The sequence below is a fragment of the Phascolarctos cinereus genome, unplaced genomic scaffold, assembly GCF_003287225.1.
Source record: "Phascolarctos cinereus isolate Bilbo 61053 unplaced genomic scaffold, phaCin_HiC Scaffold_2;HRSCAF=192, whole genome shotgun sequence".
Classification (NCBI taxonomy): Eukaryota; Metazoa; Chordata; class Mammalia; order Diprotodontia; family Phascolarctidae; genus Phascolarctos; species Phascolarctos cinereus.
In genome coordinates, this window is record NW_027555625.1 from 54,049,113 (window position 1) to 54,337,470 (window position 288,358).

The 288,358-nt window shown below is 42.5% G+C and overlaps 1 protein-coding gene and 1 pseudogene across 1 annotated transcript; one reads left to right on the forward strand and one right to left on the reverse strand.

Annotated features, from left to right (window-relative positions):
* Positions 1–7,067: 7,067 nt before the first annotated feature.
* Positions 7,068–197,694, reverse strand: JPH3 (junctophilin 3). The gene is made up of 5 exons (XM_020989206.2): positions 196,859–197,694; positions 136,015–136,792; positions 31,968–32,092; positions 24,227–25,134; positions 7,068–7,194 (listed from the first exon to the last, which is right to left on the reverse strand). Exons 1-5 carry the CDS (start codon positions 197,238–197,240, stop codon positions 7,114–7,116), a joined length of 2,274 nt encoding a protein of 757 aa, XP_020844865.1. The 5' UTR covers positions 197,241–197,694; the 3' UTR covers positions 7,068–7,113.
* Positions 197,695–212,122: 14,428 nt separating this feature from the next.
* LOC110210494 (heterogeneous nuclear ribonucleoprotein K-like) lies at positions 212,123–257,820 on the forward strand (annotated as a pseudogene).
* The last annotated feature ends 30,538 nt before the right edge of the window (positions 257,821–288,358 follow it).

Below are 288,358 nucleotides of genomic sequence, written 5' to 3' on the forward strand. Positions count from 1 at the left end.
TTCTGAATGTTACCAGTATGGAGAGGACACAGGAGCTTCTCTCATGTGAAGATTGGAAGTTGTGGAATATCCTCAGTGGTGCCAAGGTATGGCACTATCTTCATACAAAGGAAGAGGAAGCTCCAGGTGCTGTTTTTTATGAATGAGATGGGGGTGGGTGGCTTACTGGGATATTAGAAAGGAAAGATGTCAGGATGGCAGGGGGAGAGCATCTGTTTAGAGGAAGAGACTGTGTCCCTCATACAGCTCAAGACTCCCCTAGCTGCCTTAAAAACCTTAGCCATCACGGAGGAGGACACAGGAGCTGCTGGGGAAGACCCACGTAAACTTGACAGGGGAGGGATGGGAAGTAGAAAATCACCTCGTGAAGGAAAATGTCATGAATCCCTACCTCAGTTTAGTCCCACTAAGCCCCTTTGTATGGAGCAAAAAAAGACATTAGAGTTTTTGCGTCAAGGAGATGCATTGATTTTACTCTGCTTCTGAATATGTGACTGGAGATGAAAGTGTTTACTGAAATGAGTCAGAGACTATCAGTTAGAAGGGGTCTCAGAGGGTATCTAGCCCAACCCATACCTGAATAGTAATCTCTACAACATGCTAAGAAGTGGACATCTCTCCCCTGTGAAGATCTCCTGGGAGGGGAAATCTACTCCCTTCCAAAGAAGGTCTAGCCTACCCTTCACAGAGATTTCTGACACCATCTCACCTGGGTAAGAAACCCTTTTAAATTATCCCTGACAAAGAGTCCTCCAGCCTGTCCTGAAGGTCTGCTTGGAGGGGACCCTCTGCTTCCTGAGATAGGCCTGTCCCCTTTTTGACAAGTCTTAACTGTTAGGAAATTCACCTTATCTACTGAACAGCTTTAATTATCTGTAAGCTTTTCCTTTACACTTAGCCTAAATCTGCCTCTGCATCTATAATCCATTGTCCCAAAGCCTCACAAACCAGTCCGGTCTTTCTTCCACATGACAGCCGTCCATCTGAAGACAGCTGTTGCTGCCCCTCTAACTTTTTCCTTCTTTGGCCAAGCATCATCCTTTTGTTCAGTATGCATGAACTTAAGCCCTCCTCAACATTGCCTAGCTTTTCAATGTCCTTAAAATATGGCACCCAGAATTGAATACAGTACTCCAGGTGTGGACTGATCAGGACAGAAGACAGTGGGATTATATGCTTTTTGGTACAGCCTGAGATCATGGTAGTTCTTGGAATGGCCATATCTCACTGTGGACATCCTGATTTTGTAATCCACTAAAATATCGGGTTTTTTTCCCTCCAGAATAGGATCTTCATTTTGCCAACCAACAGTAGAAAATAGCAAGAAATGAGGTAGGGATGTAAATTTGCATCCATTCTCTACTTCGACCTTCGTGATAGTGGGACTGAGACACTCTGGCCAGAACTTTGCAAGTAACAGTCATTCAGTAAATGATTGGAGTATATTGAATTGAACAGAGCAAGGGCAGCGGTCTCAATGTGAAGCAGACTCCTACGGCCAAGGCGCTTTTCCTTGCAAAGTACTGGGTCTGTGCCTGATTTCAGGCTCCTCCAGCTGCCCACAAAGACTGGCATAGGAAAGACTCAACAAAATAATGCCTCTGGTGCTGCCAGTCTGGTACTGTGCACTGAAACAAACACTCTCTGCTCCTCTCAAGAGGGCCCTGATTCTGCAACACCGTCAGTCCCTCCCCATAGGCGAGGCATCAGACCATTTATCTACGCCAGAGCCAGATAATCTCTTCTGCTGCCAATGCACCCATCAAGGGAATTTTAACCTGAAAGTCTCCATCAAGCCATAGAATGAACTCCCTAACATGGCTGGCCATCTTTTCTCAAGATTTTCAGCTGCCAAGTCTGCCCCAAATCACTCAAACCCCTTCCATCTCATACTGATAAGAACCTTTCCCTTCCTTCCTGGACACAATGCCATCAGGATGATGGCCGTGCCTGTCCCGGTTTATAATCTATGAGCCCTTATGTCTTTAGGTTTTTCATATATTTCCACATCCTTTCCAGGCATGTAGATAGATATACCTTAGGGGCCCTATATTTTTCAAGGGCATTGCTTAAGTCAAGGCAACTGCATGGTTTGTTTTTTTTCCCTCCTCCTTGCATCATTTAAGGCAGTCTTAGCAATGCTGCTCAGGACTTACATGTCAAAGGATTCATTTTGTTTACTCTTAATTCTGGGTAACATCTAGGTAACACTGACAGCCAGAGGTGAGGCAATATTACTAACACCTCAGGCTAATCTTTCTTGAATAGGCCGGATTTACAGCCTTCTACTCCTTCCTTTAACTGGATTTTTGACTTATTCTTATGTGAATAAAAGGCAAATTCGCCTCTGCCCCCCACTCCCACCTCAGGAGTGATTATTGAATACCCACTATAAGAATTACTCTATCTCAGCTTCTTAATCTGGGAGAGTCTGTGAACTAGGATGGGGAGAAAAGACATTTGAATTTTCACTAACCTTTGGTTTCCTTTGTAATCCCCTGTTTCATTTGAGGCATTTAAAAGAGTTATAGACTTCATCAGAGTGCCCAAGGCCTCCAGGACACACACAAAAAGGTTGAGAGCCCCTGCCTATCTTAACTTGGTACGATGCAAATGCTGGTATTCATCTCTTCTCCACTGGATCAAGTAGTTGGTTAAAGTTAGTGGAGTAGATATTTTGCACAATTTTAGAGAGGCCCCTTTCCCTTAATTACTTTCCCTGAACTAAAGGAAGGTATAAAGGTTGGAAGGCAGATTCTATAAAAAGAGAAATGGGATTTAACCTAGGAGAGAAAATACAAATTATTGCACAAAGGATGATAACCTTAAGTTCCATCTGTGCTTAAAGGCAGAAGAAGAAGAAACAAGCTGGACGTGTGTACCATGGAGACATTTGAAATTAGAGATGGGGAAAGACGATAAAGTGAAATCTCAAAATGGTCACCTCTGAGGAGCCAGCCACCTGAGATGGTGTAGCTATTGTATTATTGGAAAGTAGAAGATGAATTCTCAGGACTCGGAAGGTTTCCTTTTCTGCCTTTCATTTTGACACAATGGTTTCTCAAGGACAAAAGCTCTAGTTGAGGCATAACACATGTTAATCCATGTTTTATCCAAAATTGAATGGCAAACAATCCCAGCCTGTGGATGCCTTGCAAGATAGCTGCCTACTTGCTGCAACCAATCCAATATGGCAGTTCTATTTGGACATTTTCCACACTAGGTGGCCCATCAATTCTTTTGGCATCACAAGCCAGAGGACCAAACATGTAGAGTCCAGAAGTGAGATAATGGCCTCCTCTCGTGATTTCATGAAATGCTTCTTTTCTGATGGCTATGGGAAATCTCAGTGAATTGACTTGAGACTGGCATGTCCAGTCATACCATGCTGGGGAAGATTTTGACTAAAAAAAAAAACAGTAAAAAAAGAGGATGTTGGCATTTGTTTCAAAGGGATAAGGGTCACTTTAGAAAATCAGTCAGTAAGCCCTTGTGTTTCTGGGATCTTTCTCCCTTAGTGATCTGCTCAGCTGTGTTTGCTCTCATTTCTTGGGAGCCACACTGACCTTCTGTCTGGCCGCTAGGCCTTGCTTGTCCATACTCTTTTATTTTACATACATCAAACCATTCATATAATGTTGGCAGCACATGAGTCCAAGAGGATGGATAAGGAGCATTTTTTAGGTATTCAACTATTCAGACACTTCCTATGCAGGAAATCAAATTCAAAAGGCACAAATCTGAAATACAAATTATGAAAATCCTCAAGTTTTAGGTAAGAAAAATCCATAAACCGAGGCACAGATAAGTCAAGCAACTCAACTAAATCCTATAGGAAATCCCTTTAAAAAGTGAGTCCATTCCCAGGGCCTCCTCCACCTGATTTCACCAAGGACTTATTGCCTCCCAAGTTATCTTTTCATCTATTTGGACTAACCTGTGGTTAGTCGAGGGTTGGGTTTAGCTAAGTGGCAGAAAATAATCAAAATGACCAATATAAAATGCTTTGTTTTCAGAACAAAGACTAGGATTGCTTATATTCCAAGTTTCTTACTATATGCTCTTTCAAAAAAAATCATTTTTTTTTCTGTTTTAACTCACATTGAAACGTGGTTTAGAAAACCAGGTTTCAAAGCATGGTTCAGTAAGACTCATCTACCTCCCCTTCTCTGAGCTGATTTGGCATCTTCTCAGCCAAGTCCCTTCACTTTTCTGTGCCTCGGCTTTCACATTTGCAGATAGGGACAACGGCACCTTTCTTACAGGATTGCTTTGGGTATTAATTAAAAAACTGTTAAATGCTTTGGGCCACTGGGAGATAGCTGCTGGTGCTTCCATACTGCCCCACCCACCCTGTAATTCTCATTTACCTTCCTCTAGTGAGACAAGCATGTGTGTACTCGGGCAAGAGATGAAGAAAAGCAAGCCTGTAGACACTGGTGGAAGAAAATGATGAGTGATGTAGCTGTCAGGGAAATGGCTCTGGCCAAGGTATGACAAGCAGGTGCTTTCTTAAAGTGCTCAACCTGCAACAATTAATCACGTCATCCTCGCTTTTAATCACATTGTTTTGGCAACCAATTAAAGCTACTCTTCAGGTGTCTTTCAGACCCAAGCAGCCTTGATTTGAGTGGGCTCTTTTGGAATGAGAAGAAATGGTTTGGTCTAGTGAATATAACAACCCCAAACAAAAGCCCTGGGGCATTCGTTGGGGGTCCCCAATTTAATTCACTGGCAGCCAGGAATGGTGCTCATGGAAAACAGTCAGTCACCAGTGTGAAGCGCCTAGGCATGAAACCACTAGTTCTTGTATTGAATGATAGGCATTTTTGTGCTGTTGCTTTTTTTTTTTAATACATTATCTAAATATTTTATGGTGTTTGCATGTAAATATGTAACCTGCCTTTGTAGGTACCATTTTGTGGCATGCAGTTACTGGAATGTACAAAAGAAGTCTTGCTAATCTTTACAAAGAGTTGCAAACAGAATTACAAAACACGTTTCCCAGCATGGAGGATTCTCAGAGCTGCAAGTTAACAAGAATCTTTATTTGGTTCGCTTTAGGTTCTGCAGCAACCACTCAATATTAAAAAAGAGGAACAGAAAATTAAGATGTACAAAAGATGTAATATCCCTTTAGAAAGCAAACTGTCAGAAATGTATTTGTATTACTGATGCTCTCTCCTATGTCCCCTCCCACCCTCTCCCCCCAAAAAGACCCTTGAACTAAACAAAAACTGAGAAGGATGGTGTGAGTGTGTGTGTGAGAGTGTGTGTGTGAGTGTGTAAGGAAAAGAACTAAAATTCAGTGGAACATGCTCTAATCTTTAGTTTATTTCTGGTTAAAAATATAGCAGTCCAGTGCAGTGTAATAAAGAAATCTGCTTCAAACAGAGCAGAAAAACAGCTAAAGAGAAGCAAAGCAGAGTCTGGAAGTCTGGGCTGTACCCAACAACGTTGTATGTGGAATCCTTTTTCAAAGGAATTTCCCCAATGTGGAACTGAGGTGTTTATCTATGGATCTGTCCACACTCAATATAGACACATACATACACGCACAGGCATGTCAAGGTGTTCTCTCTAATGACTGCTGATCAGAGAGGGACAGTCAAACATGGCGGTCTAGCCTATGATTTGGGTTAGATCGTGAAGCCATGATGGCAGAGTAGGCAGAAACACACTGTACCTCCTGCTCTGACTGAAACAACACTCGGGTTGTATGTTTTTGCACTGGTTTTTTTTTTTGGGGGGGGCAGGGTTGGGGGAGGGAGGTAGAGATTTTTTTTTAATGAACTTGGGAATTTTTTTTTTTTAGTCACTGAGTTTTAAAATGTAATCCTGTTATTGGGACCCAAACAGCTTCAGAACAGGGATAGTGCATCCTTAATGATTATGCATATCTACCAGTGGGGAAATCAAGGCAGACATTATTACAAAGATGGTAAAACCAATGAACTTAAGTGACATATATCGTAGAAAACAATACATCCTTAAGGGGCTGTCATTACCAATGATGGCGTACAAGGGACATGTTGGAAGCCTGAATATACGTCCTGCATACAAAGTGCAAAAATACCACATGCTCTGAGCCCAAGCATGATGTCGGAAACTGTCCATGGCAAGATGTACCAGACACACTGACTGCATTCGTTCCTAGACCCTCCAGTCTGGCTGAATCCAACTCCTAGACCTCCAGTAGCATGGTTTCCCTCAGGAGCTGGTGTATGGGTGACAAGGAGGCAAGGGAAAACACCTCGGGTTAGGGCATTTGATGCCAAATATGAAAATGAACCACTCGTCCAGATGTATAGGCGTGCACACCTGGTGTTTGGTTAAAACCCAGGGTATGAGCTGGGGATCAGGGATCTGGCCTTCTCAAAGACAGCCAACGGGGCAGTGTTGGAAAATGGTACGATTAATAAATTTAGATGGGTAGAAAAGGGGAAGGCATTTCCCCCCTCCCCCCTTAATGTGTGTATGCCCATTTAAAGACAAGAAAAAGGGCTAGTTTCCCTACCCATTGGAAAAAGTCAGCTTCCAGTCCCCGCACTCTATACCCACGAATGCTCGTCACCAGGATATCTCAGAGCCGAGAGTGAAAAGAAAGTATGAACTACCTTTCTTTCCATCTCCCAACCCTGGTGCTGGTGTCTTGAAGACTGCTGCTTCCTTCTCCTCGCTTGACCCAGCTCAAAATGAGATGCTCCTCTGGGATGTCGCTCTTCAGCCGCCGTGTCTTTCCTCTGCCTGTTGGCAGCAGCTCGTCTTCCTTGTGATGGTGACGATGATGACAAAGGTGATTTGATTTCCCGAGATCCCTTCCGTTCTCTTTCCGCATCTAGCTGGGAGGGCTGGCGTGTTGGCCACCTTCTGCCACGTCACACAGCATAGTGTTATACAAGCAAAGAATTTTGGCTAAAATCCAAAAAACATTACCCAGAAAAAAAGGCAGACTGTGAGTGATACCCAATCGTGTTCTTCTGTGAAAAGACTTGGAAGTTGTCGGACAGTCAGAGTTACGCTCGTTCCCTCTTTCGTTCTGTTTTGTGTTTTGTTTTCCTCTCCTTTCCCCCATCCGTATGTAGAACGGTTATTCTTGCTAAGACAGTCTCATTAGATGAAAAAGTTAATGAACAAAATGGCGACTCCAATGTTTAGCAAGATCACCATGACCACCAGGATAGGAGCTGAGCCCTGGAACAGAGAGAAAGAAGGAAAGGTGAATTTCGTGGTCACGATAAGTGCGTAGCTTTCTCCTTATTGGACACACCTTATTTCCCCTTAAACCCAACTATCAGGAATTCAGAGGAAAGAGGGGTGAGAGATTGCCAACAGTTCAGGGACCAGTGGGGCCGAGCGTACACATTTCACTAGAAGACAAAGGACCGGAAAGGTCAGGTGAAACCGAAGGCTGCCGTGTACACCACTTTCTAATTGGGACCATCAGCGGCTGGTTTGCAAACAGGGTAATGAGGAGTACTAGCTCTTCCTCATTTTCTACCTGAAATGATGGATCTCAGAACTACTTACGGCCTTGACAGAATGGACCGTGGATCCCTCTGGTTACCCCTTTGGAAGATAAAAGAAGGCCTTCTTAAGGACAAGTGATCAGTGACCCAGGCAGACATAGATGAGCCACCACGGTGGCCAATTCAGAATGGCCCATGTTGTCCACACTACCCCACACTCTAGACCTCACCCTTGAAATTCACTGCCACACAGCCCTGCTGAAATAAAGAATCCCAATTCCTTGAGATCACCCCCATTCGCTGCTTTCCCATATAAACTATTTTCCTATCCACTCTGCAGTCCTGGAGGCTGATTGGTGGCACTGCTTATGTCTCCCCTCCCCCACTCCAGTTATTCAAAAGCCATGGATGAAGGAAGGAAACCTATGTCAGAAGCTTCCTAGCTATGTGACCCTAGTGGGCAAGTCACTCACCTCAGTCTGCCTCAGTTTCCTCCTCTGCCAAATGGGTATACTAATGGCACCTTCCTCACAGGGGTGTTATCAGTACCAAAAGAAAGAATGTGTAATAATAGAAGCTAGTGTTTATATGGCACTTTAAGTAAAGTTTACAAATGTCTTTGCAAGTATTATCTAATTTGATCCTCACAGTAATGCTGGGAGGTAGTTGCTGTTACAGATATTACATATATATACATATATATATATGTATATATATATATATATATATATATACACACACACACACACACACATACATACACACGTATGCATATATGTATGTGTATATATATGTATATATATATATACACACACACACACACACACACACACACACACACATATGTATATGAGGAAACTGAGGCAGCAGAGGTTATTTGCCCAGGATCACAGCTAGTAAATGTCTGAAGAAGGATTTGAACTGGGGTCTTCCTAATTCTGTGGCAGCTAGGTAGTGCAGTGGATAGAGAGCTGGGCCTGGAGTCAGGAACATTTATCTTCCTGAGTTCAAATCCAGCCTCAGACACTTACTAGCTGTGTGACCCTGGGCAAGTCACTTCACCCTGTTTGCCTCTGATTTCTCATCTGTAAAATAAGCTGGAGAAGGAAATGGCAAACTGCTCCAATCTTTGCCAAGGAAACCCCAAATGGGGTCACAAGGAGTTGGACACGACTAAAACATGACTGAACAGCTGAATTTCCTGACTCCAGATCTAGGGCTTTACCTACTGCAATGAATCCACTTGAGTTCAAATCTGGCCCCAGATACTTACTAGCTGTGTGACCCTGGGCAAGTCACTTTACCTCTGTTTTCCTTAGTTTCCTCATCTGTAAAATGGGTGTGATAATAGTACCTATCTCCCAGCATTACCATGAGGATCAAATGAGGTCATATTTGTAAAGAGATTCACTATTTAAATGCTGGCTATTATTAGTGTTTTGCAAATTAAAACTAATCTATTAAGCTAAGAGGTTTTTCTGTGTGTGTGTGTCTGTCTGTCTCTCTTTCCCTCTCTGTCTCTGTCTCTTTCTGTCTGTCTGTCTCTCTCTCCCTGCTACTTGGCATTTTCTTCAGCTTCTTCTCTGAATCCTGGAATGCTGAATCCTTGCTCAAATCATCCAAATGCTCAGCCCTTGGACACGAGACCACCTTGGTTCTGGGGCTCTCTCTCTGACTCTCCCCCACCCTTCACACTCCCAATCCTCTTTTTGTCACGGTCCTCTCCAGCTCAGGGGTTTCTAACGGCAGTTTCTCCTCAGCCACAGTGGCTGTTGTCGGGCAAAATTTGTCTGAAACCAATCAGTGTCCCTGCCGCATCTCAGTGTGATAGGAAATCTGCAGTGAGATTCCTCAGAAGCCGCAGCAGCTCCCACACGCCAGCCCCTCCAGCCAGCCCGGTCGGCAGAGTGGACCGCACTGGACAGGAATGCTAACAACAGAGGGGGTGGGGGAGGAGGAGGAGATGGAGGGAAGGGCAGAGCAGAGCCAGGATGCTCTGGCAAGCTTCTGTGGCCCGTGCCCACTCTGTCCAGCAAAACCACCTGAGTGAGGGAACCGCCATGGGATCTCAGGCTAGAGGTTTCCTTGGGAAACACATCTGCCAGATCAGTTGGGGAGAAGGCCCCGCCTGGCATCTTAGGACCAAGTTGTCAGGATGGCGTTTCAAAGCCACTCTCGCCTGGAAGACGCTGACCCCCATATCTCCTTGAATCAAAACCAGGAGAGCTCGGTGTGTGCAGGCTGCAGCAAAGAACAGACACACCCTGGGCTGCAGGCCTGACTTCAGTTTCCAAGGATTGTGAGAAGCCTATTTCTGTCCCTTCCCCAGCCCTGCAGATAAAAATAGGTAAACTGAGGCACGGTTTTTTATTCAGCTGTGTTTCTACTTAGCTGATTTTGAATTTAACTGTTCTATTTGAAACAGACTTCTTTACAAAATTACACTCGATTTTACAAAAGTAGATAGGTAGTGGATAGATAGATAGATATTTTAACCAAACACAAATGAAAGATTAGAGTGTGCTCTGAGTTAAGCCTGGATCTGCAAGGTTGGGGCCCTGAGTTGGGCAGTAGAGGTCCTGGAGTCTTAATGAGGGATGTTCTAGGTATCACTACACCCAGCTTAGAGTGAAGGGTTCTAGGATCTCCCAGACTGGCTCCAGCTCTCTTCTGCCTTGGGCCTGATCTCAGATGAGGAATGTTCTAAGTATCACTACAGCCAGCCTAGACTGAAAGGTTCTAGAATCTCCCAGACTGGCTCCAGCTATATTTTGTCCTGAGCCCGGGGTGGGTCTGAGCTCTGATGAAGAATGTTCTAGGTATTATCACTATACCAGGCCTAGACTGAAGGGTCTCAAGACTCTCCCAGACTGGCTCCAGCTCTCTTCTGACATGGGCCCTGGGCATGGGCTCTGCAGCAGAGTAGCTGGGCAGCATTTTCCATCTGTCTCTGTCTCATCCCTCTGATCTATTTTAAAGAAGCCTCCACGCTGGCCCTATTAACATTTCCTCCTCTGGAGCTCACTGACTCAGTTCAGTTGGGGCATGGGGGGGGGTGATGGAGGGAAGAGGGGGGCAGGGAGGCTGTCTCCCAAGCCTTGGAGCTTGTTGGAAAGGCTTACGTGGTCGCATAGCAACAAGGTCAGGGAGCCAACCAGAGGGAAGGATTTCTCAGAACCTCTCCCGGCAGCCAGGTAGCTGCCCTGGATTGGTAAATGTGGCTCTGTCTGCTTGCATTCCAGGACTCTGTTTAAGACACTGACTCCCCAGCCATGCCCTTCTCCCCAACCTCCTGGGTTAAAACCAAACTCAGCAATTCTGGGCAGTCTACCACCGGTCATCTCTGTGTGTTTTAAAATCCCCTCTCTCAAGGTGGAAGCACATTGCTGGGCAGCTATTGCAGCTGGGGTGGGTTCTCACACAGGAAGCCGACCTGTTCCAGCCCAGGGGAACAGAACCCTGACTGGGGAAAAGCAATAGTCCCCCTGCCTTCTCCATTGGCCCTCACGAGCCATCGAATGGAACCTGTTCATTTCCCAGGGGCCTGAGAGCCAGGGAGACTGAAATAGCTGGCCGAAAGTCCAAGGGCTGAGAACTGGGGGGCTCACACTAACAAGGTCGCGTTGTCATAGAGGGGTGGACCAAAGCTATTGCCCCAGATCCCACAGAAGGAAGACTGAAGGCGGGGACCTCCAGGGTCACTTCTCTTTGTGCCAGGGCAGTGGCCTTCTCTCCCTGGGTGGTCTGAGTCTACAAGAGGCTTTTCTGACTGACTGGCATTTAGCTAACGGGTTTCTGCTCGGGACGTACAGGTACAGCTGTGTGGCCTCAGCAAGTCACTCGGGCTCCCTCCTCTCCGACTTCCACATCTGTGAAATGGGGATAATAACAGTGCTTGTACCCCATCCCCCCTGCTAATTCCCCTTTATGTCATGTCTTCCCTGATTAGAATTTAAGGCACTTGAGGGCAGGGAGACTGTCTAGCGATGAGCAAGTAGCACAGTGGATGAAGTGCTGAGCCTGGAGTCCAGAAGATCCAGCTTCAAATCAAGCCTCAGACACTTAATAGCTGTGTGACCCTGGGCAAGTCACTTAACCTTCATCTTCAGTTTCCCCATTTGTAAAATAGCAATCATGATAGCACCTATTTCCCAGGGTTATTGTGAGGATTAAATGAGATGATATTTGTAAAGTACCTGGCACACAGTCGGTGCTTAATAAATGCATGTTCCCTTCCTTCTTATATTGGTATCCTCAGTGCTCAGTATGGTGCCTGGCACATAGTGGGCTGTTTCTTTCCTTCTTGGATTTGTATCTGCAGCACTTAATACAGTACCTGGCACACAGTAGGTGCTTAATGAATGCTTCTTTCCCTCTTATATTTATATCACCACGCTGAAGACAGTACCCAGTGCACAGTGGTGCTTAAATGTTTGGGGTTTTTTTTTCCTTCTCGTATTTGTATCCCCAGTTCTTAGCACAGTGCCTGGCATACAGTAAGTGCATAATAAAGGCTTCATCATTCATCAGTTATATTCATTCATCAAATAAGATAATGTATGTAAAGCACTTTATAAATATCATAGTACTATGTAAATGTCACCTGAGAGAATATCTGTAAAGTGCTTGGCATATAGCTGGCACTTAATAAATGTTTGTTTCCTCCCTCCCTTCCCTATTATATCCATATCCTTTTCTGTGCAGGATATGACATGCATCTGCTAAGACACAAATTCCCTTTCACTCTTATCCCCAAATTAGGAAGCTCCCCATTCCAAAACTAAGGCCTTGGAGCCTTCCTTTCCCTCCCCAACATCATGAAAATAGTGCCCTAAAAGAGAAGCTGTTATTCCCATTTAGCAGGTGAGAAAACTGAAGTCCTGAGGGGGTGACGTGATTCACTCAGGGTCGTGTGGTAAGTGAACGGAGTCTCCTTCCAAGGTGTCGCTGCCTGTCAAACGGGGAGATGTCTCTATGCTGTCTCTAGGACAATTGCCAGAGATCTCTGACTCATCCAGAGAAACAGGTTTACTGGCAATCGAAGTAACTGGCATTTCTTGATGTTCAGTCCAGTCCTGATCCTCAGGCAACTCTTATCTCTAAAGTAATAAATATGTTATAAGTGTCTTGGGTGCAGAGGATTGGGGATGTACTCAGAGATGGGAAGAATCCTGTCACTGACACTCAACAGCCATGTGACCGGCTTCGGGCTAGTCACCCAACCTCTGGACTGTTTCTTTATCCATAAAATGGGGATAATAAGACAGTAAAATTATGGTGAGATGCAAAGGAGATCATGTATGTCAAGCAATTTGCACATGAGCACTAAGGAAATGTCCGCAGTTGTTGTTCTGACTTAATGGGTTATTTCAGGGTTCCCCAGAAGCCCAGTGGCACCCAGCATAGCTGAGGCTCTTCTGGGGGGAGCTAGAGAGGCCGTGATGGTTCTCAAAGCGCTGGCAATGGTCTGCACCAAAGTCACTATCTCACTTTGGCTCAAGCACTTGGGCCTCCTCCCAACCCCAAAGCCATTCACCACAGGCGATGTCAGAATGAGCAAGAAATGGGCCCCAGGCCTCAAGCATGGTGGCCTAAGTCTGGAGCCCCTTAGAAGTAAAGACCACCAAACCAAAGCCTCCTCCCTCTGATCTGAGGGGCAGAGGAGGCCATGTGAGCCTGATGTGATAACTGATAACAAGAGAGAGAGAGAGAGAGACAAAGAAAGAGAGAGACAGTGAGACAGAGACAAAGAGAAAGAGGAGAGACAGAGAGAGAAAAAGAGAAGAGAGACAAACAGAGAGAGAGAGAGAGAAAAAAAAGTAGTAAATAGAGCACCAGGCCCAGAGTCATGAAGAGCTGAGTTCAAATCTAGCCTCAGACACTTACTAGTTGTGTGACCCTGGGCAAGTCACTTAACGCTGTTTGTCTCAGTTTCCTCATCTGTCAAATGAGTTGGAAAAGGAAATGGCAAACTATTCTAATATCTTTGCCAAGAAAACCCCAAATGGGATGACAGAAAGTCAGACACGACTGGATAACTGCCAGATTAATCTTCCCCAAACATGGATTTCATCATGGAACTCCCCAGCTCAACCTTCAGGGACTCCCACTGCCTATGGTGAACTCTTGCTTCCAAAGCCCTCTACAATCTGACCCCAAGCCACCCCTTTACCATGATCTCCCCTCTCACTGATGTAAATCTTCTTCTTGAATCCAACATCCCAATTTCCTCCCTCTGCGCCTTTGTCCATCCCATTCCCCTTGCCTGAGATGCCTTCTCCCCCTTTTTCCTGCCCGTTGAAGTCCTACTCATCCCTCGGCAGCCTAAGTCAAGGCCATCACTTCCATGACAGTCTTAAGGCTAGCCCATAGGGCTCATTTTCTCCTCCTGAATTCATAGCACACACTGTCTGTGACTCATTTGGTGACTGACTAGATACTGTCTCATGACATCTTCTACAAGAGACCTTACAGATCATTCTGTTCAACACTTTACTTTACAAAGGAGGAAACTGAGGTCCAGAGAAGGAAAGGGACTTACCCAAGATCACCGTGGTTGTGAGAAGCAGAGCCAGGATTTGAACCCAGATCTTCTGCCTCCATAGGCACTGATCTCTTACTTTAATCTTTCTTGTACAGCTGCACCACGTTCCCTTAACTAGATGATGAGCAGCCGATGGGAGGACCACATCTCTTCTCGTCTTCCTTTGTATCCCCCATAATGATTCATATCCCCCACAATGTTCCCTTCCTTCTTATACTTGTACCCCCAGTGCTCAATATGCTGCCTGGCACATAGTGGGCTGTTTCTTTCCTTGTTGGATTTGTAGCTCCAGCACTTACTACAGTGCCTGGCACACAGTAGGTGCTTAATGAATGCTTGTTTCCTTTCCTCTTATATTTATACCGCCAGCACTTAGGACAGTACCTGGAGCATAGCGGTGCTTAAGTGCTTAGGTTTCTTTTTTCTTCAAAAGCTTCATACATTTGGGGTGTTCAGTAAATACTTGCTGAAAGGAGACCTGAGATCTGGGGGACAGGACACTCCGGCACCCACGCCAAACTCCCCAGCCGCAGGGGACAGAGAGACAGAGACCAAGCGTGGTGTCTCTCATCACCAGTGGAGCACTGAACGGATGTAGGATTGTGAAGTGGTTTAGCTTCTCCAGTAAGTTGGGGCTGGGCTAGAAATGGGGGCGCTGGGCTCATGCTCTTATTCTAAATCATCCCCTCACCTGATTCCTTCCAGTTTTCCAGAGAGAGAGAATGTCTACAAGGCCATCCTCCCTTGGGCACAGGGGGCTGAAGTTACGTTCTTGATCTGTATTGTGCGTGCTTGGTGGAGGGCCAGGCAGGAAAGTTAACCTCTCCAGCTCCCTCCCTTCCCGAGGCCAACCAAGGCAGGCCAGGGAGGTTGCTTAGGGGATACTGTACTGTACTCGGGGCAGGAAGACCTGAGTCCTGCCTTAGTCATCTTACTAGCTCTGTGACCCTGGACAAGGCAAGGAACCTCTCTTCACCTCAGCTTCCTCTTCTATAAAATGGGGATAACAATCGCACCTTAAAGCACTATATAACTGCTGGGTATTATTATCATCCCAGAGAAACAATTCCCAGACTGCCCCATGCCTGCCTAATAATAATTATTGTTATTATAATAATTATAATGAAGGAGAAGGAGGAGGAGGAGGAAGATAAAGAGCTAACATTAACATAGCATTTCCTATGTGCCAGGCATTGTGCTAAAAACTCTACAATGATCTCATTGATGCTCACAACAACCCTGAGAGGTATCTTTATTTTACAGGCAAACAGATTTTTTTAAGGTGACTCGCCGTGGGCCACACAGCTGGTAAATGTCTGAGGCTGCATTTGAACTTAGGTCTTCCTGAATCCGGCCTGGTTCTCTACCCAATATGCCACCTAGCTATCTAACAGATGTGCCAATCACTTAGCTGACCTGAAGAATTATTTCAAAGAAGTTATAAAATTGGATAGACAGGAGGGGCTTTTCCAACCAGTTCAATACTAGATGCTAGGACAGGATGAAGGACATGGATTCTAACCACAGTCGACCCATGTTCTCTGCAAATGGGAGCCCTTTCAGGACCTGTGCAAAGAGTGTTGGGTAAAATCATGTCACTCATTCTATCACTAGAGGCCTGGCTGGCTACATTTTGTACTAAAACTCTCCTTTGAAATAAAACAGGGCTGTTGGACCTGCTGGGTCCGTCCGCACCAGGATGGGAGGCCATGTGAGCCTGATGTGATGATAACTGATAACAAGGTCGTGTCTTTCTTGACTGTGGCATGGAAACCGCATAGGAGAATTCCTTGGGGGCCCACCGAGCACCATTCCCCAGGGTTCCATTCAACAAAAGAGTGAAAAAGAACGCTACCGAGCAACAACACAGTCAGACCTCTGAAAGACCCTCCTCTCACCAGGACCCCGGGAACATAATGCTGAAGTTAACACCCCCAGGCGCTCATTTGGGGAAACCAAGGCACGGAGGGATTGGGGAGGGGGGGCTGGATGCTTTCAGCCTGCCCTGGCTGTCAATGGCAGAGCTCACAAACAGGGTCTAAGGTCTAGTTCGATGTAACATTGCTCCCTGGAGGAGAACCTGGCTGGGCTTGGCAAAGAGTTATTTGTTTGCTGACAAGGAGATGCTGTCAAAACTCCATGTGACTGCAGTGGGATTGTGAGGGGAGGGGCAGCAGCTCATTCTCTTGGAGGCAACTGGAAGTACGCTGCCCCAGCCCTCCTGAGGAGGACAATAATAGAGGCTGCTGCAGCCACGGGCTGCAATGGCTGTGAAGTCTGTTTACCTGAGTTTGTCTTATGCAGAGTGGAGCATACAAACCCATATTTCTCACTCGGTAAACACCCAGGCCCCCAGTCACATGAATTTTTGATTCTACACGAATGCACACACAGCTGTTCACATGTGATCATCATGTCGTCAGTATCACCCTCTCAGACTCAATTTCCTCATCTGTAAAATGGGGATAATAGGAGCACCTACATCCCAGGGTGGCTGTGAGGACTAAATGAGGTAACATAGGTATCTGTCTTTTAAAAGTGGCTGCGTCTTCTCAGCCGGTGCATGCTAACAAACATCTGATTGGGCATCTTCATACGCTCTTTGAGACCTCCCTCTAACAGATAGCCACCAGCTTATAGGCACTTTGAAGATGGCAGCTCTGCCCAGAATGTTCAAGGACAAACATTTATTGAGAATCTCCTATGTGTGAAACTCTATCCTGGGGACTGGGGAGACATTGACAAAAATAAAACAGCCTCTGCCCTCAAGGAGCTTCCTGTCTATCAGAGGAGATAACATGTATAGAGATAAAGCTAAGGGGAGGGGGAGAATGGAGCCAAGAAGAGATCAAGCAGAGTGTTCTAGCAGGGGAGGAGGGGGAGAGAGAGAGAGAGAGAAAGGGGGGGAGAGGGAGAGGGAGGGAGGGAGAGGGGGAGGGGAGGGAGAGGGAAGAGGAGGAGAAGAAGGAGACCACAATGACAATGATAATGGAGTAGAGGAGGGAGGGAGAGGGGGGAAGAGAGACAGAGCTAGAGAGAGACAGAGAGAAGGGAAGGAGAGAAAAAGAGAGAGAGAGAGAGAGAGAGAGAGAGAGAGAGAGAGAGAGAGAGAGAGAGAGAGAGAGAGAGAGAGAGAGAGAATCAGAACATTAGCAGCTAGAGGAAAGGCTTCAGAGACAAGGCAGTATCTGAGCTGAGCTTTGAAGAAAGAAGAGGATTCTAGTTCAGAAAAATCAGTGCATTCTACGCACGAGAGATGCTTTATACACAGAACTGGTAGATGGAATGATGAATTCGGAGAGCAGCCAGTAATCCAGTTTGCCCAGAATAACAGACAGTGTGTTTCCCTTCATCACTTAATGGGACCTCTGTGTGTGTGGGCTGGAGTTATATTGTAAAGGGCATTATGTCCTAGGCTTAAAAGATTTCTTTCTTATACTAAGGACAATAGGGAGCCATGGAAGGTTTTGATCAGGGGAATAATTTGACCAGACCTATGTGTTAAAGGGGATTGTTATAGTAACTCACGAAGTAGATAGAGGACTGGGCCTAGAGTCAGGAGAACTGAGTTCAAATCTGGCTTCAGATATTTACTGGCTGTGTGACCCTGGGCAAGTCATTTAATCCTGTTGGCCTCAGTTTCCTCATCTGTAAAATGGGCTGGAGAGGGAAATGGCAAACCACTCCAGTATCTTTGCCAAGAAAATACCAAATGGAGTCATGAAGAGTCAAATGAAACAACTGGACAAAAAATGAATTAGAGTGGGAAGACACAGTAGAGGTATAGGCCATCATGAAATTTTTACAAATATAATTTTTAATAAACACAATTATAGTAATGAGAAATAGTAATACATAATGAATATGATTACTATATACATATTAATAATAATTTTATAAATGTAATTTTTAAAATTACCAAAGCTATTGCAATAGTTCAAGAAAGAGGTGAAAAGGACCCGGGCTAAGTGGGAGGCCACGTGGGTGCAGAGCAGGGGGCAGTGGCTAGCAATGATGCGGCACTGCAATTGGCAAGATGTGGCAATGGTCGGCCTATGGAACGTGAGGGAGAGAGAAGAGCCAAGGATGGCTCTGAAGCTTGACCCTGGATGGCCAGCCCAATGGTATGGCTCTCAAGAGAAACAGAGAAGTTTGGGCGAGGGTTGGTTTCAGGTGGAAAGTGATGAGTTTGATTTTGAACGTTTGAGCGTGGGATGTCCACAAGACAGCAGGCTGGAGATTTCTAGTAGGAGCCTGGAGATGTGGGACTGGACTCTGGGAGAGAGATCAAGGCTGCTTTGTCCTGGGCCTTCTCTTCTCCCTCTACATTCTCTCCCTTGTTATTCTCATTTGTTCCCATGGGTCCAATTATCATCTCTACACAAATATTCCCAATTCTCTATATCAAGCACTGTTCTCTGGGGGGTTCAGCACCTTAAATGAAACGCCTTGACCCTAAGTCATGCCCTGTGTGAGGGAGGTGCGCTAGAAGAGAGAACTTCCTGACTCTCTCATCAACAGCCATCTAACTCTGGGTGCCACATTGGATTGCATCATTGCCCCATCTTCATGTAAGATGATATCAATTCTAAAACTCACATTTCCTCAGTCTCCCTCTGCTCTGGGGGCCCTCCCTCCCTCTGGTTGGAGAGGGAGGTGAGCGGCCATCTGGGAGCTCCTCCCAGATCTTCCATTTAAGGAGGTGGGCCAGGGCAGCTGCCTCACCATTTCCTACTTGGCTGAAGGACTTTGTCACACCCTCTCTCTCCTCTCTCCCCTGCAAAACACTTTCCAGTTCTTTGGTATATACTGTCTTCCTCTACTAGATTGTGAGCTCCTTGAGGTGGGAACGGTCTTTTGCCTTTCTTTGCATCCTCAGAACTTAGCACAGTGCCTGGCACACAGTAGGTGCTTGATAAATGCTTATTGATTGGTTTAAGGCTACTTCTGTATTTCCTTGATCTCCACCTGCTATTTCTCTGCCTAAAGAAGCTCAAGATAACTTAGTGACCGAAAGAATCCAAGAAGCTTTTCAACACCCAAACACAGAACATAATTCTCCATCCTTCACCCTGCCAATCAGGCTTGTCTGAAAATAGCCCCACAGACACACGATCTCACGAACATATATATCCTAGCTGCTTTGATGAGGAAAATAAAGTTGTAAGTGGAAGCTGGTATTTTGGTCCCAGCAAGGGAGGAGTGGGGATGGGAAAGGAGGGGGGCAACTGTATCTTTGTGTGTAAGTATGCAGGGGGGGCGCAGGAGTATTTTAAGAATCAGCCAACTGGCAAAGATGACAGATGGTCACAGAGACTTCAGGTAGAGGCAAAAATAGGCCTGCTTTGAGACAGGACAAATCTCATGGATGCAGCCTCATCTCTGTGAAGATGAGACATGTGCATTCCCCCAGATGGCCTCCTAAAGAGGCACTTCCTGAGAGAGACAGAGACAGAGAGAGGGAGGGGGGGGATTCTCACCTAGAGAGACACAGAGAGAGACAGAGAGACAGAGAGAGAGACACACACAGACACAGAGACAAAGAGAAAAGAAAATTTTCCTATCAGGACATGGGGGTATCCTGTAACAATAACAATAACTAAAATTTTAATAGCACTTTAAGGTTTGAAAAGCAGTTTATGTATGGGAACCTGACTGATCCTCATAACAACCCTGTAAAGTAGGTCCTGTTATTAGCCCCATTTTACAGATGAGGAAACTGAGGCCAAAAGCAATTAGGTGACTGGTCCAGGGTCATACAGCTAGTATGTGTCTGTGGCAGGATTTGAACTCAGGTCTTCCTGATTCTCAGTCTTGCCTCCTAGTCACTTCTGCACCCCGCTGACTAGTGAAGGAATGCAGATATGTTTCAGACAGGTTACAAGAAAACCAGCTCAATGTGATAGAAATATGTGATTGGTAATTAACTATAATATATCATAATATAATAATACAACAATTCATTATAATATAATTATATATAATGCAATCTATTATATTATAATAATACTAATAAAAATAACTAACATTTACATAGGATTTTAAGGTTTGCAAAGCACTTCACAAATATTATTCCTTTGATCCCCACAACAACCCTAGGTGCTATTATTATTATTTCCATTTTACAGATGAGGAAACTGAGGCAGATAAAAGTTTAAGTGACTTGCCCAGGGTCACACTGCTAGTAAATGTCTGAATTTGAATTCGAGTCTTTCTGACTTCAGAGACTTAGTGTCCCATGACATCTGACAGTGATAAGCCCAAAGCATCCACGTAGCCAATGTTTCCCCTTCTTGTCTCCCCAGGAATCTGCAGAGAGGCTTCTTTTCAGCCATGATGTCTTATGAGTATAAAAACTCTTATCCCCTTTGAACGTTCTACCTGGACACAGGGCCAGATTCTCTTCTGGAGTGTGACCCGGATGCTCAAGGAACTGGGAGTATAATAGATTCATGGAATCACAGCATGTTTGACCTGGAAGGACCCTGAGAGATAAAGGGGAAACAAACCACTAATCCTAGTACCAAGTGCGAAGTTCCCTGTTGCAAATCAGGAGCCCTGGCTTTACTGCTTGTTGTTTTTTTGTTTGTGTGTTTGCTTGTTTTAGGCAATTGGGGTTAAGTGACTTGCCCAGGGTCACACAGCTAGTAAGTGTCAAATGTTTGGTCTGAGGCCGGATTTGAACTCAGGTCCTCCTGACTTCAGGGCCAGTGCTCTATCCACTGCAGCCACCTAGCTGACCCCCGGCTTTAGTTCTAACATCTATGCTCAAGGGTTGACCTAAGTGAGTTATTATATGGTAAGCGGTAAATTTAATATTCTTACGGTAAATTATAAAATGTCATTTATATAGAATCAAGAATCCAAATGACCAGGAAGCTCGTAATTCCCCAAAGACTAAAAGTCCTGCCTTTCCTTAAAACAATACCCATCCCCTGTATAATGTTATTAGAAAGAGCACCGGCTCTGGAGGACTGAGGGGTTAAAGTCCCATTGCTGAAGCCTACAATACCTGAGCGACCTTGGGAAAGTCACTTAACTTGCTGGGGCCTCAGTTTCCTCATCAGCAAAATGAGGGGTAAGGTGGGACTAAAGGCCCTCTAAGGTCCCTTCCAGCCACAGATCCAGGATATTTTGATAACTATGATCATTCTGAGGCCCCAAAGATTCCGTCGTGATTATATGTAGTCATTCAAAACTTGAAAATGGGCAATCCATGTGTGATCTCTAGGTTAACCAAGAGTCAACTAGAACATTCCATTTCCCATTCTGGATTAAGTTCTGGATTGTGGATATTCTGGATAAATGGGAGTGTGAGCTTCGGGGTAATCACAGTGTAGGTGGTGAGAACATAGGGAGCAAAGGCCAGAACATACTCAGGTCATGATCCCTGCTCTTCAGGGGCTGGCATTCAGGGTGGCATAGTGGGAGAGTGATGGATTGGTATTCAGGAAGACCTGAGGTCAAACGCTGTTTCTAAGACTCATTTGCTGTGTGATTCCTGGCAAGTCATTTAATCTCTCTAAGCCTCAGAAACCCTGTACTTGGATAAAACAAATCTCACTGCCAAGCTGTGGGTTTGCAGGTGAACTTCAGCTATGGGTCTTCTTTATATCCCCAAGGAGCTAATGGCAGCTGAAGCTGGAGTATCTGTGAGGACCTGGGCTAAGAACATAAGCCCTCTCCTCATCTGGAAAATGGGGATAATAACAGCTGGCACATTCTGTTTCACAATGTTGTTGTGAGAGTCAAATAAGATGATGTGGATAATGTGCCAGGCAGACCTTGAAGTACTACATAAACACAAGTTACTATTATTTTTGACCCAGAGACCACACCCTGATGTGTTTTATGGGACTAGTACTGGAACTTGTGGAGGGTGTAGGGAACAAGGGGAGGTTAAATGCTGTTTCCACTTCCAGCAGGGTATGAGCCCATTCCACTACCAATGGATAAACCATCCCACCTCTTTATTTCTCCAATCAATATGCAAACCATCCCACTACCTTCAGACTATACCCATGGGGTAAGCCATCCCACCTCTTCCTTACTGCTCCAAGTGAAATGTAAACCATCCCACTACCTTCAGACTATACCCATGGGGTGAGCCATCCCACCTCCTCCTTATAGCTCCAAGTGAAATGCAAACCATCCCACTACCTTCAAGACTACACCAATGGGTAAGCCATCCCACCTCCTCATTTCTCCAATTGAAGTGCAAACCATCCCACTTACCTTTGGTCTCTCTCTGAGCCCCATGGAGGGCCACGCCAAATGCATCCATGCATCCTCTGAACACTTGAGAAGAATAGCTCCCATTTCTATGGGGTTTTAAGGTTTGTGAAGTGCTTTCGGCACAAGCCTGAGAGGTAAGTAGTGCAAGTATTATTATTCCCCATTTCACAGATGAGGAAACTGAGGCTCAGAGAAGCTAATCGACTTGCCCATAGTCACACAGGTAGGAAGTATCAGAGGAGGGATTTGGACCCAGGTTCTCTGACTCCAAGTCCAGGGCTCAATCCACTAGACCACAGTGCCTCAGTTCTGTCTGAGAGTTCTCCACATCCATATGTATAGACCCTGAGCTCCATAAGCTCCCCCTCCCCATCTCTGCATCTTGACTCCCCTCACTACTCTCGAGGTGCAGCTCTCAAGAGCTACCTCCTAAAGGGGGCTCTCCTGCTTCCCACTGTTGCTGATGCCACCCCAATTTCTATGTGCTTAGCCATCTGTGTCTGTGTTATCCCCATACCTAGTAGAACAGAATCTCCTTGAGGGCAGGGGATATTTCATTTTAGCCTGACACTTAAGAAGTGCTTGGCCTTCCTGGGGCTCCTCACACAGAGAAATCTATCTCTTGTATCTATACCCTTTACTGTGGCCATCCCCTGTGCCTTGGGCAGCTCCTCCTCACCTCTGCTTCCTAGAATGCCTTACATCCCTCAAGACCCAGCTCGAACACTATCTTCCCCATAATAAACCTTCATAGCCTTCTCTCATCTTTCTGCAAGATCATATCAACCCTGAAACTCATACCTCCTCAGTAGCCCCTGCCGTTAAGTTAGGGTTAGGGTTAGGCTTTCTCCCTCTGATTAGAGAGGGTAGAGAGCTCTTCCTAGATCTTCCATTTAAGGAGAGTGCTCAGCCATCTCCTGATTCCCCACCGAGCTACACTCCTAGACTTCATGCTTCATCCCCCTGAATACCTTGACCCTCAGATACTTTTCATGTGTTGTCTTCCCCCATTAGATTGTAAGCTCCTTGAGGGAAAGGGCTGTCTTTGCATACCCAGCACTTAGCACAGTGCCTGGAATATAGTAGGCACTTAATAAATGTTTATTGGCTGACTGGCTGATCCCCCTCAGCTGCTAGTGCTTTCCCCTTATTAAACTATCTTCTGTTAACTACCTTATATATGTAGATGCTTTCTCCCTCAATAGAATGTCGGCTTCCTGAAATGGCAAGGACCACTTCTTTTTCTTTTCTTTCTTTTTTTTTTTTTGGTCTTTGTATATATTTGGCATTTAGCACATGGCCTTGCATAAAGTAGGTTCTTATGAAATGCTTATTGATTGATTATTGAATTGAATGAGGGCAGGAACTGTACCTTATCCAAACTCTCAATCTCCCCCATTCATTAGCACAGAGCTGTGTACACAGCAGATGCTTAATAAAGATTTATTGAATTGTCTGCTGGGCAGTTCAGCAGTTTGTGATTTCCTGGTGAGAACAGTATGTCCAGTGGGGCACTGATTCCTTTACCTGGCCCCTTCTCACTCAGTCTCATAGATCCAGCCCACCTCCAGCTGGGATGTCTAGCAAGAGGGGCAGGAGGAGACACAATTGATCACGTATTAGGAAGTGTGCCAGGGGATGATGAAGGTTAGGCCACTGGGGGCATCTATTGGGGAACCCCAAACCCAAGACCCTGCTAATGGAGAGAACATGCGATAGAGTGGAAAAAACGTTAGATCTATAGTCCAAAGACCTGCGTTCAAATCCTGTCCCTGATGCTTCCTACCTGTGTGACCGCAGGCAAATCACTTCCCCTCCCTGGGCCTCGGTGTCCTCATCTGTAAAATGGGGACTTTGGACTAGCTATCCTCTGAGGTCCCTTCGTCTAAACTCACGATCCTCTGCGGAGGAGAGAGCTCCCCTATGGCCTGGCTCTTCCCCCAAGCTGAAGAAAAAGAGGCATGCTATACTCACTTACCGTACTGGACTTAAGCTCATTCCCATTTTCCTCATCAGATTCTAGTGCAACAGGTAAGGATTTCTGGGGTGGGGAGAAGGTTAAGTCCCATCGCAGCAGCCGGGGCTCGGCTTTGTCCCCGAGCCGTAGGTTTTCCAGTTTTTGCACTGCGGGTTCAGCAGAAGGCGACGGCCTGAAATTCTCTTTGTTCTGGGCCTTGGACCTCAGTCTCTGCACCCCGAAGGCCCGGTCGTCCGAGCGGTGATCGTCCACCGAGCTCCGGCAGGCCCCGGCTTTGCTGTAGTGTCTTTTCTGGGTGTGCGCCTCTTGCATATAAGAGTCCATCCTCATGAGGGGCTTCATCTCCATCTCGTAGTTGCTTAGCTTCTCATCCAACTCCAGCAGCTTGGGATTCCCTGAGCCGTGGCTGTTGGACGGGTGGTGCGAAGTCCACGAGAACGGAGTGGGGGAGTCCGCCCACCTCTCCCGCGGCTTAGGGTTCCCTGACGACGACGCGTGCTTGTGCCCCGAGCTGCGGCCGCGGTAGTCAGCCCCTGGCTGGCAGCTCCGCAGGGCACCACTCCGCACCCCTCTCGACCCCGCTACCTTCTCCTCGCTCCAGCTGTTGGGTCTTAGGTAGTCCCCACCCCGGCCCTCCAGCAACATCTGGATCTCCCCACCTCGCTCTTCATCCACAGAGATCTGCCGGGAGAAGTGGGCGCTCTTGTTTCGGGAGGTTGGAACTGGTGGTGGCGTGATGGAGGGGCTGGCAGGGAAGCTCTGGAGGGGGCTGTCATCAGGGGTGAGGTCGGAAGGGGTTGTGCCTTTCCGGTACAGCTCAGGGCTCTCCTGTTGCAATGGGGTCCCTGTGGAGATCACCTCGATGTCGTCGCTGGAATTCTGACGCTTTGGCCTCTGGCATTCAAGTCCTTTATAGAGGAAGATAGGAAGAAGAAACACAAGGTTGAGGTCACCCAGAGAAGAGGGGGTGGTCCTAAGTGGGTAATATTGTCTTAGGAGGACTCAGAGGGAGCTACCCAGACCCTGCCAGGACAAGATTTTACTGACAACCTACTGGCTATTAAAAGCCCATATTAAAAGCCCCAACATCATATGATGACCTTGTTTCCTGCTCATCTCACTATGCAGGGGCCTCTTGCCTGACCTCCAAACAATGGTGAAATTATCAGTAACATCCACAGTCATGGTTCACCCTTTCTGACCCCATCATTTATTAACAGAAAAGGAGAAAGAAAGAAAGAAAGAAAGAAAGAAAGAAAGAAAGAAAGAAAGAAAGAAAGAAAGAAAGAAAGAAAGAAAGAAAGAAAGAAAGAAAGAAAGAAAGAAAGAAAGAAAGAAAGAAAGAAAGAAAGAAAGAAGAGATAAAAATAGTTAAAACTGGTATGACATCTTTTAGTTTTTCAAAGTACTTACTCATTTGCCATATTCATTTGACCCTTCCATTAATGCTGTGAGGGAGGCCAGGTATTATCGTGCCCATTTCACAGATAAGGAAATTGAGGTGCAAAGTGATATAATAGGAGTGAGTGCTGGATTTATAGTCAGAGGATGTGGGTTTAATCTTGGCTCTGATATTTGTTTCCTATGTGACCTTGGACAAGTGATTTAATCTCTCCAGCCTCTAGCTTCCTCATCTGCAAAGTGATGGGATGGGACCATGACCACCTAGATCTTGTCTAACTCAAAATCTATTAAGTTACATGAATTGGCCAAGATGACACAGCTAGTTAGTCACAATACAAAGCCTAGAATCTGCATCTCCAGGGAACTCCTCTCAAGACTGCAAGATTTCCTTGCCTCTGGTGCATGCATGGGAGCTGAATTTTAGAACTGGTCCATGCTTTAGCCAACTTACCTGCAATTTCCTTTTGCCCTGAGTCACTCCTGGGGAGGGGTGTATGGGGGGTAGGAAGGATGAGCATGAATAATGTAGAAATGGGTCATCAAGCTTGGATGGATAGATTGGAGTAAGCCTGAAAAGAGTCTTAGAAGGATGGTGGGGCCCAAGCTGAACATGAGTCAGTGATGCAGGATTGTCACTAATAAAGTAGGGGGTGTAGACCTAAATGGACAGTTTCTATAACCACTCATTGACTTAGCATGGTCAGATCCTTTCTAGAGGACTCCTCAATTCTGGGCTTCAAAACTTGGGGGGATACAGAGGAAAACAATGAAGGAGACAAAGAAATGGTGGACGGTTCTCCGAGTAAAGATGAAAGAAGTAGGGTTATTTGTCCTAGAAAAGGAAAAGTTAGGAGATGATTACAGCATTAAGAATGGTAAGGAGTATTAGGCCTACTCAGGCAGGATAGAAGGAGAGGAGGGCAAATTGCAGGATGTTCAGTTGTTTCATTTGTGTCCGACTCTCTGTGACCCCATTTGGAGTTTTCTTGGCAAAGATACTGAAGTAGTTTGCCATTTCCTACTCTAGCTCATTTTATAGATGAGGAAACTGAGGCAAACAGGATTAAGTGACTTGCCCAGGGTCACACAACTAGCATGGGTCTGAGGTCAAATTTAAACTCAGATCCTCCTGACTCCACTCTATCCACTGAGCCACCTAGTTGCCCCCATGAGGGGCTTAGGTTAGACAAAAAAATTTCCCAACCTGGGGAGTTGCTAAACATTGTATTGTATATAAGGGTTATTACAAGAGAAAGTAGACTCATTCTCCCACAAAACTGTCACAGTTTTCCCTTCTCTGGGCTTCAGCTTCCTCTTCTGTAAAATAAGCAGTTTGAACAACCTAACCTCAAAGCCTCCTCCTGTTCTAACATTCTACCAATCTGTAAATCTCTGTGATCTCCAGTGGCCCTGCTAGGAAAAGGGTAGACTCATGACAGAGGATGTATCCTCTGTGTGTGTGTGTGTGTGTGTGTGTGTGTGTGTGTGTGTGTCCCCTTAGCACTTAGCGCAATGCCTGGCACATAGTAGGCCCTTAATAAATATTTATTGACTGACATCAGTATTCCTACATAACATATCCTTGAGAGCAGGGACACACTCTCTCTCCATACATATGTGTGTGTGTATGTATGTATATATGTGTATCCTTAGCATTTAGCACAATGCCTGGCACACAGTAGGCTCTTAATAAATATTTATTGACTAACATGTCAGTATTCCTAGATAACATATTCTTGAGAGCAAGGACTTTCTATCTCTCTCTCCATATGTATGTATGTATGTATGTATGTGTGTGTGCATGTATAAACACAAACATATATATTTGTGTGTGCATGTGTGCGTGCGTGTGTGTGTGTGTGTGTGTGTGTGTGTGTGTGTGTGTGTGTGTGTGTACCCTTAGCACTTAGCACAATGCCTGGCACACAGTAGGCTCTTAATAAATGTTTATCGATTAACTGACAAATCAGTGTTTCAGCTCACAGGGCCAGAGGATTGACGGTTGAAAGGCAACTTAAAGATTCCTGAGACGGGGAAGTGGAGGCCAAGAGAAGGGGAGTGATTTGCCCAAGGCCATGCAGACAGCAGCAGGCCACAGAGCTGGGATACAATCTGGGCTCTGATTCCAGAAGTCCATTGCTCCCTGGTCATACGGGTCCTCTCCAGCCGCCTTTTGCCAATGTGCCCCTCCTCCTGCCTCCCACTGCTTGTTGACTGCTAAATGGATTGAACCAGGTTTGCAAAGTGAATGAAGGAAGCAGTGGGGCATTCTAATAGGTGCCCTGGAGGCTGGTCCCGTCCACAGCCTGTCTTGTCCTTCTTGTCCACCCCACCACCAAACAGCTACGCCCATCGGCTTGCCTTGTGTGATCCTCTGTGCCCTTACTCCATCCATCCTGTGGCCACAAGGGACCCCAGAGACACCTGCCAGTTCCCAGCTGTACCCCTCTAGCTCCCTGCTCTCCTCCAAGGCCCCTCCTATGCCTAGTCAGGCCTTCACTCCGGCATCACAGGGATGTTTCAATCCACACACACCAGCCGAGCCATTCACCTCACCCCAGCCCAGTGCCAGGTGTATGCTGCCACTTCTCCATTGCTGTCCTCCTGGTCACAAGTGGGATGGACCCTCACCAAATTTTAGGAGGCAGGAGAGGAAGGGGCCTTTGTCTTTTAACCTGCTGCTTGGCCCTGGCATGTCACAGGTGGCACAGGGTCATTCTACCAATGCCCCTCTGGGTGGCACCCTCATGCTTCTGGGCCCAAGAAGTCCTGGAGCTGGAGGCCTAGAGCCTGGTGAGAGCTCCCAAGGGAGGACACTGGTAATGGCACCTGGAGAGGGCACTCGTGAGGCCACTGGCAGGGGGTGCTGGTGGCAGCCCTGTGCCATACTGCTCATCTTCACAAGCCTGCCTTTGAGCAGCTCACCCAGCTGGGAAATGATCTTTGGCTAAAATTAGTTCCTGAGCATGTGATATTCCTGGAAGAATCATTGTTAAAATGCAAAACAGTACATGCAGCTTTACGCTTTGATTCCAATGTCTTTGTTCCTCTTACTCTTTTCCTGGGACTTCTAAGGCCCCAGAGCTAGCCAGCCCCAAGTCCTCCCTGCCTGCCTCCTACTCCCACAGGCCAAACACCTCATTCAAGGTCTGAAGGGATTGGGGGGAGAATAAAACACTCTGTGGGAATTGTAAGCAATTTAGCCTCCATCCTGGCTCCCAATATATGCAGAAATTAAAAGATGGAGGATTCCTTCATAGCAGGGTCACTGAACTATAGGGACCCTGTTCACTCAGAACCCTCAACACTTATGCAAAATGGGCTGGGGCTCCTAGCAAACACAAAAGACCCATATTTAGTTGTCAGGACGGTTCATGGAGTCACAGGTGCCTATGTTTTCCCACCACTGTCCTGGCTGCTGGGCATTGTCCCATCCTGCCCGAGTCTGTCCAGGGCTATTCTGGCCCAAGGCCCACACTATGGTGAAGTCACCATCACCAACCAAAGACCTCAACATCAGGTCTCGGTTTGGGAATGCTGGCCTTGTAAAGGCTTCTAAAGAGAAACCAAAAAGACACTGATGGTGGAAAGACCAAGGAAAGAACAAATTAAACATAATATAATGATGCATCATCTAAAACATCACTTCAGGAGCAGATTGAGAATTGGAAAGGTCTCTGAGCAGAAGATGCTCTACGGGTGAGGGCCTGAGGATTTGTGAAAGTTGTAAGGAAGAGGTGAGCTTGGGATTATATGAGAGAAAGAAAGAAAGAAAGAAAGAAAGAAAGAAAGAAAGAAAGAAAGAAAGAAAGAAAGAAAGAAAGAAAGAAAGAAAGAAAGAAAGAAAGAAAGGGAAGGAAGGAAGGAAGGAAAGGAAGGAAGGAAGGAAGGAAGGAAGGAAGGAAGGAAGAAGGAAGGAAGGAAGAAAGAAAGAAAGAAAGAAAGAAAGAAAGAAAGAAAGAAAGAAAGAAAGAAAGAAAGAAAGAAAGAAAGAAAGAAAGAGAGAGAGAAAGAAAGAAAGAAAGAAAGAAAGAAAGAAAGAAAGAGAAAGAAAGAAAGAGGAAGAGAGAAAGAGAGAGGGGGAGGGAGGGAGGAAGAGAGAAAGAGAGAGAGAGAAAGAAAGAAAGAGAGAGAGAGAGAGAGAGAGAGAGAGAGAGAGAGAGAGGGAGGAAGGAAGGAAGGAAGGAAGGAAGGAAGGAAGGAAGGAAGGAAGGAAGGAAGGAAGGAAGGAAAGAAGGAAGGAAGGAAGGAAGGAAAGAAGGAAGGAAGAAAGAAGGAAGGAAAGAGAAAGGAAGAGAGGGAAGGATGGAGAAAGGAAGAAAGAAAAGAAAAGATAATCATTAAAATAAGTAAAGATACACAAAGGTAAACAAGTTCAGAAAGAGGATACAAAGAAACAGGATTCACTCAGTTACTACTTATTAAATTTAATGTATCCTCTTCAAAAACAAAAAGTATATAAAAGGAGTGGATGGTTTTCTCTGTGGTTCTCTTTTTTCTTTATGTATTTAAAGGTCTTTGTTTAATGACTGTCAAATTCATCATAAAAGAATGAAGAAGAGAAAGCCTGGGGGGGGTGGAGGGAGAGCAGTGCAATGGTTTTTTTTGGGGGGGGGTGAGGCAATTGGGGTTGAGTGACTTGCCCAGGATCACACAGTTAGTGAGTGTTATATGTCTGGGGTAGGATTTGAACTGGGGTCCTCCTGACTTCAGGGCCAGTGCTCTATCCACTGCACCACCTAGCTGCCCCTAGGCAGGTGGTCTCTTGAGGAGCCCAGGTGCTTAGCTGTGTCCGGGGGCTGTATTTCTGAAAGCCCAAGGCCTTCCCAGTACAAAGAGGAGGGAGGCTAAAGGGTTATAGCTTTTATGAACAAGGAGAAAGACTCTCAGGAAAGGGAAACACTGTATGAAAATAGTAGATATAGAATTAATCTTGGAGTCAGGAGAGTTCTGGGTTCAAGTCTTGCTAATGACACACCCACGTGACCGGTCCAGAATACATCAAGCCAACAAGCCTTTATTAAGAAGGGTTAAATCATTTAATGTCTTAGGGCCCCACCCACAATTTTAGGACAGTGGGTTAGTCTCTAAAACCACGCATTACAAATCTTCATTAGGTAGACGAAAAGTCATAGACAGATCTGGGTGGAAAGGTCCTCAGACGTGCTCTGGTTCAACCCCCTCCTTTTTGATGAGAACACTGAAGCCCAAGGAGGTGATGTGACTTGTCATTGTCAGAGGTGGAATTTGAACCCAGATCCTTTGACTCCAATACCATTGTTCCTCCTGCTGTATGGTGCTGCCTCCCTCTCCAAGCAGCTGTTGCCCTACACTGCTGAGATCAAAGAAGGGAGGCCGAGGCACCTCCTCCCAACCAGGAAGCTCAGACCGTGAGTGGGGAGAAGTGTCTACGTGTGTGTTCATGCACACATATACAAAAACGCACGATGTGGGGGGTGGGCGTCAATGCAATGCTAATGATGCAGGTAGGTGAACACCAGACACTTCTCTGGGCTGCTCACTCCCAACCCAGGAATTAAGAATGCCAGCAGAAGGTGTTGACAGACGGGATCTGACAGACCCACCATTCTATTTAGTTCCACAAGAAGCTTCTGCAACGTACGAGGAAAGGAGGAGCCAGCTGGGATGAGGACAACATATAGCTTTATGCACACACCCCCCACACACATGCATGCACACGTATACACATACACACAAACATGCACACATATAAACACAGGCACATGCACACACATGCAAATACTACACACATACAAATAAACACAAAATATACATACGGGTATACACAATGCGCACAAATATCCACGCATACACACAAACATGTACACTCACAACACACACAAACATATATGTGCAATACAACAATGCACACACAGTTTCTACATGCACTCATACACAGTGCACACATATACACACAATACACATATGCATGCACACATATATACAAACATACACGTGCACACATTCACATATAAAACCACATATATTAACACAATACACATGCACACACATGCACACAACAAACACTGCACATGTACACATGTACAGACATGCTCACATACATCTGCATATCCAAACACATACATGTGCACACATATTTACACAAATACATTTGCACACCAAAGCATATGCACTAAGGTAGGAGAGGGAGAGAGGGTCTAAGAGCAGACCACAGAAGCTGGGATTAGCAGAACCTGGTGCCATGGGTGATGACGAGGATGTACTGCCCGGCCACTGCTTTGGTAATTTCTCAGATGGCCCTTTGCCCCACTGGCCTCCTGCCCCCAATGACCGCCCCAGATCCCGACCAACTCACCATTTTCCCTGTGCTGGAAGGAAGGCGAGAAGTCTTTGGCAGTGATCCTGGCCATCCGGGCTTCTTCTTGAGCTTTCTGAGCCGCAGTGAGGGCTGCCTCTGCCTTGGCCCGGGAGTGGGAGGTCCTGCACAAGTGAGAGAGACAGGGGAAATGGGTGAGGCATGTTCCAGAGCTACAGAAGGAGAAAGGACCTCATGGGCCATCCAATCTAGCCTCTGGCTGAGCACGGATTCCCTGTAGGATAACCAGAGAAGTGGGGGTCACTCAGTGAGGGATCCCCCTGCCTCAGGAGGTGGCCTGTTCCACTCTGGGGCAACTTTTTCCCAACATGGAGCATCCACCCACTGCCCAACGTGAACAAAGAAAACAGAATCATAGAGTTAGAGCAGAGTCACTGAGTCCAGCTCATCATTGTATAGACTGGGAAACTGAGGCTCAGAAAGTTGAAGTGACTAGCCCAGGGTCACACAGCTGGTCAGTGTCAGAAGCAGAATCTGAACCGAGGTCCCTGATTCTGAGCCCTGCACTCTATCCACTACACTACACCGCACCCCCCCCCCCATAATGATCATAGCTAATTAACATTGATCTCAAGTATTAGTATTTGCAAAGTGCTTTACAAAAAAAAAATATTATAGATGGAGAACTGGAAGGGACTGAGGGGCCTCTGGTCCAACCCTGACATACCACAGAGGAGGAGGCTGAGGCACAGAGGGTAAGGGGCTTGCAAGAGGTACCACAGGTAGTAAATGTCCAATGCCACTTCTCTGCCCCTCAGCATGTCCATGAATGGGATGGACGTGACCGTGGAGCCCAGAGAGAAGAAGCAGCTGCTGCTGGTGGCCCTGGCACCCGTCGCAGGAGGGGCAGGGAGTGATATGCTCCAAGAAGAGGATGTAAGCTCTCTCTTCTTGTAAAGAGGCCAGAAGTGAGAACAAAGTCTGCAGGTCAGGACAGACTCCCTGCCAGGACAGCACTGTCTCCCTCCCCAGGGTCTTACTGAGGGATGTTCCCAAGAAGGAACTTCTGAGAACCGAGGGACCCTCAAATCATAGATTCCAAGCTAGAAGGGAGCTAAGCTCAGCCTCTTAATCAGTCAACAAGCATTCATTAAGCACCTACTGTGTGCCAGGCACTTATGCTAAGTGCTAGCAAAGAAAGGTGTAAATATGGTTCCTGACCCAAAGGGCCTCACATTCTAATGGGAGGAGACAACATGCTGATAACCAGACACATACTATCTATCGATTTGTCTGCCCACCTATCTATCCATCCATCCATCCATCCATCTAATCATCTATAAATCTATTATTCATCTATTTATCATCCATCAATCTATCATCATCTATCAATCCACTCATCATTCATCTATCTTTATTATCCATCCCTCTATCTATGCACACGTGTATGTAATATATTCCATGGTGTGTGGATATGTATATATTTGTGTCTGTATATGTATGTGTTTACACTATGGCATATATATTATATATGTACATACATACACATCAGGGTATATATTATATATACATACACTATGATATAATATACGGTATCCTGATATGCAAAATATATATAGCATATATGTGGTATGTGCTATAGACAGATATGTATATTCTATATATAATCACATATCATATATACCCTAGCATATCATATATACTATATGGTGTATGTTACACATACACCATATAGTATATATTGTATATATATCATATATTATACATGAGAGAGATATAGTATTATACATACCATATAATTGCTATATAATATGTACACCACATAATATATATGAGATATATATATATAGTATATGGGACATAGTGTTATATAATTTCCATATATCATATATGGTATACATTACATGCTTACCACATATACTGTTTATTATATAGATTATACACCATATATATTATACACACACACATACCCACACCCACACATGTATATACACACACCTATATCCACACACCCACAGCCACATACATAACACTCTCTCTCTCTCTCTCTCTCTCTCTCTCTCTCTCTCTCTCTCTCTCTCTCTCTCACACACACACACACACACACACACATACTGTGCAAATGGAAGTTAATTTCATAGGAGAAGGCAGTATTTGACGTGAGTCTTGAAGCAAGCCAGCAGGCAGAGGAGAGGAGGGAAAGCATTCCCTAAATTCAATCTTCATTGAGCACAGCCTCTTAGACGTAAGGAACATAGAATTGCCATCTGACCTGATGGGTGGGGTGGGACAGATCTCTTCAGGGGTTCTAATAGTGAGTGAGGTATATGAAATGATGCCACCACCACTACCACCACCATCCTTACCAACATGCCAAGGTTGCTGTGAGGATAAAAGGAGCTGATATACTTTCCAATATTCTCTTACATTATACTAACTCTGCGTGAAACCTTTGCAGCAGCCTGTCTGGTCTAATTACCATCCCCCAAACACACAAGAAATATTCCTACTTCTGTAGCATTGCTGATGTAAGTCCTCTGCATCCCCCATCTCTATCCCCTCTACTTCCTTCTCTTGTGTTCTAGTCCCACCTATTTTTCAAGGCCTGTGCTTAATAAAAATAAGAATGATAGCCAGCATTTATAGAATGCTTTAAGGTTTGCAAAGGGCTTTACCAAAAAAAAAATCATTTTAACCCAGCAACAACCACAGGGGGCAGGTACTATTACAATCACCATTTTGCAGGAAACTGAGTTTGACAGAAGTTAAGTGACTTGCCCAGGGTCACACAACTAGTAAAATGTCTGAGGTCACATTTGAACTCAGGTCTTTGCTGCTCCGGGTCTAGTGCTCTATCCACTTCATTACCTGGCTACCTCAAGTAAGTACTTCCTCCATGAAGTGATCCAGGAAAGGCCTAACCATTCTAGCCTACTTGTGAGTTTTCTTTCCTCTAATTTAGAATGTCAGAGCTGGGAGGGCCCTTAGAACACAGAACGTCAGAGCTGGGAAGGTCCAAACAAGACAGACAATTAGAGCTGGAAAGGAACTCAAAAGCCATACAGTTCAAATTCTAGAAGCTACCCAATGAACTGCTATTATAGGCAGGCCTAGAATCAAAGTGTCAAACATGGAAGCATGAAACTCACTTTTTAAAAAAATAGAGCTTCCATTTTCCCTCAGATAGTCCTACAACATGCAACTTGCCCCCCCCCAAAAAAAACCAAACAAAGCAAATGGATCCTAGTAAAAGGTTTATGGATGCACACTCACATGTGCTTATTGGCACCCGGCCCCTGACTCATGTACCAATCCTGGCACTCCCTGCCTTACATATGTCTGTTCTACTCCCTCTGCAACAACTTGGAAGAACTCTGCCTCTTTGCCATTGAGTTAAAGAAATCCAAACACTTCCCAACATGGGCTTCCATTTCTTATTAGGAAACCTGCTGGGAATAACAACAAAAAGGCCCTCCCCTGTTGTCCTGCTTTTTCTGAGTTTCCTGTAATTTTGCCCGAATAAGGAGAGGGAGGGCTGGCCAAGCAGCAGCATGCTCAGCGGGGTTGGTTCCCAGGAGGGCCCCAGCCAGGCCAGACAGATCTATTCCCTTCATTCCATGGGTGGCTGCGGGCATGGCACCCAAAGCCCGGGGCAGGATCTCCCTCTCTGACTTCTGTCCCAGAAAGCCTAGGACCGGAACCACCACATTTGGAGCACCCCTACCTGGGGAGCATGGGAGCCCCAGCTTCCAGGCTCCCTGACCCTTGGTTACTCACACTTATGGGTGCTGTGGCTACTTCTGAGGCCTCACTAGGACAAAACCTCTACCAATCACTTAGATCAAGCCTAACCATTAGTCTATCAGTCAGCAAGCATTTATTAAGTGTTTACTATGTACCCTAAGTGCTGGGGATCTAAAGAAAGGCAAAAAACTGTCCCTACCTTCAAGAAACTCAGAGGGCAGACAACATGAAAACAACTCTCTGTACAAACAAGATACGGACAGGCTAAACTGGAGATAACTAGTACATGTATGTTATACACAGAATAAATTAAAGACTATTTGAAGGAGGTGAAGCTCTAGTAGCTGCGGGGGATGCATTTAGGGAGGGGGGAAGACCAGGAAAGGTTCTTGTAGAAGGTGAGATTTACGCTAAGTCTTGAAGGAAACCAGAGAAATTAAGATGAGCTAGAGATGGGCAGCCCAGGCATGGGGGTAGCCAATGCAAAGGCTGGGGTTTGAGGAACTAAAAGTAGGTCAGTGTGGCTGAATTGCAGAGATCATGGAGGGGAGTGAAGTATCAGAAGACTGGAAGGGTAGGCAGGGAGCAGGTTGCAAAGGGATTAAATGCCAAACATAAGACTCTCTTTGGATCAGAGATCCACTCGGGGCAATAGCAGGACTTCATACAGGAAGGAGTGATCTTTCCTGCTCCCTTGTCCCCAAATGGTTCTAGCCATGTTATCTTGCGCCATCTTGGGTACAGAGCTTCCTTATCAAAGCCAAATGAAAGGAAGCCATTTCCCCCACTTTAGTTCTTGTTCCCTCCTTTCCACCTCTCTTCTGCCTCCCTTGCCCAGCACCAGGATTTTCTTGCCACCCTGCTCCCCTATTTCCCGTTTCAAAGGAATGTGACTTGATAAGGGAGGCAGAATAGTGGAGTTGGAAGTCACAGGTTTTACACTTGACATTGTCTCTGAGTAGCCATGAGATCTTGGGCAAATAACTCCTTTGGTCCTCTATGGACCTGAATTTCCTCATCTGTGAAACTAAAGACTTAGGTGGTATGGAGGTAGGTAGCATCAAGCCCATTGTCTGCTCCATCTTCCTCGTGATGAAGAAAAATGATTAAGCACACACACACACCCCACACACAAATCCAATACAGAAACTTTGTTCAATAAGGCACATCCACCATTTCTGTCTTAGTAGTCTCCCACCTCTCTGCTATGATGGGGCAGGTGTGTTTCATCAGCTCTTTCCTAGGACCTTCGCTGGGTTTCCATTCCCTAAAGCTCTCTCATTTACATTGTTGTAGTCATGGTACACAATGTTCTCTGGGTTCAATCTACCTTGTTTCACCTCATTTCATGGAGATCCTCTAACATTTCTCTGAATTCCTCATATTTGTCATTTTTTGCTCCCCAATTATATTCCACTGCATCATTTAAGCCATTCCCCAATTGGTGGGCATCCATTTTGTTTCCTTTGTTACCACAAAGAGTGTGGCTACGAATATTTTGTCATGTAATGAACCTGTCTTTGACTTGCCTGGGGTACATATCTGGTAACAGAATTATTATTGGTAATGACTAGCATTTATATAGCACTTAAAGGTTTGCAGAATGTTTTACTAATATTACCTCATTTAACATAACAACCTTGGGAGGCAAGTGTTGTTATTATCCCCATTTTACAGATGAGGAAACTGAGGCAGAGAGCCATGAAAAGTAATTTGTCCAGAGTCACACAGCCAGTAAGTATCTGAAGATATATTTGAACTCAGGTCTTCCAGACTTGAGTTCTAGTTCTTTATCTACTGTGCCACCTTGCTGCCTCAAAAGTATGGAAGGTTTAGTCATTCTTTTAAAAAAAATACCTCTTCCATCATAATGGCAAATGAAATCAAGAAAGTCTGAATTTGGGGCAGCTAGGTGGCACAGTAGATAGAACACTGGCTCTGGAATCAGGAGGACCTGAGTTTAAATCCGGCCTCAGACACTGTATGACCCTAACCAAGTCATAACCCCAATTACCTCCAAAAAAAAAAAAGGCAGAGAGAAAGAAAGTTTGAAGCTTTCTGAGTTTCCAACAACAGGGATCAATGAACCTGCCTTCTCACAAGCTCTCCAATACTGACCATTTGTATCTTTTTTGTCTTTGCCTATATGTGTGGAGGAAGAGGGGAGATGTGAAATGTCAAAACTGTTTTAATTTGCCTTTCTCTTTCTCTTAATGATTTTGAACATGACTTTATATGATCCTTTACAATCCAGAAATCTTTTTTTTTGGGGGGGGGGTGAGGCCATCAGAGTGAAATGACTTGCCCAGGGTCACACAACTAGATAGTTCATAAATCTTAAAAAAAAAAAACCAACCCAAACCTCTATTTCCTTTGTCCACTTGTTTACTGGAGAATAGGTCTGGATATTTACATTTGTATCAATTTCCTGTATATACTAGATATCAAGTTTTATTGATATTTTATTCCATTTCCCCCTTTATTTTCTAATTTTGTCTTCACTGACTGTATTCATCAAAAAGCTTTTTAATTTCATTCCAAGTCAGGTAAATAAGTATTTATTAAGCACCTACTATGTGTCAGATCCTGTGGATACAAAGAAAGGCAAAAAACAGTCCCTGCCTTCAAAGAGCTCACAGTGTAATGGAGACAAGATGCAGATAACTATGTACGAATAAAATAAAGATAGAACAAATTAAGGATAATATCAGAGAGGAGGCAGGAAAATTAAGGAATAAGAAAGCCTTCTTACAAATGTTTGCTGAGACTTGAAGAAAACCAGCAAAATCAGGAAGTGGTGATAAGCAAGGAGGGAGTTAGGACAGCTAATGAAAATGCCAGAGTTGGGAGATGAGTGTCTTGTTTGTGGGACAACAAGGAGGCTGGTGTTACTGACTGTCACAGGATGTGGAGGGAAGTAAGATGGAAAAAAAAACTGGAAATGTAGGAAGGGCCAGGCTACGAAGGGTTTTAAACGCCAAACATAAGATTTTATATTTGATCCTGGAAACAATAGCGAACTTCTGGAGTTTACTAAATAGTGGGGTAGCATGGTCAGAGCTGCCCTTTAGGAAGATCAGTTTGACAGCTGGATGAGAAACAGACTGGAGTACAGAAATGTAGCCAAAATCATCTTTTATTTTTTAGCATTTCCTCTCTCTCTCTCTCTCTCTCTCTCTCTCTCTCTCTCTCTCTCTCTCTCTCTCTCTCTCCCTCTCTCCCTCTCTCCCTCTCTCCCTCTCTCTCTCTCTCTCTCTCTCTCTCTCTCTCTCTCTCTCTCTCTCTCTCTCTCTCTCTCTCTCTCTCTCTCTCTCTCTCTCTCTCTCTCTCTCTCTCTGTCTTCTCTCTCTCTCTCTCTCTCTCTCCCTCTCTCCCTCTCCCTCCCTCTCTCTCTCTCTCTCTCTCTCTCTCTCTCTCTCTCTCTCTCTCTCTCTCTCTCTCTCTCTCTCCCTCTCCCTCCCTCTCTCTCTCTCTCTCTCTCTCTCTCTCTCTCTCTCTCTCTCTCTCTCTCTCTCTCCCTCCCTCTCTCTCTCTCTCTCTCTCTCTCTCTCTCTCTCTCTCTCTCTCTCTCTCTCTCTCTCTCTCTCTCTCTCTCTCTCTCCCCCTCTCCCTCCCTCCCTCCCCCCCTCCCCACTGTTTGGTTACTTCTCCCTCTAGACATAGTTGTGAACAGTATTTTATTTCATCCTCTTCTAATTTGTATATATATGTATATATATACATTTATTTTTACTGTGTTACTTTTTATATTCAGATCAAGTATCTATTGTGGTATATGGTATAAGATATTGGCCTAATTCTAATTTTGGCCAAACTGCTTTCCAGTTTTCTCAGAAGTTCTTATACATATATATGTGTGTGTGTGTGTGTGTGTGTGTGTGTGTGTGTGTGTGTAGATATATATATATATATACACACCTATACATACATATATATATATATATATATATATATATATAGGTGTATATATATAAAAGGGTGGGGTGGGGTGGTAGGGAAGGAGTTCTTCCAGTAACTGATGTTCTGGGGTTTATTAAACCCTGTACTTCTCTTTCATTATTTCTGTTTCTTGTTGATCTAATCTGTTCCACTGATCCACTTTTCTGCATTTTAACTAGCAGCAAATATTTTCCCGACTATGGCTTTCTAATAGAGTTTGAAGAGTGGTAATGATATGTCCTGATTCATTCACACTTTCATTGTTTTTCTTAAGCTTATAGACCTTTATCTCTAACAAATGAATTTTTAAATTATTTTGTCTAGTTCTAAAAAAATTATTAATTTGACTGTTATGGCACTAAATATGTAAATTAATTTAAGTAGCAGGAACAAGATAGGGACTAAACCTGTGAATTCTCTGGTATCAGAACTCTCTGGTGAGGAAATTCCCTCTACTAATGCAGGTCAGCACCTCGTCTGCAATTTACAGTCTCAGAGAGTTTTCTCGAGCACTGAGATGTTAAATGTCATTAAGCTAGTAGGTGATGGAGGTAGCACTTGAACCTAAGTCCTCTTGATGCTGATGCCAGCCTTTTATCTACGATGCCTCAGTGACTCATTTTGCCATCATGAATAGTGACTATCTCACTGATTATTTAAGCATCCCTTTATTTCTTTCAAGAATGTTCTGTATCTGGGGCAGCTAGGCGGCACAGTGGATAGAGCATTGGCCCTGAAGTCAGGAGGACCTGAGTTCAAATCCAGACTCAGACCAAACACTTGACATTTACCAGCTGTGTGGCCCTGGGCAAGTCATTTAACCCCAACTGCCTTAAAAAAAAAAGAAGACTATTCTGTATTTGTATTTACCCAGGGTGTCCCAAAATTCTTAACCTGCTAAAATATAAAACGTTGGGGACCCCTATATGTCTTAAGAGCTAACTCTATGCATTTGGAATGGAATTTCTCTCATAATTTCTTCCTGATTTTTGTTAGTACTGTATAGAAATGCTGACGATTTCTGTGGATTTATGTTGAATCCTGCAATCATGTACCTCCCATTAGCTATTAGTCACCTCCCATTCTCCGAGGTATGCTAAGCTCACAATTATGTCATTTGCAAATAGGGATAGTTTTAACTCCTCTGCTGATATTTATACTTTTGCTGTGGTTTACTTGCTTTATTGCCATAGCTAATATTTCTAGAGCTGTGCCAAATCTTAGGTTAGTGGGTTAGAAATGAATTAGGGTTAAAGTATTATTGTTAGGAATGTTCCTAGGGTTTTTTTTTCCATTGCAAACCAAACTAGCTCTTGGTTTTAAATATATGCTTTTAACTACATTAAAAGGCCCTTCTATCTTTATGCTTTTTAGAGTTTTTTTTTAAAGTACATGAGTGATGAATGTTGTCAAAGGACTTTTTCTGCATCTATCAAAATAATCATGTGGGATTTGTTCTTTCTTGTTTCTATAATTAATTATGCTGTTTTCCTAATGTTGGACTATCCTTGCATCCTTGGTATGAATCCAACTTGGTTATAGTGAATTATCTTCTGGATATATTTCTGTAGTCTCCTCACAAGAATTTTACTTAAAATTTATGCTTCAGTTGTCATTAGTGAGACTGCTTTAGAGTTCTTTTATCTGCTTTGTCTCTCCTTTGTGTTATCAGGATATTTGCCTCATAAAGGAGATTTCATAGGGTATTTTCTGTCTCTTTATTTGAGAATCATTTTGTATTTGTAATCATTTTAATTACTCTTTAAATGTTTGATAGGATGCACTTGTAAATCCATCTGGCCCAAGTCCCACATACATTTTTAACTGCCTTGCCAGCTTTAAACAAAAGGAAAAATATATCACTGATGGCATTGTAGGAACTGCAATTCTACAAACATTTGTTAAAGGTCTGCTAACCCTAAGCTAGTTCCCAGAGCTAAAAAAAATGGGTTGTGTCCTTCTGGAGCTTATTATCTAATATGACATGAAACCCAAATAAGTAATATATAAGGTAAAACATAATTAGGTAGCCGGAGATGCAGTGGACAAAATGCAAGACCTCTAGAAGGAAAGGCTTGATTTCAATCAGGTCTCAGGCATTTATTAGCTGTGTGACACTGGTCAAGCTACATTCTGTCAGCATTTAGATAAATGCTGTTAGTTTTACAGGAGCAAAGGAAAGATCCCTACAAAGTGCTTTAGGGAAGTCCCAAAAGGGAGAGAATCCAAGAATGTCAGGGTTGGAAAGGACCTCAGTAGCATCAACCCATGGCTGAGCAAGAATTCTCTCTACAACATACCCAACAAGCAGCCGTCTAGTCTTTGCTTAAAACTCTCAAAAGAACAAGAAAAACCTGCCTCCTAAGGCAGGCTATTCCACTTTGGATTAGCTGGAATTATTAGGAGGTTTCCTTAAGCCAAACTGGCATTTATGTAACTTGGACCCTGTTCTGTCCTCTGTGAAGGAAAGAACAAATTTAGTCCCTCTTCCCCTTGGCAGGCCTTCCGGTGACTGAAGAGACTTCTCATCGCCATCCTTTCATCCCAGTCTTCTCCTGTCTCTTTGATAACTCATTTGGCATATGCTTGGGACCCATCACCACCCCCGTTTTCCTTCTCTGGATACCTGGGAGTTTATCAATGTGCTTCCTTAAAACATGGTGCCCAGAACTAACCCCAATAATCCAGATATGGTCTGACCAATACAGGGTACGATAGTATTAAGATTTCCTTCATCTTACATACTATGCCTCACTTCATACAGCCTATGATTGCATTAGTTTGCTCAATTCAATGTTGTTTTTTAAATCTATTCTCCTCCCGAGTATTTGACACATTTGATCACCCACTCCTCCCTCAATTTGTGAGATAACGTCTTCCCCTGGTTCTCTTCCTCTGCGTCTAATTGTACTTCAATGTCCTTTACTGCATCACGATCCATGTCCTCCCCCCAGCGCATGGGTGTATTCCAGTGCTCTGTTCTCGACCCTCTTCTATTCTTATTTTCTGTATTCCTTCTCTTGATGAGTTCATCATCTCCCATAGTGGGAGGAGGCTTAATTATCATCTCTAGACAGTTGATTCTCAAATTTACATATCCAGCTCTCATCTTCCTCCTGAGCTACCATGCCATATCTGCCTGCTGGATCTCTCCATCTGGATACACTCTAGACCTCAAACATGTCTGAAACAGAGTCTTCCCTGATCCCTCTCTTCTTCTCCGTATCTGTCAAGGCACCACAATCTCTCTAGTTCACAACCCTCAAGTCATCCTTGAATCTTCCCTGTCTCCAGTCCCACACAGCCTACCACCTGCCGAATCCTGTTGATTATACCTCCCATACATTCCTTAACCTGTTTCATCTCTGCTCACACAGACATAATCCTAGTTTGCAGGTCCTTCTTACTTCTGATCTATACTATTGCAATAGCCTCCTAATTGCTCTCGCTGACTCCAATCCATCTCTCTCCTCTCTTCTCTACCATCCACAAAGCTGTCCAATGAATATTCCTAAAAAAACTACTCTTGTGTCACTCTCCAGACTTAGTGACTCCCTATTGTCTTTAGACTGAAGCATCAACTTCTCTGGTAGGCTTTTACAGTATGGCTCCAACCCATTTGTCTAAGATTACTCCATGTTACTCCTCCTCACATATTCCAGCCAAACTGACTTATTTGCTATTCCCTAACTATGACATCCTATCATCTCTTACCTTCATGTATTAGCATGGAGCCAGCCAGCTGGCCCCCTCGTGCCTGGAACATTCTCCCTCCTCATCTCCACCTCCTGGAATCTCTAGATTCCTTTAAGGCCCTGCTCAAGTTACAGACGCTACCGCAAGGCCCTTGTTGATCTCCATAGTTGTTAGTACTCACCTCAAAACTATTTTGCATTTACTTTGTTTGTATATTTTGTATTTACTTATTTGTGCATGGTTGTTCCGCCTGCCCTCACCCTCCACCCCAAAAGAATGTAAGAGGGCATGGTATATTTTTACATTTTCCCTTTTTACCCCCAGCATGTACCACAGTGTTTATGACCCAGTAGGCTGTTCAAAAATGACCTTGAGTTGAACATTATATTGCTGAATAATATTGAGCTTTAAACCCACCAAAATCCCCAGAAAATTTTCAGCTGAGGGCTGGGGGTAGGGTGGGGACCAGGGAAGACTTCATGGAGGAGTTAGCATCTGATCCAGGCCTTGAAGAATAAAAAGGATTTTGATACCTGGAGATAATTAAGAAGTACATTCCAAGCTCTCATAAATGCACAGAGGTTGGAGAAAGCATGACAGGAGAAGAGAGATAATTAGTAGTTTAGTTTCACTGGAATAATGTGCACATGAAGGAAAATAGCAAGAAATATAGCATCATATGGAAGAAGGATTTTTTGAAAGTGTATTAGGACCCTTGTTAGTATCTACCTGCACAAATATGTCATTATACTTTCTTTCTCTTTCCCTAGTGATGACTTGCCCAAAGAGAACTCAGGTTCTGTTTATGAACACAACCTAAAAGATAACTGCCAGGCAATGGTCCCAATGGCCCTTCTAAGCTGGTTAGAACCCAGCTACCCCAATAACCAAAGTAAATGGATGTGGTAGCTCTTGGCCAGGCAGCTTGGCTGGTTAAAGCATAGTGTCCCAGAAGACATGATCCCAGGCTCATTCCCATGTGATGGGCTCTGCATATGCTACTGTTCACAAAAGGGATTGTCGAAGTGTGCGTGTGAATGGTTCATTATACATATTACTTCTGGGCAAATTATTCTCTTTTCTGAGTTTGAGTCACCTCTTTTGTAAAATGGAGAGAGGAGGTGGACTAGATGATTCCTGAGATTCCTTCTGGTTCTAATGATCTATGATTCTACTACCCTAGAGTCTCATTATCACAGATATTAAGTTCATCTGGGAACTTACAAACTAGATGGTATAGCAGAAAGAATACTGGATTTTGAATCTGGGAAACCTGAGTTCAAACCCCAACTCTACCTCATGTCTCTGGGACTCAGTTTTCTCCTATATAAAATGAAGATGTTGTATTAGTAGTCTCCAAGGTCCCATCCGAATGCAATGCCTATGAGTGCTGAATGATAATCTGACTGCAGGATTGCTTCTGTCCATGGTGCTAGTATTTAGTGTCGCTATCTTTGCTTAACTCACTAGCATCATTATTCATGCTAGTAACACGAAGACGAAGGAGAAGGAGAAGGTGGAGGGGGAGGGGGAGGAGGGGGGAGAAGAAGCCTTCCCACATCATTGGCAGGCTGTCATTTATTGACTAGTCTGTCAGTCCTCAGATAACAAGTACAGTCCTGTTCTGTCTGCCCTGGAAAATGAGGAGTATCCCTATTCAAAAACATCTCCTTTCCACAAGAGTTCGCCATATACTATGATTAGATTGCTGAGGTCATACAGGCACACACCAGGATCTTATATCTTCATATTCTCTCCCCGCCCCGCCCCCTCCTTCCCTCTCCTCACCTCTCTATTGCCTAGCTGGTTATTTAATGGAATTTCATTATAAAGCACTTCCCCCCCCCCCCCCCCCCCGGCTACATACTTACCAATACCTATGGGCTAATCAGTGTTGTTCTTAGTAGGCAGTATAAGAATAGCTTAATTTACCTGTAAGCAACCAGGAGATAATACTGTTTTTTATGTATCAGAGAAGCAGTGGTATAACTGCAGGGTAGAGGATGGGTAGGTCTGAATTACAGCCTATAGTAGGAATACAGATCACTGCACCAATCTCCTTGATAGAATGATACCTAGGGAGCACTAACCTAGGGTTACTGGTGATGTCAATCTTAAGCCATCACCACAACCTCACACTTAGAATCACAGAACCTTAGAATTCACTTTCAACTAGGGAGGTCAGAGTGCAAGCAATTAATTAATTCTAACAAACATTTATTGGGCATCTACTATGTTCAAGGTGCTGTGACAGATGCTAGGGATGCTGGGATGGATGATACAATCCCTGTCCTCAAGGAGCTCAGTTATACTAGGGAGTGTACAACTATACAGATAAATACGAGATAAAGTAGCACATGGGAGGTCAGCAGCACTGTGGTGAGGAGGCATCTGAACTGCTTTTAGGAATGAAGAGAAGACTGAGGTAGGAGTGGTGGGCATCCTGTGTCTCAAGCTATCTTCAGGTACCTGAAAGGCTGTCATGTGGATGAGGCATTTCACTTATTCTTTTTTTTTTTTTGGCTAGGCAATGGGGTTAAGTAACTTGCCCAGGGTCACACAGCTAGTAAGTGTTATATGTCTGAGGCCAGATTTGAACTCAGGGCTTATGCTCTATCCACTGTGCCACCTAGCTGCCCCCATTTTTTTTAAGGTAATTGGGGTTAAGTGACTTGCCCAGGGTCACACAGCTAGTAAGTGTCAAGTGTTTTGGTCTGAGGTTGGATTTGAACTCAGGTCTTCCTGACTTCAGGGCTGGTGCTCTATCCACTGCACTACCTGGCTGCCCCCCATTTCACTTACTCTTCTGGGTCCCAGACAGCAGAACTAGGAACAAGTTACAGAGAGGCAGAAATCAGCCAGAGGTGAAGAACAATGGGCCATTACATGGCACGCTGGATAGAACGCCAGGTCTGGAGTCAGGAAGACTCGTCTTCCTAAGTTCAAGTCTGGCCTCAGACTCTTTCTAGCTGTGTGATTCTTGGCAAGTCACTTCACCCTGTTTGCCTCAGTTTCCTCATCTGTAAAATGATCTGGAGAAGGAAATGGCAAAGCACTCCAGTATCTTTGCCAAGAAAAATACAAATGGGTCACAAGAGTCAGACACAACTGAAAAGACTGAACAACAACAAAGAAAAAAACTTCCTTACAATCAGAGCTATCAAAAGGGAAATGGGTTGCCATGGATGAAGTGAGCTCCCTTTCACTAGAGGTCTACAAAAAGTGCCCGGATGACCAGATGGGAATGCTGTAGAGGAAATTCTTAGAGGATCAATGGTTTGAAGCTTAGAGACCTCTTTGCCCAACTCTCTCATTTTATATATGAGGAAGCTGAGGCTCAGAAAGGGTCACATAATAGGTATGATTGCACTAGATGGCCTCTGAGGTCCCTAGCAATGCCAAGATGCTGTGACTCAAAGAAGAAATCCAGGGGGCAACTAGGTGGTGCAGTGGATAGAGCACTGGCTCTGGAGTCAGGAGGATCTGAGTTCAAATCTGGCCTCAGACACTTGACAGTTACTAGCTGTGTGACCCTGGGCAAGTCACTTAACCCCAAATGCCTCACCAAAAAAGCAAAAAGAAGAAGAAATCCAGTAGTTGCTTCCTCTCAGCTTTTAGAATTAAGCTTTTGTTAGAAAATAGCACTAAGTGGGAAATGGAGGCATGTGTCTCCAGAGCAGGCAGCAGGACCTCAGATAAACAGTGAAAGTATGCTTCCAGTGCAAACAGTAGGAGCTGTTGGCACAGGACCTATAATATAAGAGATACAGAGAGGTCTTAAACCATTAGGATCATTCATACCAGCCTCCTAGGGACAACTGAGACTGAAGCCAGGGCAATCTGGTGGTGGAGTGAAAAGAGCTCTAGGCTTGGAGTCAGGAAGACCCAAGTTCGAATTCTTTAGACGCTTAATAGCCACATAACCTCACAGCAAGTTCCTTAACATCTCTTGATCTTATTTCTTTCATCTATAAAATAAGGAAGTCAAGACTCGCTGACTCCCAAGACCCCTTCTAACTCCAAATCTACGAGTTTATGAACCCTACCTACATTAGGCAATAACTGATTGTTCACTTCTGGCCCCTTTCAGCTCCAAAATTTTATGATTCTAGAATAAGGCTAATTCATACTAAAATATTTATAATTTATGTTCCCCTGTCCCAGAGCATTTGCATCAGCAAAAAAGGAGTGAAGGGACAAGGGTAATAGTTAACCCAAAGAAATTGACTCCTTAATGGCAAATTTAAATGTACTAGGACTTACTGTAGAGAATGGCATTTACTGGGGATGGGACAAAGAAACATCCAGACTGCATGTGGCACTGGAAAAAGCACAGGACTGGCAGGCAGAAGGTCTGTCTTCTTGTCCTGGCTCTGTCAACTATTAGCTATGTGTCCTCAGCTCTCCCACTTGTTAGCTGTGTGGCTTTAGGCAAGTTAATTAACCTCTCTGGACCTCCGTTTCCTTATCTGTAAAACTGAATGCTCTCTAAGATCCTTTCCAGATCTAATATTCCATTGCTGTGTGGTACCTTAGGCAGGTCAGTTTTCCCTTTCAAAGCTTGTTTTCCTCATCAATCAAATATAGAGACTTGACTAAAGGATCCCTATGTCTGTTCTAGCTCTAAAAACTGATGTGATTTTTGATCCAGTTTTAAGTGAGGATGAGAAGGGCCTCCATTTCCAAATGTGCTCTGTAGCTGGTGACCTATCCTGAGCTTGGGTCCATTTCAGCAGTGCATGAAGAGATTTCCAGTGACAGAGACTTCACCTTGGCCCTATTCAGAGTAGAGATCCAATCTCTGAGGCAGTTAGGATTTCTGTGTCTCCCTATCTGGTCTTTCTGCAAGGAGCTTAATTCCTTAATGCCTATGTAAATGTTATTATGGTAGAAATGGGGTCTGAGTTCTCACTAACTACTAACAATGCAATTCTAGACAGAAAACAAAAACACAGACCCAGTCTTAACCTCTTGATGTAAAAAACAAACAAGCAAACAAACAAAAACTACTTCTACGGTTGCAGACAACCAGCAGAAAGCATTACAACAAATGATGCTTTCAATCACTCCATCCAAGGAAGGATCAATCCTGTAGGCTCCAAGCAAGCACAATAGAAGAAAGTCTTCACCCTTCCCTCTGATATACAAACTAGGTGAGCAGAAGCAGCTGAATTAGACTTGAATGCTGCCTGCCCCAAGGATAGATTGGAAGCCAAAGGATTCCTGGGAGGACAGCTCAAGAAAGGGCATCTGAATCAGAAGGGAGAGGGGGAAGGGGAAGGAGCTGCTTCCATTCCTAAGAAAAGTCCAGGACTGGGGCTAGGCAAATTTCAGAACTCTGGTGTGGGTGCCCAGAGTGACACTGGGCCAGCCACTGACAGTACTCTGCCCATTTCTTTTCTCTCTCTCTCTCTCTCTCTCTCTCTCTCTCTCTCTCTCTCTCTCTCTCTCTCTCTCTCTCTCTCTCTCTCTCTCTGTCTCTCTCTCTCCCCCTCCCTTTTTTCTCTGCCCTTTCCTATCTCTCTCCCCTTCTACTTCTCACCCCTCCTTCCTCTGGCTCCTCTACCTCCATCTCTTCCTCTTCGCTTTTCTTTCTCCTGTCCTTTTCATTCTTTCCTTTTCTTTCTCCCTTTCTTCTTGCACTACCCTTCTCCCACTATCTCTTTCTTCCTCTCTCCCTTTATCCTTTTAAATTTTCCATTTCTAGGGCAGCTAGGTGGCACAGTGGATAGAGCACCAGTCCTGGAGTCAGGAGGTGCTGAGTTCAAATCCAGCCTCAGACACTTACTAGCTGTGTGACCCTGTGCAAGTCACTTAACCCCAATTGCCTCCAAAAACAATTCTCCATTCTCTCTCCACCTCTGTTTCCTCTGTATACGTCCTCTTTTTCCCCTCCCCTTAGCCTTCTCTATCTTTCCTCTTTCTGCATTTCTTTATCCTCCCTCTATTATGTTCTTTTCATCTCTCATTCAAGTCAACAGTGCCAGGCACTGTGCTAAGCACCAGCAGGGTGCTTTGCATAGTAGGTGCTTTGAATGTAATCAGTGCCTTCCATATGAGGTGGCTTAGTGTAACTGGATTGAGGGTCAGGGAAGACCTGGGTTCTAATTTCCCCTCAGACACTTAGTCACTATGCTACCCTGGACAAAGTCATTTCACCTTTTTCAGCCTCAGTTTCCTCATCTCCAAAGTGGGGATAACAAGAATACCTACCTCACAGAGATGTTCTAAGGATCAAATGAGAAGTGCTTTGAAATCGATAAGGTACAATAAAATCCAGATATGATTTTTAATTTCCTCTTTTTCATTGAGAGCATAACAATCATCAACAAACACCAATGTTTCAATATTTTTTAAAAGAACAAAAATAGGTTTGCACAAAAAGCTGCTAACTTCTGCTATGTGAGGTTTGTTCTAAAGAAGTGTGTGTATATGTGCATATATAATTTGATGAGGTGATAATGCTGCTGTATCTGTTTATGTTCCCCTTTGCACCTTTTAAAATTTTTTTCTGCACATTTCAAAGTGTTTCATTGATGCTCTTATGGGGCATATCTATCACTACTCTCTAACCTCAGATAGCAGGCGTCCTTTACAACAAATAGCTATCATCCAGCAAACAGAGAATGCTTAGCTCGTTCTGCACCTATTACTGAGAAATGCCTAATTGGACTGAATCTCCTCTTTTTTTTCCCTCTATCCCTGCTTTCCTTCCTCCTTACCTGCTATGCCACTCTCTTTTCTCTCCCCTTCCAACTATGTTTCATGCACCCAGTGGCCACTCTGAGCACAGCTGAGCCCTCTGCCAGCTATGGGAGCTTGTGATGCTCAGATTTCAAGGGTTTGCTGAGCCCTGACCTAAGGCTCTGTCTCCCACCTGGATCAGGCCCATTATTGCTAGAGGTTTCATCTCAGGCTTGAACCACTGGGAGCTTCTGAAGGCACATATGCTGAGGCTCCTATCTGAGGGCTCAGAAAGCCAGATTCAGGGCTGGCTCGGGTAAATTTTCTGCTGAGCTGGTTCCATCATTATTACCAGGCAGCTAGAGAAACTGGCAGGCATGGTACCCAGGAAAGGGAAAAAAGCCTAAAGCTAGCCAAGTCAATGGATCTCCTTAAATCTCTGCAGGCCCTTTCAGATTGGGATGCAGGTGCTGAGTGGGCTGCTTCGGAAGAGGCAGAAGCCTCTATGCTCATTTTTATCACCTGCTGCTGATAAAAAAAAAAAAGAAATGAGGGTGAAGAGAAGAACAGGAATTTTTCAGGAATATCAGAAGATCACTCAGGGATGGGATCCCACCTGATTTCTTCTCAGAATGTTTTGACGATGCTAAGAGTCCTGGGAAGAAGTATGGAGGGGTGGGCTTGAGTGTCTTCGAGTCCACATGCTTTGTCCCCGGTGCTTCTTATTTTTTAGTAAATCAGCCAATAAACATTTATTAAGAACCTACTCTGTGCCAGGCACTGTGCAAAGCATTTTCTGAGGATAGAAAGAACCACAGAAAATGGTCCTTGCTCTTGGAGGAACTCCCAGTCTAACAGGGGAGATTCTATGCAGACAATTAAATACAAACAAACCATAAATAATAAGTACAAAGAAGCCATAGGTAAATTTGAGACAACCAACAAGGGAAGGGGATTGGGAAAGGCTTCTTGCAGAAGGTAGGATTTTAGCTGAGACTTTGACTTTCCCAGATTCTGAATGCTCATGGGAAACAAAAGACCGTATTTCTCCTAAAGAGACAGATTAGGAAATTAAGAGTGTTAGGCTATTAAGAAGCAAGCCTCTGACAAGTCAGATCCATCCCTGCTTTGCCAGTGGCCTATAAGGGGATGACTACTAGTTGGCTGCTCCTTGGGCCCTCACCCTATACCATCATGTCAAAAAGACTCAAACGATGGGATCCTTGCTCCTGGTCTTTTACATCTGCAACTACAGCCTGAGCAGGAAGAGGAATCTGGGTGTGGCCTAAACATTTTCGATGTTCCAAAGGGTCCAGTTTGGATTATCTTCCCCAGAGTTCCCTAGTGCTAACCCATTGTGTTGAGCCACAGTCAAAACTTGCTTCCTGCTGAATATGCCCAGGCACCTGCCCCAGGGCACCGTGGACCTGCCACTGCTCACATTTGCCTGCCTGGCCTGTAATGCCCAAGACACACTAATGTGAAAAGCCTGAACATCAGTGCTGAAGAAGGGCAGAGACCAAGAGGGCTTCTCATTGTACCAAATGGGCAATTTCAGGAACTCGTCATTTCCAAGAGCTGTGCATTTCCTACATTCAGATTACATGACCAAACTCGTTTCTCATCACCATGGTCACTTCTCTTGGCAGGCAGAAAATCAATTACTGTCTGATCAGCAGGCAGGGCAGTCAATCACGGTGGATTCTACGTGAATCTAGAAGTTTAAATAAGCTCTCCTTTCCCAAAGACCTTTTAGCTACTTTCCTTGGGGACGGAGGCACCTCAGAGAATAACAATATTCAGAGTTGGAAAATACATTAGTGATCCCCAAGCTCAGCAGGAATCTCTTCTCCTATGTTTATGAGTTTGAGAGGAAAGAGAGCATTGCTGTTGGAATCAGAGAACCCATATGACTCTGGGTAAATCACTTTAACTCCCTTGGGCTTCAGTTTCTTACTCTGTAAAATGAGGAAGAAGGATTGATGATCTCTAAAATCCCACCTAGCTCTAAATCATGATGCCCCAGCAAGTGGTCCTCTAGAAATTGCTTGAAGACCTCTAGTGATGGTCTAGTCATGTAGAGATGACTCATTACCTTTCAAGACAGCTCATTCCATCTCTGGACAGTTCTGGTTTTATTGTTGTTGGCTTTTTTGATTGAACTAAAATCTGCCAGTCTGTAACATGTACAGATACGATATATACATTTATAAAACCATTTTTATATATAACCAGTACATAAACTTATATAATCATTATATACATATGTATACATAAAATATGTGATTTCAAGCTCTTGATGAGGAATTTTTCTCCCTACCAGAGACTTTTAGTTTTAGACAGTTGCTTCAAGCACTGACAGGTTAAGTGACTTGCCCAGGGTCACACAACCATTCTGTTGCAGGGATAGGATTTGACCCCAGATCTTCTTCTGTTTGGCTTTTAAGCCCTTTACAACCTGGCCCCTTCCCAGCTTTCCAGTCTTCTGATACTTTACTTCCCCTTCCACATACTGTACATGCCAGTGACACTGGCCTTCTGGTTGCTCTTCCCACTCCACATACCATCTCTAGATTCCATACATTTTCATGGGCTCTTCCCATACATAAGGTTTTCTTCCTCCTCATCCCCACCTCCCAACTTCCTTGGTGTTCTTCCATTCTCAGCCCAAATGCCACCTGCTTCCAGAAGCCTTTCTTGGTTCCCCTTCATACTTGTGCGTTCCCTCTGTTATAATTATCTCCAATTTATTCTGTAGATACCTTTTTTTGTACATAGTTGTTTGCATGTTGTCTCTCCTATGAGACTGTCTTGAGAGCATGGACTGTCTTTCACCTTTCTTTGTATCCAAGGTACTTAGCATGATACCTGGCACACAGTAGGGCTTAACAAATGCTTGACTTGATTCCCTTATTCCATAGTCAGTTCTCTACTGTTCCATGCTGCCCCTTTTATGCACACACACACACACACACACACACACACACACACACACACACAAATAAAAGAATGAAAATGTATTCATTAAATGCTTACTTTGTGCCAAGAACTGTGCTAAGCACCAGTGATACAAATACAAAATGAACACTCCATACCCACAAGGAACAAACACTGTAATAGAGGGACACAGCATTTCCAGGGGAGTGGTAGCCAGGGAAGAATATTTAGCTTTGGAAATTTCCAGGGATGGTGAGTGGTATTATGGGGGAACAGACTGACAGGTCCTTTTCCGGAGCGAGGGAAGTATTGATTTGATTATAGTTCCAGAAACAGAAAGCTGGAGAGAAGATTACCAGGGAGGAGGGAAGAAAATAAAACTTGGCAGGGCCTGACTGGACCAAGGCAGGCAATCAGCAATGAGGGCTGGGGAAAGGAGCGAAGGGAGAATCCAGGGCAGGAGTTTCAGAGATAAAATGGTGGCTCTCCAGACCACGGTTTCTGAGCCCAGTAGCAGTGGGCAGTAAGATGGTGGAAGATTAAGGAGTAAAGTAAAACATGGTTGGTATCTACCTGAAATAGCAAACCAGGTCTAAGGAGATGTATCAATCAATATTTATTAAATACCTAGTGTATGCTAGGCACTGTGTATATACATACACATGTGTGTACGTATGTACATGCATATGTCATATCTCAATACATCCAGAATCTGTGATTGATGGTTGTGAAAACTCTCTACTGACATAGCTCATCATGCTTCTATGAATGGATAATACAGTTTGTGAAAGTTTCTGTGACTGAAAAAATTCCTCTAAAAGGCCATGATGAAGCCTCTGGATTTATATAGGCTACTTTTCCCATGCACAAAGTGGAAATAACTGTAGCACTTACTTCTCAAGGTTACTGTGAAGATCAAATAAGATAATATATGTAAAGCACTTTGCAAACTTTAAAATGCTATATAAATGTTAGCTAAAATTATTATTAAGATAATCATATCTAATGCACCAACTTTTGTTACAGCAGATGAAGAAAATCTAGGAAGAATTCTACAAGACTCTACAAATCAAATCAGTATGTACTCAGCAACTTCAATGAAAAGGTGGGCACAGAGGAGGACAGTAAACACACAGCGGAAAATGCTCATTGGGATTAAGACCTGAAAAATACCAAAGACTTACCATAGATTGTAAGCTTCTTGAGGGCAGGAACTATCTTTTGCCCTTCTTTGTATTCTCAGTGCTTGACACAATAGAAGCACACAGTAGGCACTTAATAAACGCTTACCAACCAACCAACTTAACAGATTGTACAGAAGTCTCATGTCTAGCTATTTATAAATACTTTCCTCAAAAAGAGCCTGGATGTGATGAGCACCAAATAATGTCACAAAAATGAAACTGGCATTTCTTAACAGACAGGAAATAAATGATCACCAGTCAGGGGGAGGGGAGTAATTTCTGAGGCAGCTGTCTGTGTATAATCAGGCTATGCATTGATTTGCTAGAACAAAGATTAAAAAATATACTAAATTAGAAGAAAAGATTAAAATGATGATATAGCTCCAAAATAGCTCTAACCTAATCTATCAGACAAGCTACTGACACTGAAAAATTGGAAATGGATAATATATCCCCCTTATCAATAGGAACTATTCCCATTTTCCTGCCATAATTTGACTGATGTTAAAACAATCACCATTTCAAGGAGTCCAAAAGAGTCCAGAAACTGCTTTAGCCAACCAAACGCTTTGATCACCTTGCCAAGCAGAGAGACATGACAAGCAGAAGTGAGCATACACTAGTTTATAAAACCCTCTAGATGAGGATGACAAAATATTATGAACAATATTACTTAATAAAACAATGAGAAACAGAGAACACTAGAGACAATTTTGCAGAAAGCTTGAAAGGAGACCTAATTCAGCCAGATCATCTCCAAACACATTTAGGATGCAAATGGAAATGACAACCAACAGAAGCAAAGTAGAAGTGATTTGTCAACATTCCCATAACACTCAATTGTCTTCAATGATTACAATGGACCTACCATCTTTGGACTTTAACATATCAGTCTCTGGTGTATTTCATGAGGAATGAGGAATGGTGCTAAAGAAATTGACAGGAAGAAGAAATGGACCAGACAAAATACACAGAAAGGCAGCCCAGGTTAGAGAAGACATAATTTCGAGAACATGGAGGATCCATGAGGGTATGAATGATGGAATCATTGATTTAGAACTGGATGAAATTTCAGAGACCATCCAGTCCATGCCCCTTATTTTATAGATAAGATAACTGAGACCTAGAGAGGTAAAGTGATTAGCCAAATTTAACAAAGGCCATTAACATTGGAAATGGCACTGAAGCTCCAGATATTCAATGAACAATGAGAAAAAATAATGCACAGTATTATTACTTCAAAAGGCAATTGGTAAGATAACAAAATAATTACTAATCAATAAGTCTCATCTTCATAAAATAATTATGATCATGATCTGTACATCTATCAAGGATGTTCTTGACATGAGAAGGGAACCGGTAGGCTTTCCTAAAACATGTCCTCCCATAGAACCTATCTTTTACACAGTTGAATGAAAGGTCCACAGAACATAGGATCCCATCATGTTTATTTCTTGTTGACTATAAAAAAAAATTTTGACTTGATAGATGAAAGTGTAACTTTAATAGCCCTCTTCTGATAAGGTACCTCCTTTGCCTATGTTAATTTCACACAAGATTCCTTGATAGACACAAGACAGAAATAATTTTATTCCATGACAGTCTGCTTAATATTAAGCAGAGCAAAAAGAGAGGGGTGTGTAATTGGCAGTGGCATCTGCCATTGCCACAAAAGATGTCCACCTCAGAGTATAAATGGAAGATGATAACGTCCTCCACATATTTCTATTTGCAGATGACATTGCGTTGTTGACATCAAGTCCCACAGTACCACAGAGCCTCCTTCTTAAATGTGATTCAAAACCACTGAAAGAGTTGGTCTAACAATCCACACAGGAAAACACAAGTGGATCAACAATGTTCACTGTTAAGACTATGATATGCAGTTGAAAGGGCAGTTTTTTGAGCTAGTCCCACAGATCTTGCATAAACATTACAGCTAGAATGTGAACTGTGCCTAGAATTGCTTAGGAGGGAAAGAACTGCATTTGGAAAATTGCCTAACATTTGCAATGATTCCAAATTTTCCTAGGAAACAAAAATCTATTTAGCACCAGTAGTATTCTGATATTGTTTTATTGTAGCAAATCATGGAATGCCACAATTTCCAAAAATCAAAATTGTGGATCATCCAAGGCAAATGGAGAGAATGGCAGGTATAAATAGGGTACAGCACATCACCAATAATGACTTACACTGAAGTGGCAAAAAAAAATAGATCAAGTGTGATGTAATTGGAAAAGGAGGTGAGTCAGTCATATAGTGTAAGGAAGGAGTTTATATATGGGTAGTCCTTACATTACACCAATACCCATGTAAGATGGAGATCTAATAGAAGGCTCCAATGCCTACTCTCTTCTTAACTCTTTACAATCTGGCTTATGACCTTATCATGCAACTGAAACTCCTCTCTACAAAGTTACCATTTATCTCTTAATTGCAAAATCCAATGGAATTTTCTCAATCCTCATTCTCCTTGATCTTTCTGCAGCCTTTGGCATTGGTGATCACTCTCTCCTCCTTGGTACTCTCTTCTCTCTCAGTTTTCGGGATATTGCTCTCCTAGTTCTCCTCCTATTTAACTGACTGTTCCTTCTCAGTTTTCTTTGCTGGATCTTCATCCAGGTCAAGTCTACTAACCATGGGGTTCTGTCCTGGACCCTCTTCTCTTCTCCCTCTATGTCATTTCAATTGGTGATCTCATCATTTCCCCTGGATTTAATTATTATACCTATGCTGATGATTCTCAAATTCTCAAATCTACTTATCCAATCATAACTTCCTCTGTTGACTCATACCTCCGACTGCCTTTTGGGTGTCTTGAACTGGATGAGAGAGCTTAAACTCATCATGTCCAAAAATTAACTCATTATCTTTTCCCCTAAACCCTCTCCCCTTCCAAATTTTCCTATTATTGTCAAGAGTACCACCATCTTCCCAGTCCCCCAAGCTCATAATCTGGTGTGATTGTTGAATCCTCACTCTTTCTCAGCCCCCATATCCAATCAGTCACCAGGGCCTTTCAAATTCACCTTTGAAACATCTCTGGAATATGCCCCCTCTCACCTCTTACACTGCCACCACCCTGGTGAAGCCCTCATCCTCTCAAGTCTTGACTATTGTAATAGCATTCTGGTTGGCCTTTTCGCTTCACTTCGTTCCCTACTCTAGACCATCTTCCATTAGGCCACCAAAGTGATTGTCTTAAAGTTAAGGTATAACTATATACTCTCCTCAATGAACTTCATGGCTCCCTATCACCCCCAGGATCAAATACAAAATCCTCTGCTTGGCATTCAAAGCCCTTTATAACCCAACTGCCTCCTATCTCTTTAGTCTTCTTACATCTCTCTCCTTAACGTACTGCTCACTCCAGTGACACTCCAGTGACTACTCACTCCCTGCTGTTCCACAAACAAGACACTCCATCTCTCAGCTCTGGGTATAATCTGTGTCTATCTCTCATATCTAGAATTCTCTCCTTTTTTAATTTCTACCTCTTGGCTTCCCTGGCTTCAAAATCCTGCTAAAAGCCCACCTTCTACAGGAAGCCTTTACAAATCTCTTTTAATTCTAGTGCCTTCCCTCTGTTAATTATTTTCTGTTTATCTCATATATAACTTGTTCATTCATATTCGCTTGTATTTTGTCTCTCCAATTAGATTGTGAGCTCTTTGAAGGCAGGGATTTGCTATGATCACAAAGTGAATTCATTTCAGGGTCAAGACTTGAACCCATCACCTGGGATTGTAGAATCTGATCCAATATACTTCCCATCAGGTCAAACTGCTTTTCATTGGAAAGCCTGAATTTAATGACACTACCCTATTGATCTCTTCTGGACTGGCTAAGGAAAGTGCCACATTGGAGCCACACTGATGAGCTCACAAAGTATTGAAATAAATGTATTTCTAGAATTCTCTAAGACTAAAAGTTAAAAGTTGAAGAGAAGATGCTAGTCTGCACTGGCAGAGGGGAGTTTCCTCACCGAGACTTACGCATACCCATGAAGTCTAATCCCCAGCCCATCCCTATAGAGATAGAGATGATATATAAATATAAATGTAAAGATAGGTAAAGGTATAGCTAGATGATACAGGCATAGATAGAATTAGATAGATGATATAGACATAGAAAAACAATGCATATATATATATATAGATTATATAGACATAAATATAGATATAGATAGATGATATATAGAAATAAATATAGATCTGGATAGATAACATAGCTATGGATATATTATATACAAAGATGATATTGATATAAATGTAAATGTGGGTAGATGACATAGATATAAATATAGATTATATAGACATAAATATGGATAGATTATATAGATATATGGAAATATTATATAGATTATAAATATAGTTATGTTTGTTTCTATGTGCACATACATACATATACATGCATATATACATACACACTCACACACACATATGTGTGTGTGTGTGTGTGTGTGTGTGTATATCTTACAGCCCACATTGATTTAAAGTCTTCATTAAAATATTAGGAGCAGAGACACTGAGGTGCTCACCACACGACCATTGGAGCTGGGGCCCCAGGAAGAGATTCAGTCTGTCTAGGGCATCTGGATAACAGCCAAGCCATTTAGGAAAAAATGACTTCACAGGAGATTATGAAATGTCTAGGATTTTTCAGAGAGCCCACAGTGGCTCCAATGGAATTAGTCTCTGTCTCAGGTTAATATGTAATGAGGCCATTTGGAAAGCTGCATCTTCATGTACCCTTGGGATGGGAAGTACTACCTCCCTTGAGCAGGGCATATATTATGGGCCTTTTAAGGAGACCAGGCCTTTGAGGGTACATGTTCCAGACGTGGCCATTTCCTATAAATGAACAGATAGAGACATCCTAGAATCATGAATTCATGAAATGCTAATGCTTGGGCATTTGCCCCATAACATTTCACCCAGCAGCCCTGCTTCAGGGTATGGAACAAACAGGGACATAGATGCTAAATCTTTAACACCAAAATATCACTAAACAAAAAATATCTTTTTGATTTGTGACCTTGGTACCTGGACAACCCCTATGTGGAAGAATTCCTCTCAGTAACACCTTCAGCCCTTGCATCTAGGGGTACCATAATTCAATTTAAGTAGGCCTTGCCAGTTCCCTGTGAGGGAGGAAGGGGTGCAGGTGTCAGTGATGATGATGCCTTCTTTACAGACAGGGAAACTGAGAAGTCAAATGATTTGCTTACTAGCCAACCTGAATAGAAAATTCAAGTCTCCTCCTAGCCTAGTACTCCAGAACTGACACCAGACTTATATGATTTCTTTGTGGATCTGGGCACTGACTTATGTGCCACCAGTTCAGTCTTAAATAAAACTGTGAAGAGGAGATCATTTCTATTCATCAGCTATAGCCTGCCTTTCATAATCCTTATCCTCCCCCAGTGGCACCATCCTTTCCCTTTCTCAGTAAGGCTCTCTTGCAACTTCTACCTCCTTTCAAATGCCCATGCTCCCTCTCTCTTATATCAACCATGTACAGCTTAGTTTGAACTTACACCAGAAAGTCCTACTTTAATGACTCATTGTTGTGTAGAAGTGACCCTAGAGCAGGGAAAATTAACTTGGGGTCAAAAAACCCAGATTTCAGGGGGCCCATGAACTTGGATGGAGAAAAAATTACATCTTTGTTTTGATATAATTGATATCCTTTGTAATCTTATGTATTTTATTTTGTGCATTCAAAAATACTGTTCTGAGAAGGGGGCTACAGACATCACAGGACTGTCAAAATGACCTATGACACCAAAAAGGTTAAAAACCCCTCCCCTAGGTCCTCAAAGATTATATCAGCAGAGGATAAGGTCTAGCAGGTTCTATCATAATAGAAAGATTTTAAGGATGTTACAGTAGAGTGAGTCTGTTATGTGAAGGCCAACTCAGCTCAGTACAGTAGGTTAACTACTCTGATGAATTTTTATAGATTTAGAGATGGAAGGTCATCTAACCCAATCCTTTTATTTTAAACATGAGGAACCAAAGGCCAAAAGAGGTTGGTGCTTGGCCAAGGTTACATAGGAAATTGCCGAGGTGGGATTCCAACCCAGATCCAGTAGTTTCCTTGGTACCACATTGCCATCTTTGATCATGGCAGTCTCTAAAACAGAGAAAAAGACAAGTGGCCCTCAGCTTCCTGTATGGCCTCTTCTGCTTCCTCGGTAACTATTGTGGGATGGCAGAAATTGGGACAGAAGATGCTAGGAATTAAATAATTTTCTGTTCTCAGCCTACTTTGCATCATGGAAACCTCTGACAGTCTGGAAAAACTCATGGACCCCTTCTCAGAATGTTTTTAAATGTATGAAATAAAGCATAGAGGATTACAAAGGAAACTAATTCTATTGAAATACAGTTATCAAAATAATTTTTAATAGTTCACAAACTTGAGGTTGAGAATCCATTATTTAGATAGTCCATGAACCTTAACTATCGGTACTCTAAAACCTCCACTGACCAACCAATTGCCATATTACTGGAATGGATATTCCCATCTATTGTGGATGTCTTCCAGGCAATTCAAACTCAACATGTCCAAAATACAGCTCATTTTCTTTCTCCCTAAGAAAACTCCCCCAATCCTAACTTCTCTCTTTCATTGGGCACCACCATTCTTCCTGTTGGCCCAGCATTTAGCACAGTATCTGGTATACAGTAGGTGCTTAATAAACGACTGTCTAGCTCCTGACTGATATTGGAAGCCAAAAGGCAAAAATATTTTGCAGCCAAGCTGAAGGGCGGTTCATGGGCTTTTCCTGGAGACAGAAGGAGCTGCTACAGTTAGCTTTATTATGACTCCAAGGCAATAAGAAACATGATTTTATGGAATACTTGGTCTTTTTGCCTAGAAGTGCTTTTGAAGAACAAAGACAAAATGGCCATCATGAAGATCATTGCAGCTTACGTGCCAACACCTGTTATAGCAGATGAAGTAGAGAAATTCTCAACCAAATCTTCCTACTCAAGTCAACATCCAATTCTCTTCTTGGTGACTTTGGTTAATTCTAGTGCCTTCTCTCTGTTAAGTATTTCCTATTTATCCTGTATATAGATTGTACATATTTGTTTGTTGTCTCCCCTATTAGACTGTAAGCTCTTTGAGGGCAGGGACTGTCTTTTGCCTTTTTTTTTTTGTATCCTCAGCACTTAGCACAGTGCCTGGCTCACAGCAGGCACTTAATAAAAGTTGATTGAATGACTGATTGAAGGCTGGAGAAGTGTAACAAAAAAGTATTCCAGTACTATATGTGGAACACATGGGCTCAGCTTGGTAAATAAAGAGGCCAAAGGATTGTAAACCACTTAGGCCTCATGCCCCTTAGGTGTGGGTAATATTTCTGTTCTGGGCATTCTTCTCTTATACCTCTACCCTCTCATTCAGGGATCTGATCAGCTTGTATGGATTCAACTTGATGTCAGGCAGTCATGCGTCCAAATCCTGTCTCAGACATTTAATAGCTGTGTGACCCTTGGCAAGTCACTTGACTTCTCTGGGCCTCAATTTCTTCAACTGTAAAATGAGGGAGTTGGCCTCAATGGCTTCTAAGGTCCCTTCTAGCTCTAAATCTATGATACCATGAGCTCAGTGTAGACATCTCTCCAATCTGCATACCCAGCTCTCATCTCTCTCCTGAACTCTGCAACTATTTGCTAGCCATCTCCACCTGGATTTCCCACAACCAATTCAAACTCAACATGTCCAAAACAGAACTCATTCTCTTTTCCCCTCATGCTGACTGCCTTGTCTCCACTGAGGGTGGCACTATTCTTCCCAATGGTCAGATTCACCTCTTTGGCTGCTCATGGTCACTGCTCCCATGTAGCCAGTGGCCAAATCTTGCACCGAGTCTACCTCATCAATATCTTGTACCTGTCTCCTTCTCTCTATTTATGCCACAATCATTACAATTAAGGCACTCATTACCTCTCACCTGGACTATTAAAACTGTTTCCTAATTATTCTCATTGCTCCCAGTCTCCCTCGATTCCTCAAACCCATCTCCACACAGCTGTCAAGTCAATATTCCTAAATCACAGGCATGAGCTTGACCCTTCCCTGCCCCAGAAGCTTCACTGGTTCCCAGTTACCTCTAGGACCAAGAGGAAATTAATTTGGCTGGCATTTAAAGCTACTTTTCCACCTTGTGGATTCTATATTCCAAACAAGCTGTCAGTTTGCTGTTCTCTATCCATGACACCTACTTCCCAACTGTGTGCCTTTGTCCCTCATGCCTGGAATGTTTTCCTTCCTTGTCTCCTATTCTTGGAACCCCACATGCCACCTCTTTCAAGAGATGTCTTCCAGTTCCCCAGATAATTAGTATCACCACCACTCAAAATCCTTGTGTATTCATTTTGTAGGGTCCCTAGGGGATGCAATGGATTGAGCACTAGGCTTGGAACCAGGAAGGCTCATCTTCTGGACTTCAAATCTGGCCTCAGACACTTACTAGCTAGGTGACCCTGGCCAAAAAAGGTATAACAGATTGACCCAAAGACTGACCCGGTACTCACGACACATAAAAACACCTGGATTCAGCTGTCCAGCACCCTGAACAGCTCCTCTATCAAAGAACTTGGACAATGATTAAACAGGAAGAGAAGGCGTAGATGGGATTTGATCTGTACATTGATGAGATTAAAAATCCACTGAAACAGGAATTTAAGTGAATGATTAAAACCCCAGAAGATGTTATTTTAAGTCTCATTTCTCATTATAGAATCAAAGACTTTTGTCCCCATTAGAGCAATTATCAGGAATTAGTGAGTAACTAGGGAGGGCTTGGAGGGGGCAGGGAGGAGGGGCATGAGAGGAGTTTTCTTAAGCCTGTGATTTTATTAGCATAGGGTGCTTCTTGTGGGGAAATTCCCTCCACCAGGGCAGATCAATACCTGTTACTCCACTTAGTCTTAGAGAGTTAGCTGGGGCCCTGAGGGGTTCAGTGCCAGGATCTGGGACATCCAGTCAGTATTTGTTAACAGGGGAAACTCACACTCAGGTCTTTCCGGCTCCAAGACCAAATCTCTCCATTATACTATGTCACCTCCATAGCAGGCTTTCCTAACCCTATAACATCACATTTCACAAGGGACACTCCATCACACTCTTCTACCTCCTTCAGATCCCAAATGATGGAAAGAACAGAAAGAAGGACCTTTCTGTTACTCCTTCACCTGATTTTAAAATGCAACCCCTTTGTAGTTATGGAAGGTAGACTCTGTATCTCAGGTCCAGAAGTTCTTAACTATTTTGAACTCTGTAAGTTTTGCTTCTCCAGGTTAAAGATCCCTAGATCCTCACATAGCCTGGTCTCCTGGCACAACTGCCTTCTACTCACCAGAAACCAGCTTAATTTTCTATTCTCAGGCCAACCATGAACAGCCCACCCAGGTGCTACCGAAAGCTTCAAGCACTGGAAAAAATTATCACCTGCCACCTGCCCTCTGAAACTCACCCAGGAGAAGGTTAGGGTAATTGTCACATAATAATATATCCACCTCTGTCCAGTGGGGAAAGCTCAGTGGATAAGGGTAGCTCCAAGCCCATCAATCAGACAGAGATCTGTCACTGGCACATTTCAGCTCTGCCAGGTTCTAAACTTTATCACTGACCTTGCTTCATGACAGTTAAAAGGTTGCTGACCCAGGAAAATTATGGATATCACTATAGAGAGAAGAAAATTCAACTTGGGAACAATCTCAGGGGGAAAGAATGACATTGAGAGGGATGAAGAAAGGTTTCTTGCAGAAGATGGGACTTCAGCTAAAACTTGAAGGAAGCCAGGAAAGCCTGGAAGCAGAGATGCTGGAGAGCATTCCAGACATGGGGGCAGGCAGTGAAAATGCCCAGAAGCAGGAGACAGAGTGTCTTGGGTAAGGAACAGCAAAGAAATTAGTGTCACTAGTATGGGTTAAACTCTATTATCTCCAGGCTAAACTCTATCATCTTGATACAAAAGATTCACCCCTCCTAAGGATTCACTCCTCCTGACTTCCTTGTTACTTTCAGAGATGCCACCATTCTCTCAATCACCCAACTTCACAACTGAGAGGCCATCCTCATCTATAACACTTTCATTCATCCCCCATATGCAAATCAGTTGCCTAGTCTAGTATAATGAAAGCCCGTCATACAACGGACAGAGCATTGGATTTGGAGCCAAGAAGACCAGGATTCAAATACTGCCTCATATGCTTATGAGCTGTGTGACCCTGGAAAACTCATCTGACTTCTTAGTGCCATGTTTTTCTCACCTATAAAATGAAAGCACTGGACGTGATGGCCCAAAGGCCTGGCGCTCTATCCACTGCACCACCTAGTTGCCCATCGTTTCCCCAGCCCCTGAAGGGGGTAAAACGTAAGCTCCTTGAGGCCAGGGATTACTGTGATTTGGTCCTTGAGCACTTAACAGAGGGCCTGGTACACAGTTGGCACTTCATCAATGCTTATTGAAATAAATTCTCCAGGGACCTGTCCTTGGTCCTGAGCTGTTCAACCAAGAACTGCAGAATCATAGACTTAGAGCTGAGTCAGCAAGGGGAATAAGGAAATCAGCATTTACGCAGCACTCACTATGTTCTAGGCACTGTACTAAATGCTTTTAAAAATATTTCCCCATTGGATCCTCACAACAACTCTACAGGGTAGGTGCTATGATTATTATTGTTACCATTTTACAAGTGACTTGCCCAGGGTCAGACAGATAATAAGTGTCTGAGGCTGGATTTGAACTCAAGTCTTCCTGACTCCACAGTGTCCAGGATTGCAGAGAAGTCAAGAGGTCTGAGGACTGAGAAAAAGCTATTGGATTTTGCAATTAAGAGATCATTGGTAACTCCGGAAAAAAGATTTTTCAGTTGCATAATGAGGTCAGAAGGGAGACTGCAGTGTTTGGAAAGACATGAGAGGGGAAGTGGAGGCATCTACTATGAAAGGCTTTCTCAAGCAGTTTAGCTGCAAAGAGGAGAGATATAGGAGGCTAGCTAGTGAGGATGGTCAGATGAAGGAAGGGTTTTTAAGGATGGGATAAGAGATCAGTGTTTTTGTAGGCAGTAATGAAGGAGCCCATAGATAGGAAAGGAATAAAGATTAGAGAGTGGAAAGAATCTGCTAGAGAAGATGGGAGGGGACAGGATTATGGGTGCTTGGAAAGGGATTTTCTTTGACAAGAAGAAGGTCCACCTCTTTATGCAAGATGGGTGAAGCAGGAGAGAGTGGAGGAAGATGTATGAATCATGTGCAAAGAGGAGGACAGGAGAAGAGGGGGCCCTTGGAGAATGGCTTCAACTTTTTCTGTGAATTGTGAAGCCTTAGCTGAGAAAGTGGGTGTGAAGGGGGCTGCAGGAGGTTTGAGGAGGGATGCAAATATTTGGAATAGCCACAAATTATTCTGATTTTTAGATGATAGGAACATCTTCCTGACTTCAAATCTGGCCTTAGACACTTCCTAGCTGTGTGACTCTGGGCAAGTCACTTAATCCTATTTGCCTCAGTTTCCTCAACTCTCAAATGAACTAGAGAAGGAAATGGCAAACCACTCCAGTATCTTTCCCAAGAAAACCCCAAATAGAATCATGGAGAGTCAGATATGACTAAAAAATGACTGAACAACATAGTGAAATTAGTTAGCCAAATGACCTTGGGCAAATCATTTCTCTCTCTCTAAGCCTCAGTTTCCTCATGTGTAAAATGAGGGTGTTGGACTGTATCAATGGTCCTCAAACATTGTGGCTCACAGAAAAGTCAAGAAATCAAGAAGCATTTATTAAGTGCCTACTGAATGCCAGGCACTATGCCAAGTGGTGGGAATACTAGGAAAGACAAGGAATTCACAGTCTAATGGGGGAGATGACATATTAACAAGTAGGTACAAACATAGCAAGGAGACCTGTGTCACTGGGTCAAGGAATTCATGTTGGGGAGTAAGGTGTAAGAAGATCAGAAAGTTAGGAGGGGGTCTGTTATGAAGGGCTTTGAATGCCAAACAAGGTATTCTATTTGATCCTGGAAGTAACGGGGAGCTGCTGGGGTTTATTGAATTGGGGGTCATGAAGAAGGGTACCAGTCAGAGCTATACTCCAGGAAGATCAGTTTGGTAGCTGAAGGTTACTGCAATAGTCCAGGTGGGAGGAGATGAGGGCTTGCCGCAGAGGGGTGGTAGTGTCAGAGGAGAGAAAGGAGCACACAGGAGACATGGCACAAAGGTGCAAAGGAGAGGACTTGGCAGATGATTGGATATGGGGTGGGGGGAGGGGAGAGACTGGGGAGTCCAAGATTACCCTGGGGCGTGAGCCTAAGTGACCGGGAGCATGGCGGCATCCTCCACAGTAATGGGGAAGTTAGGAAGTGGGAGGGCGTGGGTGAAAAGATAATGGGCTCAATTCTGGATTGGCTGAGTTTAAGATGGCTAAGGAACTAGAAATGCAAAGTTGGAGCTGAGGAGAGAGGTCAGGGCTGGACAGACGAATCTGAGAATCATCTGCTTAGAGATGATAATTAAATCCATGGGGATTGATGGGAATCACCAAGCAAAAGAATTTAGAGAAGAGCCCAAGACAATTCAATTTGGTACTCTCTCTCTCTCTCTCTCTCTCTCTCTCTCTCTCTCTCTCTCTCTCTCTCTCTCTCTCTCTCTCTTTCTCTCGGCAATAGGGGGTTAAGTGACTTGCCCAGGGTCACACAGGTAGGAAATGCCAAGTGTCTGAGGTCAGATTTGCACTCAGGTCCTCCTGACTCCAGGGCCGGGGCTCTATTCATTGTGCCACCTAGCTGCTCCCAATTTGCTTCTCTCTGCTGAGGTTCAGTGTCCATTTTATTTTGACCAGTTATCTAAATTCTTAAACTTATCCTAGATTCTGTTTCTCTTCCTACTTCTCAAGCCAATGTCTTCTTCAGCTAATCCTTGCTTTCATATCCTGCCACTGTGGATAGCTCTATGGATTCAGTCCCTGATCCTCTCTGCTTTCTCCCTTTCTTTCTATCCTATTCCCTTAGGCAGTTCATCTGCTTTCCTGGTTCACAGGGGCCTCTAGGTGGCGCCACAGTGCATAGAGTGCCAGGCCTGGAGTCAAGAAGACTCATGTTCCTGAGTTCAAATCTGGCCTCAGACACTTACTAGCTGTGTGACCCTGGACAAGTCACTTAACCCTGATTGCCTCAGTTTCCTCATCGGACAAATGAGCTAGAGAAGGAAATGGCAAACCACTCCAGTATCTTTGCCAAGAAAACCCCAAAGGGGGTCACAAAGATTTGGACACAACTAAAAAGAATGAACAACATGGTTCATAGAACTAAAAACTAGATGATGGCAGTTAGCTTTCTTAGACCCATGTGACACAGTCTATGCAGCAGCCTTGATGTAATGGAAAGGCCATAGGATATGGACCCAGGAGACCTGAGGTTGAATCCTGGTTCTGATACTTATTTTTCTCTATAACCTCTTGGAACCTCAATTTTTTCATCTGTAAAATGGGGATGATAACATGTTAATTCTCTCTGGGTTGTTTTGAAGGATATTTCTTGGTTAAAAAGCTACCCAGATGTGCCATGCTACTGATTATTCTTAAAAATAGCACCAAAGACAAAACTCCTTGACTTTTCCTCTGATTTCTTTGGCCTCGGCCCAGTTTCCCACTCAACACTGCTACTGCCATCATTTCTCTCATTTTCTGGGCCTTAAACTTTAGTGATATCTTTGACACCTCCCACAGCCAGTTACTTACTGCTTCTTATGACAATAACCTAGCTGTATTTATCCCTTCTCTTTTATCCTTTCTGTTAATTCCTTAGTCTGGGTCCTCTCTGCCTCCAGGCTCTCCTCCCTTCAATTAAGCCTACACCTTGTTGCTAAAACGATCTTGCATGCCCACTTCTTAAAACTTCTCAGAATTGCTACTGCCAACATGCAGGAGTCCTAAAATCTAGACTGTCACCCCCATGACAGCAGGCCTAGAACAACATCCTTCACACAGTAGAGATAGATGTTTGTTCCATACAATTCAACTCAATTCATTCTAATCACGCCCATACCTCAACCTCAAAAATAATTCATCCACCTACTTGACAATGAAGATTTAAATTGCTTTATCAGGTAGAAGAAATCTTCTTGTAATAGAAAAGGCATTGAATTTGGGATCAGAAGATTTGATGTGAATTAGATTTGAGTCCTAGCTCTGCTATTTACTTGTGTGACCTTAGACCAGTCACTTAATGTCTGTGGTCCTCAGTTTCCTCACTTGTAAAAAGGGGAAACTAAATTAGAGAATCTCTCTAAGGTTCTCTCAGTTTTAAATCCTGAGCTTAAATCTTTTGCTCTACTATTGGAGATAAAGCTCCAAACACAAATACCTCCATGAGAAGTGAGACAGCTGCTTAGAGTCATATTAATGTATACATGACGGACAGCTGGGGAGGAGGGCTTCCTGGTAGAATGGTTGTTTCAAAATCTTTTACCAGCTAACCAGATCATCTACACTGAATGACTTCAGGCATCTCTGGGACATCAGTTGGAGAAAGGGCCAGTCATTCTCACCAACTGCCACCCAGCTGACCCAGTTAAACAGCAAAGCCCCATGAGGATAGGGCAGGAGGCATCATGGGCCTCTCCCTTCAGACTCTGATGGAGACAGCCCAGGAACCTAAATCCAAAGACCTTGGAAATAGCAGTGCTTCCAGCCCAATGTCTTCAGCCATCACCCTAGGAAGCCACCCCTACAGAAATGCAGCCTGGCCTCTGTGGGTATCACAGCCACGGCTACTGAACATCCAGAGAAGATGGTTCTAACCGCCAAACTTTCTGGTGCCGTCAAATGGTTCCACATAAGAAACTGACGTGATTTTATCAGTGGGAATGATATTAAAGAAGAAGCATACCCTGTACCCTAAGGACCACGGGACTTCTCCATTTGACTTGCAGTCAAAATCTCCCACATATGTTGTCTCCCTCATTAGAATGTGAACTCTTTGGGAGTAGGAACTGACTGTCTTTCTCTTCATCTCCCTAGTGCTCAGCTCACTGCTTTGTACATAGTTCTTAATAAATGCTTTAATTCATTCTTTCATTCATAAACACTGATAAGTATAAATCTAGCAACTCAATTAAAATTTCATTGATGCCTGTTTTTCATTGCATGCTTTTCTGAATATATTTCTCTCCTCTCCATTACCCAGAGAGCCTTCCATTATAATAAAAATTTTTAAAGGAAAAGGAAAAAAAGCAATTTAGTAATATTAATGAACACACTGCCTGCAATTAATTGACAGTATATATATAATATGTCACACTCATGGTCCTCCACCTCTACAGTGGCTGGAGGGAGGTACATTTTCTCAACTGTTTTCCAGGGCCAGGCGTAGTCATTACAATGACACAGTGTTCAGTTTTGTCTTGTTCTTTCTGTTTACATTGCGTAGTCATTGTGTACCAATGGCTTCTCTAGCTCTGATTACTCCACTCTGTACAAACCTTCCCATGTTTCTCTGAATTATTCCCATTCATTATTTTGTACACTGCAGTACCATACCATTACAATCGTGTATCATAATGTGTTTGGCCAGCTCCCCAATGGATGGGTCCCAATGGATTTGTTTCCAATTCTTTGATACTACAAAAAGCATTTCTGTAACCTGATTAAAATATACATACATATATACATATACATACATATATACATATACATGAATATATACATATATAGTATTACATATATACATACATGTATATGAATATATATTATGTATAAATGACAACAGACTCTGCTGTTGAATCCTAAATGTTCTTTTCTCACTCAAGTATGGAAGGCCAGACTCATTTGGGTTCACTGAAGAGGGGGCAGACTTCCAGACTCAGAGCAGAGAAAGATAGATGATGGTGGTGGTGGTGGTGCTTGCTGTGTGTGTGTGTGTGTGTGTGTGTGTGTGTGTGTGTGTGTGTGTATATGTATCTGTATGCTTGCTCCAACTTTTCACTGGGCAGATACAGAATTAGGATCCCTTTGCTGACATGTGACACTAGTATCTGTTGCTACAGAAACATGCTTCTATCGGCATCCTTCAGCACGTACTCAACATTCAACAGTTATTCATTTACTCGGCTAATAGAGCATTAAGTTAACTATTCAACACATAGAATGTGCTCCTTATTATTTCAGTATCTGAATTATTAATTTCTCCTGGGCCCAACCCTCTGTCTTTTTACCACCTCTGCCCATCTTGCCAGCCCCAGACTCACCACAAAACACTCTGGCCAACTTCTTTTTATGATACTAATTTTCCTATAATTCTTCTCACCATCCTCGGACTTCCCAGATCAAAACACACCTTCCTGGCCAACAACTTGCCTATATATTGTCTTTTTTTATAAACGTGTAAGCTCACTAAGGGCAGGACCTGTCTTGCTTTCTGGATTTATATCCATAGCACTTAATACGGTGCCTGGAACATAGTAAATGCCTGTTCACTCATTCATTCATTCATCTTCTTATCACATGTGCTCCCCTCCCCTCCCCACCACGATACATTTAGGTTCAATATCAACAATTTAACGAGGGTTTTAGAACAGGATTCTATGGCACTCTATCTCTATGCATGGAAAATACTATCTTCCTCAATCTCCACTTGTTAACATCCTTCTCTTCTGTCAAGACCCAGCTCTAATGTTACTTCATTTCACAGGATTCCTTTCAAGTCAAGAATTTATTAAGCACCTAATATGTATTGGGAGCTGGAAATACAAAGAAAAGCAAAAAAGCAGTCTCTGGCCTCAAGCTCACAGAAAGACAATATGTATTTATAAACAACTACATACAAACAAGGCTTATACAGGATAAGTAATGAACAGAGGCAAGGCACTAGCATTACGGGAAATTGGGAAAGGCTTGAGCCATTATTTGGGACTTGGAGGAAACCATGGAAATTAGGAGGCTGAGATAGGGAGGAAGAAAATTCCAGGCATAGCAGAGAGCCAGTGAAAATGCCAAGAGTTAGGAGGCCAGTGTTACTGGATCTCCCAGCAGGTGAAAGGGAGTAAGGTATAAGGCTAGAAAGGTAGGAAGGGGCCAGGTTATGAAAGGCTTTTGAAACCCAACAGGAGATTTTTTTTCATCCTGGTGGGATGAAATAAATGAGATCAAATAGTGGCTTTCTAATAAAGAGTCGCTGAAGTTTATTAAATATGGGAGTGATATAATTAAACCTATACTTTAGGAAGATCATGTTGTTAACTTAGTGGAAGATGGGCTAAAGTGGGGAGAGGCTTGAAGCAGAGAGGTCAACCAGAAGGCTATTTCAATAGTTCAGGAATGAGATGATGAGGGCCTGCATTAAGGTGGTAACAGTGTCAGAGGAAAGGAGGGGTGCTATGAAGGTATAAATGAAAGGACTTGACAACTCATTGGATATAGGAGGAGGGAGCTGAGAGAGAGAGAAGTTTTGAGGATGACACCTAGATTGAAAGCCTGGGTAATTGGGAACATGGTGATATGACTGAAAGTAAAGAGGGGAAGATTTTTGGGGAAAGAATGAGTTCTGTTTTGGCCATGTTGAGTGTAAGATGTCTACAGGACATCTAATTCAAGATGCTGGGGTGTGGGGGGTGTTCAAGGACTAGCACTTCTGGTGTGAGGGCTTGCCAAGCCCTTTTTCAGGGCTGCTCGTCCACCTCTGGTGTCTACCTGGCACTCAACTCTCTTCTGTGGCTCCAAGAAGCTGTAGCATGCACAATGACCACAACCCAGAAAAACTGTCTGGACACATGGGCTAGACCAGGGTGAGGGTAATTGACAGGCCTCAAACCTGTTGGTGAGTTGGGGTATGTCTACCCCAAGCATACGAAGACTTCCCCTGGTGGAATGGGTAAATGAAAACAGTTTGTTCCAATGGCCATGAAGGTGGCTGGAACGCTTAGAGCTTGGTCAGACAAGGTCATCAGCTGCGTTCTGGGTCATCGCCAGTCATTTTGACTTTTGTCCCGCCACTGGACTTCAGTGACTCTGGAAAAGACAGTGAGGCTGATGTCTTTGTGCAACTCTGCCTCCGTTAAATCCAATTCAAGCACAAGTCGAGACATCACCCCATGGTGTCACTGGTCCTCTTTGAAAATGAAAGACAAACTACAACAATTCAAGATGCTCAACAGGCAATTAGAAATTTGAGGCTACAGGCCGGGAAAGAGGTTGAGGCTGGACAAACAGTCCTGAAAAATTATCTGCACAGAGATGATAACTGAATCCATAAGAGCTGATGAGATCACCAAGAGAACAAGAAGAAGAGAAGATGGTGCAGGACAGAGCCTTCCCTGATCTCCCCAGCTGAAAGGGAGCTTTCTCTCTTCCCATTATTTTGTATCCCTGTGTCTAGAACTGGTCTTTGTGCCCTGATCATATCACACTGTGTGTTATACTGCGCATATGTGTGTGTATGTATGTGTTGAGGCACAGGGATGGTACAGAGAAGAGAACCCTGAGTCTGGAGTCAGAAGACCTAGCTTTCAATTTTTTACCCAGCATCTCTAAAATGAAACTAGACTAGATTCTGAAGTGTTTTCCTACTCTGAGCCCAGAGTCCTTCACTGCCCAATGAGTCAATCAAAAAACAAGCATTTATTAAGCACCTACCATGATTCAGGCACTGTGCTAACTGCAGGAGACACAAAGAAAGGCAAAAATATGCTCTCTGCCCTCGAAAAGCTCACAGCCTAAGGAGTGTGCAAACAAATATATACAGACAAGATACAGGTTGTTCCAAAAGTCTTTCTGAAGTTTTAAGAGATCAAAGCTTAAAGCTGCTTTAAGCCTTTTGGAACCCCTTGTACATTCCAGATTAATTGGGGAGAGTCACATAAGGAAGGCACTAAGAGTGTAAGCTCCTGGAGGTCCGGGGTAGTCTTGTCTTCCAGAACAGAATGTAAGGTTCCTGAGAGTTTGGTTGCGTCTGCATCCTCAGTACTTAGCACAGAGGAGGGACTTAATAAATGCTTGTTAAATGACTGCTAATAGATATTTATTGATTGATGCATAGATTTTTCCCATCGTATCACCAACACCTGGCACCCAGCACGGTGCCTGGCACAGGGCAGACACTTTTAATAAAAGTTTATTAAATTAGATCCATATTTTAGGATAACTATGGAGCTCATTCTTTTTATCTCTTCCCAGTTAACAAGCTTCTCAAGGGCAAAGACCAAATCTAATCTACAACTATTCTACTCCTAGAGATCCTATTACAAAATGCAAGATAGACCCTCTGGATGCTAATTGAGAATGCTGAGGCTGCTGCCCCAGAGAAAGAGGTTGTCTTAGGGGACACTAGATCCCCTACCGAGCTACCATCTGTCTCTTTTCCCCTGCCCCCCACCATATCCTGCATGCTGAGCCTTGGCCTGCCCACCTCACTTTTCCAGCCCTTTCCAATGGGTACTCAGCATTTCCAGTCCAGGGCTAGAGACACTCCCCAGGCCTTTAGCAACTTAATGACTTGCCAATCAATCTTTCAGATGGTTATGGGCCTCTGGAGAAGATGAGATGGGGAGGAAGTGCTAGGAAGCATTAATCTACATCCTGGACAGAGTCATCTGAGGAAAGGCTTCTGTGATGGCTTTGGACAGGCAACAGGACTTCCTGGGCATTTGGTTTTCAAAGCAAAGCAAAGCTGTTTACTCAGACCAAGAATTGAAGGTTTATTTAAGGAAGACAAGGGCAAGGAGCAAGAAGCAAAGAAACCAGAGGGCTGTGCATTTCTATTGTTTCTGTTGCTTTTATTTGGCTTTTTAAGCAATGGTGAAAATAAATTGAATTCCAGAGGTTTTTTTTTCTCCAAATTTCTTTTAGTTGTGCATATGTCCCATAGGAGTGTCTATATTCCTATGTGTGTGTGTGTGTGTGTGTGTGTATGTATATATGTATGTATGTATACTCCAATTTTAATTTCCAACAGGGCATTACAAAGGCTTTCAATGATTCCTAACTTTAGGGTTTTATATTTTTCCTTTATTTTTCATATCTGGATAGCTTAGGTTTTTTTATAGGATTCCCCCACCACCCATACCCACACACCTACACACACACACACACACACACACACACACACACACACACACGAAATGATTTCCCCTAGTCACACCCAGGAGCTGGAATCTGAACCCAGGTCCTGCAAATCCAGAGCTTTTTCTCAGCATCCACTTTTCTTCCCAGTAGAATGGAAGTTCTTTCAGGGGAGGGATTGTTTTAGTTGTTTTGTCTTTGTGTTCTCAGTGCCTCTAAGTGTCTGGCACACAGCAGGCACTTAATAAATCCTTGTTGAATTGAACTGACAGGATGTAACAAACACTAGAACTCTAAGTTCTGTTTTGCTCCAACCCATCTCAATAATGCTTGGTTGTAAGGACTCAGAGAATTTAATGTGAACACCCAGGCTAGTCCCTATCCAGTCCCCACCAGCAAGCTCCCAAGGAAGCCAGGTTTCCTAACCATGTCACGGAGGAGTGAAAAACAAAAGGAGATGGGGACAACCAGTCACTGAGTATCCAGAAAACAAGTTTCTCTTCTTTAGTTGCCATGGCAACCCCCACCTCTTCCGGGGTGGAGGCTGGTTAGGGACACACACACACACACACACACACACACACACACACACACACACACACACACAGATTGCTTTTCCAAAGCTTTCTTCTCTCTCTGGAGCTAGGCTAAAATCTGGGAAAGCCCCACGTGCAAAGGCTGGGATCTACCATGCTCAGGCATGGTACACTGGCACTGCCCTCCGATGGTTGCATGCCACCAGGCCCCCAGCGTGATTCAAATTCCTGGAGGATTACAGCAGGAAAGACTTTCTTTCCCCCATTCTGGATACATGCACATGGTTGTTTGTGTGCCGTTTTCCTCGTCAGTATGTGACCCTTTTGAGAACAGGTTCTGGGATTTTGGGGGGGGGCGGGGTTTGCCTTTCATTATATCCCCGGAGTTTATCACAGCGTCTGGCACATAGTAAACCCTTAATAAATGCTTTCTGATTGACTGACTGTCAAAGCACTTGCTGAGGCTTGCCCAGGACCTGACATTCTGGAAGACAGAGCAAGCCCCCATTGTTTCTTGGGGTCCCCTTCAATCAATCACCTTTCCAGCGGCATCTGCCGCTCTGCCTGGAATAAGATGCCCCTCTCCCAGGTTAAGTTCATCACCTCCATTCTCATCACCACCATTCTCATCACCACGTGGCTTATTCAAGCTTTGACAGACACCACCTCTCTGCTCCTCTCCCCTCTCATTGGAGGGCTAGAGGGTGGATACCAAACTCCTCCCAGCGCCTTCCTGTAGAGAGGCAGAAACCGGACTTTTGTGCTCAATTGGTTTCAACTCCCCAAAACAAGATACCTCAAGCTGAGTAACCCCTGGTATCCCCCACTCCAACCATCACTCTCCTGCCGCCTTTTCTGTACTGTCTCTCTCTGTTGGATTGTAAGCTCTTTGAGGACACAGACTTTTTTTTTTTATTAATCTATCCCCAGTGCCTAGCATAGTGCCTGGCATATAGTAGGCACTTAATGTTTATTTATTGATTGTCTATCTCCATCTAATTCGATAACAAAAGCCCCAAAACTCAGATCTCTGGATAAGACCTTCTAACCGGTTAAGATGTGTGTGTGTGTGTGGGGGGTGCTCGTGTACACTAGAGGTGAGGCGATAAAGAAACACTGCCTTAAAAACTCAACTATTAGGCTACAAAATCTATGTTCAGATCCTGACTTCCAATTTTGTATAAATCCCTTCCCCCCTCTGGGCTTGCTTCCGTTTCCTCCCCAGTAAAATAAGGGGGTAGGACGCGATGCTTTCTAAGGTCCATCCACCTTCAAGTGCTCTGACTGCCACAGACTTCTCCCTCTCTCCTCTTCCTCAGCCTTGCCCTGCCCTCTTTATTTTCGTGGCTGTGGACAGGCAGAGGCTGAAAGTACCACTCAGTTAAGACTCAGCTGCTTTTGGAAATCAAGGGGTTTGCAGCTTATAACAAAGGACCTGTTATTTTCCCACCAGGTGTTTACTGCTCCGATAAAACCCATCCTTAAGTGCCAGTTAGACAGAGACTCTTTCCAAAGGTTTCCTGAGGCCTGCTTGCTATTGTAAAACCAGAGCCTGCCACTGGTGGTGTGGAATGTTAGGGGTCCTGAGTGCGGAGGCCTGATTCCTTTCCTTTCCCTTCTCCTCCCCGTTAATGTTTAATTATGTAGTAATCCCAGATGGGTAAAACCAATGTGCTCACTCCGAGGCTATTTTTAGCCAAGCGTAGACTTTGGCTCAGGTGAGCTAGCTAAACTAGCTAATCACATCCCCTCCACCTAACTCATTTACCAATACCCTCTATTAAGGAGGGGTGGGGGGAGCCCAAGTGAGCTGTAAGGCCTACAGCTTGGCCGGGCGCTCACCATAGCTCCAATCCTGATCATTTTAAGGACATGAGGCCCCAGATGGGCATTGTGAGTGAGCTGCAACTCCCCCCATTCCCTGGCCATCTGCACTTTCCCTGGCTCTGCCCACTCCCCCTGGCCTTCCCTCCCTTTCTTCTCCCAGGAGGAGCCCTGATATGATTGTGGCTTGCTTTCTTACCTGGATACTGGCTGTCAACAGACCACAGAGTGATTCAATCAGCCACCACCCAGTGCTACCTTTCCAACTGCCAACACTCTAAGAAGCTGAAAGACCACAGCATCCCTCCCTTCTTGGCATGCTCCTGACCAGCCCTGGTATTCCTCATCTGGACCATCTGGCCCAAGACCAAATGTGGCCGCCTCCATGGAGGTGATGTTGAAGGATGGCCCAAGAAAGGAAAAAACATGGGATACTTTAAAGGTGCTGGGGGTGGCATTTTAACAAGCCATTTACTCCAGGTCCTCCTATAGGACAACATAGCCTAATGGTTACAGCAGGGCTCTGACATCTGTCCCAGTTCTCCCAGCGGCTCTCTGTGGCTCAGTTTCTCTTTCATTTTTATATGAATAGGACAGTATGGTTTACTTTAAAGAGCGCTAGTCTTGACATCAGGAAGACCTGGTTTCAAATCCCACTTCTGGCCCTCACAAACTAAATGACCAGAGATAAGTCACTTAGAATCTCTCTATACCTCAGTTTCCTCCCATGGCAGGATAACACCTATAGTACTGTAACCTCTCAGGGTTCTTGTGAGGATCAATCAATCAATCACTATTTATTAGTGCCAAGCACTGGGGATACAATTAATAAAAAGGATACAGACAGAAGCAAAAGACAATCCCTGCCTTCAAGGAGCTTACAATCTAATGAGTCCAATGAGATGTTTGTAAATGTCAGCTATTATTATCAAGGATGTGATTAGGTGTCTATAAGTCCTTAGAAGCATGTAGGACCCTTCTCTGGAAGGATCAACTGAAGGTAAACCGGTCTTGAACCCTGCCATTCACCTATTTGTCTAGGGAGAGTGGCAATTTATGGTAAACAAATGGTAGGCTATCATTTTTGTTTATTTTGCTAGTAATCAAATCATAATATGTCACAGTTCTACAAGGCTTTAAAGTTTACAGAGCTGGCAGGCAAGGTTGAGGTAAGGCAGACCTGACAAGAGGATAGTCAGGTTCTTGGACTGTGCCCAGCAGAGAGCAATACCAGGGGCCAGGTGGCCCAGGGGAGGATGGTGTTGTTGCCTAGGTCAAGGACTGTTAACTCTCCTGCACCCTAACAACAGCCAGGTTCAGAGTCTTAAGAGCTGCAAGCTATCTCTGAGATCTCATTGTATAGTTGAGGGAAGTGAGGCCAGAGAGAGTACTCAAAGGCTCATAGATTTGGAATCTGAAGCTACCCAGATCCCCTAGTCTAATCTCGTTTTATAGATGAGGAAAATGAGGTCAGAGAGGTTAAAATGTTCATTAAATCATGGATTTAGGGCCAAAAAGGGCCTAGATTATCTAATCTCATTTCATGGAAAAACAAAGGCCTTGGGGAAGTGATTTTGACTACCCTCCAATTTATCCATATCCTGTTTGTACAAAGTTGTTTACATGTTGTCTCTCTTATTAGACTGGAAGCTTCTCAAGGGCAGCAGCTGTCTTTTCTCTTACTTTGTATCTCTTGTGCTGGGCACAGTGCCTACAAATGGTGGGCACTGGGTGGCTGCCATCCTTCCTCCTCAGAGATGACCAAAATGACACCACTGAGTTGGGGTCAAGTGTGGCTGATCAGACCCATATGAGTTTGGGAGGCTCCAACACAGGTCAGGCACAAATAGTCCATGTGAACATTTGGGGTAGAGACGTCTCTAAATGTGTGCATCTCACGTTTCCTTTGGCCACTTAATCAATGTTCGCTGACTGGCAAAGCTGGGATTTAAGCTCATTTCTCCTAACTCCAGACCCAGGGTCCTTTCCACCCTACTACCCTGCCTCTGATCCCCACCTTGAATGTAGCATCTACTCTAGCAATCTGTGTTGGAATCTATCCCCACAATAGACCGTAAGCTGCTTCAGTGCAGAGGCATGAAATTTCTATCTTCTCCAAGGCCAAGTGCCATGCTCTGCACACAGTGGGTCTTCACAAATGCTCATTCTATTATGAAACATTGAAGCCAAAGTTCTAAAGGAAAGCTTGGTCTATCCCTCCCCTCATCCCTGTGCCCCCAGTCGGGGTAGAGGGTGAAGGTGGCAAGGCAGGGGGAGAGAGAGCAGTGGTAAGTGGAGGGGCAAGACCAAGGAAGAGAGGGGTAGGACCAGAATGAATGAAAGCTCAATCCAAGACTCACAGCGGCAGGGAAGGAAGATGAGAAGTGATGTTAATTCAGTTGGTAACACACTGAATCATAACATTTCTTAAAAAGATGCTTGACGGGCAGTCCCTCTGTACACTTAGTGGCAGGATGGGGTGTGTGTGGGGGGAAGGCACAGCACCCTGAGGCTGCTTCACAGGGGTCTGCAGCACCTCTGTCCTCCTTGCTGCTGCTCTCTTTCTCTCTCTCATCTTGGTCACTCCTACAGGTCCCCAGCCCCCTAAGCTACTCTGTGGGCATTCTCCATTGCCTGTTGCATGGCTGTGGAGCCTAGAAAATGCCACCTCCACAACTGGCTGCCTAGAAGACCTGTTTTTTTAGACACTCTCATGTTAAGCTGGGTTAAAAATACTAGAGTTATTTTTAGAGTTGTTGACTGTGCAGAGGACTCAGGTTAAATCCTCGGGAAAAACACGATTCTGCCAGGACCCCCACATACAGGCTGGTCAGGGTCCTTTCTCAACCCTTGGGCAAAATGTGGGTGAGCTCTGAGCTCTGCACCTACTGTATGCAAAACATAATTAATATCTGGGGGCAGGAGGGGAAAGGGAGAGCCATCTCCAGTCATATGGCATTTATAATGAAACTATTGGGGTATCAGACAAATTACCAATTAAGATAGGGCAGAAGGGAACTACCCAATGATAGGAAATCAAGGTGCTTAGACTGTGTCCTCACATCGGAGCCTGCTCTTCTGCCCCTTCTGGCCCTACCACCCACCTCCCCAAGATGCTGCTCTTCCTGGAGTTTCCAAGTCCACAGTCCTAATTTGGGGGAGTCACCTTGCCTCCCTTCCCTTTTCCACAATCCGCCTGGGACTTAAACACAAGATTTCAAAGGCTCACCAAATTTATTTCCTAAATTATCCTAATACTCTCCTTTGTATCTGCATAGGTCCTCAATTCCAGGTATTCACAGAATTTACTTTATTGTTCTAATCACGAGTCTCCACGATGAAGAAAATGAATCTCAATGAGGCCTTGTGTCTCTCCCCAGATCACATTTCTAGTGTCCGAGGCAGTGCTCAAACCCAGCAATTTAGATTCCAAATTCAATGCTCTTTACATTTCAACCATCTCGCTGCTCCTACTCTCATGACAACTTGGTAAGCCATGTGTTCCTGTCCCCATTTTTACAGATGGAGAGATTGAGTCCTAGAGACGTTAAGTACCATTTGTCCAAAGCAAGCCAAAACCCCAGTTGTACTGCCTTCTATGTCCTTGTGTTCCCCTTTCCTCCCATCCCAAATAACTTTATTTCATAATTAAATCCCCGGGAGGTTAGTAAAGAATTGTCCTTGCTGTCCAACAATGCTTTTGGGTCTCCTCTAAGCTTAAGACAAGACACCTCAATACAATTCATTTAAGTTGCCATGCTGGGAAAATCCTCATGGGGGTCAGTCAGCTTTTCTTCTGCTCTGCAGTCACACTGGATCTCTAGCCCAGGGTGACGGTCTCAAGTCAAGTGAACAGGCATTTACTAAGTGCCTACTATGTGTCAGACACATAGCATGCTAAGCAGTGATACAAAGAAAGGCAAAACCAGACCCTGCTCTCCAGGACCTCACAGTCCAGTGGGAGAGACAACAGGCAAACAGACGTGCACAAGCAAGCTAAATTCAGGGTGAACACGGATGTTTGGTGGTGATGATGAAACTGAGGCTGAAATTTGGAATTATGCCTGAAGGACAACCCAACTGGGCATACCCTTTGATCCAGCAATGCCATTACCAGGTCTGTATCCCAAAGAGATCATACAAATGGGAAAAGGACCACATGTACAAAAATATTCATAGCAGCTCTTTTTGTGGTGGAAAAGAACTGGAAATTGAGTGGATGCCCATTAATTGGGGAATGGCTGAATAAGTTGTGGTATATAAACGTAATGGAGTACTATTGTGCTATAAAAAATGAACAGGCAGATTTCAGAAAAACCTGGAAAGATTTACGTGAACTGATGCTGAGTGAAGTGAGCAGAACCAGGAGAGCTTTGTACACAGTAACAGCAACATTGTGCGATGACCAACTTTGACTTAGCTTTTCTCAGCAATATAATTAACCAAGACAATTCCAAAAGACTCATCATAGAAAGTGCTATCCACATCCAGAGAAAGAACTACGAAGCCTGAATGCAGATAGAAGCATACTATTTTCATTTTTTAAATTTTTTCTTTCTCATGGTTTTTCCCCTTTGTTCTGATTCTTCTTTCAAAACATGACTAATGTGAAACATGTTTAACATGATTGTACAATATAACCTATATCAGATTGCTCACTGTCTCGGGGAGGGGAAGGGGAGGGAGAGAGAGAAGGAGAAAAATTTGGAACTCAAATTTTACAAAAATGAATGTTGAAAACTATCTTTACATGTAACTGGAAAAAAATAAAATACTATTAAGGGGAAAAAAAAGAAACTGAGGCTGAGGAAATTGAATGGCTTGCCTTAGTAGAATTTGAACATGGATCTTCCTGGCTTCAAATCCTGAGCTCAATTGATGATGATACCTAACTGCTACAAATTTTAATTGAAGGGAGAGAAGAAGTGAGTGTGTCCCATAGTTCTGAGTAAGAAGTGTTTAATAAATAAATACTAAACCTAATAAAATAATAATGAAAATAAATTTTAATGAAATGTAATGATTTTATTTGAATTAAAGGGAGAAAATAAAGAAAAGTGGCAGGAACTAAAGGAAGAGGAAGGTCAACAAAATCAGTGGAATGCATGGGGCCAGGAAGAGTGGTCTGCAGGCTCCTTGCTTTTGATTGCCATTTGCTGAGCCTTGCTCTGATTCAGTCTCCCAGCCTCTTCTTGTTATCAGTTCATTCCACTAGCATCTACCAACCTCTTGATGACTCTTCTCTTTTCTCCAGGAGTTTCTGACCCGATTCATCACTGCTCTCCATTCCAATCCCTGACCTTGCGCTTGAGGACTTTACTATTCAGGCCAACATCCCTTTGGCCAATTTGTCCTAATTTGTCTGCCTCCTCAACTCTCCTGACCTCCACCTGCACCCCACCTCAAACACCCACAAGACAGCAGTATTCAACAGGGCCCAACCTTGTTTCTTCCTGAAAGACTCCTTTTGGATCATAACCCCCTTTTCATTCTTCTCTCCCTCCTTCTTGAAGCCACGCTTCATCCTTACTACAGCGTTTAGCTCCTTCTTCCATGTGATGAGTGCTGACCTCGCCTTCCTCCCTCCACAGTCTTGAGTGTCATTAACCAATTCACCTCTGCACCATCCTTGACCCTGGAATATGATGCTGACTTGTCTTCATCCTTTTCACACCAGAGGTCAACCCCTTCATGTACATTTTATTGTCGTCTAGTTGTTTCATTCGTATTTGACCCTCCATGACCCCATTTGGGGTTTCTTGGCAAAGATGCCAGACTGGTTTGCCATTTCCTTCTCCAGATCATTTTACAGATGAGGAAATTGAGGCAAACAGGATGAAGTGATTTGGCCAGGGACACACAAATAGTAAGTGTCTGAGGCAGGATTTGAACTCAGGAAGAGGAGTCTTCCTGACTCCAGGCCCTGGCTTTATGCACTATGGCGCCTCATAGCTGCCCCTCCATATACCTTATCTGTTTTTATTCTTAAACTGTGGAACCCTGCTGGAAGAAGTCACACAACTGTGCCAACTGGATGTGACAAAAAATGCATGACCTGATCCCAGCTGGGCCTCCAATGTCTCTAAAAGCACTGGTCCACCAGCGTTTTGTGTCACCACTCCTTCACTACCCCAGGCACTCATCAACCACTTTCAGCCCCACCAATTACCTAACACGGTTCTCTTAGAAGTTATCATGAACTCTTAACTATTCAGTCCTATGGGCTCTTCTCAGCTTTCATCCTTCTTGACATCCCTTTAGCTCAGAGGTTCTTAACTTGGGATCTGTGAACTTGGTTTTAAAAAAGATTTTGATCCTTATATTTCCAGGGCAGCTGGATGGAGCACTGGCCCTGGAGTCAGGAGGACCTGAGTTCAAATCTGGCCTTAGACACTTACTAGCTGTGTGACCCTGAGCAAGTCATTTCACCCTCTTTGACTCAGTTTCCTCATCTGTAAAATGGACTGGAGAAGGAAATGGCAAACCACTCCAGTATCTTTGCCAAGAAAATCCCAAATGGGGTCACAAAGAGTTGAACCCAACTGAAACAACTGAACAACAACGAATCTCCCCAGGACCTTGGGCATAGCAAACACTTTATAAATGCTTGATGACTCAAAGAGCAGGAGTGAGAGGAGGAAAGAAAAGGAAGCAGGAATAGTTAAAATTACTGACAAAACGCTTTACAAACATTTTCCCATCTGATCCTCACAACAACCCTGGGAGGTAGATGCTGTTATTATTATGCTATCACTTGTAAAGTGAGGAAAATGAGGCAGAGATAGGTTGCCCAAGATCACACAACTAGTAAATGTCTGAAACAAGATTTGAACTCGGGTCCCCCCAATTCAAAGTCTAGTGCTGTATGCACTGTACCACCTGGGTGACTCAAAGAGCCAAGGGGAGGGGTTTTGGAGAGCATCCGCTCTAATTCCTGGGTGCCAATCAAGCACTTTTATTCTGGATTGTCTACTTTGTGTAAGGTGTTATGAAACCGACAGAGACATCCTCGCATTGCTAGGCATTATTATTACAATTTTATTCCCAAGCTCAGGGCAGATACACAGAACGAGAAGTGACCTAGCCTACATTTTGCAGAGATAATCTAATGTGTTGGAGTGTTCTGATCTCCTTCTGCCTTATGATAAGGATGTAAAATACCACCCATGACAAGTGAGACCTTTCCCCTTGCCACGGGGATGGCCAGGTTATACCCATCCCTAGGGTGGGGATGGAGAAGAGCCCAAGGCTACAGAGTTAAAAAAGTCTGGGGGTCCTGAATGATCAGATCAGAGCCCAGAGTGGCTGGCAATGATTTCACATGCCAAGGACAAAAACTCCTTAAAGAATTATATAAATGATGACTACTGGATAACTTTATCTCACCCAGGCTGCTCAGAGGTCTGGTCCCACTCGATCAGCAAAGGAGATTTGACCTGTCTCATTTCCAACTTAGGTCAGTTTTGCCCTCCTTAGGAACCTGGCTCACCATGTTAATACCAACCTTAGTGGGAAAGCTCAATCATCATAGCCCACTGAACCTCAGAACTCCCAAGCCTGAGATCCCTGCCATCCTCAGCCTCCCTCATAGCTAAGACCACAGGCCTGCTGCACCACAGCCAGTCTGTCTTTATTATTACACTTGTCAAGTGACTTGATCAAGGTCATAAATTTAGGAAGTAGGAGAGTCAGGATTTGACGCCAGGTCCCTTGGCTATAAGTACAGTACACGTTCCACTGTGCCCTGGCTGCCCCTCTGTGTGAAGCTGTAAATAACAGCTTCTTTTTCCCCTTAAAAAGGAAGAAGCTTCACATTTTTTTAGCTAACTTTTATATAGAGCCTTAAGGTTTGCAGATCATTACAACAATAATGGTGGCTTAGTGGATAGAGCACCTGGGATCAGGAAGACTCTTCTTCGTCAGTTTAAATCTGGCCTCAGATACTTACTAGCTGTGTGACCCTAGACAAGTCACTTAACCCTGTTTGCCTCAGTTTCCTCATCTGTCAAATGAGCTGGAGAAGGAAATGACAAACCACTCCAGTGTCTTTGCCAAGAAAACCCCCAGAAGGGGTCATGGAGAGTTGGATATGATTGAAAATGACTGAACTACAAAGAAAACAATAATGGCTAGCATTTACATAGAGCTTCAAAGTTCGTAGATAATTTTAATAATAATAGTTAACATTTATATAGAACCTTAAGATTTGCAGAATGCATTAATAATAATAACTGCTAACATATATGGTATGTCTTATGGTTTGCCAAGTGCTTCACAAATATTTACTCATTTTATCCTCAAAACAACCCTGAGAGGTAGATGCTATTATTATCCCTATTTTACAAATGAAATTGAGGAAGACTGAGATTAAGTGACTTGCTCAGGGTCACACAGTTCAGGCCAGATTTGAACTCAGTTCTTACTGAGTCCAGGCCCAACGCTCTATTGCACCCCTTAGCTATCTCCTAGGAGATAAGTAACCCCAAATCACTTGCATGTATACATGTGCAAATGATTTTGAAATCAAATCCTCTGGACAAATCATAGAGCTGGTTGGACTTCTGTGGTCATCCATGATAACACGAACATAAATCTAGAGTCAGAGGAGGCCTCAGAGGTCAGCTAGGTCAATCCCTGCATTTTACAGATTAAAATAACTGAGGTCTGGGTCACCCAGGTAGTAATTGTGGGAGGTGACATTTGAACCCAGATCTTCAGACTCAAAAGCCTGCTAGCACTCTTTTTTGTTGCACTATGGTACCCTTCAAGTGTTGGTCCTAGAAGCAGCAAGAGCAATTGCACATGCAACAGCTGCAATGACATTTACAGAGCACTTTAAAGTTAGCACCATGACTGTGATATAATAATAAGTGCTTTACAAATGCCTGATTGAGTGATAAAATCCTAAGACTGGTCAAAGGCTGCTCACGGACCTGGAGACTAGGAGCAATGCAAGGAAGCTCTGGATCAGAGAAGTCCCGTAGAGATAGCTCCTTAGAAAGATAAGTATTGCCTGAGACTTTTAGCCAAAACAAAAAACAAATAACAAAAAATGAACCCTTTTTTTAATCTAATTAGTTAGCATATATGAACTAGTTAGCCAATAGGCCATGTCCACCAGGCCCCCAGTGCTGCTGGGTAACTTCTGGCTGCCAGGTGTCATGCTAACAGGCTTTAGTCAATTAGTAATGATAACCGAACCTAAATGTAACTAATTCAGTAATTAAATTCATGCTGCCCACACACATATAAGGATTCTTGATCATGAGGTTCGCTGCTGAAAAATGTAGATACCCCCAAGGGAACTGAGGCAGAGAGAAGAAAAATGAATTCAGATTGCAGCCGTGAAACAGATTTCTGATGCCCAGTCCACTAAAACAGTGAACAGGGATACTACAGCAATAATGAGAATTAGGTTTTTATAAAGTTCAAAAGCCATGTGCAGCTATGGTCCAATAGTGCTCAGAGGCAGCCTGGAGTGGTGGGGAAAGCACTGGGCTTAGAGTCGGGACACCCGTTTTCAAATCCCATCTTAAATACTTCCTAGCTAGTCACTTAACCTCATCTATAAAATGGGAACATTAATACATAATAGGGCCTATTTCACAAAGCCTTTGTAGTAAAAGCCCTCTGCTAGCATTAAAGCACTACAGAAATGTGAATTATTATTATTATTATTATTATTATTACTTCTACACTAATTCTGAGGGAATATGAATGCCTCGTTCCCATCACAGATAGAAGTTTTAGGGGAGTTAAATCTAGAAGAGAATCCACTCCATGAACACTGGGACATGAAGAGAACCACCCCACTGTACCCATCAAATGATAAAACCCAAACCAATTTAATTGCTGCATCAATGAGATGTCTTAAATGGTAACTTTAGTTGAAGGTTTGAAAATGTGAGATGATTTGCACAAATTCTACCCAGCTTTCTAGAAAGAGCGCCAGGCTTGGTTTGAACATCCAAATCTGGAGGGCATAGCCCACTGACGTCAAGCAACTATGGGATAATCTGACCCAGGAATCTCTGATGAGTACACTCAGCTGGCTCTCTCTTTCCCTTCACTCTTTTCCTATAAATTTTCATCCAAGAGTCTTGATGGAGAAAAAAGGGCAGAAAGCCAACGAAAACAAAAGAAAAGAAGGGGCCAGTGTGAAGCTGACTGGCTAGCTTTGAGACATGATGGTGTCATGGAAGAAATGAAGTCACACTTTTTGTTTACTGCCAAAACTTGAGATTCCATCATTAGAGCATTTCTCTTGGCCTCGGGACACCAAGAAGCTCAGAACTGCTGACTGTCCACACTTCTGAATCTTTAAAGCATCTAACAATTGGTCAAGAAGAGGCCTGTCTTATGGTTTCTTTGGATGATAGCACTTGGCCCAAATAATCACCATCAGGGAGAAGGAATGTGATTTTTACCCCAACTCAATTGATATAGTCACAGTATTTGGGAAAAACTGAAGGTTTTACAGTAGCAACAGGTGTTTAACTAACTGCAAAAGTGTGGCCACATCCAGTGATCCTTTGGCAACATGTGACCACCTTTCTCTGACAAAATTTGAAGGAGTAAGCTCCCTGGATGAGCAAAAAAAAAAAAAAAAAAAAAAAAGGAAACACCTTTGCAAGGCTTTAAACAGCTAAGCCCTGAATAAGAAGTTGAATTTGGCAGTTTGAAGAAGTTCCAAACTAGGTAGAGAGGAAGCCCTGAAAGACAGGCAGTCTTGGGGAAGAGAAGGGAATTTTTCTCTCCTCCCCCAAAAGGCTATGCTTACTATTCGGCAGAACTACTCAAATAGTAAGAGATAGTTCATGCAGCAGGGCACAGAGGCATGCACTCAAGATAGATACAAATATAGAGACAGTCACCTGAGGGAGGAAGGAATTTCAAAGAGTATGACTACTGGCAACAGAGAAGAGAGACGGCTATGGATTCAAAAGAGAAGTAATTTTGAAAATTAGACGTTGGGCCACAGAGAAACCTGTATGAGGAGAGAAAGGATTTCCAAGCCCTGCAGCTCTGGAGTAATGTGCTGTCTTGGTCCATGTGATGCCTACCTCTGCAATTCACTACTATCATACTTTAAAGTTAGACCACTTTTCCCACAGATAGTACTGTATAAGAGTACACTGTTGTTTTGTAGCTACTATTATTGTCGTGCCATTTGAATAAATACCTTTGTCATGCTTTGAGTTAAATGTGTCTTTCTATTAACAGGTGCTGTTAATAAGAAGCACAGCAGTGGGGGCTCATGAGTTATAATATTCAGTTACCCTTAGGACCTGAAGTAGGACATGCTCCCTCTGGGGACCCAACCTAAGAGTTTGGGAGAGTACTTAAGAAAGCGGGCTGCATTTGGACAACCATTTTGAAGCTGTTCTTAACAAGAAATACCTTCATATTGTTTGAGATGTTTGTGTTACTCACATCTGGAATGACCTGAGGAATGTAGCATTTCTCCCAACATAGTTTTTTTTTTTGTGGGCAATTTGTTTTGGTTTTTTTTTTCCCACTGAAAAGGCCTTCTTTCCATTGAAAAGTTAAGTGTAGGCAGGAGGAATGGGGCAGATCTGGGGCTCGGTGGGACAACCTGGATAAAGCAGGAGAAAGTTCCCAGATGCTGGTAGGGTATTGGCTGTCATGTTGGATCAGCTAAGGGTAGTAGCGGGACTTGTACCTTGTAGGCCTATGCAGGAACATGTTAGATCATGGGGGTTTCCTCCCTTATATTTTTACTAACATTCTTTTCCCCTTTTTAAGTCCAGAAGTATGCCCCTGGTGGGGAGGGCCATAGAAGGAGCTTGGACTCTAGAGTCAGAAGACCTGGGTTTGAACCCCATTTCGGATATTTACTACCCCCTTATGACCCTGAGTATTTCACCTTTCTTGGCCTTGGTTTACTCCTCTGTCAAATAAAGGGGTTGACACAGATGGCCCCTTAGTCCCTTTCAGCTCAAAATCTAATATCCTACCTTCTTACAAACATAGCTTCCCCTTCTGTAGCTGAGGAGGAGGTGCCTTCTCCCTTCCCTATCACTGTCACCCAACAACGTAGCTGATGTTCCTTTGCCCTTGACCCCTTTCTCTGAAAAAACAATTTTTTGACTAAAAAAAAATCATTGTTGTAAAACAAAGCAAACCACCTTGAAAAACAAGCAACAGCAGCAGCAACAACAAAAAACCCCCCAGCTACAACCAGAGAGGTAGGCACAGACAGTAAAAGACACAGTAAATCTCTCCAGAGAAATGCCCAATGTGGAAAATTCTGTCCTAGGGCAATCTTCAACCAGCATCACTTGATTAATGGAGACTTTGAACTATAGATTGTCTTCTTTGGTCCAGGCACTACTAGACCATGTCTACATGGCTCTTGAATGAAAGCTCTGACTGTCCTTTTCTGTGCTCATTCCACCCAACTGACTCTCCTTTCCCCCTCCAATCCTCACTCCTGTAGTGGAAGGAAGTCCAGATGTGAAGTCAAAAAAATCTAGGTTCAAATCCCATTTCTACTCCTCAATAATTATGTGGCCCTGGACAAATGATTTCTCCTTTCCTGGGCCTTTGTTTTTTCATCTGTAAAATGAGAAGGTTAAATCCTTCCAATTCCAAAATTCCATGATCTCTGGTGTGCTGTGAACAACTCATAATTCCTCCCCTCCGTCTGGGTACCTGGAAATGCAGAGAAGGTCTTTCACGGGAGGGGAGGATGCTGGGAAGAGGTAAGAGGGTGAGGGGATAGCCCTTGGCAAATACAACTCTATTCATCACAGGACACACTCCTCAGCTTGGAGCCACCAGAAAATAGCCAAAGACAAGGAAATGGCACTGGCCAGACCGTCTCCCTATTAAGTGCAGGGCCACTGGGTGTCTGCAGGGAGGGAACATGGTGCAACACTGTTGTCATGACAACCCACGGGATTTTTCCTCATTAAAACTCAGGCTCTCTGAAAGAATTGGTTTTCAAATATTATTTAATCTGCCTCCCCCCTTGTCATCCCTCCCCCCCCCAACATGCACATTCCCTATTTGGGGCTGCATTCCTATGTTTAAAATGTACACTATGCCTCTCTCACCCTTGCCAACCCCCCCAACACACAGCCCTCACACACCCAGAATAGCAGGCAAACATGCTGGTGGCAGAGTAGCCTAGATACCCAGTGAACAAGTCCAAAGATGAGGCTCATCCGGGTGGCTGTTCTTCCAATGCTCTCCCTTCGCTGATAGCAGCCATCTCAGGCAGGCAAACAGGACTATATTTACCTTTAATTGTATGTGTATCAATGGAGGAGAGCCAAGAAAGGAAATAACCATGTTCCCCTGAAGACAGGATAAAAACTGAAGCCCAGGGCACTGTTTTTCTAGGTGGGGAGTGAGAAGGGTGCTACTGGATGGAATCCTTTTGTAGGTGGGGAAGATGATTCTGAGGAGTTATATTTCCTCTCTGGATTTTCCTTATTTCATATTTTTCCTTTCCAATAGGCTGGTTAGAACCTGATTCAACTCAACTCCATTCAACTTAATTTATTTTAACTCGACAATTATTTTACTGTGCACCTTTCACCCTCGTGAGGTATTAGCGACACTCCTGCTAAGTCTGGGGTGCCTACAAAAGAAGGTGGCATTTCTATACCCCAGAAACTTTTCATCTTACTGGGTGGACAAAACATGAACACTGGAATGGTTAAGTGAGGCAAAAAGGGAAGATGAGATCCAGCACAAAAGTGTGGCATGGTAGAGACAAGTAGGGCTTATAAGAGTTACCTGGCAATAGAGGTATGGGTGTGTACCCAACAGCTAGGAAACTGCTGAAGAAACCTATCAATATGCTTGTCAATATAATACATTCTTTGGTATGGAAACCCACTGAGGTTCGCTGACACAGGCCACAAACATCTACAACTTAAAATCTTAGAGATTTGCTTAAGGGACAGATAGGATGAGTGATTTGCCCATACCTAGTAAGTATCTGAGGTGAGATTTGAACTCGGGTCTTCCTGACACCAGGTCCAGGGCTCTTATCTACTGTACAGCCTAGCTGCCTCTAGCTGCCCAGAAGGTTGACAGAGAAGAGGAAGTCAACCAGAAGACCACAGATTTAGAGGTAGAACACACCTTAGATGTCATGGGGTCCAAACCTCTAATTTTAGAGGTGGGTGAACTGAGGCACAGAGAGGTCACACAAGTAAGTGGCAGAACTGAGATTTAAATCCAAGTCTTCTGCCTTCAAATCCGGCACTCTTTTCACTGGGGATCAGGGGGTTGTAAGGATGCTGAGCTAAGGTGCTAGAATATGATGATGTGAGCATGAGGTGTTCCAGACACACAACAATGGGGGACTCAGGCCAGGGGGAGGAAGCAGAATATGAGGGCAGATATCACCATCAAATGAGATAATCTATCAGTGGTTCTCAAACTTTTGGTCTTAGGACCAAACATCAAAACTCATCAAAATGACTGGGAACTCCCCCAAAACTTTTGCTTATGTGGGCTATCTCTATCGAGATTTATCATATGAGAAATTAAAATGCAAATTTTATTATAAAAGAAGTTTTGATCTTGTGGACCCCCTTAATGGGTCTTTAGAGAAGGAAGGAAGGAGACAGAGGGAAGGAAGGAGAGAGGAAAGAAAAGAAGGAAGAGGAAATAAAGAGAGTGGGAAGGAAGGAAGGAGAGAGGGAAGGAAAAAAGGAAGAAAAGAAGGAAAGAAGGAAGAGGAAGGAAGAAAAAAGGAAGAAGGGAGGGAGGGTAGAAAGGGGAAAGAAGGAAAGAGACAGGGAAGAAAGGAAGGAGAGAGGGAAAGAAAAAGAAAGAAAGAAAGAAAGAAGGAAAAAGGAAGGGAGGAGGGAGGGAGGGAAGGAGAAAGAGGAAGGAAAGGAGGGAAGAAGGAGGGGAAATTAAGCAAAAAAAGAAGAAAAGAGGAGAAGAGGGAAGGAAGGAGGGAACAAGAGAGAGGGAGGGAGGGAGGAAGGAAGGAAATAAATATTAATTAAGTACATTAGCAGTATGTACAGGCACATTACAAATATCTTATTTTATCTTCACAACAACCCTGTGAGGTAGGTGCTATTATTACTCCCATTTTACAGTTGAAGAAACTGAGGCAGACCAAGCTGCCCAGGGTCACACATCTAGTAAGTGTTTGAAGCAAGATTTGAAGTCTTCCTGGATCTCTACCCACTGCACCACCTAGTTATCACCTGATTTATGTCCAGAATGAAGCAGATGACAGCATCAGGATACTACCCAGGTCCTACGACATACTGTGCTCACTGCTAGACGCCCCATTTTAAAGAGGGAATTGACAAGGTGGAGAATGAAGGAGAATGACTAAGATGGTGAGAAGAATAGACGTCATATCTCATGAGGACCAACTGAAGGAGATGGGATGTTTGAAGACCAGAAGACTTAGAGAGGCAACAACCGTAGTCTTCAGATATTTGAAGACACATAGGTCATGTGGTAATCTGCTTGCCCCGAGGGGCAGAATTAGAATTAGTAGGTAGAAAGACTTAGATTTAGATTCAGTGTAAATTGAATTTCCTAACAATTAAAGTGGTCCAAACTCAGAATGGTCTTCTTCAGTAGGTAGTGAGCTCCTCATCACTAGAAGTCTTCAAGTGGAGGCTGAATAATCCCTTGCCTAGAATGTCATAGAAAATGGTTTCTAGTTAGATACAGTGTGGCCTAGATGGCCTCTGGGAACCCTCCCCAAGCTGAGGTTCTATGATTCCATGACTCATTTCCCTCCCCCTTCTCTAGCCGTCTTGGATCCAGTATTAGCAGGAATTAGGTAATTCCGCTTCAGAGTTGAATTCCAGCCTCACCCACTCTCCTCCAACTCTCTCTCCCCCACCAACCAAGACTCTACTTTGAATCACTCTGACATGAGTATCTCCCTGCGCCTCCTACCATTCTCTGTTTCCTGCTGGGACTGGAGGTGGGGGATTCATTCGTTTTTCAATGTTCCCTGCATCTCTTTCTTGCCTCGTATACTGGTCTGGCCCCCAAATTACCTGCTTTGGAGAACCACATTTCAGTTAAGAGCAAGGAAGAGGTGCAAGCTGGTTCCCAGACATCCCTTCACATGTCTCCAAAGAGAAAATAGTAACCAGCTCCTCCTAATGTACAGAATTGACGTTCCATGAGTTACTTGAGGCCCCAAATTTAGAAAGAGAAAACACAGCACCCAGAGATGCTGAGCTATGCTTTCATGCCCATTTTTCAGTTCTTTGAATACAGAATTACAGTGAATTTCGCCTTCTGGACCATGGGGAGTATTAGTGAGATGTTTGTAAGAGAGTTTGCAGTTCCCTGGAGACTGGAGCTATACAGACACAAGGTATGGGCTTGAGAAGATTATTTAAGCATACTATCATGGCAGGCAGCATGGCAGATAGAGGGGCTGGCCACGGAGTCAGAAAGTCCTGCCTCTGACACCTATGAGGTATGTGACCATGAACAGGTCATTCATTCAGTCAACAGGCATTTATTACACACAGATGTACCAGGCACTGGGCTAAGTGCTGGGGTTACAAAGAAAGACAAAAGTCTGTCTCTGCTCCCAAAGAATTCAGTCTAATGGGAGAGAAAACGTGCAAACAACTGTGTAAAAACAAGATGTATATGGGATAAATTGGAGAAAATCAACAACTGTGTAAACGACTGTGTTAAAACAAGCTGTATACGGGATAAATTGGAGATAATCAACAGAGGGAAAATATTAGCATTAAGGGGGATCAGGAAAGGCTTCTCATAAAAGATGGAATTTTGGCTCGGACCAGGAGGCAGAGATAATAGGCAGTAATTGCAGAAGAGTTATTGATCGATATTAGTGGAAGGAAGCTTCCACACTGGAAGCTCCTCCAACATGAATGACATAACAGGTCCAAACTAAATTCAAAGCAGTTAAAGAACAGCATGGTGTAGTGGGGTTACCACCAGAGTAGGAGTCAAGAGGCATGAATCCTGGTCCTGGTTCAGCTGATCTAGGACCAACCCTGGAGTCAGTAATACTGAGGTTTAGCTATTGCTTCTGACATGTATCAACTATGCAATTATAGAATAGCATATAGCAAACAGTGTTCATTATGAGCCTTCTATGTCTCTCAAATTTTATCTTGGAGGAGGCAGCATGGTACAATCAAACAAGCATGGAAATCAGGAGGCGCCTGGGTTCAAATCCTGCTTTTGACATTATGACCTATATGATATTGAACAAATCACTTAATTTTCCTGGGACTCAGTGCCCTCTTCTGTAAAAAGACAGGGTTCTATCAGATGACCCCAGGGGTCCCATCCTCTAGTTCTATTAGCCTATAATTTTATAACTCACTAGCCACTTTCATTTCTCTGGGCCTCAGTTTCCTCATATGTAAAGTGGGTGTTAGCCCAGGTGATCTTTAAGAACATTTCCACCTACATGATTCTGAACCTGCCTTATGGGAAATCACCAGTCCTGTTTAAGGGAGTGTGTACAGTTCAGTTTGCTGATACAAAGTGAAAATTTCATCTTTCCAGGCAGAATAAAAAACCCAAAGTAAATTTAAAACATGAGAAGAGTCAGATAAAATGCACTCATGAAACCAGCAACACCTTGGGGGGAAATGGCCTGAATAAGCCACCTATAATATTGGTAGATTTGCTCTCGGCCCTGAATCTAAGAATTCTCCCTCCTCCCTCTGACAGGCTTTAGGAGGGCTGATTGGGTGGCAAGGGGTGAAACAGGGCATCAGGAAGGTGTTTTGAGGGGGCTTTGCAGAGAGAATACCGAGAGATTTTTCCCTTTGTCCAGAATGTTCACCAGCCATCGCTAGATCTCTAGAACTAAGTGCTAGACCAGATAAGGAAGCTGACTCAGGTGTAAGCGTGTGCCCAACAGAAGAAATACCTAAAGGGGCCAGGACTATGGGTTCCATAATTCAAGGGAAGTGGCTGGCCAAGAATGAGGTCAGAATTTCAAAGCCAAGGGGACCTGTCTAACACGAGCCCAATCTCAGGGCTGCCACAGGGTATTCTGGGAACCAGTTGCCACATTCCATCAACATGGAGCCATCCCAAGGAGTGAGGACTGGACAGCTGGATTCTATGACCTGTCAGATGCAAGCCCAGTCTGGGTAATGAGGCAACTCGAGTGTGAGGGCAGCTGGGCAGGCAGAGCAGCAAGGGAAGAAGTGGATAATTATAAAGGTGTAAAGGTCTTATTTAGGGGGCTCCCTGAGAGCAGGACTGCTTTATTTTGTTTCCATTTCCTGGGACCTAGAAAGAGCTTGGAAACAGAATTAATAAGAGGTTTGGTCAGGTGAGTTGAAAACCCATGGAGAAAGAGGAATGGGGATAAATGTGGATCCACAACATATCTTTAGATTTTAGTTCTCTGGCCCTTACACATCCTCTTCTCCAACACTGTGGTCTAGTGGAAAACCCTGGGCTTCAAATCAAGCAAGGCATCGAGCATATCTTAAGTACCTACTATGTGACAGGCGCTGGGGATACAAACAGCAGCAGAGGACGTGGGTTCAAATCTCACCCATGACATTTAGTAGGTGCATTACTCCTCCTCATGTACTCTTCGATCCAGTGATACTGGCCTCCTAGCTCTTCCTCTCACACCATACTCCATCTCCCAACTCAAACTGCTTTCACTGGCTGTGCCTGGAACACTCCCCATCTTCGTCTTTGCCTCCTGGCTTTCCTGGCTTTCTTCAAGCCTCAGTTAACACTCCACCTTCTACAAGATGTCTTTCTTAATCTCTGTGTCTTCCCTTTGAGACTACCCTCCCCCCCAATTTGTCCTATATCTACTTTGTCTGTACATGGCTGTTTGCATGTTACTGAAGGCAGGGATTTTTTTTACCCTTCTTTTGTATCATCAATACTTAGCATGGTGCCTGACACATAGCAGGTGCTTAATAAATGCTAGTTGGTTGACTGACCGCATCATTATAGACAAGTTTCTTAACCTCTCTAAGGCTGTTTCCTCATCTGCAAAATGAGGATAATCAGAACGCCAAGTTACAGAGTCCTAGTGAGGAAGGATACCTAAAGGGTCCAGGACGAGGGCTCCATAAGTCAAGTGAAGCGCTGGCCAAGAATGAGATCAGAATTTCAAAGCCGAGGGGACCTGCCTGACATGAGCCCAGTCCCAGGGCAGTCACAGTCTATTCTGGGAAACAGATGCCATCAGCATGGAGCCATCCCAAGGAGTGAGGGCTGGAAAGCTAGATTCTGTGACCTGTCAGACGTAAGGCCCAGTCTGGGTAATGAGGCAACTCAAGTGTAACACATATAAAATGCACGTACGTTAGCAATTCTCATTCCCCACTCAAGAGAGTATTTCTGTACTGTCTCTTTGCTTGTCCCAACCATCACAGCACGTGAGATAACAGGACAACTGGCATTGGGCTTGACAAGGGCAGCAGGTGGTCTTGTTGAAGGTGCTTTGACCACTCCTGGAAAGGGGTAGCCTTGGAAGCAAGAGCTCAAATCTGGTCTCTTCTACTTGTTATCTGGTCCACTTTGGGCAAGGTCATGATTTCTTCCTCTGAATGGTGAGAAGAGTGGATTAAATGAACTCCAAGGTTCCTTTCTAACATTCAATGATCCTGGGATTTGTCTCCAACTGTGTCTATAGGGGCCACTCTACCCATCAGGCTCTTACCATGGGATTGGAGTGTTCCCCTCCTCTCTAATTACCTTGCAACTTAGTGGCCAAGAACATGGAGCATTGAACCTGAACTGAGGAAGACCTGAACTGAGTTCAAATGAAGCCTTAAACACCTACTAGCTGTTTGACTTTAGCTGTCACTTAATCACCCTGTGCCTCAGTTTCCTCATCTGTAAAATGGGGATAATAATATTCATAAAGTACTGTGCAATCCTTTTGTTCAGTCATTTTCAGCAGCGTCTAACTCTTTTGACCCCATTTGGGGTTTTCTTGGCAAAAATACTGGAGTGGTTTGTCATTTCCTTCTCCCTCTCATTTTACAGATGAAGAAACTGAGGCAAACAGGGTTAAGTGACTTGCCCAGGGTCACACAGCTAGTAAATGTCTAAGGCTGGATTTGAACTCAGGTCCTCCAGACTCCAAGGCTGGCACTCTATCTGCAAACCCTTGAGTGTACTTCATAAGAAGCATACTTATGATCATAATAAATATAATAATAAAAGCACTTAACAAATGCTTCTTGATCAACTGATTGAGTAAAATACCCTATTTCTGTTACGTCATAGATCATAAATTCAAATACCACTGACTGAGGACAAAGAAGCAGGCTGAATCCTAGAGAAATTCCATGAGTTTCCCAAGGTTCCATTAGGATATGACCGCTGGCTGTTTTATAAGGTAATTTATGATGCTTGGCAGTTGGTAGCAGGAACACAGGAGCCCTGACCCTGAAGAAAGGCACCTTGCAGATCAGTCATTTGCCAGGAGAGTTCTCCAAGAAGCCCCTCTTGGGCCTGAATTCTATGTATCCCTAAGCCAGAGCACCCTCTCTCCTTCTCCAGCCCCTAATACCCACCACAGCCAAATAATTCAGTGTGAGGACCATGGAAAATGGCTGGGAAATCAGCTCCTCACCTGTTCCAAGCTCCCAGGGATGGAGAACCTGCCACTGAATGTTTCTGTGTTTCATTTGTTCTGTGAAGTGTGGATTCAGTCAAAGGGCTGCACTTGAGGGCCACATGTGGCCTGGAGGCTGCAGGTTCCCCACCCCTGTGTCTACCCCCATCTGACCCTGGATCATCTCTCCTACCCCAGCCCTTCCAGACTGATTGGAAACATAGAGTTATTCTAAAATATGAGCGAGCACCACACATATTAGTAAGTGATTTTTCCCAGTTTTCTCAGGACTCCATCCATTGGGATGTCCAACTCCAAGGCACTTGCTGCTGCCTGCTGTCACAGGGAGAAACAAGTAGGAAATTCTCAAATAGGAGCTTTGCCTCATATTTGTCAGGCTTGCCCTGATCTACTCTCATCAGACAGTTCTGTCCCCTTGACATCTTTAAGAAGGACTTATAATCTGGGTCACCACCAAATTTAAAAGGAAAATAGAGAAAGACAACACACTGAAGATCCCTGAGAAAAGGAAAAAATATTTAATGAATAATTAATTTAAATTAAATTAATAATTTAATTTAAAGTCTAGTGTGACATAGTGTATGCCCCACCCCAAGTAACACAGATTCAAATCCCACCTCTGACGCTTAGCCATGTGACCACCAGCAAATTGCCTAACATTTATGAACAGTTTCCTCATCTGTAAAATGGGAGTGTCTGTAGTACTTACCTCTCAGAGTTATTGTGGGGCTTAAGTGAAATAATCTATGTAAAATGGTGTGCAACCCTTGAAGTGTTTGATAAATGGAAATTTTTATTATTAACATATCGTCAAAGGAACGATGTCTTTCTGTCCTCTGGACTGGCACGACTGATGCTGAGATAGCAAGAGCTTTTTATTAAATTAGTTCTGAAGGTACCACTTAATGCATTTATTCAATGAACGTGTCTTAAGTGCCTACTGCGTACTGAGCTATGTCAGGCACTGAGCAACATGCAAAGTTTAGGCAAGACCCAGTCTTGCCCAATGAAGCCATGGATATCTTGCATATACTATTTTTTTTTTTTGCCTCTAGTCTCCTCTATAAGAACATAAACTCCTTGAGGGCAGGGATCCTAATTTTACTTATCACAATACTTGACACGGTATAAGCGCTTCATAAATGCACGTTTAACTACATCTTTGAATACTAATAATAGCTAGTATTTATATAGCACTTTAAGGTTTGCATAGCACTTTATAAATATTGTTATCCACATTTTACAGGAGAGGAAACTGAGGCAAATATAGTACCTTTCCCAAAGTCACACATCCAGTAAGTGTTTGAGGGAGGATCTGAACTCAGGTCTGACTCCTAGGCCAGTGCTCTAATCATTGTACCCTCTGGCTCCTACCTAAATTGGAAAATAACAAGATAACCCAGGCTTTAGGGATGGAAGGGACCTGAGAGAGGACGTATAGTCAAAATGAGGAGATTAGGATAGCGAGTGGTTAATTGTGGGAATTGAGTGAACCATACTGACACCAACTTGTGACTCAATTTGGAGCTGGCTCAGATCCCTTTCTATTCAGTTATGGGTCTGGTCCAAATTCTGGCCTGTGAGAAAACTTTATTCATTGTGGGATCGGGAGAAAATCTTATTGTGTTGTTTGAACCCAGCTCTGCATGGCTGGGAAACTGGATCACCTCTCCCTGCTGCTTAGAGACCCTTAACTAAGGACCTTGGTTATGCTGACCAAAAACCCAGTCCAATCCAAAGACTGATGTAAGAAGGTTTCTCACAATTATACATCTCAAGCAACCCATATGTCTTATCTGAAAACCGTCCCTGTACTGGTTAATCAATTATTGTTTCCATGTACCTTTGATTGTTTACAGATACTTGGGGGCAGTGGGACACCTCATTTTCTGATTTCAGGGAACTGGACCTGTTTATTCTCCCCCTCCCAACTCAGAAAGTCCCAAATCTTTCATCCAATTAGAAATCAGATTACCTAATCTTGTACTGTTTCCTTTTAAGTAATTGGCTTTATTTGATTAATTGTTCTTAAGGTATAAACATCTGTCTTTCCCTTATTTGGGTTCCAGGCCTAAGCTGAGAAGGTTTGGTACTGGTTTGTTGGGCAATTGGCACGCATTGCTTAATAAACCGATACACTCAGAAGTTTTCCTCAGTCATTTCATCTTTCACCCACCACCGAACCACTTCATCTTTAGGACCAGGGAGAGGAAGCAACACAAGGTGACTCAGGTAACTAGTGGCAGGTCCAGGAGTTGAATCTTGACTCCAAATTTCCCACTTTCGCCCCACTGCTCCTGCCTCACCTTGGTAATTGAAACCTTTGGGGAGTACTGAAACCTACAGCCTAAAGAAATCAGGCAGTAGGTTCAATGAAAGTCAGGCAGAAAGGCAAAAAGAAATAAAATAACTTCTTTTTCTTTTTGGAAGGAATCAGGATTAAATGGCTTGCCCAGAGTCACATAGCTAGTAAGTGTCTGAGGCCAGATTTGAACTCAGCTCCTCATGCCTCCAGGGCTGGTGCTCTATCCACTATGCCACCTAGCTGCCCTAGAAATGGACTAAATCCTTTCTCTTCCTTTGGTTTGGCTGAAGTAGGGAGCACCATGGAAGCACCTGCAAGGACACGAAGGTCTAAGGCGAGGCAAATCTGGGAAGGCCGACACAAATTTAATGGGCCTCAGGATTCTGGACAGATGATTTGCACTGTGGCTCCCAGAGCAGGCCTGCTCATCCCCTTTCCCCCAGAGCTACCCACGGCTCTCAGACCCCTGCAAATGGACTTCTTAAAATCTACCTCTTTACCACGGGAAAAACTGCCCCAATGTTCTTCTGAGCCGACAGACACTGACCGTATGTAGTGCCTTGGTTTGCTGGGGAGGGGAAGGGAGTGGTGCACAAGATAAAAATGGAAATGTTCTCCCCCCGCCCTTTTCAGATCACCTACCATGACTACAGAGTCATTAGCTTTTGCTGGGAAAAGCATTAATACATCCAAATAAGTGTGTCTTCCTTCCCTCTGAAGGCAGGTGGCTATCATCAATATTCAAAAATAAATCAACAATTATGGTATAATATAACATATGGCAAGCATTTATTAATCACCTACTGTGTGCAAAGCCCTAGAATTAGGGCTATGAGGGAGAAAAGATTTAAATAAGCCCCCTCATGGAGTTCTGTTTAGTTGGGGAATAAGATAACAAGACAGTGAAACATACACTAAGAGTGTGGGTTGGAGCCAAGCTCTGAGATCGAGCTTTGCATTAGACTGTTACTAGTGATGGGACCTTGGGTGACTCTCTGAATCCCTCCCAGCCTCAGTGACTTCATCTGTAAACTGGGGATGCTGAGAACACCTAAAGAGGCAATCCTGTATGGTGGACAGAGACTGGCCTCAGAACCAGGAAGACCTGGGTTCAGGTCTTGCCTCTTGCACAAACTGACTGTGCGGCCCTGGGCAAGTCACTTAATCTCTTGGTGCTCTAGGCAACTCTCTAAGACTTTTAAGTAGCAGAGAAAATGTCAACCTGGTTTGGTAATGGGAATTTCCTCACCTGAGAGCCCCTCTCACCAATGAAATCAGGGTCCAGACCAAAAAAAAAAAAAAGGACACTGTAGGAGACATCAAAGCATCACTGAATCAAGGGTAGAAGGAGTCTCAAAGATCATCTAATGCCACCTGTTTATTTTATAGAGGTCAGGGCACTTGGGTAGGGTCACATGACCAGTAAAAAGCAGAGATGGAATTAAAAGCCAGATCCCCGAACACTTCAAAACCAGCATTCTTTCTACTCTGCTATGGCTCCCTCCTACAACAGAAGACCCACAAGATGATTAGCCACGGAGGTAGCGCTGGGGGTACAATCTGTGTCCATGGGACACAGCCAAGCAAAGTATCCCATATAGGTATGAAACCCAAGACCCTGACATTATTAGCACAATGCTCTGAGCTAACCAGGTAAAAGCAGATCCAGGAGGGAGGGAGAGAGTGGGGGAGGGGAAAGGGGAGATGGGGAGGGGGTAGAAGAGGAAAGAAAAATGGGGGGGCAAGAGACAGAGAAAGGGAGGCAGAGAGAGAAGGATTAAGAGAGGAAAGAGAGACAGAGACAAACATTCTGAGGAAACTTGTTTTGCTGGACCAGGCATGTTTACAAACAGCATTTTTGTTTTCATTTTGTTCTTTTTGTTGTTGGGGGGGGATGCACTTAAAAATAAATAAATAAATTTATTTCTAAAAACCATAAAGGGGACAGGATTAAAGGGCCAATACAAAGCCATCAATGTACTGGGGAGCTGAAGAGTTGGGTGTGTGCGACAGTGGTACTGACTTAGGATAGGAAGAGGCAATCAGAGCAAAAAAAGTGCTCTTTTACTTCTCTACCAGTGTCCCATAAGAGCTGTTAACCCTCCTTGAGGGCAGAAATTGTCATTGCCTATATCCCAAGCTCTTAGGCAAGTAGTGTTTAATAAGTGGTTTTCATTCATTCATCCATTGGCTTCTCTCCAATCTAGCTAGAATCTATGGCCCAGGTAAACCATTCTCCCTTTCCATTGGACCTTCCATTTCTACTTGACTGGTTGGGATTTGCCCTTAAATGACATAGAGAATGACACAGCCAGGGATGTCAACCTTTGCCCAAAGACCCAGAAGCAGATACTTGACATAAGCTACTTTGTGGGAGCTTGGGGAGGCTGGTTCAGACTAGGCCGCTGCCTCTAAGCAAAGGGTATTGACAAGACGTCATCTTGGTCTCTTCTTGTAGCCATCAAGTTAGAAGTAAAGGAGTAAAGCTGCCTTTATGCATTGACTTGATTGGCCTGAATCATAGAGTCACACAGAAAGCTCTTTAGAGGATATCTAGTCCCTCATTTTACAAACGAGGATTCTGAGGCTTAAGGAAGTTAAGTAACTTGCCCATAGTTCCATGAACCCAGGTCTTCTGACTCCTTCTACTGTATCTTGGATTCCTAGAGACCTCAGCAGGGTCTCTCATAAATACAATGTGTAATAAGGAAGACCACTAGACTTAGAGTAAGAATAACTTGACCCGAGTCCCAACCCTGATGTTTATTAGAGGCTAACCTTAGATAAGCCAGTCAGTAATAAGTTAATAAACACCTACTATGTGCCAGGCACTGTGCTAAGCACTGAGGATACAAAGAGAGGCAAAAGACAGTTCCTCCCTCGAAGAGCTCACAGTCTAATGGTGAAACAAGATGAAAACAGCTACGTAGAGACAGGATACATACAGGATACATTGGAAAGAATCAACAGAAGGAAGGCTTTCCCTTTCATGGGGAATGGGCTTCTCGCAGAAGATGGGAAACAAAGGGAGTCAGAGAAGCCAAGAGACAGAGATGAGGAAGGAGATGGCTCTGGATGTGGGGGGCAGCCAGCGAACATGGCAGGAGTGTCTTTTTCAAGAAACAATCAAGGGCCAATGTCACCGGATTGAAGGGTAAGTGTTGGGGAGTAAGGTGTAAGAAGGCTGGAAAAGTAGGAGGGCCTGGCTCGTGAAGGGCTTTGAATGTCAAACAGAGCATTTTGTATTTGATCTGGAGGTGATAGGGAGCCGCTGGAATCTACTGAGGGGGTGTGTGTGTGTGTAGAGGGGCCATGGGTCAGATGTGTGCTTGAGGAAAATCACTGTAGTGCCTGAATGGAGGGAGGATGGATTTGAGTGTGGGGAGACTTGAGGCAGCAGACCCACCAGCAGCTACTGCGATAGTCCAGGTGTCAGGCAATGAGGGTCTACACCAGGGTCGGAGGGGAGGAGGGGGCGTACTGGAGAGATGTCGCAAAGGTAAATAGGCCTCAGCAACAGATTGGATATGAGGATAAATGCAAACACTACACGTCCTCCTTCCTCCACGCCTGACCTTTCCCCTTTCTCGGCTTCCCCCACCCCATTCCCTGACTCCCGGTCTGCTGTTCTTGCTCCAGCTTCATTACCCCACCACCCCCTCCCAATGTGACACAGGAGATGCCAAACTCTAATAGGCAGCTGTGGCAGAAAGCCAATTAAAGTCTCACCTTTGGAGCTCCACTTCAGGGCCTGTGGGGAGGGCGCACACCCTCCATTGTTTTCAGGGGCCTCTCGGGAGAGGAAAATTACATTTCCCTGCCAGTGTGGTCCTCTCCTGCCTAACACATACTTTTACGTGTGACTCTGAGTGAAAGAGACAGAGACAGAGACACAGAGACAGACAGAGAGACAAAGGCAGACAGAGAGGCAGACAGGGAAAGACAGAGACACAGAGACAGAGACAGATAGGGACAGACAGACAGAAAGAGACACAGACTGAGAGACAGAGATGGAGACAGAGAGACAGATAGAGACAGAGTCAGACAGAGACAGATAGACAGGAACACTAACAGAAAGACAGAGAGAGGGAGGGAAGACAGAGAGTTAGAGACAGTGAGGGAGAGGGAGACAAACACAGAGTAGGAAGAAGGGAAAGATTCAGAAGTAAAGAGAAGGAAGAAGAGGAGAGAGAAAGAGACGCATGGAGAGGGAGAAAGAAACAGGCAGAGACTGAGTCAGACAGAGATAGAGAGGGAAAAAGACAGACAGAGAGGAAAAGAGACACGGACAGCAGGAAGAAGGGAGAGAGACAGAAATAGACAGGAAAGGAGAGGAAGGAGAAAGAGGCAGAGAGGGGAAGGAAGGGAGAGATAGAAAGAAAGACAGAAAGAGACAGAGAGAGCCACACACAGAGAGAACATAATTGTTTCATTCTGTGTCTTCACCTGTTGGCCCTCTGAGAGAGGATTTCAATCTCAAGACTAGAACTCTTAAAAATGCTCTCCCAAGTGGCCACCAGCTCCAAAGGAAAACCAGAGGCTACTGCTCTGGCCTTAAACGAAACCACATTCATGGTACAGCATGAGCCAAGAGCGTCTGGTGTCCAAAGAGCCTCATAGAGTGTCCAGAGAGCAGTCTTTCACCAGGGCACACACGACAAAGTACCTCGTTGGAAAGAGAACTTGTCAAAAATACAGAGAATAGTAAAACATCACTGGTCTCTTCCCTGCTTGGACAGAAAGAATATTCCTCCTAAATCAGAAAGCCGAATCCCCTGAAGGCTCACGGTCGCCTCTGCATTCATTTTGCCTCTGCATTTTCCTCCATCTGAACCTCCCTGAGCTTCCCCCTCGCTTTCTGGGCTAGATTTGATTAACGTTTCCAATGGAACTCAAGGCTCAGCAATAGCTCTGACAATCCATCCCCTCCCCCAGCCTCAGTCACTTACAATAATGCTTCAGCACCCTACGATCTATGATTTCATTAGCATGTATATTCCCCCTTCCATACACACAGGTTTCAGCCCCTCTACAACTTAATAGATGAATAAATGAATAAGTGAATGAAAAAAACATGCAGTAAGGTTCTTAGAGGCCATGGCTCTCATTGCCCTCAGGGAGTTTCAATCCTAATGGGGGAGATAACACCTATAAGGGAGTAGTGTCCAGGGAATGGGGTACTTTAATTTGGAAAGTTACTAGGATGGATATCTGGAGGGTATTGGAAAGGAGAGATGTAGCCAGCAGGAGACAAGTCAGGCTCTGCACCATAAAATCAGCTTAGGTGTGTACAGCTCCTGAAAGGGATGCTTCCTTCCTTGATGGGGCATGTATCCCTGGGTTACTGCCCCTCTCCCCATCCATAGCCTTGTCCCTCCTGGGCCTGCCTATCCCTCTAACCCCTGCAAGAATGAAAATCAGGCTATTGCCTCTCCCAGGGGAATGTACCTGCCACCCCACCCCCTTGCTGTTTTTGCCCCAGATGCAAATATTGCTACTTATACCTCTGATTAAGAATTCATTAGATTAGAAACTATCCAGTCCAACCTCCTTTAGATGAGAAAACTAAGGCCTGAGAAAGTCAAATTACTTATCCAAGGTCAAGCAGACAGTAATCATCAGAAGCAAAATTTGAATCCAGATCCTCTCACTTCAAAGTCAGTATCAATTTCACTGTACACGAAAAATTTTGTTCATCCTGTGACCAACTTGGTGATGAGTCTCTCCAAACTCACTTCATCTCCTTCTTAGGTGATAGATCTATAATTTGTCCCTGGGTCTATACTACTTCTATTACTTCTGCTAATACCACTGCTACTTAGCACAACGCTTAGCACATAGTAGGCACTTAATAAATGTTTATTGACTGATTCATAATAATAGCATCTCTAGCACTGTGAAGTTTGCAAAGTACTTTGCATACATCAACTCAATTGATCCTCACAAACACACTAATAATGATGATGACAGTTAACACTGACACATCTCTTTAAGATTTACAAAGCACTTTACATGTAATCTAATTCACACACAAGTCAAGATGTCACCTGTGAGGACACTGGTCTTCTTCAAAAACAAGGACAAACAATACAATGCACATTTATTCATCTTCACAACAACCCTACAAGGCAGGGGCTATTATTATCTCCACCTTATAGAGAACGAAGCCGGACCAAAGAAGGTTAAATGATTTGCCAGGTGGAAGAGGCAGTAAGTGTTTGAGGCACGACTGGAGCTCAGGTCTACTTGACTCTGGGTTCAATATTCTACAGCTAGCTAACATACTTGAAACTTTTCTAGCTTAGCATTTGTACCCCCACTGGAATATCCTTGTGGAACAAGGTTCACCTTCATGACTAAATGAGACCTCAGAAGTGGACTTAAGTGGATGTTATCATCACATTATGTCTTAGACTGATAGAGTGCTTCATACTTTAAAATGTGTATTCATATATATTCACTCATTGGACTGTTACAACAACCCTGTGGGGCAGGTAGGATTAGAATTTTCTCCATTTTACAAATGAGGATAATGAAGATCAAAGAATTTAGATAGCTTGCCCAAAGCAAAGATGACTTTTTATAAAAAAAAAAAAAAGTAAAACAGCAATTGTTGGACAGGCTTGGAAAGACAGGCATGCTGGTGCATTACTGGTGGAGCTGAAGGTTTGGAATCATACAAGAAAGGCCACTAAACTATGCAATAGAAGTGATAGAAGCAGGATTAGAGAAAGCCCAGATTTTCTGGTTCTTTCCACAACACTACAGGGTTCTGGGTTGTCACACAGCTCAGGGAGTGAGGGCATAATTCCTTTCTTACTCTTACCAGGTACTGTGCATCAGAGGGATCAGATTCAGGGTTCTTTGACTCTTGAGATATTTAGGATAGGATCTTAGGACTTCACTGTCTCCTCACAGGTGTAGGAGACCACAGTCATCTCAGAGTGTGACCTCTCTTGGAGAGCAGGGGTCCTTTTCAATGTGCACTATGTGAGCTCTTAATACAATCCTGAAATAACATGCTGGTCTTGGGTCATGAAGGTGATGGCATAAGCTCACGATTAAGAGGGCATGAGTTTTCCCAGTGGTGAGGCTCAGTTTGCACTAAACATTCCATCATCTCTCACCCTGTCTGCTCTTGCCCAACAGCACAAATTTATGAGACAGCTGGCCAGGGTTAGGCGTCTGGGGCACTGGACTGGGAAAGTGCTTGGAAAACAAGCTTTTAAAAAAAAAACCAGCACTCTGCAAGATGGAAGTAGCTGCTGTCCTAGTAGAAAGCCCAGGGAAAGCTATTGGACAGCTCTTTTCTTCTACTGAAAGGATCAAGACTGTGTGATGAGGAAGGTGGGTAAGATCAAGGGTCCAGGGGATAAAATGAGAACCTTCCAATCAAAGAATTGGAAGAATGGTGATGAACTAACGTGTACCTCTCTGTAAAGGGGGTGGAAAAGAAGGGAAGAGCTGAAGGAGAATAAAGCTAAAAGGCCCTCTCACCAGCCATACTCAACACAATCAAGGATTAGCTAGAGTCCAACCCTGTCATATTGCAGCTGAGGAAATGGACCACCAGAAAGGGGAAATAATTTGTCTAGGATAATGCAGAGATAGACTGGAGAACTAAGATTTTGGATTTCACACCCAGTGCTCTTCTTACTATAACATGGTGGAAGGAAGGAAGGAAGGAAGGAAGGAAGGAAGGAAGGAAGGAAGGAAGGAAGGAAGGAAGGAAGGAAGGAAGGAAGGAAGGAAGGAAAGGGAAGGGAAGGAGGGAGGGAAGGAAGGAAGGAAGGAGGGAGGAAGGAAGGAAGGAAGGAAGGGAAGGAGGGAGGGAGGAAGGAAGGAAGGAAGGAAGGAAACTTGCAAGCATCTATGAAGTGCCTACTATGTGCCAGGCACTGTGCTAAGCATTTTATAAATATTATCTCATCTGATCATCACAACAACTCTGTAAGGTAGGAGCTATTATTATCCTCATTTTAAAGTTGAGGAAACTCAGGCAAACAGAGGTTAACTGACTTGTCACGTGGCTAGTAAATGTATGAAGCCAGATTTGAACTCAGGTTCAAAAAGCAAACTCTAGACACAGTACTCTTTCCACATCTCTACAGTCTGGCTCCAAATCCTATTATTCCCACAAAGTAATACACTACAAGCTATGCCCCTTTAACAGCTGCCAGAGACTGCACTCCGTAGGACCTAGATGTGAACTTAGCACTTAATCTTACATACAATGATAGCTCTCACATTTATGTAGTGCCTTAAAGTGAGCAAAGCACTCTTATCTCATTTGAACCTCACCAAAACCATTCCCATTTTCCAGATGAGAAAACTGAGGTTCTAAGTGACTTGTCCAGGGTCTCAAGGCTAATAAATGTCTGAGGAAGGTCTTCCTGACTCCACATCCAGAATTCTACCCCCAGCACCACAATGTCTCTGTCTCCTCCCCTCCCCACTAGACTGTGAACTCTTTAAAGATCTAAACCTTGAATCTCTCCCAATGCCTGCCTAACATATTGTTCCACATACAGTTTATTGAATATAATTTATATATACATTTATTAATGAATTAATAATAATAGCTAACTTTGTATAACACTAAATGTAGGTTTTCAAAGCACTTCATATATGTTAACTCATTTGAGCCTCACAACAACCTCATGAGTGAGCTAAAAACCCCTGGTGAATTAGGTGCTATTATTATTCCCATTTTACAGATGAGGAAACTGAGGCAGCAAGATCAAATGACCTGCCTAGGGACACACATCTAGTAAGCTCTGAAGTGGGATCTGAACTTAAAGTCAAGCCCCAAGCTGCCAAACAGCGTGCCTCGCTTCAATAACAAGTAATAATAAAGAATAAAGGTTAAGTAATTGGCTCCCTTATTTTGCTGCTTCCTGTAATTACTCCAGTGAGGCAATAGCCCGACAAGATGCCCTGCTGGGTAAATAACTAATAAAAGGATCATTAGATTAAAATGGGTTAGCCAGTTTGGATTGGGGAGAAGATGGCAGACTGGCTCAGCCATGGCGCCAACCCCCAAGCAAAAGGCCCCACGTTAGTCACCCAAGACTTTGCTTCCAACCTCTGACAGTCTGTGATTAGAAATCAGACAGACAGATGATCACTGCCAGCACAAGCAGCAGTCTCTTGATTAGGCAGAGGGTAGCAGGTGGTAGCAAAAGAGGAGGAAGAGAAGGAAGATGAGAAGGAAGGGGAGGAGGAGGAGGAAGATGAGGAAGAGGAAGAGAATGAAGACAAGGAGGAGGAGGAAGAGGAAGAGGAGGAAAGGGAGGAAGAGAATGAAGATGAGGAGGAGGGAGAGGAGGAGGAAAAGGAGGAAGGTGAGGAGGAGGAGCAAGAGGAGAAAGAGAAGGAAGAGAAAGAGGAGGAAAAAAGAGGAGGAAAAGGAAGAAGAGGAGGAGGAAGAGAAAGAGGAGGTAGGAAGAAGGAGGGAGAGGGCTGAGGAAGCCACAGCTGGTGCTATGAGCTCCTGCCATTTGAAGGTATATGAATCACCCACCTCATTGTTCATATTTTCCCAACTGTGCTCCCCCCCATCATTTTTCCATTGTGCTCACTACCATCTGGCTCCCAGGGGCACCATGACCTGCATGACTCTTTTGAACCTCAGACACGGTAGACAGAATCGTACTATTTCGGAGCTGGAGGGAACCGCCTAAAAGGAGATTCTGCCCAACCCATAAATGAGCAGAAATTCCCCACCACAACATCCTCAAGAAATGGTCATCCATCATCTCTGCCTGAAGATTTCCCATAAAGAGGAACTCATCACCTTCTGAGGCAGCCCATTTTTCCCCCTGGATGGCCTAAACCATTTTTTTCTTTATATTACAATTAAATCTGCCTTTCTTCAGCCTTATCCAATCTAATTCTGTTCTCTACAACCAAGCAGAATAAAAATCCTTCTCTGACATCGGTCAGTCACCAAACAGGCCCTTATAACATGGACATTCTTGTAAAAAAAAAAAAGGGGGGGGAGCGCTGAAGGACACAATAGAAAACATCTTCAACAACCATTTTACCAAAGATACGAAAAACTGTAAGGCAGCCTTAGAGACAGAAAACCTGGGTTCAAATTCTAGCCCTGACACAAAATAGTGGTGAAATGGTGGGCGGATCACTTTACCTGCCTCAGGCTCAGTTTCCACAACCAGGAAAACTGGTTGTAAGGAAAGCTTTGTCGACCTTAAAGTGCTAAAGAAATGGGGGCTTTTATTATTGACCCCAAAGGGAGAGGGCGCAAGAGTGAACACTAGAAGGCTCTTCTGCAAGGATGAGATAAGGTAGGCTTGGACTGTTGCTTTTTTTTGGTGACCCCAGGTGAATGACAGAATAGAACCATGGAGAATCTCAATAAAAAATCTCTGCTTTTATCACCCTGAAGGTCCACTGATGTCTGCATCTTGACCTCTGATGGTACACCTCCGTACTCTAAAAGATCCACCCATTCCTTAGAGCAAAGGTAGATATGCTATCGAAAACAAGACAACAGGCTTGACCAGGCACCTAGTCAAGCAAGTGCTGACATCAGACAGTGATCTAGCACTGTAGGCCCTGGGCATTAGAGAGAAAGGGTCTGTGGTCCTGGGCAAGGTATTTCCCCCCTTTTGGGGCCTCAGTTTCCTCATCTGTAAAATGAGTGCTGGACTAGATGAGAGGACAATAGATTTAAAGCTAAAAGGGACCTCAGTTGTCATCTAGCCCCATTCTTTTCATTTTACAGATGGGGAAACTGAGGCCCAGAGAGGTTAAGTGATTTGCCCCAGGAAACATAGGTGGGAACAAAGATTTGAAGCCCAGTTCTCTGAATGTAGAGACAGCAATCTCTTTGCTGCACCACATAATCTCTGAGGTCTTTTCCAGCTCAGGTATACTCTGATCCTGTGCCATTTTTCCCTTATGGGGCCCATTCTCTCTTCCCTCCTTTGGTTTCCTTCTCTTCTGTCTTCCCAGCCTAGGGTGCGTCTCTAGCACAGGGACGATGTCCATTTCTCTATCCTGGACAGTACTCTGCAGAGTTCAGGTAACAGCACCAGCCACCACTTTATTATTATTGGTCAGCCATAGTACCTCTCTTTGGCACCATCATTCTGGATTTCAAGAGAGCAGTACAGAGAGTATAAAGAATGTCATTTCCACCAGTGTGCTATAGAGTACAGAAGAAAAATGATTAATGTTGTCAGACCCGGTATAACCTCAGCTCCTATTTGTCCACAGTTAATTGCTCTGCTCTCAAAAGAGCCCCAAGACACTCAGAACAGCACTGAGCTAGTAACTCCACCAATGAGCTAATCCACCTAGATGCAGCAAGGCTCCCATTTACACTGAAGGCCCCCAAGGCAGTGGGAAGGAAAGAATCTTGTCAGGCTAAAAGCCAGGATCACTACTCCTCCTTCTAATCTCTGTGCCCCTCAATCAAACAAGTATTCATTAAGCACCTACTAAGTGATTCCTTGTTGCTCAGTCATGACTGACTCTTTGCGACTCCATTTGCAGTTTTCTTGGCAGAGATATTGGAGTGGTTTGCCATTTCCTTCTCCAGCTCATTTTACAGATGAGTAAACAGAGGCTAACAGGTTGAAGTGACTTGTCCAGGATCACACAGCTAGTAAGTGTCTGGGGCTGGATTTGAACTCAGGAAGATGAGTCTTCCTGAGGGCAGCTAGGTGGCACAGTGGATAGAGCACCAGCCCTGAAGTCAGGAGAACCTGAGTTCAAATTTGGCCTCTGACACTTACTAGCTGTGTGACCCTGGGCAAGTCACTTAACTCCAATTGCCTAAAAAGAAAATGAAAAAAAAAAAAGAGTTTTCCTGACTCCGGGTCTCATGATCTATCTACTGCCCCACCTAGCTTCCTCCTAAGTACTATGTACCACTTACATTTTGATAACATATAGAAGTATTAAACAAGATCTCTTCCCTCAAGGAATTTAGCATCTAGTTGGAGAAACAGTTTAGTAGCCCAGCTGACTCTTAACTCTCCAGACCACCTCCTCAGAATCCTTCCCACCCTGGAGATGCCTTCACTCTGTGGTCCTCTGTCTCACTGGGGGGTCCCAGGCTCAGACATGATCCCTGTCCCTGGGTTCCACTGTTCACTCTCCAGACTTCTCCACCTCCTCCCCAGCATCCTTGCTCCAGCTGATAGTCTTCCCCTCCCCCGATTCCAGCTCCCTTCTATGTGTCATCTTTTCTCATTAGAATGTAAGCTCCTTGAGGATGAAGTCTGTTTTTTCCTTGTATTTGTAATCCCAGCATTAAGTACAGTACTTGGCACATACCACTTCATAAACACTATAGTGGAATATGCTCTGGACTGAGAGCCCAGAGACTTGGGTTGGAATACCTATTTTGAGCCAATTAGCTATTTTAAAAGTGGACTGGTCATACTTGCAGGGTTGTTGTGAGGAAAGCACTCCATAAGTATTAGCTATTATTAGTCTGATTGAATTTCTCTATCCTTTTGTCCCTTGCACATAAACCCAAATGTTATAAAACAGTTATCACACAATTCAAGACAGTGAAATGATGAACGGCGTAATGGTGGATTTGTATGTCCTGGGAATTAAGAGCAGAAAGAGGTTTAGAAGTCAACGACGGCTTCATGGGCAAAGCGGGCTGTGAACTAGATCTTGAAGGGTAGCTAGTAGAATCTGGATTGGTGGAGGGCATGGAGACATTCCAAGTGAGGAGAATGGAAATGAGCCTTTAGGCACAGAGGTCTGGATAAGCAACAGTCTAGGAGGAGATTGGCATGCTAAAGGGTGCCTGTTGCGGGAAAGGGAATAATAAGGTAGACTAGATAAGGTTCATGGGCAACTAGGTGGCACAGTGGATAGAGCACGGAGCCTGGAGTCAGGAAGACTCATCTTGAGTTCAAATCTGGCTTCAGACACTTACTAGCTGCATTACCCTGGGCAAGTCACTTAATCTTGTTTACCTCAGTTTCCTCATCTGTCAAATAAGCTGAGGAAGGAAATGGCAAACCACTCAGTATCTTTGCCAAGAAAACCTCAAATAGGGTCACAGAGAATTGTACACAACTGAAATGACTGACGAACAACAAAGATAGGTACAGCCAGGTTACTGAAGACACTGAAAGCCAGACAGTGGTTGAAGTTCAAGCATCAGGCAATGTGAAGCTATAGCGTAAGTTGCTAAGCAAAGAGTGAAAAAAATTTTAGAAGGTAGAAGAAGGCTCCCAAGGAGACATAGGGAGGTGGATGAGCTCTAGGACTGAGGTCAGCTTCAGGATACTGCTGCTCTCCTTTCTATACCACTTTCAAGTTTACAAAGTACTTTCATCACAAAACCTTGAGAGATCAGTGGTGCTACATGATTATCACCATTTTAGAGATGAGAAAACTGAGGCTCAGAAAAGGGATTTCCCCAATGTCAGTTGGCTACAAAGAGCCATTTGAACCCACGTCTTTGGACTCCAAATTCAGTGCTCTTTCCACTAATCCATGTTGTTTCTCTCCATTTTGTGGTTGAGGGAACTGAGCTCTGGAGAGATCATAAAGTGAGAGGTATAATAGGCTTCATCTAGCCTAAATCCATTTCATAGATGAAGAAAATAAAGAAAAGAGAAATTAGGTGATTTTTCCAATGTAACACAGGTTGTAAACAGCAAAATCAGCAAACACAGGGACCTCTGACGCCAAATTCATGTAGACTCTGCCACTGTACCACACCCATTTTATAGATAAGGAAACTGAGGCCCAGAGAAGTTAACATGATTTTCCCAAAGTCATACAATGGCTGAGCTATAACTAAAAACCAGGCTCCTTGACTCTAGATCTAGAGTTCTGTCCATGACATCAAAGCCCAAGCCTCAGCTTGAGGATGAATGAGCTACGAAGAAAGGCGCCTTCAATCACTCAGGGGGACAGAGATCCACTTAAGCTGTGGCAGCCTGGGGTTTGAGCCGGAGAAAGCAAAAATGTCTCTGGAAGGACCAGGCTTAGCCCTGGATAGCAGTAGAGGGGTGTGTGTGTGTGTGTGTGTGTGTGTGTGTGTGTGTGTGTGTGTGTGCACGCGTGCGTGCGCTATTACCTCCAAAATGAGGTAATAGCAGAAGCCATAATGCTTGGTTTACCATGTTCATTTTACCAGCTTCTATTCAACCACATTTTTCAGGTCAGAGGAAAGTGTATTAAGCCAGAGCTGGACTTAACTGGTGCAGTCTGAGGAGCTGCCAGGCAAGGACTCCCAGAATACAACTCACTGCCCATCACTAGAGTATTATTCTTTGGTTATCATACAGGTTTTTCTGATTAGGAGAGCCCGTTATTAAAATGTAAACACTCCCAGCCTTCACAGCTAGAATCCTCCTTGCTGGGTCTACAGGCAGGAGATATGTATCCAGACATACACACTTAACTGGTCCCTGGGGTACAGTAGAAAGGGCACTTCCCAGGAATGATCCTGGTAACTTACATCCCCTTTCTAATTCCCAGGATCTTCATCTGTAAAATGGAGATAATAGCTAGCATATATATGGCACTTGAAAGTTTTACAAGGTTGCTTAACATATGTTATCTCATTTAATCCCCACAACAGCCCTGTGAAGTAAAATCATTATTATGTAGTGAAGTATTATTGTCTCCATTTTACAGATGAAGAAACTGAGGCAGAGAGCATTCAAGTGACTAGTCCAGGGCCATACTGCTAATGAATGTCAAGATTTGAACTTAGGTCTTCCTGGCAGCTAGGTGGCTCAGTGGTTAGAGCGGTGGGCCTGGACTCAGGAAGACCTGAGTTCAAATCTGGCCTCAAACACTTAAAAGCTGTGTGGCCCTGGACAAGTCACTTAACACAAGTCAGCAAACCACCCCACTTATCTTTGCCAAGTAAATTCCATGGACTGTATGGTCCACAGGGTCACAAAAAGTAGGGCATGTCTAAACAACAACAACTTCCTGATTCCAAGTGCAACAATTATCCACTGAGCTACCTTCACACACACACACACACACACACACACATATATATGTATGTATGTATATGTGTATACATGTGTAAGTGTATATATGTGCGTATATGTGCATATATGTATATGTGTGTATATATATGTGTGTACATGTACATGTATATATACACATGTATATGTACATACATACATGTATATGTGTGTATGTATACATGTATGTATACACATATACACACTATATATATACACACACACACACACACATATATATGTATATACATACATATATTATATTTTAATTCATAAAGTTGGTTTATTTTTGGTTTTTTGGGGGTTTGTTTATTTTTTGAACACTTGTGTGATTTGAGGAAACTTCCTCTCTTAACTCAACTATCCCTTAATTCAGTCTTAGACTATAACCCGAGTCAGATTGGGCGGTGAAGAGAGCATAGGATAAGGAAGGAGCCTGGAGATTTAGGTTATAATTAATAATAACAATAACTAGCATTTATGTAGCATTTTAAGATTTGTAAAATACTTTATAAATGTTAACTCATCCTCACAACACTCCTGAGAGGCATTGCTCTTATTATCCCCCATTTTAGAGATAAGAAAAATCACACAGATCAAATGTAAGTGACTTGCCTAGGGTCACACAGCTAGTAAGTGTCTGAGGCCATTTTTGAATTCAGGTCTTTCTGACTCCAGGCCCAGTGCTCTATCCACTGCAGCTCCCAGCTGCCTTGATATGTGACTTTTGGTAAATCACTTTGCTTTTCTGGGTCTCAGGTCCTTCCTCACTTCTTACTGGCAAAGAACTGGAAACAAATTGGGTGCGTATCGATTGGCCAATAGCTGATCCATGAGTGTGGTGGAAGATTTCCAACTCAAGTGAGCTCTGATTGTCTAAGAGAGACCCCAGGTAGGGGAGAGGGAAGGGTGGTAGGATCTGAGAGAGAAGATAAAGACACTGGTGGAGAGATGAGATAGCTTTCCAAAGATAAAATCTGTCTACCTCATAGTTTAAAAAAAAAAACAGCTAGCATTTGTGTAGTGATTTAAGGTTTGCAAAGAGCTTTATAAATATTATTTCATTTGAGCCATACAATAATCCTGCGAGGTAAGTGCAATTATCGTCCTCCTGTCAGGAAACTGAGGCTCAGAGAGATGAAGCAATCCATGATATGCCTATGGTCAGGGAGCTGGAAGGATACTTAGAAGGCATCCACCCCATTTTACAAATGGTAGCACTTTTTGTGATAATAAAAAGCTTAAAAACAAAGCAAATGAGGTAGTTGAAGTAGGTAGGTGGCCCACTGGATAAAGCACTGAAGTCAGGAAGATGATGGTTTGAATCCTGCCTACATGATTTTTAGCCACAAGGCAAATCACTTCACATTTCAGCCTCAGCTTCCTCTTCTGTCAAATGGGAGTAATAATAGTACTTACCTCACTGAGTTGTTGGGCATATCAAATAATATGTGTAAAGTGTTTTGTAAAATTTAAAATGCTATCTGTAAATGAGAGCTGTTATTGTCACTATTAGATATTCACCGATGAATAGATAAACCAAATCTGGCATGTGAGCATAATCAATTATAACTATCCCATAAGAAATGCCGAAACTGAAGAAATCAGAAAAGCATGGAAAAACATAGATGAACTGATGTGGAGTGAAGTAATCAGAATTAGGAAAACAATATGTCCGTTGACTACAACAATGTAAACAGAAAGAGTAACAACAAGAAGAAACTAGATGATACTATATCATTATAAAGATGCAACTTGGACCAGGAGAAGTCAAGTCAACAGGCCTTTATTAAGCACCTTCTCCGTGCGGGGTCCTGTGTGTTAAGTGCCGGGGATAGAAAGAAAGGCCAAAAAAAAAAATGCATCTGTAACCTCGTGTACAAGGTTGAGGAACTGTATGAGTGGACTACTGCATACATTCTCAGACATAAGCGATATGTCATTTGGGGTTTTGCTAAACTATTTTTTCTTTCTTTTTTTATTATTTGTGACAAATTTTATTATTTGTGACCATTACTAGGTAATGGTAAGGGGAGGGATGTATTCAGGAGTGAAGGTGATTTAGGAAAAAAAATGATATCAATAAAAACATTTAAAAAAATAAACAAGCCCATAATTGACTCTGAGTTGTTTGAAGCAGGATCTTGCCTAACAGCAGGGGGCTGGATTGAATGACTTCTCTGAGTCACTTCCAGGCCCCATGACTCTCAGAGCAGGTGTCTCCAGAACATGCATCTCAGCCCAGGGCTGCTTCTCAAGAGCCCCTGTCATTCAAAGAATTTTTCCCAAGCAAGAGGCGGAAAAGCTGTTTGTAGGATGAGTCAGAGGCACCCCATGTTACCCAGTCTGACAAGTGGCCCAGTTTGATATAAGGGCAAGAGAGAAGCGGGCACTGATCCTAATCACAGGAGACAGCCTGTATCTCCTGACCCCGTCAGCAAAGGCAAGACCACACAGGGGAAAGGAAAGAGACAGCAGAGGCGTAGGATGGAAGGCTTGAGTCCAGAGGCTGTCCAGCAGCCTGCAGCCTTCTCTCCGTAAGGAAAGGTGGCAGCAGAAAAAGCTCAAAACAGACCCCAATTAAGGGCTGCCTTGCCTCCTCCTGGTACGTTCAACAGCCTCCCCAAAGCATGGAATTGAAACAGGGTGAGAGACAATAGGAGAAGAAATTTCCCCTCTGTCCATTTCCCCTCTTAGCAGCCCATCCCTCTCCAAACCCCTATCCCTTGGACCTGAACTGGCTGATTTCCCAGGAATCCCTTCCCAAAGTCAGCCCCTCCTATTCTGTTTCTTCTCCTGTTGTGAGTTCAGAGTGAGAACAGATGGCTGAGGCTCCCACACAAAGAGGCCTTTTTCATCATGCAGCCCACAAGGCAGGAAGCCACAATAACACCCTGGGTGTAAGAGAGTCTGTCTTCCCAAGAGCTGAACACACCGCCACATCTACAGGGCCTTAGAGCATGGCTGCAAGATGGCGGCAGGCCAAGGTTGGCCTTGTGGTGCAGTGGAGAGGGGGCAGTCCAGCACTCACTGGACTGGCATTCTGGAAAACTCATTCTGCAAAATGAAGATCACATTACCTGGAGCTATAAAGAGTAATGCGGCTCAAAGGCGATGACCAATTAATCAAAATGTATTTATTAGGCGTCTGCTGTATTCCAGGTGCTAGGTATAGGCCATAACGTCTATAGAGCACCTTGCAAACCTTTCATTAAATTTTTTTCAGCTATCAAACATTTCCCCTTCCCTGCCCCCCTCACCTTAGAGGAAAACAAAACAAAACAAACGAAACCCACCAAACACACTTGTAGCAATGAGAGTAATCAAGCAAAACTAATTCCCACATTGGCCATGACCAAAACTGTGTGTCTCAGTCTGCATCTTGAGTCCATCACCACCTCTCTGTCAGTGGGGGGGGGGAGCCTGTTTCATTATTGATCCTCCAAAATCATGGCGGATCATTGTGGCCTCTTAAGCCTTCGTAAAAGTACTAGAGAAATGTCAGCGTTATAAGGGATAAGGAGAGCACCTGTGATGTCATTGACGTAGAGAGCACTCAGATGAGGAAGAGGGCAGCTAGGGGGCGCCATAGTGCACAGAGCACTCGGCCTGGAGTCAGGAAGACTCATTTTCCTGAGTTCAAATCTAGCCTCAGATACTTACTAGCTTTGTGAGACCCTGGGCAAGTCACTTAACCCTGTTTGTCTCAGTTTCCTATCTTTGCCAAGAAAACTCCAAATGGGGTCATGGAAAGTTGGACACAACTGAAAGCAACAACATATGAAGAAACTCCCTCTACCGAGGCAGTGCAGCACTTTCCCTACAACTTACAGTCTTAAAGAATTGCCTAGAGGAGTGACTTGCCCAGGGTCATACAGCTCAGGTAGGATTTGAACCCAGATCTTCTTGATTCCAGTTGTCTATTCACTAGACCACAGTGCCTCTTGCCTATTATTTTAATGATGCCCATGTTTATGATGCCCAATGAAAACACAAGCCCAGTCCTGAGCTCTACCTCTATCCTCTTACAGATATGAGAAAAGCATGGTGGGAGGTGGGGAATGCCATACACTCAGCCAAGATATCTCAGCGGATGAGGTTCCTGAACCAAGAAAGACATAACTCAATAACAGAGCTCCAACAGTCCTCGTCAAGGTCTGCTCTTCTCAGCTTGCTGCTGCCTCCACTCCCCAAAAATACCTTATCACGTCCATCTACCCCAGACAGAAACCTTAGGCAGGTTCTCCAAAAGTCAAGTCTAGACTTCTTCAGCTGCCCAGGCCAGGTCAGAGCAAGACCAAGCGAGAAAGCAGACTGCAGCTTCACAACCCAGCACATTACAGATCAATAATTTACAGTGAGAATAATCCACCCAAAGAAGGACGCCAGGTCTGCAGTGAGTAAAAGGTAAAGCTGCTTCTAAAAATAGACATACGGCCTCTTGGAAACACAGGAGGGAAATGAGCATAGGCTCTCCCTCCTTGGGTAGAGAGAGCCCCATAGGGACCTCCTCAGTCCTTTCATGCCCCAGGATCTTGGTCACTCTTCCCAAATAGGCTTTATTCTGAAAGTGAGGGCAGCTAGGCGGCGCCATAGTGGATAGAACGCTGGGCTGGGAACCACACAGACTTCTTTTCCTGAGTTCAAATCTGGCCTCAGACACTTACTAGCTGTGTGACCCTGGGCAAGTCAATTAACCTTGTTTGCCTCCGTTTCCTCATCTATAAAATGAGCTGGAGGAAAAAAATGGCAAAGCACTCTAGTACCTCTGCCATGAAAACCCCAAATAGAGTCATGAAGAGTCAGACATAACTGAACAACCAACCTAGGCTTGAGTCTTAACTGCCGATTAATGTGTGACCTGGGCAAGTTAGAACTGAATCTCTGCTTCCCCATCTTTAAAATGAAGGAGTTGGACTGGATGATCTTTAAATCTGTGATCCTAAATTCCCTAAGCCCCCCAGCATTCCTCTCATTTATAAATCCCTCATTAATAATAATAATAAACAATAGCAGTGTTTAAATAGCACTTTAAGGTTTAAATGCAAAGCATTTTACAAATATTATATCATTTTATCCTTATAACAACTCATGAAGTAGGTGCCATTATTATCCCTATTTTACAGGGAAGGAAATTGAGTCAGGCAGAGAGAAGTTAAGTGACTAGACAAGGGTCATTGTTGTTGTTTGTCTTTCATTCCTGAAGAGGACCATGACATCAGGAAGGTGACATCATGACTTGCAAGTGAATAGGATTTAAGTGAGGGAGGGCTGTGCAAAGACACTAGCATCACTCTTTGCCCTGGAGCCATCTGGGTCCCGTGGTGAGATATAGATCAGAATGTCTAGAGATGGACCGGGATGCAGTGGGAGACCTTGGCCTTTTTAAGCTAAGGTCTTTCCAGGTCTCAGTTTGACTGAGGCAATGCCCATTCAGTGATTAAGGCCAGGTAAGAAATGAGGCAAAGGATGGCCTCTTTTACCTAGTCAAAAAAAAAATCAATCTGGGAAGGGAAGACAACAATTAGCGTTTGAAGCCAGTTTTGAATCCAGGTCTTCCTAACTCAGAGTCCAGGCCTACACTACCTGACTGTATCTACCTACAAAACTAGATACCTTCCAGTTCTAAATCTCATGATTCCCTTCTCCAGGGAAAAATGGCATTCACATTATGCCAGTTATCAACTACATTATTCTAGGATGCATAGTCCTAGGCAGAGGTTAGCAACTTATAGCATATATCCTAAAGACAGTGTGAAAGGCAAATTTCTTTTTTTAATTTAATTTTTTCAATCAATAAAAATCTATTTTCTCTCCCTCCCATCCCCACTCAAATTGAGAAAAGAAAGGCAAAACCAAAACCTTTATAATAGGCAAAAACAAGCAAAAAAGATTCCCACACTGCCTATGTCCAAAAATTACATTACTCAATTTATACCCTGAATTGCAGGGTACTTTTCAATGGCACACAGGGTAGTCAATGAACCCACCAGTAAGTATTTATTAAGCACTTACTATGTGCTATTGTGCACTGTGCTAAGCACTGGGATATAAGCCCAAACCCTGCCCCCCCCCAACACACACACAGGATAGTTACCGCTACCTCCTCTCGGCAGGATGGGGTTGATGACTGCCCTGACCATGAGTTTACCCGAGAGATGGCTCCCTAATACAATGAAATGAGCCCTGATAGAAAAGAATACCCCACTCCTGATTATTTCTCACGCTCAAACACGCTTTTGCCAAACACTAGGTAAGGTGGAATCTTTTAAGAAAGTCACTACAACCAAGAACACAGATCTGTACCCCTCCCCCCCCACACCACCAAGCAATCAATCAGCGTTTATTAAGCTCCTATTGTGTACCAGGCATAATTCTCCCAATTTTGTTCCCTGCTGAGTTACTCTTACGTCATCCAGGCTGTTTTCAGCCTTCTGGGAAGTATCCTGTACGGCTACTGGGTAAGCTTTAAGTAGGGTGGAGTCTATCTCCACAGTGCATTCACGGCTTATAAAATTCTCTTTGTTTCTACCATTGCCCTGCTTGGCTGGGAGCCCACCAATGTAAGCAGAACATTCACTCTGATTCAATTCTGTCCCTATTAATGAACCTCAGTCCTAAATACCATTTGTCCTTTGTCTTGGAGAACAGTTCATGAACTATATTTCCCTTTCTTTGGGAGAGAGAGGTGGGAGCTCATGGGTATGGAATGCTGAATCATCAGACATCGTTGTAATGTCAACTTTTTCCTTATTTTTCCTTCTGTAAGGGAAGGTTTGGGAGGGGGCAGAATATTATTGGGAAATAACTATGGTGTGAAATACAAAAGGCAGCAAACAAACTTTTAAAACTAAGCAAGAATACAGCAGCTTAAGACTCAAAATAACATAGGGCAAAGAGTTCTGGTCATGGAGATGGATGGATCTGAGTTCAAATTTAGGCTCTGTGGCTGAGAGAGTCTGAGTAAGGAATTTAGCCCCTCTAAGCCTCAATTTACTCATCTGCAAAAAGGAAATGATAATACTTATACCACCTACATCACATCATTGCCATGGGAAAAGTATTTTACAAAGACTTCTATGTTGCTTTGCTATTTTGGAGGTCCCCTGCTTCATCAGACCATAGATTTAGAGCTATATGGGAGCCTATGAGTCATCCCACCCAATCTCTTATTTTTTTAAAGATGAGGAAACTGAGACCTGGGGCAGGTAGGTGGCTCAGTGGATAGAGTGCCTGGCCTCTAGTCAGGAAGATGCATCTTTCTGAGTTCAAATGTGGCCTCAGATAGCCGTGTGACCCTGAGCAAGTAATTTAACCCTGTTTGCCTCAGTTTCCTCATCTATAAAATGAGCTGGAGAAGGAAATGGCAAATGGCTCCAGTATTTTTGCCAAGAAAATCCCAAATGGGGTCACAAAGAATCAGACACTACTGAAAATAACTCAACAACAACAACAAACTGAGACCCAGAGTGGTTAAGTGAACTGCCTAATGTCACATAGGAAATAAATATCACGGCTGAGATTTGAACTAAGGACCCTTGGCTTCACAACCAACATGATTTCCATTGTTCCACATCATGGGACCCAAGGCTCATGGGATTCCAGCACAATTTTGCCACTGGCCTTTCTAACGAGGGTCACAGACTCAAAGATTTAGAGATGAACAGGATGGGAAGGAAGGAGGGACATAGACGTTAAAGGCTTTCCGGTTCAGAGGTGCCAATGATGCTATAGCCCACAACACTCCTGGATACTGCCCAAACCAGATGAAAATGTCATTGGGAAATATTTAACAAAACACAATAAAACATAGATAGTATTAATATGTGGTTTTCTAAGTCAATTAGAAATTCTAAGTCGATTATAAGTCAACGTGTCACACACAAGGATACTTATATATGATTCAGTGGTCCCCATTTTGATTTAAATTTGACACAACTGCTCTCATACAATTTTTCATTTTGTAAATGAGGAAACCAAGGCCCAAAGATGTTAAGCGTCCAAGGTCACACTGATAATAAGTAGCACTGCCAGGATTTCAATAGTTACCCTGTAGCTTCAATCAGATCTCTTTTCTGCCATCATTCCTGACTTGCTGCTTTGGCCTGAAGGATTTATAATGAAACTGTCCTTATTTTTATTACTTTATTTTTAAAAAATGTTTAAATTTCATTCATTTCTTTCATTTAGATTATCATGATTATAATTATATAATATTTGTTATTATGTAGTATTACAAAATATTAGGTATTTATCATTACGAAACCAACTATGGCAAAAGGAAAGCTCCAGAATCCTTTAGCTAACTTCTTCTCTTTGTTTGCAATCCCATCAGCTACACCAATTGTCCACCATCCCAACAGAGAGACACATGGGTTATAAACCAGGCCACAAAGGCTCAGTCATACTTCAAACGAGGGAGGGAGCCTCAAGTCTTCTCAAAGAAGGGTCCAGGTTTCACATTTTGAAACCCATCATTAGTCTGTGACGGTTGCTTCTGTGGACAATTGAATTTTTTTTTTTAATGTCAAGCCCATTGAGAAAACACAGAAGAAATCTCAGCATTGTACTCTTGGATTCATGGGATATTTCAGCAAGTCAATTGAGGCCCCTACTCAGAGCAATCCTTCTCAGCCTTTCTTCTTGATCCCTAGAACAGCTTCTAAGTTAGTGGGCACCACAGAGATTCCTCAAATGTGTCTGCTCTGTAGCAATAATCTCCTAATTAGTCTCCCAGAATCTATTCTTTCCCCTCTCCAATCCATCCTCCACATGGTGGCCATATTGGTATAAATAGACCTATTTTTAAGAACCTTCAAAGACTCTTATTGCCTCTAGAATAAAATACCAATTTCTTTGGCATCTAGGGCCCTCCACAATCTGGGCCCAGCTCATTCCTACAGACAAATCATATATTAATCCTCTCCTCTCACTCCACCCCATGTACGTTATAACCAAACTAGTTTACTTACTGTTCCCCATAAACAATATACCTTTCTTCCCTCCATCTGCCCACCCCAATTGTCAGTACCCTGCCCCAATTTCCTTTGTGTTTATTTTGAATATACAGGCATTCCAAAAGTCTTAGCAAAGTTTTAAGCTATTAAAGCTTATAAATGAAAATGCATTTACTTCTCTACTATCTACCTCAAAAAGCTGCTAGGAGAAAAGTGCTTCTATAAAAGTGGCTACTGTATCTCCCTAGTAGAATGTAAGCTCTTTGAGGGCAGAGACTGTCTCGATTTTACATTTGTATCCCACAGGCCCTGGCAATCACTCAATCGTGAATATTTATTAAGCATTTACTTTGTGCCAGGCATCATACCAAATGCTAGGGGTACAATTAAAATAGCCAAAATAGATTCTATATTCAAGGAGCTTTTATTCTCATAGGAGAGGCAACATGCAAATAAATCAGCAAAAATAAGACAAACACAGAGCAAACGGAAGGCAGACTTTGATAGCTCACCTTAGTAGGGGCTTAATAAATGCTTATTGATACACTGTTAATGGATCTATGATTAGGAGAATGAGGCACTATGGGGCCCCAAGACAGAAGAGAGAACAAATGCTGGGAGGTTCCATGAGAGGTGTGCCCTACCAGGAAGGGAGAAACAAGTGAACCAAAGGATGACCAAATGAACTGACACTTTGCTGTTGTTCAGTCTTTTTTCTAGTCATTTTTTCAGTCGTTTCTGACTCTTCATGACCCTATTTGAGGTTTTCTTGAAAAAGATACTTGAGTGGTTTGCTATTTCTTTCTCTAGTTCATTTTGCATATGAAGAAACTGAGGAAAACAGGGTTAAGTGACTTGTCCAGGGTCACACAGCTAGTAAGTGTCTCAGGCTGGATTTGAACTCAAATCTTCCTGACTCTGGGCCTGGCACTCTAAGCATTGCGCCACCTAGCTGCCTCATACTGTATTGAAAGGAAATCCACGTGTAAAGGTGACTAGTGTATCTTGGATGACTCTGGCCTGTCTGTGGTGGGATTGGTTGGGGTAGGACGATGGGATGTATCATTTGGTCCTGGCTCTTTCCATCCTCTCCTTGTGCCATAACTATAGTGAGTAAGGGTACTCACAGGTGTCTGTTTATCTAGGATTGTGGCTTGTGCTACTCTAGAACTCACCTAGGGACTAACTAGAATTAGAGTAGTAAATGGAGAAGAAAAGGGAATACGCATTTTTATAACACCTACTATGTGCTGAGCACTTTTTACAAATATGCTTATTTGTTTCTCACAATAGCCCTGAGAGGTAGGTGCTATTATAATTTCCATTTTACAGTTAAAGAAACTGAGGCATACAAGTGAAGTGACTTCCTCAGAGTCACAGAGCTAGGAAATGTCTGAGGCTGGATTTGAACTCAGGTCTTCCTGACTGTAAGCCCAGAGCTCTATCCACTACACCACCAGCTACATGGGGATGAGAGATGCCATCAGATTCAGTCTAGAGCTTCCAATCTGAATGGTACAAGCTGAGCCTTTTCCCAACTCTCCATTACCTGGAAAAGATGGCCAACCATAGGCATTATGTTGCAATAGCTGTATACATCTATATAAATACATCTCATGTCCAAAGGGGCAAAAAAAAGGTATTTAAGGATCATAGTATATACAATGACTACAATAATGCAAATGAAAATGCTAAAAGACAGTAAACTCATGTTAAGGGCAATAATCAATTCTGGTGCCAGAAAACAAATCATGAAACATTCCTCCCTCTTATACCAGGAAGACAGAAACACATGGACAGAAGAGGATGGGTAGCTGGTCTCAGAGTCAGGAAGACCTGGGGAAAGTCTCACTTTGGATACATACTGGCATGTCCCTGAGCCAATCACTTAATTTCTCAGTGTCTTGGGAAATTCTAAGACTATATAATTTGCAGAGAAGATAACAACCTGCATTGATGAAGGGAGTTTCCACATATGGGAGTTCCCTGTACCAAATGAAATCACTGATCCAGTCCAGTCCCTATCCCTATATCTTTTACAACTGAAAGTAACTCATCCAGAATAATAATGCAAAATATGGACTGGGAAAAATCTTTGCATTAAGCATTTTCTAATAATGCTCTGACACACAAAATTGTCAAGGAATTGATATAAATTTATAAGAGAAAGAGCCATCTTCTCAAAGTTAACTGGTCAAAGGATATAGAGGCAGTTCTTAAAAGAAGAAATAAAAATACCTCTTTGAGAGCAGAGACTGCTTTTGCCTTTCTTTGTATCCTTAGCACAGTATGAGGCACATAGTAGGTATTCAATAAATGTTTGCTGACTGACCTACAAATTGCCAAATAATTAGATGAAAAAGTGTTCAAAATATCCAGTAATCAGGGAAATGCAAATTATAACAATCCTGAGACCTTACACCAAATAGACAAAGATAATAAAAGATGATAAAATTCAGAGCTTCCATGTCAGTGGAAAAACTGACACATGCTAATCTATAGCTAGTGGAATTATAAACTGGTTCAATCTTTTTGAAAAGCAATATAGAATTATATGATGAGAACTACAAACATATCCCTGCCCTTTGATCCTGTGAGCCCCCAGGAGGTGGATTTGTTATTCAGTCATTTCAGGTGTGTCCAACTCTTGGTGATCCAATTTGGGGTTTTCTTGGCAGAGATACTGATGTATCTTCTCCAGCTCATTTTATAGATGAGGAAACTGAGGCAAACAAGGTTAAGTGACTTGCCCAGGGTCACACAGGTAGTTAGTGTCTGGGGCCAGATTTTAACTCAGGTCTCCCTGACTCCAGGACCAGTGCTCTATCCATTGCACCACCCAGCTGCCCCCAGGAGGTGGGTACTTTAAACATATTAGTGACAAAGGGAAAAAAAATTTTCTGCAAAAAGTATTAGCACTAGCCCCTAATAGAAAAAAAAAACCTGGAAATAAATGAAATGCTCAATAACTAGAAAATTAAATTATGATATATAAATGTAATGGAATAATTGTCATTGCTCAATAAAGGTCAAATATGAAGAATTTTTTAAAAAATAAGATGATGACATGGTAAACTAATTAGATAACAGATGCATCATACAAAATGAGTAGGCACAGATGACTTGTGATCTATATCTTTAGAAAAAGAACCCACACCACAGAATATAAATTACTTGAGTTTGTATCTATAGCTTCATCACCTAGCATAGTGCCTGGTACATAATAGATGCTTAATAAATGCTTACTGATTGATGAAATCACAAATCCATCAAAAAAGCCTAAATATGTACAGATAGTCCCCTGCTGACAAAGGGGTCATGCTCTCAAAGTTCATGTGTAAGGCCTGCCAACATATTTCCACGTAGAAATGATGTTATATGGTTGAGTTACTAGGCTACCCCCCAAAAAAGCATATTTAACTCATGATGTAACTGAACTATAGGGATGAGCTCACCTGAATTCTAATCAACCCCAATATAAGGAGATACACAGAGTATTTGATCTCCTTTCTAGGAGCCAAGGAACAATCCTATGAAAAAATCAGCCAAAAGCCATCTATTATGCTCTTACTCTATACCAGGAATTGTCCTAAATGCTGGGGATCCATAGAAAGAGACAAAAGGGTCTCTCAAGAAGCCCATATTTTAATGGGGAAATTACATGCAAATAACTATGTGCATGCAGAATATACATGTATGTGTCTTTATATGCATACATATGCACATACACATACACACACACTGTAAATCAAAGACATTCTCAAAGGGAAGGCTCTGGCAATGGGATAGGCCTAGAAAGGTATCCTGTAGAAAGTAGGATTTGAACTGAGTCTTGAAGAAAGCCAGGAGTCAGGTGAGGAAAAAGAACATCCCAGTCATGCGAGAAGGCCAATGAAAAGGTGTAGAGTTGGGAGATGTGAGTGTCAGGTATAAGGATAGCAAGGTGGCCAGTGTCAATAGATCAGTGAGTGTACACAGAGGGGAGTACGACTGAAAAGACAGGAATGGGCCAAGTTGTGAAGTTCTTAAGTGAAAAATAGGATTTTCTTTCAATCCTTGAGGGAACAGAGAGCTACTGAAGTTTCTTGTGGGGGGTAAGGGGAGAATATTTTGGCAGTTAAATGAAGGTTACACTGAAGTGTGGAGAGACTTGTGGCAGGCAGACCAATCATCAGGCTTTTGTACTAGTCTAGGTAAGAGGTGATGAAAGCCTGCACCAGGGTGTAGCTCTACCAGCGAAGAGAACGGGATGTATGCAAGAGATGTCATGGAAGTAAGAACAGTAAGATTTGATAACGCATTGGATATGTAGGATAAAGGAAGGGGCAGTCCAGGATGACTTGGTTGGATGGTGGTGTTGGGATGAAGGTAGAGTTTGGGGGAAAGATAACGAGTTCTCGTTTTGGACATATTGACTTCAAGATGGCTGTGAGATATGCAATTTGAGATGTCTGAGAAACAACTGATGACGTGAGCCTGGAGGTCAGAAGAGAGGCTAGGGGTGGATAAACAGAACTGAAGAATTATCTGCATTGAGATGAGATTTGAACCCATGGAAGTTGAGATTTTGAAGTTGGTAAAATTTGTCTTTGGCTCCTCACCTCCCCTTCTAGACTCTGCCCACGTCTTGATGCCCCTGCCCCTGGACCCCAGGATCTCCAGGGTTCAGAGTCCTTGAATCTCAGCCAGGTGGTCATTTGTACGTGTGTACTGTCTTCAAGTTAGAGACTACTTAGATATGAAAAGAGAGAAAAGTGCATAAATGGACGGGTGACAGATGGACATACAGATTTGTTCTTGTGCTGTATGCTATATCCATAGTGAGATACATGAAAAAGACACGGCCATGTAAAAGAGCAAGCCCACGTGCTGTATTGGGACATGAAGAGACCTCTAACACAGTGGGTGGAAGATTTCAGAGAGAAAACAGACAAGAGCCAAACAGAACAAGGAGGTACACCACTGAAGTACACACTGACAAGACCACAGATCCAGTGAAGAAATGAAGTATCTACAAGAGATGAATATATCTGGGGGGCTAGGTGACACAGTGGACAGAGTAGTGAACCTAGAGTCAGGAATACCTGAGTTTAAATCTGGCCTCACTCACTGGCCATATGACCCTGGGTAGATCATTTACCTGCTGCCTGCCTCAGTTTCCTCATCTGTAAAATGATGATAATAGTTATACCTACCTCACAGAGTTGGTATTAGGATCATATGAGATTATTAAGGTACTCTGCAAACTTTAAAGAGCTAAGCTATTGTTATTATTATCTACTCAAATACCTAATTGAATCTCTGATCTCATCGCTATAGGTGTTCTGTCCAATGATGCAGTCACACCCACCCATGCCTGCCTGTGCTATGTGACTCTTGTCCTCACATCCCATAAGTTCACGATAGGAGGGCCACCCAATCTGCTAGGGGACTTCCTCACTTTCTCTTGACATTCCCAGTTTGTCCACGGGTCTCTCCCTCTTACCAAGTGACCAGCTCATTTGTTCCATTCCCATATTTCTTTGATAAATGTCTTCTACTCTACTTCCCCTTCATAATTCTTTGTGATGCATGGTTTTGGTTTGCTCAAACACAGCCCAGGATTTTCCACTGCCATATGGCTGTTATCCCCTTTCCCAAACATCTATCTAGACATCAAACAATCCATTAACCCATCAATTGACAATCACTCAGCAAAAGCCCACCATACACTCAGTCCCCTACTAGGTGCTGAGGATATAAGGACAAAAAAACCCTCCAAACGGTCCACACTAGCAGCGAGTTTACAATCTAATAGGAGACATAATATGTACACATATGAATATATGAAAATAGATTTAAAAAACACAAATATAAGCATAGTTACAAAATAAATACCAGGCAATTTGTAGAGGCAACTCTACCAAGTGTGTGTGTGTGGGGCGGGGGGGACAGGAAAGGTCTCACCAAGGAGATGGCCCCCGAGCTGCACTTCAAAGGAAGCTAGGATTCTAACAGGCAGAAGTGAAGACGGGAGTAGATTCTGTGCACATGGGAATATATAGTAGAGCAGCTTTCTGTCATTAAAAGCTTAAAATTCCACTATGCCTTTTGGGGTACTGTATGTCTGTATACATATGCATGTATATATGTATATATGTATATATGTATGCAATATGTGTATATATTGTATGCATATCTTATAAGTTATAATATACACACATGCATATTTATACATCTGAGGAATCATGGCAGAATGAAGAGAGAGATTGGCTTTGAAGCCAAAGAAGAGCTAGATTAAAGATCTCCCCTCTGCCACATACTGGCTTTGTGAGCCTGTACAAATTACTTCAATTCCCAGGTCTCTAGGCAATTCTCTAACACTGTAAAGAGCAGAACGTTCTGGACCTACCCAGGGAGAGGCAGTTTTCTGTACCACTGAAATCACAGGACCAGTCCTTATTCCCACATGCCTGTATAACATATCATCAGTACCCCGGAGAACCTAATAAACATTTCTAATGGATCTATAAGGTTCCCATCACCACATCCCCTCATTACTCTGGTTTGCATTTATGGCATTTGGTTTCTGGATATAAAGTTGGAAAAAATGTATTTGTGTTCCTGAAATATTTCAAAGATAATGTTTATATTTGCCACCATTATACCCTCCAATCCAAAAACTGGCAAAGGCAAATGAGGAAACCCAGAAGGTTCTGCTATTTCCACAACATCTTCATGAAGCACCCACGTGTCTAGATGCCCAATGAGGAGCCTGCTAGAGACTTAACTATCCAGACCCAGCTTAATCAAGTGACTAAACAGGCATGCATGCTTCGTGGCATCATCTATGTGCCAGGCACTATGCTAAGTGCTGGGATACAAAGAGAGGTAAAAAACAGTCTCCGCCCTAAAGGAGCTTATAAGCTAAAGGAGGAGACAAGAAGCAAATAAATACGCACAAACAAGCTCTATACAGGAAAAATCAGAAATAATTAAGAGACAGAAGACATTGGGAAAGGCTTCCTGTAGAAGATGGGATTTTATCGGGGACTTAAGGGAAGGCAGGGAGGTCAGGAGGCAGAGATGAGGAGGGAGAGCGCTCCACACGTTGGTGACAGACAGAAAATGTCTGGAGCCAGGAAATGCAGCAACTTGTTTGTGGAACAGCAAGCAGACAAGTGTTACTGGATCAAAGAGTACTTGGTGGGGAGTGAGGTCTAAAAAGACTAGAAAGATGGGGGGAGGGGCTAGGTGAGGAAGGGCATGGAATACCAAACAGACAACTGATCCTGGAGGTGTTAAGGAGCCACTGAAGTTTACTAGCGGGCAGGGGAGACATGATCGCGCTTTAAGAAAGTCACTTTAGTGGCCAAATGGAGGATGGATGGAGTTGGGAGAGACTTGAGGCAGGTGAGCCCGCCAGCAGCAATTGCAGCAGTGCAGATGTGAGGTGATAAGGGTCTGCACTGGGGGGTGGCAGTGTCAGAGGGCGGAAAGGGACATAAACGAGAGATAATGCAAAGGTAAAACCAACAGACTTGGCAACAGCTTGGACATGGGGGTAAGAGATAGGCAGGGCTCCAGGATGACTCCTAGGTTGTGAGCCCGAGGGACTGGGAAGATGGTGTTGCCCTCTACAGGACTAGGGAAGAGGGGAGGAGGAGAGGGTTTAGGGGGAAAGATGATAAGTTCTGTTTTGGACGTGTCTGCTTGTAACTTTGCAGAATGTGGGGAGTGATGTAGAGAACGCATCCTAGAAAATCCTGTGCATTTGTACCCTTGGCCTCACCTGCCTGGTCTGAGGAATAATAATGGCTAATATAACGACAGCAAGTCTCTTTCCCTCTCTGGGTCACAATCTGCTCACGTGAAAAAGAAGAGGGTTAGAACTGATGATGCCCCAGCTCCTTTCAACTTAAAAAAAAAAATCTGTTCTTTCTCTGAATCCAATGATCCTAAGTCCCCTAAGGTTTGCAAAACACTTTACACCTTTAGCTTATTGGATCCTCACAACAACCCTTCAAGGAGCTATTATCATCTTCATTTTACAGATGAGGAAACTGAGGCTGAGAGAGAAGTGACTTGTCCAGGATCACAGAGGAAGGAAGTGTCTGAGGCAGAATCTGACTGAGCCTCAGAGGTCCCACCAGGGTGTTTATGTTCCCTCAAGGCACTGCCCCTTTGTGCTCGATGTAAAAGTGAGGCAGGCTCAGGCTACGTGAGGCCTCTTTTTCTGTTCTTAAGAAAACAGAAGGCATTAAATTCTTACCCTCTCCTGGGGGCTTCAGGCCTCCAGAGAGGTGAGCCAGAGGAAGGAAGCCCAGATGTTATACAAAGGGCTCCAGCATCCCATTGGGTGGCCCTCCTTAGGAGCCCCCTCTAATGAATAGGCTTCTCCCTGGGGCTGATGAGTGTCCTCAGATGACTTCTGGGAAGCAAGGGCCTTTTCCTTTCTGGTTTACAGTCTGCTCATGTGAAAAAGAAGAGGGCTGGAACTGATGATGTCTCAGGTTCTTTCCAACTTAAAAAAATCTATGTTCTAAAGGCCCTCCTAGCTCTGAATCCTATGATCTTAAACCCTCTTATCTGGTCAGAAAAACTGGAGTCAATAACGGCCAGAGAATCACTGAATCTCAGAGCTAGAAACAACCTCACAGGGCATTTGCTCCAAACTGGCCCCAAATCTTCTCAGCCAGGATCCCTCCAAATGAAAGCCACCAGAGACGGGGAACTCACTCTCTTTTTGGACAGCCCCTTCATTGGGTGGATGGCTCTACCTGTTGGGAAGAGTTCCCTTATATTAGATAATATCTGTCCCGTTACAATTCCCTAGCTTCCATGCTGCCAGTCCTGCTCTTTGAAGCCAGCAAGGCGTGCCCTTGCTCACAACATCCCTTAACACCCAATCTAGCTCTCACCTCCACCCCCAAATCTTCTCCAAACTAAACACCTCCAATTGTAGCCGATTATCTCATAGTGGTTTCAAACTCAACTTGTTCAAGATAGATCTCTCATCCTTTTTCTCCCCAAGTCTACTCCTGTTCTGAACTTGCCTATTGTGGTGAGGGCACCACCATCTTCCCAGTCATGGTTCAAAACCTCAACTACTCACTCTCACTTATCTTCCACATCTGCTCCACTGTCAAATCTTGTCCATTCTAATTTTCCTGATCTCTCTTTTATATGTCTCCTTTTCTTCTCTGACATTACTGCTGCCCTAACTCAGACCTCTGGCACCTCCCAAACGGACTATTGCAGAAGCCTCCTAGTTATTCTCCCCACCTCAAGGCTCTCCTCCATTCCAATCCATTCTGCACTCAGCTGCCAAAGTGGTTTTTCTAAATAAAGGACTCACCCCCACCCAACCCTCACCCCACACACACTCAGTAAACTCCAGTGGCTCCAACATCAAACACAAGATCTTCTGTGGGGCTTTAAAAACACTTCACAATCTGGCCCCTTCCTACCTTTAAGAATCTTTTTATGCTTTCCTCCTATTGACTAAGGCAGCTAGATGGAACAGTGGATAAAACACCAGGCCTGGAGTCAGAAAGACTCATCTTCTTGAATTCAAATACGGCCTCAGACACTTCCTAGCTGTGTGACACCAAGCAAGTCACTTAACCCTGTTTGCCTCATTTCCTCCTCTGTAAAAGGAGCTGGAGAAGGAAATGGCAAACCACCCCCAGTATCTCTGCCAAGAAAACTCCAAATGTAATTACAAAGAGTCAGACATGACTGAAAAATGACTGAATAAAAAAACAACTTATCTACTAACGTGACTATTCAGGACACTCCCTTTCCCATCATCCCTTTGTACTGGTTACCCCTCAAGCCTAGAATGTTCACCTACTCCCCCCATTATCTCTAATTCCTAGGTTCCCTGGCTTTCAAGACTCAGACCAAATCCCTCATTCTGGAGGAAGCCTTTTCTGGTCCCCCCAGGTGCTAGTTCCTTCTCTTCTCAGACTGTCTTGTATATACCTAGTTATATGTCCATGTTTTCTCCTAATAAGAATAGTTAGTGCTTTTTGAATATTTGCAAAGTGCTATACATATGTTATTTCAGTTGATTCTCACAACAGCCCTAAGAGGTGGGTGTTATTATTATCCCCATTTTACAGATGAGGAAATTGAGGATGAGAAAAGTTAAAGGACTTGCCCAGGATCACACAGATAGTATCTGAGGCAAGATTTGAACTCAAGTCTTCCTGACATTCTAACCTATATGACCTCCTTGAGGCTGGAGATTGTTTTTACCTTTCTTTGTATCCCCAGTGCTTAACTCAGAGCTTAAGGAAAATACATACAAATGTACACATATATACATATGTATGTGTGTGTGTGTATATATATAATATACACGTATATTTTTGCCCTTAGCACTTTGGGACTGAGTAGAACATAGAGTTACTTTCCACTGTGTCTTTCCCCTAGGTTGGCTCAGCCAGAAGCACAGTGATCACCATCATTCCAGAAGGATTCATTTTATTCATTAAAGACTTGGCTGACCATGAAGCTAGGGCCCATGATGGGAGGGTCAAGGGCCCTGGTGAGTCAGAGCCTTGAAGGGAAGGGTCAACTACAGACACATAGGGAAATATAGGAGAGTCCCATTATGCCACATTTAACTTCCAAGAATTCACTCACCATAGTGCATTTAACTTAAGGAAATTCAACTATGGACTGAGCAAAAAGAGGAAGAGAAGAAAAGAGTAATTCACATGGCGCAGCTATTCTACTCAATGCTCCCAATAAGGTGAGATGAAGATAAAATCACATGCTATTTGTGGAATCCTTTCAAGGTATCTTTTCTCCCCTAATTATCAGTTTCCCTGCCAGCTAAATCTTTACCTATTTTGGTTTTCCTCTAAATTCTGGTTTCTAACTCATTTCTAATCAGCAACTTAGCTGGGTATTACAAAAAATAAAATTTATATCCAGTTGTTTCCATAAGAACCATGTCATTTCCCTTCCCCATCCTGATTCAGAAGGTTTTCTTTTGGAGACCCCAGTCCCTTTACAGCTATTGAAAGACACTCTACTATCCTTTCTGATATGTTTCACCTTTCCTTCTGACTTAATAACCAAACCTCATACTCTTTACTATATGGAAGTTTTTGTTACTTTGGTCAACATAGTCATATAGAAACATTAACCAACTCCTCATCCCCTCCCATGTGGATGATAAATACTCCAGCTTTCTTTTTTTTTTTAAATATTTTTTTCCAATTACATGTAAAAATAATTTTTAACATTCATTTTTTAAAATTCTGAGTTCCAAGTTCTTTCCCTTCTTCCCCATCCCCTCCTTGAGAAGAAAAGCAATTTGATATAGATTATACATGTACAGTCATTCCAAATATATTTCCATGTTAGCCATGTTGCAAAAAAAAACCACAGACCAAGAATACCACAACTTTCTAGGGACTCTCCTTGACTTCCACGTCTCCCCTTCCCATCCCTCCCACATAAGGCTGCCACAATAAACTTCTTCTCTGAAAAACCGGCTCTCTACAAAATAAAGCCCAGATTCCTTTGCAGATCTTTCAAGGGCCTCCACAGTATAGCCCCATTCTACCTACTCTACCTCTCACTTCACTGCTCCCCAGCACTCACCTTCCTCTTACGGTGAGGTCAACCTCCTCATTGCTCCTTGGACACACTGTTCATTCCCACCTCCCTGTCTTTGCCTCACACTAAGCCCCATCCGAGAGTGCCCTCTCTCTACCCTCATGTCTAACCTTATCCTTCTTCCAATACAGGCTGTATCTCCATTAGAATGGAAGCTCCTTGAAGGCAGGGGCTGTCTTTTGCCTTTCTTTGTATCCTCAGTGCTTAGCACAGTCCCTGGTATACTGAAAGCCTTTAATAAATGTCTATTGATTGACAAGTCCTACCTGAGGTCTGCCATGGAGCCTTCTTTGACAAATCTGGCTGGCCCACAGTGACTATTTCCTTCTCTCCTCTGACAGCACCTCTCCTTTAGATCCCATACCTTAGCACTTAATTAGATTGGATCCTTGTTTGTTTGGATGACTCTTCTTTGTTTTGTTTCCCCCTGAAATCTCTTATCCTCCACATGGCATGTTCTGCTAATACTACTATTTGGCCCTTTTTTCAAGGATCAAGATTCAATGGAAATCACAAAATCTTAACCAAGAGACATCCCTGTTTAGGCAACCAGACTATGCTTATCCTTGATGGAGGCAGGAAGGGCCAGGGACACTCTTCTTGCCCTGGACACACTGCCGTTCAGACCTCTAAGTACAATTTCAGGATTCCCAAGAACAGGGAGACCTCTCCATTCCTTGGGCTTCCCCAGGGGAGGTATTAACCAGGCCGGGTGACCCAAGAGATAACCATCTCCCAAAGGCTTTGGGAGGTTTCTCTGTATCCACCATCTGCCATGTCTCACTTTCCTTTCTCTGTATTCACCATCCACCATGCCTCGCTTCCCTTTGTCTGTATCCACCATCTGCCATGCCTCGCTTCCCTTTCTCTGTATTCACCATCCACCACGTCTCGCCTTCCTTTCTCCGTATTTACCATCCGCCATGCCTCACTTCCCTTTCTCTGTATCCACCATCCACCATGCCTCTCTCCCCACCTACTCCCCAGCTCCAAACGGCCAAACCACCCTTACCTGGAAGCCGCAATCTCCGCTTTCTGCTTGGCGATAGTGGCCGCTCGTTCAGCTGCCTCAACAGCGCGGTCGACCTTCTCCCGGATCTTGCTGGCCCTCAATGGAATCAGGTTCTTGCGCTTCCCGCTCACCAGAATATTCTGTTTATATTTCCCTTCCTCCTTCGTACCATCCGGGAAGGTCATGCACCCATAGCCATGACGTTTATTGTTGGCCCACTCCCCCTCGTACTTGAGTCCATCCGAGCGCTGGCTCAGCCCAAAGCCAGACCGTTTGTCATTCTTCCACTCCCCCACATAGGTCTCAGTTGTGGTGGCATCGATGTCATCCTCAATGACAGACAGCTCCGCCTCCCCCTCACCCAGGCTGATGGTGGAGTTGATGTCACTGGCAGTGGAGCTGACCGTACTCATTCCAGCCTCGCTGCGGAAGGAACTCTGCTTGCTCCTCTGGCTGGCGAGGCTACTCTTGGATTCCGACTTCCGCAGCTTCAAGCCACTTAGCAGGGACCGCCGGAAAAGCCCCTTCTTCTTGCTCTTGAGGATCTCGGCATCGCTATGAGCCACAAGGACAAAGCCCCCCCGGGACACCGCAGGGCTGCCGGCCACAGCAGGTGAGGCATCTGGATGCAGTGCTGTGCCATTGGTGTGCTCACTCCTCAGCGAGTTGATGGACGTCCTCAGGGGTGACCTGATGACCGCAGCCATGCCGTACGGGACGCTCTGCCGGACGCCATAGCCTTGGCGCATTCCACCAACCCACTGACCCTGGTAAGTCCCTGGGAAAGACAGAAGACAAATGAGTGAGCTGTTGTTTCAACCCTATGTAGGGTACAACATAAGTTAAGGCAGGAGAAAATCCTCTACAACAAGGAGACCAACTTTTAGAAGAGAGAAGAATGGGGGAGAGAGTGGGGAAGATCTTTTATCATCTCATTCCTCTATTCAAAAACCTTCAGTTACTCCTCACTGACTACATGATAAAGTCTAAACTCTTTAACTTGGCAGTCAAGGTCCTCTGCAATATGGCGCCAATCCATGGACTTTCTGCCCTACCCAGACTGGTCTATTTCCTGTCCCCCAAACATCTTCAGTGAATTCCAAGTTCTCTGACTTTGCTCAAGGCCCTAACAGAGAACTGGCCCAAGATAGTAACAGTGTAAAAGGCTGGAGTGCCAGAATGGCTACTCTCAGATTAATGAGTGGTCTCTCCAAGAACAAGAACATCCCTTGGTCAGCAGGCATGGACTGGAGAGAAGATGGGAAGAAGGAGGGCATTCCTAGCTATTACTCTTGGATCTGGTTTCTCCCAGAGGCAAAAGTGGCTTCCTGCACCTGCAAAAATAAGACCTCTCCATAAAGTTAGCCCCAACACAAAGGTTTACACAATCCCAGATCTGGTAGATTCAGACAAATCATAAGGGGAAAAAAATCAACTAAACCATTTGAACAAACTTCCAAGTCCAGTCAGTAAAAACTATCCATTGAATAGTCAGGCAGACCCACAGATCATCTATGCTGAATTTATGACAGGCATGTGTCACAGTAGAGAGAACAAGCAGTCTTAAAATCAGGATGATTTGGATTCAATTCCTGCTTCTGATACAGACTTGCTGAGTCTCTGAGCAGGTCACTTAGCCTCCCAATTCCCCTCCCTTTCTCTCTTCGTCCCCCAAGATACTCTAACAATATAAGTCACCGTGCAGGGGACCATCCAGATTAACAGGGAGATCCCTCTCCCAATGCAATCACAGGTCCAGGACAAGCAAAAACCTTGGTGCATAGGGTCTAGATCTGGAAGGCCCAGAGAGATTAAGTAATTTGCCCAAAGTTACACAGGTTATAAGTAACAGAAGCAAGACCAGAGCCTGGAGAACTGTCAAATCCGGTGTTCTTTCCTTTCTAACCAACTTCCATACTGCCTTCAGCACATCATGGGGACCTTCAAGTTCATCTAGTCCAGCTGCCATTTTACAGATTAGAAAATTGAGACTCAGAGAGACACTTGTGCAGGGTCACAAAACTGGTAAGTTATTTGAGGCGGGATTCCAACCCAGATCTTCAAGTACCATACTCTATCTACCAACATTGCCTCTCTTCAAAGATTCCATCAGTGTGGAGTTCCCTCCCCCACAGTCCTTTTTTGTTGTAGAAGACAATCTGTATTAGCTGCTGTAAAAATAAACATGAATCATTTGGTGACTAATGAGCCCTTCTGAGTTCAGCTAGGCTGATTCTTAGACAACAGATACAAGAGATAGAGCTTGGGCCAAGGCTACATATTCAGTCATAATATCATCAAAGGCAGCCAAATGATGCAGTTGAAAGCTGGACTTGCAGTCAGCTTGAGTTCAAATCTTGCCTTAGACACTTACTAGTCATGTGATACCAGGCAAGTCATGTGAGGCTCTCTGAGCCTCAGTTTCCTCATCTGTAAAATCAGGAGGTTGAGCTGGATGGCCTCTAAGATCTCTTCCAGTTCTAAATTTCTGATTCTATGATTCCAAACTGGGGGGGGGGGGAAGAGGAGACAACTCCTTCTAAAAAGTCACATCAAGGTGTGTTAGAGGAAGGAGCAACAAGCTATGGGTGAGGCTAGAAGAATTTGGGGATGAGCAAGAGAAAGGCAGGACTAAGACGCCAATTAAGGAGCCCATCTACCCAAAGCAGCAGAAGACACTGAGCACCTGAGACCTTCAGAAGCAGGAAGGATCCAGTTTTTATCCTTTGAGTGGGGGTAGGGAATGGATGAGGTAGCCTCTCAGTGGTCCCTTTAACTCCTCCCTGCTATGGGAAAAAAAAAAACTGGAGACTAGATCTGAAACAAACAAAAATTAAACCTTTTGCAGAAATAATGATGGTTAGTTCTCTTCCCCTCAAAGCCATTAGAAAAGAAGCTCCTTAAAAACTGGGACTGTTCATTTCTGTCTTTGTATCCCCTGTGTATAACACAGTGTCTGGCACACAACAAGTCCTTAATGAATGCTTTTTGATTGAGTGATTGCAGCAACAGTTAATGTTCCATAATGTCTCTAGTTTTAGGTTATAAATTGCTTTTTCTTGTATCTTTCTTGGAATAGGGCAAATGCAAAAATTTGCTTTATATGTCTATACATTTTTGTAATCAGTTTTATTTCTCCTGCCTTCTCAATGAGTAGAAGAGGGGGAATGGGAGAGAATTTGGAACTGAAAATAAAATAAAAATGAATTTTTAAAAAAATTATAAATTGTCAATCTGTATTAGACACAGAGTTTCTTCACCGGAGAGGTGAACGACCAAAATGAAATATGTGATCATCTTTTAAGCTTTCCAGGAGCCAAAGCAAGAGAGTAGAAAATTCAGCAGGTGGTGGGGAAGGACTAAAATCATGTTGTCATAAAGCAACAACTCAACGTCTAGATTGGCTTTAAGGTCTACAAAGAGATTGCTGAGGCTTAGGTATTACTGTTTCCATTTTACAGATGAGGAAACTGAGGCTCACAGCTGGGAATGGGCTTGTCCACAGTTAACACAGCCCACTAAGTGTCTTTGATGGACTCTATCTTTTCACATCTTTTTGTCCTACCACCCAAAGCAAATGTCAGATCTCAATTGCTATACCAATGTTGCCAATCTCAAATTGAAATGGGGCCCCTAAACTATACATATTGACTTAGAAAACCACATATTAACATTACCTGTCTTCTATTGCATGTAAATCATCTTGTTAAATATTTCCCAGTTGCATTTTAATCTAGTTTGGGCGCACCTGGGAGTATATAGGGCAGTATGTTTGACCATAAGGTCTGACACCAACCTATACCATAAGGGTGCCCAATGAGGAAGTCCAAAGCCAGAGCCACTTGAAGGAACTTTGGAGGAATGGAATCCCAGAGGGAAAAAAGAACTGTGGGAGCTATTGTCATTAAGTGGGAAAGGAACAGGTTCCAGTGAGTGTCACCAAATGGACAACAACCCCTTCTCTCCACCCACACAGCAAACACTCTAGTTCATGCTCTCCTCACTGCTGTAACAGTCTGCTAATGGATGTCCCGGTCTCAACTCCTTCTCCACTCCAACCTACCCACAGTAAAACTACCAAAGTGATATTCCCAAAGCCTAATTCTGACCATGTTAATCCCCTGCTCAATAACCTGTAACGGCTCCCTATTACCTTGAAAATCAGATATAGAAGGGGCAGCTAAGTGGCGCAGTGGATAGAACACTGGCCCTGAAATCAGGAGGACCTGAGTTCAAATCCAGCCTCAGACCAAACGCTTGACCCTTACTAGCTGTGTGACCCTGGGTAAGTCACTTAACCCCAATTGCCTAAAAATTAGAAAAAAATCAAATATAGACGCCTCTGTTTGGCATTTAAAACTCTCTACAACCTTACTACCCTACTGTTCCAACCTTGGTATATCAAGTGCCCCAAGGGGACCTGAGTGCACCAGTATCTATTGGCAGGGGTAGAAAACCTTTCAGAGATAGCCCACTACATCTTCATGTATTCCTTCCCTAATTGTGGGAAGGTTAAGGTTGCCCACAGATCACCCCTTCTCCAGCTGGTTACCCTTCATTCCGATGCTTTGGTCAGAGTCAGATAAAGTATCAAAGCTAGGAAAATGGTAGGGGTAAGGAATCCCCTTTAGAAAATTCAAATATTCTATACCATAGGCAGGTATCAACTAAAACTATAATTATCAGTTAGTACCCTAGCAGGAATTAGTTGACAATGCACAGAACACAAGATACGACCCAAGGGACAATGTGATACATAGAAGGGGAAAAGTACCAGATAGAAAACCAGAGAACCTGGGTTCGAATCCTAACTCTGCTATGTATCACCAGTGTCATCTTGGGTGGGTCTCTTAACTGTGCCTCAGTTTCCTCATCTGTAAAAAGAAGGATCTGGACTCAATGATGTCCCAGATCCAAGTCCATGATGATGCCAGACAGAAAGAGGAGGAAGGAAAGGCATGCTGGTAGACAAAGTGGGAGATGCAAACTTCCCTAGCTTGTATCTTCACAGTTTTGCTGAGGGCTAGACCCAAACAAATGACTTGGACTTTTCTCCCGTGCTCTAAGTTTCTGACTTTTCATCTGGTGAACTCAAACGCCACTTTCTCCAGGAAGCCTTCTGTGAGCCCAATGTGAATGAAAAGCTTCCTCCCCTCTTGGATCTCAGAGAATTTTGTTCTGTACCTTTCGGATGAGCTTTTCGTGAAATACTATCTATTTAAATTTATGTCTTTCCCCTCGATTGTTTGTAAGCTCTCTGATGGCATGGACCATGAATAACAAAAACAGCAATATAATAACAGCCAACAATCATGTGGTACTTTAAGGTCTGCAAAGCACTTTACAAGAGCCCTAAGTGGTAGGGGCTGGTGCCTGGCAGACAGTAAGCTCTATAGAAATGCTATTTCCTTACCCTTGCATGCACCCTGAGCGTAATATTCTTTAGTCAACTAGCATTTAATAAATGCCTACTATGTGCCAGGCACTGTGCTACAAAAAAAAAAGGCAAAAGATCCCTGCCTTCAGGGAGCTAACAGTCTGCACACAGTGGGCATTTAATTGAATGGAATTAAGGATCAATTACACAACCAATCTGGATTTGAAGGCCAGAGAATCGACTTAGCCAAATCACTCGTCAACTCATCTAGCACACACCTTGAAAGGTCCATCGTAACATAACTACGTGGTACCTTCCTGGGTTAGACTATATCAACACCTTACCTCTGAGAAGTTGTCCATTTAATAGAAAGGGGCTTAATGTGGAGTCCCTGAGCTTGTTTTGTTAATGTGTTGAGAAATGCATTTCAATATGCTTAGTTTCCTTTGATAATCCTATGGATTTTACTTCATGTATTTAAAAACTTGATTCTGAGAAGAGATTCCATAGGCCTCACCAGACTGCCACAGGTCTCTCTAGACTCAAAAAAGCGTTAAGAATTTCTGATTTAAGAATATCCATGCTGCCTGATTGGGGACCATGTCGTGGTTCCCTGCAATGAGGCAGGTTGGCTTTAATAATCAAAATAAATCCTCACATTTGTAGAGTTCACAAAGCTCTTGACAGTTTACTGAAATTGCCCTCTCCAGAACTGCCAATGATGTCTTAATTGCTGGGTGCTACAGTGAAAAGAGTGATGGATTTGGAATCTGAGGACTGAGTTCAAATCCTGACTTTCCCACTACCCCACTTTGTAAGGTTAGGCAAGTCACTCGACCTCTCTGAGCCTCATTCTCCTTAACAGTAAAATGAAAGGGTTAGACAAGATGATCTCAATGCTCCCTTCAACCTCTAACCATGATTCTATGAAATAACCATGGCTGTTTCTCAGTCCTCATTCTTCCTGACTTCTCTCCAACATTTGACACTGCTAATCTTCCTTTCCTCCCAGATACCTCTGGATTTTTATGATGCCATTTTCTCTTGGTCTTTCTTCTACCTGTCTGACCAGTCCTTCTCAGTTCCCTCTGTTTCATCACAGTTCATGTCCCACCCCTATCTGCCCATATCCTTATCTCTATGTTCTCAATGACCACATGGGTTCAATTATCATGTCTCCATAGATGATGACCAAATTCACATATTCAATCCTAGTCTCTCTCCTGAGTTCTACCAACTGCCTGCTGGACGTTTCAAACTGGATGATGACCTGGAGGCATCCCTAACTCAACTAGTTATCTTCACCCCAAAACCCAATTCTCTTCTGAATGTCCCTGTTTGCATCAAGGAGGGATATTACCATCCTTCTAATCCCCCACACCTGCAACCTTGAGTCATCATCAACCTCGCATGCTCCCTCACACCTCATCTCCAATCAGTTGCCAAATCCTATTTTTACCTTCACCACATCTCTCACATCAGCCCTCTTCTCTCAACTCCCAGGGTCTCACATCACCAAGGCTACTACTTCCTTTATTGGTCTCCCTGCCTCACAACTCTTTCCTCTCCATTCCATCATCTACGCAGTGGCCCAAGTGGTATGCCTAGAGAACCGATCTGACCATTCACCTGCTCAATATATTCCAATGGCTCTCCATGACTTTCAGAATCAAATACAAATGCCTGCGTTTGGCATATAAAAGCCTCTGCTGCCTTGCTCCAATTTTGCCTCTCCAGCCTTGTTATATGTTACTCCCCTTCAAGCATTCCACAATCTAGCCAAATTGGCCTTCTTGCAGTTCCTAACATATGATACTGCATCTCCCATCTGTGTATCTTTGCAAGGCTGTTCTCCCTGCTTGAAATACATTCCCTCCTCCTCACCTCCACCTCTTAACATCCCAAGTTTCCTTCAAAGCTTAGCTCAATCAATGACCTCCTACATAAGGTCTTTCCTGATGCCTCCAGCTGCTAATGCATCCCCCTTCAAAAAAATTTACTTTGTACTTTATGTATGTACATATATATGTGTGTTTTGCACATATGCACATGTGATATACTCATGTCATATATATTTTCTCCCCCCATAGAATGTGAGCTCATTATTCCAGAGTCTTTATCTATGTATCTCCAGCATCTAGTACAGTGCCTGGCACATAATTATACTTGATAAATGCTTGCTAATTGATTGATTGATTTACAAAGCATACACACATCATTTGAGCCTCTCCAAAGGAAGAATCACAGAAGGATAGATCACAGGATTTAAAGGTCATCTAGTCTAACTCCCTCATTTTTTCAGAGGTAGAAACTGAGGCACAGAGGAGGCTTACCCTGGGTCACACAGATGGCACAGATATGTCTAGAACCGAATTCTTCCTGGTACTCAGAACTCTTTAGGCATAGTGTCTCACTGAAATCTCTCTCCATTAAAATCATCATAGCTTCATCCTACTTATACTATCATCATGAGGGCTACTGATGGTCCTACAGTACAACTCTCAGCTCTGTAGGTATCCCCTTTGCTCCAAGTTCTGTTCTTGAACTATACCATCTGTAGCAAATTAAGCAATAGGAAGATAGAATTCTGGCATAATGGATACAGCACCAGACTTGGAACCACAAAGATCAAATCTTGGCCAGGACATTTACTTTCCGTGTAAAACAGGGCAAGTCACTGAACCCCTCATCTTTAAAATAGGGGTGGTAGTGCTTGTAATACCTATCTCACAATGTTGTGAAGATCAAACAAGGTAATAAGACAGCTAGCAATGTGGCACTGTGGATACAGTGGTGGCCTTACAATCAGGAAGTACCTGAGTTCAAATCCGCCTCTAGACATTTATTAACCTCTGCATTGGTTTCCTCATCCGTAAAATGTTGATAATAATAGCACCTACATCCCAGGGTTGCTGTCAGTATCAAATGAGATAATGTCTGCAAAGTCATTTGCAAACCATGAAGCGCTATATTAATGATAGTTATTAAATGTGTGAAAAGCACTTCATAAAATTCAGAGTGCAATAAGAGTCAATTATCATCATCATTATCATAACTGAAAATCAACATAGGCTCATAGGATGGCAGAATTTAGAGATGGAAGGAACTTTATACATAGATTAGCTGATCTGGTGATTAAAGCCGGATCTGGGTTTCTATCAGCTGGGGGATCTGTCCTGGGTCCTGAAAGGTTCCTACCTGGCTCACTGGAACTGTCTAAGACAGGGGTGGAGAACCTGCAGCCTCAAGGCCACATGTGGCCCTCTGGGTCCTCAAGTGAGGCCCTCTGACTTAATCCAAACTTCGTAGGACAAATTCCCTTAATAAAAGGATTTTCTCTGTAAAACTTGGACTCAGTCAAAAGGCCACACCCAAGGACTTAGAAGGCCACATGTGGCCTGGAGGCAGCAGGTTTCTCACCCCTGGACTAAGACTTTGTGTTGGCAGACAAATGCCCACAGCTAACAAGTGGCTTTGAGATCCTGACATGTAAAGCAGGAAGTAGCTAAGATGTCACTAGAACCCAACACATCTCTATCCCAGTGACTACTCCTGGAGATACTACTCTTATGATTTAGATAAATGACTAATCTTTTCTTCACTGTACTGACTATACTCTTTGCATTATCATCATCATCATCATTTCCTCCTCCATCTTCATCATGATCATCTTCATCACCAACATTTCTATATCAGTTTAACATTTGCAAAGCACTTAATAAATAACATACCATTTAAACCTCTCAACAACCCCTGAGAGGTAGGTGCTATGATCATTATCTCCATTTTACAGAGGAGGAGACTTTTCCAAGGCCATCCCGCTGATAAGTGTTTGAGGCAAGATTCAAACTCAGGTCCTCCTGACTTACTCCTTAGCCACTGCTTACTGGAGTGATGCTGATTGCAACAAAATACTACAACCAGGCACAGGCAGGAAGTGTTTTCAATTTGGCTTTTATCTCTAGCACCCTGGCAAACAATAAATATAAAATGTTACTTATTATTGTTATAATGTGATGGTGATGTTATTTAGTCAATCAATTGACAAGCATTTATATTAAGTATCTATCATACAAAGTGTCCCAAAAGTCTCTGTACAGTTTTATGCCACAAAATCACTAAGGCTTTTGGGATGCTCTGTATGCCAGGCTGTATTCAAATAGAAAAATAAGATAGTACCTGCCCCCAAAGAGTTTATGTTCTATAAGGGAAGATGCCATGTACCTAAACAAGAATGTACAAAGTAAATAGGAGGTAATTTTGGAAGGGAGGGAACTAGCAGTTGGTGGGATCAGGAAAGATAGCTAACATTTATTAAGCACCTACCATGTGTCAGGCACTATGCTAAGCACTTTAAAAATAAGATTTCCTTTGGACCTCACAACAATCTTGGGAGATGGGTGCTATTATTATCCCCTTTTTACAGATGAAGAAACTGAGGCAAACAGCTGACTTGTCCAGGGTCACATAGCTAGGAAATGTCTGAGGTTGGATTTGAACTCAGGTCTGCCTGACTTCAGGTTCAGCACTCTGGGCACTGAGTATCTAGTTTCTTATTATTTCCTCTGATACTTAAAATATTTAGTAGAGTTGCTAGTACCGTACTGGGGGCAACGAGGTGGTTCAGTGGAAGAGTCCTGGAACCAGGAAGTCCTGAGTTCAAATCTGGCCTCAGATACTGCCTAGCTGTGTGACCCTGGGCAGGTCACATGACTTTGCCTCAGTTTCCTCATCTGTAAAATGAGCTGGAGAAGGAAATATATCTTTGCCAAGAAAACCCCAAATGGGGTCACAAAGAATCAGATGCACCTGAAACAACTCAACAACAATAGGCAGCACAAGTATCACTGTGCTCATTTTACAGATGAGCAAACTGAGGCTTAGAATCAGTCAGCTGAAAAATTAGGACTGGAAGCCATGTCTTCCGATTCTGAGCCTAGGGCCCTTTCCATTCTAACATAGTTTTCCCCACCTGTAAAATGGGGATAATAATAACACCTACCTCCCAGGACTGATGTGAGGAGAAAATGAGATAATATTTACTAAATGTTTTGCAAACCTTAAAGTACGACAGAAAGGCTAGCTTTATCATTATAAGGGAACAAAGAGACAGAGATTTGCCCACATAAATCATCACTATTTGCTTAGGAGCTTTTTCTCCTCAAGAACGGGGAAAAGAACAGGGCCAGATGACAGGACCACTACTAAGCGGATAGTCTGGATCTCGGACTTGGAAAGGCCTTCAACAGTCATTTAATCCAACCCGTATCTAAGCAGGGACCCTGGCAACAGCATTGAATTTGAGTGGCCAAGGGCAGCAAAGCTCAGGAAGGCATGCCCTCCAAAACTGCAACCCAAATCAGGCGTGATCAATTCATAAAAGGGATTCAGAGAAAGGGTCAAAACGGTTTAAAAGGAGGCAGAAGTGATCTCTTCTTTCCTTCAAACTGTTTGGCCCTTTCTCTGCGTCCCTTTTATGAATTTATCACACTTGATTTTCTCTGCAGTTTTGGAGGGCATGCCTTATCTTTGCTGCTGGACTACGTTAACAGTCAGCAAGCATTTATTAAGCACATACTATGCGCTGGAGATACAAAGAAAGGCAAAAACACCGTCCCTGCCCTCACAGTCTAATGGGGAAGACAAGATGCAAACAACTAGGTACATACAGGGCGGCTAGGTGGTGAAGACTCATTTTTCCGAGTTCAAATCCGGCCTCAGACACTTACTAGCTGTGTGACCCTGGGCAAGTCACTTCACCCTGTTTGCCTCAGTTTCCTCATCTGTAAAATGAGCTGGAGAAGGAAATGGCAAACCACTCCAGTATCTTTGCCAAAAAAAACCCAAATGGGGTCATGAAGAGTCAGACACTACTAACAACAAATGTACATACAAGATATAGACAGGGTGGATGAAAAGTAATTGACAAGCTATTTGAGGGCAGTTAATATATTTCATAGCTATATTATCTCCAGAAACCTAGCATAGCCTCTTTTTTGACCTTTTAATTTTTATTTTATTTTTTCTCAATTACACGTAAACAAAAATTTTTAACATTTGGGGTTTTTTTGAGTTCCATATTCTCTCCTCCCTCTCCTCCTCCTCCTTGAGAAGGCAAGCAATTTGATGAAGATTATTCATTTGCAGTAAAGTAAAACATATTTCCATATTAGCTACATTGCAAAAGAAAACAGACCCCCCCAAAACAACAAAAAACCAAAAAAGTAAAACACACTTCTATCTGCATATGAATCCATCAGAAGATGTATAGTGCGCTTCATCATTAGTCCTTTGGGATTGTCTTGGATCCTTGTATTCCTGGGAATAGCTGAGTCATTCACATTTGATCAGCATACAATGTTGCTGTTACTGTGTACAATGTTGTCCTGGTTCTGCTCACTTCACTTTGCGTCAATTCATGTGAGTCTTTCAAGTTTTTTTTCTGAAATCAGCTGGCTCATTATTTCTTATAGCACAATAGCATTCCATCACAATCATATACCACAACTTGCTCAGCCATTCCCCAATTGATGGGCATCCATTCAATTTCCAATTCTTTGCCACCACAGAAAGGGCTCTAACATAGCTTCTTGCACATTTTAAAGGTCCAATGTTTGATAAGAGCATAATTGAATGAATGCCAGCTACCACATTGAATATTTGTATTGGAACAACACTAGATGTTAGTTTCTAGTGTCCTCCATTCAGTAATGTGCTGAAGTTTTTATTGCATGTATATGCACTCTCATATGCAGGAGCATAGCTTATTTACTAGTTGTGTGGTATTGGGCAAGTCACATTACCTATCTTGGCCTCAATCCGTAAAATGGGGGCAGGGTGGGAGTGAGGGAGGCTAAACATCTAAGGAAACTTCCAGGTCCAAATCTTATGATATTATGGCTCTTGGACTTTCTACCAAGGATGCCCAAATAGAGATGTACAGAAATAGTTCAAAGCTTTCTAGTGTGAAGAAAGATCAAAGATAATATAGAAGGGGGAAGCAGTGTGAACTGTGGAATGAGCACAGGACTGAGAAGCCAAAAAAACCTGAAAAACTGGGTTCGAGTCCCAGATCTGTGGCTTCCTAGTGATGTCAGCTTAAACAAGTCCCACCTCACAGAGCCTCAATTTCCTCATCTGTTAAATTAGGGGTTGGATTAGATGGTCCCTTTGAATTCCAAATCTATGAGCCTACAACTCAAGGCTCTCTAAAGTCCTTTCCAGCACCATACAATATTCTTTCTTAGTCAAGTCTAATCCTAGTAGGGGCAAGGGAAGGGAATTAGCATTTATTAAGTACTTACTCTATGTTAGGTACTGTGCTAAGCACTTTTTTTTTAACAAATAGTACCTCATTTTATCCTCATAACCAACCCTGTGGGGGAGGTGCTATTATCACCTCCATTTTACAGATGAGGAAACTGAGGCAAACAATGCTGAAGTGACTTGCCCAGAGTCACACATCTATCTTAGACTGAATTTGAAATCCTTACTGACTCCAGGCCCAGCGCTGTACCCCCTACACCACCTAGCTGCCTCCAAATAGACAACATTTGTTTAGAACTTAAAATTTACAAGTCCCTCATATATATTATCTCATCTGATCTTCTCTTGAGTCCCCGTGAGCTAGGTAGCACAGGTGTTGTTATTCCAATGTTATATCTAAGGAAACAGGCTGAGAGATCAAGTAATTTGACCATGTTCACAAAGCTAGCAAATGACGGCACCTGGATTTGAACTCAAATTTCTCCTGACCCCAAGTCAAGAAATCTTGACTATACCCTGTTGTTTCTGTAAAAAAGAATCTTGTTCAGATCTCCTTCCTCTCAAGAGCCATCATGACATAACATTCTATAGGTAGGAAGATCCAGGTTCAAATTCAGCCTCTGACGCTTAATAGCTGGACAAGTCAATTTCACTGAGCCTTAGGTGACCCTCAAACACTTTAAGGTATAGTGGGTTGCTATCTGCCACCATGGTAGGAATTTACTTGGTATATCTCTCCTTTCAAACAGACTCAATGTAAATAATTTCAAACTTGAAAAACTGATGAACTAGACAGCCAGGTCAGATTATATAACCTAAAACTTCAAAGTTGCAACTGCGATGATTTATTGGAAGGGAAAAAAAACCAGCCCTTTGGGATAATCCCTCAAAGGTGCCATGGATTTGGTGTCCCACAGCAGAATGTGGTACAATAGGAGATTCTTAACCCTGCAGCAATCTGAGTGGCGGATGATTTTACAGTGGAAATGCTGGGAGTCATCTTAATGACGTATTTGATCCAGAAAGATCAGAGTATAAAGCTGACCCTGCATGGCATTATCACTGTGAATGCTCAATTTTACAGAACGCTGACGATGGAAGTGGCACTGAGTGAAAAGAAGCATGGTCTCCGCCCAAAGGGGTCAGCTCAAAGTACCCAGCTTTATCATCTATCACCCCACTACCTGTGTGCAGCTCCAAGATGGAGCCTGGCAGCAACATCAAATCTCAACCTTTCAGGGCAGTGGAGAGAAGAATAGCGCCTTTCAGGGAAGGAAGAAGACATTAAGAAACAAACTCTGTAATTCTCCAATGGGAGCCTGCTAGAACACCCAGTTCAACCTCTTCCAACTCATGTTTTTTATTATCTACAAAGTAATGAGGTCTGGACCTCTTTAACAGGACTGGACCTTCTGAGCCACACGGGATGTAATAAAGGAGAAGTGTGGTGCAATCAAAAGAGAACCAGTCTGAGAATCAGAAGAGCTGATGTCTACAGGCAGCTAGACTGCAATACTTAAGAGACGAAAAGGTCCGGGGTTCAAATCCCACCTTTCACACTTATTAGCTGTACGACCATGGGCCTTTTGCTAAACCTATGGCCAGCAGCATGGAAACTGCTGGCCAAATCCAATAGCCTACATGTTCTCAGTTGTAAAACAAGGATAGTAATAACCTACCTAACAAGGTCTGAGGGAAAAATCAAATTAGATAAATGTGTGTGAAGTACTTGGAAGACTTCAAAAAATATATTTTAAAATATCAGTTTTTATCATTGGTTCTGGCTTTTCCCCTAACAATCTCTGTGAGTTCTCCTTGGGTAAGTCACTTCCCCTAAGTCTGTTTCCTCATTTTCAATGAGGAGAGGGGGCTTGGTGAGCTCAAATTGGAATGATCCTCTGGTCTTGTACTCCCTCTGGGCAAGAAGTCACCCTCTTGGCCCAAAGCCCCAACCTGAGCCACCTGGACTTGGAAAGTCTGCCCCAGGCCACAGCATGAGGACATACACATGGAAATGAGGATTTGGCATTTGGCTTCTGTTTGGGTAGGAGAGAGGGACAGTGCAGCCCTGCTTCAGCCTGGGTGTGTGACTTGCTCTAGACATACCCCCCCCACAAAAAGCCCATGCAATAACACTCTGCTTGGCTAAAACGACGCTCGCCTAATCAATCAAGCAGAGTGCTTCACACAGCATTAATTACACAAGGCTGGGAGCAAGTGCCCGTTGGAAGATGCAGCATCCATTATATAGTCAGGAGCCTCCCAGGCAGGGCCAACCTGGGAGCTGGCCAAATCCAATTGTCTTGAAGGAACATTCTGAGACTCCTCAGAAGAGGTGGAATGAGCTGATGCTGTTTCTTGGGGGGGACTTGCTAGCCTAGGACCTCCCCTCTGAGGAGAAAGAATTGCAAGATGGGTATGACCACACCTACCATCCAAGGTGGTTGTGAAGATCAAATGAGAAAATGATTGCGAAGAGCTTAGCATAGCACCAGGCATGTAGTAATAAGCATTTAATAAAGACTTATTCCTTCCCTTTCCCTCTGGCAGGGAGTAAGTGATGCACTACCACCCATTTAGAGAGGGAAGAACTAAGAAACAGAGACCACTCAGGATTTCATGATCCAGAGGCCAGAGGAAGTAAAGATGGTCCAATGGTCAATCCTAGAGCAAAAACAATTATAAAAATGGAGTCCGTTGCATTGGCATGGTAAAAAACAACAGATGTAAAATGTTTCATCCTCTATCAAACATGGTACATGTGGAGTTGATTTTACTTAGCTGTTCCTGAGAAGCTAGGTGGAAGGAGGCAAGATACATTTAGAAATTACTGTGATGTCCAAAACAAAAGGTATGGATAAAACTAAAAAACAACAAACATCAAACTAATAAATACATAGAAGGTATGTTATAAGTTATATTATTCTGGATTATCCCCAAAAAATGGAGTTTGGAAGGGAGTCACCTGTTACCTTTGGATACTCTCCATAGAGGCACCTACTCATTCCCCAAGAATGGCGGAAAGGCTTGTAGGTTCACCCGGCGCAATTCAGATGAACAGAGAGCTGCAACATCATTATGGCTGACTCCTTCAGCTCCAGAGTATGCCTGCACGTGAACTCCGGATGGGACCTTCACAGAGCCTTGTAAACACTTCTCATCACAATAAAAACAGATGGGAAGAAAGATTTGGGTCCCAACACTATGGGTAGTGATGATGCCCTCATGCTCATTTCTACCTGCACTCACATGCTCTATGCTGTATACAGATGAGCCTCATCATTGAAATAATAGCCCTTTTTTCATTGGACAGTACCCCTACATCCACCAACAGAGGTGCCACTATAATGGGTCTTCACTACATTGACATTATTGCGGTGAGAGAGAAGGTTTAGAGTTAGAAGTTGCCCCACATAGACCCCAGTTCCTCATCTGTAAAATTGAAGTAGGGGGTCAGGACTCAACAAACTATCTGTTTCCCAAAGCCTTGCCATTCAAAAATCTCCCACTAGCAGTGAAAGATGCTAGTTTTCCTTTCTTCCACCTCTGGGCACTGGAGCAACCTGCTGTGTAGACAACATCGGTATCCATCAATCATTAGACAACTGATATTGAAAGAGTAATGTTTCAGGAGTCCAAATAATTTGGGTCAAGTCCAAACTCCATCATCTGCTAGCTATTTCATCTTCACCAAGTCCTTTCCTTCATCTACAAAATGAGAGGCCTCCAAAGTCCCCCCCCCCCTTGCTCTAAGTCCTATGGTCCCATGGAGTATTGAATGGAACAGCTAGTTAGTTACAAAGCCAGAACTAGAATGGGAGACTTCTGACCTCAGCCTCATACATTTTCCACTAGGAAAATGGGACCCTAGTTCATTCATTTTTTTATTTCCTCAGCTGTGTATTGTGAGGAAAGAGAGAGGGGAGGCTTAGAGTATAAGTTCCTGAGGGAGGTCATAGGATCCCAGATTTAGAGATAAAAAGGGCTTTGAGGCTCACCTACTCCCACCCCCGACCATGTTATGAATGAAGAAACAGGAGATTAAATGTCTTGCCCGGAATCATACAACTAGTTAAGTGTCCATGGTAGAATATAAACCCAATTCTTCCTGACTCCAAGTCACATACTCTATTGACTACTCCATGGCCCCCTCTGAGAACTGAGGCCCATCTTTTCAATTAACCTTCCAGTCATTGATGGGAAAAGGAAGGAGGTCAGGAAGGTGGCTGCTGGCTGAACTCCCCTCCCCATAAGCCAAGACGCAGAGAACGTGGAGGTGGTAGATGACCCAGCAATTCTCATCCATTATATCAACCTGTTGGACAGCCTTCTTCCATGCCCACCCTGAGTCAGACCAGATGATTCAGCTCTGCCCAGTGAGGCACCATGGGCTCTGGAAGCCCACTGAGTAAACCTCCTATTCCTCAGCACTGTCCCTTTCTCAGAAATTACAAGATAGCTAGGCCCAAGGTATTTAGCTTAGCTCAATCTTCCCAGGTTCTGTCCTGTCTTCAGCAGATCTATTCAAGTACCTAGACAATGCTCAATAAGTATTCCACAAATTAAACTGAATGAATAAGAAGCAACAGACGAGAGAAGCCATGTGGTACACTGGAAACAGTGCTGGACTTCAGTCTAGAGACTTGGTTCAAGTTCCAGCTCTGACAATGACTATGTAACTATGGATAAATCACTTAACTTCCCTAAGCCTGAGCTTTCTCAGGGCAGCTAGTGGTACAGTGGATAGAGTGCCTGGCCTCTAGTCCAGAGGACTCATCTTCCCAAGTTCAAATCTGGCCTCAGACACTTACTAGCTGTGTGACCCTGGGCAATTCACTTAACACCAATTAGCCTCAGTTTCCTCATCTGTAAAATGAGCTGGAGGAGGAAATGGTATTTTTGCCAAGAAAACCCCAAATGGGGTCACAAAGAGTCAGACATCACTGAAACAACACCGATAACAACAACAATGTATTAGGGCAGAAGTGTATGTCAAACACATACTACTGGAATGTTTCCCGAGCCAGGTTGAAATGTGTAGGAAATGTGGTTGGGGGATGTTGCTTCGGCATAACACTGATCAGGGTGATGAGTAGCTGCTGGAGTATTGACAGCTGTAGGCTGTTTACAAAGAAATGTGGGGAGTGGGAGATGTAATTAGGGGCAGAGATTCATGTGGATAGGCTGGAAACCCTGTGTTACCCAGTCAAAGGGGAAATAGGGGAGGGAACTGCGACTGGGGCTTAGGAATAAAAAGATTTGCTCTCCCTTCCATAAGGCGTGCCTGCACATGGGACATCCGGCCTTGCTTGGCCATTAATAAAAAAAAAGTGTTTTTCTGGTTCACCAATGGCTTCGTGGAACTTTTGTTGCTAACAAAATGTGATTGGGAAATATTTAACAAAATAAATAAAAATACAATAAAACATGGATAATATTACATTTTTAACTGAAGTCAATATGCAGGAATATATACACATACAGATTGGTGGCCCCATTTCTATCAGAATTTGACACCACTGTTTTAGAGAACCACAGGATTTCGAGCTGGAAGGACTATTAGAAGTTCTCTAATCCAATCCCTTAACTTGAGAGATGAGCCAAAAGAGACCCAGAGCGGTGGCAGGATCCCCGATTTAGAGATGGGAGGCACCCCTAACCTCCTCACTTTACAGTAGAGGAAACTGAGACCAAGAGAGATTGAGCAATGTACCACAGGTCATACAGACAAAGCCAGGATCTGAGCAGACATCTGTTGACTCCCAAACAATACTCTCTGCCTCCCAGGTGAATGACCCTAGATTATACAGGCAAGTAAGTGAAAGAGCTGGGATTCAGATCTAGGTCATCAGGTTACAAATCTACCACTCTTTCCAGGGTTGCTATCGATGGTCTTTGTAAGGCTTAAATCTCCACAGAAATGTGAGCTTTGTTGTTAATATCACTATTGTTAATACAGCTGAATTGAATGAATCTCTAAGCATCTAAAATGTGTTATTGATCCAAAGATGAAAATGAAACCCTCCATGCCTTCCTTGGTCCTTTATCTGCAATGACTTATCTTCATTGGGCCCATGAATGCTGATCCGTAGGGTTTGGAGCATAGAATACCATCAGAGCAAAGAAGGATCCAGAAAATGTTATTCAATTCTTTATGCAGCTTCATGTTTAACATGTTAGGGGGGAAATACAGCTAGCATTGAATTCTTCCTCAGAACTAATATTCACAGTGTAATATATTGGAAGAGGTGCAGGATTTAGAGTCAGGAAGACCTGAGTTCAAATCCCAGGTATTACGGTTACTAGCTGGGTGACCTTGGGCAAGTCATTTACCTCTTGATTTTTATTTCTCTTATCTGTAAAACGAGGGCTAATAATGGCTAAGCAATCTGTCTACAGGACTGCAACCAGGGCAGCTCTTGCTTTTCCTCAGAGCACAATTAGTAGAAACAACAGCCCTATCCAAAGTTAGTTCTTCCTCTCCAAGACCCTCAGTCCAGGGCATGTTTCCTCCCACTGGCAGCCTTTGATCCCCTAAATCCCTAACCTCCAATCCCCTAACTCAAAAACAATACAACATAACCCCTCAGCCCAACCCCTAGCAGCAGCCAGTCCTTTGGCAGCGGAGAAACCTTGCTATGACTGCTTCACAGCATTGTGACAGAAGTGCTCTGTAAGTCTTAAATGCTAAATAAACATGACTTGTTAGAAGGGTAACGCCAAGGACCTGTAAAACTTGGTTTAGGAAATTTGGAACTAATATGCGATTTCTCTTATACAAGGATGACCCACTAAGAATGTTGTTTAATCATTTTTCAGTCATATCTGATTATTCATGACCCATCTGGGGGTTTTCTTGGCAAAGATACCAGAGTGGTTTGCTTCTGGATCATTTTATAGATGAAGAAACTAAGGCAAACAGGATTAAGTGACTTGTCCAGGGTCACACAGCCAGTAAGTATCTGCAGTTGAATTTGAAATCAGGTCTTCCTGACTCCAAGCCCTGTACTCTATCTGCTGCGTCACCTAGCTGCCTGCAAATAAACATAGCTAAAGAGCACCTACTATGTGAGAGATATTGCAGTTATCACTTTATAAATATTATTTCATTTGATCCTCAAAATAACCCTGGAAGATAGGTGTTATTATTATCCCCATTTTGCAGATGTGGAAATTGAAGCAGAGGTTAAGTGACCTGCCTAGGGTCACATCTCTAGGAAGTATCAAACTGAACTCGAATTCAGATCTTCCTGACTCCAGGTCCAGAGCTCTATCTACTGTACCAACTAGCTGTCCCCATTTCTGCACCTACACAGCACGAAGAGTCAAGATGTTTGGGGTTTTTTTTCCAGGGGTGGTGCAGGCTTGGCCCTTGCCTAACCTCTTCACATCTTTTGGTGAGATAAATGTTTGGATTAGGGACACAGCCTGCAACAAAAGACCGAATCGTGGCATTAGAACCCTCAAGCTGGAAGACACTTTACATGGCGTCTGGAAGAACCCGCTCATTTGCCACATGAGGATAGGGCCCACTTTAATAGTCACTCTACGTAAATCAAAATGTCGATTTCTTGGTTGTGCTGGACTTTGAGACAGGAAGATCTGGGTTCGAATCTTGTCTTGTGCATTTCCTAGTTGTATAACCCTGGCCAAGTCACTTTACCCTTCTGTGCCTCAGTTTCCTTGGGTATAAAATAGGAGTAATAATAGCACCTGCCTGACAAGGTTATTATGAAGATCAAATTAAATAATTCACGAAGAGGGTTTTGCAAATTTTAAAATGCAATCCCTAAGTGTTAGCTATTACTGTTGTTAACTTCATCCCTAAACGGCTTCCTAAGTATATTTTTGTAACACGGAGTCTTTACTCTGTTTCTCTTGCCCACGTTGTGCTGTGCAAACACAGCTAAAAAGATCCTTAAGACCTGAACATTTAATGACCTCCCAAGGGAAGTCACAAGTGAGGGAGACAGGCAGAGGAAAGCTCTGTGAAAGAGAATGTTTTACATCAGCCTGAAAAATTATGCGCTTCATACTGCTAGGAAGCAAACAGCCCAAGGAGGCCAAAGACAGAGGGAAAGGCCCTCAGTGTACCAAAATTTACACAGCCACATCTCTTTGAAGTGGCAGAAATACTGGGGAAAGAAGGCAGGTAGCCGTCAACTGCAGAGACGGCTAAAGGAACTTTGGAACGTGAATGGAATATAACAACTATGTTGTAAGAAACATTCACTCAGGGACCTGAATGAACTAATACATACAACTGGGAACTTGTATGAACAAGACAAAGAAGGCAGAACCAAGAGAAAAGCCTACACAATAATTCAAATGAATAAAGGGAGGTGACATTAGAACACATTCAAACTCAGATTCGTATGGTTGCCACTCACTCCCAGAAGGCCAAAGTGGAACGTTCCTTCTTCTCCACAGAGAAGTGGTGACCATCACAAGAACCCTGGATACTTTTGTCATACTTAGTTGAAACCCCAGTGTTTGAGTTTCCTTGAGGGGCAGGGAGGGAGACTAAGTCAATAAACATTTATTAAGTGCCTACTGTGTGCTAAGCACTGTGCTAAGTACTGATGATATAATGAAAGTTAAAAAAAAAGAGCTCATCAGCTAATGGGAGAGAGATAACGTGCAAAAGAACTATATATAAACAAACAAGCTCTATGGAGGATAAATTGGAAATAACCAACAGAGGGAAAGCACTGACTTCAATGAGGATCAAGAAAGGTTTCATATAGAAGGTGCTATTTCATCCAGAAACTTGAAGGAAACTGAGTGGAATTACTGGTGTCTACCCCACCCCTATTAATGTAAACTCAAAAGGCTCAGACTCCTGAAATGAATTAATCATCAAAGGTATAAATTACGTTTTAGTAAGGCCTTAATCAATTTTGGAGGGGTAAAGAGCTGTACATAATTGCTTGCTTCCTTGACTTCCCTGTTAGAAAGTAGGCTCCTTGACGGCAAGGGCTGTTTTCCTTTGTATCCCTAGTGCTTAGCCTGGTGCCTGGCACATTGAAAGTGCTTAATTAATGCTTGTTGATTGATCTTAGATAAAGACAGGAACCATATATTGTTGGTGGCTGAAAGAATCAGACACCCCTCTGGATTTATGCATAATACTGCAAGCTACTTTGGAACTGAGCATCCCAGAAGCAGGTCCTGCCTAGTAGGAGAGTGGCTTTAGCCACACCCCTGAGAAGGGACCCTTTGGGAAAGGGTAGGTAGAGGATCAAATGGATGATGGCAGCTGCACAGATACTGATAGACATTCCGAGGACAACAAAATACAATGAAGAAAAAGATCCTCAGGACTCTACAAGGACACTGACCCTTGGAACCCTGAAAAGAGTTGCCCCTAAGGACACCTTTGTGAAGACTTCCAACCATCGGGAACTACTTTTGTCTTTTGGCCACATATGTTCTTTACCCCGGAGCCCCCTCTTCCCAAGAGCATGCCCCCAGTTCATGGGGATGTTTCTATTAGAACTTAGCACAATATCTGGCATGTAGTGGGAATTAATAAATGCTTAGCAACTGACAACTAACTGTCCTTGCTATTTCTGCTTAGTAAAAGCTAAATTTCCTCTCTGAAAAGCTAATTACCTCTGGCTAACAAACAATTGATTGTGATGGGAATGCTGAAGAGCAACAGTCCTAGAGAGTCTATCTCCTCTGAGTTAGTCCTAGAACTGCAAAGGGAAAATTAGTGAGCCACCCTCTGGGGACCTGGCCCACTGGTGACAGCATAAAATGAAGGAAGCAACCATGGAATGGGGGGTTACGCTCAGAAATGATAAAAATATTGGAAAAAATCAATAAGACATTCTTTGACAGCAGAAAAGTTTTATTAGGAGCAAAATGAGACACCAGCCCCGAGACACCCCCCCCCCAGTACAAAGTACAAAGGAACCACAGCCCAGGAGAGGCTGGGGAGATTTATGCTTGAAAACCACAAAGCGGAGGATTGGAGAGGGGTCAGGAAAAAGAATGGCCAGTCTTCACAGGAAGAAGCACAGCACAGAAGCAAGCCATTTTGTTGGAACAGTTGACTGCAAGGATGGTTTAGGCCGGTCTGGGGTGCACAGCTCCTCAAGGTCAGCTAGGGAACACCATCAAAGGCATCTGGGAATAAGCAAGATTTGGCTCACTGCCGGCTCCTTTCAGCAAACAGACTTACTCCGCTCTGTGTCCAGTGCATCTGCCTCTTGTTTTCCGTGAGGTCGGCGTATGGCCCTCGTGAAGTCTGGAGTACCTGCGTACCAGGCAGATTTTCTTCTTGTCTTCTCTACAGAAAAAGCTCAAGTATTCTTGATGCTTGACGCACCATTCCTCTAGGATGGACTGGGTCTCCTCATCGACTGGCTTCAGCCGCTTGGCCATCTGTACCATGTTCTGCATCTTCCAGTTGGTACAGAGGAGGTATGGAGGCTGGGATTCTTGAGGAAGGCAATCCCGGCAGAAGGTGTTGCCAGAATGCTCTGTTACAGGGTCACTGAAGAAGTTCCCACAGACTGGGCAGGTCAGAAGGTACTGCATGCCCTTAAATAGTTTCCATTCAGTCTTTGCTTCTACTTCACTGACAGGGGTGTCACTGTTCTCCATGTTCCTTTCAAAGGCTGGGTTTCTCAGTTTCTCTGCTGTACTGCCTTTGCCAGGTTCTAGCTCCAGGAAGGTCTGCCTCTCAGGTTCTGGCTTCTCTGGAATTTACATCAGCCTCTGACCACTCCCCTAACCACAGAGATTCACACCTGTGGGAAGTATGAACTCTGTAAAATCACACCTTCCCTGAATCTCAGAGTTGGATTCCCTATAGACCTTAGCTGAAACCCAAACCCCAGAACCAGTACCACTCCAACATCACTCAGAAGGAGCAATCCAGCCTTTCCTTCAAGTCTTCCTGTGAACTAGACTCATTATCTCCTGAGACAATCTTTTCTGCTTTGGGGAACATCCCTTTTTAGAAAGTTTTCTCCACATTCAGTTTAAGTATCTTTTAATCACCTCCAATCTTCCTCCTGATTATCCCAATTAAAGAGAACAGTCCTATGCCTCTTTCTCATGAAGGCCTGCTGACACTGGGGCTGTAACCCACGGGCTATTTGGCTCTATCTTCTGCCTTTGCCAGGCAAGAGGCCTTAGTAAGGAGGAGAGGTGGCCCCCATGCTCCTGACAGCTGAGAACCACGAATAATCTGTCATTTAAGGATATGGCTGTGGACTTCACATTGGAGGAGTAGGTGCACTTGGACTCTTCTCAGAAGGAAAGGTATGGGGATGTAATATAGAGAATACAGGAAGCCGGTCTCTTTGGGATTTGCCCTTTCCTTGCTGGAAGTGATCAAGCAGCTGGAGGGAGAAGGTGGAAGGAGGAAGTACCTTGGATGCCAGAGGGAGATTTTTTTTAATATATCATTTGAAAAATAATATTTTATTATGTTTTCAATTACATGTAAAAACAATTTTCAAGTTTTTTTTAAATTTTGAGTTCCAGATTCTCTCTTTTCCTCCTTCCCCTTCCCCGCTCCCTGAGACAATAAGCTATTTGATACGTTACACATGTGTACAATGTTTTGCTTCTGACCACTGCCTCCCCTAATCTGCCTTTGCTTCTATCAGTCCCCCACTTCTCTTATCCCCCTGCCCTCCTACTTCCCTATAGAATAAGATAGATTTCTGTACTCAATTGATCATGTATATTATTCCCTCTTTGAGTCAATTTGAGTCAATTCCAATGAGAGTAAGCATTGCCCCATCTTTTTCTCCACTGTAATAGCTCTCTCCCACCTCTTCATGTGAGATAATTTATTCTACTCTACCTCACCCTTCCCTCTTCTCCTAGTAGTACATTCCTATTTCTCACCCCTTATTTTTTAATATCATCCCATAACAGTCAACTTATACCTGTGTCTTCCGCCTATGTATAATCCTTCTAACTGCCTTAATAGTGATAAAATTCTTTTTTGTAACCAAAACAATTTAATTTATTTTGATTTATCAACAATCACTTCCATAAGCTTTTGAGTTTTAAATTTTTCTCCCCCTCCCTCCCCACCTCCTTCCCCAAGAGCAATCTGATAAAGGCTATACATATACATTCCTATTAAACATATTTTCACATTAGTGATGTTGTAAGTAAGAATTAGAACCAACAGGAGGAACCACCAGAAAGAGGAAACAAAACACAACAGAAGAAAAAAATAGCAAATAGCATGCTTCCAGCTGCATTCAAACTCCATAATTCTTTCTTTGGATGTGGATAGCATTTTCCATCGTGAGGCCTTTGGAGATGTACTTAGATCCTTGTATTGCCGAGAAGGGTTAAGTCTATTAATATTAGTACCTGTTTATGGTATTCCCTTCTTGAGCCAAATCTGATGAGAGTAATGTTCAAACAATGCTCATCTCCTTCCCTTCTTTCCCTCTGCTGTAATAGGTTTTTGTGACTTTTCCTGTAATGTAATTTACCCTTGTCTGCCTCCTCCTTTCCTTTTCTCTCAGTACATTTTCTTAGATCAGATTAATCCACTTATTTGGATCCATTTAACCCATTTGATTATTTTTATTAAATCATTACATCAAAGTCAACTTATAACCACCCCTTTTATGTATACCCTTTTTTTAAAGGCAATTGGGGTTAAATGACTTGCTCAGGGTCATACAGCTAGTAAGTGTCAAGTGTTTGGTCTGAGGTCAGATTTGAACTCAGGTCCTCCTGACTTCAGGGCCAGTGCTCTATCCACTGTGCCACCTAGCTGCCCTTATGTATACCCCTTTAACATGGTGTAATAATACAGTTCTCAAGGGTTACAAGTGTCATCTTCCCTTGCAGGGACGTAATTTTCTGTTGAGGTCTGGTCTTTTTATCAGGAAGGTTTGGAAGTCCCCTATTTTGTTGAATATCCATCTCCTCCTCTAAAAGATTATGCTCATTTTCACTGAGTAATTGATCCTTGATTGTAATCCAAGCTCCTTTGCCTTATGGAATATCATATTCCACACCCTATGGTATTTTAATGTAATCCTGACTGTGGTTCCACGATATTTAAATTGTTTCTTTCTAGCTGCTTGAGTATTTTCTCTTTGACCTGGTAATTTTGGAACTTGGCTACTATATTCCTTGGAGTTTTCAATTTGGGATCTCTTTTAGGAGATGATTGGTGGATTTTTTCTATGGCCATTTTATTCTCTGGTTCTAGGACCTTAGGGCAATTTTCCTGGATGATTTCCTGAAAGATACTATCCATGTTCTTTTTTTCATCATGATTTTCAGGTAGACCAATAATTTTTAAATTTAATTTAATTTAAATTTAAATTTAAATTGTTTCTCCTGGATCGATTTTCTAGGTCATTTGTTTTACCAATGAGATATTTTACATTTTCATCTATTTTTTCATTCTTTTGTTTTTGTTTGACTGATTCTCTCACTCTCTCATAGAGTCATTAGCTTCCATTTGCCCAATTCTAATTTTTTAACAAATTGTTTTCTTCTATTAGATTTTGTACCTCCTTCATTTAGCCAACTGTATTTTTGTTGTTGTTGGGGTTGGGTTTTTTTTTTTTGGCCAATTGTATTTTTTAGGGACTTGTTTTCTACAGCTAATTTTTGTCCTTCCTCTTCCAAGCTATTGATTCTCTTGCATTCCTGCTCACCCAGCTCTTTCCTTCCTTTCACCTTCTTCAGCTCCTTTCAGATGGATGTTGCCTGGGGCCCCTTGGAGCACTGCTTCCCTTAATTTTGCTGAGGCACTGGGAGAGCCGGTTGCTGTAGAATGACGAGGCACCTGGTGGTTTTCCAAGCTGGTTTCCACCAGTTCCCCCGCCCTCACTGAGGCACTGGGGGTCCAGGTGTTGTTGTTTGCCTGCTCCACCACCTGGGTTTCAGGATCTCCTCAACTAACTTGCTGGGATGCCTCCCATTTTGTACTGCTCACCTTTCATGTTAATCCCTAAAGCTACCTAGGCTATTAGACTGCTGCACCCCATCCTTCTTCTGGTTCAGCTGTTCCAGAGTTTTTCCAGGGGCCCAGAGGGAGATATATTCTAGGAAGTAGCTGTAAAGGGAAACACTGAAACTTCACAGCCTTCATCTGGGGAAAGAATTCCTGTGGAGAAGAGGCTAGTCATTCCTACCAACTGCCAATCAACTGTTACTCAAAGGCCAAGCTAGCAGAGTTGAAGCAGCAAGGCTCAGACTTTTCTCATTTATCTAAATCCTTCCTAAAATGGGACATCCTGAACTCAACCCTTGATTAATAAATGACTGATTGATGGACTGACAGATAGGACTGGTCAGGGACTTGGAACAGAAACAAGTAGGAGGCTAGAGCAGTTATCTTCAGTGGAAAGTTTAAACTTTGCTTCAGAATTCAATGTTAGAAATAGAAGAGTGGGGAGGTGTGGTACAAGAAACGTTTGGAAAGGAGGTGATGGCCTGAAGTCTCAGTGTGAGCAGGCAAATGCAAATCGGGATGACTTTTAGAGGCAGGGATCTCAGGAATAAGGAGGTCACAGTGTCTCCAGACTGAGCAAGGGTCACAAGAAGTCTAATTTTTAACAGTTTTCTTCTATTAGATTTTGTGCCTCTTCCATTTGGCCCATTTTACTTTTTAAGGAGTTCTCTCCTCAGTGAGTTTCCGTTTCTCCTTTTCCATTCGGCCAATTCTGCTTTTTAAGGAGTTGTTTTCTTCAGTGTACTTTTTTCCAGTAGGCCAAATGTATTTTTTAAAGACTTGTTTTCTTCAGTGTACTTTTTTTCCCCACTTGGCCAACTGTATTTTTTTAAGGACTTGTTTTCTACAGTTAATTTTTGTCCTTCCTTTTCCAAGCTATTGACTCTCTCTTGCATACCTCTCATTTCTTTTCCCATTTTTTCTTCTACCTCTCTCATTTGACTTTTAAAATCCTTCTTGAACTCTTTAAAGAAGGCTTTTTGGGCTTCAGACCAGTTCATATTCCCCTTTGAGGTTCCAGATGTGGGTTTGTTGACAATGTTGTCCTCTTCAGAATTTCTGCCTTGATCTTCACTGTCCCCATAATAAGAATCTATGGTACATTTCTTTTTGCTTATGGTGTTTGCTTATTTCCTGGCCTTTAAAAAAAAACTGAGCTCTCCTGCTGGGGAGCAGAGGGCATTGACCCAAGCTTCTTGTGTTGGGAGCCAGGGCCTGGTCACTGGCTTTGTGTGTTGGCACCTCCAATGCTGGCAGTTGGAGAATACAGGGTTCTGGCAGCTTACCTGGTGTTGGGCTGGAATCAGCAACACTGGAACTCTAGGGGTAGGAGTGGGTAGTCTGGCCCTTGGAGGTTGCCTGCTCACCTGGCCTTTCACTTTCTTTGGCTCCCTGCAGATAGATGTTTCCTGCTTCAGGATGTCTCTCCACCCTTGGAGCTGCGCTTCCCAGAGTTTTGCTGCCAGAGAACTTGGTAGTACGTGGTAATTTTCCAAGCCAGTTTCCACTGGTTCTCCTGCCCACACTAAGGCACTCAAGGTTCCTGGTGTTGGTGCTTGCCGGTTCTATCACCTGGGGCTCAGGATCTCCCCCTGGTATGCTGAGGTGGGGCTTTCCACTAGCTTGCTGGGATGCCTCACTTTCTGTACTGCTCCCCCTCCCCCAGGACAAGAGCGACTTTTCCCATTAATCCCTCAAGGTTCCTGGGCTACAAGACTGCTGCGCCCTGTCTTTCTGCTGGTTCTGCTGTTCCAGGATTTTTCCTGGGACAATATTTTCTGGGCTTTCAGAGATTAATAAGGGATGGTGAGAGCAACTTCTTACTCCGCCATCTTGCCTCCCAGAAGTGGAAAATGGGGTCACAAGAAGTGTAGAGCGCTTGAATGTTCACCTCTTTTTAACTCTTCTTGCACCACACTTCCCCACTCTTCTATTTCTAGCACTGAATTCTAATAAGACATTTTTTTAAAAAGAAATTATCTGCTACAATATCAGAATGAGTGGAAGGAAGGAAGGAAGGAAGGAAGGAAGGAAGGAAGGAAGGAAGGAAGGAAGGAAGGAAGGAAGGAAGGAAGGAAGGAAGGAGGGAAGGAGGGAAGGAGGGAAGGAAAGAAGGATTCATGTGGGCAGCAAAGGGGAATGGCCTTATACCAAAAGAATCAGCTGTTTGTAATTTGGTCTGTAGGGATAGTTTGCTCAGAACAGTCCTCACATGGCATGGTCTCAAGATCTTTCGCTATCCCATTTTCCCTTGCCAATGTCCTTTCTGACCTGTGGCACCCAGGGCTGAATCAAGAACTCTTGATGGGGTCATCCTCCTAACCCCACCTTCAGTACATGGAGACTGTCACCTTCCCGGTCCTGGCCAGTTCCTCTTAACAGAAAGATTACATTACCTGCTGATAGTTACACTGTAATCCACTGAAAACCCCATAGCTTTTTCAGAATTACTGTCTAGTCAGACCTTCCCTCCTTCTTTTAAAGCTGACTTTTTGAAATTGTGTGAGACTTTACATTATCTCTATAAAGTTTCATCTTATTAGATTTAGCCCAATGAGCTAGCCTACCACGATCTTTTTGAATCCTAACAGTCAGCCAATGGATTACTCATCTCCACCAGCTTTGGCTCATCTACAAATCTGATAAGCCTTCCATCTCTGCCTTGATCCAAGTCATTGGTAAAAATATCAAATAGAATAAGGCCAAGCACATATGCCTAGGGCACTCCACTGAATGCCTCACACCACGCTGATTCTTTGGGTCCAGTCACTCAAAAAGTTCCCCTTAATTATACTATGATCTGACCTACATCTCTCCATCTTTTCCACAATAATAGTAAGACATTGGAAAGACTTGTACGAACCGATGCAAAGCAAAGAAAGCACACACAGGGGAACCACCCAACCAATGCCTAAAATAATGCAAATTAAAACAACACTAAAAGCCATCAGAATTCAGATTCTTTGCAATGTTTCTTTTTAATTCAGAACTGACATGGATACATACTTCCCTCTTCTTGGCAGACAAGAGGCAGATTAACAATTGATGCATATGTCAGTTATACTCATTCTTTTAGTTTGACTCAAATGTTTCTCTTACTTATCAGAATGAGTTCCACAGTTGGGAGAGTTTTTGAGAAGTTTAAAAAGACAACAGTATAAGAAAATGCATCAGTAAAACATGTTTAAAAGACACAAATACATATGAAGAATGTCATGCCAGACTGTCAAATGGCTTAGCTAAAATCTAGGTAAATTATTATTTACAATGTTGCCCTGAGAGTTAAGAGAGTTTACCTGTAGATCAATCACTGTTTCCTAAGCCCATTGATAACTCTCTTCCATCTTAGACATGGATGCATTTTTGGGACCTGGATCATTTGTGAATGCTTTGGGGTCCTTGGAGCTCCAGAACACTGGGTTAATATCAGATGTCACATTCAGTAGAATGCACTGGCTGTTAAATGGAGGGGATTTATGGTGGCCTACAAAGATAAATACATCTTTTCACGGACAGACAGTAAAACTTGGCTTTGAGTTATACTGTAGATTCTATTCAGGCAGGGTGTCTAATCAGCAACTGCTCCTTGGACAGAGCACTAGACCTGGAGTCAGAAAGACCTGAGTTCAAACGTAGCCTCAGACATCTTCAAGCTGTGTGACCCTGGACAAGTTACTTAGCCCTGTGTCTGCCTCAATTTCTTCATTTATAAAATGGGAATAAAAAATTGCCTACCTTCCAGGATTGTTGTGAGGATTAAATGAGATATCTGTAAAGCACTTTGCAAGCCTTAAAGCTTTATATAAATGGGAACTATTTTTATTATTATCTAACTATGTCATGTGGAAAGCTTTCCAAAATGTATTACATACTTGCCTGTCTTTTTAAGCAAAGCATAATGAATATTATTTAACCCATGGGTGGGGAACCTGCAGCCTCCAGGCCACATGTGGCCCTCTAGGTCATCAAGTACAGTCCTTTGACTGAATCCAAACTTCAGTTCAAGGGCCACTCTTGAGGACTGAGAGGGCCACGTGTGGCCTCGAGGCCTGCAGGTTCCCCACCCCTGAATTTTTTACCTTTTACCGTGGTCTAGTAGATAGAGAGCTGGTATCAGAACCTGTAAGACCTGGGTTCAGGTTCCATCTCTGACATGTCTTGGCTGTGTGACCCTGGGCAGATAACATCTCGGTATTCTAGGCCTCTCTCAAAGACTGTAAGTTACAGAGAAGATGCTAACCTACAGTGTAGAAGAAGCTTCATCATCTAGAAGTTCCCAATAATCAAAGAAATCACAGTTCCAGCCCCTATTTCTATCTTGATGAAAGACTCTTATAATCCTCACTTATTGTACTGGGCTATAGTGCACTGTGATGCCCATGGGGGTGGGGGAAGGGACACCACTGAGGATACAGAACAGTTCACCCTTGTGCTAAATAGCCCCAGACCACTGTGCCTCCAGTGTTCATGTCACCTTCTTCTGTTCTTATTTCTGTTAATATGCTGCTGCTTCTAAGCTGCCATCAGATTCCACACACAATTAACTACTCTAAGCGTGGTTGCCTTGGGCTTGGGTTTGCTCCTCAGAGGCCTTTTCACATCACAGATGTGTTCTAGATGGCTTAGTTGGCCAGAATTCTGACCTCTGGATAAATGGGGGTAAGGGTTGAGGGAGGGGGTCACCGTACAAATAAAAAGTCCAAGTCAGGACGTAGGAAAGCCAAGAAAAAGAAATACTACATCCCCAAGGATCAATCAATCAATGAGTGTTTATTTATTCAGTAGCTACTATATGCCAGGTGCTGTGCTAAGTAAGTCCTGAGAGATACGAAGAGAGGCAAAAACAGTTCCTGCTCTCAAGGAGCTTCCAGTCTAATGGGGAGACAACACATGTCCTTACAACTGTGTACATATAAGATATGCAGAGGGTAAATGAGAGGTGATCTTAGAAGGCATTGTGCATTCTGTGGCAGCATGCGATTAGATCCTCCTGATACTTAGCAAAGGCCCTTTCAAGAAGGAGGGTTTGGAAGCTATAGGACAAGAGAAAATGGAGCGACTCTAGGATTAGGCAATGCAAACAGGTGAGGCAGGATGAAAATGGGGCTCAGTGAGAGAATCAATCCACCTCCTAAGGTTTACAAGCCTGAGAAAAAGGAAGAACAGCCTAGGAAAGAAAAAGGAAAGAGGTTTGTGGGCAACAAGCCGGAAACTCAGATTTCAGAGACATGAGCACCCACCTCCCTGGAAAATCGGGAGAAATGAAAAGCAATTTTCTTTTGGAATAACAAAAAAAGGAAGACCTCATTAAAAAAAAAAAGTAGGATTTCGACTGAATCTTGAAGGAAGCCAGGAAGTAGAGTTGAGGGGGAAGAACACAGGGGACAACCAGTGAAAAGGCATTGAGTTGGGAAGAGTGTCACAAGTTGGGAACAGCCAGGAGACCAGTGTCACTGAATCTTAGAGTACACAGAGGGGAGTAAAGTGTAAGCAGACTAGAAAGGTAGGAAGGGTCCACGTTGTGAAGGGCTCGAAATGCCAAATATTTGATCTTGAAGGTGTAAGAGAGCCATTGGAGTTTACGGAATGGCGGGGACGGGGTGACATGGTGAGACTCATGCTTTTTAGGTAGATCACTTTGACAGGTAAGTAGGGGGAAGGCTTGAGTGTAGAGACTAGTGAAAGTACGAGGAAGCCACTGGAATTTACTAAGTAGGGGGATGACATGGTATTACTCATATGATAAAAAAGCAGGATAAAGGGAAGGGAGAGAAAACAGGAAGTAGGAGAGAAAAGTGAAAGATTTGGAGAAGCATAGAAACACACAAAGAAAAATAAAAAAGCCTGTTTATAAAAGCAAATGAGGGAATATTCCTACAATGGCTTATTTAGAAAACATGCTGAAGAATTGGAAACATATAACATAAAAAGGCAGGGGTGTGGAAGAGGTCCTGATTCCCTCTTTGTTGGGAGGATTGAAGAATGATTGGCCCTGGAAAACCAGCTCTCTCTCCATGCTCTGGGAAGGAAGACTTCACAAAGGACTTGGATAGAGACCGGCAAACACCATTCAAGTTCAGATGCTCCTGATGCCCCAAAGTGACAGGTCCAGAAACCAGAGAGCCCCGGGTTTCAGAAGTGTCAGCTGAAAGAAGGCAAACCTAGAGGGGTCACGCGGAGGTTCATGATAAGAGTAGATTCCCAAGGGCTAGCGAGGTGCCAATGACACCTCTATTCATAAAAAGGCTGCCAGGAAAGGAGGGAAGTGATAGCAGAGCAAGGAAGTCAGCATCACAAAGCAGGGAGGGTGTGAGGAATTACACTAGACAGGTTTTCATCTCCTCAAGCAGCATGTGATTAGATCCTCCTGGCACTTAGTGAGAGCCTTTTCAAGAAGAGGTTGCAGTTTATAGGACGAGAGAAAATGGGAATAGGCAAGGCAGGGTGAGAATGAGGCTCAGTAGGAGAATCAATCCATCTCCCAAGGTTTAGGAGTCTGAGAAAAATGCAGAATAGATCAGGAAAGGAAGGGGAAGCAAGCTGGAAATTCAGATTTCAGAGACATGAGCACCCATTTCCCCGGAAAATCTGGAGAACTGAAAGACAATTTTCTTTTTGAATAACAAAAAGCAGCTAGGTGGCATAGTGGACAGAGTTCAGGACTTGGAGTCAGGAAGACCTGAGTTCAAACCCTGTCTCAGATGTTTACTACCTGGGTAAGTCACTTGATGTCTCTGTGCCTCAGTTTCATCATCTGTAAAATAGGAAAGTTGGACTCAGTTGCCTCCATGGTCTCATCATCAACAGATAGGTTGGCCCAAGTAGGCTACAGGAGTACCCATAAGATGTAGAAAGACCTAGAGAATCCTTCCCCCAACACTCCAAATTGGAAAGACCCTCTCTTAGTTGACTGCATAGGATGAACAGGTTATGATTTACACTAATACAGGGAATGCCCACAGTAATAATATCACAGATCCCTTTAAATATAGTGGAAAGAAAATTATATAGGGGGTCAAGAGACTTGGGGTCTGAACATGGCTCTGTTCCTAACTCACTGTGTGACCTCAAGCAAGGTACTTCCCGCCCTTAGCCCTTAGTGCAGCACCTGGCAGAAAAGAAACACTTAATAAGTGTCTATTAGCTTTAACAATAATAATAATAGCTAATATTTATATAGTATGTACTGTGTGCCTAGCACTGTGCTAAGCACTTTATAATTATTATCTCATTTGATCCTCACAACAACCCTGGGAGATAGGCACTATTAATATCCTCATTTTACAAATGAGGAAACTGAGGCAGACAGCGGTTAAGTGGCCTGCCCAGGATCACACAGCTAGGAAATGTCTGAGGTGGGATTTGAACTCAATTGTTTCTGACTCTAGGCCCAGTACTCTATCTGCAAAAGGGTTGGACTAGCTTGTCTCTAAGCATTTAGTGGTCTCTTCGTCTCCAGTAGATTTAATTATCACCTCTATGTAGATGATTCTCATATGTATTTACTCAGTCCTAACCTCTCTCCTGACCTCCAGTCTCCCGATCCCCAGCTGCTTATCGGACAGTTCAAACTGGATGTCTCATAGACATCTCAAACTCAGCATGTCCAAAGCTGAACTCTTTGTCTTTGCCCCCAAGCCCTCCTTCACCCTAACTTTCTTGTTTCTGTGGAGGGTAACACCATCCTCCCAGTCAGCTGGACTCAAAGCCTAGGTGTCATCCTTTACTCCACACTCCTTCTCACTCTACATCCAATCTGTTGCCAAATCCTTTTGTTTTCACCTTTTTAGTATTTCTCACAGACATCTTCTTGTCTCTTCTGAAATTGCCACCAACCTAGCGTGGGTCCTCATCACCCCTACACTGGTGACTTCTGGCTAGTGTCCCCTGCCTCAAGTCTGCCCCCACCACCACTCTAATCCATCTTGCTGAGGTGTCAAATTGATCTTCCTAAAGTTCAAATCCTCCCCTGCCCCCTAACCTGCAACTGATGGTATAATTTATAGAGCACTGGATCATCTTCTTGGGTTCAAATCCAGCCTCAGATGCTTACTAGCTAGTGACCTTGGGCAAGGCATTGTTGGCCTCAGTTTCCCCATCTGTAAAATGAACTGGAGAAGGAAATGGCAAACCATCCAGCATCTTTACCAGGAAAACCCCAAATGAGGTCACAAAGAATTGTACGTGACTGAAATGACTCAACAACAAAAGAAAAGAAAAAGGAAGGAAAAAAAAGGACATGGTAGGGGGTGTGGTATAAACATCATGAACAAACATGGAGAGATAGGGTCAAATGTGCTGTATTTGGGGGACAGTGAGTCCTTCAAATACTGTCTGACTGAAGCAATTTTGCTCAAAATGAGGTAATAACATTGGCAAAATAGTGGTGATGACCCCCAAGGGAACCTGTGTGTGCATTACATAGTAATGTAATTTCTAAAGCCAGAAAACAGCAAGTGCTTTTCTAACTTTGCAAAGGGCTTAAAGGCATAGAAATCATCTAATCCAGCCTTTCCATTTCTTACAGAAGAAATCTGACCCCAGAGAAGAAAACTTACTGGGAACAAGGACCTGGGTTAGGGGGAAGAAGCAGAAGCAGGAAAGTGTGATGAAATTCTGACACACCCTGAGTACTGTTCTAACCAGAAGATACCCTATAAGAGTGTCCTTGGTCTGTTACAACAAAACCCTACCCCATAAGATCCTACACAAATGGCCAAGAGCCATTTAGAACATTCTTAGCATTTTTGTCCAAGGCTAGACAGATGGGGGGGGAACAAAAGGAGAAGGGAACGAACAGGGAGGACAGTGTCAGAAGAGATTGGGTAGAGATTTGATTTAATGGATAAAGATTGGCTTGATGGAGAATGTGACCACTAGAAACCATAGGTTCATAGATTTAGAGCAGGAAGAGGTCATCCAGTCCAAGCACCTCATTTTACAGATGAGGAATCTGAGACCCAGGCAAGCTAAGCAGATTACCCAAGGCTACACAGGTAGGAACCTATGGGTGGGCGGAGTAAAGGGTGCTTGGGGAGAGCATGTAGGTGGCAAGTGGACAGAGTGCCAGGCCTGAAGTCAGGAAGATTCATCTTGCTGAGTTCAAATCTGGCCTCAGATACTTACTAGCTGTATGACCCTGAGCAAGTCACTTAACCCTGTTTGCCTCAGTTTCCTCATCTATCAAATGAGCTGGAGAAGGAAATGGCAAACCACCCCAGTATCTTTGCCAAGAAAATCCCAAATGGGGTCATAAAGAGTTGGATATGACTGAAACAACGGAACAACAATTATATCTGGTCCAATCCCTACCCAACTGAAAGGAGTGAACAATGAAAATGTCACTGACTTGCCCAAAGCCACACAGATAATATTTGTATGACCTGAGGTGGGTTTCAAACTCAGGTCTAACTCCAAGCTGGTCTCATACTGGACAATTCATCATGTCCTAGACACATGCTGTGCTTCCTAGACAATGTACCTTCAGTCGTATTCTTCCCTAATCTGGAAACCTCTCAGCCCTACCCATCTGTTGAAATCACACACACACACACACACACACACACACACACACACACACACACACAGTGCTCTTATACTGCCTCTTCCAGGAAGTCTTCATTGTTACCTTCCAATTGAAAGTGATCTCTCGGAACAATCTCCTTTGGAGTCCCTCATACTTAGGACACCAACTTTGTATTAGTTATCCATGTTCACGTTTTCTCTCCTCCTACTAAACTATAAGGTTCTTGGTGGCAGGAAGTTAGGTGGCAACGTGGCTAGAGTGCTGAAGGTGGAGTAAGGAAGACCTGAGTTCAAACCTGACCTCGGATACTTACTAGATGTGTGGTCTTGGGCAAATCCCTGTGTGCTTCAATTTCCTCATCTGTAAAATGGGGCTAATAATAACACCTACCTCCCAGAGTTGTTTTGAGGATAAAATGAGACACATTGTGAATCTTAAAGTGCTATATAAATGCTATACTATTGTTACACTTTATTATAATATGATTATATATCATTATATTATATGTCAATGCTATGATTATAGCATTTTATATTTCTGATATATTTAATATAGGATCACATTTCATTTTATAAAATAACTTAATATTTAATTTTTAGTGTTTATCATTATTAATCTTTGTATTTCCCCAGGGCAGGCATACAGTTTATGGTTAGAATCCTTGGTTCCTTCTTGATATTCAACTCCCTCCAATCCAATTTGATTGAACAAGCACAGATTAAGTTCCTGCCATGGCCAACACTATACTAAGGCACTAGATATACAAGGACAAAAATGAGCCAAGATGTTCTGAGGGGGCTTAGATCAAAACCCCTTAGTAACTTAGGATCTTAAGAGCTGCCTAAAATTCTGAGATGTGCAATGATGTGTTGGTGTCACACAGCTATTAAATGTCAAAAGTTAAGTATGAACCCAGGGCTTCCTTAAGGCAAAGTGCTTACTACACCGTGCTGTCTTTCCTTTGTAGATCAGGCTCAGCAATTTTCACTTCCAAAATGGCATTCCGTCTACCAAAAGCCTTAATGGTCAAGGAAAGCAAACTCATTTTAGGATTAGCCTAAGCCAAGACCTAATAAGGAAGGTTCATTTATCAGAGAGAAAAAAATATTGTCAAATACCAGCATGAGGCTAAATAGCATTTTTTCCAATTATTCACTGTGTTTGGATTTGTGGGGCCAGTGCATGCTTAACCAAGCATTAACAATATCTGCTTGTGACTGGGAGGAAAAGAAATGATCAGTTTCATTCAGAAGACTTCTTCCGCTATCTTTGAGTACCCCTAAATGAAATCAGGAGATTTCTTTTCTCATAAGTTCTCAGGATATGTTGAGAAAACCTTAGTTTTCTCTTTTTCCTATTTTCAGTCCAGACAGTTAGTCAGGCTTCAGGGAGCACAGACCATCCACTCCCCTCCCATGCCCACTCCCAACCTGGTAAATCCTGAATTCCCCATAAATCTCAAAAGCCACTCCTTCTACCTCTCAATCCTACTCTAAGCCTAGCCTGGAATAGGAGAGGTAGGAACAGCAGAAATCCAAATTGGAAAAGAATATTAATCAGCATTCTGTCATTTGGGGACTGGCTTCCTGGAATCACACTTTCTGAACTGAGCTCTTAGAAGCTATTTATTCCAGTAATAAATCATCAAGAGGGGCCCTGGTGGGGACTTTATCAGGTTCCAGAGGCCAATAAGGGCTTAGTCTCTGAAAAGAAATTGAGGGTAAATGGAAACCATTGTCAGGTGTGAGATAACAGGTGACATTCATTAGGATGAACAGACACCTCTTGAAACTTGAGAAATACTATAGCAGTGTGGGGATGATTGGGAGAGGGGAAAGCTGGAAGTACTGTGGTCCCATTTCTCAATCCCAGAGACTTTGGTTGTGCTTCCCTTTACACAAAAGAATTGAAAAAAAATGCCCATAAATCTGCTGAGGTGAAACAACCCTATTATCCTGGTGGATCTCTTGAGTTCAGGAGTTCTGGGCTGCAGCAGGCTAAGCTAATTGGTGTCCACACAAAGTTAGGCATGAATATGGTGAGCCTCTGGGACTGGGGGCCCCCAAGTTGCTTAAGGCAGAACAAACTAGACCAGATCAGAAACGGAGCAAACAAAACTCCTCTGCCAATCAAAGTGGTATCAGACCCCTGAGTAGCTCCTGTAATTTCAGCCTGGGTAAGATAAGGAGATCCAGTTTTTTTTTTTAAATAACCATAAATTAAAATTCTATAAATCAAACCCTATTTTTCAACTGGTTAACGATACCATTTAAAATTTAGCCAAGAGGTGTTGTATGATATTAGCTCCTAACACTTCTTAAAAAGTGCCTCTGGGGATGAGGATACTATTTGTTTACCCAGTGCATGTGATGTTTACCTTAGGTAGGGCTAGGGATATATCATCATCCCTTCTTCAAAGGAAATTATTTGGGATAGCACTAAGAATGAGGGATAATATACAAATATGCAATTTGCTAACTGGCATCCCCAAAACATTAACAGAACCAGAAGACCTATAGTGAGTTGTATAGCTGCTCTATGGAGAATTTATTTTTATTAATTTTTTATGCTAACCACAGGGTTTATTGATAGCATGCAAACCACAGATGGAACATGTTCTCCTACAAAAAGGATACAAGACAAGATGTGCATTCACTTCACCACTCCACCATCCTACATCCCAATTTTTGTCTGTTTTTGAAAAATAAATCAGCACACACAACTGCACCCCAGGCAGTAGGCTCTATCCAGATAACAGACCAACTCTAGCAATCCAATCCTGTTAGGGGCTGTGTGGCTTTACTCTGATGGGAACTGGGATCTTTGGCAACTGTCCTAATATAGAGTAAGCAGACTCAGATACTTTTGAATCATGAGTGAGTCAGATAAGTCTATACATAAAAGTAGAATTCCTTTGGTCTTAAAGATTGTATTCATCAATACTCGTTGGTAATGCTAGTTGTCTCTAAGTAGACTTCCTCCCACCACCAGCCTACATCATTCTACCCCTTTAATTGATGATACAAATACACAAGTATAGGGCATATACATACATATATGTATATATACATATATACTATGTACGACATATATACATCTACATATACATGTACTACACATATATACTACATATATTATGTGTGTGTGTGTATATATATATATACACACAGGCTCTTCCCAGATATATTACAAAGCATCTTACATGAACTATCCACTCTCTCAAATCAGGTAAAACCATACTAACAGAAACTCCTAAAACCCTAATGAATGAAGGCACAGAAGATGTGTTAAGGAGTTCGTGGTGTCATTGTCTTTGCTGTATTATATCCAAGGGGGAATTTCTGTGAAGAATTTACAGAAAGGCATTCTCATAAAATCACAGAATCTCAGAGCTAAGAGGATGTTAGAGACCACCTAGTCCAACTTGTACCTGAACAAGAATCCTCCCCACTACATCCCCAACAAGTAATTATTGTTTGTTTGAAGACATCAATGATGGCAAAACCAATCAGTTCCCAAGGTAGCCTCTTTCACTTTAGAACATAACCAAGAAATATACAGGAGGAAAAGGTGGAAAGGGTTGTAATTGGCAATAGTAGACAAAATAAACATACTCATGAGGTCACGGATTCATAGGAAGATTAGAAAGTAGAAGAAGGAAGTCTGGGATTTTCCTAAAAGTTCTACTATTTACTGAAAATTGACTTTTCTATCATAAAAGAACTTAATTAAAATTAATGAAGATGGATATAAGAAAATAAGCATTTGGTGATCTTGACAGTAGTCCTACAGTTCTCTGCTTTTTCAGCAAAATGTGTCTAGCTCTTCAGAAGAGGTGGGATCTGGATGGCAACCATGCTGTCAAAATCCACCTTGGCTAGAGGTGATAAAATATTAAATGAACTAGATATGTCTAACCTGGAGGAAAAGATGGTTGGGAGACTTAATGGCTCTATTCAAGTACCTAAAAAGAAGTCATGCTATGAGTAGGGAATGTCACATCTGCTGTCAGATATGGTCACTACATGGGTTGGTTTTGTTTGACTGTTCTCCTGTTGGAAGGGAAGGCTCACTCAGGAGTCAGGGTGGAGAATATATCTGAAAATGACTAGATATAAAAGCAAAAGATATCAAGAAAACCAAAAGCAGGAAGGAAGGAAGGAAGGAAGGAAGGAAGGAAGGAAGGAAGGAAGGAAGGAAGGAAGGAAGGAAGGAAGGAAGGAAGGAAGGAAGGAAGGAAGGAAGGAAGGAAGGAAGGAAAGAAGGAGCATGCTAGTAGAAGGGAAGAATGAAACAAAGTGAAGGAAAATGAAGGGTATAGTGAAAGAAAAGTTGTTATGAAGAAGAGGGATTAGATTTTTTTCTGTTTGGTCTCACTGGGCGAAACCAGAAACAATGAGTGTTAGTTATAAGAGACAAATTAAAGCTGTGTCAGGGGGGAAAAACATCAGGAAAAACTTCCTAACAATCTGGGATGAACCAGGTCAAGGCAGTTTTCCTCACAAAGAAAGGCAAAGTCAACCAAAGCATAATCCCAGGATTGGAGCTAGGAACAAAGGCAGAGGACTCACCAGACAAGGGGGGCCAGACTCCAGAGAAATTTCCAGTGGCACCTAGTCCACTCCCACTAGGACTGGAAGGTCCACTTGGCCCAGTTCCGAGTCCAATCCTACTACTGATGCCAATTTAAATGTCAACCAGACTGAAACTGGTTTCTAACCTGTGGGTGGCTGGAGCCAAACAAAGCAAGCCACAGACAGGAGAGTCAGGGATCAAACCGAAGTTTAATTTCAAAGCGAGGAAAATGCTTGCAAGCTGAAGTCTACCTTCCTGAGAAGGCAGGCTTAACATGCTGGGGCAAAGGCAGGGCTTATATACCTGAAAGGAACTGGACCTCAACATAATCATTCTTAGGTCTTGAGTAAGCAGTTCCCATAGTTAACATTTCTCAGGCTTGGGTCCCATGGGAACTGTCTCTCAAGTCTTAAGGGTCATCAAGCCTTGTGATCATTCAGCAGGTTAGAAAACCTGAGTTAGCATGGCAGGAACAGGAGCGCAGTACCCGGTTTGGTTCACATGGCAGTTACAAGAAACAGGGATTGTGAGCACGGCAAGAGATGGGATAGATGGCTTTAGGCTATAGTACTCAAGTCCCTGGGAAATAGTGGGAGCTCCACCAAATCTAAACAGTTACTGATTAATATGAAAATTAAAAAATCCCTCAATGAACATCTGGTGCTGGTCAAAAAAATACTCTTTGCCAGAGGATGAGATCATCCAGAGCATAAAGGATTGTTGTTATGCCAAGCTCAGGGCACAGCCTGCTTGCCGGGCCTTAGCTTTGGGAAACAGGATATCTCCAGAAATCTTCACACAGAGCTGTCCAAAAGTAAAATGGACTGCCTATCTGGAGGTCTTCAACCAAAGGTTAGATGACAACTTGTCAATTATTTATGTGATAGTGGGGATTCTTTTTTAGGAGTAGGTTGGATCAAAAGTTGAGGTACCTCTAACTCTGAAATTCTGTGATTCTGATTATTTAGATTTAATTTTAAATGGAAAATTATATAAATCCTGTCTTACTGGGACTACATTGGCCTATGTCTCTATTACCAAAGAGAAGGAGGCAAAGTCTTGCTTTTTGACCCAATAAAAATGATACTGTGTAAAATTCAAGAAAACATAGTAAGAACCAATCTAGTCATGTCAGAGAAAGGAAAGTCAGACAAGCTGCACAGATAAGCCCTTTTCTGAATGAATAGTGTGTGTGTTTATACATCCACATGCATATACATATAAAGTATATATACAAATATAGTATTTATGCACATATATACATATATTATAGTAAAAAGTACTTTACATACAGTATTTTATCTGATCTGCACAACAACAGGAGAAAGATTAACAGGGCAAGTATTATTCCCACTTTACAGATAAGAAAATTGAGTCTCAGAGAAGTAAAGTGACTGTCTCAAAATCGTACAATTGGCAAAGGATGTCACCGGGATTAGAAGTATTCTGATTGCACATATCTCCCAACCCCAACTTCAGTGAGGTAACAAGAGTCCAGTGGAGAAATGTCAATGAAAAAGCCAGTATTTTGGGATGTTCCAGTGACTTTGAGTTTTAATCAAGGTACCTGGAGTCTAGTCCAAGAAAGAGTGGTTTGTGAATGTCTTTTTTTCTAATATGTTGATAACTGTACTTCAGTATATTTGGTTTCTTTTGTAATCTTATAGATTTTATTTTATGTATTTAAATTGAGCATTTCTTCAATTATGAATTTTTTAAAAGCCACTCTTCTGAAAAGAAGTCCATAGACTTCCCCAGACTGTCAAAGGGGTCCATGATGAAAAACAAAACAAAACATTAAAAACTTTGATCTAAAGTTTCCTTTATGTGGATGCCATTGTGATGATTGCATCAAGCCCTGAAATGATGCAGATCCTTCTGGACGAGATCCATAACAACTCAAAAGACCTGGCCTAACTATTCACCTAGGCAAAACCAAGTGGATGAAAAATGTCTATTGTTTGGACTATGATAGAAAGTCCATAAAGTTCAGCCATCAAAATCTTGGACAGATAGATTGACCAAATGACTAGTGACATGCTCAGAATTGAACAAGAGAAGGAAAGTGGAATAGATGATCTTTGGGAAATTGCAAAATTCTCTTAATGGCCCAAAACTTCTTCCTGAAACAGAAAGTAATCTTCTTAATATCAATATTCTTGTTGTATGGCTCCAAGACATAAAACACTATGGTGTGCAAATGATTTGAAATGTGTAACACACAGAGGACAACAGAAAGGAGCATGGTAAATGGGAGTAAGCCATAACACATTACAAATGGGATGACAAAGGAGAAGCAGAGGAAAGAATGTCATGAATGAATTAGCAATGCAGGGCACTGGAAAGAACCTCAGAGGACTTCTAGTCCACCTGACATTTAACAAACAAGGAAGCTAAAGACCAGGGAAGTTAAATCACTTGGCTAAAGACACAGACAGTAAGCATCAAAGGTAAGATTTGAAACCCAGATACTGATTCCAAAGTCAGTGCCCTTTCTACTATACCAAATTCTCTGACATGGTACTATATATGATGATAGAGTGGTCACATGATGAGAATGAGGGATAAATTACCTTGTTGTGTCTAGTTAATATCATGGAGGATTTGAACTTTGGTGATCAGCCCCACAAAGAATGAAATTGGATTAGATATTTTCTGTGGTCTATTTGATAATCTATGATTCTAAGAGGTCAGACTTCATGTACTTGGGTCTCTGGAAATCTTGTGTCCTGAGGTCCAAAATTCCCTAGCATCTTCTCTTTTCTACCATTTGAATTCTCTGAGAGTGTTTTGGGCATTTTGGAAGGTTTAAATATGGTCCTGCTATGATATGCTCACAGCATTATTAAAGCAAGGAAGGTCCCTAAGATGTTGGGCAGAGCCCCATGTCCAACTTATGGGAAGGCAAGGACAAAGATGTGGAGGAATTGGTGGTTTACAATCTATGATTGGTGGGCATATTCATACCCATGGGGTCATAGATCCATTTGAGAGGACTTTTGAGTCTAAAAGAAAATGAACTGAGCATTTTAGAGAGCTGTGACCTTGGGCATCAAATGAGAAATTGTTCTAATGGGTAAATACTGGGAGGAAAAGCAGATTTAGGCTTGACTTTAAAAAAAAAACAACACTTCCTCACAATCAGAACTGTCCCTAAGTGGAATAGGCTATCTCAGGTGGCAATGGAAACTCCCTCCCTCAAAGCTTTCAAGCAGAAACAAAGAGGTTATGAAGGGGATTCCAGTGTAGTGCTAGTACCAGTTAGATTAGGTAACCTTTGGGATTCTTGACAAATCTAAGTCTGTCCTTCCCTTCATGGAATTCTCTGAACCAGGATCTGATTGGCATTTCCTAGCCCTATCTGATAATAATCATTTTTTTAAAAAATAGAGATTAGCCATGGAAGCCTCAATAAGACTTCCTATTACAGTCAAATGGCCCAAAGTGGCTGTTAAAAAGTTAATGAGATTAATTATACTTTACAAAATTGGGGAGATAGCCTGCTATTAATTCAGTCAAGATTTTTGTCACCTTCTCTGTGGCAGCACATTCATTACCACGGAACTCTAATAACCATAATCAAGCAGGTCTGCAGACTGTACCTTTGCCCAAGGCTGTCCCAAATCACAACACAGTCAGCACGCTCTGCAACTATAACTCACCGAAAAGGCTGCTCTGCTACCACAGAGACTCTGCATTGGGTATGGGGGCCACTTCACTTTACCACCACATTTAACCCTTCCAAAGTACACCCATTCAGAAGATTCAGATGGGAAAGAAGGGTAATAGCAGACATACAAATTTGTGAAAGACACAAGAATGTGAAATAGATGTAGACACAGATATCATAGAATAACAAAAGGAACTTAGAAAACCCATCCCAACTTCCTTCTTTCTAGGGACTGATCAACAGAGTTCAAATCCTCTGTGGTATTAGATATCCATGAGACAAGGTGAGTAGCACAGTTCACAGACTGGGAGCCCAGCTAAGCAGCAAGGGCCTGACAGACACAATAGGCTTAACAAGAGAAGGAGGGAAGACTGAAGTCTGACAAGGTCAGGCAAGACCATAAAGGGACAACCTTAAGTTCTAGAAGGCAGGCAGGGTCAAGGGCCAGGAGGCTTGGAGAGTCTCAAGGAGAACACTACTAAGGGTAGTCCAACTCTGATCCTATTCGTTCTGATTCACATTGCCTTATGGGTGTGGGTAGCCTTGGGTCCAGAGATATCAATGGTAGACAGAAGGTCAGGGATTTGCAGACAATCATCTGCCCCCAGTTAAAGGAAGGGACAAGTAACCTTGATTTTTAGGGAAGAATGTCTAACAAGAACACTGACTCCAAACCTTGGGATCCCTCCCTGGCTGCCAACATAAGGAACCTCTTTCCAGGCTATGTTACAGAGGACCTAGAGCAAAAATGACCTATTACTATATCTCAGAAAATGAAAAACTGGCATGGACTTTATTTTCTAGATCAAAAGGAAGGTGGGGAAAAAGCAAGAGATCCTTTGAGAATTTCATTGGCTCCTCGCAAGCCTCTGAGGTCAAGCCTTGAGTTATTCTAGAGTGGCATAAACACATCAAATTGGTGACAGGTCTATCCAGTAGCAGTATCTGAGCCTCAGACTTTCCTATGAGGACCTCAGAGGTCTTTGCTGAATCTTCTGAAAGTGCACAGGGAAGGGTCATGCTGATAGAGTCCTGTTCTAGCATGTGGTTCAGCCTCTTTGGCCCTTCTGGGAGCAGTCTGCCCATCTTGCTGCCTGCCCATTGGCCCAGGAACTTCCAGGCTTCTAAACCCCCTACTACAGGTCAATAAGCCTGCTAGTTAAGAGCAGAATTGAGACTACAGCCCAGCTCTCCTGACTTTTGATTCAACAGTATTTCCATGACAACATACTGATTCTTGCCACCCCCATTACCTAGGATGGCAGCCCAAGACAGCTCCAAGGTCACTCAGGCAGGTCAATCAGGGGCCTCCTGACTTCCCAGACTCGCTCCCTTCTAAGGCAGATGGTAAGAGGCAAGGCACAACACACTCATTACAGATGATACAGCAAGAATGGAGAGCTGCATCTTCACAGTGGGGATTCCACCTGGCCCCAGCCTAGGAGGGAAGGGCAGTCAAGGCCAGTGGCTAAGCAGTCCAGCCCTCCTTCCCCAAGGAAAACAATCATTCAGCCCACCTCACAGCCCTTGTGCCCTCTGACAGCCAGCCCACATCTTCAACAAAGAAGACCAAGCCCAGTGAACAAGTGCCAATCTTCCCTTGAGTGGTGGTATTTGAAAAGAAAGAAACCAAGATGAACTTAGTTGTATCCTGGCAACAAAACTAGGGGCAGAATGATAGAATGAGATTCCCAATAAAGGCAACCAACTGTCCATCCCTTCCAAGCCCTTGAGCAGAAACTCATGGATTAGCAGTTTTAAAGTCATTCTGAAGTTTACTGGGATCCTCTTTCTTCTATTATTACTCTCACCCCAGGGAGTTCCCCAAATTACTCCTCTACCTGCTTCCACCTCCCTGGTCTCTCTTCTCCTCCCTTATACCCCACACCCCAAAAAGAAATCACTCTGTCCCCCAAATCTTAGAGCAGTTTTAGCTATTAAAACTTCATTAAAAGTTTATTTTGGAAGCAACCCCACCTCCCTCATGAGACAACTACTGTTTGGAGCTCTGCAATTCAGGTCTTTCTCTTGACGCCATCACTGATCATCAGCGCACCATCCATCTGGATTATCCAGTGTGTGTCGGGTACAAAGGAGGGGTTCAAGAAATACTGGTTGAATATAATTGTTCACTGTTGATCTCGAGGACTAGTAAGGAAGGAAGAAACAGGTAAAGGGAGAAAGGAAGAGAAGGGGATTCTTATTCAAGTATAGATTGGATGAGATGACTTCCAAGGTCTCCTTCAACTTCATGACTCTTTGATTCTTAGAAAGAGTGGAAGAAAGGAAAGGAGAGAAAAGAAGGGCAGAAAACTGGAAGAGTTGGAGAGAAGGAAGGAAAGAGAGAGTACCCACCTTGTAGTTATTCAGAATTTTGGTATCCCAGTGTTCTTAACTCTCTTTTAATTTTTAAACCTTGATTTGAGAAACTCTCCTCTAGAATTCTCCCATAATATATGCACCGATATTAACAAATAATAACTAGTACTTATATAGCACTTTAAGGTTTGCAAAGAACTTCACAAGTACCACCTCATTTGATCCTCACAACAATCCAGAGAGGTAGGTGTTATTAGTATCTCCATTTTACAGATGAGGAAACTAAGGCAGACAGAGGTTAAGCGACTTGTCCAGGATTGCATCTAATTAGACACATTTAATAAGTGTCTAAGGCAAGTTTTGAACTCAGGTCTTCCTGACTCCAGGTCCAGTACTCCGAACACTTTGCCTAATGAATGAGTCTGTCAACGCCTCTGAGACCTGACATTGACATCTGTCTAGGAAAGGAGAAACATTGTCTCTATGAATCTGCCTATGTGTACTCAATCTCCATGTCATTGGTGCCTTTTATACTACTTTCAAATGACTTCATATTTATTCTGCATATATTTTATATATAATTATCCATATAAATGTTTATTCCCCTCCTCTCTCAGCAAAGGACTGATTCAGCTTTGTCTCTGCATCCTTAGCACCTAGTATAGTGCATTGCCTATAGTAGGTACTTAATAAATGCTTTTTTAATCACTCATTAGAACTATTTCTCCCTTGGTTCCCACTTGGATTTAAATTCCCTCTTGTCCCCTAACCCAGATGACACCATATATTGCGTCAACCTAGCCAGCTTCATAAGAATGAAAGCCAAAAGACACAGGTCTTCAAAAATAAATATGTACATGTCCCTAAATTCCTGGCCCTGACCAGATGAATAAGTGAATGAGTGGACATTAGAGGCTTAAGTAAAAAGCTTTTTTTCTCAAAAAAGAATTAAAGCCATTTGTGGGGGAATAGGGAACCGGGGAGTGGGAGTGAAACCAAATATCAAAGGAAGAGAAGAAAGGAGAAGAGAAAGAAGGAAGAGGAGGGGAAGGGACTTCATTAGGATATAGAGGTGATCCTAGGGAGTCTTAAAAGGTCTCTCAGGGCCCAGATCTTATCAAGTTGGAAAGGTCTGTCATCTCAAGACCTATCTAACAATGTGGTAAAGTGAAAGAAGCCCTAGGTCTAGAATCAGAAGATGTAGGTTTGAATCCCATGTTTGAATCTTACTTACAATTGATATGACCGTGGGATAGTCAATTTCAAACAATCAATCAATCACTAAACATTTATTTAGTGCCTATTATGTGCCAGTTACTGTACTAACTGCTAGGGATACAAAAAGAGGCAAAAAAACAAGCCCTGCCCTTAAGGAGCTTACAATCTAACGGGGGGGGGGGGGGGGGGGAGACAACAAGCAGATATATCTCCCCAGACCTCAGTTCCCTCAAAAGCAAAATGAGGAGTTTGGACTAAATGACTCTGACAGCATTCTCCAACTTTTAAATCTATGATGTGATGATGCTAGGATTGGAAAGGTTCACTATTAGAAGACTGGCTTCCATGTGGTGATTTCTTTCCCCACCCATGATAACTCATAAAGAGAATCAACTAAAGAATAAATGGGTCAGGCCTCAGACACATGATACTCACTAGCTGTGTGACCCTGGGCAAGTAACTTAACCCCAATTGCCAGAAGAAGAAGGAGGAGGAGTCCTCGAGGAGGAGGAGGAGGAGGAAGAAGAAGGAAGAAGAAAAAAGAAGAAAAGATGAAAGAAGAAGAAAGAAGAAGGGAAGAAGAAAAGAAAGAAAGGAAGGAAGGAAGGAAGAAGAAGAAAGAAGAAGAAAAGGGAACAAGAAGAAAAGAAGAAAGAAGGAGGAGGAAAACTCGGGATCATAAAATGTTTGGGGCTCTAAGGGACCTCAGAGAATGACTGCTAAATTCTATTTACCTTACAGCTAAAGAAACTCAAAGACATTCAGGGATCTGACCAATTTTTTTTTTGGCTAGGCAATGGGGTTAAGTGACTTGCCCAGGGTCACACAGCCAGTGAGTGTTTTGTGTCTGAGGCCGCATTTGAACTCAGGTCCTCCTGAGTTCAAGAGTTGCCTGTTAAATGACTTGTCCAGGGTCATCAAGTCAGTAGGTGTCAGCGTTGGGTCTTCCTAACTCTGAAGTCAGCTCCTATACAGTAGGCCAGGCTGCTCCCCTCCCAGCCCTTCAAGGATTGCCAAGCACTTTCCTCACAACAACCTTAACAAAAAGGTGGTGAGAGTATTACTATCCCCATTTTTGTCGATGTTGTTCAGTCATATCAGTCATGTCTGATTCTTCCTGACCCCTTTGGGGTTTTCTTAGCAAAGATACTGGAGTGTTTTTGCCATTTCCTTCTCTAGCTCATTTGATAAATGACAAACTGAGGCAAACAGGGTTAAGTGACTTGCCCAGGTTCTGACAGCTAATAAGTGTCTGAGGCCAGATTTGAACTCAGGTCTTCTTGACTTCAAGCCCTGCACTCTATCTGCTGTGCCACCTAGTTGCCCCTACCCCCATTCTACTGATGGGGAAAAATGAGGCTCAAAGATATAAAATGACTTGCCCACTCATGTCCACACAGTTGGAGCCAGAATTTGAATGCAGAATTCATGGCCCCAAGTACAGTCTTCTCACAACCAGAGCATCTCCAAAATTCTCAAGTACCATAAGTTTAGACAGAAATGTATTCTCCTTGAAACTCTGGGCCCAAAATGAAACAAAACTTCCATAGTGCACCATCTCTGCTAAAAGGAAATGCTAACAACTTTTTTCCCAACTTACTTTGAGGACAAGTTATCTCGTTAACCCTCCATCCAACCCCTTTCACAGGTGAGGAAACCGAAGCTGAGAGGGTCCACAGAACAGGTGCAAAAGCACTTGGAGACACTATAAAGGTGCTAGAAATAGTGCCGAGGTCTCCTGAGCCCCAGCCTAAGCCTCAGTGCTAACTCATGTTGCCAGTCAGTGTTTTGGACTGTAAGCACCTTCTGTTCTTTACTCAGACTCCTAACCAACGCTCTGCACCTGTGAGCACTCAGCAGGTACTTCTGGCCAGCTCACTACGGATTGTTCAAACCATCCCAGAACACTGACCTCTGCTATAAATACGCTCCATTCTCTAGTGGGCAACTAATGAATTTACTCCCAAGGGTACCCTGCAACAGTCAAGCCACAAAATAACACACAAACTCAGATGTTTGTTCACACCATTCCAGGGGACCAATGCCATGGATAACCTAAACAGCAGGTGTAGTCATGGTCGGAAGAAAAGAACACCAGATCAAGAGTCAGGAGATCTGAGTTCAAGACCCAGCTCTGACACTATTTTCTGTGTGGCCTAGATAAGCCACTTTTCTATTCTGGTTCTCAATTTCCTCTTCTGTCAAATGATAGGATTGAACTAGGTGGTATCTGAGATCCTTCCCAGCTCAGATATTCTCTGTTCCAGGGTTCCTTCCAACTCTGACATTCTCTGTCCCAAAGTACCCTCCAGCTCATACATTCTATATTCAAAGATCCCTTCTAGTTCTGACGATCCATGTTCTAAGGGTTCCTTCCAACCCTAACATGTTCTAAGGTCCCTTCCAGCCCTGACAATCTATGGTTTTCTAAGGATTCCTCCCAACCCTAACTTTTTATGTTCTAAGGTCCTTTCCAGCCCTGACAATCTATATTCCAAGGTCCCTTCCAGCCCTGAGATTCTATGTTCTAAGGGACTTTGCAACTCTGATATTCTAGGTTCCAAAGTACCTTCCAGTTCTGGCATCCTCTGTTCTAAGATATTTTACCAGTTACAACCATTCTATTCTGATTAAAAAACTATTCATGCTAAGATTTGGAAAGCATCTGAAGAGGCTTTTTTAAAGTAGTTTGCATTTCCTGAAAACACACAAATATACCCATTACCCCCTCCCAACATACGTGCACACTGGTCACAATGAGTAAGGAGGCGAAATACAGCCTGGAATTTTAACTTTGCTCTGAATAATCCACAAGGTGATTTATTTTCTTTATTTGCAATCAGTGAGGTTAGATGTTGGCAGGGCCATGAGCAAAGACAGAGAATCCTCAGACCCTCTCCTCTATTTCTACATTCCCTAATACTGTTCAGGCTCTACTTCTCTCCCTCTCAAAAGGAAAAAAAAAATGGGTGGTGTAATCCTAACTTCTTTTTAGCCTAAAGATGTGCTTCTCTCTGCCTGTAAAATGATCCCTAGCTCTAGCCCATTAAAGTAGCTACTGACTAGAGCCTAATGAGCAAGAAGCAATTATTATCAAACACCAGAGAGCTTCTGGGTAGTTTTTCTTCTTTAGTGGGCACTTGAGCCTCTTGGGAAATGAGCACTCTCCCACGAGAGGCTGTTAGACGAAAGGCATCAGAGAAGTGAGGGAGAGGCATGGCTTGGCCTCCAACTTCATCTTCAACCTTGTCTGCCACCCCTCCCCCCACAAAGACCCTCCACTCTACCCAGACTCTGCCACTCATGTATCCCCTTAGCACACCTGGTTTATCCAAATCTGTGTCTTTGCTCCAGCTATTATCCCTGCCTCTCTCTCCCTCTCTCTCTAGCCAAGTCCTTGTCCATTCTTTGAGGTCTGGCTTAAGGTCTACCTTCCAAGAAGCCTTCTTTGACCCACCCCAGCCTATAGTGACCACTCCTTCCTCTGACCAGGAGTCAGGAAGTTCAAATTTAGTCTCAGACACTTACTGAGTTCAAAGTCAGCCTCAGATATTGACAAGCTGTGTAAAAGTAGGCAAGTCACTTAACCTCTGTCTACCCCAGTTTTCCCAATTGTAAAGTGAGGCTCCTAACTGTACCTACATCCCAAGGTTGTTGTTAGGATCAAATGAAAGTAGGTGTAAAGGGTATGTGTAAAGCTGTGCCTGGCACATGTTAGGCACTTGGTCCCTTCCCTTCTCTCTTAACATCTGGTGTGGTCAAGGTGTATGGACCCACTCTCCCCTACAAGACTGTAAACTCAGTAAAGGCAGGAGCCATGTTTTTTGGTTTATGTGTATACATGTATCCCCCAGAACACCTAGACAAGAGTGGATCACTTGTTATATGTTAGTTGAATGAGTGATAAGTCCACTCATCAAGGTAAAAAACTCAAGATAAGAGCAAAACAAACAGACGTATGAGGAACCTTAATGGGCTTTCTCATCCATTTGTTATTTTCTGTCCTTTGAAGGGACTCAACACGAGTGTTTTGTGGCATGTTCTTACATGGGCATACAAATCATTTTCCACACAAACTTCAGTTCTGAAATTCCAATCCTAGGGTGAACCCTACAGTTAGTAGTTAGCAACCATCTAACTTTCTCTCTCCATCATTCTACTCTCTTCTTTTTCTACTTCATATTTTCAATCAAAAGTATAGCTAAGGTTCATTTTCACTGCCAGTAGGAATCAGGGAGGATATAGATAACTGCATCCCACAGAAAATGCCTCCAAACATCATCTTAGATGTTAGTTATAAAAAGGCAGAGGGATATAGTGGAAAAGATAGCAAATTCAGAGACAGAAGTCCTGGGTCAAGTGCCAGCTCTTTCATTTACCAGTCACGTGACTATAAATGAATCACTTCACCTCTGTGGGCCTCCATTTCCTCATCTGTAAAATGGGGAGCATAATGGTTAAACTATTTTGTAAGGTTTCTGAAGACCAAATTGGATGATATCAATCGACAAGCATTTATTAAGTGCTTACTATGTGCCAGGCACTATACGAAGTGCTGAGCATACAAAGAAAAAGCAAAACCATGTAAAAAAAAACACTTCCCAAATATTAGTTATGTCATTCTCACTGTATTATCAGCATTATTCAGAGAAATGCCTTACTCATACAAAAGTGCAACAAAGAATCACTCAAGAGGAAAAGCCAACAATTGGCAACTAAAAAGAATCCATGATCAGGAAACTACAATATGATTCTTTAAAAGAATTCTGTTTTGCAGGTTCTGCTGATCTGATTAAGAAAACATTAAGGAAATTTTTCCTTTCCTCTAAATCTCCATTTAAGTAACAGAGTTCTCATGAGAAAAGTAAGCTATAGGACGGAGTGGCACACAGGGTTAACAATTCCTACTATTAATATTATTTATAGGAACAATTTATCAATGAATTCTGTTTTGGAAAGGCTATGGTGAATACTCCATCCTGTTGGCTGCTATGGGTAAAATCTATCAGTCCAATGCTGACTTTCAGGTACACATTCACAAATCCTGTAAGTCCAACGGTAAACAAACACACATACCCCAAGAAAGAGACCCATCTCAAACTTCAAAGCAGTCTTCATGAATCCTGATGAGATTACTTGGACCCACCACTAAAACACTCTTTCTCTAACTGTGTGCTCCTTTCCACCATCCCAGTGCAATGCTAGAACCAATAATGATAAATAAAATGAAATAAGCAAATATTCCACGAAGTTTATTGTAGCAATAAAGTCTCACTAGCTGCAGACTTCTAAGCTATTTACCCTGCAAATTTCTTTGTTTAGCTTTAAGAGATGACCCTAAAAGGTCTGAGGGCTCAAGCCATTAGGTCAATGAAAAGAAGCAACTACAGTGTACAGAAAACCTGGGGAAAGCTGGTGAACACTCTCCAAGGTCCTGAAGAGACTAAGAGACTGCCATATGTTGCCCTCGGAATCTGAGAGATGAAAAGAGTCAGCCTTAGGGATTTAGCTCTGACAATTATTAACCCCTTGAAATGGCAATTTGGAGATATTTGTAAGGATAGGAAATGATTGGGGGAAATGAAGTACTTGTGATATTTATTTTTACAGTCCTCTTTGCAGGACTACGGTCATTTTGCTTGTTTAGGGACATAAGATCTAAGATTTATATAGCACTTTAAGGTGGTAGGTGCTATTATTATCCCATTTCACAGATGAGAAAACTGAGGCAAACAGAAGTTAAGTGACTTTCCCAGGGACACACAACTAGTAAGTGTCTGAGGCAGGAGTCTTCCTGACTCCAGGCCCTGTACTCTATCCACTGTACCACCTATTTGTTCATGGAATTTAAAGGTGGAAGGGACCTTAGAAATTAACTAGTCTAATCCAGAGAAGGTAACTGAGGTCCAGAGAAGGAAAGCGATTTGTCCAAAGTCACATGGGTAGCGAGTGGCAATGCTGGGATTTGATTCCGTGTCCTGACTCCAGCTCCACAGTCCTCTCTACTGTGTCAGATAGCTAGTTCAATTAAAGCATACCACCCACGGCCTTTCATTCAGCTGAGCTGAAACATCTGATTAAGTATCTGTTATGTTAAGGTACTGTTCTAGGCCATGGAAGATACAAAAGTAAAAAAGAAAAATCTCCTGCCCTCATGATCCTTGTATCTGCCATCATATAGAATTTTATTTACTCAGGGCAGCCAGGTGGTACAGCGGATAGAGCTCTGGCCTTGGAGTCAGGAGGACCTGTGTTCAAGTCCAGCCTCAGACACTTAACACCAGCTGGGCAAGAAGTCACTTAATTGAGGTTGCCTCACTTAAAAAAACAAAAGAATTTTATTTACTCATCAAATTACTGCGGCATGTTTGTGTTATTTACAGGTGTAAAATGGAAAATAAAGTATGTTCCTTTCTCAATCTTTCTTGTCACTTGGGCTGACATCTTAGTGAGGCAAGGGGAGTAGAGAAATTGACAAAAGAACATATTTTTTTTCTATTTTTTTTTTAAGCTAAGAAACCAAAAGGTTCCCAGGGGTAGGAAAATGATACTTTTTTTGTTGCTATTCCTAAATGTTTCCAGGTTACCTCCCTACAAAGAAACTTTCACCTCTCTAGCTTGGTCTCCCTAGAGAGGGTAAAGATTGAACTGTGTTTTTCCCAGGGTTAGCTAAGTTAGTTGTTCACATCAGAGTTAGTCACTCCTTGGACTGGTAAGCTCTTTTAAGAGGATGCTGATTCTTTGTATACTTCACCCGGCTGCCTGAGGCTTCCTAATGTAAAGCCTGACAAATAGCTCAAGAGTTGAGTTGGGGTGAAGGGTGTTTTTTTAAAAAACACTGCTTTTTCAGCTATAATTGGCAACTAAGAGGTAGATATTCTTGGTTTCTTTTCCTTTCACTTTTCCTTGCCTTTTTTCTGCTTTTTTTTTCTTTCATTTCTTTAAAAGCAGCTTAAAAGTAATCTTCCAGGACTCACCTTTATCCTCGATGGTGGGCATTTCCTTTTTTCTGTTTCTAAAATGAGCTCTTTTCGGCAGTGTCTACACTACTTGATTTGTTCTTTCAGAAATGGACGTTTTGATCTTTAAAAACATGTATCAGATCAAATAAGAAAGGGATTTAAGAGGTCATCTGCATCTTGTCTCCTCTCCTCCCCTTTTGTGTGGTTTCTCCCCCATTAGACTGTAAGTTCTTTGAAGGCAGAGACTTTCTTTTTCTTATTTGTACCCCCAGCACTTAGCACAGTGCCTGGCACAGGAGAGATTCTTAATTAATGTTTAATGTATTGTATGGTTGTATCTGGGCAGCTAGGTAGCAAAGTGAATAGAACGCTGGGCCTGAAGTCAAATCTGGCCTCAGATATTTACTAGCTGTGTGACTCTGGGCAACACCCTGTTTGCCTCAGTTTCCTCATTTGTAAAATGAGCTGGAGAAGGAAACAACAAACCATTCCAGTATCTTTACTAAGAAAATTCCAAACGGAGTTGGATATGACTGAAGTAACTGAACAACAACGAATATTGTATCTAGTCCACTCCCTACCCAAACAATGAATGCCCTCTAAAAGCATCCCTGACACATAGCTATCTGGCCTCTGCTCAAATATCTCAAGTGATAGAGGAATCATTATCTAACAAGGTAGTTCATGTTGAGGCATCTCTAACTGTTAGGAAGTTCTGCTTTATATTGAGCCAAAATCTGCCTCCCAATTAACTACCACTCATAAGTTCTAATTCTCCCCTTTGAGACCAAGCATAAAAGTCTATTTTGTCAAATACTTGAAGAAAGCAATGGTGTCTTCCCTAAGTCTTATTTGATGTAGGTGAAATATCACCATTTCCTTCAACAGATCCTCCATACAGCATGATTTCCGTTCCCTCGCCCTCCCTGTCAACCTCCTCTACACATCTCCCATCAATGTCTCTCTTAAACCGTGGCACCCAAACTAAAAATAACTCTACACATAGGATCTGACCAGTCCAGGCACATAGTGTGACTATCACCTCCCTCCTTCCAGACTCTAGACTTTGATGAATGCAATCTACCATAGCACGAATATTTTCCCCAATGTTTCAATTTTTGCTACTCTGTTTCCAAGGAGCTATGATTTCTTTAGAGTACATTAACAGTCCAAACATTAATTTAAAATCAAGTCAAATCACATAATTTCATTACTAACTTGAGGCTCCTCAAGGACATTGTGTCTGTATTTATTCAACAAACATGAATTCAGTTCCTGCTGTGTTCAGAGCTATATGCTAGACACTTACCAGCTTAGGCTTCATCCCTTATGGAGGGTATAGCCAAGCAGAGTGATATGAAAGACAGAAATAACTATAATATGAAATATTACATTAAATTCACATGAAAGGTACAAACAACATTCTATGGAACATTTGAGAAAGAAGAGGCTATTACTGGCTTTAGAAATCAAAGAAATCTTACTGGATGTGGTAGCACCTGAGTTGGCTTTAAAGGATGCTTTAACAGGTGGAGGTGAGAGAAAGATGAAGTATGGCTTTGAAGAAAAGGGGGTGTATTTTAGGGGAAAGTGTTTTATAGGAGCCACATATCTTCATGTGCATATTTCAGAAACAGACAAGGTTTAATGCCTGAATGGAAGCTTCTGTGTCTGTATTTCAGCTAATGGGGTGAAAAATATCTCTGTGTGGCAGGTGTGTGCGTGTATGTGTGCCCGCATGAGCGCGCATGCGTACCACACACACCCGTGTGCACATGTGCCTGAAGTGTATCTGAATTTTGACTGTGGGTGTGTGTGATGTGTGTGGGATGAGTAATCTGGGCCTGTGTATAGAATGTGTGTATTAGAGAGAGATGTATGTGTGGAGGAGCAGGGGAGTGTGTGTGTGTGGTGTGTGTGTGTGTGTGTGTGTGTGTGTGTGTGATGACTCATTTTTCAGGGTGTGGGTGAGTTTATTTGTAGGGGGTGACTTTGGGTCTGAGGGATGGATTCCTGTGTGCAATGCAATGAGGAGGAAATATTTACCTTAGGAGAAGGGTATGGAGGTCAAGTAGGTGGAGAAAATTCTGGGAAAGATACGTGTATGAGAGGAGAGACAAGGATAAAGGGAAGAGGTGAGAAGAGGAATGAAAACAAGAAGAGAGTGAGAGGAGAGTGGAGAAAGAGGATAGGGGAGGAAGAGGAGAAGAGAGAAAGAAGAGGAGGATAGGTAGAAGGGAGGAGAGAGAGAGGAGAGGAAAAAAGAGGAGAGGGAAAGGAAAGAAGAGGAAAGAAGAGGGAAGGACAGGAGAGGAGAGGAAGAGGGAAAGAAAAGGAGAGAAGAGAGGGAAGAGAGGAGAGAAGATGAGAGGACAGAGAGAGAGAGGAAAGAAGAGGAGAGAAGAGAAAGAGAGGAGAGGGAGAGAAGAGGAGAGGAAAAGATAGGGGAGAGAAGGTGAAAAGAGAGGGAAAGGGAAAGAAGAGGAAAGGAGAGAGGAAGGGAGGAGAGGAAAGGAGAAGAGAAGAGAGGAGTTTGTTTACATAAAAGAGGGTATGGGGAGGAATTACAGAACCAAGGCCTATTGGAGCTAGAAGGGACCTTAGAGATCACCAAGTCTGGGGAAAAGAGAGGGTTTTTTTTTTCGGGGGGTTTCACATGTGGGCAGTGACATAATGGACCTGTTTCTATTTCTACATCATTTCATGTGAGGGGCGTGTGTCCCAAGCCCCATCTATTTCTTGGGGCCTCTAGCAGATCCTGGGATGGTCTACAAGTGAACCTCACCTCACATCAAGAAGAAATGCGTGTCATTGCCTGGGAAAGAGTGAGACTGGAGGAAAGCCTGGGCAAAAAGTCTCCACTTTAAGTGGATTCCACACAGATCCCATCTAAATGCGAAGGGTATGAGCCATTTGTACATTATTTATGAAAAACACTGTTTCCCCAAGTCAGCACTCGGAGCAGGGCTGGAGTTGAAGCCTTCCTGATGTTCCAGCTAATATGCAAGGAAAAGCAGGATTAGCTTCAAAACCATTAATTCATTAGGACACTGCTTTCCAAACTCTGCTGTGCCTGAGCCATCCCTTACCACGAGTTGATTACTGAACCGTTCAAGGGACCATTGTTTACCTTAGACAGGAAGTTCACCTTTCTGGCTGACTATGATCCTATGATTCTCCTAGTCTCCCTTAGAGATGGAGTTGATAGCATTGGTGCATTACTGACTGGCAGATAATTTTCGATAGATACCTCCTTCCTAACTGGGGGGTGGGGGGAATTATGGCCCACACATCTGGAGATTATTATTCCAAGGTGGAGAGTCCAAGGAGATGGACACAACAGAGCCAGACTGAAAAAAAAAAGCTGCCCAGATCAGGTGCCCTAGCAACTACCTCTTCTCTTATTGGGCAGAACTGAAAAGAGCCAAAGCTCATAGACCATGAGCACTGTAAAGAACCTTAGCAATCATTTTGTCCAATCTCCCCATTTTGCAGGGAGGGAAACTGAGGCCCAGAGGCAGAAATAATTTGTCCAAGCTCACACAGCTGGTAAGTGACAAAACTGAGATTCAAACCCAGGTTTTCTTGACTCCAAGTTCTATGGTTCTTTCTTATACTTTCTTGCCTTAGAATTTATAGTGAAAACCATCTACCCACTCCCTGAGCTAGGCTCAGCTACATCCAGGTCAGCTATGTAGGGCTTTGGGTAATGTGTGAGCAATAAATCCTATGAGATCCCACAGGAAAGAAACGTCTCTCGTGTTAACACTTTGAACCCCAAACTTTCTGAGCAGCATGTGCCAAACATAGACCAATCATTTATACCTGGGTTTACTTTTCCTAAAAAGATAGATAGAAACTACCCACAAAACCCTCCCTCTCCACCACACTTGTGGGTTATCTGGAGACCATGCTTCGCTCTTGGGGTTACATCATTTATCCTATCAGACTCTGGAGACTTGCTAACACAAGAGGTCTGGATCCTTACCCAGTCTGTCCCTCTCTCCCTCATCTCACTTCTAAAGCTGACCCACAAAGAGTTAAGGAGGAGGTTAGCTTTTCTCGAAGCCTATTGGGAACTTCCGGCCTCTGTAGCAGTCCTAAGCTTTCTGTTTGGGGGAAGGGTCCCTGCAGGGCTCTCTAGTTTGTGCCCCGTGGGTTACAGCTCCTCCCTCTGCACAGGGTACATGCCAGCTGGGAAGTGCAAGCTGCCTGCTTCCCCCGTCCACATACATCTGCTGCTGAAGCCCTATCACCCACCCACACCCACACACACACACACACCCACACACACACACACACACACACACACACACACACACACACACACACACACACAGAGCCCAGGAACTGGGAGAAGCTTTTGCAATCCAAGACCCATCTCCTTTCCCTTCAGAATCCCACAGTGGGGCACAGCTTGGCCCATCTTTGTTTTTTTTTTTAAACCCACCCCCAAAAGCAAAGTCTGTGATTAGGGCTTGGCAGGGTTTTGATAGGCAGGAGAATTATATAATTAAGTGCACCAGACTCCTCCTCTTTGTTTAATAATGAGCCCTTCCTTTTGGTTGCATAAGCCAAAATAATCATCACTTCCCGGCCCTACCTCACCTCTGTATATGTGACTATCAAGTAGGTGCTGAAAGCTTTTTTCATGTGGCCAGAACAAAAGGGACCAAAGCAAGAATCTGAGTGTGTTTCCCTGATCCACCCCCACCCCTCCAAGAAAGAAACATAAAATCACTGCATTTGTTCTTTTCCCACCTATAAAATAAACATGCTGCTTCCACCAAACCACTACCTGTACCTCATCTTAGCTCAAAACTAAGACAGGGGTTGGAAACTCACTTCCAAGATTTGTTTTGTCCCAAACAATCAAATACTTCAGATATTACTTATGGAGAATATTGAGCGTCAGAGCATGGAGACATTCAAAGAGTGTACGCAGTATCACAGTCACCAACAGCCCTTAACAGCCTTGAAACTACATGGATTGGAGCTCTTAGAACTGATCCTGACTCTAGTAACATCTTAGAAATAAGATCAAGAAAAGATTCCCTAAACTCCTGGTGAAAATTAATGCCAATACTTCAATCACAGCTCCAGTAGCATCCAAGAAACAGATGGGCCTCACAGGCTGCCTGGTCTGACAATATTAGCCTAGGTCCAACCCCCTAGAAGTTTATTGGCCTGGGTTATTTTCTTGGGTTGCTCCCTTCCCTCCCCCCCCCACCTCCACTACAGCATTCTAAATTTCTCAGTGACATTTTTTCAGGTTAGATTCCAAACTGGGAAGGCCCTTGGAAGCACATGAAACCAAGAATCCAATCCCTGAGCCCAGATATTGGGATGCTAAGCTCAGGCCTGAAACCAGGAAGCCTATTCCAAAGGGATAAGGAGGCTGGTGGAGAAGGGAAAAGGACCAAGGGCCCCAGCACAGCCACTCAGGGGCCAGCGTGACCCACCAGTAGGCCCCCTAACTTGAGAAAGCACATGACAAAACCCCAGGCCGGGTAGTTCTCCTGGAAGGCCCTCCCCACCTTCCTCTTAGACCGACACTTTGCCTTCTAGTTTATGATGGTGCAGTCAACACCGGCATCTCTCCCTCTCCAATCAATTCTAAGCCACGAGGGGAAAACCACCCCCCTCCCCTTGGCTTGGACACAGTCCGAGAGGGCACCAGGCACCACCACTGCACTGCACCCCCACTGAACATATGGAGCAAGCAACCTGTGGCGAGAGGGCCAGGAGCCTCCCTGGGCTGTCTTTGGGCCTCTACAGCACCGCCGCCAAGCCAGCGGGCACCAGCAGCCCAACTAGCAACTAGAAGCCAGAAAAACATAGTCAAATAAAGCGAATAGGAGGAAAGAGACATGGAGAAGGCTCTCGGCTGTGTAGAGAGCGACACTCCCGCCTCGCTTCTCGCCCACCGCCCTCCCACTCCTCGAGCAGTCCGGGCTGGCGCAGCACCCACCTCCATCCGAGTAGGTCTCCGTCCCATAGCCGTCCTGTAATCCGTTGCTCCAGGTACCTTCGTACTTGGCTCCGTTACCGGTACACTCCCGGACCCCGTAGCGTCCCTTAAAGCCGTGAGTCCACTCTCCCTTGTACAGCCACTTCCCCTTGCTCTCCAGGCCGATGCCATGACGCTTGCCCTGCGCCCAGGTGCCCTGGTACGTGTTGCCGCTGGGCCAGGTGTAGACCCCCAGCACCTCGAAGCCGTGACTCCAGGAGCCGGTGTATTCTCCTTGGCCCTTGGGGCCAGTGCAGATCCCATGGCCGTGCGCTTTGCCGTCCTCCCAGCCTCCACAGTAGGACCCTCCATCATCAAAATTAAACCTACCCCCACTGGACATGCATGTAATTCGGTTTGCAAATCCCCCAAAAGGCGAAAAAGAAAAAGGGGGTAAAAGGAACAAGATACAAGAAACAAACTGCTTGTTTGTGGTCCCTCTGTCTTTAAAGAAGAAAACAGAAGAAAAAAGAAAAGAGAGAGCCGTCCTCAGCTGCGGCGGCGCCGGCTTCAGGGGAATTCAAGTCAATTTCTTGCGATTATTCATTGTCTATCTGCGCGGATCCCGACCCGTCCCTCTTCTGCTGTTGATCCAGTATCGGAGGGGAGGAGGGAAGGGGAAGGGAAGGGATGGGGGGAGGGGGAGAGAAGGGGGAGCAGTTGCTACAGTTTTTGGTGCAAACGGCTCCGCCTAAAAACCATCACAGGCAGAGCACCCAAGAAAAAAAGCATCATAAATAAGGGTCGGGGAGAAGCCGGTGCCAATCCCTGGCGCGGACCCGCGGCTGGCGGACAGGCGGGCGGGAGGGGGGGGGCGGGCCGGGGAACGAGGGGAGGGGGAGGGGAAGAAGGGGAGGGGAGGGAGAAGAGAGCCCGACCCGGCTCAAGCCCACCGCGCTGCTCTCCACCTGCAGCCGCCGCTCTGCTGCTGATCTCCACCAGATCGCGGGCCCCTCAGCGGCAGCAGCGGCGGCGGCGGCGGCGGTGGCGGCAGCGGCAGCAGCGGCCGCATATTGGGGGCTGAGCGAGTCGTGGCTCAGCAGCAATGCAGCAGTCGGTGGCTGGGTGTCTCTCCCTCTGCCCGCCCGCCTGCCCGCCGCGCGCTCTCACGCACTCACACTCCCGCGAGGGCGCACACACGCACACGCAGCCCCACTGGCACACGGGCGCGCGCACACAAACACACACAGGCACACACGGACACTCACGCCCCTCACCCTACAAGACGGCGAGTGTGGGAGTTGCCTCCCTCTCCCCCCACCCCCGCTCTGCCCCGCCCCGCCTCGCCTAGCCCCAGCTGCAAAGCTCACGCGTGGCCTGCCTGCCTACCGTCCCAGCTCCTCTCGCTGGCTAGGATGCGCTCCGGCGCCTCGGGCTCCACTCTGGCGTGCCTGAGGTTCAGGAGGGGAGGAGGGTGGGAAGCCCTGTCCAGGAAGAGGGGGCTCCCCGTTTTCTGTCGGGCCTGGAAATAAGACCCCCATTCCCTGTTCTCCCTGCCAACCTAATGTTTATGAAAATCCTGCCCCTGGAGAGGGCCAGATTCAAAGCGCTCTCAGCCCCTTCTCTCCACTTGGATTTAAAGAGACAGGAACTGAGTAAACGCGGAGCCAGCCTCCCAGAAGCGAGATCTCTCCACCTGGGCCTTGGAGACTACAGGCTGATCTCAGACAAACAGGCCATCGAGTTTGCTTTCAGCACAATGCATATAAGAACAGGCTAAAACTCTCAGCATAGTGGGCGGGACTTCCTACACAAAAAAAAGAGACCAGAAGATTTCCAACATACACCTTAAATTCCCTTTAGTTCAGCTCCCATAGACTTATTTACCTCCCAGGAATGGTTGGGTGTACTGCCAGTCAATGGATGATTCCCAGTTCGAATATTACAGGTGGCTTCAAACATCAAGCAATCCATCTTTTTTGTCTTCATTCAACTAATTTCAGTTAATAGAGCGAACATTTAAGCTTCTATTATGTGCAAAGCCACGGTAATAGGATCTCAGGAGACAAAAATAGAGAACCAGTGTGCTTTGTATCCAAGTAGTTTTGCAGAGAGGGAGACATTTCCCACGGCCTCCAGGTCCTTGGGAAAGTGCTGCCCAAATTTAATAATAACAGTAGATCTCAAGATCCAGCTAACTGGTCACTTTTAGTCCAAGAATTTCCCCACTGAACTCGGGCACCCAAGACTGACAACAGGTGAATCCCACCCACCTTTGGAAAGAAAATCCAAGAAGCATTAGAGAGGGCTGTTTGCTCTTTCCCAAACCCCTAAAGAGATTGTACACAATGACCGAATCAGGTCATCGGGGGACCAATTTAAAATGAATTTCCTGGATCATAAATCCCCAGGGAAGCCCCAGAAGTCAGCTCTCTGGGAAAACCTATGTCAATTAATGGATGAAAATTAGTGTGTTGTATTTCGGGGATGAGAAGATGAGCTTTGTTATTTGCAGTTGCAACAGAATGTTTCTATTAGGATTTCAAAAGCTCTTGCACACCAGTCCCCTGATCTCAGGTTTTTGAAACCCAGATAAGTGTGATCCAGCACACAAGGAGGAGCCCCAAGCATCCAGTTAACAACTCATCCTTCCCTTATTTCTATTCAGCTGGATCAATCACCATTCTTCCTAACCCTTATCATACATTATTTATCTTACAATGAAGAAGACCTCCACAAAGTCCCTGGAGAGCCCATCTTAACTCCACAAACTCCTGCTCTCAGACAAGCTTTCATCCTCTGGTGAAGGGTGGAATATTCGAAGGCACCCAGGCAAGTTTTCTCTCTAGTGGGGGATATGTGCCACTGTGCACCAAGCTACCCAAGTTTATCCATACTGGGGGATTCTTATCCTGAAGTCTGGCCCCTGGATAGATTTCAGGGCATATGTGAACTTGGATGTCATTTACAAAAATTACATTTTTATTTTGGAATGATGTTTCCTTTGCAATCTTCTGTATTTTACTTTATGGATTTTAAAGCATCATTCTGAGAAGTCTCTAGACTTCACCAGGCTATTTACAAGGACCATGATGCCACATAAAAAAAGATTAAGAGTCCCCAAACTAAATGATTTTCCCAACGCAACCCAGAGAAACCTGCTCCATACCACTTACTTCTAAACTTGGGTCTACTCCTCTGCAATTGCTTAGGCAATGCCTAGATGAAGCAAAACAGTGAAAAAGATGATAATCCAGATAATTTTGCTTCTATGAAGCCAAACATCTGGCTATGTGGAAACCCCACAATGATACCTCTCCAGTTGTATATAGCACTTTGCAAGGACTTTCACATACATTCTCTCATTAGAGCCTACCAACATTATATAAGAAGGACAAGAAAGGTTTTGTCCATTTTGCAGATGAAGAAACAAGCTTTATTGCCCTAGGTCATACGGGCAATAAGTAGCCTGCTTAAACCTAGGTCTTCTAGTAGGAACACCAGTGTTCTCCCCGCTATACCATTTTGCCCTTGAAATTTCTCTTTTTTCTCTGAGATAATTTGTACTTAGATAGGCATAACCTGTTAATAAATAGGGATGGAAGGCAAAAGGAGCCATTCTGTGTTACATGGGCTATCTGGTGGAAACAACCATCCATGGGCCTTCAATACAGCGGAAAGAGCCCTGGGTTTGTCATCAGAAGGCCTGGGTTCCACGTCCAGATCTGCCACTACTGGCCTGTGTTACTGGAAGTCCCTCCACTTCTTTGTAACTCAGATATCCAATCTACCCAATAAATGATTTGAGTGAAATAATTCATCTAAAATCCCATCCAGCTTTTTTTTTTCTTGGATTCTAAGTACCAAAAAGGAGCAAGGCTGGGACATGCAAAAATCTGGTATATCCTTGGGCAGGGCTACTAGGCAGCATTGTCTTCGAGGGTTTCTCCCCTCATACATTTTCATTACCCCTTCTCTTGTCAGCTATTTAAGTAAAGTGTTAGGGAAAGTTTATCTCTCCAAGAGATAACTGTATTTTAGTAGGGTATTCACAAAAGTCTCAAAATATTTCAAGATACAGAAGCACAAGCATTTAATGGTAGAATTTCAAACTTGTTAGATTTGGTGGCAAAGAGTCACTTATGAAGGGGACCTCGAATAAGGACACATAAGTGACTATTTCTTCCTCTATTCATAATTCACCAACAATATTTACTGCACTGCTGTTGCATGAAAGAAGATCTACTTCATGGGTGGCTGTAATACAGAAAGGAAGCCTTTCTTTATCCCCAACCACTTTGATATTGTTCAGTCATGTCCAACTCTTCATGACTGGCTTTGGGGTTTTCTTGGTGAAGATACTGGAGTGATTTGCCATTTCCTTCTCCAACTCATTTGACAGATAAGAAAACTGAAGCCAGCAGGGTAAAGTGACTGCTCAAGGTCACACAGTGTCTGAGGCCAGATTTGAACTCAGAAAGATGAGTCTCCCTAACTCCAGGCCACATCCTCTCTATACTGAGCCACCTAACCGTCCCCTCAAAGAGCTTACAATCTATAAAAGAAGGGAGCCTTGTTTTTTAAAGAGCCCAGGACTGACTGTCAAAAGACCTGGAAGTTAGTTCCAATGCTGCCACAACCAGCTTGTAAGAATTTGGTCAAGTCACAACCTCTCTGTGGGCCTCGGTTACCCCATTTATAATAGAGTCATGGTATAGGGAAAAGAGCACTAGATTTGGAGTCAAAAGACCTCAATAAATACAGATTCTGAAACTTCCTGCCTGTGCGACCTTAGGCAAACTTCATCTAGATTCTAGAAAATAAGGGAATCAGAGTAAAAGATCTCTAATGTCCCTTCCAACTCCAATTTCAAGATCATATGATGTAATCCAGCGACACTAGCCTCCTTGGTGTTCTTCAGATAAGGCCTTCCAGACTCCAGCCATTTTCCTGGGTTGTTGCTTTCTTTTCTCATCTATGCCTCCTGGCTTCTCTCAGGTCCCCTCTAAAATTCCACTTTCTACAGGAAGCCTTTCCTGATTCTCCTTAATTTTTTTTGGGGGGGGCAACTGGGGGTAAGGGCCTTGCCCAGCGTCACACAGCTAATAAGTGCTAAGTGTTTGGTCTGAGGTCGGATTTGAACTCTGGTCCTCCTGACTTCAGGGCCCGTGCTCTATTCCATTGCGCCACCTAGCTGCCAGATCCTCCTTAATTCTAATACCCCGTCTGATCATTATCTCCCATTTATCGTGTCTTTCGTTTGTACGTAGTCTTTTGCATGCTGTCTCCCTCATTAGACTTTGATCACCTTAAGAAAAGGGACTCTCTTTTGCCTTCCTTTGTATCCCCGGCACTTGGCACAATGCCTGGCACATAGTAGGTGCTTAATAAATATTTATTGACTGTCCGACTTTGGGCAGAAGAACACTGAAGTTTCTTCCACCTCTAACGCTGTGTTTCTATCGTAGCCCCTCTGCAGCCTCACTCTGCATACTTCACTCCCCTAAAAAGAAAGCGTAGAGAATTTCTGGCGAAGTGAAATCAAGGAGTAAGAATGAAAGCTTACTCTGTCCTTAAGACCCGCCCTGCTGGCCCTAAAAGTGCAGGACCACCTGAGCACCCTTAGTCCAGAGCCTCTCCAAGACTCTTATCTAGATTGGGGTAGCTCGCGTTCCTCAGGACTTCTAGGAAAGCAGGCGGATTGTGGAATCTCTCAGGACCAGCCCCAGAGCAATGATGATAGCTTCCCAGTACAGCAATCAATTGCTCACCGCCGGCAGTTCTGGAATAAACATTTCAATACTTTTGTGCCGTCTGCATTTTTCTCCATTTTATTTCCGTCCTCCATTTCGCTGATTCAGCACTGCTTCTTATACTACCATTGGATTTTAGCAGAGATGTTGTCGGGAGCAGTGATTGGCTAGTAGGGAGCACTAGCCCAGCCCATGTCACTTTCACATCAGCCTCTGCTGGCTTTGGAGACAGATGCCTTGTCCACAGAATTCAAACTGACCACCCATCCTCATCAAAATCTCTCTCCCAAACTCCCACATAGTCCCCAAATAGCAACAGCAAAATCAACGCAGAAACTTTAGGAACTATTTTGTGAAATCTGGAAATTCACATTAAAGTATATCATTGTTTCACTTCATAGTTATAGGCATAGTTGGCATAATAGGATTTCTCATTCTAGCAAGCATTTATTAACTTTCTCTTCTGTACCAGGTGTTGTGCTAGGCTGCTGGGGGTACCAAGAGAAATGAAAACAATCCCTGTCACAGAGGAGTTCACATTTTCTTGGAAAGATACGATATAGAGGTATATACATATACAAGTATAGACATGATTATCTGATGAAGGAGAACACAGGGAGCAGGAGCAGCTTACTCTAGAACTCAGCAAATGAGCTGGCCCTTGAAAGAAGCTAGGGATTCTAAGAGATGGAAGAAAAGAGGGTGTGCATTCCCGGCATGGGAGACAGGCAAAGAATTTTATTGTGTTCTACCAGCAACGAGGAGCTGCTAAGGCATGTGAGCGTGGAGGTAACATGGTCAGACATTTATTAGAAAGATTATTTTAACAGCTGAATGAAAGATAGAATCAAGAAAAAATAAACTATAACTGTGGGTGAGTAGGCTACAAAATATACGGTTAAATAAAAGGTTAGGACTCCTCATCAATTAACCATTCAAAGCTGCTCTGCCTTCTTCAGGCTGACCACGAGTGTTATAACGCTTAGCATTGGGTGGTTTAGGGATATGAAACAATCTCCTTACTGGCCCCCGAACAAGAAAATCTGCTGACTCAGTGGCTCTTTAAAAGAAAATGAACTTCCCTTAGTTTCCACCCCCTTTTCTCATTTGTATCTACTATCTGGACTATACCAAGCTATCCCTAGAAAGCTGGGGGAGGAGGCTCCTTTCCCTTTACTCCTGAGAAATGACAAACTGTTAGCATATGGCCGCTAAAGTGGAGACTTAGCTAGGTGAGCTGAGTCTAGGCCTTGAGCTGTCTTTATTTCTTTTCTGTGTTTCCCTTCCTGAGTATGGGTTGACCAAAGAAAGATCCCAAAATACATATGTCTAGTCTTGAATGCAATCTTGTGAATTTGTCAAGTTGGAAATCCCAGGCTGTTTGGTTGGAGCTAATTGTTTATCAGGGAAGTCATTGACTTGAAGAAGATATCACCAACACCCAGAAGAAACAGACTTTGTGGGAGATAATGCAGGGCTAAGGTGAAATGTGACAATGCTTATTCAGCAATCCTGCAGACTGCTTCATGGTCTGATGTTGAAGTCTCAAACTCCTAGGAAAGCATAATAATAGTTATTACTTGCCTCTTGTTTAAGTTTTCCGTCAATGTAAGCTCATGGGTCTTTGTGCTAAGTATTTCTTTTGTATGTAGGAAATAAATAGCTGTCCCATAACTAACTCATATTGTACGTTAAGTACATTTCTACTGTCCCATTTAGGGGAGGCCCTAGATATAAGCCAAAATATAATCTTTAAGTAATTTTCCCCATGGGAATTGGGATGAAGGTGCAATAAGCTGATGAATAGGAGAAGATGAGTCTGACCCTTCTTCTAGGTGGTCAGGTTCTCTCAGGACTTAACCCAATCTGAATCACATGCATAAGTCCATAACAAAGGGGCTCCTTAGTGGAGAAGAAGAGATTGCCACACCAAAGTATCTTGGACCCAGGAGTAATTTTCAATTGTAAGAGACAGAATGAGAATTTTAGAGTTTAAAGGGATCTTGTCAACCCTAGTAAAATGTGATGTAGTGGGTGAGCTCTGGATGTGGGTCCATATTCCTATCCGGTCTCTTCCAGTATGATGATGAGAAAATCTGTTGGAAAGTCTGAGGAAAAATGATTTGTTTGTTGTCAAGCAGGTTGCTCTTTGCTCTGGACATTTGGGTTATTATTATCCGAAGTCCTAATTTTACAGAAGAGGAAACCGAGGCCCAGGGAGATCAAATAGGATCCTAGATTTAGAACCGGAAAAGGACCCTAGTCCAACCTATGGATGGAGAAACTGAGGCCCAGTGGGATTAAGTGACTTGCTCAAGGTCACACAGTAAGCGGCAGAGCTGGAATTTGAACCTAGGTCCCCAACACCAAAGCCTGTCTTCTTTACTGTACTGTATTGACTGAACAAATAAGTTGGTCAGGTCTTGCTGGAATTAGAATTCAAGTCTCATAACTCTCAGTCTAGTGCCTTTTCAATAAATATTTATTATAGCATGCATTATATATGAAAGGTGCTCTAGGTGCTCTAACTTACCATATGATACAGGATAGGACCATAGAATCATAGGCTAGAAGAGATTTTATTAATGATCTACTCCAATCCCTCCACTTTACTGATAGAAAGACTGAGAAACGGGGGTGGGGGGAGCAAAGAGGGGAAGCCACTTGGGCAAAGGCCCCCAAGTAGCAAGCCCAGGGTTCTTGACATTGCAGCACCATTTATTCATTTTTTTGTGGCCACCTTTTCCTCATCCATAAAATGGAATGGAAAGAAAGAATTTTAGCAATATTAAGGGAGGCCATTCTGGGGAAAAAAGCCTTCAAACCCTATTGAACCTTGATGGAGGTCCGTCATCACAGGTACAGGGTACCATCATTCACTTCTGTTGATTCTGAGTCTATTTGTCAGCTGATTCTGACTAAGGGTCCAGAAAACCATTAGCTGAAGAGTAAGAATCTGTGTCTTTAGCCCTTTCTTAGCAGCACTTCTGCTTCAATCTGGTGGCAAGTTTACCCCTATAGTGAAGAAGGATGACACGTCAAGTTATCCTCACTGATAGAATTGTGCCTTAAGGACCTCTTTGCTCTGGTTCAGTATTCAATATTTTGATTTTAATTCTATTTCCCAAGTCAATTTCCCTACCGGGAAGAGGAGGAAAGTACTGGCTGAAATAAGTATTCTGGTCTACTCAGCATCATAAATTAACAAATTGGCCTTCTGATACCAATCTATCTTGTGTGAGTTTGGGTAGCACGAGCCCATTTTTCCAGGGCATGATTATCTTTGGATTAGTTAGCCATCAGGGCTCCAGATCTGTGCTGTGAGAAGCTGAATCTTAGATCAGTCTAACCAGGGGCAGCAAGGTGACTCAGTGGTTACACACCAGGTCTAGAGTCCTGAGCTCAAATGCAGCCTCAAATACCAGCTATGTGACCCAGGGCAAGTCACTTAACATCTAGTTTGCTTCAATTTCCTTATCTGTAAAATGGGGATAATAATTGAACCTACTTCCCAAGGTTGTTATAAAGATCAAATGGGATAATATTTGTAAAACACTTTGCACAGGGCCTGGCACTTAGTAGGTGCTTTATAAATGTTGATGATGATGATGATGATGATGATGATGATGATGATGAAGATGATGGTGATATCTGCTGTAGTAGAAAAAGAGCAAGATTTATAGTCAAAAGGCCCCCAAAATCCAAGTTTCATTTCTGCCATTTACTAACATTGCGACCTTGGGCAAGTGATTTTCCTTGGGGACCTCCTCCATAAAAAATAAAAAAAAATTTTAAAAAGTTTCCTCCATAAAATGAGGAGGTTGGGCTAACTGTTCCATAAGATCTATATCCTATGATACTACAATACTATACATTTCCTTGAGGTTTAAAAAGACTGAGTCCTCAAAAAAGACTGTTCCTTAAGTAAAGTTCCTTAAGTAAAGATGACTACAATAACACAGATAAAAATACCAAAGGAACCAAAGATCAGTCTTTGCCCCAGAGAAGACGTAAGGAAATGCTCCTCCTGTCTTTCTATGAAGAGCAATGAACTAGAAGCACAGAATTGTTTATACATCATAAGCAGTTGGTTGATGGCTTGATGGATTTTGCATTTTTTTAATTGTTTAGGTTTTTTAAGTTCTGAACTTAACAAACACCAACTAAAAATGAGAATTCCAAAGCCTCTGTTGAGCAGATGTACATGAAACTGTGAGTATTTATCACATAGAGCTGACTTTTCTTTTTAAGCATGTAATAAATTTTCCTTGTGACATGGAAAAGTTCACCGAGTAGATGTATGTAAAAACAAAAGGCACTAAAAAACCTTTTAAAAAATTTGTGAATGGGAGAGCTAGGAGTCATTTTCATTCTCACATCTTGGATATATCTGCTTCTGAATGGCAAAGTGGATAGAGCACTGGATTTGGAATCAGGAAGACCTGAGTTTGAATCCTGCTTTAGATACTACATGTGTGACCCTGGATAAGTCATTTACTCTCTTTTGGCCTTTCTTCCTCTGTAAAATAAGGATATTAATATAGGTTGTCATAGGGATCAAATGATATAACACATGTAAAGTGTTTTGCAAGTTGTAAAGGCTGTGTTATTATTTTGTACTTCTTTGTTATTATTATTTTGTACTTCTTTGTTATTATTATTTTGTACTTCTTTGTCCCTGTTATACATAGAATTATAAAATGTCAGACACAGACAAAGATCTTGGAGATTATGTCATCCAACCCTCTTATTTTACAAGTAGGGAAATGAAAGCCCAGAAAGGGACAGTGACTTGGCCATGGTCATAGACCAGTCAGTGGCAGAACCAGGGCTTGAACCCTGGTCTCTTGCCCTCAGGAAAAGAATATTAGTATTAATCAATAGCTCATATTTCCATAGTGCTCCCAACTAGCTCTACCCCTTTGGATTTCACCATTATTCTCTCTTGCAAGAGTCCCATGATCCTGTAAGTTGGCATCAGCCTTGGTACCCATACCTTATCAGTACCCTCTGCCCCTCTCACCAGAGAGCAGAGTGAAGAGCTCTTCCCCAAACCTCCATTGAAGGAGGGAGCTGTAGCCAGCAATCTCTTTATTTCCCAACCAATTGCATCCTTACTTCTGCATCATGCCCCTCCTCTACATACCTTCATCTTTCTTCCTTTTCAACTTCCTTCTGGGTATTGTCTTCCGGGACTGTCTTTCTTTTTCCTATTTGTATCCCCAGGGTTTAACAGAGTGCCTGGCACATAGCAGACATTGAAGAAATGTTTATTGGTTGACTGATTTTAAGTCTTACTAAGTATAGTAGAGACAGGCAGATGATACAGAAAAAGCAAGTTCAAATCAGGGAGGAGAAACTTACTTATGTTTGCCTCAGCAGACGGCATGTCAGTCAGACAAAGACACCTCGAACTGCCTTTCTAGTCCCTTATTTTTTCCCCTCCTTTTCTGCCTCCTAGGGCTAATAAGTTTCTTTAGCTCTCATTAGATGAGTCAGCTAGTGGATTCCTGGAGTTTTTCCTTATCTACAGAATACCCAACTAATCTATCCTCAAAGAAGATTATAGAGTAGACTATTAGAGGAGAAAAAGGCTCGCTAATCTTCCGGTGCATTAAAGATTATGAAAGTCATTGATACCCGGCAAATCATATTATTTGAATGAGGTCAAAACTATGGATTCACAGAATAATAACCCAAGGCTAGTGAGCAGTAAGACAATAGGTGGGGTGTTGGGTAACCACCCAAGATCAGCCTCCCAGACACTGGCTCAGAAGAGGACCCAGTGATAACCATCTGTCTTAGGTGACTAGCTCTTGAAAACATCCAAAGCACTTTCCCAGATATCATCCCATCTGATCCTGACAACAATCTCATGAGGTTGGCAAGGTGAGAATTATTGTTCCTACTTTCTAGATGAAATAACTGAATCTTGAAGAGATGGAATGACTTGCCTGGGGTTACAAGGCATTTAATAAGTGCAGTGAAAAGAGACTGGATTTAGGGTCAGAAATTTAAATTTTGACTTCATCACTTTATATCTTTGTGACTTTCAGCAAGTCACCTAGCTTCTCTGGCCTTTGGTGTCTTCATCTGTGAGAGAAGGGGATTGGATTGGATACCTCTAAAGGTTCTTTGTTGCTCTAAGTCTATAATTCAAAGTGAACCTAATGGGATGCAAAACCAATGCTTCCTATTCCATGTCTATCTATGGATTATGCTCTCCTCTCCAGTGCCTTCTCCCTGAGATCAACCTAAACTTTTCGGAGAGGTTCAATTATTTGACTACAGTCACACAGCTAGTAAATGTGAGATTCAAACCCAACTATTCCTGACCTCAGGGTAAGTGCTTTTCCCACCATATTGTTCTGTTTTGTTGTCGTTGTTGTTTTGTTTGGTTTTTGTTTTTGTTTTTTAACTTTAAGCCCAAACCAATTGCTACTTCCCCCAGAAAGCTTTCTCTGACTTCCTGGGACACATGTATGTAGGTACACACACTTATACACACACACACACACACACACACACACACACACACAACACACACACACATACACACACACACCCCAGTCAGCAATAATTACCCTCGATCTCAGACTTCACCTGTCACTTTGTTTTACAAATAAAGGGGAAATGTGATACAATTATAACGTAGTATTATATACTATGATTATCTCTCTGTGTTTCTTATCCCCTACTAGGCTGTAAGTTCCCATAGGACACACAATACTATATCTTTGATATGCTCTATCTCTGAACTGAGCACCATATCTCCCTCTAGTACCTATCATGGCTCCCTCTGCACAACAGGGGCTTGTTGAATTGAACAGAATTAAATTGAAGTTGGCTATCACTGAATGAATGAATTAATAAATAAATTAATTAATGAGCATTTATTAAGTGTTTACTATGTACAAAACACTGTGCTAAGTGCTGGGAATATGAACAGAAGAGTGAGCCAGCCCCCACTCTTAAGGAGCTCCCATTCTTACGGGGGAAGCAACAATATTGAGGAAGGGTAAGACAGAAAGGTCCCATAGTTCTTAGAGTGCAGCAGTGAAGGAGATGGTAATGCCTCTTCTTTAATGTCATTTCTCCAGATAAAATCATCTCATTTTCTGATACAGTGCCAAGGACTCCAGTGTCAAGAATTCTTTCTTCAGGGCCTTCAGTCACTGTGGCTGTAGTTCCTGTAGGAAGAAGCAGGTTCCAGACTGCATCTTTGTATTTCTATAGGGATAGTTCCCAGGATGATGACTGTGAGGACTCTGAGCTATTTCCGAGGCTCCTGGGTTTTCTACCAACATGCCACTGGGTTACATGTGGCCCACAGCAGTCCTGAGTGGGACCCAACCAGATTAAAATGTAATTGGGAAATATTTAACAAAATAAAAATATAATAAAACATAGATAATGTTGCTATGTGGTTTTCTAAATCAATCTGCAGTCTGCAGTGATCCTTATGTATGGTTTAGTGGCCCCATTTCTATTTCAGTTTGAGACTAGTCTACGTGAAGATCTGTGGGGAGATGATGGTCAAGCTGGTGAGGGTGGTTTGACTTGCCCAGCCCATGCTGCTTCCTATTCTATCCCACCACCACACCCAGTTTCATTAAGGTTTTCCACATTGTCCTTATAGAAAACCTTTCAATTTATCTGCCTCTTGGATTCCTCCCAGTTTGCTAAGAAGCTTTACCCTCAGCCTTTACCATGCCTTTACCTCTAATACTCATCCTTAGACATCTTTAGATGGTAAAGTAGATAAGAGCACTGGACTTGGGGTCAAGAAGACCTGAATTTGAGTCCTGTCTCTGATACTAGCTATGTGACCCTGGGCAAGTCACTTCATTGCTGTCAGCCTCAGTTTCCTCATCTGTAAAATGCAGATAATAATAGTACATACCTCATGGAGTTGTGGGGACAAAATGGAATAATACAGGAAAAATGTATGGCAAACCTTAGAGTGCTATATCAATTCTAGCTATTGTATCCTTCCCCCTACTCCTCAGTCTCATGACTTTATGGAAATACAAAGTAGCCCCCTCCTCCTAATAAAAAGTCAGGCCTCCTCTAGCCATCTATTTGTCTTTCCAGGGAATTTTGTGACATCTTATGCTGAGGCAGAGGAAAAACACCTCAGCATATTTGTGAAGAGCAAGTCAAAGCCTAGGAGTTGTTATGAGCAAAGGCATGAAAGGGGCGATTGAGGTAGAGGTCATGCCTTCACTACAATCTACCTGGCCCCACCTAAAGGGATTCTGTTCCTTGCTTTTATCTCTCCTATTCATTTGCATGAGCCACAAAGAATCTTGGGCTGAAGTAAAAAGGTTTTGCCATTCTTCATAACTCTTATTGGGCTTCTTTGACCAAGTCCATTGGGGACACAAGATCACCATAAGGAAATTAAGCAGAATTTATAAGGATTTTCTAATTCGAAGTCAAAAATAGGTTTGTTACAGAGACTCTGCCTCTAGGTGCCATGGGTTGATAGTTGCTTTCCAAATGAACTTGGAACCTGTAAACTAGATTCTTCTTCTAAGGGGAAAAAGCCACTTAGAAATAAGGTTCTGGGAAGTCAAACTCATATTAGGGTGAAAAATGCAGCTGAAGTATTTTTTCTTTGTCTGCTGCTGGATAGAGGAGGAACCTACCTCCCTAGCTAGTGCTTAAAGCTCTAAACTAAAAGAGGGATAATATAGCTCACTCTTTCCGTTTGGGAAGAGGCAACACCTCGGATGAAGAGTCTAGCTCAAACAGAACACTGTCTAGCAGACAGTAGAGATCTCCTGCCCCACAAGACCATCAGAGAGCAGGCAAAGCAGGAATAATGTGATGGCACCACCGTAAGCTGTGGGCTATTCCTCCATGAGCGTGGCCTGGCCGTATGTGCTCCCTACTCATGCCCACTCTTGCCACTAATGGTGTATATATTTGTGGAAAGAACCCCAAGTTTATGGGGGAAATCTTCTATTACAACTTTTGTTACAATACGATTTCAATAAATGCCTTTGCGTCCAACTAGCTGTCTCTTCTGGCTGACAAGTAAAAACAAACATCAGTGGGGACTCGTGCTATGAATTTATTTTTAATTCGATGTGAAACCCTGTTTGCTTGAACCTAGTTGGACTTATTTGCCTGGGGGCATAGCCCACATTCATGAGTCATACTGCAGACATGTGGCACCCACGATATAGGGGAGGTAAATTAATCTGATTATTTTCTGTGTCCTAGGAGCTGGCTAATGCATTCACCACATGGTCACTGAATGCATCCCATTAAGTTGCTTCATACAGCCTGTCTGTTTATCCAGCCAATTACTGCAAATCTGATCAACTCCAAACTGAATTAAAAATAGACCCAGGTCCTAATAGAGATCAAGAGGCTGAGGAAGAGCAGTAATAGGAAATAGAGGCTAAGTGCAGGAAGAGAAAGCTTCAGTTTTTATTATAGAAAAAGGTCTGAATGCTCTGAACTGAGGTTGAACAAGAGGTTTTTCTTCCAGCGTCTTCTGTAAAGAGGTACCAGTCACTGCATGAATCGGGGAATCCAGGGAGAGAATGCAGAACGAGAGAGACCTCATCTGGACACGGGCACTTTGTGCACAGCTGAGGTGACTGCTGGTTCTTTCACTGAAAGCAGCCAGTCTCCATCAGACTTGGCCTTTGGAAATGTAAAGGCTGGGATAAGAATGTTGCCCTGAGACGACCCCAAACTTGGCCATTATCAGAAGTGGAGGTAAAGGACAAATTGTGTTCTTTTATCTTTGGAAAACAATGGATGACAATAGATCCTCCCTCCCCTTATCAGAAAGTGTGATTTCCTAGTTCTGAGTCTTAATGGTGACAGACTAAAAGAGCAGAGGCTAAACTTTCCTGCTCTGCATTCTCAGACCCAGCTAGACTATATAATCTTCTCACTCTGTCTCTCATAATCTGTCTCCATCTTTGTCTCTCCCTCCCCTTCCCTTCTTCCCCCTCTCTCTATTTCTGTCTGTTTCGTCTTTATGTGTGCCTCTCTGTCTGTCTCCGTCTCTCTGTCTCTGTGTTTCTTTCTTGTTCTGTCTGTCTCTTTGTTTCTCTCTGTCTCTGTCTCTATCTCTGTGTCTGTGTCTCTGTCTTTATGTGTGTCTTTCTGTGTGACTCTTTCTCATTCTGTCTCTCTCTGTCTCTCCCTGTGTCTCTCTCTCCATCTGTTCGTCTGTCTGTTTTTCTCTCTCTCTCTCTCTCTCTCCACATCCCAATCAAACTGATCTGCTCTGCTGCCTGTTCCCCATTCAGCACTCCCCATTTCTTGTTCTGTGCTTTTTTTCACTCATGGACCTTTGGAATGTACTTGCTCCTCACATTTGCAAAGCACAGCTCTGGTACCTCCTTCTCCATAAGATCTTTCTTGATCCCCCACCTATGATATATGCCCTTGTCCCTGGAACGAGGCTTACTTCTCTGTCCCTCAACATTCTTGGGTTCCCTGAGATATGTGGGCATATCTCCTGTATCTACCATGGGTTCTGTTTCCCCATTTGTCAGGGGGCCAGTGACTAACACCCAGTTCCATGAACTTAAAACCAGTAGCTTTTATAAGAGGATGTTTACTTCAAAGATAAAGCAAGAAGTAGGCAAATGTTTCTGCTAATGCTTGTGGTGTATACTCTCACTAAACTACCTTACTCTCTGGGAAATCTTGCTTGGTTCTTACGTAGTTTTGGTCCCACCACGTTCATATCCAAAAGTTACAACACTTGGCTGAACCCTTCCATGGGCTGGGATCCTGAAGGCCGCTTCCAAAGACCTCTTGCTCCGTGAGATATTGATGTTGGGATGACTACCATGCCTGACCTGGTTTCTGGTCTCCTGGCAGCTGGGTAGTATAATGGATAGAACACTGGGCTAAGAGTCAGGAAGACCATTCAAATCCAACCTTGGACACTTACTAGCTCTGTGACCCTAGACAAGTCACTTAACTTCTGCCTGCCTCAGTTTCTTCAACTATCAAAAGGAGATCATAATGGCACTGTCTTGTAGGGTGAAGATCAAATAAACATTTATTTATAAAGATCTTAGCATGATGCCCAGCACATAGTAGGTGCTTAATAAATGCTTGTCCTTCTTCTTTCGGATTCCTGTGGCTCACTATCCCTACCCAGATCCAAGATTGCTCTCTTTGCACCTAGAATGGAAAAGAGCAATCAAAAAAGCCAAAGAAGGCCCATTTCTCAGGGGCCATATGAAGGAGAAGGCCTCATGGCCCTTCCCCTTACCGCATTGTTTCTTATAGGCTAACGTGAACACAGCTGAAGATCATGTTGTAAAAATACAGCCAAAGATGACAGGGGCCTTTTTGGAGACAATAGTAATTCCCACTACACAGCCGATCAGAAAAGGCTCCTGCCACCCACCAGGTTGGCCGACTAGAACCAGTTACAGAATGTCCACACACTCTCCATAACCTCTCCAAGGGGCTTCCTTTACACAGGGTCATTATTCTCCCCCAAGTAGCTTTATCCAAGGCGCTCTGCATATGCACCAAATGCTTGTTATGCACCCATTAGCACCCTCTCTTTCTTGAAATCTTGTGTCATTATTTTGCATGTACTAAGCACTTATTTATTCATGTCCATGTTGTGTCCCCCAACCCCAGGAGAGCTCCTGCAGAACAGGCAGTGCTTGGTTTTTATTTGTAATGTGTAGCACAGTCCTTTGCTTGTTGAACCCAGTTTTTTAGTTAGAATTTGTATCTTCTGACCCTGAATACTATGTTCTTTCCATCATCTTTACTGTGTGTTTTTCTTTATTATTACGGGCTGAAATAACAATTACGTACAGCCTTGATGGTGAAGAGATGTCCCAAAGGGACCACGTGGTCTTCAGAAATATGGATGGGTAGTTCCACCCAATTTACTTTGGTGATGGAGAAGCAGCAGCATTCTAGGAGACTTCGCGTTTATGATCTTTGTTAAACTGTGACTTATTTTGTTTTTACATCTCCTGAGACACTGGGGAGAAATAAGATGGAAGTGGGGAAGAGAGTGATTTTAAGAATACCAAGAGATGGTCCTGAGGACCTGGCCTGTATAGTCTTTACAAATGCCCATTTAGGGGCAGCTAGGAGGTGCCATAGCAGATAGAGAGCCGACCTAGAGTCAGGAAGACTCATCTTATGTGAGTTCAAATCCTGCCTCAGACACTTACTAGCTGTGTGACCCTGGATGAGTCATTAACCCTGTTTGCCTCAGTTTCCTTGTCTGTAAAATGATCTGGAGAAGAAAATGGCAAGCCACTCCAGTATCTTTGCCAAGAAAACCTCAAATGGAGTCACAAAGAATTGGATGCAACTGAGAAATGACTGAACAAATCTCTAAAGATAGACCTCACTACTGGTTTTTTTTTTCTTAAATGCTAGGTGACTCAGGGGATAGAACACTGAGCCTGAGGTCAGGAAGACCTGAGCTCAAATGTGGCCTCGACACTTATCAGCTGTGTGATTCTGGGCAAATTACTTAACCTTTGTTTGAATCAGTTTTATCATCTATAAAATGGAGATGATAATGCACCTACCTCCCAGGGTTATGTAAGGATAAAACGTGATAATATCTGTGAAGGCTTAGCACAGTGCCTGGCACATGATAGGTGCTTAATAAATATTTCCTTCCTTCGTATTCCTTATTCACAAAAAATTTTAAATTACTACAGTTATCAGGCTTTTAGGAATAGCAAAAAGGATCTCATACATACCCATAGAATCTTAGAGTTTGAAAGGGTCTTATAGGTTAATAAGCTCCTCATCATACAGAGGAGGAAACTGAGACCTAGATGGAGGAAAGACTTGCCTAAACTCACACATCTAATTAATTCTATCTAACCTTCAAGATCTATTTAAAATGCTACCTCCTAATGACAATAACGATCACGTTTGAGATTTATAGTGGCACCTAAAAAGTGCAGTGGATAGAATACCAGCTGTGGTGTCAGGAAGACCTGAGTTCAAATCCAGCCTCAGATACTAGTTGTGTGACCCTGGGAAAGCCTAAAAAAGATTTATATAGTGCTTTAATATTTGTAAAGCATTTCACATGTGCTATTACATTTTATCTTCACAAGAATTCCATGGGTTAGGTGCTATTATTACCTCCATCCTACATGAAGAGACTGAGGCTGGCAGAGGTGAGATGATTGCCCAGGTCACACAACTAGTTAGTATCTGAGGTAGGATTCTAACTCAGGTCTTCCCGATTTCAAATTTTACCTTCTGTATCACCTAGCTGCCTGCTTCATCTATGTTCTCCTGGCTCCATTTTTTCACATTTTTTCACTCATACCTGGAATCAATCAATCAACAAGGCTAATTAAGCATTTATTAAGTGCATGTAAAGAGCTAGATGATGGAGGCACAAAGACAAAATGAAGCAGCCCCTGCCCTGAGGGTGCTTAAAATGCATTAAAAGGGAGCATAGGGAGGGAGAGATTCAGAAGTTGGGGGAGCAAGAACCCCCAGAAGGTAGTACTTGAGTTAAGTCTTGAAAGGAAGTCAGAAAGTCAATGAGGCAGAAGCGAGGAGAGAGAGCATTCAGGCATGGGGCACAGCTAATGCAAAGGAACAGAGATGGGAGATGGACCACGTAAGGAAGAGCAAGAAAGCCCATTTGGCTAGATGACAGAATTAGAGAAGGGGACTGACTGATACATAATGAAGCTGGACAGATGGAGGCCAGGTTGTGAAAGGCTCTAAAAGCCCCACCAAGGAGATTCCATTTCATCCTACAGGCAGAGCTTTGGTCCCACCAAGTTCATATCCAAAAGTTTCAACATGTGGCTGAATCCTTCCATGGGCTGGGATCCTGAAAGCCACTTCCAAAGACCTCTTGCTCCGTGAGATATTGATGTTGGGATGACTACCATGCCTGACCTGGTTTCTGGTCTCCTGGCAGCTGGGTAGTGTAATGGATAGAACACTGGGCTAAGAGTCAAGAAGACCTTAGTTCAAATCCAACCTTGGACACTTACTAGCTCTGTGACCCTGGGCAAGTCACTTAACTATTGTCTGTCTCAATGTCTTCAACTATAAAATGGGAATAATAATGGCTCATACCTCCGAGGGTTGTTGTGAGGATCAAATGAGATAATGTCTGAAAACACTTAGCACAGTGTTTGGCCCGTAGTAAGTGCTTAATAAATCCTAGTTTCTTTCCTTCCACCAAAAGTATTAATTTACTAATGAAAAAAATGAGTGGGGTTTTTGCATCTCACACATACAATATTCATTCACTTCCTCATTCTTGTCTTTGTCATTGTTACTATTTAACCATTTCTGACTCTTCGTGACCCCATTTGGGATTTTCTTGGCAAAGATACTAGAGTGGTTTGCCATTTCCTTCTCCAGCTCATTTTACAGATGAGGAAAATGAGGCAAACAGGATGAAGTGACTTGCCCAGGATCACACAGCTAATAAGTGACTGAGGTCAGATCTGAACTTAGGAAGATGAGTCTTCCTGACTCCAGACCCACCATTCTAACCACTGTGCCACCTAGCTTATCTCCTTTGGGTTTTGCTCCTTGTTTTATTTTTATTCATAGACCTGGGAGGCTATGTGGAATCCAAAATCAATTTTACTAAGCCATGTGAGATGTTGTTAATTCTCTCTTGGGTTTCAGTGAGAGGCAGCTGCCAGAAAGAAGAAAATTTTGCACCTTGCACTCTGCCTTGGTCACACCACATCTTCATAGAAGGTTGCGTTCCATTCTGGGCACCACATTTTAGCAAGATCAGAAATAAGCTGAAGTCATCCAGAGGAAAGCCGCCAAGATGGGAAAGTGCCTCATGACACATGGTACATTGAAGGAACCATGGATGTTTAACCCAAAGAAGAAAAGACACAAGAAGGACACGAGAGCTTTATTCAAGTATTTGACAGGTGTGATGGGGGAAGATGTACCCATCTTATTCTGTTTGGCTCCGGAGGAAAGACTAAAAGTGATGGATGAAAGCTGCAAAGGCAAATTTAGGCTAGAGATAAGGAAAAATCTCCCACTGGTTAGAGCTACCCCAATCTGGAATAAGCCACCTCTGGATGTAGCAGGATCCCCCTCCTGGAGAACTTTAAGCAAGAATGTTAGTGTAGGATTCTTAATATGTTGGGGTTCAACTAGATAGCCACTCAAGCCCTTTCCAACTCTAAAATTCTGTGATTTTATGATTCAGGGATACATGATGTCTCTTCTCTAGGTTTCTTTCAGATAATGTAAGTAGATTTTTTTATCTGATTTTTTTGAAATAATATATATATATAGACATAGATTTTTTTTTGTTCAGAAAAAAAACCCAGAGGATAGACAAAAAGGTGTTAAAAGAGCCCAGTGGCAAAGACTTCCCAGAGGTTCTCCTTAGCAATGTCCCTGGGGACAGGAAAGCTCTTCTTACCACTGTCTTTGTGAATCTGACCACACCTAGGAAATCAGACTGGGGAAGCTAGGTGGTACAGTATACAGAGTGCCAGACCTGGAGTCCTGAGTTTAAATATGGACTTATTAGCTATGTGACCCTGGGCAAGTCACTGAACCCTGTTTGCCTCAGTTTCCTCATTTGTTAAATGAGCTGGAGAAGGAAATGGCAAACCACTCCAGTATCTTTGTCAAGAAAATCCCACATGGGGTCACAAAGAGTTGGACCCAACTGAAATGACTGAATAACAACAATTGAAGGAAATAAGGCAGATGGAGGGATGAAGGGACATTAGAAGAGGAAACCCAGAATGGGGTTTGTGAAAGATGAAAAATAGGCCCAGGGAAGTGACCTGTTGGAGACTTTCTGCAGCATTGACCCAGTTGGTAACCCTTACCCACTGTGAGGTCCACAGTTCCATTCAACGTTGGTGGTCTAGAGAGAATGGAGACCAGGCAGCATGGATTCAAGTAGGAAAACAAAAGTTTTGAGCCTGGCTCAACACTATATAATACACACAAGAAAGGATTATCAGTTAAGAGGCCTAATAATTAGAAGCATGCCATAGAAAAACTAGCAGAGAAATTACCAAGGACAGTACAGGCTGATAAAGGAGAAAAATGAGAAAATGACCTAGGGAAAGAGTCAGTGCAATGAACAAGGCCTCTGTGATGAAGGAAATTGAATCAAAACCTCTGAGGAAAATGAAAGTGGTATTATAAATTCTACAAGGCCCCCAGAAATGATAATGGAACAATTCCAAAATTTTCTATAATGGTCCAGAAGAACAACACAATAATTAAGAGAAGAGAGAAAACAGAAATTAAAGTGCTCAAGGCAAAAAATCAATAAGCCTAATAAGAGTAGAGGATATAAAACTAACAGAGCTTCTCCCAAACAGAATATTCTCTGAGGCAGCTAGAGTGGCAGGGCCTGGAGTCAGGAAGACCTGAGTTCAAAGGTGACCTCAGACACTTCTTGGCTGTGTGACCCTAGCCAAGTCATTTAACTTCTGTCTGCCTCAGTTTCAAAAACTAGATGACATTTATAAAGTACTTAGCACATGAATGCTTGTTGTTATTTTCTCCTGTACTGCATCAGGTAATTGTAATAAGTTTGAATTTCTGTCTTCTCCCTCTCCATAGACACCAACTTTCTTCTGTCCCTAGAATGATCCTAGGGCAAGTCATGTTTCTGAGCTGCACCCCACAGAGGAGTGATGGAGAGGGTCTGTTCATAACAGAACCAAAGCAAAGCCTTTTGCCAGATCACTGTAGCTTATCCTCTTCTCCACCTTGCTCTGGACTGCCTTCCCTCCTGTACTATGTCAGACGGTATTTTTAAAAGTCCTACAATTCTGGGTTCCACCCCTCTCTACCACCACTACCATATTGCTTCAGTCTTGACCTCTGAGATTGCTGTTATTCACAGGCTTCAATCTGCAAAAAGGACCAGGATTTGTCTGTCTGAGATACTGTTAAGGGTTTAGCACCAAAAGCTCATTATCTGACACGATAGCAGCCGTGGGGGATGGAGTGCTCTGATCCAAAGAGCAGTCCTTCATGAGCTGTGGGAAGGGAGCTGGAGAAGCTACTTGGTTGGTAGCAATTGATTTTATTTATTCTCTTCTTGTTGCTGTTCTGATTGCATTGTTAGGTACTTTTCTCATTGATTTAAGGCAGTAAGGGAGGGACTGAGCCCAGGTTATAATCTGTTCTGCCATCTTCAATTCTGATTCTTTTATTTTTTTTTTTACAGGACATGTAATTTCATCAGTATAGGGAGTTCTTGATGAGGAATTTCCCATGCAGACTGACACTTCATCTCCTTTGAACTCTTAGAGAGTTGCTTGGGTCTCCAAAAGGTTAAATGACAGTGACTTGCCCAGGATTATGCAGCTAGAATGTAGAACAGGCAGGATTAGATCCCAGGTCTTTCTGATGTCAAGATCAGCAGACTATTTACTATCCCATGCTTCATGTGTTTCAATAGTGCATATTCACTTTATTTTTGTAGACAATCTAAGAACTTTTATGGCAAGATATAAAATTAGACTCATACAAAAATGTGATTTCATAGTTGGAAGGCACATTAAAGGCCAGCTAGCCAAAACTCCCTTCTAGAGTTGAAATCTTTTTAAAAAATATCCCTGACAAGTGGTCACTCAGCCTCTTCTCAAGTGTCTGCCTTTGTGGGAAATAAAGAAAGTGTATATTAACTTTTGGAGCAGCTGGGTGGTGGACAGAGAGCCTGGCCTGGAGTCAGGAAGACTCATCATGAGAAGTTCAAATCCAGCCCCAGACATTTCCTAGCTGGGTGACCCTGGGCAAGTCACTTTACCCTGTTTGCCTCAGTTTCCTCATCTGTCAGATGAGCTGGAGAAGGAAATGGCAAACCCCTCCAGTATCTCTGCCAAGAGAACCCCAAATGGAGTCAGGAAGAATCAGACACGACTGACAACAAAAATATTAACTTAAATAAGATAGTAATAAAACTTTCCTGATTGTTTCCACATCCCCTTCTTGACTCCTTTTATTTTGTGTACTTTTTCCAGATTTTGTTGCTGTTTTTATTCTTCTTCGTATAGTCAGTATTCCTTCACTCCAAAGCACTTCATGTAAATCTTTCCGTGTTTCTCGGTATTTGTCTCATGACACAGTGACATTCCATTTCATCTATACACCATGACTTTTTTCAGTGATTCAGTCCAATCACTAGACACAGATCATTTCCAGTTTTTTCCAATCCCCAAAAGTGATTTTTCTAAAGTTTAGGCCTGCTCATGTCGTCTCCCCACCGACACACTCAATAAATTCCTGGATCCGGTATAAATTCTTCTGCTTAGCATTTAAAGCTCTTCGTCAACAGGACCCTTCTTAAGCTTCCAATCTCCTTACAATTCTCTCCTCTCCTTGCATTCTCTGGTCCAGGTAAACTGATCTATTTGCTTCTCTTTGAACAGACTGTCTGTCTCTGGGCTTTGTGCTGGTGCGGTGGCCATGTCCCAATGCCTGGCAGGCTCTCCCTCCTCATCCCAATCTCCTGGCTTCTCAGGCTTCCTTTGAGACACATTAAATCTCAACTTCTGCAGGAGGATTTTCCAGCCTCTCTTCAACCCCCACCTTGTTGGTATCTTCCCTCTGAGATAACCTTCCATCTACTCCATCTATATGGTGTATGGACCTACTTATTTACTCCTCCAGGATGTGAGCTCATTGACCACAGGGACTATCTTTGCCTTTCTTTATATTCTCAGCCTTGAGCATACTACTTAGGAAGGTTTGATAGGCAGCCAGGTGCCAAGGTGGAAAGGAGCTGGACCTTAAGTCAGGAAGACCTTAGTTCAAATCCAGCCTCAGACATGTCCTAGCTGTGTGAGCCTAGGAAAGTCACTTAACTTCTTCGTACCTCAGTTTCTTCATCTGTAAAATGGGAGTTATAATAGCACCTACCTCATAGAGTTCTTATGAGGATAAAATGAGTTAGTATTTTGCAAACCTTAAAGCACTATTATAAATGCTAGCTATTATTATAATAAAAGATTGTTGAATGACAATGCTGCTATCTTACAGCTCTTTATATTCTTAGGCACTTAACACATTGTAATTTATATTCATTTATGTGTATATCTTGTATATGCTTGTATATCTTGAAAACTCTTCAAAAGTAATGACCCTGTTCTATTTATCTTTGTATCTTCCCTTCCACCCCCATTCCTCCTATGTGTTCCTAACATAGTATATTGCACACAGTAGGCATTAAATGTACGTTGTGAATGAATAAATGAATACCTCCATGGCTATTTAAATAGGTTTATCCATCCATTTTACCAGCACTAATCAATGGATTGATGATGAAGGCCCACTTTTAACTTCCAAGGGGTAATGTTGTGTGTTTTTCCTGTTTATAGAAAATATATTACTATTACAGGATATTTATCATATGAAATAAGATGGCCTCTTTCTCTTCACATGTACTTGCTTCCGTCCCACAGTCAGATGTCCATCTGGCACATGATACAATTGTGCCTATACCTCTTATGAGCATGTCCTCAAATGAACCAAAATTTCACCAGGAGAAAATAAAGCTTATTTGAGGCACTATTAGATCCAGCGTCCTTCACAGACCCATCCAAACTGGTATGAGAATCCAAGTGGATTAATGTTTGACTTACTATTTGTGTTATGGAATTGGAGCAAGGAAAATCAATCGAGAGTTTCCATTTCAAGGAAAGAATTTATCCAGAGAATTCACCCAAGTCAGGAAGTGTTCTCTCTACATATATCTAATTTTTAAATAAACTCCAGTGACCTAGAATGAGCCTCCTTTTCAGTGAACTAAATATTTTTAGGACTCATATCAAAATATAAAACAAATGAGGGTTTATCAGAGAAGGAAATAAAGAAACGTGTTCACCTCTAACCTAGGCACAGCTTCCTGGACCAAGTCTAATGTGTACTGAGACACCTCAGAGGTAGAAGCCAAGCTATTGAGAAAGGTAAAGAAAAAAGAGAAGGGAGAATTATCCAATCCCATAAAAAGCTGTTCCTCCTTCCTCTTCCTTCTTGTTTTCATTATTTTTGTTAGTACAAAATGAATGCCCATTTTAATCAGCAAAAGGAGACAGGATCAATCAGTCTTTGAAAATGGTGTCTCTTGGTGGATTGGAGGAATGTGGAGAGAGCCAAACCAGATGCTTTTGATCACATCAGTAAGATGGAGTGGGGTAGTGGAAAGAACTTAGAAGATGTATGTGATTGCTGCCTCTGATACTTGTAAGCTGTGTGATGATGAGCAAAAATCCTTTTACCTCGCATGGCCTAAATATCCTCATTTGTAAAAATGTAAAAATATGATGGTTTAATAGAGATAAGCATGACTGCCCTGCCCCTTTCTTGTATTTGATCATGTGCTGTGTTCAAATTCACCGAGCACTGTGTTCGAGGTTGTGAGATGGGGTCTATTAGGGGTAGAGAATGGGTTATAAAGATGAACAAGATATCCTCAAGATTGGCTGTTTATACTTTTATGTGTACATTAGAATCTTATCAACCTAACTTTTATCTTGGGTATTCAATAAATCCTTGTTGGGATGGTGATAAAAAAAAAAAAAGTAAAAATACACCATCTATGCAAACACTTGGGCTCCCAGCCTCACAGATGTATGTGAGGAAAGCACTTTCCAAACAAACCTAAAGAACTCTATTAGTGTAGACTGCTATTAATAATGTGGGGAGCTAAGTAGCACAGTGGATAGAGCTCCAGGCCAGAAATCAGGAAGACTCATCTTCATGAGTTCAAATCCAGCCTTAGACACTTACTAGCTATGTGACCCTGGACAAGTCATCTAACCTCCGTCTGCTTCAGCTTCCTCAACTGTTGTTGTTCAGTGATTTTCAGTCGTGTCTGGCTGTTCATGATCCCATTTGGGGTTTTCTCGGCAAAGATGCTGGAGTGGTCTCCCATTTCTTTCTCTAGCTCATTTGACAGATGAGGAAACTGAGGCAAACAGGGTTCAGATTTGAACTCAGAAAGATGAATCTTCCTGACTCCAAGCCCAGCACTCTATCCACTGCACCCCTAGCTGCTACCTAACTATAAGACAGGGATAATAATAGCACCCACCTCCTAGGGTTGTTGTGAGGATGAAACGAGATAACATTTGCAAAAATGCTTAGCGCAGTACCTAACACATAGGAGGTGCTTAATGATGTTCTCTACCTCCTAATAACCCCACTTTCCTTCCAAGCACAGCTCTGGTACTCCCAGAGACTTTTACTTATCATCCCAGTTATTAGATCTCTCTCCTTCTTGAAAGTCCTTTGTATTCACTCACTGGTGAACATGTTGTATAGGACATAAGCTGCTCAAAGACAGGGATTATTTTATTTCCGTCTTTGTGTTCTAAGAGCCTAGAACAGTGCCATGCACGTGGAAAGTACTAAAAACATGTTTGTTGGATTGAATTGCAGGAGAATTTCAGAACTCAAGATCTTAAGAGTTTCAATCCAGAAGGGAAACATTGCCGGAGAGGCAGAGGTTATAATGGAATGACTGTAGGGCTTTGGGGTCTAAGGAACTGGCTTCGAATCCTCACTCCAACATTTGTTAGTTGAATGACCCTGAGGAAATAACTGTGGCTCTCTGAGCTCTGGATCCTTCATCAGTAAAATAGGGGTGATAATAATTCCTACACTACCTATCTCCCAGGGTTGTGGGGCAAATGGCTCATAAACACTACAGTGCTATCGAAATCTGGGTTGTTATTGTTGACAGGAAATCCTATGTCATTTCTTTCCCAGAGTTGAGCCCCTTTGATGCCTGGCCTACAGAAATGACCAAGCCTTACTACAGATGGGCAATTCAATTCCTCTGAATTCCCTCTTTAAGCTCAGGTCTCATTAATCACACCTTTTGAAACCCAGCCCCTGGGCTCAATGGTTCTAAAGTAATCCTAGGCTTGGGAGTTTGGAAAAACTCTACTACATACTTCCCTAGTGCCTTCTGTATTTCCTGAAGTCACTTAATGCCTTGGTAATAAATGAAATATGATGGGACTCAAGAATGTATGCATGTAAAAGTAATGAAACTGCCATCAGAAATGAGTTATAAGCGAATTCAGCAGCACAAAGTGAATGATCTTCCACCCTGGCTTTATTTTCCCAAGTGATGTTTTCAGCGCTATCTGGAATGAATCATTTTTATAAACTGACTACCACAATTCAATGAATGTATCACCTACTCCTGTAGAAAGTCTACACCCTTTAAAAAAAAAAAGAGCTTTAAAAACTTCCTCGAAACTGTATAAAACAGAGGCAGCGTGATTACATGTACATGGGGCCAGTCTCTGGAATCGGAAGGAAGGGTTCAAGTTGTATATCTGACACATATTAGCTGTGTGATTCTGGGGAAGTCACTCAGTCTCAGGGCCCCAGGTAACTTTCTAAAACTAAAAATGACAGCCAAGTCACTTACCTGCCTTGGATAGGTAGAGTTTCAAGATTGGGAGATTCAGGAGAATCCTGGTAAATATCTAACAACTATCTCTCCAAAAATGCAGGTCACACTTTTAAATTTAATCTTCTTTATTAATATTAATTAACTCCATCATTTTCTTAAGTCTGGACATTCAATAAAACGATAACTTGGCCCTAATTTGTAGTGTTTGTAAATTTCAGAAGTGTGAATTTGCACACCGAAAATTTAACAACAAGCTCTTAGGAACTGGTTTGAGCTGGCTCTAGTCTACCTGGGTGAAGAGATTCTTGCACCGATGAAATTGTGGGTCTCAACCAAAACAATTATATAATAGACTCAAATAATCATATTATATTAGAGATAAAAATACCTCGGAGGTCAAGTTCAACCATCTCTCTCTCCCTCCTTTTTTTTTTTTTTGGCTAGGCAATGGGGTTAAGTGACTCACCCAGGGTCACACAGCTAGTAAGTGTCATGTGTCTGAGACAGGATTTGAACTCAGGTCCTCCTGACTCCAGGGCCGGTTCTCTATCCACTGCACCACCTAGCTGCCCCTGTAAATTTTTTTTAAAAAACCAAGAAAAATAAAGTTTAAAAATATGCTTCAATTTTCATTCAGAGTTCGCCAATTTTCTTTCTGGAGGTGGATAACATTTTTCAACATGAGCCCTTTGAAATTTTCATGGATCATTATATTGATCAGAATAGCTAAGTCTTTCACAGTTGATTATTTTTACAATACTGTTGTTATTGTGTACAATGTTCTCCTGGTTCTGCTCACTTCACTTTGCATCAGTTTGTATATGTCTTCCCAAGCTTTTTTGAAGCCATCCCTTTTGTCATTTCCAATAGCACAATAATATTCCATCACAATCATATACCATGACTTATTCAGCCATTTCCCAATTGATGGACATCCAGTTCTTTGCCACCACGAAAAGAGCTACAATCATAATCTTTTCTCATTCAATTTTCCCCTCTAACCCTATTCTTCATATTCACATGGACCTCTATTCCTTTGACCCCTCAGTTCTTTCTCAGATCATCACCACTTCACTAACTATACTCTCCTCCCTTCCCTATCTCTACCCCATAGGGAGCCAATTCAATTATACAGAATCCTCTACTCTTGAATCCCCTGCATCCTTGATCTATTGCCAATCTTGCCCTGCAAAATCTCAACCCTAAATTACTCCCACCATCCCCATCCTTCACTCCTACTCACATGCTGCTGAACAGAATGAGAGAAAAGCATAAAAACATGCTGACTGGGTCCACTACAAATTTATGTTTCACATTTTCAACTGGGTCCTCTTTGCATGGAAGCCATCATTCTACTTTTTCCTAATCAGTTCACTATCCTGCTCTACATAGTGCTATTCCAAGCTTTCTTATGAGCCTCCAGCCATACTCCATTCCCCCTTTCGAGGACCTCAGCCCACATTTCACTGACAAACTGAGGAAATTCACAAAAATTCCCTTTTCTCCCCTTGTGAAATGATCGCATCTCTCTGGCATCTTCCCCTACTATCTTCTCCTTCACTCCTGTATCATATGAAGGGTGGCCCTTCTCTCTGCTAAGGCAAGTCCCTCTATATGCAGAGGTGATCCCATCCCCATTCATCTTATCAAGCAAATGACCCCACTGTCATTCTCCCTCTCTCTAATTCTCTCCTTACCTATTGACTCTTTCCCTGCTGCTTACAAATATGCCCATATTGCTCCCATCATTAAAAAAAAAAAAACTCACTTGATCTAACCATCCCTGCTAGCTTTTATCCCACAGTTAGATGTCATAGTGGAAAGAATACAGGATCTGTAGTCAGAAAGACCTAACCTCAAATTCTGTTTCAGACACTTCCTTCGCTGAGTGACCCCAGGCAAATCACTTAACCTCTGCCTCAGTTTTCTCATCTAGAAAATGGGGGTTATAATAGTATCTGTTTCAGAGTTATTATGAGGATCAAATGAGATGACACTTATCAAGTACCTTTCAAACCTTAAAAGTGCTATATCATGCTAGTTGTTATGTTATTATATTTTTATTAAATGACTTGGGCTTTTTAAACTCAACATATACAAAACAGAATTCATTATCTTTTCCTCCAACTCTTTCCATCTTCCAAAATTCCCTGCTATTATTTAGGGTGCCTCCATGCTAGTCACTAGACTCACAGCCCAGGTGTTATCCTCAATCCCTCTCTTTACTCTCATTCACCCATTTTTCCAATCCATTGCCAAATCTTGTCATTTTTGCCTCCAAAGAATTTCTCCCACAAATCCCTTTCTCTCCTCTGACACTGCCCACTCTCATTCAGTTCCTCATCACCTCTTGCCTGGAGTATTGAATTAGCTTTCTAACTGGTCTTGCCGTCTCATGTCCTCTCCTCACTTAAATGCACCCTCCACTCAGCTGCCAAAGTGATTTTTCTAAATCATTTGTCTTCTACCTTCATGCTACACTACCTTCCCTCCCCATCCCTGGCAACAAACTTGTTGGCTCCCTATTACCTCCAGGGTCAAATGTAAAGTCCTCTGTCACTTAAAGTTCTTCAAAACCTAGCCCCTTCTTAGCCTTTCAGTCCTCTTCTATTTTAATCCCTTCCGTGCCTTCTATTATCTAGCCACGTTGGCCTACACACAGAATCCTCCTCTCTCACCTCCAAGCCTTTGTTTTAACTATCTCTCATACTTAAAATACTTACTCCTCATCTCTCCATTTTCATGTCTCTGTTTTCCTTTTTGTCTCATCTCATATCTCACCTTCTACAGGAGACCTTTCCTAAATTCCCTCTAGTTATTACTGCCTTCTCCTCTCAGATTACCTAATATCACTCTGTTTATATCTTGTATGGATCTATTTGTTTCCATGTTTATCTCCTCCATTAAATGTGAGCTTCTTGAGGTAAGGGACTCTTTTTTGCCTTTCTTTGTATCTCTAGGACTTAACATAGTGCTAGAAATATAGTAAGCACTTAATAAATATTTTTGGCTTATTAATTGGTCTATCTCATAGGACTGTTGTGAAGATCAAATAAGATATAAAGAACTTTGAAAACATTAAACACTATATAAATATTAGCTGTGATTATGTGATCTTTATCTCCCTCCTTAGTACAAGCCTGGACTTCGCACTTGGGTCACTTGGCTCTTAAAGGTAGGTTTATAGCTTGTCTTAGTCAGAACCAGGTTTCTCCATGAAATTTTCAGGCTATTTTTTCAACATTCTACCCACACCCTCATCTCCTCTTCCCTCTACCCATCTTAGTAAATGCCCTTGCTTTGAGCTAAATTGTATCTCCTGGCTGACTATTAAAGCTAAGCTCACTGGCAGGGGCTCATGAGCTATATAAAGTATTAGGAGTAGGTAACTCTGTTTTGAATCTGTAAGTGCAGCTGTTCTGCAGCAAACCCAACCCCCAAATGGAAATGCTAGTTGGGAAAGGACTCCAGAAGGAGTACTATATATTATATACTTTTAAATTGCACAAGAACAGGCTGAAGCAGTAGCCATCAAGGAAAACCAGGACAGGGCTCAAAATGAACAGGTCTTTTTTTAACCACTCTGCCATCTGCCCTCTCACTGTACCCTGAGGGCCATCAGGCCTTTCCATATGCCTTGAAACTAAAGCCTATATATGTTGTCTCTCCCTATAAGAATGTAAATTCCTTAAAACTAGATTCTGTCTTACCTTTCTATTTGTATCCCCAGTGCTCATCACAGTTATATATAGTACATTATTATTACATAATGAGTGCTTAGTAAATGTTTTTTCATTCATTAAGAGCAGATAAGTGGGAGCTGTGGATATAGCTCCAGGACTGGCATAAAGAAGACCTGAGTTCAAATTCAGCCTTGAACACTTACCGGCTATATGACCTTGGGCAAGTTACTTGGAAACTTTCCCTGTGTGTCTCAGTTTCCCCCGTCCATAAAATGGGGATAGTTAAGAGCACTTACCTCGCAGAGTTGTTTTGAGGATCAAATGAGAAAATAATTGTAAAGTGCTTAGTACAGTTCCTGGTACTTAGTAAGCTCTATATAAACATTAGCCATTATTATTATTTTCATATTTTGGTAACCACTGTAATATGTAATCTCGTATTTGAACACATACACTTCCCCACCCAAAAAAATTTAAGGACTTTATCTTGTTTAGCAAATTAGTATGCCTTCAGCCTTTGGGCCACAAATGGTATGTCCGGGCTATAAACATTCCAGAGCTTCTGAAGCTGGCCTCTTGTTTTTGTTCAGCAATGTCTGACTTTCCACAGCCCCATTTGGGATTTTCTTGGCAAAGATACTAGAATGGTTTGCCATTTCCTTCTCCAGATCATTTGACAGATGAGGAAATTGAGACAAACAGGGTTAAGTGACTTACCCAGGGTTATACAGCTAGTAAATGTCTAAGATTGGATTTGAACTCAGGCCCAGTACTCTATCCATTATAGTGCCATCTAGTGGCCACACGTTTCAATTGTGCTGATTCTTACTTTTCTTCAGTACAATTTCCACTTGGCTTTTTCCATTTGGGATTGGAGAATATCTACTTCTCTCTTATAATCAAGTATTCAATTGTTTCAGTATTTGAAGGATTCTTATGAGACAGAGGTATTAGACTGCTTTCCAGTTTATCCAACTGCTCTTATCCAATAAGAAGCCTCTTTCTAGGCTGTTTGTATTCCTGGGGTTTTTTTAGCTCTGGACTACTTTGGGTTCTACTTATTGAGTCTATTTCATCCACTTGCTTTTCTCTAGTTGTAACCAGCACCAAATGCATTTTTCTAATTACTGCTTTATAATATAATTTTAGACTCAGTAATACTAGCTTCCTTTATTTCTTTTTTTTTTCATTATTTCCTTTTAAATGTTTTCACTTACTGTTCTTCCAGGTGAACTGTGTTAGCATTTTGCCTAGTTCTATAAATTAATCCCTTGGCATGGTACTGAATCTGCCTATTAGTTTAGGTAGTATTGTCATTTTAATGACATTGACTCTGCCTGAGTATGGATACTGAATATCCCTTCCAGTATTTGGAGTTTTCATTAATTTCTCTAAAGAGTGTTTTGTAGTTGTATTGTCTTGGTATATTAACTCTCAGATAATTTAATCATCTTATAGTAACCTTGAATGGAATTTCTCCTTTTTCATCATAATTTTTATGAGTACCATATAGAGATGTTGACAATTCTTATAGATTTATTTTGTATCCTGGGACTTTGCTGAAGCTATTAATTGCTGTGGCTAGTTTCTTCATTGATTCTTCAGTAAACGATCATGCCACCTGTGTATAGGGATACCTGAGGCTCCTTGTCAGTGTATGATCTCTTAATAACCTTATTTTATCTTATTACTATGGCTACAATTTCTAGTACTATGTCAGATTTTTGTTGTTGTTGAGTCACTCCAGTCTTGCCTGACTCTTTGTGATCCCATTTGGAGTTTTCTTGGCAAAGATACTGAAGTAGTTTACCATTTCCTTCTCCATCTTCTTTTACAGATGAGGAAACTGAGACAAACAAGGTGAAGTGACTTTTCCAGGGTCACACAGCAAGTTAAGAGTCTGAGGCCAGATTTGAATTCAGGAAGATAAGTCTTTTTTGACATCAAGCCTGGCACTCTATCCATCCATTGAGACACCCAGCTGCCTACTATGTCAGATAGTAGTAGAGAAAAGTCAGGTCAAGTCATCAAGCATTTATCAAGTGCCAGGCAGGCACTGTGCTAAGTGTTGGCATTGCAAAGAAAGGCAAAAAAAAATGCCTTTTGTCTCTAATGAGGAGACACCATGCAAATAATTATGTATTATGTACAAACTAGATAGATACAATATAAATTGAAGATAATCAGCAGAGGGGTAGCTCTAACATTAAGGTAGATTGGGAAAGACTTCTGGTAGAAGGAGGGATTTTAGCAGGGAATTGAAGGAAGCTGGTATTATAATAATAATAGCTAATACTTATATAACACCTACTATGTGCCAGTCACTGTGCTAAGTACTTTATAATTGTCATCTCTTTATTCTTCACAAGAACCCTGGAATGTAGGTGCTATTATCATCCCCATTTTATAATGAAGAAACTGAAGCAAACAGAGGTTAAGTGACTTGCACAGGGTTCACTGCTAGTGAGTATTTAAGGTCAAATTTGAACTCAGGACTTCCTTACTCCAGGCCCTGAGCTCTATTCACTAACCTAGCTGTCAAGGACATGAGAAAACACTTGTTTAATCCCTAAACATATTTGGAAAGCTTCCAAGATTTATCGATTACAAGTAATGTTAGTTTTGATTAACGATTTTTTTCGATTATGTTAAAGGAGGCTCTTTTATGTCTATGCTTTTGAGATTTTTTTTTTAACATAATTGAGTACCATGTTTTGACATAGGGTGCTAAGCCTGAAGCCAGGAAGACACTTACTAGCTGTGACCCTGGGAAAATTACTTAATCTCTGTTTACCTCAGTTTCCTCATCTGTAAGACTGAGATAATAAAAGCACTGACCTCACAGGATTATTATGAAGATCAAATGAGATAATAATTGTAAAGCGCTTAGCACAGTGTCTGGCCCACAGTAAGTGCTATATAAAAGTTAACTCTTGGCTATTACATCTATCGATACAATCATGATTTTTGTTGTTCATGATATTTCTTCCACACTTCCATTCAGGCAAAATGGTCTTCTTGGCCAGAAAGAATCACAAACAGGAGAGTTTTAAAAGTTACATACTGCATTTATCATATATTTAAAAAGAAAATCAAGTTGTACATAATAGAGATTTGTGATTTTATCTACAATCCTCTTTTTCTGTTTTACCATGTATATGGAAATTCTCATTTTATTTGAGTTTTGTAAAGTTTAGGATTAAATTTATTATCTGACCTATTTGCTATTCCTCACACATAAAATTCTATCTTCAATCACCAGGCTTTTGTACAAGCTGTGCCCCTCCCATGTCTGGAGTGCCTTCCCTCTTTACTTCCACTTCTTAGAATCCCTGCTTTCCTTTAAGGCCTGATTCCTACAGAAAGCCACTAGTGCCTCCCATCACAATCACCTTGTGGTTATTTTGTATTTTAGATATATTTACCTGTATACATATTGTCTCCCCCAATAGAATATATGCTCCTTGAGGGCAGGGACTATTTCATTAATGTTTTTGTATGCAACATATGTAGAGCATTCTGTCTAGACATCTACCAGAAAGCCAGGACCTACCCACATCCCCCAGCTTCTCACCATTTGACTTTCTGCTATCCCCTCTACCCCATCGGGAATAACAATCCTCCAGACATTTGGGACCAGACCTCCAGAGATCAGGCCTCCTCGCCCTGGGAGAAAGAATCCACTGAGCTTTAGGACTCTGCCATCGGGGTGAGCTGTCCTGACTGGTGGGTCAATAAGTGAGTTCACTTTATCTGGACTATTCCAGATCATGCTTCACATGCTATCTTATTATCCACTGGGAAACCAGGGCCTACTTGACCGTTTACCATCTCTCCTGCTAACACGCACATACCCTCCCCTCTCTTGCTCTGGGAACAGTAATCACTCTACCAACAAGCATTTATTAAATACATACTACATGCCAGGTACTATGCTAGGTACTGGAAAGAGAGGGATAATCAACTGCCCTATGGTGGCATTTGGAGAAGGAAATGGCAAACCACTGTAGTATCTTTGCCCAGAAAACCTCAGACACAGTATTGGCACGCTACAAGGTCACAAAGAGTCAGACACAACTGAACGACAACAAACGTGGTGGCAGTCGTACTCCTTCTGATTCCCCAGACCAAAACTGCCTTCCTCGGCCCCCACTTTCCTTCACTGTATATTTTACATCCCTCTAGTAGAGTATAAGCACCTTGACAATATGTTCTACATCATTTTTGTGCCTATGTTCCCAGCAGAGTGCCTGGCACCCAATAAACAATAAATTATTCTGGATTGCATTATCATCATCAGTAGCATTTACCTAGAGTTTAGTATGTACTAAATGCTTCACAAATATTATCTCACAACAATCCGGGGGGGGGGAGGTTTGTGCTATTATTATCCCCATTTTACAGATGGGTAAACTGAAGCACAGGTTAAGTGACTTGCCCAACATCACGCAGCTAGCAAGCATCTGAGGCTAGATTAAACTCAGGTCTTCCTTGACTCGAAGTCCAAAGCTTTTACCCGCTGTACCACTTATCTGATTGATTGGTTGATTGATCAATTCCTTGACTCTACCTGGCCCCAGAGAGTAGAAATTAGGAGCAAAATGGGTAGAAATTGAGAGAAAGCAAATTGAGGCTTGATGTAAGCAGCTGGAGTGACTCAAAAGCATCTCCAGAGGCAAAAGCCTCCAAGTAAAAGTTAGATTCAGACCTGTCAGGCTTGTTGTAAAGGGGATTTGTTCTCAGGTCTGGGTTGAACCAAGTGGTGTCTGAGATCCTTTCCAACTGGAAAATTCTACAACTCTATGGAAAGCTTAACTGCTGACTGGCCCTCACCACATCAGTCTTTTTTCTTTCAAATGAGCATTCCTTCTCCTTCTCCACCACTGGGAGGCCTGCTTCCACAGCCTCTGCAGCCTGCTGGTTACATGTCTAGACTGTGTGGTCACAGCCTCTGGCTCAGCGATGGCGCTTAGGAAGAGATGGAGTGATGCATTCTTTTGGCTTGGAACATAAACACACTAGAGGAAGCCTCACGAACCACAGACAGACTCGACCAATGGAATTCCGAGGAGATGCCCACATAGTAGTACTATCATTTATTCAGCAGCCAGAAAATCGTCAAAACGCATGCACTTAGAACTGAAAGGGACCTTGGTGGACATCTGATATGAGTCTGTATGTTCTTAGGAGCACGGATTTAAACCTGGGAAAGACCTTAGAGGTCATGTATTTTACAGATGAGGAAACTGAGACCCAGAGAGGGTGAGTGACTTTCCCAAGGCGACACAAGTAGTATCAGAGGTGGGGTCTGAACCCAGGTCCCCTGACTCCAAATTCATTGACCTTTCTACTACACTATGCTTCCCCCAACATGACCTACTAGAATTAGAATACTGCAGCTGGTGGAGACCTTGGATATCACCTGGTCCAACTCACTCATTTTATGTATGGGAAAAACCCAGACCCAGATAGGAGACATGGCTCATTCTAGGTCACATAGTTAGCTAATGCATCTGGCTTCCCTTTCTATAATACTACATGGGAAGTAGGAAGGGAGGGAGGCAGGAAGGGAGGAAGGAAGGAAGGAAGGAAGGAAGGAAGGAAGGAAGGAAGGAAGGAAGGAAGGAAGGAAGGAAGGAAGGAAGGAAGGAAGGAGGAAGGGAGGAAGGAAGGAAGGAAGAAGGAGGAGAAGGAAGGAAGGAAGGAAGGAAGGAAGGAAGGAAGGAAGGAAGGAAGGAAGGAAAGATGGAAGGAAGGAAGGAAGGAAAGATGGAAGGAAGGAAGGAAGGAAGGAAGGAAGGAAAGAAGGAAGGAAGGAAAGAAGGAAGGAAGGAAGGAAGGAAGGAAGGAAGGAGAAGGAAGGAAGGAAGGAAGGATGGATGGAAGGAGGAAAGGAGGAAGGGAGGAAGAAAGGGAGGGAGGCAGGAAGGGAGGGAGGAAAGAAGGAAGGGAGGAAGAAGGAAGGAAGGAAGGAAGGAAGGAAGGAAGGAAGGAAGGGAGGCAGGAAGGGAGGGAGGAAAGAAGGAAGGAAGGAAGTAAGGGAGGGAGAGAGGGAGGGAGGGAAGAAGGCAGGGAAGGGAGAAAGGCTCATTGATCTCTAAGATCCCTCCTGGCTCTAACATTCTAAATTATGGATTGTATATGATCTTCCCTGAATTTCAAGTCTGAATAAAATTCCATAAAGCTTCCCTGATTCTTTATTTTATTATAATTATTTGATTAAAGACTTCTTAGCATTCCTAGATACATCTGTACAGAATTTATTAAAATAGTATCTGGAACCAAGAATGCTGGCACTTCGTAAAAAAAAGAAAAGAAATGAAAGAGAGGGTTCTTTCTCATTCTCCAAAAGTGCAGAAAGGAGAGGTTTTCTTTGCTTGTCCTATGAAATGAATGCCCCTTATCCCACCGTCATCTGAACCAGTCACTCATGCCCAAGCCCTTTGCCCGCACTGTCAGTCAAGGGATCGCTTGTAGTTGCAGAATAGACTGGAGCCACTGGAAGATGCTGTGTGGGGACTTGGCTGGGTTCAGTTGTTCTTTCATGGCCCTTACTAGCTTCCTGTGGAGTTTTCCAAATAGCCAAGTCCAACTTCCACTTGGCAGCCTGCCTGACCTGTTAGGAAGTCAGGGCAGTGTGGCCAGAATATGCAGGCTCCCCACTGACACACATGGGTTTTGAGCTGGCAGGGACCTCAGAGGTCAGGAGTCTAAGTTCCCTATTTTGCAGATAAGGAAACTGAGGTACAGAAGGGTGACATGACTTTTCCCTGAGGTCACATGGTAAATAACAGAGCCAGACTTCAAACTCAGATCCTTTGACCCCTGAGCTAGCATTCCCTCCACCACATCGGGAAGGCAAAGATAAGAGCTGTATACAACAGCAGACATAGAACAATAGGCATGCTTTCCTGAACCCTCATGAACTGTCTTCATACTTGATTTGGCCCCCATTGACTTTGATCTCCACTCCTGATTAGATCCTCACTCTGACTGACTTTTCTTTTCTTTTTTTTTAGATTCTTTTTTTTAAATTTTCTTTGATTTTTCGAATTCTTTATTTATTTATTTTTAGTTTTCAACATTCATTTCCACAAGATTTTGAGGTCAAATTTTTTCCCCATTGCTCCCTCCCCCCACCCTAAGACAGCATGCATTCTGAATACCCCTTCCCCCAAATCTGCCCTCCCTTCTATGCCCTCACCCCTTCTCTTATCCCCTTCTCCTTCTATTTTCCTATAGGGCAAGATAGATTTCTATACCCCATTGTATATCTTACTTCCCAGTTGCATGTAAAAACAATTTTTAACATTCATTTTTAAAACTTTGAGTTCCAATTCTACCCCTTCTTCCCTCCCCACCCACCCTCATTGAGAAGGCAAGCAATTCAACAGAGGTTATATATGTGTTGTCCTGCAAAACACCTCCATAATAGTCATGTTGTGAAAGATTGACTCTATTTCCCTCCATCCCATCCAGCCCCCATTTTACTCTATTCTCTCCTTTGACCCTGTCCCTCCTCAAAAGTGTTTGCTTCTGATTACCCCTTCTCCCAATCTGCCCTCGCTTCTATCATCCCCCTTATCCCTTTCCCCCTATTTTCCTGTAAGGTGAGATAGATTTCCATACCCATTTGAGTGTGTGTGTTATTCCTTCCTTAAGCCAAATCCAATGAGAGTAAGATTCACTCATTCCCTCTCACCTCTCCTCTCTTCCTCTCCACTGTAAAAGCTTTTTCTTGCCTCTTTTATGTGAGACAATTTACCCCATTCTACCTCTCCCTTTCTCCTTCTCCCAGTACAATCTCTCTCACCCCTTAATTTTATTTTTTAGATATTATCTTTTCATATTCAACTCACCCTGTGCCCTCTGTCTCTCTGTATATATATATATATATATATATATATATATATATATATATATATATATATATATATATATATATATATATTATATATATATATTCCCTCCAACTACCCTAATATTAAGAAAGGACTTGTGAGTTACAAATATCTTCTTTCCATGTAGGAATGTAAACAGTTCAACTTTAATAAGTCCCTCATGATTTCTCTTTCCTGTTTACCTTTTCATGCTTCTCTTGAGTCTTGTATTGGAAAGTCGAATTTTTGCTTCAGCTCTGGTCTTTTCATCAAGAATGCTTGAATGACCTCTATTTCATTGAATATCCATTTTTCCCCTGAAGGATTATACTCAGTTTTGCTGGTAGGTGATTCTTGGTTTTAATTCTAGCTCCTTTGACCTCTGGAATATCATATCCAAGCACTCTGATCCCTTAACATAGAAGCTGCTAGATCTTGTGTTATCCTGATTGTGTTTCCACAATACTCTAATTGTTTCTCTGTCTGACTTTTCAGTAAGTCTTTGGTGTTCCTCCATTCATTCCTGGTTACCTCCTCTAGATCCTTACTCTCAGCATCTGTTCTCAGAATGACTTCAGAATTGACCTTCATGGTATGGCTGATGACACTGTCCTGGACTTTGGGTGTCCTGGCTTCTTCCCAGGCCCTAAGTCACTTTATATTTATTACTGAACAGTATGGGAATAGCTCTGCCTGCCCTACCCCAAGGAAGACCTCTACAGCTACCCATTCACCCTTGAGTTCCTGTCACCCAAGTGATAAGACATGATAAGCCAGGCTACACTAAAGTGACCCTGCCTATCCCTACAACACAGGTCCTACATATGTGGGTGAGGAAGTGAACACCAGGGTTGCTGAAGGGAAATTCCTGCTGGTGGAAAGTGGAGACAGAGTTCAAATCAGAAGCCAAGAAAACATCTGCCTGAAGGTCAGTTTAGGTCAGCTTTGTACTAGCTTTCTTCAGAGTACCAAAATAACAACAATAATTGTGAGCATTTATACAGCACTTTAAGGTTGGCAAAGCACTTGATAAATATTATCTTGTTCGTTCCTCACAACAACCCTCAGAGGTCAGTGCTATTATCTCTATTTTACAGATGGGGAAACTGAGAAAGACAGAGAATAAGTGAGTTGCCTACAGAGTCACACAGCTAGCAAGTTTCTGAGGTTGGATTTGAACTCAGGTTTGAAAGTTCAGGAATGTGCTTCCTAGTAAATCCCTCTTCTGTGTCTGGAAGGCCAGATGCTAGGATTCTCAAACTTAGGTCTGCTAGAGAAGCAATCCCTTGTACATCTCCCTATTTGGCCACGTAACTCTTCTTTCCATAGCAGCCACATAGTTGAGAGATTATACCACTGCCTCTGAAAAGCTGAAGTCAAGAACTTGACAAAGGTCAGGTTCTCTCCTATCAGGCTATGTGGGCAAGCAATCTGTCCCAGGGATACTATGAATAGATTAGGGTAGGGGAAACTCCTTTCTCTGACCTATTATACTCTTTGGGTCTCTCCAAAAGAAAGGCAGAAGTAAGCTTTAGAAAATTCAGAGTCAGGAAGATCTGTCACCATGAAGGGATAGCTGCTTCAATGACAGTTTGCCCACAAAAATGGGAGCCAAGTAGAGGTGCACTGGGGCCAGCTCATACAGGCTCATGAGAAGCAATTGTTAAATTTTCAGTGCGAACATTTACAGTTCAGAAATCAGTAAACACTGAAGATCTGGACCCGATTTATTGTTTTGTTGATTTTCTACACTTAAGAAGATGATGGAGAAAAATGTTAATAATGCAGGTGAAATTTAAAAGCATGCCATGAGTACATCCTCCCTCCCGAGATACAGTTGTTAAACATTTACCCTTGGACCCAATCTAGTTCATCTTGGGGGCAGCCCTCATCAACGAACCCACCTCTAGGAAGTGTCAAAGGAGAAGTCCATATCATCTGTAAAGCAATGTAATTATAAGTCCCAGAGACCTGTTGCCCTGTAAATTCTAGTTGTTCAATAATCTCTCCTTATTGACCACTACACTAAAATCTGCAAGCTGGGGTAAATATATTCATTTATTCAATTAATGGTAATTAAGTACCTACTATGAACAAGGCACTGTGCTAGATCCTAGGCAAAGATGAAAAGTGAAAGTGTTCCTGCCTTCAAGTAGTTTTCATTCTACAAAGGCAGAAGAGATATGTACATAGATACATAGATGAATATAATGCAAGGTAGATTGTGATAGGGGCAAGAAGGAATCCGGACAAAGTATTCTAGGAAAACTTGAGAAAAGGGAAATGGTTTTTAGTTACAGAGATCAAGGAAAATTTCATGGAAATGATGGCACTTGAATTATGCATGAGTCTTGCTTTGCCAAACCTACCTCCCAGGTTATTGTAAGGATCAAATGAGATAAGATTTGTGAAGTGCTTTGGACAGTGCATAAGCACATTGTAGAAGCTATATATATGCTAGCTTTTTAAAAAAAATTTCTCCTGCTCCCTATATCACCAAGCTCACTGAATACAAGTGCAGTCCCCAAGCAACACAGTCAGAATTTTACCCAAACACACTGCTTTTCAGGGAATCTTTACCAAAGAGGATTTCAGAGGACAAGTAAAGTCTATCAGCTTAGCTCCTTGCTTCTCATTAAACCTTAGACACAAGAGCCAAGTTCTTATTTTTCTGGTTAAAAGGCATGTGGCAAACTCTCTTTTAGAGTTTATAGTTTTATTGCTGGGAAAACCAGAAAGCAGTGTGACAGAAATTAGGCTTAGACCAACACCTTACACCATATTCCACAATGCATCCTAAACATGATCTTATAGTATTAAAGATCGTTGTACTAAAAAAAATTAGAAGATAAACAGATTATATACGTCTCACAGCTTAGAAGTAAGAGCTGTATTCTTAAGCAAGCAAGGAATAGAGGCAATTACAAAAAAAATAAACTAGATAACTTTGATTATTAGAAACTGAAAAGCTTCTGTACAGACAACTTCAATGCATCTAGCATAAGAAAGGAAGTAGTCAAATAGGAAAAAATCTTCATGTCAAATTTCTCTGAAAAGAGTTTGGTATCTAAGATATACAAACTATATACATGCACAAATATATATGTGTGTATTTATATATGCATGTGTGTATGTATATATGCTTATTAGTCATTCTTCAATAAATAAATGGTCAAAGAATATGAATAAACAGTTCTCATAAGAAAAAATGCAAGGTATTCACAACCACATCAAAGAATACTCCAAATCTAGAAATAATAAGAGAGATGCAAATCAAAACAGCCCTGAGGCTTTACCTCATACCCTAGAAATTGGCAAAAAAAAAAAAGGCAACAGTCAATGTTGGAGGGGTTTGTGGAATAATAGGTATGCTAATACATTTTGGTGGAGCTGTGAAATGGTATGACTATTTTGGAAAGCACTTTGGAATTATGCAAATAAAGTTACTAAAATGTTCCTTTGAACCAGAAACTCAATTGCTGGGTTTATACCTCAAAGAAGCCATTGATAAGAAGAAAGTTGCCATATACACTAAAATATTTATAGCAGCACTTTTGTGATAGAAAAGAATTAGAAACAAAGTAGATGTCCATCAATTGACGAATAATCAAACAAATTGTGGTACATGAATGTAATGGAATATTACTGCACTGTAAGAAACAATGCACATGATAAATACTGAGAAGCATGAAAAGATCTATATGAACTGATGCAGAGTGAAGTAAAACAGAGCAAAGAAAATAATATACACAATAACTACAATGCTGTAAATGGAAAGAACAGTCATACACCAAATACTCAAAAATAAATAAAATAAAATTATAGAGGTCAAGAAGTGCTTGAATGAAGATATTTTCTTAATAGGTTATACAGTACAGTATTTGTTTTCTTTTTTTTTTTAGGTTTTTGGGTTTTTTTTTTTTTAGTTTTTAGGCAATTGGGGTTAAGTGACTTGCCCAGGGTCACACAGCTAGTAAGTATCAAATGTTTGGTCTGATGTCAGATTTGAACTCAGATCCTCCTGACTTCAGGGCCAGTGCTCTATCCACTGCACCACCTAGCTGCCCCTTGAATAAAGAGATATAAGAAGACACACTCAGCCTACCCCTTTTGGAGGTGGGAGGTCCACATATGTTACACATCACACATGTTTTTGGACTTTTTCAATGCATCAATCAGTTGTGCTGATATTTTTTCTTCTTTAAAAAGGACTATTTGTCATATGGGATGGCTCACTGGGAAGAGGAAGGGGAAGGATGCTGGGGCAAACTATGATAATGTAAGAAACAGAAGATACTAACAAAAACTTATTTTTTAAAAATAATTTCTAGCTTCTACCCCTGTCAAATTATGTTCTAGCTCTCTCTCTCTTGGCCAAAGAAAACTGGGTTACAGTTTTCTCAGTTGTAACTTTAAAGGGTTGCAGTAGGGAGCATAGCATCATGGAAACCAAGAACTATGAGAGTTTTGAGAAAGAATTATTGGTCATCAGGGTCAAACAGTGACATGTCAAGAAGGATAATAACTGAAGAGAAAGGTCATTGGTTTGGGGGATTAGATAGTCACTGGTAATCTTCAAGACTAATTTTGGTGGAGACATCAGAAAGAAGGTAGAAAGGCAGTATGACCGTCTAGAATACTGGGAGAACCTGGGTTTGAATCCCTGGCTCAGGTATCTAAATTTTCCTAGATATCAGTGCCCTCAGCTGTAAAATGAGGGGTTTGTGTTCTAAGGTCCTTTGCAGTTCCAAATCTGTGATCCCATGTAAAGACATTAAAGTGCATAGGAGTCATGAGGAAATGGATGTAGTCTATATTTTGGGGCCCTAAGCCCCAAGATAATAAACTCAAATGTAATCTTGTACCTCCACCCTGAGAAACCTTGGAATGTCACTGTCTTGTTTGTTGTCTTCTTCTGTAAAGGACTCTCTGTCCCCTGTCATGGATAGGTTTTATTTAACCTGACAAACAGTATAGATCACGCTCATGCCTGAGCCCTTTGGCTATCAGGAGCACTTTCTGAAGGGCATCAACCCTCCCTTCTAGTAAGTCTTTTCTCCTCTCAGAACCTCCACAATGCACATGATTCATGGTCCTAATGAAGAGATAGGGTGTTTTCATTGCTCTGTGCTTCATTGCTCTTCAGTATATAAGGATCCATATTGGCGTTCCACTCTAGTGTAACCAGAATTCTACCCCAACCTGAGGAATTTTGAATTCTGCTATATAGCCAGAAGAGACTCCAGACTGGTACCTGAATAAGGGATGTAGTTGATAAAAGAGACACTTCCAGATATTCTTTGAGAAAGGTAGTTGTAAAAGATTTTGGAAGCTGCAGACATATAGAGAAATCCAGCTCCTCGACAGACTCCTGATTTCCATCTTTCCTCTCTATTGACTTGGATGCTTTCCACTTTGGGGAGACCAGAGCCTTACTCTTGGTTTGAACTGAGATCTCCTCAGTTTGCTTCCAGAAAAGAACTTATTTATTCATGTGTTTTCTGGTGTATTTTAATCTGTAAAACTCCTCTGATTTATGTTTGCTTTTTGTTTGGATAAATGAATTTGTTTGTTACTTATAATTTGTGTAACCAGCATTTGAGAAGGTGCCAAACAGTGGGTATATGCTTAGGGATATCCTCCCCTTTAAGAAAGACTAGGAAACTAGCTTTTGATGTGAACCTATTGTACTCCTAGACCAGCAATATCTAAGGGAAGCTGATAGATATAATTTTAGTCCAATATCCCTCTCAGAGACTAGAGAAAAGAGTACCCAGTCTTGAGGTACTCCTGGAAACTGCCTGCCCCTGTCCTCATCAGTGAGTATGCTGGTGCTAGATCAGGCTCTGCCCCAGGCTCTCTTCCTTTCTTTAGAGGCAGGTCAGACCTCAGGTCATGTCTATTTCTGCCACTTGTGAGCCCCATGTAGACCATCCATGTGGATATACATTTCTTACATGAGAATATACACATCTTACATTAGGAAGTATACACTTCCTTCATCTACGAACATGCTCAGGACTCCTCTTTCCTAAAAACAAATGAAACCAAAAAAATACCAAAAAAACCTTCCTTCAACCTTTTTAATCCTCTTAGATTACCTTCTTAGTTCTTAGCTTCCTTTTCTATCAAATTTCTCATGGCAGCAATTCATGTAAGCTCCTTCCCCCTCCTTCAGGTCAGCCATTCCCTCATTTACAGGAGACTCTCAGAGAGCATGTACAAGAAAGGACCAACATCCAGATGCAAGGGGGAATGCTGGGGCTTCTGGAAAAAAAGAGATAAGATGCTGAGCTGCATGTAGGCAGTAAAGAGAATTTATCCTCATATTCTGTAAAGGTGACCGCTTACATCGAAGAGCTTGGACCATATGGAATAAGGCTATTAGAGAGGGAGATAGGATGAGGGGAAATATAATTAGGGTACAGGTCGAATGAAGGAAGGTTATATATATATAGTAGTAAAGAGAGGATAGGTTAAAGGAATTTTGATGTAAAAAGGAAGAAAACTTAGAAAGTAGGAGGCAACAGAGATCCCAACTACTGGGGAAAGAAATCTGTTGGGGAAACTGAAAAACAGTCTGGCAAAAACTAGGTACAGACCAGCATTTCATACTGTATACCAAGACAAGCTCCAAATGGTTCAGACATTATTAGACATGATTTAGACATAAAGGATGACACCATAAGCAGATTAGAGGAGCATTGATATTACCTGTCCTATCTATAGATAGGGGAAGAGTTCATGACTAAACAAGAGATAAAGAGGTTCACACAAGGGGAAAATGGACAGTTTTCATTGTAAAAAAATTAAAAGTTTTTGCACAAGCAAAACCAATGCACCTAAATTAAAAGAGAAACAGGAAATTTGGGGAAATATCTTTGTAGCAAATTTCTCTGATAAAGCTCTCTTTTCTAAAATATATAGTAAACTGAGTCAAATTTATAAGAATAAGAGCCATTCCTCAATTGATAAATGGTCAAAAGATATGAATAGGCAGTTTTCAGAAATATGGCTATCAATAGCCACATTTTTAAAATGCTCTAAATCACTAATGATTAGAGAAATACAAATTAAAACAACTCTGAGTTGCCACACCCACCAGATTGGCTAAATTGACAAAAAAAATATGAAAAATCACAAATGCTGGAGGGGCTGTGAGAAAATAAGTACTTTAGTGCACTATGGGTAGAGCTGTAAAGTGGTCCAAGTAATTTGGAACTATGTCCAAAAAGCTAATAAACTAATATGCCCTTTGACCTAGCAATGCAGCTACTAAGCCTATAACTCAAAGAGATCAAAGAAAGAAGAAAAAGATCAATATGTACAAAAATATTTATAGCAACTTTTTGTGGTAGGAAAGAACTGGAAAGTGAGGGGATGCCCAACAAATAGGAAATATTTGAACAAGCTAGGGTATGTGAATGTGATGGAATACTGTTGTGCTCTAAGAAATGATGAAGGCTATGGTTTCAGAAAAATCTGGGAAGCCTTGTATCAATTGATGCAAAATGAAGTGAGCAGAACCAGGAGAACAATTTGTACAATAATAGCAATATTGTAAAGACAAACAATTCTGAAAGACTCAGGAACTCTGATCGATGTAATGACCAACCCCAATTCCCAGGACTCATGATGAAACATGCTATCCACCTCCAGATAGAGAAGTGATGGACTCAGATTGCAGATCAAGGCATATTTTCTTTTATTTGTTTTTTTAAAAAAACATGGCTAATATAGGAATTTGTTTTACATGACTACATATTTATAATGGGCTTTGGGTTTCTTTTTGGTTTGGGGTTGTTGTTGGTTTTTTTTTTTTTTTGCCTTCTCAGTGAATGGGAGAATGAAGAGGGAGAGATTTTGGAGCTGAAATAAAAATAAAATTGAATTTAAAACAAAAAGATTCCATAAGACCTAAGAAGAAAGAAAGTAGGAGGCAAGATCATCTGCTGAGAGTGGAATGTTCTGGGCTCTTGAGGAGAATGAAAGGGATTTGGAACAGTCATTATGTGCCAACAAAAAAAATGAATAAAAGGACCGATAAACAAGGATGGAAATGCCCTGGGTGCATGATGACTGTGAGATTAGATAGTGTGGATTCTACATGGTGGCCTGATTTCCAGCAGCAAAGCTTGGCAGCCCAAGAGAGGTAGCAGAGAAAGCAGCTGGTAAGCGTGATCTAGGCTTGGGATTTAATTAGCAAGGTATTCTAAGGTGCTAGGGTAGGCTTCACTGAAATGACAGCCATTGGGGACTAAGCTTACCAGGAATATTAAATAAAGCTTTCCATTGTGAGAATTTGATGATCTGTCCCCTTTGGCTCTGTGACTCTGAAGAGGGCAGCCCTCTGACATTCTGAGTTAGAATTCCCTCTTATTTTTTATTATTCCAGCCACCACCCCCAATATCCCTTGCCTCAGCTCCTTCGAATATATTATACTGCTTGGCTGCTAACTTGCAACAGAATCATTCATTTAGGGATTTCACTTTCCCTATCTGGACCTTCAGTATTGTTTTCTCTCCCTGGGACCTGCCAAATATTTCTAGCAGTGGCCAGTGGTGTCTGGTTTATTTCCCACTTTCTCCCCTGCTATGCTAGGAGGACTTTCTCTGTCCCTCTTTTACCTGGATTTAACTACTTTCTTAAGACATCCATGGGCTAATTTGCCCCTTCCAATCTCTCCCTTTACTGCCATCATTCAATAGCTTCTCCTTCTTTGAGACTCATTCAATCCATATTTAACACTCAATCTAGATTCTAGTAGCTGTTCCCTACTTACCTCCTAGGCATTCTCCTTCCTTCCTCAATGAGGTAATCCCCATTTCCTCCCCATCTCCTGCCTTCGTACTAAGGGACTTCAACATACATATTGATGCTCCCTCAAATACGCTATCTTCCTTGTTCCTCAATATATTCAATTCCTACGACCTTCACTCCACCTTAACCATGCACAGAGATGGTCATACCCTTGATCTTGCCATGACCCACAGAGCTCCACTTCCAGGTACATGACCTCTGAAATTCCTTTAGGAGATCGTAATATTTTATCACTCCATCTTTCCCATTTCTTATAATGCCCAACCCAATCATTTGTCCTCACTGTGACCTCCAGTCCCTCCACTTATCAGTTATTTTCCAAACCATAACCTCTACACTAGCTATCTTTTCCTCCCTTCTGGTAACAGAAGGTTCTCCCTTCTTGCTCAAGGTGACACAGGTAATGAGTAGTAAAGCCAGGATTCAAACTCAGGTCCTTTGATTCTCAATTTAGAGCTTCTTCTATTGTACTAGTCAACTATTTAGTCACTCCACAAGCATTTATCAAGCACCTACTTTGTACCAGGTACTATGCTAAGCTGTAGCAATAAAAAATAAAAACACAAAAGACAATCCCTGCTCCTGTGGAGACTAATGGAGGAGACAAATGCATGTAACTATCTATGTTGTTGTTCCATCATTTGGTAAACCTGAGCCGATGATTACTTTTCAGCATAAGCAATTATACATCAAAAATTGGCAGACAGTGAAAATCAAGACTCGATTTATTATTTCTTGGATTTTTTAGACTTAAGAAAGTGATGGAGAAAGCAGTAAGTAATAATTCAGATGAAACTTTGAAGTGAGAGCTAGTTCTAACTGTATACAAACAGCCCTCTGAGTACATAATACAGCCGAATAGTGAGTAGGCCACTATGGCTGTATCTCAGAGCGCCCTTTGTAATCTGGCCCCTTCTCACCTTTCCCATCTGCTTACACCTTACTGCTCCCCAGTACTCCTAACCCAGTGACACTGAGCTCGTCGCTGCTCCTCAAACAAGACATGCAGTCTCTCAGTTCTGGGCATTTTCACTCGCTGTCCACTCGTACCAGGAATTCTCTTCCTCCTCATCTCTGACTCCTGGCTTCCCTTGAAGAAGCCTTTTCGGATCCTCCTTAATCTTAGTGCCTTCCCTTCGTAACTAGTTCCAATTCATCCTGTTGTTTCTTGCTGGTACATAGATAATAATAGGGGTAGTTGGTGGCATAGTGGATAGAGCGCTGGGCCTGGAGTCAGGAAGACTCATCTTCTTGAGTTCAAATCTGGCCACAGACACTTACTAGCTGTGTGACCCTGAGCAAGTCACATCACCATATCTGCCTCAGTTTCCTCATCTGTAAAATGAGCTGGAGAAGGAAATGACAAACCAGCGTCTGCCAAGAAAACCCCAAATGGGGTCACAGAGAGGCGGACATGACTGAGACAATGAACAGCAACATAGAGTTATGTGCATTTGTCTCCTGCATTAGTCTCCACAGCAGCAAGGATTATCTTTTGTGTTTTTTTAAAATTTTTTATCTCTAGGGCTTAGCGCAGTACCTGGTATGAAGTAGGTGCTTAATAAATGCTTATGGAGTGACTAAATAAGTTACTAGTACAATGGAAGAAGTCCTAAATTGAAAATCAAAAGATCCGGGTTTGAATCCTGGCTTTATTTCTCACTACCTGTGTCACCTTGAGCAAGGCACTTGGCCTCTCTGGGCCTCAGTTTCTTCATCGGTTAAAAAAAAAGGGGTGGGGGTTGGATTTCAAAATCCTTGGTGTCCTTTACAACTCTGAAGCTACGATTCTTTGTCTTGGAGCAAGACTGCTGTGTCCAAAGTCCAAAGGCTAAAAGCTGCCTGGGTTAGTGGTGACAGCTGAGCTGTGTGATTAAAGCCCATATGGGGAAAAGACATCGAAGGGACAGCTTCTCTCTAAAGGAAACAGCCTGCCACAGCCCTCCAAATACCTGCTGCCAGCCCAGGCCTGGGCGTGGGCCAGGGCCCAGCTCTGATACAGAAAGCCAGCAAGAGGAGGCTCTAGGCACCCTCTAATGGAAAGCCAGCTCAGGGACCTGCTGCTCTTTTTAATCTAATGGAACAGTAATGACTTCCAGGCATCCTGGGCATGCTGTACCTAAAGTCTTCTTTGGGGACATGGAAATGCAGCAGTGCTGCCCATCGATGCCAAAGCCACAGAAGAGAAATGCAGTTTGTTCTGTCCTCAGGCCCTCCCTCCCTCTTCCAATCACCCTTTCCTCCCAGCATCTCTCTCTCCTCTTCTCTCTCTCTCTCTCTCCTCTCTCTCTCTCTCTCTCTCCCTCTCTCTTCCCTTCCCTCCCCCTCTCCCTTTCCCTCTCCCTCTGCCTCTCTCCCCTTCTCTTTCTCCCTCTGTCTCTCCTCTCTGTCTTCTCTCTCTCTCTCTCTCTCTCTCTCTCTCTCTCTCTCTCTCTGTGTCTCTCTCTCACTCTCTCCCTCCCTCCCTCCCTTTCTCTGCTTCTCTGTCTCTGTCTCTGTCTCTGTGTTTGTCTCTCTCTTTCTCTCTCTGCCTCTCCCTCTCCCTCTTTCTTCCTCTCCCCTTCTTCCTCCTCTCTTCCTCTCTCTATCTCTGTCTCTCCCTCCCACTGCCTGGAAAGTCTCATGGAGACAGATATGGCCTTTTGGCTTCTCTTATTTTTTATATATAATTTTATTAATTTATTTTGATTTATCAATAATCACTTCCATATGCTTTTGAGTTTAAAATTTTTCTCCCCTTCCTCCCTACCACCCTCCCCAAGACAGTGCACAATCTGATATAGACTACACATTTACATTCCTATTAAACATGTTTTCACATTAGTGGTATTGTAAGTAAAAATTAAAACCAATAGGAGGAACCATCAGAAAGTGGAAACAAAACTCAACAGAATAGAAAAAAAATAGCAATTCAACTTTCATAGTTCTTTCTTTGGATGTGGTTAGCATTTTCCATCATGTTGGCTGCTCTTAACAAAAGGCAAAGACACAAAACCCAACTCTAACCCGATAACCCATTCTTGAGTTGCTGTCATACCCCAGGGACTCTGGCCTTTTGTTCATCCATCAATGGCTCCTATTTGTTGCTTGGCCTGCCCAGTAGAAACCTTCTTAGAGGCCTTTCAAGCCAATTGGTTGAGTTCTTACTGAGAAAGATGAGTCTGGAAACATCTCCTGAACTAAGAGCAGCTGTAAGAGAGCTTGGAAAGAAGGGGCCCAGTCTCAAGTCCCTTCCCAGTGCCGACTCCTGAGTCTGCTTCTTTGTAGGAGGGACAATTAGGGCTTTGCTCAGGATGTGAAGGAACTCCCCAAGTGCTAGTGCAGGTTTGGCCTGGGTGAGACAGGCAACTAGAAACAGGTTGACAATCTCACCCTCTGGGCAAGAGCATTTCCTAACCATCTTTCCTCATCTTGGTCTGAGATGAGACTCCACCCTACCTCCCTGACAGTGCCATGCCTCACAGCCTTCATTTCTCCATCTGTCTTTCTCTTCTCTGGGATTGGACACAACTTCCTTTCCAAACCAACAAGCCTCACCCCTATTTAACTGGCTTGTAGCACATGCTGCTCTTTCTCCCTGCCCCTGAGGCTTAGTTTTGCTGGCTGGAACCATTCCAATAGTCATAAAATTTTTTAAAAAAAGAAAGAAAGAAAGAAAGAAAAAGAAACAAATGCTAACCATCGACTATTAAGTAAAATACCAGTTACAAACGCTTTGCTTTTTTGTGTGTGAGGATCATGGAAACCAAAGCTGGGATATCCTCATCAAAACTACACCATATGGTTAGTGGAGGGGAGAAGAAAAATAGCCTGAGAAGGCACTGGGGAAGGAATGGGGCTCCTGGCTTCTCCTCCCAGCTCAGCTGCCAATTGACTCTTAGGATAACTCCTTTCTTTTCCTGTGCTTCCATTTCTCCAGCTGTGGATGGGATTTGAAAACCTGGGTTCAAATTTTGAGTGAGGATATGGCTTTATTGCTTTTTTTCATTTGACCTTGGGTAAATCACTTCCTCTCTCTAAGCCTCAGTTTCCTCATTTATAAGATAAAAGGGTTGGGCCAGATAGTGTCTTAGGTTCTGTTCCACTCTTAAAATCTTGTGATTCTTTTGTAAAGAGCTGTGGAGTCCTTTGGTCCCAAGATGCTCTCATGTCTATGGGACCAGTCTAGAATCTCATTCTCCTATTTTAAATTGTTTTTATGACACATTGTGCTCTAAGTATGGGATTTTAGCCAAGATTTTGGTTTTCTCATCTGCAAAAGTGGGATTTGAGGCTTAGTGGAGCAGTGGATGGAGATCTGATGTCACAGTCAGGATGACCTGTGTTCAAGTCCTGGCTCAGACATGTGTTGGAAGCATGATCTTCTACAAATCACTTAACCTCTCAGTTTTGTTGTCGTTCAGTCTTGTCTGATTCTTCGTGACTCCATGGACCACAGTACACTATACCCTTCTATCTTCCACTGTCTCTTGAAGTCTGTTCAAGTTTATGTTTGTCATTTCCATGACACCATCTATCCATCCTATCCTCTGCCGTCCCCTTTTCCTTTCACCATCAATTTTTTTTTTGATGCTTCAAACACAATTTAATAAGGCACAGAGAGTACAAAAATAAATGCCACAGTGAATATAGAGGCAAACAAAGTGGGGACAGGATGGGGTCTTAAAGGGAGGCAGAGGAAGAGAATGGGAAGAGTGAGGGACACAGAGTTACTTATAAAACAGAAGATTGGTGTTGGGAGCATGGACCCTTAGCAGGTAAAAGAGTACTCAAGGTAGCCTTCAATCTTTCCCAGCATCAGGGTCTTTTAGAATGATTCCCATCTTCCTATTATGTGGCCAAAGCATTTAAATTTCAGCTTTAGTATTGGACCTTCCAGTGAATAGCCTGAATTAATTTCTTTGAGTATTAACTGATTTAATGTCCTTATTATTCAAAGGAGTCTCAATAGTCTTCTCCAGCATCACAGTTCAAAAATGCTCAATTTTCCTTATAGTTCAGCTCTCACAGCCATATATTGCTACTGGAAAAACCATAACTTTGGCTATATAGACCTTTTTCAGCAAGGTAATGTCTCTGTTTTTTTACTATTCTGTCCAGATTTGCCATAGTTTTCCTTCCAAGGAGCAAACATCTTTCAATTTCATGGCTGCAGTTACCATCTACAGTGATCTTTGAGCCCAAGAATATAAAATCTGACACTGCTTCCATTTCTTCTCCCTCTATTTGCCAGAAGTTGCCAAGTTGACAAGATCTTAGGGGTTTTTTTGGGGGGTGTGTTTGTTTTGGTTAGGCAATGGGGTTAAGTGACTTGCCCAGGATCACACAGCTAGTAAGCGTCACATGTCTGAGGTTGGATTTGAACTCAGGTCCTACTGAATCCAGGGCCGGTGCTCTATCCACTGAACTATGTAGCTTCCCCTTTAGGTTTTTTTAATGTTAAGCTTCAAGCCAGCTTTTACACTCTTCTCTTTCACCCTTATCAAGAGGCTTCTTAATTCTTCTTCACTGTCTGCCATCAGAGTGGTATTGTCTGCATATCTGAGATTGCTGATATTTCTCCCAGCAACCCTATTTCTAGCTTTTGCTTCATCCAGCCTGGCATTTCACATGAGGTACTCTACATATAAATTAAATAAATAAGGTTACAATATGCGGCTTTGTCATACTCCATCTCCAATCTCAAAACAGTCAGTCATTCCATGTTCAGTTCTGTTTGCTTCTTGACACACATAGAGGTTCCTTAGGAGACAAGTAAGATGATCTGGTATTCCTATCTCTGAGGACTTGCCACATTTTGTTGTGATCCACAGTTAGAGACTTTAGTGTAGTTAAGGAAGCAGACGTAGGTGTTTTTCTGGAACTCCCTGGCTTTCTCCATAATCCATCAAATGTTGGCAATTTGGTCTCTAGTTCCTCTGCCTCTTCAAAATCCAGCCTGCTCTTCTGGTTATTCTTGGTTCACATATTGCTAAAGTCTAGCTTGCAGAATCTTAAGCGTAACCTTACTGGTGTGTGAAATTAGTGCAATTATTCAGTAATTTGAACATTTGTTGGCATTGTCTTTCTTTAGGACTGGGATATAACCTGATCTATTCCAATCCAGTGGCCACTATTGTGTTTTTTAAGTTTGCTAGCATATAGAGTACAGCATTAATTTCATCTTTTAGGATTTTAAATAGCTCAGTTGGAATCCCATCACCTCCACTAGCCTTATTGTTAGCAGTGCTTCCTAAAGCCCACTTGACTTCATTCTCCAGGATGTCTGGCTCTAGGTCAGTAACCACACCATCGTGGTTATCAGTCATGTTAAAATCTTTCTTGTGTAATTCTTTTGTATATTCTTGTCAGCTCTTATTATTCTATTCTGCTCCAATAAATCTCTACCATTTTTGTCTTTCATCATGCCTATTTTTGCATGAAATGTTCCCTTTATATCTTTAATTTTCTTGAAGATATCTCTTGTCTTTCCCATTCTATTGCTTTCTTCTATTTCTTTGCATTGCTCATTTAAGAAAACCTTATCTCTCCTTGCTATTCTCTGGAATTCTGCATTCAGTTGGATATATTTTTCCCTTTCTCCTTTCCTTTTCCTTCTTTCCTTAGCTATTTGTAAAGCCTCACCAGATAGATATATTGCTTTCTTTTTCTTTGGGTTGTTTTTTGTTGCTGCCTCCTGTACAATATTGTGAACCTCTGTCCATAGTTCTTCTGGCACTCTATCTACCAGATCTAATATATTAAATCTATTCATCACCTCCACTTCATATTCTTAAGGGATGTTATTGAGGTCATATATATATGGTCTGGTGGTTTTCCATACTTTCTTCCATTTAAGTCTCAATTTGGTGATAAGAAGCTCGTGATCTGAGCCACGGTCAGCTTCAGGTCTTATTTTAACTGACTGTACGGAGCTTCTCCACCTTTGGCTACAAAGTATATAATCAATCTGATTTCTATATGGACCATCTTGTGATGTTCATGTGTAGAGTTCCCTCATGGTTTGTTGAAAAAGAGTATTTGCTATGACCAGTGAGTTATCTTGACAAAACTCTATTAGTCTCTGCCCTGCTTCATTTTGTTCTCCAAGGCCAAACTCACCTGTTACTCCAATTATCTTTTGATCTCCTATGTTAGCATTTCAATCCCCAATAATGATGGCGACATTTTTTTGTGTGTTACTTCTAGAAGATGTTGCAGGTTGTCTAGAACTGATCAACTTTGGCCTTTTTTACTTCAGTGGTTGGAATATTGACTTGTATTACTGTGATTTTGGACAGTTTGTTTGGATTCAAAAGATATTCAGTCATTTAAAAAATTTTGTCCCAGTACTGCTTTTCTCACCCTTTCATTGACTTTGAGGGCTACTCCATTTCTTCTAAAGGATTCTAGCCCACAGTAGTATATGTAGTGATCATCTGAATTAAATTCACCCATTCTCATCCCTTTAAAGTTCACTGACACCCAAAATGTCTCTGTTTAATCTTTCCATCTCCTGTTTGACTACATTCAGATTACCTTGGCTCATAGATCTTATATTCCTATGCATATTGATCTTTACCACATCAGACTTTCCTTTAATCACCAGATATACCACTTGAGCTTCCCTTTGGCTTTGGCCCAGTCACTTCATTAGTACTGGAGTTACTTGCTGTTGTCCTCTGCTCTTCCCCAGTAGCCTATTGGACACCTTCCAACCCAAGGGGCTCATCTTCTGATTTCATGTCTTTGACTGTCCATGAGGCTTTCTTGGCAAAGACACTGGAGTGGTTTATCATTTCCTTCTCCAGTTTTTGTCAGCACTCTCCACTGTGATCTGTCTATCTTGGGTAATTCTAAATGGCATAGTTCATAGTTTCATCGAGCCACACAGGCCCCTCCACCATGACAAGGCAGTGATCCAGGGAGGAAACTCTTAGTACCTGCAGGCAATTCTAAAACAAATAAGTTGCAGAGCAAACAAATTTTTTTTATTTGAGAGAGTTTCCTCTTGAAGTTCCCTTCACCAATAAAATCATAACTCCATTGCCCTCCCCACCCAAAAAAAACCAAAGGGACTGGGGGTCTTAACACCTACATAATTTACAAGGTTGCAAGTACCAAATTAAAATGTGCGTGCATACATAACATATATACATATATTGTATAGGTAATAAGGTAGGTAGGAGCTATAGAGACCTGACCTGCAGTCAAGAAGACCTGAGTTGAAGTACACCCTGAAAGCCTTACTAGCTATGTGACTTTGAGCAAGTTACTGAACTGCTGTCTGCCTCAATTTCCCCATTTGTAAAGTGAGGATATTAATAGCACCTACTTCTCAGAGTTGCTGTGAGGGTAAAATGCGCTTATATTTGCACCACACTTTGCAAACCTTAAAGCACTCTAGGATGCTAGCTATTATCGTGCTTGACTATCTTAAATCTGTTCTTTTTTTTTTCTTTGGTAAGGCATTTGGGGTTAAGTGACTTGCCCAGGGTCACATAGCTAGTAAGTATCAAATGTCTGAGACTGGATTTGAACTTAGGTCCTCCTGACTCCAGAGCCAGTGCTCTACCCACTGCACCACCTAGCTGCCCCAATCTTAAAACTATTCTAAGAATTTTCACATACCTTGAATATAGAAATACCTTTTTTTAAAAATACAGATCAGCCATTTTTAAAAAAAAATTTGCAAGGCAATTGGAATTAAGTGACTTGCCCAACGTAACACAGCTAGTGAGTATTAAGTATCTGAGGCCAGATTTGAACTTAGGTCCTTCTGACTCCAGGACTGGTTTTCTATTTATGGTGCCACATAGCTGCCCCTTAACATCTGTTTTTATAGGTAAATAATAATTACTAACTTATAAGTTTCCATGTGTTGGCTCTAAACTTGGGATCTCTCCCAAAGGCCAGCAACTCAGTGTTTTTCTTTTTTTTTCCTTTATTTTTTTGTGAGGCAATTCGAATTAAATGACTTGTCGGGGTCACACAGCTAGTAAGTGTCAAGTATCTGAGGCTGGTTTTGAACTCAGATCCTCCTGACTCAAGAGCCAGTGCTCTGTCCACTGCATCACAACCCAATATTTTTCAAAGACTGGATGCTGAATTACTATTTGCTGTTGAAATGAGAAGAACTAACTCATGGGAAAACAAGGACCAAGTTCTAGCATTGAATTTAGAATCAGAGGACAAATCCCAGTTCCTCTACTACTTAGTGTGACCTTCATCTTCCTGGGAATCATTTCCTTTATCCAAAACACAAAGAAATACTGTCAAGGGTCTCACCAGCTCTTATGTTTTATGATATTAGTTCATACCTATTGGTTCATCTTACACTTTGAGAGACTTAACTCTAGCAAGTGTCTCCTCCTGGTGTTGGAGCCCTGTCTTGGAGCCAAGGGCTCCTGGGTTTGACAGTATATGACACAAAGCCAGGACCTCAGAACTATAGTAGACCAGAGATGTCAAACATAAAAACCAGCTCTCACCTCGCTGTCCACGACACTCCCAAACACCAAAACAAATTAAAATGTACTTGGGAAATACGTAACAAAGTAAATTAAAATATAATAGAACATAGGGAATGTTAGTATGTGGTTTTCTACATCAACACAGCCTGTAGGGAATCCTTAGGTACAGCTCAGTGGCCTCCCTCTTCCTATTTCAGTTTGATACCACTGTAGTAGACTGTATTGCTTGCAATTCATGCCTTCAAGGCTTTAGAGGTTGGACTCAATTTGAGTAGGAATTCATTGGATCTCTGTGTGCCACCTGCTGGAAACACTTAAATCTTACATTTTGTCAAAAAGGACTGACTCCCTGGAAAACATGCACCGAATAGGAGGATTGAGGGGGTTTTAGAATTGGAAGGGACCTCAGAGATTATCTAGTCCGTCTGGACCCCTCATTTCACAGATAAGGAAACTGAGGCCCAGAGGCTCAAGCTATTTGTCTGGGATCACAGGTCTAAGAAATTACAGAACTGGGATTCAACCCCAAAGCTTCTTACTCTAAGATCCCTTGATCCTTTGGGAAATGAGAGTGATAATTGGTGAGTTCTTTCCCTCGGTCCCCTTCCCATGTGGCAGGGACAGGAGCAAGTGCCATTAAGCGCCCCAGTCCTCTGGAGTTTTGCCTCATCTCTTCCTCATGAGAAGAGAGGGCCTAAAAGAGCTGGCTTTCTGTGGTGACTCTAATAGCTTAGGATTGGCTGCGTATATCCACAGACTCTGTTCTCTGCTCTCAGGTGTTTCATTGCTATTGTGTATTCATCTTTCACCTACAGAAAACTAGGATCCACTAATCCTTGTTGTCTGGTTAACGTTCAACACATCGAGAATAGACGTTTGGAGAAATGGGAGAGTCTGGTCAAAAGGTGGGAGACCTATCCAGTGGGAAAGCAATGGAGTTAGTGACTTTCCCTCCAGGAATCAAGTGAGCCTGGAGGTTTCTATCTCTCTCCTGCCATTTCACAGGGAGGTTTTTCTGTCTGGTTGACCTGTTCCATGTAGATATAGAGATATACACTAGTCTCCCTCTAGGCCCCTAGAGCGTCTTCAACCTGCCCCCTCCCCTAATTGGTTTGTGTCACCATCTGGCCCTGGTTCCTTAATACATGAAGTTCCTCAAAGGATCTGCTGCATGGATTCACAAACGTATTTCTAGGGAACTGAGTCCATCTCTATGTAAAATCGGCTTCCTCTCTATGCTTCTCTCTTTGACTTGTACAAGTTTGATCATCTTTTTGTTTTTATTAGCTTTTAAAAATTCAATTTTATTTTATTTTCAATTTTGAATTCCATCTCTGCCTCTTCCCCCTCCCATTGAGAAGGCAAGAAAAACAAAACCTGTTACATACATATGTATATATACATATATATTCCCTTGTTTTATATATATATGTATATATGTATATGTATATATGTGTATATATATGTATATATGTATATGTATATATGTGTGTATATATATATATGTGTATATATATGTATATATATATATATATATATTCCCTTGTTAGAGCTGTCCCAAAGAGAAAGATAGACAGAAACACAGAGAGAGAAAGAGGAGGAGGAGGAGGAAGAAAGAAAAAAGGAAGAAGGAAGGGAGGAAGGAGGATGGGAGGGAGGGAGGAAGAAGGAAGAGAAAGAGAAAGAAAAAAAGAAAGGAGGAGAGAAAAGAAGAAAAACTGCAGTCTGAGTCTAACATCTCTGCATCTGAAGGTGAGTAGCATGTTTTGTCATGAGTTTTTAGGAATTGTGGGTTATTGTGTTGCTCAGTTTCCAAGTCTTTCAAAGTTGATTATCTGTACAACATTGTTGTTATTGTATCAGTTTTTCTGCTGGTTCTATTCTCTTTACTTTGTATCAGTTCATCCATGTCTTCCCAAATTTTTCTGAAACCATCTCCTTCATCACTTCTTATGGCACAATAGTCCTGCTTCACAATAGCAAACACTATTATCCTCTGTATTTTTCTATGGCATTGACCTCTGTTGGCCAGCATTTTGCTCACTCTTAAACCTAAAGATTGTTTACCCATTTAAATCTGAGGTAATGGAGAGACTGAGCCATCAGAAGAAACCTTCCCCAATACCAAAACTAGTGGTGAATTTGTTAGGTGCCCTGTGACAAAGACCTTTAAAAGATCTAGAAATACTGATTGAACTATGATTTTTGTTCAAAGCGAGAATCCTGGAGCAGCAATTGGGGAAAGAGGCAAAAATATAAAAAGCCTACAGACTACAATGTCATTGTTTCAGGCCCAGATAAAAGTGTCCCCAAGCCCATATTAGGTTATCAGTGCAAATGCTGAAGCAACTAGAGAAATTCTGAAAAAAAATCATACTTACCTTGGCCTGCCGTTGCCATTACCCAGTGCTACCAGCTAGCTCTAGCTTGCTCTCTAATGATGCTGTGGAATGCTTAAATTACCAGAATTGTATAGAAAGCAACATTGATGGCAAGTTAAGACTATTGATTCACCAGAGTCTGGCAAGAGGAATTATTGAGGTCAAAAGTACTAAAATCAGAGAAGTTCCATAGAACACTTAGACAACAATCCAGCATTTCCAGGAGTGTTGTCCTCATTCCACACTGATAGTTATTCTTATCAGTGGAAAGCTTGATAGGGTTGTGGAATACATAAAGATTATATTGGATTTTATATCTGAGTCTTTGATCAAAGGACATGCACAACCCCATAATCTCAATTCCTATTATGAACCTCTTACTATGGTGATTTCACAACTATCTATGAGGATGCCCTATAGGATTTCCCACCTGGGGAAGAGGAGGCTTTCATAGAATTTCCCCAATGCTCCCATCTAGAAGAGATTATGATGACACGAGCCCTTGTATAGGATTCTCACCACCTCCTTCTGGTTGTAGTGGCAGGGATGTTAGCAATTTTCCTCTTTCTCTACTACCACCCTTAAAAGATATCTTCCAGAAGAGGAAAACTCAGTGACTATTCTGATGGCACAGTTGGTTTTAGTGCTGATACGACTTATAGATACATAAAGTCCATCCAAATGGCAGCTAGCTTAAGTCCCACAAATTGAATACTGTGAGTTTATGAGTGATTCTGGATATGATTATTCCTATGTAGGGGACCCACGGCTCATATGGTGATCTTGGAAGACCCATTTCTACAACACAAGTGGTAATCACTCCCCAAAGGTTGATCTATTATTTGCAAAGACAGTCAGTGAATCAAACAAATACTTCATGAACCCAGAACTTCAAACAAACTTGATGAACCTTTGAAAGGATCTAAGGATTGAAATATTATCAATAGAGGAACACAGGCCCAGATAAAGAATGCGTAGTATTTACAGCAAAACAATGTGAAGCTCTCTATACACATTGAAGGATGCTAATGCAAGACATTTTTCTTTTAATTTTTTTGTAATATAAATGAGTATTCTGAAAAGTTTCTCCAAGACTAGTGAAAAACAAGGAATCCTGAATCATTTTTTTAAATCTGTTTCTGTTTTAAAAGGCCAACATTTCTCTGTTGAAATAGATGTTCTACACTGTAAGTATAGTGAAATCTTTGCTATTCACCAGATACATTAGTTTAGCTCCTTACAAATGGCTGGAGTTGGGGTGGGGGTGGGGGAGATGTGTAAGAGGAGGAAGGGTGTAAATTGAAATAGAACATTGAAATATTGAAAAAGCAGCAGAAAGAGTAGATTTTATTTCTGTTCATATTGGTGGTTAAAAAAATCCCTCCTACAACTACTGATAACAACTTGCTTTTTTGGTCACTGTAATTTTTGGGGTAGTGGGACAGAGGAGAGAGAATATCAATAATCCGTGTATCCATTCATAGCATTGTGTAGAATGTAATGCTTTAAAAGAAATCCTTTATAATTTTAAAAATAAATTTAGTGATTTTTTAAAATAGTATCATCACCTTCATACACCATAACAGGCTCATCTATTCCCCAGTTGATAGGCATCTCCTCAGTTTCCAATTCTTTTCAACCATAAAAAGAGCTGCTATAAATATTTTTCTATGTACAGTCTCTTTTCTTCTTTCTTTGATCTCTTTGGGTTATAGACCTAGTAGTGATATCACTGGGTCAAAGGGTATATATAGTTGAATAGCTTTTGGGGCACAGTTCCAAGATGCTTTCTTGAACAGTTAAGCCAGTTCACAGCTCCACTCATAGTGCATTAAAGTATTGGTTTTTCCACACCCTCTCTAGCAGTCTCTCTCTTTTCTTCTCATCAACTTAGCCACGTTGTTGAGTGTGAGATGGTGGTATCTCTCTTTGCATTACTCTAATTATTATAGATTTAGAGCACTTTTTCATATGGCCATCGGTAGAAAACTGCCTTATCCTTCAATTATTTATCAATTAGAGAATGATCCTTATTCTTATAAACTTGACTCAGTTCCGTATGTATCTTTTTCGTTTGTTTTTGTTTTTTGCTAAGCAATGGGGTTAGCTTATTTAATTACAGACTCAATTGTTTAATTAATTAAATTAATTAATTAACTGGTTAATTTCTCTTATTTCTGTAGGAATTTCAAACTACAGTCTTGCCTCTGAGTTTTCCATTACTCACATTTTGATATACGATATCTTTATTGTCCATTATCTTATGTATAATCCACTATCCTTTTTGCAATTTCCTTTCACCCAGGCATTAATCACTTAGTTATTTTCACTGAAAAAAATTACAATCAATCAATGACTTTTGTTATTTGTATCCCCAGTGCTTACTTGGCACGATGTTTGGTACATTGTAAGATCTTAATAAAGGCTTATTGACCTGATAAACTAATAGTCTGATACACTATCCTACACTATGGGATATTATACTATTAAATGAAGTAGAATAAGGTATGTGTGGTTTTTTTTTCATGTGAAAACTTCCAAGGATAGACTAGAGTAATACCAAGTTTGCTTGGGATACAGAAGTGGGCTAAGAAATCCTTGAGAGGACCTGGTCTTTGTTCCTAGATCACAGTGGACAGTAACTCTTTATGTATCACACTAGAGGTGCTTGGCATAAGATGGAAAGTGGAAGTAGGTGGAATGAATGACATAAAGGAACTAGAGTCAGTGGACATGGAGTCCTCCCCCAGGAAATATGAAAGCAGGGAGAGTGAGACCACTGAAGGTCAATGGGAAAAAAAAAAAACACTATATGAATAACACTTGCTAGTCCAAGCAAGGTCCTAGTCATTATGATCTCATCAGAAACTCACAATAGCCTTATGAGATAGACAGGGCCAATAGTATAATATCCCAGGAAGCAATGTGGCTCAGTAGAAGCATACTGCTGAGCAGCTGAGAAAACATAGCAGAGGCCGGGCTCACTAAGATTCTTTAGGTGGACATTGATCCAAACGGCTATTTCAACTGTGTGCTGATTGAAGTACACCAAAGACACCCCGAACAAGGAGATGATGTGTGAACAGGCCAAGAAACATTCAGATATTCATAACAAAATATCAGGAGAAATTCAGAAGCAGGCAAGATCTCCCATAACAGCCATGATGAGAAGATCCACGTGAATGGACAACCCCAGAATTTCAGATGTTTCCAGCATTCTCTGTCAACTTTAAAACTCAAAGCCAAGTATCCTGACTATGAAATCACATAGGCTGATGACAACTGAATAAAGTGGTCCCAAGGTTGCCTACCAGCCTTACCAGGTAAAGTGGAGGTCTCCCTGGCTTCAGACCTATTCTCGAACTTAAAAACTCCTGTCCCCAACTTGTGTTGCATTAAGGTTGCTAAGTACATTCTTTGGTGTTTCCTTCTACCTTCCACTGCTTTCCAACGCCATGATACCAGAATCTATAGCTGAGCACTAAAGGATGGTATTGGCACGGGTGGGTCCTCCTTCAACTGAAGTGAAAGTGGCAACAACCTGTGAAAAAGGAGGAAAAGAGGGAATATGGTGTTGTAGATAGAGCATTGGACCTGGGGTTAGGAAAAGGATCTGGGTTCAAATCTCAACCATTTTATTTACTACTTTGTGCAAGTCATGCTACATCTATTACCCTCCATTTCCTTATCTGTAAAATGAGGTAGTTGTACAAGAAGCCCCCTAAGGTCCCTTCCAGTTCCAAAAGTCCCTGATTCTAGGACAAATGTTGGAATCTTCTATGCTTTGTCTCACATCTATGGAGTTGAGTAGCTAGCAGTTCTAATTTTTAGTTCTGGCTCTCAGTAAACTTGGGGAGGACATCTCTGAAACTCCAGAGTATTTTCTCATTTGTAAAATGAAACTAACCTACCTCACTAAATCATTGTAAGGAAAAACCATTTGTACGTGCTGTATAAAGGGCTATGTCGATGTGAGCCATTTGGATTAGCTCTAGTTTACAGATGACTAAACTGAGGTGTACTGAAAAAAATCAAGTATTTTGCTTTAAGGACCAGTGGTGATTGAGAGCCAGAACCACAAATTAGGACTGCAACAAACTCCAAGCCTGGTAATGATCACAATTGTCTTCTAATCAGTCAATAACCACTTATTAAGCACCTGTTATGTGCCAAGTACCCTGCTATGAGGGCAGGTGGGTGGCACAGTGGATTAGGTGCCAGGCCTAGAGACCTGAGTTCAAATCCAGCCTCAGACACTTACTAATTGTGTGACCCTGAGCAAGTCACTCAACCTCTGATTGTCTGACAAAAGGATGCAATGGAGAAGGAAATGGCAAACCATTCCAGTACCTTTGCCAAGAATACCCCATGGACAGTTGGATACAACTGAATGACTGAATGACAACAGCATATGTTGGGCATGGAGAATATAATCTCCTCCTAGGCGTGAGGCTTCCTCTAAAGCACAAGGTAGAAAATTTGGCCCAAATTAAAGTCCAATTTGGAATAGGCAAATATGGGTGTGAGGGTAGGGAATGCGAATTGTAACATTCCATTACATCATTATAGCGTGCTGCCAGGGTGCTTTGTGATATGGGTAATCATAGAGCGGCTAGTAGATAGTGGTAGTGCTAGGAGTAGGCAGACTGTGGCCTGAGGGCCAAATCTGACTCATTGCCTGTTTTTGTATGACCCACTAGCTAAGAATGTTTTTTTTTTTATTTTTACATTTTATATTTTTAAATACAATAAAACTCTATTTAAAAATGTAAAAACCATTTTATAACACTAGATAGCTGTTAAAAAAAAATGGCAGTGCACCAGATTTGGCCTTCAGAAGCTGTAGTTTTCCAAAAGACTTTTGTTAAAATGACAAACATAGAAGTTGGTGTTTGGAGATTCTAGAAGTAAGAGGGAGTCTGTAATTTATCAGGGTAAAGGGGGAGGAGGTATGTTCCAGGCATGAAAGATGGCCGGGGCAAAGGCAGGAAAGAAAAGAAGTTCTGAATCTTAACTTTGGCTCAATACACTGACTGACTGAGGGATTGGTAGGCTACGTAGTAGTGCTCTTCAGAGACCACGAAGTCTGGCCCGGATTCTGAATTCGAGAGCTCTGAAGGCTCACTTCAAACACAATATTAAAGCCTCATCTGATAATCTTTCATCTAAGGGCAGAAAGAAGAGACACTACAGGTGGAAAGGCCCAAGGCCACTCTTACCCACTAGGAGGCTTACTCTAATTCAGATGCAACCAGGCCAGCAAGAGACAATGCTTTGGATGGTTAATGTGTTGTGAAAACGTACTCAATTCCAACTCAACAGACAATCGAAAGGCTCCTGCTCTTCATGTGGTGAGCAGCCCAGAAACAATGCCTGCTCATGATCAAATCTGCATGCAAGGTTGCTTTAGGTAGAGCATATTATGTATAATCATAAAGACTGAGCTCTTACTGACCAATCCCAATCCCCCATTATTTGACGATGTACAAGTAAATCACTCAACCTCTCAGTAGTATCTGAGATTTCATACTTTGTCATGAGGCTGAAATCAGGAGATGATACACATAAAGTACTTTACAAATAGCTGTTATTATCAATAAGAAGAAGAGAGTGGATTGAATTGCGTTTGAGAAATTGAACAGTGCCCAAGCTGTCTCTGAAACAAAATCCAAACTTGAATACTGACATTCCTCCCATGATGCTGTGTGTCTCAATGTAAGGGGACAGGAGGGCTGGGGTGGGGCAGAGGTTTCATAACAATTACAACTATGCAAAAGTAGACTGAAGCTGCCCCCAGAAGGCAGTAAGTTCCCCTTCATTGAAGGTCTTCAGGAAGAATCTGGATGACCACTTGCTAAGAATATTGGTCTCATCTAAATTTGAGGTTCTAGAATTCTATGGCTATACCTATTCCATAACCTTTTGGGGGGTGCCATGGATCCCTTTGACAATCTGGTGGATCCTGTCAGACCCCTTCTCAGAATCACATTGTTGAATCATGAAATAAAATACCTACGATACAAAAAAAATATATTAAAATATAATTCTGGAAATAATTTTTAAAAGACAAGTTCAAGGTTGAGAATCCCTAAAACAGATGATCTCTAAGGACCTAACATTCCTCCTGGGGTAACAAATTGATCACCTTTTTCTCTTTGATACTCTTCTCTCTAGGTTTTGATGACACTGAGCTCTCCTGATTCTCCTCCTATCTATCTGACTGCCCTTCTCACCCTTCTTTGCTGGATCCTGGTCCAGGTCACACAGGCAAACAGTGAGGCCCCCCCAAGGGGCTGGTGCTGGATTCTTTTCTCTTCTTCTATACCATATTATTGGATTGCATCAGCTCCTTTGGTTTCAATTGGCTGTCTAATGGACGTTTAGTAATGACAGTACTGCTAACATATAACACCCTTTCATCTCTATACTGATGAAGATAACACATCTCTATATGGATGATTTTCAAACCTATTTTTCCAGCCCAGCTTCTCTCCAGTTTTGTATCTCCCCATCTGTTGAATATCTTGAGCATCCATGAATGCCTCATAGACATCTTAAACTCAACATGTCCAAAGCTGAACTCATCTTTCCACCCAAACCACCATCCCCTCGTACTGACTTCCTTACTAGTGTAGAGGGTACTACGTCTTGGTCATCTAGGCTTGCAGTCTACATGTCATCAACTGCTGAATTACTCTCAAGGAACCTTTCCATATCCCCCTTAATGCTAGTGCCTTCCCTTTGTGATTATCTCCAATTAATCCTGTCTATATCATACTCGTATATAAGTAGATATATGACTGTAATCTCCAAAAGACAGGAAAAGTCTTTTACATCTTTAGTGCTTTAACATAGTGCCTGGTACACAGAAGGCACTTAATAAATACTTACTGATTGATTAATTGACAGGTGCAATGGAAGAAGCTCTGTATTGAGACCAAACAACAACATAAATAGCTACCTAAATCTGTGGGGTTTTGTTTGTTTTTTATCCCTAGAGCTTAGCACAGTACCTAGTACAAAGTAGGTGCTTAATAAATGCTTATGGAGTGACTGAATAACTGACTGGTACAATGGAAGAAGCCCTTGATTGAGAATCGAAGGACCTGGGTTTGAATCCTGGCTTTATTTCTCACTACCTGTGTCATCTTGAACAAGGCACTTGGCCTCTCTGGGCCTCAGTTTCTTCATCGGTTAAAAAAAAAGGGGTGGGGGTTGGATTTCAAAATCCTTGGTGTCCTTTACAACTCTGAAGCTACGATTCTTTGTCTTGGAGCAAGACTGCTGTGTCCAAAGTCCAAAGGCTAAAAGCTGCCTGGGTTAGTGGTGACAGCTGAGCTGTGTGATTAAAGCTCATACGGGGAAAAGGCATCGAAGGGACAGCTTCTCTCTAAAGGAAACAGCCTGCCACAGCCCTCCAAATACCTGCTGCCAGCCCAGGCCTGGGCATGGGCCAGGGCCCAGCTCTGATACAGAAAGCCAGCAAGAGGAGGCTCTAGGCACCCTCTAATGGAAAGCCAGCTCAGGGACCTGCTGCTCTTTTTAATCTAATGGAGCAGTAATGACTTCCAGGCATCCTGGGCATGCTGTACCTAAGGCTTCTTTGGGGACATGGAAATGCAGCAGTGCTGCCCATCGATGCCAAAGCCACAGAAGGGAAATGTAGTTTGTTCTGTCCTCAGGCCCTCCCTCCCTCCTCCAATCACCCTTTCCTCCCAGCATCTCTCTCTCTGTCTCTCTCTCTCTGTCTCTGTCTCTGTCTCTCTCCTCTCTCTCTCTCTCTCTCTCTCTCTCTCTCTCTCTCTCTCTCTCTCTCTCTCTCTCTCTCTCTCTCTCCCTCTCTCTCCCTCCCTCCCTCCCTGGAAGGTGTCATGGAAGCACATATAGCCTTTTGGCTTCTCTTGACAAAAGGGAAAGACACAAACTCTCACAACCCATTCTTGAGCTTTGATCATATTCCAGGGACTCTCGCCTCATATTCCTTCATCAGTGGTTCCTATCTGTTGTTCATCTGCCCAGTAGAAACCCTCTTACAGGCCTTTTCGGCCAAGAGGAAGTGGATTCATGAAAATGAAAGCTGGATACCTGCAGCAAAACTACACCATATGGTTAGTGGAGGGGAGGATAAAAGGTCCTGAAAAGGTCCTGGGGCAGGCATAGGAGTACTGGGTTCTCTTCCCAGCTCAGCTGCCAATTTTGACTCAAGACAACTCCTTCCTTTTCCTGTGTTTCCATTCCTCCAGCTGTGGGCGGGATTTGGAGATAGAAAACCTGAGTTTGAATTTTGAGTTAGAATCTGGCTCTATTGCTTTCTTTCCAAGCCTCAGTTTCCTCATTTATGAGATGAAGGGATTGGGCCAGATGTGTCCAAGGATTTCAAAAGATGAAGCTGGAAACATGTCCTAAGCTAAGACCAGCTGCTGTAAGAGAACTAGGGAGGAAGGGGCCCAGTCTCCAATGCCTCCCAAGTGCTGCTTCCTGAGCCTTCCTCATTGCAGTAGAGACAGGCCAGGCCCTGCTTAAAGATGTAGAGAAACCCGAGTGACCAAGCAGCAGACAACACCCCAAGTCATAGTACAGGTTTGGCCTGGGCAGGCAGCTAGAAACAGGTTGACAATCTTACCTCTGGGCAAGAGCATTTCCTAATCATCTCTCCTCATCTTGGTCTGGGATGAGACTCCACCTCACCTCCCCCACAGCGCCATGCCTCAGGGCCCTCATTTCTCCTCCTGTCTTCCTCTTGCCTAGGACTGGACACAACTTCTTTCCAAGCCAAGAAGCTTCACCTCTCTTTAATTGGCTTGTAGCAAATGCTGCTCTTTCTCCCTGTCCCTGAGGCTCAGTTTTGCTGGCTGGGACCATTCCAATGATCATTTAAAAAAAAGTAAACACCATCAGCTATGAAAGCAAAATATTACCAGTTGCAAATGCTTTAGGTTGTGGGGAGGAAGTGGATTCATGAAAATGAAAGCTGGATACCTGCAGCAAAACTACACCATATGATTAGTGGAGGGGAGGATAAAAGGTCCTGAAAAGGTCCTGGGGCAGGCATAGGAGTACTGGGTTCTCTTCCCAGCTCAGCTGCCAATTTTGACTCAAGACAACTCCTTCCTTTTCCTGTGTTTCCATTTCTCCAGCTGTGGGCGGGATTTGGAGATAGAAAACCTGAGTTTGAATTTTGAGTTAGAATCTGGCTCTATTGCTTTCTTTCCAAGCCTCAGTTTCCTCATTTATGAGATGAAGGGATTGGGCCAGATGTGTCCAAGGATTTCATTCCACTCTTAGGATCCTCTTTGTAAAGTGGTCCAGGGTTCTTTGGTTCCAAGATGCTCCCATGTCCATGGGGCCAGTCTAGGTTCTGGTTCTCCCATGCAAAATTATTCTAATGTGGCATTGTACTCTCATGGGACTTTAGCCCAAGATCTTAATTTTCTCATTTGTAAAAATAGGAACAGAAGTTGAGAGAATAGTAGAGAGAGATCTAGTGTATTCTAATACATGCCTGAGACAGGACTTGAACTCAGGTCATCCTGACTGTGACGCCAGATCTCTATCCACTATTCCCTCAGTCCTGTCCCTATTTTTACAGAAGAGAAAATTAAGGAAGATTGTAAAAGTGTAACAATACTCATTTTTGTTGATTTTGTTCAGTCATTTCAGTCATGTGGTACTCTTGTGACCCCATTTAGGATTTTTCTTGGCAAAGACACTAGAGCTGTTTGCCATTTCCTTCTCCTGCTCATTTTATAGATGAGGAAACTGAGGCAAACAGGGTTAAGTGACTTGCCAAGAAAGTCATACAACTAGTAAGTGGCTGAGGCCAGATTTGAACTCAGGAAAATGAGTCTTCCTGACCCCAGAGCTGAGTGCTCTCTATCCACTAGGCCACCTACTTACCCTTCACACAGTAGGTACTTAATGTTTGCTGTTGAAATGGTAACATGCTATAAGAAAAGACAGAGTATTACTGAATTTGGATTCATAGGATAAATCTCGGCTCTATTTATTACCTGATCTTGGGTGAGTCATTTCATATCTCTATGACTCATTTTCTTTATCTAAAATACAAAGAGAATCCTAATCAAGGGTCTTTCATTGCCCTTCCAACTCGTGTTGGAATCCACACAGGTTCATTCAGCCCTGTGAGAGGCGTGGCTCTAGAAAGTGTCTCCTGCCTCGGTAGGAGTCTTTCTTGGTTTTACAGTGCAAAACAAAGCCAGAACCCCAGAGTCTAATAGACTGAGTTACCAGCGCTTCATGCTTCCAGGACTTTAAAGGCTGGGCTCAGTTGAGTAGGAACTCATTTGGATCTGTGTATGCCACCTGCTGGAAATACCTAAAGCTTACACTTTGTCAGGACTGACTCCGCAGGAAAACATGCACCAATACAAGGTCCTGAGGGGTTTTAGAATTGGAAGAGATCTCAGAGATTATCTAGCCCATTTGGACCCTTCATTTGACAGATTAGGAAACTGAGGCACAGAGGGTCAAGCCACTTGCCCAGGACCACAAGCCTGAAAAATGATAGACTGGGCATTCAATACCAAGGCTTCTGATTCCAAAGCCAGCAATCACTCCACTCCCCCACGCTGCCTCCCTCTCCATAAACTCTTCAAAGAATCATGCCTTTTTCTTCCTTTTGAGAAACTCCAGATAGCCTTTGTAGCCAAGAGTCAGAATATTTACGTTTCATTCTGCCATTGACTATCTGTTGGATCTTGAACAAATCACTTCTTCCATGGTCATTAGTGCCCACCTTTTTAAAAGGAGAAGTGGGATGGATGAACCAAATAATCTCTAAGGTTACCTACAGTTTTAAGTCCTATGCCAAGGTATTTGCTTACAAATGTAGCGCACATTGCCATGGAGATGCCACCCCCAGAAAACACCAGCCCGTGCTACTGTGGACCTGGGGCTTTAGGGAATGCTTTGCAGATATTTCTGGGAGAAAGATACCAGAAGGAACTGAGCCAGATTGAGAGTTTAATGTTCACCCTACATCTTGAAATCATCATGGTGACAGTCCTGTTGTTTGCTCCCTAACTATCCACTAGAAAGAGTTGTGATGATGCTGTTGATGGGGAGGTCACTAACAAAAGTAACAACCTAAAGGAAAGACTTCTGTGAAATGAGATAGATGAGTGGTGAGCTAGGAGCACCTTCATTAATTGTTCCACTCCAGGAGTTTCGCATCATGTCTTCCTCATGAGAGGAAGAGACCTAAAGCAGCTAGCTTTCTGTTGTGACTGGAATAGCTTCAGGGCTGGCTACATATAGCCACTGATTTTATGTTCCCCCTTGGCTGTCTATTATATCATTGCTATAATTTATTCCTCTTTCATATGCAGAAAACTAGTAACTGCTAATCCTTATTATCTCTTTAATTTTCAACACATTGCTGATAGACATTTGGGAGAAATGCATAAGTCGGGGCAGCAGAGTTAGTGACTTTACTGTCAGGAATCACAAATGTTTCATATTTCCCTCTATTAGTATTTCTTAGGCAGTTCAAACGGATAAACAGGAAAGGCGTTATAATCAAAAAGAAGTTAATTACCTAATGTGAACAAAAGAGGCACTAAATTTCCTAGAATACATTTTGCTAGCCAACCAGAACTTGGGAAGGGCAATCTTTTAACAGATATACTCCCTTCTTTTCCCTGGGTCTAATATGTTCTGCAAATTAGCTTAGGGTGAGTATTTATATACCACCACTCTTTGAGCTCCACTGATCTCCCTGATCCCAAGATGGAGGCCAAACCTTCACCACATGGCTCCTCTCCTTCTGTCATCTTCCTCCCAGAAATTTTCACAAAGCAGTCCCTGAAGTTGCTGTTCCACAAAGTCACTAGTTTGTGGATTCTGAGGTGGCATCTCCATGGCAACACAGGTCACACATAAAACCATGCCTCAAAAATGCCGCTTTGGGACCACAGAAACTGGGTTCAACTACAAGGAGGTCATTCTAACATGTCACTGCAGGGAAAACTTGGAGCACATCAAATTTTTGCCTTTTGTATTATCCTTTTGGCCCCCATGTAAAAGACTTAGGCTAACAAAAGATAAATTATAGGGTGGATTTTATTTAACCTGACAGAAAATGCGAAGTGCCGCTACCCTTTAAATAGGCAAAACAAACAAAAACTCTTCCTCATTTCGGTGGGTCCACCCCTCCCCCCAAGGGACAATACACTTGCTCTTACTTATAGTGAGCCCCACGCCCAAGGGGAAATTATCTTGGGTTTGTTTGCTAGAGTCAAGCAAGTTCTCTGGTGGTCCCTCAAGACCTGTGCAGTCCATAGGATTCATAATGACAATGAGCAGATAGTCCCTGATTGCTTCATGTCATGGCTCCATGTTATGCTGATTATTCTACCTCTTTGGGGTTGGTAGAAGAAAGGCCTCTCTTGAGATCCAGGTGAGCCTGAATGTCTCTGTCTCCTGTCCCGTTAGCTCACACGGAGGTTTTTCTCTCTAGTTGAACAGTGACAGCCTCCGCTTGGGTACTAGAGTATCTCCAACTTCTCCAATGGCCCTGCTTCCTCTATGCATGAAGTTCTTTGAAGGGCCTGCTACGTGGATTATCAGATCTCTTTGAAGGAACTGAGTCCACATCTGTGGGTACTCTTTCTTTCTCTGTTTTTTCTCTCTGACTTGTGTAAGTCTGACCGCCCTTTCAGAGGCTAGAACCAAGGACTCAGGTTGAGAGTACAAGCAAGGCTGCACGGAAGAAATAAGAGAAGGAAAATTTCCACTTGTCTACAGAATTCCAACCTTGTCGAGGGGGACAGAAGGAAGAGGCTTGCCTGGACATGCCCAGACATTCCCACCACACAAAAGAAAAAGTTACAGTGCCACACCAAACACTCTTGTTGGCTGGACACTAAAAGAAAGTCTAAGAAACCAAATTAAGATCAGACATTTTCTGGGTAACAGCAGTGTTGGAATAAAGGGAGTTGGATTTTTAGAATATAATACAATCTACTTCTCTTTTACATTTGTATATGACACTCCTTTTTCTAGCTTAATTACAGACTCAACTAGTTAATTTCCTCCCTCTTATTGCTATAGGAATTTCAAACTACAGTCTTGTCTCTGAGTGTTCCAATACTCATATTTCGATGTGCAGTATCTTTATTGTCCATTATCATATATAATCCACTATCCTTTTTTGCAATTTCCTTTCACCTTGGCATTAATCACTTATTTTCATTGAAAAATTGCAATTAATTGATGAATTTTTGTCATTTGTATCCCCAGTGCTTACTTGGTACGATGCTTGGTACCTAAATGCTTGTTGACATGACAAACTAATAGAATACATTCTCCTACACTATGGGATATTATACTATTAAAAAGACTAGAATAAGATTTTTTTTTTCATGTGGAAACTTCCAAGGATAGACTAGAGTAATACCAAGTTTTCAGGCTCCTGAATCAGGGAATCCTTGAGAGGACCTGGTCTTTGCTCCCAGGTCCCAGTGGACAGTAACTCTTTATGTATCACACTAGAGGTGCTTGGCTTACGATGGAAAGTGGAGGTAGGTGGAATGAATGACATAAAGGAACTAGAGTCAGTGGACATGGAGTCCTCCCCCAGGAAATATGAAAGCAGGAAGAGTGAGACCACTGAAGGTCAATGGGGGAAAAAAACCCCCACTATATGAATAACACTTGCTAGTCCAAGCAAGGTCCTAGTCATTATGATCTCATCAGAAGCTCACAATCGCCTTATGAGGTAGGCAGGGCCAGCAGTATAATATTCCAGGAAGCAATGTGGCTCAGTAGAAAGCATACTGCTGAGCAGCTGAGAAAACATAGAAGAGGCTGGCCTCACTAAGATCCCAGATGTTGACATCGTCCCAGATGGCTATTTCAGCTATGTACTGATTTAAGTACACTCAGTTGATGCCAAGGACACCCCAAGCAAGGGAATTGTGCATGGCTATAAGTGGGCCAAGAGACATTCAGATATCCATGACAAAATATCAGGAGAAATGCAGAAACAAGGCTTTGTCTGTAAATGCTTGGGCAGTGGTAAGATCTCCCACAAAAGCCACAAGGAGAAGATACGTGAATGGACAATTCCAGAATTTCAGGTGTGCCCAGCATTTTGTGTCAACTTTAAAACTCAAAGCCGAGTACCCAGACTATAAAGTCACATAGGCTGATGATAGCTGAATAAAACACTCGCTGTGCTACCCTACCAGCCTTACCAGTTGAGGGTGAGGTCTCCCTGGGTTCAGGCCTATTCTTGAACATAAAAACTTTTATCCCAAAATTGAATTGCATTAAAGGGGTCATGATGGTAAGTACATTCTTTGGTGTTTCCTTCTATCTTCCACTGCTTTCCTTTTACCCATTCATTTTTAGGATTAGACTATTTAGTTTCCAATTAATTTTTAATCTGTTTCCATATTCCTTTATTGAATGTAATTTTATTGCATTATGATCTGAAAAGGATGCATTTAATATTTCTGATTTTCTGCATCTGGTTGTAAGGTTTTTAAAAAGCCCTAATATATGGCCAATTTTTATATAGATGCTATATACAACTGAGAAAAAGGTATATTCCTTTCCATTCCCATTCAATTTTCCCCAGAGATCTATCATATCTAACTTTTCTAAAATTCTATTCATCTCTTTAACTTCTTTCTTGATTTTTTTTTGTTAGATTTATCTACTTCAGAAAAGGAAACATTGAGGTCCCCCACTAGTATAGTTTTACTGTATTTCCTCCTGTAACTCATTTAACTTTTCCTTTAAGAATTTGTATGCTTGACTAATGTGGAAATATGATTAATATATGATTGTACATGTATAACCTATATCAGATTGCTTGCTATCTTGGGGAAGGGGGAGGGGAGAGAGGGAGGGAGAAAAATTTGGAACTCAAAATCTTATAAAAGTGAATGTTGAAAACTATCTTTGCCTGTAATTAGAAAAAAAAATTACTATTAAGTGAAAAAAATGCGCTATCTAAAAGAAAAAAATTGGATGCTATATTATTTGGTGCATATATGTTTAGTATTGATATTACTTCATTGCCTATGATACCTTTTTAGCAAAATGTAGTTCTCTGCTTATCTCTTAATTAGATCTATTTTTGCTTTTGCTTTGTCTGAGATCATGATTGCTATCTCTCATTTTTTTTTTCACTTCAGCTGAAGCATAGTAGATTCCACTCCAGCTCCTTATTTTTACTCTGCATGCATCTCTCTGTTTCAAGTGTGTTTCTTATAAACAACATTTTGTCAGATTTGAGTTTCTAATCCATTCTGCTATCCACTTCTGTTTTATGGATGAGTTCATGCCATTCATATTCACAGTTATGATTACTGTGTATTTCCCTCCACCCTGTTTTTTTCCCTGTTTAACTTTCTCTCTCTTCTACTGCTTTCCAATGCCACGGCACCAGGATGTGTAGCTGAGTACTAAGGGATATGATGGTGTGGATGGGTTCTCCCTCATTCAAAGGTAAAAGTGGTGACACTAGTGAAAAGGGTGGGGGCAGTGTGACATTTTGGATGGAACACTGGACAAGGGACTAGGGAGACCTGGATTCAAATCACAGCTTTGACACTTACTACCTTGCACAAGTCATAATGCCTCCATCAGCCTCAGTTTCCTTATCTATAAAATGAGAGGTAGCTGTAAAAGAAGACCTCTAAGGTCCCTTCCAGTTCCAAGCAAATGCTGAAACCTTCCATGTGTCATCTCACATCTCACATCTATGGGGTTGGGTAGCTAGTAGTCCTAATTTCTAGTTCTAGCTCTCAGTATCCTTGGAGAGGGAACTTTCCTCCAAAATTGTTCCCTCATTTGTAAATGATGATAAAAAGACACTTGCAATCTACCTCCCTGGGTTGTTATAAGGAAAAGCAGTTTGTACACACTGTGTAAAAGGCTATGTAGACGTGAGCTAGTTGGATGAGCTTTGCGTTACAGATGACTAAACTGAGGGGTGGAGAAAAAGATCATGTACTTTGTCTTGAGGTCCAAGGTTATTGAGAGCCAGAACCACAAGTTAGGACTATTATAGACTCCAAGCCCACATATATTGTGTACGACCATATGATGTCACATAATCACATAGATCATAATTGCCTGCTCCACTGTAGATATGTGTGAGATAGAGTATAAAACACTGAAGAATTTGTCTGGGAACCAAAGACCTTTAACTGGAAGGCAAGGCAAACTTAGGCCACCAACTTTTTCATATTACAGATGAGGAAATTTAAAGCCTTGGAGAGATTCAATGACTGCAGTGTCCCCATGGCTCCAGAGCCAGTAAAAGGGAAGGAAGTAAGGCTTTGAACCCAAATCTTCTGACTGAAGACCCCACCAGGGCTGTCCTGACTCATCACAGAATCCTTTTTTATTAGCCTGTGTTTAGACATTCCTGGTATGTAACCTTGGGCACATGGTACAACAATACATATGCATAGCATATATTGGGCACATAGAATATACCTTCTTGGGGAAGCTGGGGTGCAGTGGATAGAGCACCGGCCCTGCATTCAGCAGGACCTGAGTTCAAATCCGTCCTCAGACACATAATACTTACTAGCTGTATGATCCTGGGCAAGTCACTTAACCCTATTGCCTTGCCAAAAAAGAAGAATATACCTTCTTGTCTGGGAATGGGGCTTCCTCTAAAGTGCCAGGTAGAAAATTCAGCCCATTTAAAGTCCATTTTGGGAAGGTAAATGGGGAAAGGGGAGAAATATGAACTGTAATATTCTATTACATCATCCCATCATTCTGTGCCAGTGCTTTGTGACATGAGTAATCATAGTGAGGCAGCTAGATATTGTATGTAGCATTTCAAACTCAAATAAGAATTTAATATGAAGACTTCCTGGCTCCATACTGACTTAGAAAATCATAAATTAGCATTATCTGTGTTGTCTTTTTATTTTTAACATTTCCCAATTACATTTTAATCTGGTTCAGGCTGCTCTGGGGAGTGTTGTAGGCCACATGGGGTTCAAGTTTTGATACCTCTGGTGTAGAGGATAGAGTGCTAGATTGAGATCGAGGAAGACTTGAGTTCAAATCCTTTCTCAGAGGCTTACTAGCTGTGTAACCCCTCTGGGCAACTCACACAACCTCTCCTAGACTCCTCCGTTTCCTTGGTTCTAAAACAGTGATAATAATAAATGAAGAGTCAAATTAGAATAATATATGGTAAGTATTTCACAAATCTGTAAAATGTTATATACAAAGGTTAGCTATTATGAATCTGTATTATTGCTTTAGTGGACACCATTCCAGAGTGGATGTGGGGTATATAGATCTATCTGTCCCAGGAAAATAGAACACCTTAATATAACAGACTAAGTAGTGGGGTAGAAGGGTATGAACCCAGGCATTTGTGTGTCAAAGAGATTGGAGTTCGAATCCTACTTTGATGTTTACTAGCTATGGAGCCATGAGCACACTCATCAAACCTGGCTGAGCTTTGTTAGCCTCCTTGGGAAATAGTAGTGAGAATCCTTGTTAATAATAACCTACATCAGTTTCCTTGAAAAGCTTCCAGCACTATGGAAATGGAAATTGTTATTTTTTCATCATCACAAACACCCCCACCGAGTCCCCACCCTGGTAGACCCAAACATACACCATTGGAAGCTACTGTGAGCAATGGAAAAGGAAAAAGAGGACAGCGGTGCATCATCATGGTTTAATGGATGGTGAGAACTGAGCGCTATGATCTGACAATTAGTCTGTGCCGTACATGGTCACAACCTTCCCACCTGACTACTGTAAATTCGTATCCTTAATCATATTAATGGTACACAGGTTTAGTGGGAGTATACTTGAACCATTAAAAAAATTTTTTTCTATGATTATTCTTGGGCATTTTATTTGAATATACTTATGGATCTTATTATTATGAAGTTTTTCCTCTGGTGATGCAGATAATAGCAACTCATCCACCTCCCTTAGTCATGTTCTCCAAAAAGGAGGGGGATGGGTTATTCCTTAATTGCTAAGGAGGACAGTAGTAAGGGCGCCGGTTTTGGTGTCAGAGGACATGAGTTCATAACTGGACACTCTTTCCTTTTCAACATATTATGACCTCAGGCAAGCCATTTCATTTCTCTAGACCCTTACTTTCCTCATCTATAACATGAGGAAGTTGTACTACATGATGTCTGAGGGTGCCCAGTTCTAGCATCCTGACTCCTGGAATGATACCAGTGGGTCCCATGGGCTGTCTATCAGCTATCCCTATTTCCTCCTCTGTGAACAAACCATGTCCTTTCTCAATCTTCCTTTTTTTGGATAGCATTCTTTCCACTGCTCCTTTTTCTTGAAGCCTTCTTTTGCCCACCATATGCCTCTTCATTACCCTCTTGGTGATCCACAACTTCATTTCCATAGCTGGAATCAGCAGTCCACGATTCCAAGTTACATTCCATCACTGGAAGTATGTTGGCATGAAAAGATTTGGACTTTTGCTTTCAGGGTGAAGTTTGAAGTCATCAAAAAAATACATTTCAGTTTCCCAAAGGCAATCTAGTCTGCTTGCATCTCCTTCCTGTTCAGTTTTGGATTCTATCCAATACCATGGATATGCGAGAACTAGTTCTGTTCATTATAAGCTTACACAACACAAGAAGAGTTGGACTCAGATGATCTCAATAGATCTCTTAAGTCCCACCCCCTCATTATTAAGGCCCAGATTGGGGAGGTAATAAATTTGCACAAGGTGAAAAAAAATTAAGTGAAGGAGTTGCTATTCCAATTCCAGTGTTATTTTCACTAGGAATAAGGACTGCACCTGTGATTTCATTGGTATAGAGAACATCTGAATAAGAAAACTAGTTCTGTCAAGGCAGGTCAACACCACCTCTGTAACTTACCGTCTTACTTGCCTAGAGCACTGACAGGTTGTGACTCGCAGCCAAGGTATCCCAGGCATCGTGTGTCAGAGATGCTCCTTGAACCCTGTCCTCTCGGCTCAGAGGCCAATTTTTTTTTTTTTGCTCAGAGGCCAATTTTCTGTCCACCCTGGCTGCCAGTGTTCTTTTCACAATACCATAAAAGTGAAGGAATCAGATTGATGAATGACCTAATCTCTTGAGTTTCGAACAATGAATTTTGCTCCTCGACTCCAAAGCTGAGGAAGTACCAATTTTGTCCTAATGCCTTGTTCCGTTCCTCCCAGCTTGGCTTTCATTCCCTAGAAAACATCTGCTTTCATTATACAACTCTTCTACGCAACGATACTTGGGCGCTCAGTATTTGTAGCACTCAACTGGAATTTTTGAAATCATGTTAGACTCTTAGAATCTTAGATTTGGGGAAGAGGAAGCAGTGGGGGAGGGGTGAGAATTCAATTCACAGAATTTAGAATCAGAAGCTAATGCAGCACTCTTAGTCTGACCCTCCAGTTTTTAAACGAGTAAACTAAGCAAATTGAGAGAAAGGAAGCGATTCCATCAAGGTCCCACAAATGCTAGTAGCAACAGAAGTAATTTGCTCCACGTACTTTACAAGAATTCCTTCCAGGCCAGCCCTAACACATGGCTATTTAGCCATAGAAGGCATTTGGTACTTGCTGACTGCCTCCTCGAACAGAAATAGCGTGGCACAGTGAATAGACAGTTGTCCTTGGAGCCAGGAGGACCCAAGTTCAAATCCTGCCAAGATCTGGCACATACTAGATGTGCGACCCTAGGTAAGTTGCTGTAGTCCAGGCAACTCTTACGAGTATCCAGTTGTAGAGAGGATACCATCCTGCGACAGTTGCTTTTACCACTTGAAATCACCAATTCAGTCCTTATCTGTGATCAGTTGCTGGGGCAGCTCTCAATGTTGAATGAATGAAAAAGTACTTAACAAAGTGCTAACTCTGTTGGTACTGTGCTAAGTACTAGGGGTCCAAATCAAAAAGGGAAGACACTCTCTGCCCTCAAGGAGCTTACATACTAATAGCAAGGAGACAACATATATAGGAGAGTTGTGGGAAGTGATGATATTTTGGTGTGAAAAGTAGAGCTAGGGGGTTTAGATCAACACACTTTTTCTAGGCCCACTAACAGAAGTGACGTGATTATGGCTCCAGAACTGGAAAAATAGAAGAAGATAACCAGGGAGTACACCATTTTTATTTTTTTCCAAGGGGAGGTGGAGAGTGGGCTTGGTTTCTGGACCAGGCAGTCTGGTGAATGGCCATGAGTGTATCTTGGCCAGATACTCGGTCTAGATTGTTGTGGGCAATGGAAGCAATGATCACCTTAAATTGAGCCCAAATTGGTCCTGCCTCTATCCTCCGAAGTCACAGAACATGTATCTTCCTTTTTTCACATGACCGTTGTCCTCAGACCACCCTCCTCAGTTCTTTGAACTTGACATAATTTTCAGGTCCTTTGCTTTCCTAGTTATATGCCATACAATTAATTGTTTTAAAGCCAGAGAGAATCATTGGATGGAAGGACTTAGAAGCTGGAAGGGGGAGCTTAGACAACATCTGGTTCAACCTCCTCATTTTGCAGCTGAAGAAACTGAGGCGCAGAGAGGGGAAATGATTCATCCCCTCACAATGCATCACACATTGCAAGTGCTAAATAAACATTTCTGGATTAATTGACTGGTGGATTCTTTCCCCTCAGAGCTACAGCAAGGTTCTGGCGGCAGCCCTCAATCATTTAGACTCCCTGGCCAAGAATAGGCTTTGCGTCCCTGGTGCTCTGGACAAGAGGCTATAGAAATCTTCTCCCTGAGTAAGTGGTGTTGAAATACATCAAGGGGTGACACTGTTCAGGGATGGAAGCCAATGTCCACCAAAGCCTGAATTGAAAGCCCTCAATTCATTTCCCCAGGTGACCTTTGACAGGCATGTTTGAGTTCAGATCTCCCGAAGTGAAAATCAACTGCATTAACCCACTGCGTCGCCAACACTCCCCCCTACTTTCCTTCCCTTCCCTCCCCAGCTTCCCTCAGAAGCCCTTTTGCTTTTAGAATCCTCATTTCCATGGCAACGGCAGACACAATGGTTTCTGTGGAGTTGGGTTCTATAAATAATTTCTAGATCAGTAGTTGTGATATTAACTATGTGGGTTCAGCGAAGCAGTGCGTGGTAACCAGCGGGAACAGATCATTGTCCAAAGGAAACTGCCTCATTTGGGGAAACGTGGGGCAGAGAGCTTCCTGCATGTTTATTTAAAGGAACAATAATTTTGTTTAGCTGAGACAAATTCAGCTTTGCAAGGTTCTGTGGTTTCATTTCTGTTCCAGTGAAAATATTTGGAATGTACCATCTGGCCCCGGGAAAATCCCACTGGTAGAATCTGTGGATGTTCAAAAATTCTGATGAATTCTCACTAACTAGCTGTGTGACCCTGAGCAAGTTAAGACCCTCTCTGGGGCCTGTTTCTTCATTAGTATTCATGGTCAATAATAGAAGGAGGGTTGGATTCAGAGTCAGAGACCCTTATGTTGAATCCTAGATTAGCCATACAAGCTTGGGAAAGTTTCTTAACTCCTCTGGGCCTCAGTTTCCTAATGTGTAAAATGAAGAGGCTGAACCGAATGATTTCTAAGAAAGTTTTTTCCAGTTGAAATCTATAATGCTATCACCATCACTTAGAGTGGGGTCTGACAAGGTATTCTCAATTTCTAGCAATAAAGTCGTATGATTTTATGACTGTGGAATCTGTGGTACTAGGAAAGCATCCAGAGGGTGTGGACAAGCTAAAATGGTCACCGCTGTTTACCTGCAAGCAGTCAGCTTGTCAATTTAATCTGGTGGAAGAAAAACAAAAGATTCTAGTTACGATAATTCTTGGAGTAGGCTAGGAAGGACCTGGGATCTAGCCTCAGCTCCACAACTCACTGGCTTGTGACTGAAGGCGTCCGCCTGATTTTCCCAAATGTAAAATGGAAGCAGAGGAGTTGAATGAGATGATACTTAAACTCTTATCCAATTCTATTATTCTGCTATCTAAATGAATGATATAAGGAGGGAGTGGATAATCAGTTGGTCAGGAGGTGCCTCTGATTCTATAGTTCTTTGAAATTTACAAAGCACTCACTTCACAGCAACAGATTAAGATACAGAATGTAAGTTTAATTATCCCCCATTTTACAGATGAGGAAGATGAGGCACCAACCAACAAAATGACTTGCCCACACAGTCATAACCCACTGTGAAGTACAGAGCTGAAACTTCAAGTCCCCGAGTCTCTTCAACGTCAGCTCAAGCAATCTTTCCTCTATGAAAATCTAATGTACCTTGCAAATAGCCCCTTTGCCCACTCTTCCAAAATGAGTCACAACAGAAGCCAACAGCCACTCACAGTGGTATTAACCAGTCTGCCAGGCTAGAGCTGACTTTTCAGTGAGCCCTGAATCATAGACTTAGAAGATAAAATGACTCACATTCCTTTAGCCCGTTAAGGATTTCAAACTGCTTTTCCCCCAAGAGTATTCTGAAATAGAACGTGAAAGATGAAAGGGACTTTACAGACCGTCCAGTAAAAGCCTCTCGTTTTACAAATGAGGAAACTGAGGTTCAAAAGGAGGAAGTAATTTGCTAGTCCAAGATCACCCAGAATATTGGGGAACAGTATCTGTTTCTCTGTACTCTCATTTTGATGCTATTTTCCATTCCACTACAGGGTGAACAAAGTAGGAAAGGGAACCCTGCCCATTTCCATCCAGGCCACTTGAGGTTCTAGCAGAGTTTCTGCGGGACACCATGGTATATGATCACTTAATTTAATAAATGTTAAGTACCTACGACATGTCAGGCACTGTTTATGTAGTGGAAAGGGCACTAACCTTGGAGTTGGGAAAAGATCTGAATTTGACTCTTGTCTCTGACACTGGCTGTGTAAATAATTCTAATAATAGCAGGCATTTATAAATATTATCACACTGTATCCCCATAACAACCCTGGGAGGTAGGAGCTATTATTAACCCCATTTTACAGATGGGGAAATATGCACAGCGAGATTAAGTGGTATGTCCCAATGTCACACAACTCATGTCTGAGGCAGGATTCAAACTCAGGTCTGCCAGATTCCAACATTCTAGCCATTGTGCCACAACCCATGACCTTAAGTTAGGCAAATAACTTAACCTTCCTGGTCTTCCATCTCCTTATCTGTAAAATGGGGATAATCAAACCTACTCTTGTACCTACCTCATACATCTGTCATGAAGGTCCAAAGGCCAGTTTGGAGCTTGGAGGAAGTTTGTTAAAAGAAAGAGCAGGACTTACTCTAAGGCCTTGGAATTGGTGGTTACATCAGGGAGGAGAAAGGAAGTGGGTACTTATTTTTAAAGCTGTATTCAATTAAACAAACATTAAGGTTTTAATGACACCCTTCTTTTTTTACTGACATTTTTTAAAATGTCCCTGCTCTCAAGGAGCTTATAGTCATGAAAGGGGCAGGGTGAGGGGTAGAGAAGAGGTTACTGGATATACATGGATAAGTACCAAGGAAGAGATGTAGACCAAGTGCTCCAAGAAAATTTGAGAAAGGAAAGGATTCTTTGAGCTGGAGAGATTAGAGATGGCTTGCCAGATTGAAGCCATGATATTGATACCTGAGCTGGGCTTTGGAGGGAGAAAATTCTGAAAGGCAAAGACTTGAGGGAATTGTATTACAAGATATGAATGTATGAGATGACAGGAAATGGCAGATCGTGTTCAGGGAACATGCTAATATTCCAGTTTGGCTAGAACACAGAGTGCATGAAGGTGAAGGAGACAAAATAAGTCTAGAAAGATAAGGTGGAGTTAGACTGTGAAGGGCTTTAAATGCCAATAAGTCATTTGTATTTTATCCTAGAGGCAATAGGGAAATGCTGGAGGTTTCTAAGGAAGAGAGCAACATGGCCAAACCTATGCCCTTGGAAGATTATTTTGGATTCTGTGTAAAGGCTGGCTTGGAAGGACAGAAATTAGAGAAAGAAATTAGGAAAGACATCAGTTGTGAGCTGTTGCAATAATACAGGTGAGAGGTATAGAGGTCCTGAAGTAATAGGGCTGGTTATGTGAATGGAGAGAAGGAAAGAGACAGAATAGATATTATAGAGGTAGAACTGACAGAACTTGTCATAAATGATCCTGAGATAGTCTCTAGAAAGCAATTGGTGGGGGGAGCAGCTAGGTGGCACAGTGGATACAGCACTGGCCCTGAAGTCAGGAGGACCTGAGTTCAAATCTGGCCTCAGACCAAACACTTGATACTTACTAGCTGTGTGACCCTGGGCAAGTTACTTAACCCCAATTGCCTAAAAAAAAATTAAATAGAAGCAATTGGGAAGTCATCTCTAATATCTGACTGCTATAGGGATACTCTTAGAGGCTAGAGAAATAACAAGATTCCTACTCTTTTCCCAACATTTAGCAGTGAATGCTCTCTAAGTGGACAGTTATGTGGCAAGTGTTGATGTCACAACATTAAAGGATGAAAGAAGAGCTTTCTGTCTCAGAGCCATCCTCAACTCAGAACGTTCCCTTACCTACTCTAGCCAATCACTCACCGAATCTTACTGATTCTACCTGCACAATATCTCTCAAATCCTCTTCACTCACATAATAACCACCCTGGTTCAAATCTTCATCAACTCCTGCCTTCACTATTGCAATAGCCTTTAAATGAAATCTCCCTGCACCAGATTTCTCCCTGGTCCAATCTTTCTTCAACACAGCTGTCAAATTGATATTCTTAAAGCACATATCTGATAACTATGTCACTCTCCTGGTCAAAAAGCTCCCTTACCATCACCAGGATAAAATATAAACTTTGGTTTGGCATTGAAGGACTATTACTGGCTCCAGCCTACCTTCCCAAGCGTGTTCTATATTAGTTCTCTTCACACGCTTGATATTCCAGTCAAACTGGCCTGTTTGCTGTTCCCAGTACCCAATATTCCATCTCTCATGCCATGCTTTTACACAGGCTGGGACCCATTTGTTCCCTCACCTCTCATTCCTCTGAGAATCCCTACGTTCTCTGAAGGCTCTGTTCAAGTATCACCTACTACACAACCCATATCTTGATCCCTCCAGTTGCTAGTGCCCTTACAACCCACAAAATACCTTGTATTTACTTCATGCACATTTTGTATTTATTTGTATCTATGCTTGCTGTTTTCATTCAGTAGATGGAATCTAAGGTTCTTATGGGCAGAGACTGAAGCAACTAGGTAGCTTGGGGCATGGGATGCTAGACTTGGATTCAAGAAGATCTGAGTTCAAATTCTGACTCTGACACGTAATGACTATGTGACCCTGGGCAAGTCACTTTACCCCTATGTGCCTTAATTTCTTCATCTAGAAAATGAAGATAATAATAGGCCTACCTCCCAGGGTTTCTGTGAGGACCAAATGAGACCATATATGTAATGCCTTTTACAAAACCTTAAAGTCCTAATTAAATAGAGCCATATAAATAAACTAAAATAGTTCTTCTTGTTGTTGTTGCACAGAACCTGGCACGTAGTGGGCATTTAAGAAATGCTTGTTGACTGAGTGAATGAACAAACACATAATAGAAGTATTCAGATGCAATGAATTGAAGTGTGTGACATAGTTGACCAAAGGAAGAAGGTCAAGATGGAGAAAGGCACTAGATAGGGACCAACTGCCTCCAATGGTTCTCCCCAGTTAGTGATTAGTCACGGCAGGCAGTGATATTCTTTGGCAGAATGCTTTGCAGAAGAGTGGAATTGGAGGCTGAATCATTTGTGCTTATATAGAGGGCAAAGCTCTATTTCTTCCATCACTTATCAACAAAGTCTTGCTTCATAATCTGGTCTTGTGTGCACTAACTGGCATTCATCCAACACCATGACCTTAGAGGAAAATAACTATTATCAGGTGGGGGTGGGGGGTGGTAGTGGTAGGAAGGCAAGAAACCCAGCAAGTTCTCATATTTAGCCTAATGATAACAACACATTGAGTAACCTTAGGAGGTCACTATTATCTCTGGTGGGCAGATTGCCCAGTACAGAAAATTATTATAATTATATATTATAACTAATTATATAATTATAATTAATATATTATATATTATAATTATAATTATAATTATAAAAAATCGTATTAATCACAAATCCTAAAATGACTTTTGAAGAAGCTACCCCGTCTCACAGTAAGGCTTCTTGCAAAAGTTACATAGAAGTAGGGGAGTAGGGAGCATGAAGGAAGGGGAACTAGGCCAGCTACAAGGTTACAAATGGTGATGACCTACTTCAAAGAGAGCTATTAACTCTTACCAAGCAAGCCTAAGAGAGTTATAATATACTGCATTTAATGCAAGTGAGGAGAGCAGTCTTCCAAAATGGGAATTAATTATATATCACACACACACATGTATACGGTAACTGGTTTTCCACCCTGCTCCAGGACTTGGGGCACTTGTCTGTCAATCACCAAACACTTCACTCTTCATTTTATGTGTGTGTGTGTGTGTGTGTGTGTGTGTGTGTGTGTGTGTGTATCTCCAAGGCTTTTTATCTAGGTATACATTTAATTATGACTTGTCACTCATCAGCTCAGCCTCCACTCAGCAGCCATTCCTGTGCCATCTAATCAAGAATGTTGTTTCAGTCACTCAAATTTCATGGTCATGGTTAAACAATTTCATTATATCAGTGAAAACACCTCATAAAAATCAAAGCATCAACCATTTGCGTTATAAAATGTGGCATTCAAAACACGTCCCAAATCCAATTTCTAGGACAAGTCCCACTTTTCAGGTTGGAGTCTCTTTGATCTCCTGAGTGATTGTAAAAGAGAAAAACAACCAAGGAAGTTTAGCTGTTTTATTTAAAACAACAATGATCCTCCCACAAGGAATGATTGCCTGATCAATAGTGATCCAGTTTAGCTGGAATAAAGAGCACATGAAGGAAAATAAGAGGAAGTAAGATCAGAAAGGTAGTTTGCATTGGATTGCTAATGGTTTTAAATACTGATCTTGAGAAGTTTGTATTTTTCTCCAGCCTAGTGGCAACATGGAGCCATTAAAGATGTTTTTTAGTAGGAAAATTATTTGGCTGTATCTGTGCCTTAGGAAAGATTCTTTAGGCAGTGATGTGAAGGCTCAAATGAAGAGGGGAAAGTAGAGACAAGGCAACCAGTTCAAAATATCAACAATAGTCCAAGTGATGAATGTTCAAACTAAGTTGGTGGCAATATGAGCAAAGAGAAGAGGATGGACGCAAGAGCTATGAAGGTAGAGAACACAGTACTTGGCAACCTATTTTATGGTGGAAGTGAGAAAGAAAAGCCAAAGATGACTGAGGTTGCAAGCCTTGATGATTGGGAAGAATGGTGCTGCCCTCAACAGAAACAGGGAAGTTTGGAGGAGAAGAAGGTTTGGAAGAAAATGATGATATCCATTTTGGACACATTGAGTTTAAAGTACCAGCAGAATGTCCATGTGGAAGGACCTAGTAGACAGTTGGAATTCAGGGGAGAGATTAGGACTGTATTAATTTCACTTTGATTTATAGTTATTTTGATTTTTCCTCATAAAAAATTAGTAAATAAATTCTCAAAAATGGAAAGAAAGCATACTCCTATAATCATTTATAAGGCAAATAGAGTTATAATACCTAAACCATGGAAGGATAAAGAAAGAAAACTATGGACCAATATTATTAATGAATATTGATGAAAAAAATTAATAAAATCCTGGCAAAAATATTTTAGCAATTTATTGAAAACAAAATCAATCATTATGACCATGTTGGATTTATACCAGGTATGTAAGTATGATTCAACATTAGGAAAAATAACTATATTGAAAACAAAAACATAATTATAGCATTCACTAGATGCAGAGAAAATCCTTTGACAAAAGGTATAATACTCATTTACGCTAACAACTCTGCCTAATATAGGCGTATGATAAAAAGTATCTATCTAAATCCAAAAGTCAGTATTACATGCAATGGGGAAGTATTAGAAGTTTTCCCAGTAAATACAGGAGTAAAATAAGGATGATCCTTTTATCCATTATCATTATTCTAAAAACTCTAGAGTTAGCAATAAGAAAAAAGAAAATAATGAAAAGCATACAAATATGCAGAGACAAAACCATCCCTAGTTGCTGATGACAACTCCAATAAAGAGTGTCAGTAAAGCTGTAGGTTACAAAATGAACCTCTGACAATCTGACAATCAACAGCATTCAGTATAACTACAAAATATGCAAAATATTTGGAAGTCAATCTATCAAAGCACACATGATGCCTGTAGAGATCTAATTTTGAAGTTGAAGAAACAGAAGAGCAGAATTCAGTATTTATGAGCCATCTCATTACAATAAAAAATGACAGCACTACTAAAGTACTTTACAGATTTAATGTTATACCTGAAAAATGGCAAAAGGGATACTTTACAGAGCTAAACAAAATAATAACAAAATTCATTTGGAGAAACAAAAGATCTATAATATTAATGAAAGTAATAAAGTAATAAAAAAAAAGGTAAGAATGAAGGGGGAATAGCACTTCCAGACCACAAACTATATTTTAAGCCAGCAATCAAAAAAAGTATTTGCACTTACATAAAATAGAAAGATAGATAAAAAAAAACAGCCTGGACAAAGAAGAATAAGAAATAATTTAACTCAACAACCCAATGTCCGATATACCAAAAATATAAATTACCTAGGAAAGATCTCTATTTGATAAGAACCTGGGAAAACTAAAAAGTAGTCTGGCAGACATTAAGATTTGACTGACATTTTAAATAATATTCCACATAAATTCAAAATGGAGACATGACCTGAATATTAAAGATCATACCATAAAAAACATTTGAAGAGAAGCTGATCAGATACCTTTCACAGTTATGGTTAGCAGCTGAATTTCTTAACCAAACAAATGATAGGGGTAATTACAAAAGAAAAGTAGATTATTTGAATTACATGAAGTTGAAAAGATTTTGTACAAACAGAAGTAATATATATTTAGGATAAGGAGGGAAGCAGTCTACTGGGTGGACTGGATGGACATTTCTGATGAGTTTAACATTATATATAGAGACAACTAACAAATATATGATCACAAGCCATTCCCTATTAGATTAAGTAAAGAAGATAAACATTTCTCAAAATGAGAATTGCAAACTATCAATAACCATACGAAAGAATACTCTAAATCACTAATTATAGGAGAAACGCAAATCAAAATAGCTCTGTTTCACTTTACATATATAGCAAATTGACAAAGATGGAAAAAAAAATACCAACAGTCCATGTTGGAGAGGTTGTGGAATGATAGACATACTAATACATTATTAATAGAGCTGTAGATTGGTACAACCATTCTAGAAAGTAATTGGGAATTATACAATTAAAGTGGCTAATATGTCCACACCCTTTCTGAGATTCTACCACTAGGTATATACACCAAGAAAGTCATGGACAAAACCAAATGTTCCAGTTGCATCAAAATAGAGAGCATTCCAGAAAGTCTTAGTGAAGTTCGAGGAGAGAGCACTAAAGCTTAAAATTGTGCAAAGACTTTTGGGAAACCCTGTATTTATAGGAGCACCCTTTATAGTAACAAAGAACTGGAAACAGAGTAGGTTTGGAAATTACTAAAAAAAAAAATTATAGTATGCGACTATAATGGAATATTACTATACTATAAGCAATGACAACCATGATAAATAAAAGGAAGCATAGAAAGACTTACATGAACTGATGGAAATTGAAGTAAGCAGAGGCAAGAAAATTATGTACTAAAACAGTATAAATGAAAAGAACAATACAAAACCACAAAAAATGGAAACTGAATGTTTTAAGATTATGAAGACCAAGCTTGATCCAAAAGATGAGACATGAGAAGACATTGCCTTCCACTCCTACAGGTATAAAATATTGACTTAGACAAATTATGTTAGATTTCTTTAATGAATTGATTGGTTTTACTGATTTTTTTCCTCTTCTTCCTCTAACAAAAGTTCTTTGTTCTGAGGGATGATTCTCCAGGAGGGCTAGGAGAGGACACGTAGTTCACATAAAAACAAAACAAAAGATATCACAAAACACATCAATTAAAATCATTTTTAAATACACTGGAACATAATCTGCTTGATGACTAGTGACTAAAAAAAATTCAGGATTTAAAAATAAGGAGGTAAGTTGTTACAGACTACCAAGTCCTCTGCCCACCTACAAAACTAGGGAAGCTCATTCTCTCAGCTATTTTAGTCTGTAAATGTAGAAAATGATGCAACAGACTCTCCCTGTATACTAGACAGTTCTCTTTCATGACAGGAAGTCTTTCTGAGAAACAAAAGGCATGTTCCATCCCCATGTCCACACATCCTGAGCTAACTAATCTTGTCCCTCCTCCTGCTAATTATCCTCAGGCTAGGTTTCTTTTTCCATTATTAATCACTTCAATTTTAATTAATCGTTGCCTTTTACCTTGACACCAAATCCTTTATATTTATTGTTTCATTTGATGCTCACAACACCCTGTGAAGAAGGTAGTATATGTATTATTTATCCCCATTGAGGGAGGAGAGATTTGACCAACATCAAACAACTAACACATACCAGAGCTACAACTCAAACACATGCCTTCTTTTTTTTTGAAGTACTTAATATTTATTTCAAAATTTTAATATAAATGTTTAAATTTAGGGATCTTTAAATTTAAATTTAAAATTTAATTAAAATTTTCTCTATTAAAAATAGAACAAAAACCCTTGTAACAAATATGCATAGTCAAGCAAAATAAATTCCTTCCTTGGCCATGTTCTCTCTCTCTCTTTCCCTCTCTCTCTCTCTCTCTCTCTCTCTCTCTCTCTCTCTCTCTCTCTCTCTCTCTCTCTTTCTCTCCATATATATGTGTATATACACACACGTGTATGTGTGTACATTGTATACATACACATATGTGTGTTTGTGTATATGCCTCATCCAAAAAAAGAAAAGGAAAGAAGCCATGAATTAAGGCAATCAAGGTTAAGTGACTTGCCCAGGGTCACACAGCTAGTAAGTGTCAAGTGTCTGAGGCTGGATTTGAACTCAGGTCTTCCTGACTCAAAAGCCGGAGCTCTATCCATTTTACCACCTAGCTGCCACCAACTCATGTCTTCTAATACCAAGTCCAGTGCTCTTTACATTACACAGAATAGGTACTCACATACTGGGGAATGA

What these genes read in the sequence shown, in the direction of transcription:
- JPH3 (XM_020989206.2), bottom strand. Translation starts at nt 197,240, where the DNA reads ATGTCCAGTGGGGGTAGGTTTAATTTTGATGATGGAGGGTCCTACTGT. An exon ending in GCGGAGATTGCGGCTTCCAG is followed by an intron (nt 32,093 to 136,014) that starts GTAAGGGTGGTT and finishes TCACTTGTGCAG; the next exon opens with GACCTCCCACTCCCGGGCCA. An exon ending in ATGAGCTTAAGTCCAGTACG is followed by an intron (nt 7,195 to 24,226) that starts GTAAGTGAGTAT and finishes TCTCTGTTCCAG; the next exon opens with GGCTCAGCTCCTATCCTGGT.